Source organism: Ischnura elegans, chromosome 4 (genome assembly GCF_921293095.1).
Source record: "Ischnura elegans chromosome 4, ioIscEleg1.1, whole genome shotgun sequence".
Classification (NCBI taxonomy): domain Eukaryota; kingdom Metazoa; phylum Arthropoda; class Insecta; order Odonata; family Coenagrionidae; genus Ischnura; species Ischnura elegans.
This window is the reverse complement of record NC_060249.1, coordinates 93591642-93879999: the sequence shown is the minus strand read 5'-3', so window position 1 is coordinate 93879999 and position 288358 is coordinate 93591642. Positions and strand designations below refer to the sequence as shown.

Sequence of the window (288358 nt, the reverse complement as noted above, 5' to 3'; positions counted from 1 at the left end):
AGAAACAGGCGATGCAGTTTATAAAGCTGTGGTAAAACTTCCATCAACTGGAGTCAGAACTCTACAGAACCATTCAAAAGGGTATGAGATAAATTATATACTGGAACTGGTATTTGAACTCGAGCCGTCTACATTTTAGGAGAGGACGGAGCTGACAACACGGGGTAAATTTCGGGAAAAGTATTGCCTCATATTCAACGTGTGTGTACTCACTGTGGAACCCAGTACTTGGCTGCCATGGAACTCGCTTAGGTGCTCTTTTTATTCATTTTCGCAGTAATGTAATCATTATTCCCGCAGCGAATACTTGAATAGACATTCGGGGACTAATGTATCTTTCATTTGAGTATTATATAATAATTATAATATTCAAGCATTCATTCAACTTATTAAGAACTAATGAATGAATACTTTCAGCAGATTCCTATTTAGATACACAAGAAAGGAAAATACAAATAGAACCAACATGTATGACCAGGCCTTGTGACAAGGAATATTGTAGGACTGAACTTTTCCCATCTCATCTTCCTCATTTCGAACATTCTACGTAATCTTTCTTGATGGTAAAAATCCTATTGTAAGACTTTTGAAGGCATACTTATAACAAATTCTCGTATTTTTTCAAAGCTTTATAGCCCCTACATGCATCTCAGACTAGGAAATACCTTGCACAATATCACAAGCGTAATAAAAGGGTAAAAACAAACAAGTTTACGGATCCAACGAAAGAGCGGAGAGAGAAAAAAAACTTAAGCATACACCAAGTTACTTTAGAATTCATGAGGGAAACAAATGCTCACTGAAATCACAAAATTTTACGATGATACCGTAAAAAGTATGTCCTTCGCCAATCAGCTGTTTTTCCGCGACCGTGTTCAAGAGGATCAAACACCCTGAGTACCGTATCCGTATTCCTCGGAGGATTCGAAAACTTACTGGTGTGTTTTCAACGTTGCACATAGGAAGATTAGATTTTTGTCAGACAAGTTTATTTTATAAATAGAGGCTTTCAGTTCTAAGAGGTAATAAAACAAAATGTATTTGCCTTAGATTATTAATTTTATTTCATTCTATTTACATGGACAAAGTACCTAGCAAAGTAAAAGATAATTTAAAAAAAGGAAAATCGCACTGAAAAGAACCTACCGTACCGCAGAAAAATGACCGAAAATAATATTGTTTTAAATTTCACCCGTGTTGAGGTGCTAAAGTATCCTAATAAAAATTCCTAAATACCGGCATTATTACGTAGCCTCACTCAATTACATTTATGACGTAAAAGAATTGTTTCTATGACGGTAAATTTTCAAATAACACGGCGCAGAATGTGGATAGTTTCAGATAGAGATCAAGAAAAATGTCAGTGGTCTAGAGCCAACAGAATAAAGACTTGGATGTTTGGGATCTATAAGGAAAGGAATATAATGCGGATATGAAAGAACATGAAGCAAAAATCTGAACATGCATGCATTAAATGTCATGAAATTAAATGAAAAACATTGCATAAGATAAGGAAAAGTTGTTTCTACCAGTGACAACGGAAAAGCAAATTCGATGATCTTGATAGTTCGAGGATTGAATGAGCGAAAAGCATCCAATCCAACAGCACTTTTTTATTAATACAAATTATTTATTCCCTTAGTTTATTTCAAAATAAGATATACTAATATCAATTTTCAAATAATTATAGATTTTCATGTATCGCTCTTACACAACTTCCTTGATTCGAATCGAATTAACATTACGGGATAGCAAAGATGCTATTTTAATTTTGTTTAGTCTACTGAAAGAATCATAATATAACAATTACTTCCACCTTTAAGTAAGCTGCGATGAAATAATTCAAATGGAGAGATAGAGAAGGATGAGGAACTCAACGCGGTAACAATGGTCCTCGACTACCCCAACATGATATGTCCCCGTTGCATAGAAGCCCTCATATTGTTTCGAACATTATATCTGATTAGACAGAATAAGCAAAGGGGCATTTTCCTCGCCCATAATTCCCATTATACACGCGTTATTGTCGTCGTTGTCGTACGCTTAATACGCGGCCATTCCACGTTCATGCTTTATCAGCGTCCTGGCATGTTTCCAGGAACTAGGGAATAGAACGTAATCATTTAAGAGATCGTGAGTTAATACGATTGTGTTGCCATTTTGGTGACTCCAAAATGCAAACATTTCCGGAGAAGTTGTGATTTGCCCAGATTAGTGAGCCAGATGATGCGAAATGTATCCACTAAGCTTTATTACAGTGACTGTGTTAGATGGTGTGCTCCAAATTTTGGAACCGAGGAAATTTCAAACGTATACAGCTTGTTTGACATTTACATAATTTTCAAGTCCCAGGAAAACACCAGGACATTATCATTTCATCTGCTTTATTGAAATAGGAATATGAGTTTTGAAGAGGAGAGGTGAATTTAAGATTTTTCGAACAAGAAAACTTGTAGAAATAATTCGTAGGCAGTGCGTGTGAACGTATTAATGAACAAATAAATATGTGTTACGAAGACTAGCTAGTGATAACAGTTCCACCATACATTATGATGATAAATAAATCAGCAATCATTGCTCGTTTTATTAACCATAATTAAAATCAAATCCTATCAAATGTATTTTAATCAGGTAAGTTAACTAATCCCTACGTAATTATTGACTTTCAAATACCCCTTCACAGCTAAAAGTACAAATATAGCTTCGTAGTAAATTACATTTTGAAAATGCTACAACTTTTGTAGCAGAAAATCATTCTAGAAATCAGCATCAATATTTTCATATCATATCTAACTATGTATCCTGGGATCAAGAGTCTCCTATAACGCATTCATTAGTGTCCATCCACAGAAACGTGATGTTTGGCAAAATAATTTCCATCCAAATTTCGCCAAAAATGCGTTTCATTCTTTGACATTGAGGTTCATGAAACAGGTTAATAGGAAACGAATTTTAATAGGAACATACTCACAGCTCTAAACAATTCTGTATCTCAGGTTTCCGAAGCGAAGAGCCCCGTCTATGGAGACTAGAATTGAAATCACGCGCTCAACGAAGCGTAACTCCATAGCTTCAAGTCACAAAAATAGATACAAACGATGTTTCAGTTGAACTTAGCTAGTGCAGACTCCATGGGTTTTTGTGAGGTAGGAATTTGAAACAAAAATTCTCAGAGGAATCCGTTCTTGCAGTCTCATGGTCTTTATGAACTCCTAAATATTGAATCAAATATGAGTGGGTTGGAATTGCCAAGAGGTATGTACGAGTGACTTCTTTTTTCTATACAGAGTTAGGTAGAGAAAAAAAAAACGAGATCGACTACATATTTAGCAGTGCATTTGATTTTCCACTCGATATCAGCACGGAACTGAGACTCATTCGTATCCCTTGGTAACCAATTTTTGTGTAACGAAACTGCGCATTAAATTCCTCTGCTCGCTTCATCCAGCTTTTCTTTTTTGCTGCTGATGTTTGCGTGTCAGTTTTGTTATTTTCTAACGTTGATTTATATTTGAAAACCAAAGAAATGACGAAAACCTAGCCCTGTTGGACATTTTTATTTACAATCAGATTTGCCGCTGATTATTATCGCTCGTCATTTTTTGGTACAAATACGTCATAGTAACTAGCAATCCCCAGTAACTTGTATCGATACTGATGATACTGACCCTCAAATGAGTGGAGTGTGAGTGTTTTCTTGGAATACCGATCGGCAATCACACTCATTCTGAGAATGAGTGGTCACTCGAATGAGTACGGGTGATCACTCGGAGTGAGTGACGTTCTGGAATATGGCCCTTATTCTAAAAATTAACTTCACCTCTGTTGAGAAAAAATATCACTTGTGCCCCTTGGCTTCTCAAGCCCTCATATATGTTTGCTTTTAGGGACTTAAACATTAGTAATTAAGTTCAGTAAAAGTATAACCTTAAGCATAAAAAATTTAATTAAATAAGCCAAGATTAGATGATAAATCTCTCTGTTTCAATTTCCGTTAGCAAATCGACACCACCAAAAGGACCTATCTGATTCTTATCACCCGAATATGAAAACATAGGTTCAAATTCTTGATAAATAAAGCAATTTTACCGGGAGAATCGTGTGCAGTCATTTTCTCGCCCGTAATTGAGAATGCTTCTTAGTATTGCTTTTATGCTATTCATTGATAAAATGTTGAAGGAGTCTACAAAAAAACTAGTGCAGAAACACGCCAGTATAATTTTCTAATCTTAACTCATTTTTCTTCCCAGCTTCCATGGATTACATGGATGTGTTAGCTATTAAATGCCATAAATTTGCATTTGACAGTTGCACACGCAAAGTAACCAGCAGTAACTGTGAAATTAATACTATAACATGCGATATGAATACCTGAGTTTACACTTCTCTAATTTTCGACTTCAAAACTAAGACATTCAATATCTCTCTCATATTACAACAGTGGCCGCTTGGAAATATAATAAGCTTCCTTTTAAATGTCAGGTTATGATATGCATCTATGGTCTCCTATGGTTCATCTATGGTCAATGAAAATATCCATGGAGTAAGGCCAGTGAAGCGTTATTGTGCTAACTGGGGAAGTTAACCTTGATAACCAAATCATGAAGAAAACGGAGGAATCCAGGAAACGGAGGTTGACCGGTAGGAAATTCAGTTTTTGATAAGATATTTTCCTGAAGAAGTGATGTTTTCAGACTAAATCACTGTAATCATGGTTAAAACCTCAAACATACGTCTTTATCATTGGTACTACATTTTTTTCATGATATACTTCTTTGATTCAGTACAACCAATTAATACAAGGTTCAAACATGAGTGTTCATATATAAGATTCATACATACACATACTTAATGGTAACCTTAACAGACGCTGATAAAACAAAATACTGCAACAAAAAGTGACAAAATTCAAAGTAAAATATTAAATTAAAAAAATATTTAAGTGTAGTCTGCAGCAAAATTTTACATACAAAAACAATATTACGTTTTCAAAATGAAACCGTTTAAGCTCATTATCAATAATAAAACTGTAATTAGTAATAAGTAATTAACCAAGATCATTAACCTACCCTAATTAACCTACACCTTCTCAATTAATTTAAGCTAAAGCTAGCGACATGTATAGTTATTTTTACATTAATGATTAATTTTACATTTTTCAGTAAATTTTACGTAAATGATCTCTGACCCCGCATAAGCAGTTAAATAAGTTCATTTTCTGACGACGCTGTCATCTATCGCGAAATTACTGATCAATCTATGAAATTCTATCATCGGACTTCATCGGACAATATTCATTTGTGGAGGCAAGAGTGGGCACTCGAGCTTAATCTGAGCAAATGTTTATCGGTACATTTCTTGCGTCCAACTATAGCCATAACGACTGTGGATGGTATTAACATAAAGACAACAGACATGGAGAACATATTGTTAGAGCCACACCATATTTCCAGGTCCAATAGAGGCGATAAATTAAGAGAGATGTTTTGCCGAACGCATGGATATGGGCATTCGTTTTTCCCACGAACCATAAAGGACTTTTATTAACGCTAGAACCAACTTCGTTAGAGCACTTAATTTTTATGTGTAAACGGCTGGCGTTCTAACATCCCCAGCCACACGCCTTTTAGGCGGCTTGCGGGGTATTATGTAGATGTAGATGAAATTGACGAAGTAAGAGAATCATTTTTCGATCGTTCAATACAGTTAATATGGCAGCACAAGCAGAGGTTAAACTGCTACTTTTAACTCATAACTCAGTGTCGGGAATCACAAACAAGCTTGTCTACAAACGCAGAACCCTCTTATTCACTCCCCCTCTTCCCTCCGCACGTCTTCCCATTTCAATTTCCCTGGGCTCCCTTTCACATTCTTCTCTCTCCCTTCATCTTACCATTTAGCAACAGCGACTTCTCACCGCGTCTAATTTGACTTCTCCTCATCCACCCTTTCAACACAATCTCCTGCCGTGCCTTCTTCCCTGTCTCCTTCACTTTTCCCGAAACACTCATTACATCTGAGGCGGTTGTCTACAGTATCACCACAGCAAACAAATCGAATTTCTCTCTCCCACCTTGCAACCGCAAACTGTTTCCCATTACATCGCTCGAATAAATCACACGGCACGAGAATTTTGCCCTGCGGGTACACGGCCTGAGCTAACTTCACACTATGTTTTAGTTGCGAAACAAAACCCCCAACTCGTAAGGGTTTTATTTAGGAAGATTTCCAATAATCACGCATGCTTCATTATTTAAGAAGAAGGTTCAAACATTAGTACAAGGCAAAAAATACACATTTCTTAACTTAACAAATGGTTAGACAAAATACTGCCATAGCACGTAACAATATTCAACGTAAGTAAATATTACATAGCAGTACTTAGCAAAATTATACATATCGAAACAATATTAAGTCGTCGGAACACTGTCATCGATAGTAAGACCGTAAAATAAGTTTAAAATAGCTTTCAAAATAGTTTTAACTGAAGTCAGCGACATATTTTAGTTAGCTGACGAAACTTTACTGCAGTCAGAGAACCAATGTTCGATCGCTCCAAACGTAGTATCGTTAGGCCCTAATCCTTGATGTCTTTCGAACATTAATCTTACTAACGACAATTTCCTATAGAAATCTGTAAATACAAGATGCCATTTTAAGAAAGCATATTACTGACGAAAGTACAATTTATTTTAAGGAAAGACAGTGGAATACACTGATAAGAGTGCGTATGGAATTTTACGGGGAAAAAGATTTATTTAATTTCTCGATCAAAGAGCATTTAATTTTTTAAGGTTGATTACCTTATCCGCTAGATCGTCGCCGTTTCTAGTTATTTGCTAAAGTAAATATGATACAGCGAAATCCTTAGAATTGGCCTCGGTGGCGGCGGGGTAACGTTCTCGCCTGCCAAACAAGAGGTCGCGGGTTCGAGTCCCGCCTGGGTAGGTTTCCCCAGTCCAGGACATGGTCGTTTACTTGTAACATTTGTTGAACACCCCTGGCCAATAAAAGCTATATCCGGTGGTTTGAAAACAAAATAATAAAAAAATACAAATTAGATAATGCCTCTTAGGAGTCTAAATTTTTCATATCTCGACACACTTCCAGGAGCGTTACCTTACTTCCTTCTGTAGTTCATACATTTTGGAAATAAATTATTTACCGATTACTCAATCTAATTTCACCGTGAAAGATCTGAGACCTGAATTCATAAACGTCATTACCAATCGCAAATTTAAATTGAATACTGTACCTCAATGTATTCCAACAAAATGAGGCAGAATTTTCATAATTTAAACAAAGATAAAGAATCAGTTCATCACGTTTCAATGTTCGACTGGGCTGGACATAAAAGCTAGACCATTTATTATTAAGGCTAACCAGGATTTCTTAGAAAGAAAATTAGGGTCCACCGCATGCATTTTGGAGTAATAAAATATTATTACACTCTCACTGACAGAGACAGACAGACACAGACAAAGAAAGACTCTACCCCGCTCTGTGGCAATGAAAGGTCGCTCATCCATCATCTCGGGACTCCCGTCTCTTCCGTAAAATTAAATGACTCACATTTCCGCCATCTTCCTTCCCTCCATGGAAACCCTTTCCCCTCTAGTATCCTGAGCGAGAAATTGAGATTCAAAGCCCTGAACCACGTAGTCACATCTTTCGAAGCTATCTCTCTGAACCAGAAGAAACTCGAGTCATTCACAAGGATATCAACTTTTCCTTCCTTAAATGCGCCAGACGATCACGGGGTGATTATATTCTTCTCAATAAACAAGTGGTGCATTCTAAGTTCTGCGTGAAATCACTCAAAAATCGCAGGAATAAATAAGAGAAATGGAATTAACAAATAAATCTCCTATATGCAAATAAATTTATATCAAGTGGCACCAACAAGGCAAAAACAAAACCATTCCAACACTGCAAATGTAATTAAATTAAAAATATATCTATAAACTCAGAATTTAACATGAATTTTATATTGGGGAGAAAATAAACTCACCACAAATAACACGCAATCAAGAATTCTCGTACAAAAGTAAATAATAACAATTTTTATAACGATAAGAACAAATGCAAAATGATACGTTTCACTTCTTCCTTAATAGCAATGAAATAAGTTCATTATAAGAAATATACCAGTCAGGTTACCCTCAGATTACATTAAATGCGCTCAAAAATAATCCATACAACGCTCTCGCTCTATTTCATTCTCACTATCTCGGATATTTTATAATTTATGTTTGTTTCCATTGTCACTCATACTATTTTGTTAAAAATTCTCTTTAATAATTACGTTCCTTGCAATTCTAATGATTGATTGATTTTTAAATCCCTAATTATTAACAATTGAAGGAAAAGAAGTGATATATAATTAAAATTCACCATTAATTCCATTTTCTATAAAACCTGCCTTATTGAGGTAAAATAAAAATGGACCCTACGAGTCGTAAAAATATTCGGACGCACTCACTTTCATGATTTCTACTAATTTAAACGAAGCTAGTTTAAACTTCTTTTGCCAGAAGAAAAAAATGCCATTTTAACATCCACAGATCTACAACGTTTTTCATATAGTGTTTCGCGTTTCAATGAGGGACAATATTTTTGAAAGGAAATGTTAATGATTGCAGATTAATGAGGAGTCAATAGTACTTACCACTCACATCCATCCATTTTTTAACTACGAAGCAATTATCGAAGGAAAATTTACTTTGTTAACCAAGTACAAAACATTCATTTACTGGTGATCCAATTACCATGAGATACTTATCCATGCCACAAAAAAAAACCTTTTCATTTGATCACCAGGATATAGTATAGTTTCCTTAGTTCCATTTAAATGAAAGAGGCAAAACCATGTTCTACAGGAAATACAGTCGGAAAACATTTCGAGTTTATTCGTTTGCGTTGAATAGAATAGGAGATGTTGTGGTTAAACTTGGGGGAGGAGGGAGGCTAACATCGTTAAAATAAAAGCAAATTTAGGACACCTAAGGGAGCCAAACTAGTGAGTCGGTTATTTTGCATGAAAGCAGTGTACATGTATGTTCATGCAAGCCGCAACACGACAGCTGCAGGGAAAAAAGGAAGGGGGAACATTCGACAGGGGAATGCTTTCCACTCGGCAGATTTTTTTATCCAGTAACAGCACTTTGTCCATCAAGTCACTAACTCCTCTCTCTCTCCCATAAACAAACGGGTACCCAGCGTAATCGAAGAGAAAAAAATCACGAAACAATTGCTGATTTCGTTACACGCAACTTCATGGATCCAACAGTCATGAGTAGGGCCTGCTATGAGCGAGAGACGAATTTTTCATTCTCTATTTAAGCACCACGATTACCAGCATCTTGTTTAAAAAAATAATATCTCATCGCCTTGCCATTTAATTGAATGTTTGTACAATAATGAAACGATTTTCAGCTGAAATGGTAGTAGAAATTATAGGATATTGTTTGAAACAGGTAAAACTACTAAACTAACTATACGTAGTTGAATAAGAACTATTTTTAGAGAAATAATACAGCTTATTTGGCATATTTTGGAAAAATGATTTTCCCGTACGCAAATTTACCTTTTAAAATTGGTTTAGATCGATATTTTTACTTTTAGTTTCATGATTAGTCACACGGGGAATACGATTTGAAGAACAAGAGAATATGACATCTTCTTTGTATCAACACCATTTGTTTTCTCTTGCAACATTTGAAAATCAAAATTGTTACTCCTTGCATATTACAATATCAATGACTTTATTTACATACTGCGGTTAGCAACCCAAAATTTTATTTCCCTTGTGCTTACCATGCTGGTAGTAGAAAATTTGAATTTAGGTGCGAGCACATATTGAAGAGCCACACAATCCCCTATTTCTATCACTATATGTTGTGACATTACCTCTGGTTCTTCGGAAACCTTCGACACAATGCACAGCAAAATTAAAGAAATTACATGATTGATGAGGAGAGAGAAAAGTGAGAGGTCAACTTTACAATATAAATTGTCAAAAAAATTATTGCAGTGGTTGAAGAAAAGGATTTGTTAGCAATAAAAAATACGCCAAAAATGTATCAATATTCGTAGAACTTGCCAATATTTCTTTTTTCATGCAACCTGCTATTTAGTTTTCTACTTCTCTGGTGCCCGCTCTCTTTCCAATGCATAGGAAAGACTTGAAAATGATGTGGTTGAGAAAATGCATCACCATCTCTCGTCATGTTTTGCAACGGATTACCAGATTGAAACTTGAATAATTATGCCGGAGTATAGTAAGCTATAGTAGTTAAGTATACCGGAACTAGCCACGTTAATAACTTTACGGAGTCACCCGCAATGCGCAAATTGTGCGAAAAATCCAAAGATAAAAAAAAATCATTCGCCTTGATCTGGATACGAACCTGGATTCCCCGATTTCACGTCGAGTACTGTAGCCTGAGATACCTAGACGTCATTCAATTCCGTGCTACGTGGAAATTTGAGAACTTTACCCCCGTCAAGGTGAATAATTTTTTTTCTGTGGATTTTTCGCACTTAAAACTTAAAGTATGATCATTAAATTTTCTTTGTGTATAAAATAGGCCGTTTTAACAATTAACTGAATCTCAAATTTGACTAACTTCCCTCACTGTTTCTTCAGATCTGCAGATTCTTTTCAATTTTTTCTGGGGGGGGGGGGCACAAGGATCTGTGTGGCAAACGATCTTCTCATACTTGAGATCAAAAGAAAGATATGTACAACACTTACTTACGAAATATTATACTTATTTTAATATGAAAGTTATAATATGAAATTAAATGATTGAGGATCCATAATACACAAAAAGAAACTAACGTACGAAATTGAAAAGGAGACTTCGTTGCTTTCCACAGATTTATTTCGTCCGTACGACATGTTTCGAACCATAGAAGTCATTGTAAGGTACAACAGCATCAAGTACAACTATCAAGAGGTACTTGATAATGACCTCTATGGTTCGAAACATGTCGTACGGACGAAATAAATCTATGGAAAGCAACTAAGTCTCCTTTTCATTTTCGTGTATTAATTTCCATAAAGTTGAGCCGGAAACCATTGAATGTAGAAACTAACGTAATGACAACCTTATTATAAATGTTGCCTATGCTTTAAGCGTCGGGGGTGAGGGGTTATGTGCCCCGGTGTCCCCCCTAATTCCGCCTATGTATGTATTTAAAACACAATAAAATGTTCCAAAAAATTTTATCTTATTTGCCCTGAGAAGTTTTATATGATAACTCAGTTTTAAAAAGAGCAAAACGTCAGGATAAATTACAAAATACGACCAATTGTGAAAGGGCGATGTAAAATGCATGTGTATCCTCTTAAATGTATTTCTGAGAGGGTATCAGAGAAATAATGTGTGGCTTCGTCAAATCGGAGTGCGACGAGAAAGTCGATATATATGGCAAGCTGATAAATGAGAAATATTTCACCAACGGGTGAGAGAAATATGTCCACGGGAGGTTTGAATTATTCATTGCGCTCAATTTGAATTATGCAACGAGATCGCATACGAGAGTGTCGAGAGCAAAATTCGTTTCATTTATCGCGTGCAGCATGATCATATGTCATTAAAGAGCCAAATAAAAACAACTGAAAACCGCACAGGATGAAAAGATATGTCGCACATTCACTTTTGCAAAGAACAGCGATCCTTAAAAAAATACAAATATAAAAGCATTTTTTCCTGTTGAATTCGGCTACAGATGGACGAAATTGGAATATTTCAGGCGTTTATATGCCCTGATAATATAAAAACTCATTTATGATTCACAAACTTCAAAAACTAAAGAAAATACATGTCCTGGATGCTTTTACAGAAAAATCTATTGTAAGGTCTAGATCCTACTTCCGAAAAATTTAAAACACGAAAAAAATTATTTCATCTCATACTCATTCGGGTAATGGCCCTGTACTCATCGGTACAGAGTCATTCGGCAAATATTACACAATCGCATGGTATAAAACTACTGATTCTGAACGGCTGTGATATCAATGAAGAGACCAAACGAGCAAAATAACGGCAAATTTTTATGCATCGTACTACAAGGCATAAAAAGGCACTCATTTTATGCAAAAAACTCTGCACACTGAGTGGTAAGTAAAACAGAAATTTTATTAACAGAAATGGCATTACAAACTCTCTATGAAGGTAGCAATAAGGTAAAAAAGGAAAAACTTAATTTTACCGTGATGAGTATGATGGCAACCATAAAAATTTGACTATGAATGACTTAAATCACCGTACATAAACATTTAATCTTCCGAGCAAGCTGAAAAACAAACTAAGTGCTGTCGGCTCCGGTGACTTAATAGTCTCGTCGACTAGTGCAATAAATAAAATTAAAATCTTTCATAACTCTCCCAGCAGAAAATAACTTCAGCCAAATTTTATTTCGAGCGCCGTGAGACATAAAGATTTTTTATCCAGTTTACAAGGATACAAGCCGTGCCTCTGATCTGTAAAATATAAAATTTCGTACCATTCTCGGCGCAAAAACCTTTTTAGAACGTATTTTGAGTCACAGGGACGAGTGGCGGAGGCCTTTTGAAGTTTTGCACTGCGTCATTTAGCCTCTTTTGAATGACCTAACACCTAAAAACCCTTTTCATTTCCGCATTTACGGCAGTTTTACAAGCGGCTTTATGCTTCTGAACACAATACCCTGTAACTAAATTAAAAAGATTTCTGTTCTAGCCATTCAATCTAGTTTTTGACTCCGGGACTTCAAACGTATACTCACTCCATCCTTTTAATAAGCCCATACCTTTGACTCACCAAAGGCTCAAAACAGAAAATTACACAGTGAACAGGATATAAAATTCTGAAAGTACCCTGACTACAATATCCATCATAATAAAATATGACCTTAATTCTCTGCATTTTATAAACAAGATCCTTCTATTTAATTTTAGGATTTGTGACTTTTAAGCATTAATACATCTTTCAATCAGGAAATGAGGAATGACGCATTGTCCCATGATTGAAATCCCTTTTCAAATATATTTGTTGAATGAAATATTTGTAATTTTATCGCATCTTTTTCGTAGTTGATTCGGTGCACACAAAAATTTTAACTAAAACAAAGACTTAACAAGCAAGAAATACGTGATATGCAAGAATATACGCGTGGTGACTTTGAACACCTCTCAAATGTACATAGATGATCAACTTATAATGCTGGTAGTCACAAAAAAGGCAATAATAGGAGCAGGAACAGCTGTAGCCCGTTCACCTAGCAATAAAAACACCTCGCTTTGCTTTTTGCTCACTCGGTACTTTCCGTAGCGTATCACTCGAGTGTGGGGATGATTATTTTTCCGTTTATGGGTGAAAGGAAACTTTTTTACCACGCTGGAAAAGAGAAAGGGACGTAACAGTGAAAGTAGGAGGTACCTAGGTGGGTGTTACGGATATGGTTTCGAGAAAGGAGATAGAGCATAAGACATAAGCATTGGGTGAAACAGCAGCCCTTAAAAAGGGACAGGGAGTTTAGCGATAATCCCATTCCTCCTCTTCTTGGCAGGGTTATTCCAAGCGCTAAAAACGCGAAAGATCGCACTCACGAGACTGCTTCTATAGCAGTTCACCCTTGAAGAAAGAATGTTAGGCGCATACCACACGACAAAGCAGCCAGATTCCGTGGAATGTGAATGGAGTAACCCGTTCTCAACGGTATCGGCTTCCGCAAGCTTTCGGCCTTTCGCCACTAAAACCTATTCTCCGGGGTTACACGCAAGAACGACGCTGAAATCCCTTCCTAATTCCTCCACGAAAACCACCATAAGCCCACCGCGGCTCTCACACGAAAATACCACTCCAAACCAAGAACCTGCCCCGTGACAAAAAAACGTAGTTTCTTCCCGGTTAAAAGTTAAAGTTTCACACATTTAAAGTAGCAGAGGTATGATGGGGAACAATAATTAAGTGCGATCTCGGTTATCTGACAAATATGCAGCCCTGGAATAGCCGGATTATCGAAAACGCTGGATTATTGGAAACATACAGGAAACAAGCACAATGTACAAAAGCTTTTTAATGTTTAATTTTTCAATTATACACGTATAGTGACGCCAACTCTTCATACCGCTTAAGGTGTGAGTCAAGGTACATAACCAAATTAATAATAACGATTATGGTACATATATATAGATAGAGGCACGATAAACCCTGGACACCACTGTGACTCGCCAAAGAGCATTCCTTTTCCCGATTCAGTGGGTCGCGTGACCATAAGTTTATGCAATTTATGAACTGGCGAACACCTACATATATAATAATAAAACAAATACTTAATATGTATTGAAAAATAATTTATTTAAAACTGACGATATTATATTAGCCAAATAGAGATCGCCAGCTCTGCAATCCGGATGATTGGACGTGTCGGATTACCGCAATGTCGAATTACGGATATTTACTATACATCGATAACCATTTCAGTTAAATTTGAGGGGAAGACGGGACTAAGCCAGGGGAAAAATATCGAAGGAAACGAAAATACTTGTATCCACGGTAAAAAAAATGTGAAGGTGAAGAGAGAACATAAATAAAACAGAGAAGAATTTGCGAATTACAAACATCCATGTATATTTAAAACAGAAAATGAGAAATGACACATTGTGTCATAATTTAAATACCAATTCTAATGATTTTTTCCGTGAAATCTTTGTAATTGTAATACACCTTTTTAGTTTTCTCTTAATAGCTGCATCCGATATCTGAAATCAAGTGGATGGATATGGTTAGTAAAGATAAGCTCCGAATGACATAAGAAAAAAAATAGTGAGCACCGAAAAATAGTGGAAAAAAGGAAACTGAGACGAACCACACCAAAGAAGGATGCGGTGGATAGACCATATCATGCGTTGCGCTAGCGTGAGAAATACAACGGTAGGACATATGGAAGGAAAACTATTCTGAGGAAGACCGAGAGATATTACTGTGGGTAGACCCAAAATACAGTGGTTAAGAGCATCCGCGATCAGGAATTAATTACTGTCGAAAGCGATGAAAGAAAACTGAAAATTATTTATTTTGTTACTTAAGTTACCACCCGTTGAAAAATCACCAAGCCCCCATTTGGTTTTCTCACATTACTGTATATGAATGCCTATTGAGGATATTCGATTCGAAAAATGTAGAAATAATCGAAGAAAAAACCATTATAGCTAAATATCAGAAAAATGAAAATAATTATTGCGTATTATAAATATTGGTTTTGCCACTCCATCATGTTCCGGTGAATTTTTTTAAGAAGTAAATACTTCAGTAGCACATCTAAAGCGTATATTATTCAAAATAATATTACAAACAAATAGTTTTCACATGCATGAAGCATAATATGATGGTTCAATTAGATTTCCCAACTGAGCAAATGGGATTTTATTCCCCCAAGCTCAAGAGAGCTATCATGAAAGACATCCCATTCATCGGTCATATTGCTTGTCATCAAGGCTTTGTGTTCACTAAAATTATCAAACACTCTACACATCACATGGAAACTATATATTTAAACTTTTAGGTCCAAAATATTTCACGAATTGAGATGAATCTGACCGGAATTCCAGGAAGAGGTTCCTGAACTGCGCACGACAATGGGAGAATTTACACGGAATTACGCTCTCTTGACACTGGTATGTACTGATAGAATGAAGAAGAAAAAACAGTCCCTCCAGGAATTTTATCCTCGCAGAGCAGCGCGGGGTGGTATTCTGAAATAGGGGCGCTACATCACAGATAAGAAAATTGGGCGCCCCCTTGATCTCATTAGCGCCCTCTGTGTGCAATGGCTGGGAAGCGCAAAAATAAACATTACCACTCTCCCATCCAACTTTAATCCGTGGCCAATTACAGTCGTCTCATGCGGGCGGCGATAAAGGCTGCCTGATGCCCTTATCTCGCGCATCACACTCCTCACACGGCGTCTGTGGAGTTTTCATTTCCCAAACCAAAGCGACATCTGCCTCCCTTCCCTCCCTCTTTTAAGTCTTCAGATATTCACATTCTTCTACCTCGGATATCCACAACCTCACCCCTGCCCTGCTACCATTTCATCCACTCCTCTCTTCCCCAAAACCGTCTCCGCTTATTTCTAACACACATTTCTGATGAGTCTTCACCTCAAGTTGGCAAGGAAACCCTGTCTCGTTCACCCACGGCAGCATTAATTGCCATCACAGTTGAGGGGGCTTGTAACTTCGGCGAAAAGCGTCGCTTCAGATAATCACGATATTCCATTTCGTTACTTAACCTTGGCCAAGGTGCATTGAAATATTTCGGTACGTGATGACTTCAGAATGAATTAGCGCAGTCTATACGAAACATTCCATTTTACCGTAGAAGTAAAGAAATATTAGACTTCTCCGTCACCTTTTCAATATCCAATTATACCCTTTCGATCCTACAAGTGAAGATATCACGCACTATCTCTTAAGATATGCTTCGAGATGTTTGCACTGCGGATAAATATAACTATAAACATGGGCGGCTATATTTTATGCCACATAATTATTTTATTAATGAAGCGTTACATATAGTTTCATGCATTAATAGAGGATTAATCGCTGCAATTACTTTTCGAAGGTTACGTTTTCTGCCAAGGTTGGGTGTGTAGTTAATCACGTACGAATATTCGCGACGTCATGATGTCCGATCAAAAACAAATACTTATCGCATGAACTATAAAAAAATAGACATCCATCAAGATTAAAAAGCAAAATAAGAGAGCCCTCAATGGGGATACTTCAATCCTTCAATTCTGGTATTTAAAAATTCATACTTTTTCTCGCTATTTGGGCCGATCTTGCAACCTTCTTGGAGCAATTTAAGTGATTTGTCTGCAATGATAGCAGTCTATCACTAATAACTCAAAAATTAAAGTGCCAAAATTTTTATTACTATCTATATTTTTAATCCATAGCAAACAAAGTATTAGCTTTTGTCAATGTTTCATATATATAAAAACAGTAATCAAATTTTCGTTTGAGACAAGTATTAGTATTCATAGATAAGTATTGTAATATAATCCTCTTCGGATACGCAAATTTTCGAAACCTATTTCTAAAAATAATAAAACAGAAAACCTATTTTTGAGGCCGTCAGTGGTACAGTTAGATAATTACACTTTAAAATATACATCGAAATAATATTCATTTAGATTCTCGCATCAACGTCCTTACGTGTAACTGACAGTATGTAGGTAATATCGTCAAGAATCTCTCCGTTTCCATGGTTATCTCCACAGCTCCTCTCCTTTCAAAACGCATCTCGTTTACCTCATGTCACCAGTTTCGTGGCAACTTCTTTCTATCGCTCCTTTATTTTGACACCATCATCCATTCACATCTTAGTTCTTTCCCCTTCTCAACACTAAACGCTCACACGTAATGAGAACAGTACTCTTAAAATGGCTCGTGATATCCCTTAACTACCACACTCCTTGATGCGATTCTCTCTTTCTACCTTCCGCCTTAACTTTTGCATTTCATCGGATGTTTCCCCCATATTTTTCCTGCTTGACTCGTGGTGCTAATGAGAGGACCTAATCATCAATTACACTCTTTGCCACAAATGCTGAGGAGGGCGAAATACATCTCAACGGTATTTTACAAAATACAAGTTTATCCAAAAATACTATTAAAAACAAGAATACCTTTGAAACTACAAAATTAAATTTCAAATACAAATACAATTTACTCAAGATAATAATTATTTAAATTCAAAAATACATTCGTAATTTCCAAATACCTTCTTAAAATACGAAAAGCAGTCACCCTTCCGAGTATGAAATATAAAATTTTCGATGTTACAAATAAAAATGTATTTCTATAATTTAATTTCCCCTCAATTAATAAGGGTCTCAGTGTCACAGGTAACTTAGTTTTATTATTGTTATTATTAGTAGGCATTAGTGGAACAGTTATTTATAATGGGTCTAATAGCAAATGATATAGTTAATTGAATAGTAAAGTCCCTCATAAATGTTGATCATATCGGTAATGTTAAATTTTTATAGACATTTTCCCCTTTCACTGAAAATACAATGCAGAAACTACGTAATGCCACATGAGGTTGTTGTTGTGACTTGGTTTCGACGCTGCATTGCAAAATCAAATTTATTCATTCAGAAAATTACAATATTTTAGCGATACATCCATCGGTCAACCGCTATACTAAAATAATATCGGGTTCCGATATATTGGTACGTTGTTATAGTCAGCACATACCTATTCCCTACTATTTAGGATCTCAAAAATTCCGAGGTTGTTCTTTAATTCGATAAAAAGGTGCAATTATTAGCGCAAAATGTGGAACCAAGTCATGAAGTTATCTCAATTCGATTAATTGAAAGGTAATTCATCGCAAATTTTCGAGCATCGGTTATTGATGATAATTACCTATTTCATCACAATACGACCAATTTTTTATTAATTTTAATAGTAATTGCATTTTTAAATCCCTAAAATTCTCCTTAAAAGAACTTAAAATCAAAAACGGTATAAATAAAACAAAAATTACACAATAAAAAAAGAAATACTAAACTAAAAAACTGAATTTGGTAAAATAGCAGGGAAATAATTATTAAAAGATAATTCACTAAACAAAATTATAAGATGATAAGTTTTATTGCAAGCCTTGATTTCGACTAGTTATTTTATACGTCAGCCACTATTACTCCCAGAAAACTGTGATTCCTATACGATCCAAATCTCGCAAAGAAGCTTTAACTCACATTTCACGTCCCAGCGGTGTAAAATAAAATGCTGTCTCATCGCACAAAAGCCACAAAACTTCCACGGGCAAAAAAATTAGTGACATAGAAGAAAGAGATAAAGCGTTGAAAGCTTGTGAAATAAATATGTACATATTTGGCAAATGGAATCCGTGTGAAGTGAATGAAAATATGGAACAAATAGCAAATATTTTGGTGGATGAGGTAATCCCCAAACGATCCTATCTGAACCGCAGATGTGTGCATCGAGACTCTACACTGGTTTATTCTCGTGTGTTGTGTCGGATTCTACGACCGCAGTTTACAATTTTTGAGTTATTATTTCACATTTAAATACCAAACTAACTTACCAACTGATTTTTTATTATTTTTTGCACATCCTATTTTTTGTGCAACTAATTAAGAGATATTATGGAAGAAAACGTGAACAAAAATATTTAAATACGTTTTCAAGCATGTTCCACACGCCACAAAATTTTCCTATGCTTGAAAAATAAATATACAATCCACCATAAAACTAAGTTTAGCAACGTAGTATGTACTGATCTTTTGAATAAATAGGCATTTGTCATCGGAGACAGAGTACAGGGGAAAATATCGAATAACCCGCATACTCAATAGAGATGCCATGAAAATAACCAATTTTTAAAAGGCATAATTAACGAAAAATGGGTATACATTGTATCTAAAATGTGTATACAATGAACACACAATGTGTATGTATACAATATATATAAATTGTATGCATACACATATAGACTGGTCGTGTATACAGTGTGTATTACACAAGTCATGCGATTCGCTTTAAAAAATACTTCTATACGTAATTAACATGACAAAAGCTATAAAAGTATTCACAGATACGAAATAAAAGTTTTATGAATTTTTATAAATTTGTTCCCAAATGAGAACTTTGGACTGTGAACGGTAAAGCGATATTTTTCGAGCGATAGAGAGAACCTCATCTCTGAACCTCTTTATGATTCGAGGTCCGATAGGAATGACAGACTAAGGGAGATGTTTAGCCGATAGGTGAATGATTTTTTTCTCTGATAAATGTAAGGTGGGACTCAGCAATCAAACATCAATAACGCGTACCTTATTTTAATATTTTTTTGTTGTGGCTGGTTCCGAGCACCTTCCGCCAAACGCCTATTCTGGTATTATGTAAATACACGGTATAATAGTATAAACACGGCTTTCGATGCCGTGTATAATGCAGACGAATAATTGTACCGCATTGTAAAGGCTGGATGACGTAACCAAAAGTTCATTTCACCAAAAAGCGAACCGTTTGAAAATTTATTTTCTCCTTAACCCATTATTCCCCAGGCTGTATGTAGGGCTTTTAACTTCGGTTGACTCGCGTTTACCGATTTATTTTGGCCTAATTAAGATGAATTTTTGGAGAAAAAAATATTTTCATCATATTATACGATTTTCAAAATGCTGCGTATACGCAACGCTGGGAAAACTCCGGTTAATAAATACAAAAAAATTAATTTTTTATAATTAGGTTATATCTTTTATTTTTATCTTGATTTGTACACTCGACATCTTCGCCGGGAGTTAATCAGTATTCCTTTGGAGGAAATGCCCAATTCTGCCTTTCCACGGACATGCAGGGGTGTGTCATTTTTCCTAGGGGAATCTAGTGTGTGCGCATCGATTTAATGCCAAACGCCATCAGTCATACGAATGCAATTATATGAATGAAAATGTTGGTGGATGTGACAAAATTAGAACTAGAGATACTTAAAAAAAGTCAGTAAATCGAAGAAAATATTATTCAGCGGTAGAAATTTGTTCTGAAAATTAGAGTTCAATAATGTTGCATTAACGCAACGCTGAGTTAAGTAGGATACCTTATAGAGATTAATGAGTTAAGTCTCTATAAGGTATCCTATGAACCTTACCTCAGTTCCTTTCAAATTTTCAAATAATGTAGTATACTTCGTGCTATGAAGTAATAATTAAACTCACGCTTATTATGAATCAATTACCCATCCCAGGAATAATAATCAAGTCATTAACTGCCGTCCCTTGCCCTCATTAACCATGATAAGAGAGGCAAGATTTTTTCAGTAAATGTTTAATAACTTCAAGCAATAATACAATCTAAATCATTTAAACACATATTTTAATTTTACGGCAGTAAATAAACCCCCATGAACGTCTTTTGCCTTTATAAGTTATCAGATTACAAAACTTACCACTCACTATGTACCACAACTACGTAAATTAATCAAATTAATTTGCTAATTTAATGTGGTAAACAATTACACTTCGCACCACCCTTAACTTAAGCAACTCACCCATCCGAGGAATAATAATCAAGTGATAAACGTCCCCTGCCCCAAATAACCTTGTCATCAAAAGTGGCTAGACTTTTACCAAAACATTTTTTAACAATATCCAGCAACTATAGTGTCTAGTTCATTATAACCCATTAATGGGATGTATGTTTTTCTTCTTCAGGAAAAAATTGTTTTTCAATATTTTAATACGTCGTTCTCACAGGGGTAAGGTTCCCCGTTAAGTTTATCCCTAAGACTGTTTGATGTCGGAATGACAGAGACAGCATGGTAGAGTACGAAACAGTGCGAAGTTCAGCCGCACTACGCTGCACATGCCTATGCATTCGTGGGAAGTTCTAGTGATCCACATGCTCTCGAGTCCTGCTTTCACAACAATGTTGACAGACAGAAACAGAGGTTACCCTCGTATCTCGGCAACGCAGGGAACTCTCCGCGCCCTATTCATAAACAGCCAGCGAAGCCTGCTCGCTCTCGGCTTCGTGTCCCTCGACCATCCTTTAACGCTAACCTTATCCCACGTCTGGCTTTGAAGCCAAAGGATTGTGTGGGTGCCACGGGAACCCGACCGAGGAAAATCTCCGCGCTCTTTCGCTACCCGCACACCGAAGGGTGTTTTATCTGGCACCTTTCAGATTTAAGGGGATTCAGAGAGAGCGAGAGAGGAGAATACACGAAGGACGAGATATGAAGAGAGAGAAAAAAGGGAAGCATGGTTCGAAGAAAGAAAGAAGGGAGAAGAATGAGGGAGAAGAAGGCGAGGGATGAATGGACTGAAGCGAGAAGTGAGGGTACACATTTTCCTCGGGAAGTGTTACATGCTTTGGGCGGTTGAGCATCAAAGTAAAGAATGGTTACAAGGCGAGAGAAAGGAGTCCAGGTTTTATCGACGAACTTCGCCTCGTGTTCCCCTTTCCTAGTGCGTCATGCATACAAGTTTAAAAGCCACAAGCGTGCGCGAGTCACCTAGTATTATAGTACTAATATTATAGCGAAAACGGCACACAATATTACGCTCGCGTGGCAACTGAAAGTCTTGCCAGTGGCACGTTTTTTTATTTCCTTTCACATGTTGTACTAGGGTGTTCTAGCCTTGAAAAATTAAGCGGAATAATTTTTTTTCACAGTTGAGTTTCTTATTTTCTATTTTTTTAATAGCAAGTCCCAGTAAAAAATAATACCACCGGGATACTAGCAACTACGGTACTGATAACTATGTATACACACGGCTTACCAGAAAACAAGCCAATAAGCAAGCAAGTCATTCAACTTTCTAAGCACGCGTGGCAACTGAAAGTCTTGCCAGTTGCACGTTTTTTTATGTTCTTTCACATGTTGTACCAGGGTGTTCTAGCCTTGAAAATTTAAGCGGAATAATTTTTTTTCACAGTTGAGTTTCTTATTTTCTATTTCTTTAATAACAAGTCCCAGTAAAAAATAATACCACCGGGATACTAGCAACTACGGTACTGATAACTATGTATACACACGGCTTACCAGAAAACAAGCCAATGCGCAAGCAAGTCATTCAACTTTCTTTGCACAATGCTGTTCACACCTTCAGCTTAGCCAGTCGACCCAATTACAGCGGGTTTATTATCAAATTGTGAATTTGCTGTCTTGTAGTACCAAAACACTCAAATCTCTCGGCAGCACTTTCATTGTACTCATATTTCTTATTTAACACTATACGAAAATAAATTATGTGCCTATGTCATTCGTATCCTGTATAGTAATCAATTTGTGTAATTCCTACAGGTAAAAAAACTAAAAAAATATACTACATCACACTCAGCAACTATACTATGAGCATCCTGAAATTAAGATCGATTCCATGTTATATCGATCCATTCAGTTTCAAATATATATATATTCTAGATGAACTATTATCTTACTCATACTTACTTACAATTATACTATTTTAGACGAACTAATAATATTCCCCGAATTTTAAGTGAGACGACTGCTTCTTTCGTTAACGAGAATACTCTCTTAATTAATAAATTTTTACATTCTTATAACCGGCGATTCAGATGCTTGAGATAAAATCCTAATCAACTCAATTAAATCTTAATTAAATACACCAAAGTTCACCATGAAAAAATATTTCACATAGGCAGGGTTCGAACCCGGATCTCCCAATTGCCGGTCAGGTGTGTTAGCTAGTTACACCAAGCCATTTTCTCAGAGCGAACTTCTGGATGGGTTTTACCGCACAAGATGTTACTGGCTAACATACCTGACCGGCAACCCGGGATATTCGGGTTCGAATCCGGGCTAAGTCAAATATTTTTTCATTGCGAACCTCATCCGTTGGTGTTTTACACTTTGCACCCGTTCGCGTGACTGCGTACAAAGTCACTTGTTCCAGCAGTGCTTTGTAAATCATAATTAACATCAAATAGCATTCTGCGTACAATACGTAGAAACAAATCTCAATTCCAAGTCGTTGAAAGTGTTATGCGGTTTCGAGAGAACCTGGAGAGAACGGGCGAGAAGTAGGCGTAAGTTGATAAAAGGGTACGAAGATTTGATGGTCAGCCGCAAAAAAAGGATGGGCAGCCTTCACCCAACGCGTCAACGAAAGGCCCTACCCTGTCTCGCCTCTAATGGACAATGGCTACTTCGGACGGGGAGAAGATAAGAGGAAATGCGGAGTGCTTTATATGCCGCGGGGCGAAATGTGTGTGGGGGAACGGACGAAGCGAAAGGGATTCGGGCTTAAAAGGAGCGGAAGATGATGGTGGATGAGGTTAATGCCACGAGGGCGAATCTCAGAGAAGGCTAGCGGGTCTTAGAGATGGGTCAGGTTGCTTGATCAGAGGAGATGAACGTAATTAGTTTCCATACAAAAAGGAAAGCACGTCCTCTCTGTGCCCTACCGAAGCATCTTGACTGTAAAGCGTAAAATCTTTTCGGTTTTCCCGGCGTATGGATTGATGAAAAATTTCTCGGGATTCCCACCGGGTTTGGTTTCCCTCAACGTTTCAATGGCTGTCTGCCATCGTCTACCATCAAGAGTAAACCCTTAAAGACGATGGCAGACTCAGTCATTGAAACGTTGGGAGAATTAACCCAATACCACACCCGGTGGGAATCCCGAGAAATTTTTCATCGGTAAAAAATTTACCAATCCGTTTGAATTATTTATTACCATTGTTGCTAGGGGAGGCTTACGGGTTCTGCTGCAGTCCACGCTCGTGTAAGGTTCAAGCTTTTGAGGCAATTGAAGGCAATGCATATTCTATCCTATCCTGAATGAATCACCTACACTGCGGAGGTAAAAAAAATCATCATTATCTCAACAATCCTAAGATTGGTTTGATGCAGCTTTCCACTCAATTCTCCTATCAGCTAACCTTTTCACACCTACGTGCTTCTTTTCTTTCACATCCTTCTTTTACACGTACCATATATTTCATTCCAGGTATTCCTTTTCCGTTCTAGCCACATTGTGTTCTTTTATGTGTTTTTGTCCCTCAACGATTGTGTTCATCAGGCCAACATGTCTCAAGACGTGGCCCATAAGATTGTTTCGGCTTCTTGTCAAGGCTTTCACGAAGATTCTCTTCTCTCCTATTCTTCTTAGGACTTCCCCATTACTTACTAAGTCGATCCATTTGATCCTCATCATTCTTCTATGGCTACATTTCGAAGGCTAATACCCTTGATTTCTCAGCGGCCGTCATTGTCAATCCCTACTTCCGCAGAGAAGCATACTCCAAATATAAGTTCTGATAAGCTAAAAAATACTAATTAAATTAAATTTGACCCAAGATCAATTTAAAAACGGCAATTTAAGTCGCTTTAGAATATCTACCTCTGATTTTCACGTTCATTTGCTATTTAGGAGCAGATGGGGACTAATCAAGCGGCCACCTCATCTCTATAACATTGCTCGTACTGATTCGACAAAAATATTCTTTCTTGTATTTTTTTCCGGGATAAATAGGATAAAATAGTTGGCGCTTTGTGATATACGCAGTTTCTCGTGAGACACCAATTGTAATGGTGCTATCTTAACCCATTTCCGCCCACGTAATTGCATGCTTGTGATTTTGAAGATATTTTGGTGTTATGGTTGTCTCAAGTTATCCTTTAAAAATATTTTAGTGATGCTTTCATCAAACAGTTATCTAAGAGTTACCCGTGGCCACAAGCAGGGATGGCAAGTGAAACGAAACGAATATGTTTCGTTTCGAACCGAAGGGGAAAAAATACGAGGCCTAGGTTTATTTACGCTCCCGCACGATTTTAAAATCACCAAGGAGTTTAGTTTCGACCCTGGACGAAACTTTATTCACGGGAACGAAAATAAAGTAATCGAAGCTGCTCCGCTGCTGCTTAAGTTTCGATCCCAAAAGCTGAGTGGAGGGGGAAAAGAGTGAATAGTTTCGACTCATTACGTTTGACATGAGTGTAGAGAGGTTAAATCATTGAGCTTAAAAATCGAATGGCCAGTTTGCGTTCACCGTTTTCCTGTTTTTTGTATGATTGCCCCAAGCATTTAATGGCGGTAGGCCGAACCACTGCTTCATTCAAACATACTTCGTACTCGGTGTGTGGGTCGAAACTAAACTGTTCGAAGGTGAAGCACGTGGTCCCTCCGGTGCGAAACATAATCTGTGTTTTGTTTCGTCTCAGAGGTTCAGTTCAGTTTCGACCCGAAGTAGCTTTGACTCCGATTTCGTTTCGAGCGTGAGTTTAGATACCCAGGTTTATATCATCATATCCATTTTGATTCGTTTCTACATTTCGCTCCGGGGAACGAAACTATTGAAGTTTTACTGGTTTTGACTTAACCTTTAACCAGTGACGTGCAATTCTTGTTACCCTACCAGTGACGTGCGGTCTGGGAGACCGCAATAAATAAAAAATTCATAAAATATTGCTACGCCATTTTTATTGTTTTGTTTAATTTTTCTTTGAATGCTTAACTATTTTAAAACTTATATTAAAATTTTTACGCTCCCAATACGAACCAATTTGTCATAAAAAATTATGATTTGAAGCAGGATCAAAAAAATTATGCCAAAAACACTTGAGTTATAATTATTATATTTATGTTTCAATGTTTCGCCAGATTCAAAAAAGGCCTTAAATGTTAAAGTTGGAAGGCTAAGTAGCAAGTAGCCATGAAATTTATCCCTCTTATTCCTTTTCTTGATGCATTCTTAGTAAGTGACGTGCGGTCTCACAGACCGCTAATCGAGTTCAATGCAAATTTACAGAAATTAATAAAAGGAACGTTAAATTTTAAGAGTGAGATGTCCTTTTTATGCAAAAATATGAAGCTAACGATAATTATAGATATTTTGAAATCTTAATTTTGAAAATATTCATAATTTTAGAAACGCAGCGGTCTCTCAGACCGCACGTCACCGGTTAAGGGTTAAGTTTAGTTTCGATTCCATCGCTAGCGACAAGGCTACACTAGGCGTTAACTTGTCATAATACTATGGGATCCATTTTCTACCAGCATAAAAAAGGAATCAATATTCAGACAAAGTATAGTTTTGGACGAAGGAAAGTAAAAACCATCTTTTCGATGTCCTTACATTTTAACTTATGTTGTTGTACTTCTTACTTGTTTTACTTATGCTAGTTGCACTTACTTCTTATTTACAAACAGTGAACATATTGAAATTCCGATTTTCACCCATCTCTATAAGAAAGAGGGATTGTATCCACTAGGTTCAAAAATAAACTAATTGACGTATTAGGTTAATAAAACATTTAGTAGCATATTTTTAACAATTTGAAAACAAAGTGGCCCGCGATTATTCATCAAGAACCCCACGTATTCAGAATGGTAGGGTGTAGCCATATGAGTTGATAGTGGGTGAATTATCTCTGCGGAAGTTATGCATGATAGAATTAAGTAAAAGCACGTTGTACTTTCCGCACAATTTTAATATTTTGCAACCGGTTTCGACGTGTTCTACGTCATTTCCAAGCTATAATTCCTAGACAGGCTAGAACACGTCGACACCGTTTGGAAAAATAAAAATTGTGTAAAAAGTACTGAGTGCTTTTACTTTATTCTATGTAGCAATATGGCTACGGTGCAGGTGGGCGGAAATGGGTTAAGAAGTCATTTAATCCTGAAAAAAGGTAAAATATTGGTTATTTTGGTACTATACGCTCCATCTTCGTAAACGTCGAACTATTTATTTCTTAAAAATATTTTTACTGTCGCCCCTATATTGCATAGCATACCTTATGCACGCCCTTTCCATGCCCTTTGCAACCCAAATGTGGTTCTATATTTTATACAACTCGCTTTCGTGTGGCGATGGGGTTGGAAACGGAGGGCTGCATACCTACCTGCCAGCCCTGTTTGCTCCCTCACCCGGCTTAGACTGAATTTGAAATTTTGATTACATCAGAGGCAAAACTCCCCCGGGGCTGAATTCCGTCACTTCCTTGACTACGGCTCCCACCAGGAATTTCCTTCCGTTTCCACCTCCATATCTGGAGTCCACACATATATTATTCATGGTATCCAAAACCACTTCACTTCAGTGATAACATTAAAGAAAATAATAAATGCACCGCCAATCGCAAACAGGATTGAGCAATACAGGTGATGATATATTCACTTTGAAATGAATGCCTCAAAGCTTAGAACGAAGACGAATTTATTGACATGTACTTTTTAATGCGATGTACTTTTTCGGATCAATCTCGCTACTTGTACGCTAAGCTGAGACATCGAAAAAAAACCTCGCCTCGAGCACCGCTCGTAGACCTAGCTCAAATCTTCGTTTTTGAAAGATCAAGAGAGTTGAATTATGTAAGATTTTACACTTTTCCGGCGAACAACATGTAAAAACTCTCGGGTACGTTTCGGGTACCGACTCGCTACCCATTCTCGTGGATACTCGGTACTCGAAACGTCGGCGCTCTCATATAATCTTACCCGCGCGGTATCACGAGAAGAGTTTTTTTTAGTGTTGAATTAGTTGCAGAAAAATTATTTTCATAAGAAAGAATTAGCATTTCATTACAGGAGTGGAATATGTTCTTGAAATCGAATGAAAATTAGAAAATCACCATCAATTTTCAAGTTATGTGCTAGAAAGAGGAACTAATCACAAAGCATCTGACTCTTGTTTGAAAAATGATGTAAACTTAACGAGACCATAAACCTGATTATTATTATTATTAAAGCATTCAAACGATTAAGGTAGATTTCCATGGAGTACTCAAGAAGCATTCTGGCAGCCTTCCCTTCCATCATTCACTTCCCTCTTCAATTCACAATAAGGCGTACTCCCTTTCATTCTAACCAAAAGACCTGTTATCTTCCATTCTCTCCCTCGTTTACCCAACATTCTACCCTCTAACACTTTTCAACATCCCCTCCCCGCTAAGTACCCGCTATATCCATACCTTCTGTCTCCTCCGTATCTCATCTAGAAGCTTCCTCTCCTCACCAGCCATGTCCAGTGCTTAGTCGTTCCTCCTCCTCTCCGCCCAATTCACCTTCTCCAATCTTATCCACACCTACATCTCGAACTCCTCCAGTCTTCTCTCGTCCTCCTTCCTAAGTGTCCACGTATCTGCTCCGTATAGCGCTACACTTCATATCTTAAACCTGATGATGTTAATAATTTATTACCTCAAATATGTACCATTGTATAACTGCTTATAAACGTGCTAACATTGGCACATTCCATTATTCAGACGTATGAAAACAAATATAGAACGTAAAATCCGTAAAATTGATCACTTCACGTCCCGCGTAGTGCAAATGCTGTACATACATGGTAAAAGAAAAATTGTGTTATTTTCCAAGAAATTCATTCCAGCTGCAGATTGGGTTGCACCATGTAATCAATTAATATTTTATTAGCCCGCTCAAAGTAGATATTGACGCTGGCATGCTTTCCCAAAAAATTGGAAATTAACATTGTCGTTAGGAATACCACTCTTATGAAATCCTGAAAAGTTCCCATCCCTTGTGAGTGCAAAAAAGTTTATCCAAGGTCAAAGGTCACACAAATGTTTATTTTTTGGACAAACAGTTAGTTTTATGATAAAAATTGCTGGACAAAAATTGTAGAACAGGAAGTTATGTGCAAAGTAGTCATTTTACTTTTTTCTCTAAGATTTACGATTTCTGAGAAAAAGCCATTCGTAAGGTAGCTGGAGCTGTATTCTCCGTAACGTGCATGGCTATATTGTTCGCTCCCCGGAACATTATTGATCACAATTACGCAAGAAATAGTGAAAAAAAAACTTGCTACAATTTTGAAATCAGCATACTTATTTTACCCTGAAACAGCTCAAAAATTGAAGTCAACAGAAAATAATTAAAAATTATTCCCCAGTGTAATCAGATACATTTATTTCTAACTTTTTAAAATAATTATTTATGTAACATTATTTTTTCATCTGATGTCACGTGACGCAGCTACGTAAAATGAATTTCTCCCTTCATTTTATATGGATAGATATAAAGGCACAACTCAAATAGGGAGTATTTCATAACCAGACGTATTCCATGTCCTCCAGACGAACATCAACGCCACACAACCGATTCAAATCGCTTCCGATATTTTTTTCTTTTCGAAAACGGAACGTGGACCCGCCTCTCCCGTGTCCATTCGGTCGCTATCATCCCGCCAATGTCCTCTCGCCCCCTTAGTGGATAACTTCCGTGTCCTCGGCCCAGTCCACACAACGCATTCCGACCGCGACCCGACGATGCGGTCGGGCCTTGCAGCACCACCATTCACAGAGCCAGCATGATTTCAACACCTTCCAGCCGCCATGCATATCCCGACCCGAATTCCCAATAATAACCTCCACGCGCCAAGTACCCACCCCGAGTCAACACGCCCTGGCATCCATTGCAGCACAGTTTGGATCACTAGGCATTGCTAACATGTATGCATTGGTCCAGGAAGGGAAGTGAATGCGCGACCCACTTCTGGTCGTGGGAAATGAGTGAACTGTTGCAAACATTCGGAAGGATATGTTTAAAAAAAACTTACGACAGGCCTAAAACCACATCATATACGAACCGCCAAATCGAATAAAAACTACGGCGCAATCAAATATAAAATATGGAACCTTACGAGTTGAGTGAATAATATCTTATTATTCAGGTATTGTATAATTCGTTCAAATTATCAATAAATATATTTCTCTATCCATACTGTAAATAAATTCACGACCACCGGATGGCATGCAATAAAATTCTCACGAGGGGTTATTATATATAGGATATCAAAATTAATTTTAGATCTGGAGGAATAAATTACGCAAGAAATTTTGAACTAATTTAATTATGATGAAATTTCAGTCAATATCGCACATGTCCAATTATTCATAGCAGCTGTATGAGGAACGCTGAACATATCTAATATGCATTGGTCTATGAAGAGATATGTATGTGACCCAATTTTGACCGTAGGAAGTGTGTGAAAGATTGCAAATATTAGAGAGATTTTCGATGGTTAAAAGTATTTTTGAGACGATGATCATTAATGATCATGATTAAACAATCCATGATGATGATCATCAATTATAAAGCATAGGAATTGAATGATTAATATCGCATTAGATAGGAATAGTATATTTCGCCACGAAAGTTGTCGATAAATAAAGTATATCATTTTAAAGTAACTGTAAATATAAGGCTGCTCATCGGAGAGCTTGCAAATGGATAATAGGCGCATATTACAGCTTACACATATTTTTAATAAGCACTTATTTCAGGTGTGGAGTGCCAAATTAACTGGGACAGTAAAAACATAAATAAAATAAGGATTAAATTTCAATTCACACGTTCATGTATCCATTGCAGCACAACGTGTATAGCTAGTATTACTGATATGCGATGGTCCAGGAAGAGAATAACTATGTTGCTCTATTCGTTACTGTAGTTATATAATGCCTGATCATCGAATGACCTGTATGTGTAATTATCGTAGGATATGATTGTGGATATATATTTGTTTATGAAAGAATTGAAAATGAATGAGGACAGAGTAGACATGGAGTGCTAATTTACGCTATAAAATAGTTAAATAATGTATATTACAATTACCTTCACGATCCTTAGCCTGCAATTCCATTAATATGGTCAAATTAAAAGTATTAAAAAGTATATCAAAATTATAAATACCATATCATTACCATCGCAAGAGTTAGGATTATTTTTAATATTCATTAGTACGATAAAACAAAATGAGGATGCAACCTTTTTTTCCTTTAATAAATGAATCATTATCATTAACCAAACAACCTTTTATCAATTCCGTTTAAGGGATGGCTTTAATTTTAGCTACATTGATAGCTTTAAATCGATAGTTTAAAGCTAAATATTTCAATTTCGCAAGCAGAGATCTATATTAACACTAAATACCCACTTACTTAAATGTATTTCCTGAAATATATGCTTGTGGCAAAATATATACTTGTAGCAGCAGCAATATTTTATATCAATAGATTAGGTTCAATTGTTTTAAAATTTATTGCTTTTGATAAATCTAGTATGATTAATTTTTCCGTTTTCTTGGACCTTAAACTATTATTTATACCAATTTTTTTCAATTATAAGTAATTTTATAAGTGATAGTGTAAGATCCAAGAAAACTTATAATGGAAAACCACAAAATTAATAATGAGTTAGTGAATTTTGATTAAATTTTTAGCAGATTCAAACAAGTAACATACTCGTATTATTCGTCGACCGTAGTATCCCTGAGTAAAATCATTAAATTTTCATTATAAATCAAAGATCATCATCGGGCTGTTTCCCAATTGTTTACAATTTTAACTTGTTAAATAACAACAGAATAAATAATATAGATGATATTTATAGTCAATAGTGATTTTGGACACCCCATATGTTCATGCATTATTGAGACTAAGGGTTAAGAGGCGGAAAGAAGAGTTCGCCACTTGTCATGAGTAATTGATATCGATTTAACAGCGTCAACGGCTTCTGGAAAATGAAGGCTCTCTTACCCCAGTAAAAACAACAATTACCCTGAATCCTTACCTTAGACAGGGCTTTCATTTAAAATTGAAACCACTGATATTGTGTTACTGAATATTTTCTCTGGATTAAGAAATTTCAACTCTACGCCTAAACTAATAAAAATCAAGCAATTAAAATCAAGGTCCGCGTAGACACAGTGAAGGAGGAAGCGGCAATGTTTTAATCACACACCTTTTCTTAACTTGCTTCGATCTTTTTCATCGCAGGAACATTGAGATTGATTTTTGACCCACTTGCCAACGTCGGATAGCCTTGAAATTCTCCAAACTTGCTTGCTTCTGATGGCAACACGACATTTAATAATCAGACATTTGAAATTTTTTTTCCATAGAACTGTAATAGATTAACTAAATTTTCATGTGGAAAAATAGTTTTGAATCCCCTCAAATGTATGGATTTAGTCTCTCCTACAGCACTGGACAATAAAATTTGTCGGAGGAAACGAGCTCTTGTCCATTCCATTCTGATATTGTTTTTTTTCAAATTTTGATTTTTTAAATTTTGCATTTAATTATTAGTAAAAAATTAGAAAATGAAAAAATTAAATTAAATGGCATTTTTAATACAGTAAAAAATGCGCTATAAAGTAATAAATAAAGCGTTGGAGCATATTAGACTTGGATATTAACATTGCCTGCCAAACGTCATAGATTATCAACTAATGAACCATTTCAGCACCCACACTTTACGAAAGATACAAAGCTTATTTTTTTTACTTTTTTGTGCACAACAGATTGTATGGAAAAAGTTAGTTATTTAAAAATCTTGTTTTTATATTTTTCTAAAGTTTGCGGTGACGCATGAAGGTAAGAAAATGAATACAAATAAAGATAAGTGATCATAACTTCACGATCAATAATTCATATCCTTGCCCGCTATAACCGTATTTGCCCCGCCCCACGACGCATCGCAATTTCATCATCATCTACAACCTCTGACGCAGCCCTTACTCCTCACATCTCACCCTAATCATCAAATTTCCACTCACCCCGCGCCAGAAATGCATCAGCGTCATGCACAATCCACGAATACAGTCCGCAACCCCTCCTCTCTCGTACCTCGCTTCCTGTCTCAGGGGATCTTATTCCACAACCCCCTTTTACCCGAATTACACGACGCGTCGCCGCCATATACAATACACGTGCCATGGCTGTGTCATCCTTCGCCTGCACCGGAGACGCACGCCTGTAGAATAGCGCAAGGAAACCCGCAAAGAGATAGAATGCGGTGAACATACAGGATTACAAGAAGCCACTCCCGAAGATCACAGAGCAAGACGGAGGGAGAGACACATGCGCACACAGAATAACAAGCAAAGAAGGACGGAAGAATGGGAAAATAGAGAAATTCAAGGCACAGAGAGGAAGAGGATGTAAAACTAAAAGGTATAGGGAAATTTTGGAAGGGTACTAAACAAACGGTGGTACTGAGAGGAATGCCAGAGATGCAAGTCTAGAAAGTGCCAAATGAAATAAGTGCTTGAAGGCAAAGAGAGTAGGAAAAAGAATCTTACCCACTTACTTTACTTTCTACCATATTAAACTTAATTTTTTTAATTTTATATTTTAAAATTTGTGAAAACTCTAGCGGCACGCAAGAAATATACGCAAAACATTCAGTTATCAGGTATAATAACAATACTTGCCTTCATTCGGTTGAGGTTGAGACTAATAAGTCCCCACTTCCACCTAACCCCTAACGTATGAACATTTTGTGCCAATTTTAAATGTGAACAGGATTCTCCACTAGATCTAACTTCATAAACTAGTTCTCGCCTGAGTAAGGAATCAGGAACTCAAAAGTCCAAACACTTTGTCTATTAAAATTTCTCACAAAGTTTTACAAAGCTGGCAGCAGATTCTTGATTTACTAATCTCTTTTCAGACAAATAATTCCTTAGACGTAAATTCTTTGGAAGGATTTAAAGAGACAAAGAGGAGCCCTTTAAATTAAACCTAATAATCACTTTCTATTTAACAAAATAATTATTTTATTCATTTTATATAATTTTAATAATACTATTTTTACCCATATTAAGTAAACTATCAAACCAAATAGTTTCGTTCACGTACGACGGTCCCCTTAGGTAAATAATTTTTCCACAAATATAGTTGTCATACATTAGTTGTAAGACTAGCCAATTAGCCAATATTTAGCTTTAAAAATGGTAAAAGAGAAGAAATGTAAATTTTTGCTATAAATTATGTGGTGTTTCAAATTTATAACTTCAGAAGTTAATCGAATACGACGTTACTTTTGGTATCAAACTGCAGCAAATTTCATGTTCCATACATTCTACAATTATATCACACAATATACATCTCCGAGATTTACAAGGGTCTTTCGGAGCTCCAAATCGTGATTTTTACTACATTCCGTTACTCGTCCTAAATACTTCCTCAAAAATCGAAACGATATGAATAAATTTGGGTACCCCTTTCCATGAGAGTTATGACTGGTGTAAAAAATAGCAGGTTCCCTTTCTTTTGGACTAGAATATCACATGATTATAGAAGCTTCATCAACTACAAATTTATAGCAGCGTCTTTGGGTCATCGCATATTCTTTAAAACTATGTGCTATAAAATATTACTGCATAATGAAATATTAAATTAACTGCAGTTTGATGGGAAAATCAATGTCATACATTAGCTTCTACATTCTTTGACCTGGGGCCTCGCTCAGCAATATTGGTCCTACCGTGGACACTATACCCCGACTGACCCTCCGTTCATAATTTGGCCTTTCTAACTGCTTGACTGCATGAGTGCAGTCACTAAGGCTTTAAAGAGTGTCTTGTTATGATTGCTGCCAAAGCCAGAATGAGGAGTCTGAAGATGTAATGTGTAGGCGGAGGTAGTGCTAGAATGATTGGTAGAGTAGAATGTGGAGATGATTTCGTTGGACAACATGAGCGAAGTCTCGGTAGAGAGATCATATGGGAGACGAGAAATTCTAGGGGAGTAAGTATCTGTTGACGGCATTACAATATCTTTATGGGAAGAAAAAACATGAGCTATTAATATGATACTTTTTCTCTTCATTTTCATTTGCTTCAGAGACATGAAACTGGGTTCGGGTGACTATCGTTATTCAAGTCAACCCAAGCTTTCTACAACTATGTGACATGCCGTTCGACTCGATTCAAGATATGCTGAACGATCACTCTTCTAAGACCGTCTCGAATTGTTTCGAATTTCATTTTAACATTCAAGCGACATGTACCATGTTCCTTGTTCAAGACATCTCGAATAGTGTGAAAGATGCTAAAGGATAACAGTATAGTTTTCGAAACAAAATGGCTAAATGCGTATGCTTTTCTTCTTTGCTTTAAGCCCTCAAGAAAAACTATATCATACACATCATTCATTACGGCATTGTTGTCGTGCCCGGGGCGAATTCACTCGTTTCTATGAAAGAATGCTGAAAATTTGGATGAAAAATAGATCACGCGAAAAGGAATGAACCATGAGGAAGTATCAGGTCGACAATTTGTTCTTGAAGGAAAGTAAACCGAGAGATAGAGAACACAGGACTGAAGGGAGAAATTCAGCCGCGTCGTGGCAGTCATCGAAGGAATTGAGATGTAACCGCTAGCAGGATGGATAAAAGTTGGAATTCGGGAGCCGAAATTAATCGCAAATTTTGAAAGGATGAATAGATTACGAAGCCACAACGGGGACCTTTCGAAATGGGGGACTTTTTGGAGGAAAAGAGAAGATACAAAATGCAGAAGAGTGGAGAGGAAGATCATCACGATGGAAGCTTGGCGGAAATTCCTTTCGCTCCGTCAACTTAATTTTCGTCTCACAATCGCTGCGTGAAGTGACTAGGGATAATCAGGTTATAGAGGTGGACAGCTGCGGATAAGGAAAATGGGAGTGAATTCTGGAGGGGAATAATGAGAGAAGAATGAATGGAGATTCCACGGCTTCGGTCGCGGTAGAGAGGAAAATAAGAGAACTCCTCTACGGCTTAGGGCTATTCCCGAAAATGAGCTGCGAGGAGCGAAAATTTTGACTGATTGAAAGTCCGATGAATCAAATCCCAAACGATTTTCACATCACCCATTCAAAATTAAGGAACAATTCGATGTTCTTCTCTCCCTGTCACATAACTTTCTATCAATTTGGTATTTTTCTCCCACATCGCACGGATAACCAGCTAATCGAAGATCGCATATTTGAAAAGGAAAATGTATGTGCGTACTCAAAAACACTATTATATTTTTAAAATAGAGAGTTTTCGCAATAATATATATAGCATTAACAACAAACCATACCCAAACAATCATTTTAAACTAATAGAATATTTAAATGGCTGCATTACTCACAAAATGATGGCACTATTTCAAATCGATGCATTTCAGGCTACAATTTCCACATTTTCAGAACTTCACAATACTAGAAAATGGTAAAATGAAGAAGAAAAGATTTTTCAAATGATAAAATATATTCTAGCACTTGCTTTTCAGCTTGAATAAATCCTTGATTACATTGTCAACTAGAGTAGTACAGTGGTAAAAGATTTCATGCAATTTTAATACTACTGTACTACTCTAGCTGACAATATAATCAACGATTAATACAATACATAATGCGATCACCTAAAAGCCAAAACATCTCCTAGATGACATGCCACGACTACATGTACCAACATTATTACTTGTAGTCATCCTTTAGCTGACCCACAACTTGTGAATTTTTAATTTAGTAGATCTTATTTTGAAATCAAATAGAGCAAATACAAGTTCATGAAGATACTCAATACGCCAACATTCGAAGAATGCAAGCATTGATTTATTTTCAATTATTAATATATATAGCGTTTGAAATCGTGAGGAGTAGCATTGAAAAGTTTTGGATTTGATAGATAACATCATCGAAATAAAAATTTCGGTAAAAAACTATAAACATTGATTATTTTAACACCTATAATTCCAATACACATATCCAACACCATCCAACTACAATCCAACACCAATATTCCGTGAATTTTGGATAGCTCTGCCAATCAGCAACGACACGGGCGATTTATGTAAACCCCATACTGCTGATATTACTACAGGAGGCCCCACTATTCTCCTCGCGGGCGACCCCATTGATTCTCGCCGGTCGCCGTGCATAGTGGCGCTGCAGTCGCTAGGATACTTATCAATATACGTATTAGCCCGCTGGAGATACACTACACGGCGAATTTAATCGTTTTATTTCTGAAAATTAAGCTCGTAGATAATTGACGTGATTAAACAAATAATTAAATTAGCAATGATTTAATGATTAAATTCACCGCGTAGTGTATCTCTTGCGGGCTAATAAGTATATTAACAAGTATCCTATCGACGGTTGCGCCACTATTTACGGCGACCGGTGGTAATCAATTGAGTCGCGGGAGTGAAGAATCCTGTACATAATATTTATGTTATAACCTTTAAAATGTAAGATGGGTGACCACATGCTTTGCGGTCAACTCAGGTGAATCGTATATAGTAATTGTGTTCTACATGCTCACTTTCCACTCCGTTTCTTTATTTTACCCCTCCCACAAATTTAACTTCCCCCATTTATCAAGAGCAGGGGTAGGCATTAGGGTGGTTTCTTATTATTTTTTTATTACCTCAATCGAAAGATTATTACTCCATGGGTACGTATTTCACTCTTTTAGATTTTTAAATGACGATATCTATTTTTCGCGAAAATTTTCAAGTGCGCGAAAACGCTACGGCTAAGTATGAATGCTGGGAAAACTCCGTGTGACGTCGTTCTGGTTCCCGCTGCCGCAAGTGAGGTGGCCTTGGGGCGAGGCTTTGAGCGCTGATACGACGCAGGATGCTGGCAGGTAGCAGAGTACCCAGCTAGCAGGTAGCGCTTGGCTTAAATATGGATTATTAATACCTTATCAAACGAAGAAAACTCTCCGACCTTAGCCAGTTTTAATAGGTGATTATTAAGACATGTTTCCCTGAGTTCTGTGCCTCATGCATGCATTGGTAATCTCAGACGATGTAAAACTCCTATCTACTCGCATAGAAACTAGGTCCCTGTGACGTCACGTGGAGTGGCATCGAGTGGGCGCCAATCTGGCCTTTTTCATATGAGGTTAAAATTGACCATTGCCATTCGTCTAAACCGGCATTTCTGAAACCAAATAATTTGTATATTATGAATGCACTAATGGTGGGTAACGAATCGCAATCAATGCCTTTCGTTTTCTTTGATGAAGGAAACTACCCTATTGTTTGGGCTCGAGGGCCTTTTTGTATGAGCGAAGATTATCAGAGGGTCGCACCGTTTACAATGATTGTATTAATCAGTTAACATTATATTTAATTTCAGAAAAAAATATAATTTGTATAATTAAAATTAAACAATTGTGGTAGTTCCATTCGACTTACTAATTTGGGTAACTTTATATTAGTTAGATTTCTAGCTGCTAGCATATTTAACTATATAATCAATTTAATGAGACAAGTGTACCCTATCACTTTTTTTTTTTAATTCTGCCGGGCCATCACAAACTCTGTGGCGGGCCACAATTTGCCCAACTCTGATCTAGATGTTAAAAGCCGAAACATATGAAACCTATACGTAATTCAAGTGGACTGGTGGAAGGAACGAAAAGAATCCATTTAACTCAACGGAAATATGCCTCACCTACAGGCCGCACGCGGCACAAACAAAAGCACAGAAGGTCGGAGAAGGAAAGGACCGTTTTAGCGCACCCACATAAACCGTGCCTGGCAAACCTCTACTCCGGCAACAGCTGTCTCCCCCCTAAAGGGACTCAATTTCGTCGAGGAGAGAGAGATAGAAAGAGGTTTGGTTCGTTTTGGCAGTCGCCACCTGAGAGGGGACCATCCCTGAAGGGACTTGGCCAACTTCATTAAGAACCTCGGCCTTTCGCATCGCCTCCTTCTCTCTCTCTCTCTCTCTCTCTCTCTCTCTCTCTCTCTCGCACGCCGTCCACACCCAGCCATCGAGGGAAGACAAAATCCAGTTCGTGTCGGACGTAACGACGCCATTCAACTGGGCAATAGCTTCCGCCAAGGCTATTCGCCACGCGCACTTCTCTTTCGTTAGTATTATTCCACGCCTTCCCCTCACTTCCACGAATGCTTCCGTGGAGAAAGAAAAAGAAATCACACCGGCTGCGACGAAGGATTAGGGACAAATGTAAGGCGCACGGATGGCGGGACTCAAAGCCAGTTGCGCAACACGAAGACTTCGGCGACTTGTGGTGAATACTTCTAGGAAAAGTACTTGTTATTTTTTAGGGGCGATATTAAAGGGTTAAGACTACGATTTACATTGGAGATGGAAAAACGTAGGTCGGAATCGGTTTTTTGAGTAATCGATTTGCATTTTGATAATCAAAGTTAAAAGATCAAATTTTCAACAACAGTCGAAATTTGAACTAAAATATCAATTAATCGAAAAATCATCGGTTTTCTTAAGGTTGTACGAAAACATTTTATTATTCGTTATAAAAATACTCAAAGTACACTTTTGAGGTGTAGAAAAAAATATAATTAGAATAGATGCTAACATTATTTGTAATAAATATTTACAAATGTATGCACATTTAAGTTTTGGGATCACCCCTTTGATCTATTTGGCTTCCCGTAATTTTTTAAGAAAAATCAACTGAATGAGATGCTTTCTTGATGGCTTAGGGCGTGCCTTTCCAATTTTATCAACCTTTGAGAAAAATCTTTCACGTGGGACGGATGACGTTAACATAGGCAGGTTGTAGTGACAATACTGAGATCAAACGAAGTGATCAAGATCCAAAATCGAGTTTAGATCGAAACTCGAATATCATGGCTAGGTATTTTTTTCCTCGCCCTTAGCTAATTCAATCTTATTTCCGATTTTAATCGAAATCGACATTTCTATCACTAGATTTACTGGTAACAGTAGATAAATAGCAACATTGTGAGGCGTCTCAAACTATTTTTGTGAACTCTTTAACCCCGATGTCATGGCTGAAGCATCAAAAATCAATATTGACAAATATACGCTCTCATGCGCTAACTCAAACGAACACAACCGATTTCATCATTCCGAATTCTCAAAATAGCTACGCAATAAATCGCAATCCCCAGATGGAATACAACAGAGACTAAGCCACTAGCGTAAAGGAAGGGAATGGAGACAACAAGGGCAAAAAAATGAAAATGGTAATACATAATTGAAATTTCAAAGGCAAAGGTTATTCCCTGATTTATTTTAGTCACTTCATCCTCTTCTTTCATTCATTTTTCGATGATGACCTGATTAATTTATCAATGTGTTAAGGGTGTAAAAGAAAAATGTATAACTATTCAACCAAATCTGAATTCAATTTGAAGAAGTACCATACATTTCCCAAAATTTAAGGAAGCGCACAAAGTTAATATGATGAATAAACAAGAAATAACATGTTGACACGATAGAAAATTTGATAAGATAATCGAGTGAACAGCCATGCCTAATAAATAATAGGATTCTTTACTTTAAATGATGACCCCTTGAAAATTTTAAATGTCTCTCTAACGTAATCGGGACAATACAGCATCTCAAATGCATATTTTACATTTTAAATTTGTAATAATTTTGAAAAAAATGCTTTACTCACCAACTTGCGGGAGTTGAGCTGCAATGCGGAAGCGGTAACTTAGTGATTCGTATCGTTACACTCACTAGGGATTCTCCCGAATTGGAGGAGCTAGGAGACTTGCCGATATGAAACATCCTCTTATCTGGAAGCCATTGAAAGGTCAAATGCTTTTTCGGTGACTAGCAGCCACTACTGCTTGTTAAATCCAGCCAGGAGTGGCGACGGGTCATGACCAGATGGTTTGTCGTACACTTCGCGGATGATCTTGCGGGAATTTCCCGGCTAAAATGACACATAAAAAGAAAATGTAATCGAAATACCGACTTATCTTCTGATAGGAGTTGTTCTAAACTTTAGTGAAAGAAAGCAAGAAATAAAAGGCAAAAATGTCAACTGCAGCTCGGCCGAAAGTTGCAGGGATAGTAGCAGAAACTAATGTCTAACTCGGAGGAAGGGTTTGGCGAATTTCGTAGCTAGACATGGATATCGCTGAAAAGTAAGGTGCTCAAAATACATTCTCATAACGTTTCAAATCCACAATCCTTGGAAAAAAATTTAAAGCAAGCTATACCCGTATTATATTCGGCGGTTTGCGTAATTCGCGAAACTTATATCGAGATTTTCACCGCTACTTTCTATGAAATATGCCCAAATAGAAGGGAAGAAGAAGCGAAGACTTCGCTGTCTAAACGTCGACTCCCTTGTGACTCGGGCAGTGAATGGTAAATTGCCTTATCTCCACAACTCAACGCGAATGCGAAAGACAGTCAACTTCACCAACCATAAATCGCCTGGCAGTTATCTCGCAGTCGTGTGCACTCCGTTTGACTGGGCCCCTGCCATCCTACTTAGCAGCCGCTTTCTGAGTATTAAGGGGATGAAGTCTGTTCACGCGCGCCAAATCGTCCGAATTGCCCGAAAAATTCCACAGTAAAAGCTAATGGCGAGTAAAGGGTGGGGGGTCTAAAATGCTAATGTCCGCGCTTAATCCCAAGGAACCTCGGCCCTCCCAACAAATCTTTGGATTGAAAACTTGTAGAATGAGGTACTATCGTTTTCAAAAGTATGTAGACACCCACGAGTTCCACTTAACTGATGTGGTAGGGTCGGTAAAAACTTGGAAGGTTGGCACATGAGGTAGCCTGCATCCCTCACCAGTACGCCAGCAATAGCCGACGAGGACGGACGCGGGGGCGACCGGGCTAGCGAGACAGGAGTCAAACTACAGGCTCAAATGCCCTAGCGAATAGAATGCTCTGAGGAAACTCACGTCCACGCACAGGTGGGGCCGAGGGAGTTCTTTCTCGCGAGCTCCGTGGGGAGGATTTCCTCTCTTCAGATTCATATTTGGACTCACCGTGAACACGGAATGTGTATGTGGCCCCGTAGCTGAGTAGGATTAATTCACGCGCATTTGATGCACTGAAGTTATGGGAGGGATTCGAATTTGAGCCAATTGTATTTTTTTTGAAAGGTCAATTGATAACATCAACATAATAGATATAGTTTGTTCGATAAAAAAATTAACACCGAATTTTTTCAGCGACTAATTTTTTAACTTAAATGACTCAATCTGCCTTAACACATTTATTTCAAAGCAAGTTTATTCAAAAAGTGGAAATAAGCAGGGAAAGTGGCAGAGGTTGTATTTTATCCTTGCTACTGTCAAATTTTCATTGATAAATATCTCTACTCATATGATGGACAATACTCAATAAATAGATACACTCGTTGTTGAAATCAGAATAATATCCCTAGAGCATGATGTTTGCAACTCAATCGATAACACTGATCAACCAAAAAATAATTATATCTGTTCTAGCCATGTTTTTGAGTGATCCTTTGGTATTTTTCGGGCTGATTCCGATTCAGGGCCCAGATGTTTTCTATCACGTTAAGTTTTTTTAGGACAATCGGATTCAAAGGAATTTAACTAAATACATTTTTAGTTAAAATAATGGGAAAAAATGGTACATACTCGGAATTTTCTCGCATATTTAGCTTCTGACGAATCCCTTTTCAGTGTCCACCACTCTTCTGATAACATGTTGCTGAACCTTTCTTGATGCCGTTCGTGCATCAGTAAAATATCCTTGACGCCATTAGTGATCAACACCTATCGTGTTGATCACTAATGGCGTCAAGGTTTGTAGGAAAAAAGTCCATATGTGATTTGTCGATGTCGATTTAAGTCGATGAAGTGATTTGTTTTGAATACATAGAGCATCCATTTTTTCTGCAATTTAATTACATTAACCACCAGATCGTGAAGATATTTTGCCATTCTCTTTTCTAGAAAACCTTCAAATGCATTTTTGAATGCCTTCCACGCGCTTTTTTTGTTGAACTCTGGCTGTCAAAATTCCGAATTCTACAGCGCTTCCTAAAAAAATCTGTGGTCCAATAAAAAATCCTTCTATTATCTGTTTTCAATGATTTTTAGGACATTTGTTTCAAATAAGTAAAAACTGTACCATTTTTGCACATATATTTTACACAATTTTTAAAAACCCCTAATTTAATACTTAGAGGTGGCAAAATAATATTTTTAGGATCGTAAAAAAGTTGAAAGGGACATTTTGGAATCCAGGAACGAGTGATTACGCTATAACCAATCTTTTCTCAAGTAATGATTATTTCTGTCTCTGCTATCCCAATCGCAGAAGAAGCAGTTATATTTCGTGTTGGTCAACTGTATGCCTAGTATAAATGCAACTACTTTTAATTTTCCACAAATTTTGCGAAGAGAAAAATTTACTGCATATTCTGGTAAGGATCTTTCATGTCAGTTCCATGAGCTTCTGCTTTCGAGGGGAGTTCAATTCCATTATCTTTGAAAACAGCCTTTAAACTGACGTTAAAGGAATCAATGAACCTATTCATCTGTGTTGTATTCAAAACTAAGAGTACCCATAACAGAGAGAATATCATTACAAAAATTAAGATTGTTTTCATGAGAATGTACAGTTGTGATTTTTTTGTATTTCGATTAAGCAAAATCCAACCCTTCAACTGTGATTTTAAGACTTCACTCTGCTTTTTAGACAAATTTAAATTGCGCAATAGATCACTTAAATCCTCCTTCGTCATAAAATGAGGTCTATCAGGTATGTTTGGTCCGAAAATTGGGTCTTTCGAATTTTCGAATCTCTCATTCTCATATACTTTCTTAATACTCGCTAATTTTAGTTTTGTGTGGTTCCACCACTGGTAAAATTTTCAAGTGTGGGGCTGATTCTAGGTTGTTTGGATCTTTTACTGTGTGTTTTGACTTCGGTGTTATTCCTTTAATTTCTGTTTCATAAAAATAGTAGGTAGTCAGAAATATGATCCTTAGCTTCCCTCCGAATCATGAGGACGGAAAAATTCATATGACGTTTTCCATCAGTCCAACCAGTGCGAAGTGCGAAAAACGTACGAAGGGGCGGCCTGGGGTGATTGTGTGACCTTGGCTGGGGCCCTTGGGAAAATTTTGGGAAATCGCATGCCCAGAAATGGATTTTGACGCTATTCTGGCTCTTAAAATGTAGATTAAAGTTAATTAAAGGAAGAAATTTCGTAAATAAAAATACTAAGAAAAATGAAAATTACATAGGTTAAAAATTTAGATAGGTGTAATGGTTCTATTATCTATTTAGTATATTTGTACCTTAAAACCGCACTGAAATCTAAGCACCCTACAAAATAACTTTCGAATAACCCTTTCAAAAATCATAAGGTTCTCTTTTCGAATTTAAGTATACCGGGACTAGCCACGGTGATAACTTTACGGGAGTCACCCGCAATGCACAATTGTGCGAAAAATCCACAGGGAAAAAATCATTCGCCTTGACCGGGATTCTCTTTTCTCTTCTAGGTTCTCTTTTACCGTCTAAAACCTTTATTTCATTAATTTTTTTGCAAACTTTGTATGCTGATTAAGCTGTAAATAAATCAAATAATCAGAGCTTAGAATTTTATAATTGTGAAAAATAATTTGGTTCAAGTAATCTGAGTTTTTTTATTACACCTTTCATATACACTTCGAGATAGACGCGAGCGTTGTGGGGGCCCTATAACCTCGGGGGCCTCGGAGATAGCCGACCAATCAACCTGACCAGACCGCACCGATCGGACAACAATAAATAATTATAAATTAATGGCCGAATGGATATCATCCATTTCTTCAACGGAAATTTGACAGCAGCAAGGATAAAGTACAACCTATGCCACTTTCCCTGCTTATTTCCACTCTTTGAATAAACTTGCTTTGAAATAAATGTGTTAAGGCAGATTGAGTCATTTATGTTAAGAAATTAGTCGCTGAAAAAATTCGGTGTTAATTTTTTTATCGAACAAACTATATCTATTATGTTGATGTTATCAATTGACCTTTCAAAAAAAATACAATTGGCTCAAATTTGAATCCCTCCCATAACTTCAGTGCATCAAATGCGCGTGAATTAATCCTACTCAGCTACGGGGCCACATACACATTCCGTGTTCACGGTGAGTCCAAATATGAATCTGAAGAGAGGAAATCCTCCCCACGGAGCTCGCGAGAAAGAACTCCCTCGGCCCCACCTGTGCGTGGACGTGAGTTTCCTCAGAGCATTCTATTCGCTAGGGCATTTGAGCCTGTAGTTTGACTCCTGTCTCGCTAGCCCGGTCGCCCCCGCGTCCGTCCTCGTCGGCTATTGCTGGCGTACTGGTGAGGGATGCAGGCTACCTCATGTGCCAACCTTCCAAGTTTTTACCGACCCTACCACATCAGTTAAGTGGGGCTCGTGGGTGTCTACATACTTTTGAAAACGATAGTACTTACACAAAAAGAATAAATATGTACATTCTATGGGTATGGAAAGCTCGATGTGAATAATTTTACTTACATATACAAAACACAGAATTAATCCCTAGCTACCAAGTACCCATGAGGTGGTTTGCAATGGTAATCTGAAAATAAAATATTAGGGGATAACTCACCACTGATTACAGTAGGTGGTCAGCACGTGCAAATATTATCGGTAATTACTTAACATGCTTCAAATAAGGACGGAGAATATTCAAATACGGTATGTGGAGATATAGCTATTCAAACATGATTGAGCATCTAATCAATGATAAGAATATTCGTTTCATGCTTATTTTGAATCATTACATGACTGTATGACCGTTATACTGATACATGAGCTATACTTTGACTAACTTCTTCTCCGCCTTTTTCTTTCCCTCGGCTTCTCTACATATTTTGTACAAAGCGGAGAAATACTACCTAACTGCCAGAGATGGCTCGTAAGGGCATTTTGAGAATAAAAAATGAGTGTTAACTCACCACCAAACATATAAGGGTGCCCGCACAAACTATGATTAATGATCATTGGTAAATGCTTAACACACTTACTTCAAATTATAGCGGAAAATATTGCAATACGGTAGGTGGAGTCTAAGCTGCTAAAACATGATTCAGCATTTATTTAATGACAAGCATATTCCTTCTTGAAGCTTTTTTGGATTATTACATAACTGTATGACCGTTAGTCTGATAAAAAACTATGCATTAACCACCTTTTCCTCCACTTCTTCCTTTCCCTCTGCTTCTCTATATATTTTTATCTTGCATCTTTCCTTTCTCATTTCCCTTTTGACACCTTCTCCAACCCCCTCATCCTCTTAATGATTATATATTCAGATGAGATTTGCACAGCTTAAAGGAATTAAGATCCAAGTGCGTGGCGTGATTTTGATTAAGTTAAGCACCCCAGTGTCTCCGTCTCCTTCCCCGTTTACGCCTAACCCCGGACAATCCACCCTAATGGAGGCGAAATTCTTCAGAAAATTCTGTATGCTAATTCTGATTCTCTTTCGTTTTCGTAACAACATAAATATAATTTCTATGAAAAGGGATGGATATGGAAAATTTAGCCCCAAATAAGACACACTAGGTAATACAGGCTTAAAGCGTTTATATTTGAATTTTTACGAGTTATATTGCAAACGTGGGTGTAAACTCCAGTATTCTGAGATATAAATTAGCTAATATAGCTTTGCTTCATCAAATGATTGCTCCTTAATGAAGATGAAGATTTGAAATCCAGAATTTTACTGCCTTTTCTGCTAAAGTCTGATTATATTCAAGTTACTTATCATTTATGTAGATTCTATCCCACTGAATCATAATTTCGTAAATGAAAATTCAAACATATTACTAGACGATTACACGATAAGTTTTTAACAGTCAACTCTTCCTCGCGCCATTAAATGGAACATGGACTAATATGTGGTATGCAAATCCTTTCGTCAAAGAATAATTGAAAAAATTGCTTAGTACTATCACAGCATACTGCTCAACATGGCATCTCATTCAAAATGAAATTTATTTTCTCACCAGGTGTTCGTTAAATTGGTAATGATTGATGACCGATGCCATCTTTTTCAATTTAGCTAATTTCTCATCACATATGGCTTGAGATCCTGTCACCCCTGCTTAAAATTAAACCTTTTTTTCACAATGGACGTGATCAATGCTGATACAAATGGAAATACACGCTACTGCTGTAGTTCAATACTGCGAAAGTAAATTTTAGTTTCCATTCTCCTTTATTGCGCAGTAAAAGTGTTACGAGGCGATTTTATAGGTGCTTGGATGGCAGTAGAGAATGGGGAGACTCCCGCCGTGATTTTCAAGCCCCAAAAGACGTCAACTAACTACCTCCCGTTCCGTCAACAATAAACTCACCCACGAAACGAATGCTCCAAATATACACCTACCAATTTCCTCTTGTGATACCTAATACATTTTAGGAATGTTTTTTTGGTTTAGCAGCTACTTCGCGCTTGAAAAGGTGCCGCTAGAAGGATCATCGGTACAATAACCATCAATCTCGCCAATTCAAATGACTGTAACCGGTCATTAAACGGATTGTAATGGCGTACTACTAAGGGTAAAAGCTACGTAGTATAAACGGAGACGCAGATTTCCAGGAAGGAATGGGAACGCCTGGTTTAAGGTCGAATAACACCAGTGAGTATCCCTGGAGGATGGAGGGAGGCTGCGATATTTGGGTGGGAGAGAAAGATGGGGGTATTATCTCGGAAGCATGCGGGGCGCAAGCTTTGTGCCTTAATCGAGTCGACGGGCCTAAATGAGATTACGTCTTACGATGGGGGGGTTCAGGCAGGCTTTAGTATCGAAGAATCGGTGGATGAATTATCTCTGTCTCACAATGTGTTCAGTGGATGAATTGTCTTCATTTTCCACTTGCGGGAATCAGTAGAAAGTCTGTCGAGAGTGCACCACGAGAAGATAGGGGACTGATTTTAAAATAATTAATTGATGCTGAAGGGAGCATAGCAAATTAACTCTCTTTCCCAAGCCTATGGAAATTTTTGTTAATGTTTTGTGAGTAGGGAATGTTTGCTTTCATCAATGAGAGCATTGGCGCCGACTCCATGGGGCCCTAGGAGGCCCGAGCCCCCTCAAAAATTCGTTATGGGTGTGAGGAAAAAAATCTTCAGGCTTGTCGATTTTCCCCGAAGTGTCCAGATATCGAGTTATCAGGGTTATAATGTTGATCATATGGCTCCTCTAAATAGCTTAAAAAACTTAAAACTCACTACTCATAAAATTTCCCGGGGCAAGATCCCCGATTTGGGCCCCCTCAATATTTTTCGTAAGACGGCATCCCTGAATGAGAGCTACCCTCTTATCTACGGTATCAATACATCCATATCCTAACCTTGTTTTGCATCCGTTTCTTAAAGAATATATATTGCATTGATCGCACCTCATTTGCTCCTATATTGGAAAATGGATGAATATGTTTTAACAACTTTTCCAAAATACCTTTTATAAGATTTCCCATATTTAGCAAGAGAAATATCTACCATTTTAAATGAGCTGAAAGGTATTTTGGTATTGCAATGCTATAAAGAGGTCGCCCTACAAGCACAGTTCGAAAAATATTTCTTCGACTCTTTTTCCAGGTATGACCTTGGCCAAGCTTGATAAATACAAGTATCACGTATCACGGTCTTACATGCCTGAGATAAAATTGAAAATTGTCTATTTATGAACCACTTGCTCAGGGTAGGCATTTGAATAAATGTTACATACTTAGTGAATTACGTACAACAAAGCGCATTGAATTCATTTTAAGCCTGGAGTTATGATTTTCAATTCAGCGTAGCAACGAAGCACTGTGACGATTACTTGTATTGGAGATATAAAATTTACCGCGACTTTCAAAGTAATAGTTACTCTCAATTGATATTTAGGGACAGCAACAGCAAAGGAGTACGCTGAATGTGAAAACCTTCCCACAAGTACCTGGGTCTTTGCAAAATTGTCTCCAAAACACTTCATCCAAGGAAGTTTGCGTCCTCTGAAGATAAATTTACATAAACCTACCGCCCACCTGAAACTTCGTCCCGCTTTAATTCTGCTTGCTGAGAGCAGAAATTGGCTTGCTGGTGACACAACCTCGGTTCTGACTTCCCTCATAAATAATTCATTGTGGGAGGCTCATTTGATGAGATATCGGGAAGATATTATCGAGAAGATGAAGGGCCGCTAATACTGCTTTCTCATCAAAGTGTTTACGGGCTGGAAATTGTGAAATAACATGTAATTGCCCTCCTAGCTCATTTTGAGTGTCGCTCCGTAATTCTTTTATCTAAATCGCATCATTATCCATTCGAGCCATTACAAAATGCAAAGTGACTAAGTTATCAAGTATCAAGGGTTAAATAGTTATTGAAGTAGAGTAGAACTGAACATCTCAAATATTTTTAAATAAATCTAAGAAAATAAATAGGTCAAAGGTAAAATTATGAAATTTGAGATTCAGGAAATTTTTTATCTAGCTCGACTTCACATGCCCTGAAAATTTCAATTAACAGCATGAGTACTCGGCGATTAATCCGTCTTCAAGGAATAAAGGTCGAATAGGCGGTATGCCTCATATTAACCAATGCTCTCCCACAAATTTCTGCTTCCTAGCTACTCGATCCTTAGCCTCACACACACGATTAGCATTGCTATACGTGGGATGAAATTCAATATTATGTAAGCCGAGTAACCTAGCACATGATCATTCATAGAGCATAAGGACCAAATTATATTCAAAGAGCATCCACTCAGTAATTCAACGCGAATGTTAGTTTGGAATGTTTATGGACCTTCACCCCAGACTTATCCACTGGCGTGTTAATATCACACATTCAGGGTGAGGGCCATTTCATTCCCTAGCACCAAGCACTTCAAGGATTTTTGTAGGGGGCAGATAAAATTCCTCATTTTGCGCAATAAAATGCTCGAACTACCTTTCAACGCCCAGGATTTTTAGCGGCAACATTTTCATTTGATACTGACGAAAATTCTTTTCCCAAATGTGATATACTCAAAAAGAATCATTTTCTCCTTCCACTCGCTCTGATATACAAGAATTCCCATTCCATGAACTAAATATCAACTTTTGGGATATCAAGGTCATAAGTTTTAACTTTTAGCGAATTGACCTTGTTAAATAAATATATTCACCGGATATAGCGAGGCATTTGGCTACTCAACAACGAGAAAATACAGTGAGGTAGACTCCCTTGGCAGGATTGACATGGTTATGGTGAAAAAAACATAAAGAATCAGAAAGAGGTAATGAAAAAATCTTGGTGACATAACGATACCAGACTACAGATAACTTTTCTCTGCCCTAGCGTGAAATGGTTTTGATGCCATTCTAAGTAAGTTGGTATTTTTCTAGGCAATCCATCTCCATAATTACTTCAACTCTCATTGACTTTTTGAGTGCTCTTTGGCTTGAAAATTATCATAATTTCTTCCTGATCACAGCCCTTGAAAATTCTGCTGTGAGCAGTTGTGATGTCTGAGAGAGACGGATTCGATCCCTGATGAATGGAGGACTTCAATAGTAAATGGGGAAAAAAATTATTGGAGTGGGAATTTACACTTGGATATACTGCTCCGCTACCTGTAAATAAGAAGCATGAAACCCGAGTTTGAGGAGATCTATCGCCTAAAGGAAGCAACCAATAAAATCAACAAAGGTATATGATACACCATTATTTCTACTTGGTTAATTATGCAGGGCGTTTCAGGAGGAATCTGCAATACTTCAGAAGGTGACAGGGGAGACAATTTGAAGCATTTTTGTCCATGGGGTTCAATTTTAATCATGGGATCGCAACTTCTTTGTTGCTGAGCTATGGCAACGCAACATTATTTTGCATGCACTTTGAATTTATCAGGAAAACGGTTTTTCTAGGAGTTTCCAGCCTTTACTGCATTTATTTAATACTTCGGATTTTTAAGACATTAAATAATTAAGTTTGAACGAAAATTTGCGATTTTAACTGTATGAAACAATCTCAAAATGGGTGAGATTGCGCAATCTTATTGTTGCTACCCGCTCAAAGCTCTCATTTATTCAAGCTAAAAAATCAATTGTTATTAATCAATAAAAGACAATACGATAAGCTTCAAACGAGTAGTATGGTACAAAAAAGAAACAGGTCGAGAGGGAGAGATTCGTACACTTAACAGTCATAATATTCGTCTAAGTAAATCAATCTATAAGAATCGGCAATACTTCAGGAGGTGGTAGGACAGACAATTTTTTAGCATTTTTTTCTATAAATATGGGGTCACAACTCCTTCATTACTGATCTATGGCAACGCAAACATTTTTGATGCATTATGCAGTTACCATGAAAACGGTTTTCCTTGAGTATCCAGCCTTTTCGACAATGTATCAAATACTCTGGATTTTTAAGGAGGTTAAATAGTTAAGGTTGGACGTAAATGAGTGATTATAATTATCTCAAACATTAAATCTCATAGTGGGTGATATTACTACTTACTACTCGCCAAAAGCTGCCCTTTAACACTAGCATGCGCCGTCTTTTGCGCATACCTAAAATCACCATCAGCGGTCATTTTTACCTTTAGGTATTTTCTTCGTTTTGGTTGTGTGGGTCAATTACTTCTTTCACATATTATATTTTGAAATACAATTATTTTTTTCATCTCTAATTTACAATAATTTCAAATAATAGATAATACTTTTAAAAATTAATTTTTAACTTGAACACAGACTTTTGGAAGGTAAGCTCCGAGGTATTCTATGCAATAACTCTGCGATATAACTGCATAGCATTAAAAAAATCGTATAGAAACATGCAGCTACCGGTGAATTCCATCTGCTAACGTGAGTGTTGCTCATAATGCTAGAAGAAATCTGATTTTGAAGGACACAAATAATAATCGGAATATTAATTATACTCGTCAAAATTACCGCGCTGGCGCCTTTAGGTATATCACCAAATATTTCGTAATTCATGCCGTCGATTATAAACATTTTTGGCTTCTGGTCGGAGTGCAAAAATTCGTTAAAAGTCTCGAAATATCAACAATTTTTAATCATCGCAAAAGAATAGAAGACCAATTGACATCCAATAACAGTCAAAATCACCGCTTCTCCGCTTTTAGCGTTAATTAAGTTTAAGGATTTATTATTTCAGACAATTACAATCGCACACTTTCGTTCTAAGGAGTTGCGACCCCATGTACATGGACAAAAAATGCTTAAATTTGTCTCCTCTACCATCTTCTAAAGTACTACCTCCTGAAACACCATGTATGATAAAACGTAGGAATAAACGGTCTATCGTATGCTTTCTTGCATTTATTGGTTTCTTGTTATAAGACAATAGCGCTCCTCAAACTCGTGTTTCATGCTTCTTTTTTTACGGGAAATAGAGCAGGAACTCCTAGTGCAAAATCCCACTCCATTCCTATTTCTCCTATTTACCATTGAGGTCCTTCATACATTGGCTACAGTAGTCCCCTCCCATTTCGTCCATCGGGGACCAGATCCGTCTCTCTCAGATGTCACAGCTGCTCATGGCAGTATTCTCAAGGGATGCGAAGAGGAAGGAAATGCGAAGTTTGAAGCCAAAGAGCACTTCCGCAGATGGAATCGGTTCGGTGACTCCCGTAGAGCAGGAAGGAGTGAAGTAATATGTCGTCCTAACTAAACTATTTTGGAACTTTTCTTATCAGTCCATTAACGTTACAGTGATGTTCAAAAAATGAGTTCAAGTTTTCAAAGCCCTGAATTTAATTTATAAAATTTATAAATCTGAGCCATATTTTCTGGCTGAGGCAAAAATTTTCTCAAAACTTTTTGTACAGTAAGATATTTTATATTTTTTTCCATTTCATTTCACTAAACATGACTAGTGAAATAAAAGATAAAGTTTAATAAAGAAACATGTTGGAATTGTAGAACCTTCACCGTGATACATTGCTCTATTTTTCAATCTCGTCATCCTAAATATGATATGTAACACGCGGATTATAGGAGAAGTTGTAAATAAGGAAGGTAAAGAAAAAAAGAGGAGTTGAAAATAAGGAAGATAAAGAAAAAAGAGGAGATAAGAAATACATAGATAAGATAAAGCTATATGAATCGAAATGGCCTTAATTATTGACGCAACTTGGGCACTTTAAAATCTTCCCATAATGCAACTCCAAAATGAAGTGATTTTCTATCCTGAGGGCAGAAATTAATTAAGTACATGGAAAATTATTATTGAAGGTTCAAGCTCTAATTAGCTTCAACATGTGAATCTCCTTAATTGAAATACAATTTTCATTTAATATGGCCAAATCGAAGATCTCTTGCTGCTCTATCGGCTGATTTCCCTATCCGCTGGGAATATGCAACCATCATTAGAAAGGCAATCACAGGAAGGAAACCACAAATGGATTTTAATGGACTTCACATCGATTGCCTGCTCTCCAATTACTTAAAATACCACTATATGACGACGCCAAGCAACATTTTCAAGTCTCTTTCAATTAGCGACGGAGCAAATAAATAATTAATTGAATCGTTCCCAGACAACGTAGCGGACGATTTCAAATGCGGCCCAAAATGTTCCTTTCCGAAGTTTGATTCCACTGGGGAATAGTATAGGGTCGATCTTTCTCCCCTGACGATTCTGATTTCCCAACAGCACCCCATCGTGAGAGATGACGTGTGTGCACATATGCATTGGACACACGGAAATAAACGCTCCGTGGACCGCGAACTCTGACAAAATGAGTGTAGGCATTGCCATTCAATTCACTTTGATTTGAAACGGGCGAGGGAATTCCGACAGCAGGGGCTGGGCGGTTCCTGCTGCGTTTAATAAACATCCCGAGAGACATGCGACATCGGGCTTGCCAAAGCAAACGCAGACTGGGAAACTGGAGTGAAGGGAGGAATGAGTAGGTATATATACGTTTGGGAGTGGAATACGAGAGCAAAGAGCTAGCTTGAGGTGTTTCTTACTTTTTTACGCATAGGAATAATTGATCGTGAGGAAAACTCATTGCATTATTATAGTATTTCGTAATTTACTTATTGTAGGGGTAAGACCTCGATCCTGTGAGTTAGAAAATTTGCTACTAAATACTCTTAAACATCAATAAATTATGCACTGAATTGTTGAGGGCTTTACTTTGTAGAATTCCATATTTTATGGTTGGAAGGAAATTTCTTAGCTTTTCTACAAAAACACACTTTATTGCCGACTAGTTTCGGTTACACTGTACCATTTTCAAGACTAGTGATACACATCAGAATTTGCCGGTATATATACTCTGTGGTCGGGTGATTGGAGGGGAAGGGGAGAGGGGAGAGGTAAGTGACGGGAATGGTGAAGGTGGGAAGAGATAGGGGAAAAAACCAGAGGTAGTTACAAAGAAGAGCGTGGGTTGGCGTCACAAGGATTTTTTGGGGTGTAATAGTGGAAAGTCTAGGAGGGGGGAGTGGAAAGGGAAAAATTAGCAATGGGTTCTTTCCTCTTTACAATTTTTAAAATTTCCAACTGTTCTCTGATGTCCAGTTGTGTTCCTTTTTTGACTCGGTACAGCAATTCCGGGGTAAAATCCGCTTGGTGGCCTTCCTCCCGAAGATGGGTAGCGAATTGGGACATCCCAGTGTTGTTGTAGTAATCGCGCCGGTGTTCCTCCGCTCGTACGGTCAGACTTCTTCCTGTTTGTCCTATGTATTTGGAGTCACAATCACCACACCTTAATTGGTAGACCCCGCTCTTGAGGGCTGAGTCAATGGGGTCCTTAACTGAAGGTAGCATGCTCTTCAGGTTAGAATTATTGTAAAAGGCCGGTTTTATGTTGATTACTTTGAGTAATTTTTCCAATTTAATAGAAGAATTTAATTAAATATATCAATAAATTATACCCTTAACATATTTATACAACATAAACCCGGACCACCGTTTAAATTTTTACCTGAAGAGCCCGTTCATGACATGATTTTGAACGATTTGTTTCGGGCTGCGCATGCGCGGCACGAAACATGAGCTTTTTGACGCTAGTGGTCCACAACAAGCTCCTCATGACTCCTCATGAAGAGATCTTGGGACTGAACAGATCCCATTACCAAACGATTAAGGATTAGACAAATAAATTTACTACCACTCAGAACCCCTCTCCTCTGTTTGCACTCTATATTTTACAAGTCTTGTTAATAGAACGAAATGGAATAAATATAAGGAATTTCTACTGCCAGCCAAACACTCGTCAGTTACCTATATCCGTGAAAATAATAATACTGTTGTTTCTACACAATTTATGAATTAGGATGAAAAAGGTTTTTTTACGCTGGCAAACGAAAAAAGCAAATAAAAATTAAATGAAATAAGCTACAGACACATAGTACATTGAGCATGTGAAGATAATCCATTTGAAAGAATGAAGGAATTTGAAAACATTTTGGAAGGGCATGAAGTAAACTGTACGTAAATCATTGGCCAAATATTAGTCCATTGCAGGAGAGCTCCCATCCAAGTGGGAGGAGTCGAAAGACCTAGGAAAACTCACGTTCAGTAGACCATTACAATAATTCGATGGAAAATACAGTAAAAATACATGACATAACGATTCATAACATTCCACACATCTTTTAAATGAGGGAAAATTTTATTTTTAGACTGTTATTTGCTCTAGAGGTTTTTCTAAAATCACAGACAATTTTTTTTCGACAGTAAGGTTTAGCAGGTATTTTGGCTGAAAGCTAGGTTCAACCCTCTGAAAAGTTAGCATATAAAGATATATATAATATTCCGAGAGGTTGCTGACATTTTTCATGCCAAAAATATTATTGCAAACATGCATTAATTAAAATCGGCTCAGCACTAAGTTCAACTGTTGTGAATTGAAAAATATTACGATTCCAGGTTTCATTTCCCTTTGCACAAGCGTAATTGAAAAAATAAAATAAAAATTGAATCGTATTCATGCTATCAGTCCAAGTGGGAGAAATCATATCGGACAAGTCTACATTCTTGAGCGCATGATGCATGTACCGACAATATAATACATAATATGCATCTGCTTTCTACTATATATAAGTTCGACCAGAAAACTATGAACAATAATTTATAACTTCAAATCAATAAATCAAGCATTATTTCAACGCAGGAGACACCTCGTAATTGTTCCAATATGGTAACCACCTAACGACATCAAATGCATCGGAAATGTTTTGGTGATAAATCAAGCAATTATTGTCATTTATCTCAGACTGAAACTTTTTATATATTTAAACTGCTTTCTTTTAATCGGAGAATTTTGACATAATGACTGTTTTTGCCAGCTACACTTGTGCTTCCTCAAATGATCTTCGATTGGTTTCTATTTTTGTTGCTTGTGGTAAATATTCCTCTTATTTACTCCATTTTTCGTGAAGTAGGTATCCTGATATAAAGCGGCACTTTAAAACCCCTTATTGCATTTATTAGCAAATTTACGTTCTAACGGACCTTTCCATATCAATAATACTTACTTCTATTCCATTAAATGCCAACCCATATACCATATAAACTGGAAAAAAGTTTACCATTAGTTTATTTTCAATGCAATTTTTTTCGAGTAACGTGAGTTAATTTTATCTCCCCCCCCCCCCCCTCCTGTTTAAATTGTCACTCGGGAACAAGACTGATCCCAGAAGAGTATCATTACTTGACTGTCCTGATTTCTCAAGTTTTCATCCCATGGGGCGGTGACGTGGAAGTTCGCCCGTTCCCGGGAGGGCAGAAGGCCCAGCAGAGTGCCTCGCTTTCCGAAATCATCTCCGTGCGACCTGCTGCGCATTTTTATGAGGCCTCGACCTGGATCAAATTAGTAAGTAAACGATACGTTTTCAAACAGTATTCGACGAACTCTATTGGTAGAGTAGAGAGTTTGTGTCCGTTTTTTCGTAGAAAAAAACGTCTCGAAAATTCGCGGCTACTACCAAAACAACTGTATGGTGAACCGAAAGGATCGAAGGGCTTGAGATATATTTAGTGATGCACTGAATTGTTGAGGCCTTTACTTTGTAGAATTCCATTATATGGTTGGAAGAAAATTACTTTGCTTTTCTACAAAACAGACAATTTATTGCCGACTAGTTTAGGTACACTGTACCGAAACTAGTCGGCAATAAAGTGTGTGTTTTGTAGAAAAGCAAAGTAATTTTCTTCCAACCATATATGTAGTGATTTTTCCGGGTATTCTTCCGCGTTTATTCATTTTGTAGGACAACATTTCGCCAACGTTCCAGTTGGCTTCCTCAGGTCCACTGAAGTATCGATGCAGAAAGTTGTTCATCTTATATACACCCCGTTTTCCGCCTTTTTTGTGGAGGTGTGCCCTGATAGGTCAGGATCTTTGAATACCCTTTTCCACGCGCTCTTCAAAGATCTTGACCAGTCAGGGCACAACTCCACAAAAAAGGCGGAAAACGGAGTGTATATAAGATGAACAACTTTCTGCATCGATACTTCAGTGGACCTGAGGAAGCCAACTGGAACGTTGGCGAAATATTGTCCTACAAAATGGATAAACGCGGAAGAATACCCGGAAAAATCACTAAATGTCATCATAATCTGCGCGGAAGCCTACTTGGAAAGGCTTGAGATATAATTTGAATCGGTTTCAGAAAAAAATATCCATTTATGAACATCAGCATTTGAGATGAAATAATATACAATTCTGATTTTGGTTATACTTGTCCTATCACATTTGAAAACTTTTCAATTTTAAAAATGTACCGTTTTTTTACAGACAATTTTGATAAAATGGCTGTTTTTACCACCTACACTTGTGGTTGCTCAGATGATACTCGATTGGTTTGTATTTTTTCGCCATTCGTAGTTAGTATTATAAAGATATATCGGTCAGAAAATTTTTTTCAGATGAGAGGATTTGAAAACATGCCGGGATGGCGTGAAGTTAACTGAAGGTAAATTATTCAATGTAGTTTGGGGTAAAGTTTGAGCCGAAGGTCTAACAACAATAAGCAATCACGATCTTAGGATGAATAAAATCTTCTCCGAAGGCCACTAGAGGAGAAAATAAGATAAAATTTAGGAAAACACAATTGAATCAGCAAAACTGCCCCTTTTTTCATCATTCTATCCTAGTTTTGTCCTTTTTCAGCCATTAGACATCGAGCCCCATACTACCGATAGGGCAGGTAATGAACAAAGAGTTCACTCTTTTTATATCGTATATTGACTATTCTCCACTCGGTAACTAAAAGGAAACGTTAACGGTGAATGAAGAGTATGGACCAATTCCTACCGAATCTCGTAGGTAGTAATAGGGAGTAAAGTAAAATATACAGGAGCTACAGCAGGAGTGCAATGCAATAAGCACGAAGAAAACCAAGATCTTAGTATGCAGCAGAAGAGAAGAAGTCAAGACCAACATTAAAATAGGGAGGAAAAAACTGATAGAGGTGGATGAATTCTGTTATTTGTGAAGCAAGATAACTAGTGACGGGAGAAGTAAGAAAGAAATTATCAGCAGAATAGCCCAGGCGAACAGAGCATTCCACCAAAAGAGAGACCTGCTTACAGCGGGAAACTTAAATATGGAGGTAAAGAAACAATTTATAAGAACCTAAATCTGGAGTATGCTCCTATACGGAAGTGAGGCATGGACAATGACAGCAGCGGAGAAAGCAAGGATAGAGGCCTTCGAAATGTGGTGCTACAGAAGAATAATGAAAATCAAATGGATCGACCGAGTTAGTAACGAGGAAGTCCTGAGAAGGGTAGGAGAGAAGAGAAGCCTCATGAAAACCTTAATGAGAAGACGGAACAACCTTATAGGCCACATCATGAGACATGATGGCTTGATGAAGACAATCTTCGAAGGACAAGTGGAAGGCAAGAATGGAAAAGGAAGACCTCGAACAAAATATATGGAACAAGTGAAGAGAGATGTGAAAGAGAAGAAATACGTAGGTGTGAAAAGATTAGCTGATAGGAGAACTGAGTGGAGAGCTGCGTCAAACCAATCCTAGGATTGTTGACCAGTGATGATGATGATGACAGCAGGAGTAAAAAGTCCCTCGTGTCGTTGGTTATTTTAACACAATTAACAGGCCTTATAAAAATAGGCAGAGTACTACATGGGCATTACTGCTTTCATGTGATCTTAATTTTTCCATGTTTTGTCTGTCCCATATTTATTGATAACGCTATAAAACAATAAAATCAACATTTTTGAAAATTAAAATCGTCTCCGGAAAACAGAGATTGGGTGAAATTTTTACCGATATGAAAATCACAACGATGCTAGCGGAATTGAAGTCAATAGGTAAAAGGTATTCCGTTATTATAATTTGTAACTCGGTCGACACAGTTATACTTCCTAGTTAATGCTGCTACCCTTCATTTAGAGTTCATTGAATGGGTTCCCTGCAATCCAAAGGTCTACGAAGTAGCTTTGTCCCTTTTCTGATATTCTTCTCTCTTCATAAGAATTCTGATTCATTATTGGTAATTTATTTCACTTCCTGTCGACACCCTATGGAAAAATACAAAGTTTCACCCTTTATCCCAAGATCTCTTTTCACCAAGATTTATTCCCCATTCATTTTATATTTATCATTTCAACCTTTTCAATGACATTGTTCATACCAATTTTGATGTATTTTTTCCATATTATCTACTTTCCACCATAATTTCCCTCATATTCATTATTTTTTAGCGATTTTCACGTATAATAATGCTACGCCTGAATATTATGTAGATACTATTAGGCATTTAATATACATGTACTGAAAAATTAAAATTTAACCAGAAAAAAATTACTATCCTATTATAATGAGCGAATTATAGTATATAAACCTTTATAACACTTAAGAATCAAACCCTCAGTCGTCAATTTTCATTAAGTTAGGAGAATGTAGGCAATGAATGAAAATCTAAAAGACGTAAACGTAATATACTTCATTTATACATAATTTTTCAGGAGGGATCTCAATACTTCAGGAGGTGATAGGGGAGTCAATTTAAAGCACCTTTTGTCCATAAACATGGGGTCGCAAATCCTTAGTTCCTATGAGAGCTATGGTAACGCAAGCATTTTTTTGATAGACTTTGCAGTTACAATGGAAACAATTTTTATTGGCTATCGAAGCCATTTTTACAATCTCAAAATGGATGAAGCTGCGCAATGGTTTTTTTAACACTCACTCCAAGCTCTCGTTTAATGAAACTCAAAGGTTAATTATTTCAGGCAATTATCGAATCTAATCGAACATTTTCGTCCAAGCTTAATTTAATTCCCTTAAAAATCTAGCACATTAAATAACATGTGGATACCCAAGGTAACCCGTTGTCATGGTAACTGCGAAGCACATCCAAACAAAATGTTTGCGTTACCAGAGCCCAGTAACTAGGGAGTTTAATGAACAAAAAAATGCGTGGAACCCTAGCACTTCCTGATGTATTGCAAATTCCTCCTTAAACACCCTGTATATTGACTTTTCTGTCAGTATTTATGATATTTTTTATGCTTCCTCCCCTCATCTCACTATTTCATATTACCTTTTTTCACTCATTGCCTTCCTTCAAACTCAATTTATATTTTTTGCCGCCATTTTTGAGTAAGTAAAGAGGGGTGATGAATAAGAGAAGAACAAAAGGGACTAAAGAGTTAAAAGGATATTCATCATTCTTCGAGGCATGAAAGGCTAAGTACCGAGTCATTCTATTCTTTGCAGCGGTGGAAAGCCACCGTAGGTCAACAAACCACCCACGAATGTGCTGGTAAATAAAAAAGCCAAAATCGACTTCCTGCTCCGCCTTATCGCCGCTTTACCTACGTAATTACTCACTTCAAGTCCCGTCAAAAAGTCGCTGCTTCGTCGTACTTATCAGAGGCCATCATTTGATGGGTAGCAAGAGAAAAGCGGTCTCTGACTTAAAATATTTTATGGCTTAGTAATGTCAATTTTCCTCGAATAACCGCAACAAAACTTACTTACACTGCCATAAAAAGATTAAGGGGCCTAAATTCTAATAAGCCCCACCATAATAACATTTTTACCCAGCATGATATTTCAAAATGAACAAACACAATTTAACCTCTTAAAATTACTAAAAAATTGAGTTAAACAATATTTTCTCTTCTTCGCCAACACAAATACAAACGCGTACTTGACTAAAGAGAAGAAATAGTAGAGCGTCATAGAAGATAAATAAAGAACCACTTCACCAACATATTCTTTTTAAATACAATTTGGACTTTATTCTAGGGATTTTAGTACTGTAGAGCTTCATATCAAAAATAAATCAATACTAAACCTGAAATATGCAGACATGAAATAAATATAATGGGTAACTTTTAATGGTAATAATATTTCCCGGAGAAAGCGTTGATAAATAAATAAAGATCATAAATATTGTTAAAGTAGAAATAAATGTGTAGAAAAAGTACCTACCAGGCGTACAATGTGGCATAAGAAAAGGTAGTGAACTTTCAAAATCGTGATGCATGAAAAAAAAAAATAGAAAACGCATCATCCCCGCTCAAACGGTCGCGTTTCGTCTGTATTCCCTACGCATTACTTATTTTATACTCATATTATCCACTTGAAGTTTATAGCATATGCAGTGTAGACCTTTGTTCATATTCATCATAATCTCCAACGTAGTCAAATTTACCTCGCTAAACAAACTGAGGCAAACCTTTAATGTTTGAGAAACGAAAAATGCTGAAAATGTGAAATGTTAAAATAAAATCTAGTCTAGTGAGAGTGATACTTTATCTTAATTTTATAGGCATAATACTGGGATTTGACATAATGTCAAAATTAATTGCTTGGATTTAATAACATAAAGAATGGTTATCAAAATTTTCAAGTTACAACCTAAAATATTTAATGGTCTTACAATCTCGAAATCCTTTTCTTTGGGATAATATTTCTAAAGAAAGCTGATTTCAACCAGTATGGGATTAAACAAGAACTTCCGCAATTTCAATGCAATGGGCATGCTCAAAGTTCAAAGAAGCAAACAAATAAAGCTCTTTACAATAGGCACAACAAGCAGCTGCTTTATACCACGTCACATCTTTGAAGATTTATATTTTTTCCTGCATCAACTGTAGTCATAAATCTAACTTCTTTACTTATTTTCCTCCAGGGAACAATTTATCTGTCTCTAGGGCACTTGTCCTCGAGGAGTTGAAATTGACATTCATCATTGTAGAAACGGAAATAGTTTTCCGCATAAGAACCTTGCTCAGTATTTGGAATTTCCTCGGGGCAATACATTAGGAGAGGTGAACCTAGGGAATACAGACTGTAAAGATGGTGACAAGACATCTTTTCTCGGCGCAACGAAAAAAGGAATGCATCACTTGGAATTTCAATTTCGAAGTTATCGATGGCGCGCGTGAGTTTGTCGTTCCAATACAGTGAACACGGTTCGAACGTGCGTGGAGCCAAAATTCAATGCATTCCGATAGATCAATCATGGTGACACACTGAGACTTATTTTGAAAGTTTTTCTTTTATTTCTCAAAAAGCCTAGCAGACGGATTCGATCCAAAAAAAATTCCAGGTTTAATTCGCGATTTTCGTGGCTCTAATTTTTAGTATTACATGTACGAGGCCTTACCCATTCACTGCAATAGTATGATTATTGTTTTAGTACACTAATTCTCTTGTTTTTATCATTTTATTCCTATGATTCCGAAATTATTTCTGGAAAAAAGCATGAAGTGTACACGTTTACGTAGAAATAAAAATAAAATGTCGATACCATAACGTGTTAAAACATCAAAGGCATTAGAGCCAATTTTATCCTCCAAAAAAGTAATATCTATTTCTTAATATAAACATATGTGAAAAAGTAGCATAGATTTAGCTCATTTATGTCAAAGCATAAAATTCTGTAACGCTTCCGAAAACTTTTCTACAAAATTAAATTTCCCCGTCAACGAATTTTCCGAACTTTGTCAGCAAAAATCAGTTCTCTTAAGACAGCTGTTAAGTACAGTTATTTGAAAAAGAGATTCTCTTGAGATAAACTAAGAGCCTCGCAGGTGTTTAGTCTGTTATGCTAATTGCACAAGCTATGTGATAAGTATTGAAATTAATTTTTTTCGCGTAACGAACACGCGCGCAGATACCAAAAAAGGTTTCGATTTTGCAATTTATCGTGAGGAGGAATACACGGTGGATTTTAGGTCCGGGTAAAACGACGTGACGGACAAGAACTCTAAGCTAAGCAGAAGCCTCACTCCGATGAACGATGAGCTATTGATTCTATTATGACAGCCAGAGGGGAAAAACAGCACCTCAAGTCCGGTAAGGTCGGTTGAAGAAAAAACAGCGGAGTGGTAGTAAGATGTGACGTTATTCACTTCTTTTTCAGGCCCCTCTCGTGGTTTTTGTCTCACGCTAACGGCGAAGCACTTACTGCACCCATGTGGCGCGTATTATGGGCATCTACTCCACACGATGCGGTAGCATCTCCTCTCCGATATACGGTTTATATTGGAGTTGAGGTGATTAATGGGTATTGGCGCGCGGCCGAAAGGAGGATACAAGATGGAAGATCTACAAAAATGCCACTCACGTCACGGGCCTAAGTGGCGTGTCCACGTTAGATAGGGTGGACTAGGGGTGCTGCCAGATGCAATTTCATCTGGGACAAGGAGATTGATGAATAACCCTTCTTATTCGAACTTTAGGGTAGGGATAGTGCCTAAGCTTATGAATACAGCTGATGGAAACCAATTACTCAAGGCTTCCAGGCGTTTAAAAATCGTGTTTATCAAGACTTTAGCTCATCTAGACTTCAACCTATAATCACTGGCCTTGACAAAAATGTCTTTCATGTAGCGTAATTGGCGGAGTTTTTCTTTAATTATGATTTCGTTTTAAAATATGCTGGTGAATTATGAAATTAAATCAACCTGAAAGTATTGATGTTATTTTTTCAACAAATTTGTACATAATTTGCACTCTTACCATCCTTATCCTTATCCTTTCCTCGACTCTTAATTTTGTAAGTCCTTATCCTTACTCGCCCAAAAGGAAATTTATCTATAGATATAGGGAAAAAACATGAATTCATGCTAAAATATAAGTGTTAAAATGAATAATATAAATATTAAAATATTAAATAGTTGCCTGAACTTCACACTTTAGAAGCTAATGTGCTGCTGCTAGTTTCCATGCGATTGGCACAGGAATTCAAAATGGCATATATTCTATAATAAATTTGGCTAAATATTTTGATATTTTACCTCAGATGGAAGGCCATTTTATTATATTCTAAAATTGGAAAACAAGCTGTTTCGAAAGCTAGAAAAAATAAAGAGTTCGATTCGCCCGGTGCGTTGGGTAGCCAATAAGATAATATATATGAGGTAGAGAGTAAGAAAAAGGACAAAAAAGGACCCAAGCAGTAACCGTATAGTTTACCCATAGTTTACTTCTGCAGTAAAATTGGATTTACTCTGTTCATTTACCTACGCTTCCTATGGCTGCATATTGCCTAACGGTAATAACCACTTGTAGATATCCACTAGCTACCAAATTACCGTGTAAATGCACCAAGATCTTAACATTAAAAAATTGCAAGCCACTTCCTCAATCTCCCGAGTAAAATTCCAACGACCGGAACGAATGCGTAAGGTTTAAAAATATGAAGATACAAATTACCACAAGCGAAAAGATGGATCAGTGAGAAAATTTTGTAGTCAAAGCATAAATTAAATTTTCGGTAAGAGAGAACAAAAAACTCGACTTTTATCTCTTTATTAGAATTTGTAGAGACAACCTAATTCTTCCGCCCCATAATTTCCAAGGCGGTAAGATTTTTAACTATTAGTACACCACCCAACACAGAGACGAGCAGGGACATAAGACGGTAAGAAAGAGATTTAAACTAGAAAAGATGTGTAGGATAAACAGACGCCTTCAAGGCTTTGCTAGTGTTGAGGGGATATTATATAACTCTTTATTAAGAGTATGGAAAATTAAGAATGCAGGAAACACTCGCCACAACAATGGAAAGCAAATGAACGTAGTATCTCCAAGAAGAGAATACATATTTATCTAGAATGACCACGTTTCAGAAGCTTAGAATTTAAATCCACTCATCACACTTACTTTTTTTTCGGAGAAAAAACAGCATGAAATTTTCCTCTGTGGCGGCGAGGTAAAGTCCTCGCCTGCCAAACAAGAGATCGTAGGTTCGAATCCCGCCTGGGTAATTTACTTCTATCCAGGCATGGTTGTCCGTACACGTGTAATTCTTAAATCTGTTGAAAATCCACATGTAAAAGGCAGAAGGATATGTGCTGTTTTCCCTGGTGTGGCCTAAATAGGGCCTAGAAATGTGCTGTCAGCCACCGCGAATTTAAATGGGTTTGCAAAAGTCACCACTCGCGTCGCTGACGGACAAAATGATCCACGTTTCAGGGAGAAATAAGGTATATATAATTTAACCATTTTAATCGCAATTTATATATATGATCATTAGGTCAATCAAATTCATAACTTTTCAGTGCTATTCCTCGCAATTGCAAACATTAGACTCCAAAATTTTGGAAAAAAGTGGATTGCATCGCATTGATCACCGCGACATTTTTGAGAACCGATTCAAATGCGACCGAAGTGGCAAAAGAAATCAACCTTCAATGTGATGTGAATAGGCCTCCTCCATGCAGTCCCCTTGCTTACCGGTGGAGTACATGAAGACTCGCCCGAATACTATAAGTAGAAACATTGGCAAGCGATTAAATCGACGGAGACGCTGAGAGTATTAGAGTCCTCACTTTTTCAGATACCTACTCGCAGAAATGGGAACACCTGCCACTTTGCCCTCCCTCTTCTGTCTCTTGTCTCTTTTTCCGTGCGCCTTCCATTTCCCTTTCTTACCAGCGTCGCATTCCACCGCTGTGTCTATTAGCACCGTTGGGTAACCCACCCAATAGCCCATTCAACCACATAATTTGTCTCCTCCAAAGGCTCACCCTTTGAACAAAATTACCCATCTTATCTTTCCTTAGCTTCGCCTCCCTCGGAGCACTTTCACTTCTCCAATTTCTACTAAGAGCCTTGTGAAATGTCTCACCGCTGAAACCCGAACCAATTCCTTCCTTAAATCCTGTCGCCTTGAAGCCTCTCGCCATTTATTCAAAATGGAATTGCTCTCTCCTTTTCCATATGGTTCTACAGACAAGGAGCGCGAGAGGTGATATCAGGAGGTTGACAAGGGTTGGTTAGGTCGACAGAAAGCAAGCAGGCATAAAAGAGACAGAGAGGAACAGAAAAATAAGAGGTAATTCTCACAGCTGGTTTATTACTATCTTACTTTCATTAAACCCAATATAGGCACAATATGGCCGGTATTTTTGGCAACCTGGATTTGGTGGTGAATAAATGAAGGAACTGAATTAATGATAATCTTGATTTAAAATTGGGCTTATCGACTGGACTATAAAAAATATTAATTTTGAATAAATAATTGATTTCCACGGGATTTGCCATAGTAGACGAAGAAAAAAGAAACTCTTGCTCACTGATATTGAAGTATAATATTAACTCGATATTCAAATTTATACGTAAATGAATCCAACGAAATTTTAAAAGATAAATAATTATATACGGCCATCACTGCAACATGCATTACCACAGTGCCTAGTTTAAGGAATCTGAAAATTGATCCTAGGTTACACTAATTTAGCAATGAAAAATCTTTTATGAATGTTTTTCAAAACGAAGCCACATTCTTCCAAGGTAAAATTTACCAAACATTCAAAGTAGGAACATAACGAAAAAACGAAAGACAGCTAGTATTCTCTCTTTATTAATTATCACTATCTTTGATTTAAATGCTTTGGGGAGAACAAAATGATTTCCTAAAATTTATTACCGTTTGAATTTTATGTTTAAGATATTTCATGGAGCTGACACATATTCGCACATTTTGGCTCTTGATTATTTTCAATTCATACTTTTTTTGAAGTTGATCAAATTATTTTAAAAGAAACGACTTATATCTAATCACTTAAGACCATTTCTTGTTTCCAGACTGACAGAAAGCTCTTTACTTAGCATTAAATTCTCGGAACCGAAACTCCAAACCACAAAAAACCACCTTTTCGGTCGCTATTGCGGGAAGTTTTTTGCGTCTCACATCTACTAACAGCCACTTTGACGAACACGTTTTTTACCTCAGGTTTCGTCTTTTCTTTGATGATTTTGATGATGGAGATATAATTTTTTATGAATGAATTAAGTACCAAATTTTTTAACTATATATTTTTCTCTCTCTCGCACTAAGTTTTTTTAACTAAGGCTTTCTGTTACTTAATAGAGAGCTTTTGAACTCGATTTTGCTTCCTTCCGTCCAATTTACCTTTCCTGATGTAGACCGCAAGCGGATTGTCAGTTTTTCTCCGTACTCAGTTATTTTGATGATTTTTTAGAGCTAAAAATCCATTTTATTTGCATACCTGCCCTTCAACGCAAAACATGGTAATGCGATTATCCTTCCTATGCATGCATATAAACAACCATCCTGTAACGAACCCATTCCATCAAATTACATTGCAAAGAAAGTCCAAAGTTCACGAATCGTTTAAATAGCATTTAAATAATAGATATTACTGCGTTAGTTATGGAGCAAACAATTTTTCTGCAAAACATTTGAATTTTGTAACCTTGAGTTTTCCCAAGATATAGAACCCCTTTAGTGGCTCAATGCCGTGCTAGCATTTGCTTAACAAGTGATTGTCCTTACTTCGCTAACTCAAATGCCCATAATAATAGTGACCTAAAATTCTACATCAAATACTCTCTCCGCTTTAAATAGGTGAAATTCACGAAATGCCATGGTTACAATGGTCACCATTACCTTAGAAAACTTTCCATTTCAACTCCATGACTAGCCTTAGGACCTCTACTTCTATGCCGCCCAATTTTAAGGACCACATCATATAGCAACAGCAAGGCAGCACCAAAATACATATATGAAAACATATTAAGGACTATTTCATTTCTGAATATGAGTGACCGACAATCGCATGGAGCCAGCAGCAGATCGTATAACGGCGAGCATCACGGAGTGCATTTACGTACATTGGGTGGCCTATTACCCAGGATAAATACATTATGTCTCTCGTATTCGCTTCATCGAAGATTCCATAGATGGATCTAGTAGTTTCAGGGTGGTGATTATTATTGGTATTCGGAGGAAGTGATTAACAGCTCAAATCTTTAGAATATGAAAGTATGTTAGCGAGGGAAGGATGGAAATGATCCTGGAGTCCATATTAACATATTATTAACGAAATACATCAAGAGAACCCCGGGCTAATGTGCTCTATCTGTAATTCTGTTAAAATTATTTAAAATATCATAAAACGTTGTCAACCTTATGGATTAGAAAAATCGTAATAATAGCTCATCATAATTTTAGCTATTTAATGCATAAAATTCACAATACGCATTATGATTAGGACTGCTAAAAACTTAAGGTTGTGAATGCATTCTGATATATAAAAAAAACGAATATCCTACATTTCTTGAAGACCCATTCTTTCTTGAAGACTCATTCAAATGTTATGGTGTTGAATGGACGATTAGATTTCCTTACTTTTTCTTATGCTCGGTGTATCAGTTGTGACTAACACAATGTATCCAATCATTGTCGGTATTTACTTGTTATTTTAGGAAAATTGAGTTTTATTTCGTCGAAAGTTTCTTCCTAATTCGATCTAGAATATGAGATGATGAATTATGAAAGTATGCTTCCATTACAATGAATCTCGTTCTATCGACAACGACCAGCAAATAGTTGATTGCTAACAGTTGACAATTATATCTCGGTTAAGACACACGTAGCATTATAATATTTCCAATCTCTATGCTTTTCAGGTGATCATGACGCCCTTTATCTGCGAATTCACCCAAACAGGTGAAGGACATTGCCTCATTCAGCCTGTATGTCCCATCAACATCATTTCGTCTGTCTCTACATGTCCCATTTCACTCAAGGGACCCTATGCTACGGAAACAAGGGCAGCAGCCATCGCGTGTACGTTGAAGTGTCGAGGGAATTTAGTACACTGAGGGTATACCTGTATATGTTTGTACAGGAGTAAGTTGTCACAAGGCGTGTGAGATATTCAATGCAATAGAGGGGGAAATGACAAGTGCGTTGGAAGGACTCATATATAAACGGCATATGGTGGTGGAATCAAGAGGAGAGAAAGCTTGAAAATCAGGCACCACAAATTGTATAGAATACGTAGTTACACCAAAAACTTTCTGAAATGAAAACTGAGGCAATAATTTTTAATGCGTCAAAAATGAGTGAAGGATCTCATATCAATTCTTTAACTTTGACCTTAAAATGAAGGCTGGTCGTTTGATGAAGACAATAGTGACAAACTAGCGTAAAACAAAAGACTTTGTTTGAAATAATTAACGTAATTATTTCATTTCATGCGAAGCAATTTCGTAGAGTAACGCATGAAACCACTGACGAAAAAGTACTTGGTTCGCATTCTTGTTTGCATTACGTACTAGGTTCACTTCGTTCAATTTACACCACTTTCCAACATTTTGGAGTTGAAACTTTGGAAGAACGTACGATGGTTCAGAAATAGCGGCATAACTCAGTTTGGTGTAGTCATTACAGTAGTCATGGAAGCTAAACTCGATTGTTTCAGGCTTTACTTTGTGAAAATCCATTGTAAACAATAAAAAGTTATGGTATTTTTTCACACGATTTATTCAAGACGACCGGTTTCGCCGCAGAGGCGACATCATCAGGTACTGAAATCGTTATTTTTACAGTTATTTTGTTGTTGTTTACCTGGTTGCTATTACGCGTTGGTAGGGAAGGGTTGCGTTGGGGTTGGAGCGTTACTCAGCTTCAGGGGAATTTCCAAGAGGTTTGGTATAGGTATTTAGTTGACAAAAATACTCTCATTCTCATATCAAAATTTTTATCGCATTTCGCGAAACACCTATGGGAGAGTGACGACAGGAGCGATTTTGTTCCGGAAATTCTCCACCTTGAGAAAAAGGGAAGAAGGATGGACTGCTTGGAGAAGTTGGAGATTGGGAAGCACATCAAGAATGGAATATTAGCAAATGAGAATATTTATGTCAACTATTTCCCCCCCTTGGAAATTCCCCTGAAGCTGAGTAACGCTCTAACCCCAACCGACCTTGATGGCACTTTCTGTCGTAAGATCGTGTAAACCACCACCTTAAAAATATCATAAGGGTAACATTGTCTTATATTTCTTAAGTATCCAATGCTGTGAGTCATAAATATGGAATATGATCCTGAAAATAATGAACTATAGACCTAGATTCTATATTGTTCCTTAGAATCACAGTAAAACCTCCCCAAACGTCGTAAATAAGTCACTTTATACTTTTAGAGCGTTTTGCGAGTCCACTTTAGAGGAATAGTTTGATACCGCATCATTTATTAGATATTTTTACCCAATTTTCATTACTCTTCCCGAGAAAATTGCCCACCACTGAAGTATTTGAAGTATTCATTCGCGTTTGTAATGTAGAGCATCGATTTGGTAACCAAGTAAATTGGAATCAACATTCCAGGTAGCAGAGTTCGGGAAAGTTTCACAGCATTAAACATCTTACGTCTCTACTCTCCGACACTTTTATATGTGGAAAAAATAATACTTTTTGATCATGAATCACGATAGATAGGAAAAGCAGGAAATCAACATCATTAGACTTTTACATTCTCTTTCGAAATGACAAGTGCGTTTGAAAGGAATAAATATATTTAAGCTAATGTAAGGGTCAGAGAAGAAGATCTGGTTTGAGAAGGAATGTTGTCAGGGAGTGTTTGAGTCACTTTGAGGATATAAGATGAGAAAGATGAGTTAATTAGACGCTTGATCTTGATGGATGGCAGACTGGAACATGATTATCAGCCTGGAATTAAGAGAATCCTCTCTCTATTAGTCTCCAAATGGATTTTTCGGAAACCTAAGGAGCTTGCTCCAATCAGTTAACAGTTAATTCATGAAAAATCACTTGGGTAATTCCATAAATCTCAAAATAAATATTCTGCGAAAAGACGGCTTGACGCGAATATTCCATTTATAAATCCATCCACAAATCCGTACCTTGACTCCGTGAAATAAATCCGTAATTTGACGGGTAAATTTCAAATTGAAGAGGTTAATTCAGGAATAAAATTCATTAGTTTAATTCTTTGGGATGTTTTCAAGATTTCCATTAATAAATAATAAGGTCGCTATTACTTTCATTATCCTCCCTTGTAATCTAAGTTTTAGCAACAAATTGTGCTCCCCTCTGCTATATAAGGCAGCTATCTGCACTTTTTTTACGTTTTTATGGACGTTTCTATGGACATTTCCTCTCATGAACACTACCTTAAGAATAAACACTTCCTCTTTCAGCACTATTCTTTCCATTTCATTCCTGCTGCGTTAGTTTTTCTTCAAGCGTTCTTCTTTTGCAATGAATGAAACTCAATAAGCGTATTCTAACAAGCTATGGGTACATAATCTCAACACTCATTTTCTTCCAATAATATACTGATCCCTTAGAGTAATTTAAGTTTTAATTCTACATATACGGTGAACTACCTGTCGTACTATGTCATCGCCAAGTTATGAGAAGAGGTGATCGTCAAAAAAATCTTCTCAGATTTACGGGTCAAGCAAACGTTTTTGGGGCTCAGAGCAAGACTTTTTTCATAATTGTTCCTTATTCCCCAGAGGTTTTGCCAATCAGTTTTAATTGAAAATTTTAAAATGCCTCAATAAGGGATATTGCATACATAGGCTTCTTTTTTTCATTAATTAACGGTTACATAACGTCAAGAAACAAGAAAAAAGGCCTACGCTCTAGATTGATTGTAAAACTCCTACTATGAGCAAACAATTTATAAGACATTAGCATCCTCTTACACGATTTATTGCCGCTCATTCATTTCCTGTGTTTAATTCCCGCGCCATATTATTGGAGCTGGCTTGCCACCTCGTGGGCCCGGGTTCAAATCTCAGTGGTACAGATGATTTATCAACTGCACGGTCCCGGTAAGTACAGCATTCTGTCTGCCAAATGGGACGTTAAGCCGTGGTTCTCTTGACGCTTTCCTTTATTAGTATCGTGCAGCTGACTCCGGGGTTTTCTCCACCCTTCCTCGCAACCGTCACATCAAAGCACAAAATATTTGATCTCTATAACGCCTCCTCGCAATGCATCAATATATGGTCTTAACCTACGATTTTTAATATGCATTACAATTCATCACGCAACATTATCGAATTTTAGATTCTATTGTGCGAAAAATACCAACAGAGAAAAAATTATTCCCCTTGACCGGGATTCGATCCCGAATCTCCCAATTTCGGGTCGAGTGCTTTAGCCAGTTAAAATATCGGGGCGTGGAAATTTGAGGATTACACCGAATTAGGTGGTTTGAACTGCTGAGCATATGATGCCACAAGCATAAAAGCACAAGCAGCAAAAATAAATAATCTACGCCTATGGTGGATTTGAGATGGTGCAGTTTCCTACAAATACTAATTACTATTCGTAAAGCAGTAACTGGACAAATTAATCTTTTGTGTAAAACAACAACACCGTGTTACAAAACTCAATCATTAAGTCCCAAACAATCGTTACTACACTAATTTTTATGACATAGGCAATATTTAGAAAACAGTGCATTAAATGAAGATTCATTGACGACGTATTCTCTTTCGATTTTCGAATAATGATGCTCCACCGGGAGATGAATGTGGGGACGAAATATCAGGTAGGAAACCTAATTGATGTCTATTAGTCTAATTTTTTCTGGATGAATAGATGATTTAAAAACGAAATAAGACAATTGAAGCGTAATTCTTCGGTAAACGGTTTAAGTTTTCTACCGTTTTTATGCGCCGTTTTCATCAAATCTAAAACCTTCTCCACAAACTTTAATTTGCAAATTTAACGTAATTAAAGAGTTTAAAACTCTAATAGAGCGTATGTTGGTTGTAACATTTTAAATGGCGTAATTTGACTGAGGATAGTCACCTGTGGAGAAATATTCAAATTTATATATATATTTTTTAAATCACGAGATGTGGGTCAATTGTAAATATTATTTAATTTTTTCCAAACTTTGCCAACGTTTCGGACATTTATTTGTCCATCCTCAGGGCTATAAAAATGATAATTTATGATACAAAACTAGTTACATACAGGCAATTTTACAGTTGTTATACATTAAAAAACATGGAAATACATATTCAAAATTTGATTAGAAAAATTAGAAAATTAGATATATCTTTAGGTATTGAAATGGAAGTAAGGTTTTTTAGCCATATGGAATTGTCTATTTCAATTATTTTTTTGGTAAGTTTCTCAAATTTTTTAATGTGTCTTTGTTTCACTTGATTGAAATATTTTTCATATAACTGTTCCTGATGTGTAAAAAAAGCTGCAATAAAAGAACAGACATTACTTACCTTAGCAAAATTTATCATAATTTAATAAATGACATAACCAACAAAGAAAGAAATCCAAGCAACCAAATTGTAAATAAATAAAAACAACATCAGACTTAAAGGTAAATTTTGAATATGTATTTCCATGTTTTTTAATGTATAACAACTGTAAAATTGCCTGTATGTAACTAGTTTTGTATCATAAATTATCATTTTTATAGCCCTGAGGATGGACAAATAAATGTCCGAAACGTTGGCAAAGTTTGGAAAAAATTAAATAATATTTACAATTGACCCACATCTCGTGATTTAAAAAATATATATATATATATAATAAGGGGTCGTGAAGCATAAAGTTTGAATTCAAATTTATGTTTTAATATTCCACTAACAAGGAAGCTAATTTCATATATATGAAGAGGTTTTTAAAAAACTATCGTAAGCCCTCTAAAATCGAATTTACGATTGAGTTAGTGCTCTGATTTAAGGATATTCTATTTGATGAGATGAATTAACACAAGTCAATTAGCTGAAAACGGGACTTTTACTTTCCACTGATGGTGATTGATATTTCACTCACACTCTCATAAAACTCATTTTGTAAAGAGCCACAGTTAGTCTATCAGTCATTGAAATTCATTACGAGCAAATCTCTTATTCACCGTTCTGTCATTGAGCAACGAAAATATTTAAATCCATCATCTGTTGTTTTGGATCCGTCATACTTCTATTTAACGTAACTAACTAGGAGAGTTATTGTGCGAAAGTTTCAACGAAACTGGAGAGAAGTCGGCGTAAGATTAATCCAAACGTGAGAGATAGGTGTTTGAGATATGGGGAGTGAAGAAGGTTGTCTCCGCCATGTATTTCGGATGGGTGGTGAGAAGTTGGAGGAAGAGGCGACGGTTTTCAGATGACGTGTTTCGGCGGTTGAGGCATTCGGAGGAGCAAACAGAAATCTTGGCGGTCAGAGAAGACATGTTCATCGGTAAACACACCGAATTTAACGCTTAGTTTGCATTTCGAGTCAGGTGGGGGAACCCAAAATTATCACTCCATTCCTACTCCTCCAGCACAAGCTAAGTTTATCGAGTTTCAAGAAACTGAGGTAAATTTAACATGGAGGTAGAGTTGGGGTGGAAGAGGAATCTGCAATGAAGGGTGGATGGAAGTTTCTCGTTGATACTGAGGATATTCATGCCCAGTTTGTTGAAGAAAAATTCTAGGCTCGTTCGCCAATTTTATTTTATTATCATTATAATACTAGCTGGAAAAAATGGGTAAATTTGATAGGAAAGATGGGTAATATCCACTTCGCAGCGCAAGGGAAAGAATTATTCAGCGCAAATCTGAGGATGCTCTCTGATTTGCCGAATTAAATTCCCAGTTTTATGCGCCATAATCCCCGATATAAGAGAGTACCATGTGCTTGTTGTCATCCTTCATCTGAAGATACCAGCAGGATAGCTGGCGAAACTGCTGTGGAATTTTCAACAACATATACAGACCGAGCCCGAAAATGTTGACGTCATCCAAAATAAATAGAGCTATGTTTTCTTGTTTTTTGGTCCGCCACTCACTTCTCGAGCCTCCATTTTTTCCCGCTAATGCGCAACGAAAACTCGACGGCCTTAACCCTTTAGCAAATGCGTTGATGACGTCACGAAGTATTGCCGATTGGGTCACCGCGTCTCAGCTACTCTTCCCGTCCTTGTGCAAGGGCCTAGCGTGGATCATTGTTGTTTACAAGCTTTTGAGTGATTATTTCCCTCAATGAAAGGTTCTTTGACTGATTAATTGACGTTTCGATGGGGCGGAGGTCGCTGAGAGCACTTAGACCTAGGTTGCCCAATGTGCTATCAGCCAAAAAGTGATTACCCAAGAAGAGCCAAATATCCTTGCTGAAGGATATCAGTAATTCTCTGATCTCCAAGGGCTCCAAAAATGGTGAACCCAAGTGCATGTTTCGACTCCTCGTAATAACGGGGCACTCGCGTAGAAGATGGGAGATAGTTTCCTCCTCTTCATAACAACATCTTCATCTACCCGGGTCTGTCAGTCCGAGGAGATGCAAATACCTCATCAAATAGTAGTGTCCAGTGAGTGGGCCTACAACCGTCCTAATCTGACCTCTGTTTATAAGCAGGGATGGCAAGTGAAACGAAACGAAACGAAAATGTTTCGTTTCGACTCGGCGGGAAACGAAGAGGCCCAGGTTTATTTTCGCTCCCGCACGAAACTAAAATCACCAAGGAGTTTAGTTTCGGCTCGGGAACGAAACTAAATTAATCGAAACTCCGCTGCTCATAATAAAATTTCGAACCCAGAAATTGAGTGGAGGGGATAAGGTTGCATAGTTTCGAACCATTACGTTTGACATACGCGCAGAGAGGTTAAAATATTGAGCTTGAAAATAGAATGGCCAGTTTGCGTTCACCGTTCTCCTGCCAGTGGTAAAAATATGAGGGCCCAGAGCATCTTATGGCGGTAGGCCGAACCTTTACTTAATTCAACCATAATTCGTACTCGGTGTGTGGGTCGAAGCGAAACTGTTCGAAGGTGAAGCACGCGATCCCTGATTTTACGTGGATTTCAGGAATACAGTTCATACATCAACATATTTGTAATAGAATAGCAAACCCGGTAGATGTTGTCCTCCTCGGGTATATATTATTTTCTACGCCCCACCACTTCACCTGTCATCAATAGATCCTCCTCCACACCGTCTTGCACTTCCTTCAACGTTTTATACAGGCTATTTTGTAATTTTTGCCCCTCGTACTACATAGGAGAATGTACCACACCCATATCCATCCGAATGAATAACCACAGGCACTCCTGCAAAACTCCCCCCTTTCATGAACCCATCCCCATTCACACTTCCTCACACAACAGTACCTTCGACCAATGTTTTTCCCTAACCTTCATTGAAGTTTTGCCAGAGAGGGTAACTATCATCGAGGTGAGGACTAGGGAGATGGCCCACATCTGGGTTGAAAGGGCGTTTGAAACGCCCGGGCTAAACATCGCCCATTAAAAGCTAAAACAAACCCTACCCTCCCTTTCCCCCCCTCTCCCCTTCCCCTTCTTCCACCCCCACTACCTCACCAAGGAGGGCGACTGGAGGAACTTACCCTGCCTGCACCAGTTCACCTTCAGCGCTGAGGATAGCGGATCAATCCGCTGAAACGTCTGAACGTTTTTTTGTGAGTGTTCCTTTTTTACGTGTGTCTATGTTTTTATTAGTACAATTTTTATTCGATAGCCTTGATCGGCCACATACTCTTATTTTACATGAGTATATATAAGGCGAGGTCAAACATCAACTTGCATGTAATTGGCCATAGGAGTTGAGTATCTATATAAAATGGTTGACCTGAAGGAAATATTCAGCCTTCCAACTAGGAACTTAAGAAAAGCACATTTACTCGCAAGATATGATTTACGTTGACGTAATAAGAACGCTAGAATATTTAGGGTTATTATACGTTACGATTGGATCCTTATTGACGGAAAGTGAGGCAATGGGGAAGATTTTTGGGACATAAACTTTCAAAAAAGAAAACGAGAGGCCATACTCAACCTATAATCGGAAATTCCACTAATACGCTGTTCGTTACATTCAACGAGTGTGTACGTAAAAAAATTTTTTTGATCCCAAAAAATTTGTGCTTTTCCAGCATTAATTCCTTACTTCGGAATACATTGCCAAAGGTATAAAGCAGTCACAAATGGCTGCCAAAAGCAATTTTCTCCGCCTCGCATTTCGAATGGAAATAATTCCGTCCGTGGTCCTTTTTTGTTCAAACGCGCATGCAAAGGAGGCGGGGAAAAACTACCTCTCTATTCCCACTTTGGGCATAATTTAAGCAAACCTGCTATACAAACCGATAGTAAATTTCTAAATTAAAATTGTTCTCTGACCTCACAGTACCTCGGAATTTTATCAAAGTAGGCGATGTTATAAAGTTGTCGCCTTTCATATCACAACTGAAGTCACAGAGCGTTCTTTTATTCAACATCAAAACATCATGTACCAAAAGGGTGAGTTCCTTGTTTACCCAGCGTCTACAGAAACGGCAAGAGCTTGGAGAGGATAAAAATAGAAAGAAAATGTCGTGATGAACACGGCTACACCCCGGGGTTTGGATAGGTTTAGAATGATGGAAATAAATAACAATTGCGAATTCTACAATGTAAATTTCAAATATGTAATTCGATTAAAAATAATAAATTTAAGCCTAATTTTTTTCACATGCATATGAAATTATATGTTGATATTTGAGTCGTGTTCAAATGAAATTTATGACGTAAAATTCGAAAGTATTTATTTTATTTCCACCTGTGAATTTCTCACACAATCACCCGAGCAACCAATTCGTTTTGTTATTTTTGGAATGATTTGAGATGGATAAACATCGCATTGAATTAAAGGTGGCTTTAGCTGCCACAACTATAAATTTAATGTTCCTAGTTGCACAAAGGTTAAGAAAATACTTCGCTGTTTCACAACTGTGAAACAGCGAAGTCTTTTCTTAACCTTTGTGTATCATGAAGGAGTTTCACCATGTTACGCCAACCACCATCGCATTTAATGTTCCTAGAATTGTTCCTAGCTGGTGGCCCTGAGATTCTCCTCCAGAGATAAATATGACAGCGAACATGTACCAATAATAGACCTAGGTGAGGTACGGTGAGGCTTTTAATTCAAGTTTTCTCAAATTTTCGATTTCAACCACTTAAACCGCGCCTACAGCTCTAAATACCGCGCTAGATTGTTCAGCTGATTGGTCCTCCGCTGTACGTCCCCCTCGCGGCTTTCTTAGCTAGATGAGACACATTAATATTCCTTGAGAAACACTGGAAAATTGCGAATTTTTCAAATAAACCCACATCCCAAACAGCTCTGATTTTACACACAGTGTACTAATATTCATGCGCTTTTAACAATATCATCACCATCACTGGTTAACAATACTAATATTGGTTTGACGCAGCTCTCCACTCATTTCTCCTTTCAGCTAATGTTTTCACAACTATGTATTCCTTCTCTTTCACATCCTTCTTATCTGGTCCACATGATATGTGTTCCATGTAATATTTTTTCACTCAAGGTCTTCCTTTTCCGCTTTTGCCATCTACTTGTCCCTCGAAGATTGTCTTCATCAGGTCATTATGTCTCTCGATATGGCATATAAGGTTGTTACGTCTTCTTGTCAAGGTTTTCATGAGCATTCTCTTCTCTCCTACTCTTCTTAAGACTCCCCCATTAATAAGTATGCTATCAAATTAAATTTTCTAAATCGAGTAATTTTATTTGCGAGATTTCTAAAAAAAATCAAGGTCTACCACTATGCGATGCTAATAATAATGACTATCATCGATTTATTAGTTTGACTACAAGGATATAATTTTTAAATATTGAGCTGCTTTTTAGCGTATCGATTCTACTCTACTTAACACACTTCCAGAGATTTAAATCGAAAATGTGATAAAGAAAATAAACTAAATCCTGGTGTAAAGGGTTGATCCCCCTCCACTCCCTGCCTCTGAGAATTAGCCCTGAACCCGCCACCGAATGGCAGTCGAAAGGGAGGAGAGGACAAAAAACAAATGAAAAACTCTCCCCGTGTCCTTGGCGATCTTATCCCCGGGGCGACACCCTCCAAATTTCTCTCCTCTTCCCTGAGGACCCAATCTCCCCAAGCGAGACGCGGCATATGCCTGAGGAGAACAGTCTCCAAGGGGGTAACAACCTCCCCAAAGCGATTTCGTCGCCCTCACTAAAGACCCTACGGTCGCCTTTCACTCCACTTTGCACTCCAAATGCGGTCGAGAGGGCCCAATTCGCCTCGCCTCTCAAACGCCGTCTTTCGACGTAAGCTCCTCAAATATATTCTCCTCCTCCGCCTGGAGACTTAACTACTCAGTCCCAACGCCTCCCAATCGACCATTTCACACAAAAAAATATGAATCAAATTATATTTCTTCAACTATGACAATCGTTATCGAATTTTGATTTCACATGGTTAATTTGCAGTATAAGAGCCGATTGAGTTAATAATTAAGAATTAATAAAGAAAATATTTTGCTTTGTCCGCTTAGACTTTTAATTTAGTATAACGCGCTCAATGCCACTGGTTCACTCGAATGGGCATGGGCTGGGACACGTGATGATGACCCAGTAGCTTTGAAACGCATTGTACTTAACGAAAAGTCTACGTGGGCATAGCAAAATCTCTTCTTCATTAATGCTCGCCCGTAACATGCTCCACAGCATCTCGTCTGACACCGTTGAATCTATTACTAATTAAACTTTTAAGAACACAAATTCACCTGCTAAAGAAAAGAATAACATTTACCCGTGACACCATTCCATTCATAGTTACTATATCTGTGACAGTTGCTAGGTTTCTATTCCCCAGCATGATCAATTTACAGTCGGTTTTGGAACTGGAAGTCTATTTCCAAAGGGTGGTTGACGCGGATGGAAGAGTAACACTGGTAACATGGGTGGTTGGTAAATAGCTAGAAGCGATCGTTTACAGTATGATTATATACGCTGACCGATTAAAAATTTGTTCAGCGGTGAAGATGATTTATAATCGTTGCGGGACGCTCACCTTTAAAATAAGATTGACGGGGTAAACTCTTTCCTTTGAAGTACTACATATTCTCGTTTACTCGTGTACACATATTCAAGTACCAAGTCGGCATTCTAACCCTGCGTGCTAGGCTTAATTTCCTAAAGCAATTAAGAACGTATATTTCAGAGTGATGCGGGTATTTCATCTTAGAACCACACAACATTTCCATTTCCGACAGCTACGATGAAATAAGAGAGATATTTTTCCCAGCAAATAAGTATAGTAATTCGCTATTCTCCACAGCAATACAGAACTTAAATATATGGTAGGTGGAACTCAGGCAGTAAAGTATCTCGCAAGGCGCACCTGGTTTTTTTTATTATTATCGGAAATGTTATTGGTTGGCCCACTAACACCTTTAGCCACAAGTCTATTGAGGCGCCTTTCGGGTGAGTAAGTGGATGTGAATGCAAGTGGTCGAGTGCCCAGATAGTGACTCGAGCATTCAGATTGAACACAGGTACTCAGAAAAGTACATGAATAACCAGATGAGTATATAAAATACCTTCCGATCTCCGTCGGATAATTGAATATCTCTGATAGAACCGTAATATTTCGACTAATTTGATCAGTTTGTAAAAACAAGACGCACATCCACATGAATAGCCCTAGTTCCAACTATAGTAGCGGGTAAAGCATAAATTAATTTGTACTTTAGTGCCGTATGGTTATAAGAATACTCGTACTGAAAGAGTGCGGCGCATTTATGAACTCAAGTACATACATCTTCCACACTCCTCTTTCTCTCTATCACGTCTAAGGATGAGTGCCAAACGTTGAACAAATGTTATGGAGAAGAGGTACACACCCTCTAGAACTTAGATGTTGGTTCCGTCTGCTGCGCCGGTTTCGGCAATTGAGGGAAGTTTCTCGAGCCAAGTGGTCTCACCGTAGCCACCGACGCCCGCGTGATAACTTTGAGCAAAAACTCCATTATCACGATAGGAGAGCTCGGATCACTTCGCTAACATAAGAGCGACGGTCCAACACTCGCGTTCCTCCGACCAGTCAGAGAGCTCTAGCGGTCAAGCGAGAAATCTCATCGATAAGATATCAAACAGCGCCAAATTTGAATCCACCATTAGATCAACGGAAAGGCAGAGCGATTGCTGGGCTCTGTGCACAAGGCCAATATTGAAATTCCCCGATGACCGAACCTCTCTCATCCAATTTTCCTTGACAGCTGTTGGGTTGATCAGTGGTGATTAGGTTTTTATATTTTGAGTCAAAATCAAATTTCCGTCAAGAGGGCACATTTCAGCCGCCCAGCCTGCCGTATTTTCTACTTTTCCATTGCAAATTACTTGTACAAAAATAATTTATCATGCTTACATGTCGAGGGTATTAAAGATACACCCTTTTCAACATTTTTCTGTATCTCCAATAAAAAAACTCTACAACTGAGATGATACTGAGGTAGAATTTTTTAATACAAGGTTTACTTTTCCGTTTTTCTTGTAATATATCTTAAATATATAAATATCTTGTAATATATATTAAATCTACTGATTTTGGCGTGACTTGGTGGAACGATGAGATATTTATGGTGAAGCAAAAACCCAATACTGTTCCACAAATTTTTATTTGCTGCCGAATAGTTTCGACGGCTATAGCGTCATTCTCAAGACAAACAGCACTTATCTTGATAATGACACTATAGCCGTCGAAACTAGTCAACAGCAAATAAAAGTTTGTGGAACAGTAATGAGTTTTTGCTTCACCATGAATAGATTAAATTTTTTTCAATCAAAAATACGTTTTACATCCATTACTAATGGGTTTTAATTCAGAACTCTTAAGGATTTGATGAACGTAATCACGAACAAAATCTTCACTCTAAGCTAAAATTCCCACAGCGAAGTGTTGAATTTTCTCCAACTCCTAATGTGAAACTATCGTTTTCATCGACTAAGATTTTTTCGAATGGCGTATATTTTTAGTCTGTTGATAAAAAAGGAAAACTCAATAAAAAAATTTATAAAAAAGTGCGATTTTTTATTGCTATATTGTCTGTTTCAATATTTCAAGAATGAAAATATGTAGATTGATCATCCATACTGTCTTCGATTAGTCCTTGATTTTAGGCTTTAATTTTGTTGTCTATCCAGTCACGATACGCAGAAACTCGTGTGTACACGGTGGGAAATCCTTTTGTGTCGCAGCCTCTTGCCCAAGACACCAGTCCGACGACTTTGTTGTCCACGAACAGTGGTCCACCAGAGTCTCCCTGGAGAAAATAGAAAAATGATGCCGTGTATTATTCGAAAGGCAGAAGTCAGCGAATTTTACCCGAGTACGGAAAGGTTGGGTTGACTTTAAGGTCATAAGGTTTCAAATTTTCAGATATAATCATAGAAATTAGAGCTTGGGTGAGGTGATGAACGTTTAGAATATGCTCCTTGCTCGTTATGAGATCGATTTATGATATCAAATTACTTACGCTAAAAGATCAGTAGCCAAATCGATCTTAAATTACGTAAAACGAAATACGTTAAAACACTTGATTCAAAGCGCTGCGTCACTCGTTCGCCAACGGATTTCTATGGAAAATTAGCTTGAATTGATACCGAGAACGCACGGTAAAATGAAGTCCAGATGTAGTACATGGAAATCAGAAATTGTGTGCAGTTATTTGCAAGAATACGTTAAGTCTTAAATGGAAAAAATATTAGAAATCTGTCATTAAAAAGAAGTTACTTTTAAAATATTGATACCAAAAAGACTTTAATTTTATCTAGTGAGTTAAAAACAAAGTTACTGTTTGCAGTGTATCTCCTTCCGGGAATTTGGTAGCTTAAGGATAATGAAAAATGTGTAACCTGAAGAAAGATTAGAAATTAAGTTGGGCACAGAGTAAAGTAGACGCAGGAGGTCAGTAGAGTAATGGTATTATTGGATAGAACAAGTGCAAAATAAACCATATAGTAAAGAGAGTGAATTGAGGAAGGTGGTATATATCTAAAAAAGTAGCAAATAGTTTTTAAAAAGTCGTCGAATACGTGACAGAGGAATCACGAGAAGACCGCTTGATATGGCAGGTGTGAGGAGGGCGTGACATGCACAAAAGCTAAAGGGATGTTGTGGACAGGTAAATTGGTGAATGAACAAAGCAGCTTATAGTTTAGATCCAAAACTAAAGAATAATTTTCATGCAAATGGAGTAATAGAGAGAAGGAATCTGATGGAAATTCAAAAATATTAACATATTAGGATGGAAGGACTGGAACGGAAAATGAGTATGCGAAGAGATAAGACAATAATGACAAACGAGTAATATTACGGCAACAAATTTATAAACTCGAGACACCTAAGGTGGGTGCGAAATTTCTTTGGGTCATATTCATTGTCGTAATTGACTTACCTCCGGACCCCACCCCCCAGGCAACGCGGTGTCCGGGGGTTAGTGGTTAGTCACCAGTCGGTATTCAGTGACTCGTCTCACTGCCATGATATTAATAAATGATCTTTAAATTTAAGCAGATGCAGTCGTTATATGTCAAGTAGACAATAGTTTTTAATAATTTTTTCATTTCTCTGAGGCTGTGGGGGGGGGGGGGGTATCTATCCCCTCGTCCCTCCCAATAGTTAGGCCACCGGTAATACTAATATGTATAAAAAAATTAATTTATTTCACAATACAGAAGCAAATGGGCTACATCCTTCGAAATATATCGAAAAGGTATAAATGAGACAAATAACAGGTGTGCTTTGCATTCTTTTGTAAGTTAAAGCCACGAAAATGGCTCCATGCAGAACTGTAAATTCTATAAAAATATAGCCGACCGAAATGGCCACAACCGTGCCTTCAGGATGTCAAGAATAATAACGTGCAAAGTGAGAACTGTATATATTCGAGGGAAGTCAGTTTTGATCCACCCAGACTTACGTTGCAAGATCCTTTGTTTCCTTCGGGTGTGTCAGCACAGATCTGTTCAGGATACACAGTAAGGCCGTCTGGCTCGTAGGCTGCGTTGCATTGGTCGTGGTCCCAAATCCAAATATTCACCTCGTACAAATCGTCGGGAAGGTCTCCTCCATACTAAGAAAAGAAGTTAAGTTAATAGCATTTCTACCGTCTGATTCGCTGAGGGTTTCCTAAATATTAGGGATGAGTCGATTCCATTTTTTTTTCGATTCTGATTCCAATTTCGATTCTTTCAAATCGATTTACGATTCTCGATTCCATCGATTATTATTAATACTTACAGGTGGGATATTAAATTATTAGTAGCATTGCTGACGTTAAAATTTAAGAATTTAATGGAATAATAAAATAACAAAATCAATTAAGTAGCCCAGAAGAGTATATTTATTAAAAATAACGAATTAGTGTATAGTAATATATTCTCAGATTTAATATAGTAATAAATACTTTTATCCAATTCCGTGCCCGAGAATCGGTGAAATCGAGAATCACATTTTGGAATCGATTCATGCATACAAATCCCAAAAATCCTAATGTGCAAGAGAATTTTGACTTAACTTGCCCATACCATAGATCTGATAAATGGAAAGAGAAGTACGTGGTAGTACACAGCAGCTGTAAGCGGAATAACTCCAGTTAACGTTTCCATTACATTAGATGGGCTCAATTGAGTACCAATTTCTCATAATTCTAGCCGGTAGCAAACGAGATCGGTTGTCCTCAGAATATTTTAAGTCCTCTAAAATTGATACCATGATTGTTGGGCAGTTTTGAATGCTTATATTCTTCAACACTTGGTCTGAGTCACAATTAGCCTGTTATGAAATTGATTATACGGAAATAATGCAATAATTTTGCGAGTTTGTTGCAGAAACAACATCAAAATTTGAGTTCTATAACATTAGCTATCAAAAAATCAACCAAATTATGGTTTTCTGAGATCGTGGTGAGGTTAACTTCTTAATACTTTATTAGTCTTTCGGGAACCGCAAAACGAGGCGTCAACGCCCGCAACAATCGAGTTAGTCAACTCCACACGGCGTCACTGCGAAACAAATTACTTGGTCGAGTGGTTTACTGTTACTTGAGGTTTTTACAAGTTAAAATTTCACATTTCTGAAGAAAATGGTAACTTGAACATGTTACAGGATTCCACTCCATAATTAAGTAGACCTCATATTTCATTTTTTCGCAAACATTCGTATTAACCATTTTTCCGTATCTATAGTACTCCTAAATATCTGTACCATTCAAAATACTCATTACAAAATACGTTGGTTTTCATTAAAATGCTCTTACAGCTAGTAAGTTATCACTTTAAAAAATTCCTTGTACTTACAGACAATCGACCCCAACCGATGACCGTAGCGTTGGACCAGATCGGAGTAACTTCGTCCTGTTCTGGAAGCTTGACGGGAGCGGTATTGTCATCAAACGTGAAGGGAGGATCCACCTGAAAAAATAAACACTTCGCTTTAAAACGTGGTGTCAAGAGCATCACGAATTTATAAAACCGGAATTGGGCTGATAATTTTTCAAGACGTGCGTAGAGTAGAAATGAGATGGAATGAGGCAATTGTAGTGTATGTAATAGTTCAGGAAACTAGGAAGTATCATAGTGATTACTCGAGTCAATTGACTCCATTTGAAATGTTCTCAAAACATCCAAAGGAAAAAACTTTTCAAGGAACAAATAACATTGCCTAACGTTCCAACTGACCTTTAAGGTGTAAAAGTAGCGGAACTTCATGAAATACGCTCGGTGGAAATCAAAATAACCCATAAATTAAATACGAAATTTTTATTAATAGATCCTATAAGATAAAAATATCAACAAGCACCCTTTTAGTATAATTTCAAAGATGTTTTATACAATTCATAGCGTTCCTTTCCCTTAAAGAATTTTTTCATCCGAGTGACCGCATCACATTAGCTCAACCGGTCGTTCTTTTTTCTTTTTCTGTGGCGTATTATTTTATAAAAAAATACGCTATACCCTTGAAGTTTTCAGGTTACATAGGGGTAACACTCATCAACATTTACCTGCACCGCAAATACAAAGAAAAACATCAAATAATGGATTCAAATGTTCAAATCTAAAATACCGGCGTATTTTGACAGTGATCTACTGTGTATTTGTGAACCCATTAAATTTTTATACTTGTCTGCTATTTACAGTGTGAATCATGAGGAATCTTAAATACTTCAGGAGAAGATAGGGGAGGCAATTTGAAGCATTTTTTATCCATGGGATCCAATTTTAATCGTAAGAGTCGCAACTCCTTAATAACTGAGCTATGGAAACAAACATTGTTAATGCAATTTGCAGTTACCATGAAAACGATTTTTCTAAGGTGTTCAGCCTTTCCTGCATTTATTTAATACTCCGCATTTTTAAGACATTATCTAATTAAGGTTGGACGAGAATGTGCGGTTATAATTGAAGGGGTGAGAAGCTAAGGGGTACAAGTGATTTTGTTTTCTAAACTGAGTTAGGTACAGATATTAGGTGTAGAAAACTAACCAGATCAATAAGATGTTTAGTAGTCCATTTGATTTTTCACTCGATGTCAGCACATTGCAGAGACTCACTCGTATCCCTTGTATTGCGTCTATTAATTTCTTTACTCTACTATTCTTTTTAGAAAAAATCACTTGTACCCGTCGGCTTCTCAGCCCCTCAATTGTCAGAAACGATTCATTTTTGAGCTTAATTAACCGAGAGGTTCGAGCGAGTATCCACAAAACGATTCCATAATCTCACCCATTTTAAGATTGACTGTTAAAAAAAAATTTAAAAACTGTTTTCATGATAACTGCAAATTGCATCCAAAATGAGTGCACTAAGGAGTTGTGACGCCATGCTTATGGACAAAAATGCTTAAAACTGTCACTTCTACCACCTCCTGAAGTATTTCACATTTCTACTGAAACACCCTGTATATTTTTAAAATTTAAAATAATAGAGTAAGCTTCAAACCAGTAACATTCAATGAAAAAAGACAGAGAAGGAGATATACGTAAACTTAACGGTCATAAGATTCATCTAAATCAATTCCATGGTCCTACTATGTTGGAAATGGCACCTCACGTTATCTTGAGTTCAAAAGCTGAACTGCTGGTAAGAGCTAATAGTTTTCATGCTAAAACCGAGAGCAGAAATGAAGGGAGATTCTTATGGAAGGAATTAAGTGATATAAAAAATCATCTCTTTTCAGAGACACTTACCCTCATCACTGAAACGTCATTGTGCCAAGAGTCTTCTGGGTTGTAATCCTCGTGGAAGTGGATCTCCGTCACTTTGTGGACAGTGCCCCCATTCTTCAGATTGTTCGTACCTGACACAACAGTCAAGGTGTCGGCGCTATCCCTAAAAACGAGAGAAAATGACATACATTATGCTGTATAGATAAATTTTTGAAGTCTCTGAAGGTAATAATTTTTGGCGTAAATGATGGAATCAACATTTTGTAAGTAACAAAGACTTGGTCGTGGCATGAGAGTGGTGGATCCAGTGTTTGACCAGAGGATGTAATTTTATTAAGGTCATCAACACAGATAATATCTAGGAGAGAGCTCGATGCTCTTGGCGATCTGCACTGGTTGCATTTGGCTATAATTATATTTATTTACTTTTTTACTTCTATTTATCTACCAAGATGGAAATGTAGAAAGCTGTACTTTTATTTTCTCATGGGCCCCAGTGCCTACGAAAATAAACGACATTATTATAATTATTATTATAGAAGAGACTGAGGTTTTTCCAATTCCGATCAATAAACTGTGCTAAAAGGTAGCTTATGGAAGTTAAAACGATTGTTTATTATATTCAACAATACTCTATCAAAATTAAGTTATAATTCGTATTTTCTGGCGTAACTTCATGGAATCGACAAAACATTATGAAATTTTTTTTTACTCTGAAATTCCATCTAAATTTTATAATATACGACCTATGTTTCTAATTTGCACGCCATCATCTGGTATATTTGCATCTTGCAAATTTTCACTAGCATTTGCAGTACCAGATGCTAAAGTCCCACGTCGCGTCGCACCTCAGTCGTACAGTATTAAATTTATGTGGAATGGGGTGGTTTAATATTTTTTTATTACCTAAATCGAAAGATTATTACTCCTGAAGTATGTATTTTACGCTTTTAGATTTTTAAATAACGATATCTATTTTTCGCTATTAAATGAAAAGTGAAAATTTTCAAGCGCGCGAAAACGCGACGGCTAAGTCTGAATGCTGGGAAAAGTCCGTGTGACGTCATTCTGGTTCCCGCTGTCGCCGTGTCAGGTAACCTTGGGTCGAGCATATGTGCGCCGCTGCGATGCAGGCTGCTAGCAGGTAGCAGAGTACCCTGCTAGCAGGTAGCGCTTGGCTTAAATAAGGATTATTAACACCTTATCAAAAGAATGAAACTTTCCGACCATAGGCAATTTTTATAGGTGATTATTAGGTGCTGTTTCCCTGAGCTCTGTGCCTCGTGCATGCATTGGTAACAAAGATTATATACACTAGGTATATACTTATATATAGATATATACGCTAGATTATATACTTATATTCTTTGATGAAGGAAACTACCCTATTACAAAGGTTTTTTACATAACAAAAGTAAGTTCATAAGATCGAATGTATCGTGAAAAATTCTGCAGAGGGGTTAGTTATAAACATGCATTGGCACAAACGTAGAAGCAAAGCATTTTTGACTGAGCCCACCACGACAGAGTTCACTGGCTCAGAAAGCTATATTACTTATTTATTTTTTTTTTACTTCTTCTTCTACAGAATGCTTCAGTTGATGAATAGAAAACCATGTATGCATAACCAATTATTCTACCCGTAATTCATTTCACTCTATTAAGAAACAATATACTGCATCCTCTTTGATATTATCTGATTGAATGATGAGTGTGTACAAATATAAAATCAAAAGTATCAAGTATCTTCGGCAAAAGTATATTAGCTACGGAACATACTTGAACACCTTCGTGAACATGCTGGAATTCCATATTTTAATTGTTTCTGGTAGATTTAAATTGATAAATGGATTGGTAAATTATTGACTTGCATGGTTGTATAATGTGATTCGTATTAAAACATTAACTCAGTATTCAAAATCAATTGCCGTTTCTGCGAATTTAGCCTTTGAAAAATCGCAAAAATCCTCGAGGAACGAGTTGGACCAAGGAAAGGAAATACCTCACCCAACCCTGAATAAGTGAATGTCACACCAGTGAATGCCAGTAGCTTAGTCTGGGGCGATCTCTAACCCTCAGCGATCAAAAACTAACTCATTGAATCACAGGGTTAGGGAGTTAATTTTAGGCCATCCCCAAGGAGTTAATTTGGAGCCACGTAAGTAGAATCATTCATGAATCAAATTGCATAAGAAAGTAATGGCCCGTGCATGAAATAAACTGCTTAATATTTACTATCCTGAACAATTCCGTCGCCATTTTCCCTGTGATACACTCCTATACCATTTCCAGTTAAATCATGTTCCCCACCGTATCCTATAACAATTAAAGGTGTTGTGTTATTGTTTTGACTTAAGTGCTGGCCTCACATCCCGCCGGCTCGGGTTCAAATCTCGGCAGAGAAAGAGTTTTTCCCAGAAGTTCCCTAATTGAGACTTTATGGAGGGCAATTTGATTGCAATTCCGTCCGTTGGATGGGACGTTAAACCGTGGTCCAAGTCGCCTTTCGTCAAGAGCAAGCTAATGCTGACGACAGGTTACTCTCTCCAATCTTCCATCCCTACTCTTCCCTCTTGGCGCGAACGCCCAAATAAAATGTCCCTCGCCGCATCTAACGCGCATGGAATAAACCCATTCGACCAAGAAATTTCGTCTTAAATAACTGTAAACGGCGAGTCCAAATATACATCTAATGGAGGAAAAACCTCGTCTCGTCATGGAGTCAGAAAGAAAACACTCCGTCGGAACAAGGTGCGCGCGGACATGAGTTTCCTCATAATCAGTGCATTTCATCCGCTAGGGATTTTTCCCCTGGAGTTTTGACTGTTGTCTAGCTACCTCTGTCGCATCCGCGTCCTCAGTCGCCGTAAAGGCAATGGATTCAGGTTGCTTCATGTGCCAACCTTCCAAGTTTTCACCGATCTGGCCCCATAAGTAAAATGGGACAGGTTGGTGTCCACACATTATCGAAAACGATAGTGCCTTAAGTAAAGAAAGCAACGGTAATTACAAGAAAAATACTTCGATATAACCTAAAACTTACTGAGAGCAATGTGCCGCGGTGAGGATGTAATTCTCGTTCACAATCGATCCACCGCAGTTGTGGGAACCATAAACCTGAAGGGAAATCTGTAGACAGGAAGAAATAAATATATATTATTATTCTAATAAGTCAAACTGGAACAGTGAGTCGTAAATAATATGGAAATATAAGTAATCCATGTAACTAACGTAATTCAACGAATAACGACATGTTTTGTTTATTTTAATATATTTATTGCAATTTTATGATTCACTACTATATAAACAGGCATAAAAATAAAATATAGGTTAACATGAATAACGTATACCGATAAATGTCACATTACAGGCTCCATTTAAGAATCCACAGCTTTTCAGCAATGTAACAAACAGATGTGTTCTCGACAGTCTTTAAAATTATACTTGGAATTAAATATGACCATATCTAATTGATTTCCATTAATCAGAACAAGTATTTCACTGCGATACATCTAACGATGAAGATTGCCTAAGAAAACCATAGGGAAATCAACAAAATGAAAAAGCAAAAATCCGTTAGCATAACTATACAAGTGGCCTTTGAAACAGCAACACAGATGTCACCATTGGAGCCGTGTCTTTTTTGTAAATCATTTCGCTTCGAAATCATCAAGTAACTCAGGCACTTTAATCCATCGCTACCGATCGTGCATTATTTCAATATTTTTAATATAACCGTAATTTTACCCCAATAAAGTCATAATGAGAAGGTATATGAAGTGAGAGTTCAAATAATAGCCAAGACAAAAGCCAATGGACCAATTTCACATTATTTTACTAAACAAAACGTGGAACTTGGCGGAGAGCGATTTATTTCACCCATCATGAAATTTGTACCAAAATAACAATGACATTAGAAAATCATCCGCGCCAACTACATGATAATATCTAATCAATCAGTAAAAACAAAACCCAATGATTGCTAACTCAAGGTGTCACAGCTGGGAGAATAAACAATAATTTTGATGAGTTCGAGATATTTCAGTGATATCTTAACGTACGGGAAATTTTACGGAAATAGTCTCCACGCAATAAGTAAAAAAAATAAATATTGGTAAATAATTCAAAGTAAGTCAGTAAAGTAAGAATATCAAAACGACCAAGTTAGCCGTTGTCCTCATAGCTGTCGATTCCAGAGTAAATTTTGGAAGTGATCAACAAAACTTCAGATACATTAGTAAATTTGAAATATTACCTGTCCTGGATATTTCCTGCCTTCAACGACGTTTCCACCAATAATGTATGGATCAGGATATCCAGGCAGTTTATCAGCCGCTCCCACACCTTTTGGCTTCCTCGGGACAGAGCCTGGAATTGATAATTAAATAAGAATCAAAACACTTGTTTGTGCTAACGTCATAAAGGCGAATCCTGAGCATGCAAATGACGAAATTCATCACCATAATGGATACAGTACGAGGTATAATAACGACGGTAAAATTTACTCTAATTACCATGGGAATCGAATCACGGACTTTTGGCTTTCGAGGCTACTGCGCAGCACACAACGTTATCCAGGTTCCTTGATTCCACTGGCAATTAATAAATCAGGTGAAGAGCGAGGTAAAATGATGGATCATCATTGAAAATACATTGGAAAGTCGTATTTTAGACTACTAGAGTGAGACTCGTAAAAATTTTGTAATGGTAAAAAGAAATTTTTAAGCTTGGAATGCCAAAATTCCGTTAATAGTATAATGAAGTGTTATTTACACCAAGGGTGAAGTTCGCCATCAAAAAATATATGGATTAGCCGGAATTCAAGCCCGTTTGCCGGTCAGGCGTGTAAGCCAATCACAGCACCATGCTCAGAGCGAACATCAGAATGGAGTTTGCCAACCAATATGTTGACATCACAAGTTCACTCGGTAGCGCTTGCGAAGTCATGCTTATTAAGCCACTGCTCAAAAAATTGTAACGTGTGACACTCGTCCGTTTTGCACAGACCGGGGTTTCACAGTATTAGTTTGCGGGGATGGAGCAAGTGTCCGCAAGGGACCAAATACCGCCTCACAGTCGAAAAACTTTATACTTACACACACATACACAAAGACACTCACAGTGGCAAAACCTTTTTGGGAGACTGAGCTCTAAAGAATAGGTCGAGATGTAAATTAGGACGAGTGTTTCCGCGGATAGCTCTATTTTGGCCTTCAAGAGGTCCTTTTCAACGCTGGGAGTATATGATCTTCACACTGACACAGGGTTAAGTGATGGGTAGGTGAGGACATCGACAAAATAAAGAAGGGAAGGAATATGGGGGCGGAAGGCGGGAAAGGTGCGTGTTCGGTTGCCGGTCCCGAGGAATCGGTGTCGCGAAAATAGGGCGCAGTTACAAAAGGAATCTAGCCTCTATTTTCCGTAGAAATAAGGACTGTTACACGCAAAGAAAATCAAAGGTGCATATTGTTTGCGGTTACGCCTTTGAGCATTTCAACAATTAATACTTGCATTAATTTTTGATTAATAATTAATTGCTGAATTAATAATAATAATTTCTGATTCCTATCGCACTTTATTCAGCCTTTCGGCTGGCTAAATTATTCAATAATAAATATTGTTAAGCATTTAGGCGTGTTTAAAATTAACATGAGTTTAGCTTCATCGATGTTAACTTTTTAAATGTATTCACAGTCTTATCAGTATAATTAGGCTTAATCACAATCAGCAAAAATGTAGCTTCGTCAATGGTAACTTTTTATGTGAGAGAGAATGTATCTGAGCTACCTTGTGCCATCTGGAGGGCGTACCTCGTGCACTTTCTTCGCATATGCTTACCTCCATTTGCGCTTTTTCGCATAATCGATGAATCTTGCCCAAGACAATTACCGTGAATATTCTCAATCGATTATATCAATGAAAACGGATACACCCCATCTGGTACTATTTCAGCGTTTCAAAGAAAGATAAACATTTAAACATTTATTTCACTTTTTTTACGAAATTCGCAAAGTTTCTTGGAAAAATAGAGCCTGGACCTGGTACTATTCCAGCGCTTTACATTTCTTCAAATTAATTTCAAAATATTTTTTTCCAAGAAAGTCGAAAAGTAAACCAAGCTACAAGAGAAATAAAACTCACCTAATGCCGTCCCGAGTACAAGGAAAACAATAAGAGCAGCTAACTTGGCCATGACGATCAGTGATGTCCGACAAAATAGTCGGGATTTTCCTTTTTATAATGCTGGATCCCACGCCATCACGTGGTACAACACCTATGATGAACACATTGGGATATCACGTGGATGACACCTTATTTGATAAGATAAAAGTCGTCCAATCATCACAATCATCGGTTATCGTTTTCATGATCAATGACAAGGTTACTTTCATTTATCTCTGCACCAAAGGTAATGTGATACGGGTACATCGAAAACACCTAGATCCTCATGGCCAGTTCATCTCACCTCCACCATTGACAGCGATTAGCCGGATATCTGTTGGTTACACAGGCATATCTCCGCACAATCACCGGAACCAGGAAGAAAAAAAGAGACTATTAGCAAGAAAGCGAGCAGAACCCAAAATACCTCAAGAGGACTAACTAGTTGAAAAAACCTGTGGCTTTTGTTCCTGAGCTGCAAATTTATTCCATTACATCATCATCATCCGTACCAAAATCTTAACACAGGAACACAACATATTCAATGCTAGTAATCTGACGAGAATTCTAGAAATATAGGAACCGTTCGACCAAACAGCAGTCAATTTTTTTCACCTTACCCATGCGCATCTCGACGTGCAGTTCAATCAAATTGTCGGAAAAGCAGTGGTCAGCCCACTCACTCGTTTCGAGCCATTTCTCAAGACTAAAAATCCACAAGTAACATCTTTGAGAGGTAGGGTTGATTTTTTAACATTTTTTATGATATTGGGCAATTTTGATCTACATGTAATATAAATGGATGGCACGAGTTCCTTTCGTGACTTTACTTTTACAATGGAACAGATGTCATGTAAATGTGACTATCATGGTTGCTATTTCAGACACATACTGGATATTATCGAGGAAATTAGTGAATGCATGCGTAATACGTCGCATTTCTTTCTCTATAACTGAAGTTTATGTATCGAGAATTATGTTTTAGGAAAACGATCACAGCAGCAAAGTTTTCAAGAAGAGAAATGAGTTACCAGAATGAGTTCTTATGAAAAGTAAATAGCTCACATGATGACCGTATTGATAGAGTGTTAAGAACGGCTAGTGTTGAGCCTGTGGTGTAGCGCTATGCGACGTGGAAAGGTGGATGCTGAGGGAGGAGGAGGAGAAGAGACCGGAGGAGTTCGAGATGAGGGTGTGCAGGGGATAGGATAATTTAAAGTGGACTGAGAGAAAAAGTAAGAACGAAGTGCTAGACATGGTGAGTGAAGACAGAAAATTGCTAGATGAAATACGGGGTATGGTTGGAGCAAGTACCCATGAGAATCAATAAGTAATGCCCATTTTTTATTTTTTTTTATTTGTGCATTTCAGTTACCCCCGAAAAGAGCACAATGAGGTCTTTTACATCGGGAGTTGAAACAATCAACAACAGACGATCATACACACTCATGTCCTGGAAGGGGCAACCTATCCATGTGGGATTTGAACCCGCGGCCCTCGGTATGGCAGGCGAGGACTTGTCCCCGCCGCCACAGATGCCGAAATACATTTATTTATTTTTCTCAGAACATATTTATTTTTAAGAGTCAGAATTTTCTCTGGTGGTAAAAGCTCTTGTCTTGTAGGCATAGCGTTGCCGAGCGCTCTGTTTCAGCATCTCCTGAGGATGCAACTTTCTTTACCCATCACCCAACTGTACTCCTACCAACTGCACCATCCTCAAACTGCACCTATACTGCACACAAACGTTTATGAATGTCCACCACGGTTTCTTCTTCTGCCCACCAGAATATTCAATAACAGCCCGCTTTTAACGTGAGTGGTATGTAGATACCGTTTTGACGATATAAAAGGGTTCACCTTCAACTTTTTCAACAGCACAAACTTCACCAGCGCAGAGAAAAAACATCAAACGTGAAGCACCGACAAAAATATTGATCTATGCATATCAATGGCTTTTTTAAAAAATGTGGGGCATTACTTATTGAACGATCCTTGTGCTAAGCAGGTAATGCATGTTGAAAACGGTGTTTGAGGGGATATTGCTAAGTGAGCGAGGAAGGGGGTGGAAAAGAATAGAATTTACGGGCATATTGAAAGGGAATACTCCGGGAATATATTGTAAATCAAGGTGGGAATTTCAATTGGGATGGTGGACACATGCAGAAGTGAATCACAAATGCTCCGGGTAATATACATCAAGAAGACCTTTAATTAAGCCTGATCATTTTTTCCGTCCATAGAATGATAGCTCAAGCGATAGATTTTCAGGGACCAAAAGAATGATCACTCGACCCATGATTTTCTGAATCACACCTTCATTCCCACCTTCCATCATTCATTACGTCACTCTACGTATTTATAACTGTCATTCGATCAAAAGACAAGCCTAGCATTACAATAGCTGTTAGCGGCCGTGTGTTCTGATTGGCTGAAGGACGGTACCAGCGATGATTTCAGCGACGGAAAAAGGGAAGTGGGGGATAAAGGGATGGAATTTTCATCCCTCGAGACATGGCGGAAAATGATGACGAGAAACCAGGGATGGAAAGTGAAACGAAAAAAATGTTCCGTTTCGAGAGTAGTGCCTTTGCGTAGTGCCTTTTTCTTCAAGCCCAGCTGGCTGCAAAATCCCCCGCCATTCACATTGTATACGCAGATGCACTAAGGAGCAAGGGAGGTTTCCATGGTGAGGACGTGGGAAATTCAACCTCCAGCCCTCGCCCCTAAGATGCATGAAATCCTAACATTGAGGCATAAGGACGCCATCCCCTCTGCTCGCGAGACACCTGTGGTTTCCCACTAATTTACAACAGCTTAAAAAAAATAACAGTGCTTAATCTATAGTCACTTATGTTTCACGGAGAACATTTCACCTTCGTCAGAAACTGCGTTAAGAAATCTCAAAGTGACTTAGCACTTCATTATTTCAATTTTCAAGATTGAGAGAATATCTTGTGCAGGAAGTTAAGAAAATTTTTGGGTTACCGCTAAAAATTTACCTTAAATTTACGCTGGAAGGTATTTTAAAATCATTGAGAGCATTTGCAGTTGGTCAAAAAACAAACCACGCGTCTAAAGCTTTGTTTTCTAGTATATTCCTTGCTGTTCAGAGGAATTAATTGACTTTTAATGAAGTTGTAATGCAAAAATTCTTGCTGTGCTAAATAATTTCAGGTACCATACTTTTTTCTTTGTTGAGATAAATAAGAGGACCCCTTATGGATTTAACCTCTTCAGACGTGATAATCCATTTTCCGAATAAAATTTGTTTGACTAATTTTTCTAGAGAAATTGAATTCAAAAATATAAATCCGCTTAAAAATTGGTATCGTAGTGATAGTAACACCTTTTATCACCCATGATACGTAAAAATAATGTAACAATTACAAGAAAAGGGTTTTATGCAACAAAAAAATTGCATGCATGCAGAATATTGATGTTATATAAGGTCATATTACTGAATTAATATCAATATATAATAATATAGTATCAATAAATGGAAATACCCTTTCTTAATGCCACTCATTGTAGGATGACAACAAAACTATTATATTTCGTCATTAACTACGCCTGAAATTCAAAGGAGAGATTGAAAACAGCTTAGTAAGTTGAAACACAGAAGGTATAGATTACGATACAAGCAGCGCTCAGTACTTAGAGACCCTGAGATAAGGAAATGATTAAAAAAAGCATATGTATTATACATGATACTCTAGGACTGAAGAGGTTAAAGGATCGAAAATCCTAGTAATGTGACATAATTCACATTCGTGGAGGAGTTTTCTTTAAAACTTAAAGATGAATACCGGCCAAATCATGAGACAAGATGGTGTGATGAAGAAAATAGTTGAATTAAAGAGTGGAAGGTAAGAACGGCAGAGTTAGGCCTCGAATTTGATACTTGGAACAGGCAAATATGGGTGAAAAACAGATGATTTATGTGAGTGTTGAAATATTAGTTTGTGGGAAATCAGGGATGGCAAGTGAAACGAAACAAAAATGTTTCGTTACGACCCATCGGGAAACAAAAATACGAGGCCTGAATTTAGTTTCGTTCCCGAAGGAAATTAAAATCACCAAGGAGTTTAGTTTCGACCCGGGACGAAACTTTATTTCCGTGAACGAAACTAAATTAATCGAAACTCCGCTGCTTATAGTTAAGTTTCGATCCCGAAGGTTGAGTGGAGGGAGATGAGAGGGAATAGTTTCGATCCATTACGTTTGAAATACGCGTGGAGAGGTTAAAACATTGAGCTTAAAAATCGAATGGCCTGTTTTCGTTCACGTCCTCCTCTTCGTGGTAAAAATATGAGTTCCCCATGCATCTAATGGCGGTAGGCGGAACCTCTACATCATTCAACCAAACTTCGCATTCGGTGTGTGGGTCGAAACTAAACTGTTTGAAGGCGAAGCACGTGGTCCCTCCGGTGCGAAACATTACACAGGCCAACAAAAAAAATTTGTTTGAAAACTTTTTTATTTTAATAGCTGATCTTTATAGATTTTGATGTGCCACATACAAACCTGGCCTTAGTTTTTTTGTATCACCCATAGTTTCCAAGCAATATGTATTCAATATTTAGTCTAATAACCCTATACGGCATACAGGGAAATCAATGAAACACTGTGTCACATCATAAAATTGTTTGTATTTACTGTTCACTTCATCGTGATGAAATTGTTTGTATTTACTACAGCGTGATTATACAGGGTTCACTTGTCAACTGGAATTGGTATACATTTTCTTTCCCTTTTTTCCTTGAAACCTCTTGTGTAGCTTTTTCTGCGATGAATCGCTTGCTGAACTTCTCGGTGAAGTACCAAAGGTAATCCCCATTATCTTCGTTCATAAGACCTACTTTTTCAATTTTATTATAACTATAAAAAAAGCTGTTAAATTCTAAAAATATTGCTTGATTTCATAAATTTAACTGTAAAATGTGAATAAATGGTGGGTGATACAACTTTAAAAACATCATATTTTGATTCAGCAACTTTAAGAACATAATAATAAGGTATTTTCAGTAAAAAAGTTTTTTCATTGTTGGCCTGTGTTATCTGTGTTTCGTTTCGTCCCAGAGTTTTAGTTAGGTTTCGACCCGAAGTAGTTTTGGCCGGGGATGGCAAGTGAAACTAAACGAAGGTCAAAACCAGTAAAACTTCAATAGTTTCGTTCCCCGGAGCGAAATGTAGAAACAAAACGAAATGAATTAAAACCCGGGGAGCTAAACTGAAGGTCGAAACGAAATCGGAATCAAAACTACTCAACTAAAGGATAGGATATTGAGAGGCTTTTGAGGCTTGGGTCTACACGGGAATTAACTTCGCAGGTAGAGGGGGCAAAGTGAGGATGTTTATAGGTACAAGAAAAGAGAAATTTTATTGATAGATCCTGCCGTTGGAGAGAAGATTGAAAAGATAACTACGTTACCGTGCTATGCTAGCCTTCCCACGGTGTGTGGCAAGGTGTGCTCAGATATCTGCAATTTTTTGCATGAAAAGGGAAGAAAAATATATATAATGAATTGAGATTGATGAGAGAGAGAGTGATGAGAGAGGTTCAATTTATATCATTTTCATTTATTTTCATGGGAATACGCAATATCTCATCGATTGCTAACTGGTGTAAACAGCAGTGGTGTAGATCATGCTAATTTATTGTTTGCAGATCAATATTTCTTCATCCATTGTCAGTCTTGAATCTAAAATCATTCACAACTTACGTACCTACCATTGTCCTAATAGTTCTTAAGTGACGATTTTTCCAACCATTCACACATTTGTATTTATTTTTACACAGTATACATATTATTTCTATTGCCTCGGTGACGCAAAACAGAGAGCGTGAAGCATGGAGAAAACCTGAGAGTCGCTATGATGTTTTCGTACAATATAATGCAGAACAATTCATTTGCTTTCACAGCCCCAATAACACCTCTCAAACTTTGCGTCCTATAGCTCACCTCACAATTTTGAACGCCTTATTTTCACTTGGGTAACATAATTAACTTTTACAATAAATCTTATCTACTCAGCATTTATTAAGAACACTTCACACGCAAATCATGATTTTTCAGGTAAAATTCACGCATTTACAGATCTCTCGAAAATACATGTCTTAAGAAATAATACATGCTCCCCAATTATCGCTAAGAACACTTCCTTGCGCTGTCTCAAAGTAACAAGACTTGTAGAAATACATCAAATACAAATTTTAATTGAAAACTGTACAGAATAATTATGGCGCAAAATTTGGAACGGTCTATTATGGATCATTCTTGAATTTTTCAAGCAAGCTTTGAAGCACGCCAATATTCATTCCAAAATGATTAAACCGACTTCACCTTATTCGTGGCGCTTGCCTTCCTTCAAAAATTGTTTTTGTGACGACCACATGAACAGACAGCATTATATCAATCAATTCTGGAGGCTCTTCCACCTCACTTTCTCATGCACTGACGTTGGAATCGATCCAGTCTCGATAAGATGAAACACGTGTAAAAACGGTGGGAAAACCCTTCTCATCACAGCCTTTGGCCCAGGACACAAGGCCCACAACCTTCCCATTCACAAAGAGCGGGCCTCCGGAGTCACCCTGGCAAGAGAAAAAGGATTATGTCCAAGACGTCAAAGCACCACTGAAGTAAATACAATGTAATTGTAAGATAAAGTGCTCCAAAAGCTGTCACTTATTGCAATTTCCTGTTTCACACCCACCCCGGTGATACTGTATTGGTTTGCGGGGACGGACTAAAGACAGTGGCACATCCAGAATAAGGTAAAGCGGAAGAGGTGAGCGGGGGGTAACCTTCCAGCAGTAGTGGGGGTTTTCAACAAAATTACCATTCTATCTAGGGTAAATTGGATTGGCTTTAGCCCTCTCTGGATCTGCCACTGGATTGTAGCATACCACAAAGCGTGTAAAATAGACCCTAAGTTTATAGTTAATTTCTAATTCACTTCGTTGAAGTAGGTAAATATATCGGAAAATAAATTAAAATGCTTTTGTACAAAGTGGCAACCTCCAAAAATTTCGATTTTATCTAGTGTGTATTTAGCCCCTATTAAACCCTTCCTTCCCCCCCCCCCCCTCCCTCCCTCCCGGGGCCAGAAAACCGCCACTGACTTAAGACCGCAGAAACCAAAACACAGTTTCTCAACCGGCAAGCCTTGAATATCACTCACTCGCACACAAAGACACAGAGGGCAAAAATTCCAGGAGAATAAGCTCAAGAGGAGTGGGTCAAGAAGTATAGCATCACAAGATAGATGCGAATAGGGCTATTTCGGCCTTCAAGAGGCCCTTTTCAACACGGAAGTGGTACCTTCACAACAATTCAAGGTTGAATATATCTTAGAATGACAATGGAATGACTATAATTCCACTACGAATGATTTCTATGGTCTTGTCAGAATGAGCCACCTCAAATATCTACGTAATCTTCTATATGGTATAAATTCGACAGCACACACAGATCACACCTTTAAAAAACTACAGGGTGAATAAAAATTGTGTCACGAAATTTTAACGCTGATGCCATAAGTAGTAATCGAAATTACTAATGATGTTTAAGCCGAAAACGCACCTTTTTTTCAACTAAAGAAACTTTGAGCCAATCACTCCGATTGGCCGCGAGTTGGCCCTGTAGCCGGATAAATTGTTTATATAGCGATCTCTGGCAGGTAAAGCATTCGAAGTCATGAGTTGTTCTGAGCATCCGGCAACAGGACAAACTCGCAACCAATGGGAGTGCTTGACTCTAACTTTCCGTAGTTTAAAAATGGTGCGTTTTCGACCTTAACTTCATCAGTATATTAGGTTTCTACAGGTATCAGCTATCCTAGGTTAAATTTCGAGAGACAATTTTTCCCCACGCAGTATATAAAAGCAAATAAATAAACATCCATGGGGCATCTGACTGGTTCTGATAGCAATTACTTACAGATTATGATTGTTAAGCCTGAATCACAGGATCATTTTCTTTCGTCGTGAAAAGTGATCACTCGAGCGATCATTCGAGTGATCATTTTTCTGAATCACACGGTCCCTCCCGCCGTCGCTTTTCGCGTCACTTCCGATATCACAGCTCGTTGTCATAGAACCCACATTACGAAAATATATAGCGTGTTTGTTATTCTATGTCGTTCCCAAGATTGTCAAACGTTGCGCTGCAATCGCTCCATACGGGCATGCGTTCTGATTGGCTGATATGGGGTTTTAGTGACGGTTTCAGCTACGAAAAAAGCGACCAGACGAGTGTCGAAAAAAGGGATGGGAATCCTCATCATTAGAGTGATCGTAAAAACAATTGCCGGCGACGATCATTTGCGAGTGATCACTCTAGTATTCGCTGTAGTGGTCACTCGGAAATGACGGATAAAATGATCGTGTGATTCAGGTTATAACAAAGTTTCTATTAAGCCGTAGCGATAAGGGTGAGAGTAAGGGGGGTCAAACCCCTCAAAATAAGTTTGAGATACGGTCTCAGGTGATAATCTTGAGAAACCAACGTCCCCCCTCCGAAATTTATCCCCTTCCTACCCCCACCTCCCTCAACAATGTTTTCCAGCTAATTCCCAGACAGGCGTTAATTAATTATTTGGCAGCGAGTAAGATGGATAGCTTTGTTGAATTTTGTCAGAATATTACCAATTATATCTATTCTCGGACATTAATATTTAGTTATTTTTACAGAAAAATAATTCCAACAAATAAAACTTACACTGCAAGATCCTTTTCCACCATCTTCTGTATTCGCGCATATGTGTTCAGGATAAACTTCGTATTCCAGAGGTTTGTACGCTTCCTTGCATAGCTCCTGGTCCCAAATCTGGATATCTACCTTATACAAGTCGTCAGGCATAATTCCATTGTCCTCGAAAAGAAATCGACAGAGAGTTCAATTATAAATTAATCGAAAGTTAAAACGGATGAAAGACGATATTTAAAAATCCTCTTTACTTTAGTTCATGCCAGAGAAAAATCGCGAAATATGGAGATTAAACCGTCAAATCCGCAGGAAAAAATATTAAAAATGGATCTCAATGCGAATTATAGAAATAAAAATATTTAAAAAGGTCCGATCTGAACCACTGAAAAGAGGTAATAAACAATATAAACATACAGAATAAACAATGAGTAAAACAATGTATTACATGACCCTCTGGAGATTCGGCAGGACTTTATTCAAATGCTTAAATTTCTACTTTCTACCTTTTTGCGCCTATAGCAGCGGTTATTAATACTTCTGTTACTACTTGGGTTTTACTACATTTTCTGTTTTTTGTCGCCAAAAAAGTTGAGTCAGATGTATTTTTATTTTTGTTGTCGGAGCAGAAATTTCTGCATGTGTTAGTATTTGCTCTTAAGGGTAACCAAGACACTTCATAAACTTCCGTTTATTCATACAAAGCATGATAACTACAAAAACACCCATCAAAATTGGAAAGAAAAGACGGGAATAATTCACAACGTAAAAATCTACTCTAAATGGCGTATTCCTCCCGCTCGACCGGCCTTTTTGGTGATTTCGCATTGGTTGCTAAAAATTAATCGCCGCGAAATCTCCATAGCATAGAAAGTAGACCCTCCTCATAATTAGCATAGATCTTATTTTTTTTTTTCTTATTTTATTCTCAAACCACCGGATACAGCTCTTATTAGCCATTTTACACCGGGGTGTTCAACATATTCAACAATTAAACGTACACAAATAACCATGCCCTGGACCGGGTAAACCTACCAGTCGGGACTCGAACCCGCGACTTCTTGTTTGGCAGGCGAAGACGTTACCCCGCCGCCACCGAGGCCGGCAAATACGAAAACATCTTATCAGTAGCTGTTTAGCTGTTAAATTTTCATATTCGAAATGCAATAAAATATTGGAAAGCGTTTGCCCAATAAACCTAGAAAATTTAAAAATGATAGCTTAAGTTTTAAACGATTAAACGCTTATTCATAAATACTTATTTTGTCTAAGTTTGGAGTAAATATGGACTTGGAAACACATAAAGAGCGTTCCCAACACAAAAAATATTTTCAGGGAATAAGTTGAACAATTTCTAGCCAAACGTTGAATTAAAAACTCGTTCCAAGCTGTTCACTTGTTCAGGAACCTGCTCAAGACATAAAACATTAACACTTACTGCATTAACTCCCCATCCAATGACAGTAGCTTTGGACCCAACAGGTGTATCCTCTTCCTGATCAGCAAGCGTGACCGGAGCGGTCGCTCCTTCAGCGTCAAATACAAAGGGCGGGTCCACCTGCATAGTATAAAAAACAGATACCCTAAAAACACTGCAATATTTTAGAAATTATACTTATAGAAAGGAGAAATTATATATTTAGCAATTTTTCCCCACCCGGGTGGCATATCGCAATGTTATGACGGGACACAGTCGGAAGCTATGAAATAATCATTCTCTCAGTAAATTAATCAAAACTCAAGGTAGTTTGCGCAAGTGACCGTATAATTTGAGCCACAAAGATAACTTGAATATTAATCACGAGAATAATAAGCCACTAGCGTATTAAATTCACATATTCCAGATTGGAGGCACGTTGCCTTTCATTAGAGCTCTTCGCTCTTAAATGATTTTCGCTTGGTGGTACCCGATGGCTCTCTCTAGGATTTGAACCTGGGACCCTTCCATAGGCAGCCAAGTGCTCTACCAACTAGGCTATCACCCTCACACAAAAAGAAAATAATTTTGGCCAGGGTATGGAGTACAATTTAAATGATAAAATTGTACAATTAGATATATTCCTCATAATAAAACTGCACTATGAAGTTTATCTAACTATTCAATTATTCTATTCCAACTATTCTCGATGGAATTTTGATAAATTATTCAAAGGTAAAATATATTTCATTTCCACCATTATTAGCAGATCACATGGAATATAACTCCTTCCGACATACCTGTTATCTGCAAAAAAAATACAGTGGTACAGAAGGAATTGCATTTATGATAGCGAGAGTAAATTTTCGGGATCACACATAAAAGTGTACACTCCGGAGCAACAAAAAATAAATCGCATATTTCATTAATAGTAATCATCATCAATCATTACTAACCTTCATGACTGCCAAGTCATTGTGCCAAGAGTGTTCCGGATCATATTGCTCGTGGTAATGAATTGCGGTGACGTTGTGTCTCGTTCCGCCTTTCACCAAAGAGTTGGTTCCTGCGAGCACGGAGTACTGATCGGGAGCATCTCTGCGTGAAAATAGATACTCAAAATTATGGCGAATACTTCAAATATTACCCCGACTAAAAACATTACTACGTAGTTTACAGATATTCAAGTCTTGAGTTGTAATTGAATCCGAGGGTACCTATGGGTGACTTAAAGTAATTGATATCACTTCATTTGAAACAGAAATCATCAAAGCATTTAAATTTTGATTTTTAAATACATAGGAAGGAAAACAAATTTCGTGGATATTTTTTTAAATATCGTCATAATTCAATGCCCTGTTAGTTCGTCTTTGGAATCCCATTTCTTCTATTTTCTCGCCGGTCTCTCTAATGTACATAATCCAGTTCTTCACATTTAGCCAGCTAATATTTTTTTAAGAAAACTGAATAAATATTACACAGAGTAATTCACTCTAATCTAAATCAATAATGGTAGTACCCCTAATTTTTCCCTCTACCATCCCATCTACCACACGCCTTCTTCAATATTACTTCATGTTATACTGTCCGACCGTATATTCTTCTAGGTAAAATCACTTTCAGGAATAAAAAGAAAAAAATATTTTATACGGACATGGGCAATACAATGGGCATTTCCCGAACATTCTCTCGAAATCCTGTATACGCTTTACACATTAGAAACCGTCTCTGAGGTAAATAGATACAAATCCCGCGTGTACTTCAAAGTGGAATTGCTCTTTGTTACATTCAAAACCTTCAGATTAAAAAACTTGACCCACACTGAGACAACATTTTTATTTTTAGATCTATCAGATTACATAGTGGCAAGCAATTTTCTCTACAATCTTAGGCAAAAATAGAGAGTAAATGTCATCCACTTTTTCCAGACCTTTTGAGGTGAATAATGATATCATTTTAAACGTTAAAAACAAAAGAAAAAGCTAATAGAATAAGTTTTAAGTATAACAGTGATTGTATAAATTTTGACACTTGACTGAATAATGCCATTGAGAAAAGTATTTATTAATTTTGAATGCTAATTCATTTTATAAGATTGATGCAATCACTGTCAGGACATTTGATTTTCCATAGTATAAATGGAATGATGGTAAAGCATTTGACGCAATATGTTTATTAAGAAAATCTATATGAAAACATACTGCGAGCAGTGGGCAGCGGTAAGGATGTAATTGGCGTTGACAATGGAAGCGCCGCAAAGGTGGTACACGAATCCAGAGGATACCGATTGCAAGGATATCTGTGAAGGAAACATAACAGGACTGAAATTAAATCATAATACATTAAAACAACTTTAGGATAGATTTCATGCGCGCAAGGCAATACATGGTTGATTAAAATAGCCCAACAGGATCTGGTTTGCATTTATCATTTACAACCTGATGGATCCTTCCAACAAGAACTTAGCAACCAGGCACTAGGCCGGAAATTCATTTCGTATTAAGGGTCTAAATCTGACTACTTCACTATCCCCTTTAAACATACCATTTCAAAGTAATATTTACAAAAATTTGCTGGAATGCGTATTAATAAGTAAAAAAAACGCTTTACACAAAAATGATAATATGCACGGAAATAATAGTAGGGTGGTTTCCTATTATTTTTTATTGCCTAATTCGAAAGATCATTACTCCTGGAGAACGTATTTCACGCTTTTAGATTTTTTAATGACGATATCTATTTTTCGCGATAAAATGAAAAGTGAAAATTTTCAAGCGCGCGAAAACGCCACGGTAAGTATGAATGCCGGGAAAACTCCGTGTGACGTCGTTCTGGTTCCCACTGCCGCAACGTGAGGTGGCCTTGGGGAGAGCTCTGAGCGCTGATACGACGCAGGATGCTAGCAGGTAGCAGAGTACCATGCTAGCTGGTAGCGCTTGGCTTAAATAAGGATTATTAATACCTAATCAAACGAAGAAAACTTTCCGACCTTAGCCAGTCTTAATAGGTGATTATTAAGACATGTTTCCCTGGTCTCTGTGCCTCATGCATGCATTGGTAACCTCAGACGATGTAAAACTCCTATCTACTCGTATAGAAACTAGGTCCCTGTGACGTCACGTGGAGTAGCATCGCATGGGCGCCAATCTGGCCTTTTTCAAATGAGAATAAAATTGACCCTTGCCATTCATATAAACCGGTATTTCTAAAACCAAATAATTTGATGTTATGAATACACTAATGGTGGGTAACGAACCGCAATGAATGCCTTTCGTTTCCTTTGATGAAGGCAACTACCCTATTGCAAGCAACTATAGGATTCAATCACCGCGGGGGAATTTTCACAAAAGACACAATTTATTACTCTGGTTTTCAACCTTTTTTTCATAAAATATACCGTTATTCTTTCACGTGATCTTCCTCTTTCTTGGTGACACTTCGATCAATCTTACTTAACATGGGCGGCCCTTCCGGGAGTAATTATTATCAAAGCCGCCTTCAGAAAAACGTTTCCGGAAGTCTATTTGGAGATAGCTTAAATTTCGGGGGAGTTTATATACAGATATAATTCTTTCGTGATTCTCACATTTAAAAAATTTTACATGTATTGTGAGTGTGAAAAATGGTATTTTGAGGGCTTTTAAAAATTTTTTCCTACTTAGTATTTTGTTTTGTATTTTGGGTTATGTATATTATTGTGTCTTAATGCACTTCCTAAATCTATGTTACCACCCGACTTCATGGTCGACTTGTAACTAAATATTTTAATAATAATAATTTTTAAAAAAAACTGAATAAATAATGAAAACGTAACAAGCATGACTTATTCGTCTGATAAAATTTTGATAAGTACCAATTCCGAAGCAACACAAAGAGAAAGATCTTATATATATTAGGAAATGAGTGAGTAAGTTGCATAATTCCGTATCATATCATATCATATAGTGAGGGGCAATGAGAGACACAAGAGGTATCAGAGAGTGGAATGGTAATTACCTGTCCAGGAAATTCTCTGCCTTCAACCTTTTCTCCTCCCGTTATGAACGGATACGGATGGAATTTCCGAAGTAAGTCATTACCGACAACTCCTCCGGGTCTCCTTATGGAGAAACCTTAAAAATGGAAGGGAATTTTAACATCATTTGATGTATAATTTCTACATTTGTTTTTGGTAAACAAAATTAATGTATAGATAATCCCTTTCTAACCCAGAGCTGCTTCTGGGAGTAGATAAATTTCAAGACTTCTCATCGTAAAAATGTGAACATTTTCTACCCATTCATAGTTATTGCGGCAGCTACATATTTCGGCATTACTTTAAAGCACAAAAGAACACGTAGTTTATATCATTCCTGAATAGAACTGAAAATTTATACATCTTTGATGTTACTTAGAATCAAGATTGAATGATAATGGGTTTGGGTCTGAAAAGGAATAACTAGCTCATGTCTTGATGAAGTAAGTAAATTCTTGAAAAAATTATGAAGCTTTACATGACACAAAATCACCGTAAATAAGCCAAAAAAACGCTTTTTTTATATTACTACGACAAAAGTGAGACTAAAATACTTCAATAAACATTTTTTGACAGTTACGATCTTCGTAGATGCAATTATTAAGTTGAATCAGGGAAACTGACTGATAGAAAAGAATTTTTCATTTGGATAGAAATAATCACGACATTCGAAACAAAATGACGAAACGAATGACGTGATTCCCATGGCAAGGTAAATAAAAATCATGTGTATATAAACAATATTATCTCAGAATCCCAACCGTAAATTTGTTTGGGTAGGTAAAGGTAGACTATACCTCAAAAATAGTCACTGGTATTTATGGCAACTTTACTTAACTAATAAGAATAAAAAATATAATAAGAACCAGAATCCACTTGGGAGTTACGTTATGGGAATACAACTCAAATAACACTCTTGAGAGCCTGAGTAGGTTGACACAGTCGTCATCACAGTCGCAACAGGGAGCTTAAATTTTTAATGTTTCATTAACGCTTTATCGAAAGGAATAAAATAATAAGGAAAAGTATTTACACAGAAAATAGAAAGTCCGGAAAAATGCTTCAATTGATTTATCGGCAAACGAGAAAGCATTTTTATGTATATCGCGGAAATAAGTATCAAATATCGACGTATCGTCCAACCAAATATGGCACTTATACAGCAGGAACAGACTCAGTCTCATCTTAAATGTACAAACGATCAGTGAGTTTTCATTCACAGTAGGTATCATTGATGAGATTAACAAATGTAAATAAATAGTCCATCCGTTTTTCTTGATTTTTATCATTCATAAAACTTACGATTCCTTAAAAATTACCCATAATTTAATTTATTTTGGTAATTTATTTAAAAATGTTAAAATGATGTAGCCGAAAATAAGCGTTACTATGTAGCATCAGTCAAAATTTCATCTCAAAAATACTTTTAATCTCTCGCCTAATGATGTTAAAGAATACGTTTATTCGCTATGGCAAAATAACATAAATAACATCAAATACTCCATTATGAATTACCAGCAAAAGAAATGAACCACGATCGGATACCATGCCAATCCACGTGTCGACCACTACGCTGTATTTCCATAACGATGAAATTACTTTTTTCTCAAGCTGTTTCAGCAACACAAAGTTCAAAGAACTTATTCATTACTTGTAGTGAAAATAGAACCTCATAAACTACAATCCGGCGCCTCTACATATCCGCAAAGTTATGAGGCTAACATGATTATGTGAGGTTACCTCATGAAGCTAACATGACTAAGTATCATGCAAAAACACAGGCAGAAAAATAACGCAGTAACTCACCCAAAGTTGCACCGACGGAAAGGATAAATATCACACATACGAGTTTTCCCATTATGAAATATACTACTTCTACTTACAACTCTATCCACTCCTTTTATATGCCAGAATTAGTATAGAATCACTTCCATGAATTCAAAATCCCTGCGATTAGATAAGACAGGTTAAAGTGGCATGTGCACTGGTATCCTCAACGTAATGCAACCCTCGAGGCTTATCTATGAAGTCTGGAGCCATTCTTAGTAACACACCACGTGATAGGAATTGATTAAGTCCTTAGGCAGATACCGTAGGTATGGGAAGGATTACCGAAATATTAAAACTGAAATATTTCACTTTGAGCAATAAACACAGATTGGAGACTAAGATTTAGGTTAGTTTTTAAATTATATTGCCAGCAAAAGAAATGAACCACGATCGGATACCATGGCATCCCACGTGTCGACCACTACGCTGTATTTCCATAACGATGAAATTAATTTTTTCTCAAGCTGTTTCAGCAACACAAAGTTCAAAGAACTTATTGATTACTTGTAGTGAAAATTTGGGTTTGACTTTAGGTTTGACCGCTGAAGAAAAGAGGGAGTTTTAGAATTCCTTGGCTCTAAGGTAGAGTGGCTATAAGGTAACTAAAATTTTATATCGGTCCAGAGTCCAGGTTCAATTACAATCCCCAGAAACTGAAAAATATTACGAGAGTAGAAGGAATAATATTCGGCTTTATTTGCGTTTTGATCTGTTTTAATGTAACTTAACTCGACGGGAATTGGGACCTTACTGATAAACTGTCACCAAAAGTAATCCATCGGCGCCACATTACAAAGCTGTCCGTGGGCAAACGCCCAGGCGGATAATCTACTCATAATGCAACACATTAAATTATTTTATCCTCCAGTTATTACAAGGTATTGATTATAATGCATAAAGGGATTGGTTTTAACAAAATGGTCATGAAATAGCATTTCTCCGTTTCATTTCTTTGCTCTGGATTCCAAAATGAAAACGACGCGAAATACCTATGTAATAGCTTAAGAGAACTAAAATGAATGAATTCAATTTTCTTCTACGATCTTCTGGAATAAGTCTTCAACAAAATCGAAATTCCAATAAATACCGAGTGATTGAAGAGTCAAACCTTGACTACGATTGGCCAGCGAGATTTCGATCGAGGATTTGATTTGATGGTAAGGTTGACCATGTTAACTTAGAGCGAAAAAGGCTTTTTACCTTAACATAATACATGAGATAAGCTCAAGTATATTAAATTTATGTCAATCAACAAAGAATTAATTACATAATTTAAAAGTAATCATAGATAAATCTTAGACATTTCAAAAGAAAAATCCGGCATTGAACCACTTTCATACATTAACATGCATTGCTAACCCAGTTAAGGTAGTTACTGCGCCTCAGTAAAATAACAAGAATTTGATGAAACTTTGGTCATATGTTCTTTGAAAGACGCACTTTCAATGATCCAAAGAAAAAGGGATTCTCATGCGCCATTTTTGAGATATTTGACTGTGAAGTGGTGATAATTTAAAATGGGCTCTTATGGCGGTTTTTTCGAGCAAGCGAAGCTATTTGTAACAAGAAGATTTTGAGACAGCGCTCTTTAGAAGCAAAATTTTGTGACGAATCGAAATATGTTCGGGAAAGTATAATTTCAAGATAAAATAAGAAAGATATTTGCGAAAAACTGCCTGAATGGCGGCTGGGAATTTCAGGTACCAACCAAGGGCATAACTAGGATCATAACTGGGGGGGCAAGTCATGGTCTAGGGGGTGGGCAAGCCAAGTTGAGACATGCTAGCATGGAAAAGGTGAATGAAATTAACATTTTAAGAAAATTATAACAGCGCTTTCTTAGTTTATGAGATTATTTTCTTTAAAAAAATAGTTACATTTTAGCTACTATGTCTCATACTAATACATATCATTTTTCGTGGGTTTAAAGAAATTTTGTCGGATACTTTCGTTTTAATTCAGTACTGATTTTGCTTAAAGACTTTTGCAATTTTTGCTAGTAGGGGGGGCAGCTGCCCCTCGCTGGGTACGCCCATGGTACCTACACCGCAAAACGAAAACCATTACACCGACTTCGCCTAAATTACGCAAATACTTAAGTTTCTCGGGTGTTACATACGTCTTGTGTATGTTCGGTTAAAAATAGATACTTAGAAATGTTCCTCGACGAGGTAAATAACATAAAAATATCCCAGGTTGGGCAGAAACACAGGACACAAAAAGATTAAAAAAAAACACTCACTGAACTAAATTTTCGGTGGTATTCATTCACCTTCCTCAGAGTTAGGTAGGAGACTTAATTTTTGAATTGAATTAATTGAATGTTAATCAAAATCTAACATAAGTGACTTTCATATGAAGACCAGGCATTACAACTAGTTTTTTCATCGTTTTTTACAGCAGAGAATGATTACTTGTTATCCCAGCAATCCATGGCTTTACACAATTGTGAACAAGTATTTTAACGTGAGGGATAGATGAGTCTGATTTACGAAAAAACGATGATTTTCACCAAAGATTAACGACTCTTTGAGAACAAAATACGTTAAGGTATTCCGGGGAAGACAACTGGAGATAATTAGAGTATTGAATACATAGAATAGCTATAAATGTCGCCCCGCTTTTATAATAAAATTAAGAAAAGTTGACGGTATGGCAATCATTATTTTATTTAATGACCACTGTAGTTGAAAGGAAAACAATACTATTTTCTCAGCTCTAGTCTAATTTGAATAATTTTTCAATACTAATTATCTCGCAGTCAAAATAGCAGTGCCAGGTTTTGAGAATTTTACTAGATTTACTACTTTTAGTTATTCACCCTGACAGGAACCTCATTCATTACACTTGTCTTTGACAAATTTACCGATTTTCATTCGCTCAAAAACGATACAGTCGACATCAAGCCTAAGATATGGTAGTTGATTTTTGCGGTGCGCTTTAATGATAAGAGGAACTAGGTATGCATGAAGAGAAACCTGATTTCGTCCTTTAAATTCTTCTTTGGCTGCTATATCGATATTTTCCAAGTCAACATTTGTCCCATTTCTATGCATGTTATCTAGTAATCTCATTTGTAAAGTGCGCAAAATCACAATACATTGCCAATTAAGAGAGCTTTGCGTTCTGATTTGCAAGTGAGTGAGGAAATTTTCGAATAATATGTGATTTCCCGGGAAAAATAATGGATATGAAATGAGGACTTTACTCAAAGGTTGAAAGGTAAGTTTTTCAAAGAGCTACAACAATTGGAAGTCGAGAACGCCACTACAAACGTCTCGCAAGGTATCTTAACACGATGAAAAACACGGAAAAATTGTGTATCACGTCTAGCAACTTCAGAATTGACATGATCTTTGCTAAGATATGAATTATCAATAACTGTTGATGATTTTCAGAGTACTTTATCGCCAGGTAGAGGATTAAGATATTTATAGGTTTTAACTAGTCTTCCGCTATGACATGGATATCGCTTAAGAAGATAAGATTAATCTTAAGAAGAAAATTTATCTCAATTCCACACGCGCCTCATCAATTCTTTTATCCTTTATGTTTTATAAGATGTGTTGCTATGGAAAATTGTTGGGAGCAAATATCAAAACTTTTTCAACAAGAGCCATGAGGAGCTAGTCCCGAGCCATGATCACCACATGCGCCATGAGTAGCGTGACGCATTCGCAACACAAAATAACTCGCTAATGTACAATGTCATTAATGGGCTCTTCAGGTGAAAATAGAAACAGTGTAACGCCAGTGGTCCAAGTTTATGTTGGGACCAACAGGATCAACTACTCCAATGACAAATGTTAAAAGGGGAGTATCTGTTTACGAAAATGATCGGAGCCTGTATTAATTGAGGAATTAATTAACCAATAAACTGTACTAAATGTAGTTAAGAGGCAATCAATGGATTTTCTTGGTATTCATATACTTGGTACCTAATACCAGCTCTTACCTCATACGAAGTACATAAATATATTATTATAATAAACGCAATTGTCGTAGTCAGTCAATTAGACCTATTAGATCCGTCAGGTGATCTAAGTATAAGCCATTTTAATCTTGTTCCCATGCCAGAATCCGATGTGCACTTTTCAAAAGATTTCCTATGAGGCTTCAAAAGGCATTTAAAATCACTTTCATATTACGTCTGAAATCCAAATTCAGATTAGAAGTACTTCTTGTTTCTCGAATAAGAATTTTTATAATTTTTGTCCATGCCCAATCGTTATTTCGTAAAAAAGCTCATTATTTCATCAATTTTATTTTTCTACTGTCGCAACTTCATTCCTCAAGATATAACTTATCTAAAATAGCAACATCCTCACAAAAAAGGAGTCTACATAAAGTAAAGTAAGTAAAGAGCAATAACAGAGGGTAGACGCCAGCTGCATCGCATCGGAAAGCAGCATGTTCCTGAACTTAATATATATTTGCATCGTTCGCTATTTTCGTTTTTGCGCACACTTTTTTGAAACACAACTTTAATAATAATGTGAAGTAAAATCCTTGTAACCAACGTGCATTTCACCACCTTCCAATGATCTATTCATAAGTTTTTGAACTAACAGACTGGAGATAAAGAAGATTTTTATTACAATCCTAACCGTTACTGTCCATTTTATACAAAATTAGGAATGCCATGGAAACTAATGTATAAAATGGTGCATTCTAACTTTCACATGCGGTGAGAAAATGTAATGCGTGTACCATTAATATGAACCACCAACTTAGTTCTTTCACTCAATGTTTTGTCTGAGTGAGAGTAGAGCACACAGCAGACTAAGCCGAACGCGTACGAATTTTACATATTCAGGACTATTGCCTTTAAAAAAAAACACCCTAGTTTGAGGAGCTCTAGCGTCTAAACAAAGAAATCGATTTCAATGCAACTAAAAACATAAAAAAGAGAAATTATTTCTACGTTGGATCATATACTTTTAAAACTCTTCGGCTCCATAGCATTTCATTACATTAATATTTTCTCAAAAAAGTACCAGTTTTCTGCGCGTAAAATCAAGTTGCCCAACTTTAAGCGCTTGGTATTCCCGTAGTTTCCGTTCCAGTAACTTGCAATGTTGATATAAGAAAGCAAGGTATAGATTTAATAGTTTTTCGAAAACAAATTGTTCATACCACCAAAATTGATTGATTGTTGTAAACAACGCAAATCTTTGATAACTTCGAAATCAATGGAAATTATCTTGGGAATACCAAGCGCTTAAAGTTGGGCAACTTGATTTTACGAGCAAAAAACGAGTACGTTTCTGAGAAAAAATTAACGAAATGAAATACTATGGAGTTGAAGAGTATTAAAATTATATGATCGATCGTAGAAATAAATTCTCCTTTGTATGCTTTTTGTTGCATTGAAATTGATTGCTTTGTTTAGACGCTAGAGCTCCTCAAACTCGGGTGTCTTGACTTTTTTAAAGACAGTAGGGGTTGAGTCCTTTTCCATGGGCAAAGATTTTTTGGGGGTTTACCGTTATTTAATCCAGAACTCACCAGTCAATATCCATGACATTCCTCACGCATTATCCAGAGAAATCAATAAAACATTAATAAAAAATTCAAAAATAAAATTCACTTTTAAAAAATGTTTTCATTGTAACATTACTTTATATGCCAAGAGTTAAATGAAACAAAATAGCTAAAAAAAAAACACCGAAAATACTTTATCGAACTCCTGATAAAAAAATACTACATCAGTTGCGTCAGAATGCATGACAGCAGCAGCCAACGAGTTTACAACACCAGGAAAAGCACTGCCACATATGCCAAAACAAATATTCGAATTTTCAAATAGAACTGAAATTAGAACGGAGTAGCATAGGAAGCTTATTTTTTGTCCCCATCAGTCGATGAAGTAAATTCAGAAAAGTATGTTAGAAATGTACATCAACATAAAGCATAATTCTTATGCCGCACCAACCTCCTTTAACCTCGTTTAATGTCAAACAGAATCACAAAAGTTATGAAGCTAACACCGTAGTGAACGGTAGCGAGTAATTGTCGTCTCCGTTGAGGGAAAGGAACCATGGACCATGGAGTGAAGATGAAAAAGGAAAGTGGAAGAACATTCAATGGCCTTCAACATATCAGAAAAACACTCCCATGGATAAAACCGCGAGACTGAGTGCGCAAGTTCTGAGCCCAATCGTGTGCAAGTACAGTTGATGGAGAAAAGAGCGGATGGAGAGGAGAGTCTCTGGGATTAAAAAAATATTGATTCAAAAATTGATTTAAAAAATTGGTTTAAAATATAATTATTAAGGATTTATCTTCTTTTGCCATTTTATAATCAGATTTCTTAAATGTAATTGATCGTAATATTTCCTCCAGCAAAAACTATATATTATTGCGAAATTAAATTACTGCACATTCCCTTCAATTGGAACACATCGGGACCGGTACATTTTGCTCAAATTAAGTAACTACCCCATTTATCAGACGCATTACGTAAATATGCATACATGGACGTTTCAATGTAAAAAGAAGGCTATTTGTGAATTAAAATATGTTTTTTCTCCGCTGCCCATCAGAAACCCATCAAAAATTTAAAGATACCAAAAAATCGGTACAAAAAGCACTTATCTGAAATTTTGCGAGTAGATAAAAAACTATATATAATCCTCTCAGCCTCCACGCATTGGACGGGTGTTCATAATCTCAATTGCGGTAAGATAGACTATTAAAGGGATATGTGCTTTTTATTAGTTCAATGTAGGGGCAGTACAAACAAAATCGGTTTCTAGTGTTTCAAAAATTGTATTTCTTCTCACAAGTATTGAGCGCATACCACCGTTTATCAGCCCGTTTAACGCGTTGTCCTAATTAACTGAAGAAAACCCAAAGTAATAGGTCAAACAGATGTCCTCAATTGGACTCTGTTCTTGAATATTTTTCTCAGGTAAGTGGTAATACGAGGGCCCAAATAACCCATATCAACATGTAAGTACCACACTCACACTAGTTGTGAACACTTATCATTATCTGGGATATTTTCCTGATTTTTTTCTGACTGATTTAGCTGAAAGCGATGCTAACAAATTAAAACCTCTTGAATTTATTGCATACTGGCATTCATAAGATTACATTAAATAGGAAGTTTTTTATGGTCCTTAGATAATGAAGTTTTGGACAAAACTGCATTCCAAAGATCAAAGTTAATAAAATGACGATTTTCGCTTTTTAAAATGATAATTTCCTCATATTAATTTAGCACTTTATGTCGGTAGTTAAAATATTGATTTAAATCTTATATAAAATAAAAATTAATCAGCTGGTCCAGCCCACCATTGGACGATACGCAAAGAGTTCACTTAAAGAAGAAGCCTATACTAACTGAACAAATAATTATAATTAGTATCTAAAGAATTTGACAAATTTACGTAACAGCGTACATGCTACATACAAATGATATATAACCTGGTTGGCAATTCTACAAGATGAAGTTCTTTTGATTTTTTACGAGATTTTTTTCTTGTTACGAAATCATTCCGCTGATGAGTGTTTTGGTATCCTTCTCACAACATAATTCGCATTAATTAACAGCAAGGAAAATTTTGCTCTGAGTACCTATATAGTTTTCGTATTCACATCAGCATCAATAAAATGTCATTCTATATATTAAATAAAGCGGTGGGATTCGAATTAAACACACCAACCGTAACCACATTAAGATTTTATAAAGTTAGAGTGAAAAAATAAGTCCTATAATTACAATGTACCACCTCTGAACTTCATATCACCGATGATAGTGCAGAAACTGTTTTCAAATATTTTTATCGAGTGAATAGTAAGATGAGTGTCTAATCTAAATCTTAATCTCGGCGTGCATCGATGAGAAAGCCAAAATAGCATCACTTCCACATGGTTTTTTATTTTCAAAAAATTTTCTGATCGAAGTGAAACAAAGACTGATTATAATCACATCTCCATAGATATCACTCATAATTTGGATTCGAATCGGCGTATTATAAAACTGTTTTCAAGAAAACTTTCTCACTACTTGAGGTGACTCAAATCGGTATATCATAAGATTATCCTATACTTTTCGACTGCTATCAAGATAACTTTCTCACCCCGTGAGGTGAGCAATATAGGTAGAAATAGTAGGTCGTTTTCGACCGAAACATTGGGGAAATACTTCAGATGGTGATAGAAGTATGCCACTTGGTAGGAATACCCAGGACATCACTCTAAAGTATTTGGCTCGTAGCACTCCTATTTTGTACCTTAAGTGAAATGAGTGGCGAAAATCTTCGGCCACTGAGACTAGAGAACTAATTTCGGTTCTAAAGAAAAGGAAAAAAATAAACAGAAAGAGGAACCACTGCTAACAGAGTCTGGAATGCCACTCGTCCAATGGTGTTAAAATAAAGAACAAATCAACGAATTTGAAATTGTTTCAGAGCATCCTAACTCCTGTGGTAACGTGAACGTTCTCGTATTAGCTCCCGCGCGGTGTTTCAATCCTTATGAATACCAGAAAAGGTAATGGTAGAGCTCAACGGAGAGTTTGAATAACACGCAGAAGAGGGGCCAATACCTTCCCCCCCGGCCACCACGAAATCGAGAAATTCCTCCGGAGATATTCGAAGTGGTAAAACTATGGGATACATGTCGCAAGTAGCGCCACGGAAAAAATTTTAGGGAATAAAAAATTCGAGAGGAATATTTTTGTTAAATTAAAACTTTTGGGCTGAGTCGCCGCGTCAATTTTTTGGGTGGCCCAATTGTTGCCAAAGTGAAAGGTTTCAATCAAAGAGACGAGTCAGAGAGGCCATAGAAATAACTAAAGAGAAGGACAATAATTTTAACAGGGACACCGGCCTTAAAATAAGTCGCACTTGGCAACCCGTATTCAAGAACTAACAACCTACTCCTCCAACCTCCCGCTCCTTTCCCTCCACCCCCTGACACGGATACCAGTAATATATATATGGATATAAATTCCCACCTCATCAGATTTCCTTGAGAAAGCGACCAGCATCGGTCGGGAAACGTTAAAAAAAAGGGGCCACCCAAACAATTGAAGCGGCGACACAGCCCAAAAGTTCTTATTTAACATGACGAGTACCCGCGAAAGTTTTAACGAAGAATTAGGAATATTTTTAAAGGCGAAATGTTTTCCAGCGGTAAGAGGGGATTTGTTGCTTTTTGAAGAGAATGCATCATTACCACTGGGGAAGATACATGGCCACCTCGATCCAAATGTTTCAACCCAGATTGACCAGGGACCCAGGGACCCTTCGACCAGCCGCCTAGCGCTCTCCCCTCTAGGCAACCACTCTCACGTATGTGTAGCAAGCTCATTTTAATAGCGCAAGAGACCAACAGTTTCGTTATTATTGCATAGTAGCCCACACAGCAGCAATCACCAAACATCGACATAAGACCAGATAAAAATAAATTAAGGCAAGAGTTAGGGACTAGGCTTGACTAACAACGACAAGGTTCCTTTAACAACTGTTAACCCCATATTCTAAGAAGATAATTTTCAAATCTTCCCGAGAACAGCCCCACATTTCCCCGGATGACATCATTAATTAGAAAAAATCCTAAATACTTCCCAATCGGATAGTTCACTAAAGACGTCCTTACGTCACTTTAAAGGTGCTCCAACAGGATGAATTTTTGATAATCATGTAACGAGTGAGGGGCAACAAGATGCAAACTTCGCTCGTTTAATAACCAAATTCTTCTTTTTTTTGCTTTTACCGGAACACGGTGAATCCTAAGATCCTGACATCATCAAAAACGAATAGATACGAGGAGTAGAACCAATACCTCAATGAAAACGATATGAACCAATTAAAATCGTGGTTAATCTCCAACTCTGAACATACAAACCGGAAAATAAACACCCATTAACATTTTCATTGCTTTTGTCATTTATTAATTATTTTTGATCTTTGATACAACAACAATCATTTTTCAACATCAAACATTTTTAGATTTTCACACACAATAAACAATATGAGAGGATATTGCACAGAGATTATTGCCCTAGTAGAAAATGATGCACGTTACAAAAAAGTATAAAATAGAAAAAAATGCCTAAGCCTAGTTAACTAGCACGAGAGCTTATGGCAAAAAATATACATACACAAAAATACGCCATAATGTGGGTATCCTAACATCCAAAACACGTCCAAAATTACCATCACAATTACAATATGCTAACACTGGATCTCAGGAACAAATTTGCAGAAAAAAATAGGTGGTGGTACTTTAAATAGTTTTAATTGCATCCATTTAAAACACTGCAAACAGTCAAAGCTTGATGACACTCCTGATAACTTCTTTTCTCATGTTCCAGATGAATCTGTTTATTCCGAGCATCACGATATTTAAAATGTCACAAAGAAAATTAACACGACCATTTTGGCAAGTCCCCTCGTCTTCACGGCTGACACTCAATGATTGTCCTGATCCACTCCACGTAATGAGAGACATCTGTTAACACGTTCGGGTATCCCTGCAGCACGCAACCCAAACTCCAAGAGATTATTCCAGCAATTTTCCCATCGACGATGAGAGCTCCGCCAGCATCACCCTGTTAAAATTAAAGTGTTTCGGTCAGGGAAACAAGAGAAACGGTCTAAGGAAGCTTTCTCCGATCACAAAATCTCGATACTAATCTAATGATTATGCCAAATAAATAATTAAATAATGCTATACGCGATACTTCAAACGAAATCAGTTACCAACCGTTTTTTTACACGTGAGTACTGTAGTAACAGAGCTATGCAGGAGATAATGGGCGAATAATAGATCTCTACCCCTCATGGGTTGATTGTTTGAACAAATAACCTAACGTAAGAAATGAATTATTAGGATGAATAGAATCAACGCTGCGATCTTTAAAGTAATTAGTTGTCGAAAGCTGCAATACAACAATGAAAGATTTTACTTTCTCCCGGCGAATGGCTGACGTAAACAGTTGACAGGTTTCCATCAGGGTTAGATGCTCCATCTCCATCCTTGCCGACGTTTCGATGAATGACTTATTCATCGTTATCAGGGCCGCAGATGCCGGTTCTCGAGTAGCCAGGTTTACACAGCGTGTCTCTCAGGTGAGGACGGTTCCTATTGGTGAATGCATTTTCGCCTTTTCCCACCATTTTAAGGATATGGATCCAGATCCTATTCGAGTGGAATCCTTCATCTCCACTGAAATCATTGCTCTCGATGCGGATCTCGATTTAATACTTTGTAATTCTGTCCCAATATCCTTTGGAATGTCCAAAAAGGTTTGTTTCCTTCCATTGAATGGCATGGTCGAGGTTGATGGAATGCTCTGCCACCGCCGATTTATTACTTTGACGTAGTCGGAGATGCCGCTGGAGTTCCTTTACCCTTTTTTCGATGGTTCTACTTGTTTCTCCAATAGACACCTCTCCGCACTCACACAAGGTACGCGGTAGACACCAGGTACTTTCAGGCCGGCAGGTCCTTTACACCAACTAATTGGCTCCTATAAGTTTATTGGGCCGTAAATTCACAGTCCGTATTTTGTGTTTCTCCATTATTCAGAAATCCTACCGGATATTGTGGAAACATACGGTTGGAAGGCCTTGACAACGTCTTTTCATCCCCCACCTTATCCTTCGTTTCCTTGGACACAAAAGAATACAGCAATGCCAACTTCTTCGAGGCCCGAAGCGTTCAACAATAAGAGACAATCTTTTTATTTGTATATATAGTCTATGCATATTTTATGTATATCTTCCAACTATTATTTGGGTTTTATTGCACATAATGCGTAAAGACAATTTACTGTTTTTGTGATGAAGAAGCGCAACAAATATGAATTTTCGATATTTTGCGCATCAAACTTCTCCTAAGGTATACGGATTGATTGTTACGATAAAATAAAATAGCATATAATTAGGTACTCACCGAACATGGTCCAGCGAGGCCCATGGGATCCTCCGCGCAAAATTGCGAAGATTTTATGGTGAGGCCAAATTCGGAATAAGCAAAATTACACTTGGCGCGATTGGAAATCCGTAACTTAGCTTTCCTAAGATGGTTCGAAATGCCTGCATGCTCTTTCTGAAATATGTAAGAATGTTATTTGGTAATTTATACAACAAACCACTTACCGTGATGGAGAAAAAAATCGCAAGTTCAACTAAAGATTAGTTACTATTATCCCGAGATAAATGAAAAATAGGTATGATACTATGAACAGTAAAAGTTTTAAACACCAAGGTAGAGCTGCCACGTAATATAGTTCGTCAGAAAAGGAAGACATTAAAACTATAGATATTCGCTTTCCTATCAGGGGAAGAAGTTAGCGCTTACTAGCATGCATAAATAGCGTAGTGACAAAATTCAATGCAATAATACAAATTAACGATAAATTAAAAAACAAAATGACTATTCCTAACAATTTTATTTCCAGTGGTAACACCACTACCACTGCATTAGCAATATTCCTGGGATTCAGATGGAGTGGTTTTGTTTTCCTAGTTGAATTCAAGATTGACTTGATAACACCATTAACATGGCACAGTGGGCAAAATTATAATATCAAACATTTTCATTTTTTAACATTTTAATGTTTGATATTATTATTTTTCCCACTTGTACTTCGGATTTTGGGAATTCAAGGGCACAAGAGAAGCAATGCAGGTCTTTACTCTGCTCTTAAAGAAGAGAATGGAGAAAAACAAACCTCCTTGCATAGCATTTATCGACTTGGAAAAGGTCTTTGACAGCGTGGAATAGAATTCAATGTTTAGAAACTGTAATAAATTGAAGTGCTCGACAATTGTCGTAGAATTGAGCACATAGTTCATATAAAAACCAACTAGCTGCGACCAAATCTGGACCCAACTATGAAGAATCAAGAACAGGAAAAGGAGTGTGACAATGGCGAACACTGTACCCCGTAATTTTTAATTTTGACATCGACAAAGCCATCAATGAAATAAAAGAGAAGGCTTTAGCTGACAATATCCTCGGAGAAAAAAATGTACGCTGCGATTTATAGACGACATAGCAGTCGTAGTCGAAACAGAGAATGATTAGAAGAAGACTTCGATAAATACGGAAAGGACAATGACTCAGTCTAACACGAAGTCGATAAATGCCATGAAGTCGGTTTGTTTTACTCCATTGCCGAGTTAATGGTGTTATCAACTCAACCTTGAATTCAACTTGGAAAACAAAAGCACTCTGTCTGGATACCAGGAATATTGCTGATGAAACGGTAGTGGTGTTACAACTGGTACGACATTGTCAGATTACTCAGACACGAAGACTGAGTCATTATTTTTTGTCGAATTTTTTTGTCGAATTCCCCAAATATCAGCTAAAAATCAACAAAAAGAAAACCAAGCTGCAAAAGAGAGGAGCCTGTGACTAACAATTAACTATGAAAACAAAAGCTTGAAGAGGTGAAAGAATTTTGTCAACTAGGAAGCCGATTAACCAGTAATGGGCGAAGCAAGATAGAAATCGTCAGAAGAATAGCATAGACAGAGAGAGCGTTCTACAAGAAGAAGAATTTACTTCTAGCTGATAATACAAGAATAAGAGTAAGGAAACAATTCATTAGATACTACTACATGGAGCATTTTTCTCTGTGAAGGCGAGGCTTGGACGTTGACAGCTGCAGAGAAGTCAAGAGAGGCAGTATTCGAAATGTGGTGTTACCGAAGAATGATGAAGATAAAATGGATCGATCGAGTAAGCAATGAGGAAGTGCTAAGAGTGCGAGAAATTAAAAAGCCTTCTAAAAACTTAGTAAGCCACATTATGAGGTATGATCGCCTGATGAAAAGATCAGTGGCGCCGACTCCATGGGGCTTGAGGGGGCCCGAGCCCCCTCAAAAATTCGTTATTGGTGAGAGGAAAAATGTATCAGGCTTGTCGATTTTCCCCGGAGTGTCCAGATATCGAGATTCGAGTTATCAGGGTTCTATTGTTGATCATATCACTCTTCTAAAATGCTTTAAAAAAACTTAAAACTCACTACTTTTAAACTTTCCTGTGGCAAGATCCCCGGTTTGGGCCCCCCCAATATTTTTTGTAAGTCGACACCCCTGGAAAAGATAGTTAGACAGAATGACGGGAAGAAAGGCAAGGGACGGCCCCGAATGAATTACGCAGGACAGGTTGTAAAGGACGTTAAAGGGAAGAGATAGGAGAGCAAAGTCAAACCAATCATAGAATTGCTGACTTAAGATTACATGAGAGATGGCATGAGTACTCAACATCCCACATATTTACATCGCCTGAGTCACATCGAAAACAGGTAAAAACCAAATTATCAGTCGAGGCATAGAGTGATTTCCACTTAAAACTGAAATTTCATTAAAAGCACTGTACAGAAGGCACATATTTATATCATCTCTTGTAACCTAATATCATTATCATTGGAAAACTGCAATTACTGAAATCACTACCGAAATTTTCAGATATTTTTCACATAAAATACAGATGATACTGCATTATTTTGATACAGAGGTGCGATTGTACTTAGCTCACAAAGTCTGAGTAATCGGACAATGGCAAAGTCTGCGAAAACACGCGGGAAAGATAATTTTATGGAATTCCCCGATGAACCATTCACGATATGAGAAGCAAATAGATGGATTTCTTGAATTTTATTTTCGAACCGGTATTTCCTGAGTGGGCGATTACATAGCGTACTCATAAAATGTTTTCGATAGATGCTGACCGATATCACAAGTTAAAAGTTATCACAACAGACTTGTAAGATCCAATCTTGGTATGAAAAGCTTTTGAGAATGACAATGCTCGATCTTATGCGTAAACAGATACGCCCTTTTTTTTACTCTTCACCATTGAGGCAGTTGGTGCCCGCATCGAATCAGAGCACTGACGTCGCCCTGTTTATATTTTCACCTGAGGAGATCATAACTGACACTTTCTTTTCTTTTATCTCATTTTAGAGTAAATACATGCGGGAGTGCTCAAGGTAGCTATGTAATAATCAAAAGCCCACGCTAACACTAAAATTCCAACGTCAGTATTATAATGGGAAAGAAAAAAGTTATCAAAATAAATGCTTTTGAAAATATTTAATTAATATCCTGATACTTCTTCTTTGTAAGCATTAAATGGAATAGCGATAAAATATGCTATCGAAATTTTAAAAAAACATGAAAACATACGATAACGTTGTAGTCAGCCAATCAGGCCCAAAACGTGATCTCGGATGAAAGACATTCCCATGTTCATCCCCACGCTGAGTGTAACTTCACCGTGGAACATGTTTGCCCTGTTGTTGAGAAAGCCTACTGGGCAAGGAACTAAAGACGAAGAATTGGAAGGCCGCCTCTTCGATTGTGATTCTTCGTGTTGAACATTTGACGGAAAACGATTTGAACATCCTTTTCCTATACTTGTTTATTCATGGTTGGCTCCAGATTTTGTCACAGCTATTTGGTTTTTATATTTACTATATGCACAATTCTACAATCACTGTAGAGTACTTTAATTTATAACAGATTATGAGCATTGAATTCTATTTAGAATGAAGAAAGTCAGCAAATTAAATGCTTTTGAATAGACATAGTTAAAATTCTGATATTTCTCCTTTGATAAAATAATCAATCGCAATAAAAAAAACATATTAACATACGATAATGTCGTGGTCAGCCAATCAGGCCCAAAACGTGACCTCGGATTTTTGCATTTCAATCATACTTCAATGTGCAATAGCCGATTATTCCTCTTCCATGTTTACTCCGATGTTTCGGTTTGGGTCGGGTTGCGTATGCCAGGGTTCCCACTCTACCTGAACAATGAAATTCACGGCTTTTTCCAGGTTTTCACGGTTATTTTTCACGTTTTCACGGTTTTTTTTAAGGTTTTCACGGTCTCAATTTTGCTGAATTTACGGTCCGTTAATAAGCCAACAATAAGAAAATCACTGGCCGTATATCAACAGAAAATTAACGTACGCGAAAAACGCCGTGAATGTTAACGCCGCAATGAAAAGTGATATCTGTTATGACGTGATCTATCGTTTGCAAAATTCAGGGCCGACTAAAGGACCAGCCCAACCGCGCTCTTGCCCGGACGCCGAATACCCTTCGGACCTTCTTCCGTCCGGACACTCGAGGTCCTTTTTTAATTCCTCGCTGAGAGATTGTTTTTTGCGCACGTTGTTATTACTGCACAGTAACCGAATTTCCCCCACCTCAATATTTCTTATTTAACGGAAAATATTTTATTTAAATTGATTATAGAATATAATAAATTGATTCTTTCTTACTCAGCGGAAAATATTTTATGAAAATTGTTAATAGAACATAATAAATCGAAAAACAATTTCATACAACGTATTAGCACGAATCTAAGACGATCACGATACTAAGACTACCCTCCTTTTTTGGAACTCCTCTAGGGGACAATTTTTCTTTATTAATAACGATACGATTATAAAATGAATGCGGAAAAACGATCAATGCTTAATTTTTTTTGCTAGATTGCCTATGTCCCAGGAAACGCAGGATTTTGGCGAGTAATTAAGAAATTCATTAAAGGTTTCAAAACAATATTTTAGATAATAACAGGAATAGTAGTAATTTATCAAGACACATACGTCATATTGTTGATTCGACCCATATCTCTTTCAAAATTCTGAATGTTTGCTCTCCACTCGGCATTTACACTGCTATTATGGATTTCAGTCTGATGTAAAAATTCTTATCCATCAAACACCATTTCCAGTACACATATTCACGAGAGCAATGTGCATGTTGTGCCTAAAACAACCGCATTCGCCGGTGCAGTGACTGGTTGTGAGATGGATCACGAAGGCCAAAAATAGTCTATTACTTGAATTGTTCCTGTCTAATGAATATATTTTTAATACAATTGAGGTAGTGTGTAAAGCGTGAACAATGTTGCGTTAATCGTCAGCGGCACGCCCACCTGGATCTTCGCCTTCATATCTCTACTTGTTTTCTCCAGGTAGCTCACTCTACCCCCACCCCTAACGTCATGTGCTAGCGGACAACCCAAGGCGCTCTGCAATATTCACGCGCATCTAGCCCGGATTATTTTCTTCATGATCAATTATTTTCAGTCCATCTCTTTAAGTTCTCAATAGTTACTTCGGAGGGGCCATGGTCGGAAGACGACTAAAATTAAACTAGTGAAAATGACTTTATTAAACCCACATGGAAAACACTCGGTGGTTCGAAGTCCAGCCACCCCGGAAAGTAGGGAACCACTCGTACGAGGTGAAGTTCGGAACTGACGTATCGCCAGAGCACACTGCAGAGGGCGAAGCGTGACCATATGACTGCGCCATGAAATTTTTTACCCTAAAGATGCCCATTCTTTTCTAATTAGCGTAGCGCCAGATCAGATGAATTCGGATTGTTAGTAGGGAGAAACAAAAATCCTGAGAAGATATCCCTTCGTCAGTAACTCTGACAAGTGAGACTACTAGTAGTAGTATAGCTCGTAAATTGATAACTGATAACAACCTGGTATCATGTTTTCGGAACAAAATGCCGAATTAACTGCCGTAAGCTCAGCTACGAGGATATCGCGTTTCGCCAAAAATCACCATCGTATTTTTCCATCTATTTCCTTGCTTAAAATACGTCATGTGTGGTCTCGTTTTTTTTAACGTGCAAATTACTAACATTTCAATCTAATAAAAGCATAATAGCAATTACTGAATATCATTGTTAGATACCTTTTGGGCTAATAGGTGATTCATGCAGCAGTTGACCTCCATAAACTGGGAACTTCGAAGCAGTTAGGCTGAAAAAGGTCAGTTGGTGAGAAGAGGGGGGAGCGCGAAACACGTTTCTATTGTTCTCGTGTAACTCGATATTTTCTTCGAAGCTAAGGTCTTCGTAATAAGATCCCTGCGCGAGCTGGGACCTGTTTTTATTTTGAAGAAGAGGAAAGCGTCAGAAGGGGGGAGGAGAATGGTGAATGGAGGGGGATAAAGGTTCTTGGGAAATGCGCTAATGTTACTTTCCCACGGCACTGAGCTTCTCCCAATGGTAGTTCCATCTCTTGGGGAGGATTCCAACTACGTGCTTGTCGTTATTAGCCATAAATGACACATTGTATTTATTTCGTCTCATTTTCGTCAAACGATGGATGCGGGAAAATTCTGCGTCGGAACCGCGATCTTCAAACGATCAATGCGAGAAACGATACTTCGGGGAACGATAGATGCGGGAAAAAATTAAATTGTCTATAAGGAACTTTATTTGGGACCAGAAACGGCAAACGATCAATGCAGGAACGATAGATCGAGGTTCCACCGTATAACATTCTTTTGAAAGCGGCAGTGTAATGACTTCTTTTCTCTGCTATCGTAATACTCTGAAACCAAAACTGAATCGATCTCTCTAATCAGAGGCAAATCATGTTCCCTTCTTACCGTTGCTCTGGGAAAAATGGAACGACTATGTAGCATAATTAATCGTAGAGGGCGTAACTTGGTGGAAATCCATAATATCACGAATACAAGGATCAAGGAAATAGCAAAGTTCTTGATCCTTGTATTCGTGAGACTATGAAGCAATTTATATCGCGACGGCATTGAGGCTTTAACGACACAAACAAACAGCATTACCTTAGATAGCACAAAGAGGAGGAACTGGATCACCACCGACAGTAAATTACTCCACACAAACTTTCCGGTTGCGACGTAAAACTGGCAAGTTCCAGGTCGACGCATGCGACAATCGTGTAATGCTGTGTTGCCATAAGCGGAAATCTTCTCTCGTTTTCAGGGCCGCAATGCGCGAGAATTAGTAACGTCACGCCGAAAGCTCGCTGTCACCCGGTTCAAACGCAGGGAGCGTAGTGTCCACAGCGCATGGCAGGTTGTCAAGGCTAGCGGTCTTCCAGTCATAGGATTGAGGGTGTTGAATAAACGTTCAAATTTTTCGACACAATGGCCATCTAGATTTAGTTTCGAAAGTGGTCGCTGCAGCCAGTGAGAAGGCTAATTGGGTGGAAGGGGGACTAAGCAGTGACCGAGGGAGGGGAAACCAAGCCATTTGAGGAAAGCAAACAAGCTGATGAGAAGTGGTGTCATATTTCAGGAGGGGGAGAGAAAAGGCCTGCGCTGGGGAAAGATGTTTTTTTCTTCAGGCAACATTCGTTCCCACGATTTTCTGACCCATGCGACCGCATGCGACGATGCTCGCCACAATGAATAGAAGTGCGCTAGCTACGAACGAAGATGAAAATTTCTGGGAAGGTATTATTATCAAGATTGAGAGATTTTTAAGGTTTTAAGACGAAATTCACGGCTATTTCCCGGTTTTTTCACGGTAGAGGAAATTCACGGCTAATTCACGGTTTTAAGGTTTTCACGGTTGAGTGGGAACCCTGGTATGCGCAGCGCGACTTACGGTCCGTACCAAGCCCCTAAATGATGACTCATCCTAATGACTCCTCCACCAAATGAATTCAGTAAATATTGTTAGCATCACCGTGAATACTCTCAACTAGATCACTTCTATCAGAACATAGCCATATAGTCTAAATTCCCGGGCACTACAGCTCTGGCCAGAAATGGCAGGCAAAAGGTGTTATACATTAATCTGAATCGCAGAGAAACTAGTGGAGGGTTAAAGGAAGAGGCGGATGAGCCGACCATTCTTACTGTTACTGCTTGTAAAATATTAAAATAATAACCAGGAACCTCACTCAGTGTAAAAGATACACAAAAAAAATGTGGGCGTGGTAAAAGAAGTAAAACTAAAAAAAAAACTTTAATCGAATACAAAAATATACATTGCATAAACACGATTCTTCCACATACCGCCTAATTTTATGTCAAAAATATCGATAATTCTCGAAATAAAGAGAGAGAAATAAGTAGGGTTTGAAATTTATTCAGATAAACCACCAATCCTCATCTTTGTTTCATATATGATAAGGTCAAAATTATCTTGCATAGTTTAATTTGGAAATTAATATTTAAATAAATTAAAAGTACCGCGGTGAGAGTCATAAATAAATAAGGTAAGCATAAGTCAGGATAATGCACGTAAATATCAAAACTATACGCGTTCGTTCAACGGAATCGATTGCGCATGCAAAATGTTACCATTGTAGCACAATACGACAAATAATGGAAGTTACCATAATTACCGAAATAATTTACGTACAGCAGATGCACACTAGAACAAAACGTACCAAATTTCCATATATGTTTATCAATTATTTACTAATAAGTCAGAGAGAAAAGAGTGGCATTCGTTACCAGTCTGATGGATTTTAAATCTGATTATTTGTTTCACGCCCATCACTTTATGCATACGAGAGCAGTTGAACGCTAAGTTGTTCCAGGTGAAAAAAATCTTTTTTTCTTGGGTCACTTAGTAATAGAAATTTAGTAAACACTGATTAAACAAAAATTAACTTTTGAATTCCATGTAACTCACCATGAACCATCCCCAGCCAACTGCAATACCCTCCATATCCTCAGTGAGCTGTCCCTCGTACAGAGGAATAGTGTTAGCGAAATTTCCCAACGTAATGGGGTCAATAAGCTTTAAAAAGAAAGAAAATAGATCATTTTTTAAAATGTCAAATGGTATTTAAAGACAAATCATTTTAACACTAACAATACAAAATAACCTTAGTAAAGCTCTGAGATACCAGAATATGACACTCTATGACCACTAGTAGACACTACAATGATCCTATTCTGAAGGATATGACCAAAAAACGTTTTATACTAAGTAGCATTGATTTCAGTCAGGAATCGTTACCGCACTTTGTTGCCAAGATTGACACCAAGATCAGAGCCGGGAGAATAATAAATCGACCCGGTTGACGAGGCGTCGAAATATACTCTCGGCTCGATAACAAAGTATAATAAATTTAAATACAAGTTTCACCGAATATATCACAGTATACCTCCGAGAAGAGAAGATAGAATTCAATGTTTTATCAGAGCCATCAACCAATCCAATTTATAACTGATTCCATGTAATTATTATACCCTACATCTAATTCCTAAACTCGGGCACTATGGCGTAAGTTAAGAAGTCTGATAGAACAGAAATGAAGCACATTAAAACAATAAAAAACAACTCTCACCCTCATCAATGCTATATCGTTGGCATAGCCATCGCTTTCGTTGTACAAAAGGTGCGGCAGAACTTTCTCCACCCTGTGGAATGTCCCCCCGTGACTCAAAATATTCGTCCCCGCTATAACTGTGTAATCTTCCGGCTGTCCACTGGAAAATAAGAACTGCAATGTTCAACACAATACACTCATACACACCCAAAATATTTTACTGATCATGTTACGAGGAAAGTTCAACTTCGACAGGCACTCACTAGGCCACACCAGCAGTGGTTAATATCCATCGATAGGACAAGATGGAGCCGCCAAAACTATGCACTCCGAGTAGCTGTATGGATACCTGTGAAAATAAAAAAAGCAAGGGAAATGCCAATCTATCATCTATTCAGCATAAGTGAATATTTTTATCACTTTAACAACACATTAATTATATGGAGTAACCTGAGATATCAAAATAGCCTTAGAAATTACTAATCAATGATGACCGCTGGCTTAGATAACGACGCATTTCCTGCTCTGATCACCCATGGACGGCATGAAGGCATCAGATTGGTATGGTGGCAATAGTGCTGGCTTCCCACCCTGATGGTCCGGGTTCAAATCCGAGCGGTGGCAGAGGCTGCCCGATCCCTGCTTGAGTGCTTTGAGGAGGATATTTCAGGTGCAGCACTCCGTCCGTCGGATGGGACGTTAAGTCGTGGTCCCCTTGGCGCCTTTCGTTAGGAGTAGGCCAATGCCGACGCTAGGTTTCTCTCCACCTTTCCCTCACGGCGCATGACCTTGGTTGTCGTTTGACTCCCGCAACTCCTTACTCCATAGGTATCTTCACTTTATCTTTTGAATAGATATCATTAAAAGCGACACGGACACATCATCTTAGGGGCCTAATATGTTTCCAGGTCCGAGAGAAGCGATAAATTAAGAGATATATTTTTCCGAACGGATAGATATGGGAATTCGTTTTTCCCCCGAACCTTAAAGGACTTTAATAAATGCAACTCGTAATTTTGTTCAAGCATTTGATTTTTAGATTCTATGGCCAATTTTATTAATGCACTCCACCATTCCTCCAATTAGTCCTCGTTTCATAAAGCATAAATTATTAACGTACGGATAAACTACGTCTACCACATTCCTGATTTCAATCTTAGAATCCCTTTGTTTTCCCGGAAAATGACATGAAAAATATATTTAATCCATCATTATTCCAATTCAATAGCTTTCTGTAGATATTTCTGGAAGTAAAAGATTAAAAATATCGTTCTTGAGAGTTATGGGATACACAGTTGCGTAAGTCAAGATGTTAACGGATAGCATGGCTTTACTCGGATGATAAGGCTCACAAAACCTCGATGAGCGAGACTGTCATTTGGCCGGTTGATAAGACTCATATCAAGTCTTTTGCAAGCTTCCAAGGCGTGAAAAAGATAAATTCACTCTTCCTTCCGCATTGCTCCACGTGCACTGTGATGTAATTTACCGTCTATTTTTTGCAGGCATTAGGTAATTCTTCTCATCGAAGTCAACACCTTAGCACGTTCCGCTAATTCTAGTGCATGAAAAACTGAAAACACTGCCAAACCGTGGCGGTTTGAAAAGTCATTCGCCAAACAGTTTTCCGGAGAATAATCGACCTTTTCCTATCATCATTAGTCAACAGTCCTAAGATTGGTTTGACGCAGCTCTCCATTTCTCTCTCCTATCCGTTAGCCTTGTGATAGCAACGTATTTCTTCTCTTTTATATCCTTCATAACTTGTCTCTCTTGTCTCTCTGTCTTGCATGTAACTCATTCGGGGCCGTCCCTAGCTCTTCTTCCCTACCACCCGTCCTCCTACGGTGGTCTTCATCAGGCCATCATGACTCATAATGTGGCCAACTAAGTTGTCCCGTATTCTGCTTAAGTTTTTTATTGTTCAATAAATACCCTCTAGGTTTTAAGGCCCTCTGGATTTTTTTCAACTAAGCTCCATTTAATAAATCCATCACTCCATTAAAACCCAGTGAAATACTGACAATGAAGCATGGACGAAAAAATATTAATTAACGAAATCAAGCTTGAGATTCACCGAAGTCAGAAATACCACTATCTAAATTCTTTAGGATTACAAGTATACGAAAAATTAAAGTTCTATTAAATACTCTTTAATGGTAGCTCCAGGCTAAAGGAAAATATAATTCCCTCATTCATATCCAATAACTCCTTCAAACAATTATTTCCCGAGGAAAAAAATCAAAACTCGAAAATTTCAAAATTGAAAAAGTTGAAGCCAGGTACTACCCATAGATAACGCGCCAATGTTACCTTTAAGACGAAATATCCTCATAGAAAAACGAAAATTCAACTCTCCAATGCTTTCTGAGCGTATATCATCGAAGAAGACAATTTATTTTTTCTACTGAATCAATTATGAAATGGCTACCAATGCTTAGGAAATCGCCTCGAAAAAAAGAACTGACTTCCCATGACCGACAGGTCTTTGGCAAGCTTACAAACCGTGAAAAAGATAAATGTATAATTCCTTCCGCATTATTCCACGTGCTCAATGGTGCATTTTTCTCGCTAGTGGGTCTAAGCTACTAAAGTATTAGAAAAATTTTATTACCTCCCGCTACATTAATAGGTAAAATATCCAACCAGGTAAATAAGAAATAATGAAAAAGCTAAAATTTTGACATTCAAAGAACGTTAATTTTTTCCAGTGGCATTTCCTGTAAAAACGGCGGCTGCCGGCACCGTCCTGTTGGCGTTGACGGTGCAGCCAGCAACTACCGCTAAGAATAAAAATATAAAAGTCGTTATAAAACCAATGGATAATTATAAAAATTCGATTACGTATGTACATAGATACGGAGGACTAGCCAATCATAGCACTGTCAAAATTCACCACGTAAGGGTAACCGTTGCTCAGAAAATATTTCATAAAAAATACAATAAAAAATGTTAAAATAGTTGGACACATATGAAAGTTAATATTAACACCAAAAGAGCTTTACTCAATAAAATATCGATGGCTAAGTTCTAACAACACGTATCTCAAATTCGGCCAGTTTGAGACCGATAGAGTGATAGCATTTTAAAAAATAAAATACAAGCAAAAATCAACTCTTTGTTTGCAAATGAATGCTTCTTTTTCAGTTTTATGAACCTTTGGTTTTTAATTTCGGTTTACAAGTAAAAATAATTATCGTTTTTTTTGCTCAACTGAAAAGTTGCTATTTATGAGATACGTGTTGTTAGACCTTAGCCATCGTTACATAAAACTGGTTAAGTTTGCAATGCGGGCTTAGTGTTGGCCAATGTTTAAAGCTGAGGTTTACTCAGAAAGGCTTCAAACACTGGTACTTTTTTAGTTTATTCACAAAGATTACATTTAACTAGAAGGGTAAAAATGTTTCAACCATAATAATCAACGCGCTATAGAACAATAAAAGTAAAGGTAGCAATACCAAGAAAATAGCTTAAATGATATAGTTTTTATAAGAGTTCAAACTCGAGTCTCCATACTTATGTGCGGACAGTAGTGTATTGAGTGTTGCCTAAATTCACAGGGCGTTTTACGCACATTTCCCCAAAATTTGCCAGGACCTGCCTCTCCACTGAGCCCACAATCACATGTTGTAAGTAATGTAAATATTTTCATGTTTTTTTTAACAACATTGGCGCGGGATAGAAGGAAAAGTAATTCGACTTTCTATCAATCGAAGGAAGTAATTATAATTATGCCTTAATATGCTACAAATAATATTTTTTTAATTGTTGAAGCATCCACCCAGTCATCAAAAAGCATCTCAATTAGTAAGAGAAAATATCACCCAGTGCTTCAATTCAAAGGTTAGTTAAGACAGGTGAGGGAAGAGGTCAACACGCAATATGCCGCTGACGAGTATGTATGACGCATTTATTGGGGAAGGCCATATTGTTTCGCTATCGGCCATCTGTGACCGAGTATAAAGACCTAGTTACCCGGTACATTAACCCGCAGGAATTAATGTCTAAATAAATGAACGCCTGAGGGAAAGCAAAAATGCACCTTATAATTACCCAACTCGTGCGAATGAATGTAGAGAAAATAGAACCTGTTCCAATTTGGTTCATGTAATCGTACATTTTCCATAGCGGTTCACCAAAATCGTGTGGTCTATTAGCGATGAGCGCGACGGATTAAGGATATAGATTCGGACAGTTAGGGGAAAAAAATTCTCGTGACGTCATTTTGGTGCAGCACGAACAAGCACTAGCAAACCCTGGAATTTGAGTAGATTGGAGCAAGAAACGAATTCATTTTCAAAAAATGCTCTAAATATAATCTTCGTACTGTACTTCATCAAATGACGGCCACAAACAGCTGGCTTTCCGAGCTATAATCCCTGGGTTTTCGTGTGAAAATCCGCAGGAATTAATGGCAGCATTTGTCTAAGCCTGTGAAAAAAATTTCTGCTTCCCCAATACATTAAACGAAAAATGATATAATATAATGAAATTAATTTGCGAGCAGCGATTTATCTCTCCATTATAAGTTCTAAAAAGCGTAAAAATACACCGCGATATTTTTTAAGGTGATGCCCAATGACTTTGAAAGGCTACGAATTGGAATGAACAAATAGCCCCGCACTTTCCAAGATGATTTAAAAGCATAGTTACAAATTATGGAATACTGCTGGCGTCTATTTAAAATATTTAGACTGTCCGCAAATTAACACGTCTCAATTCAAGCAACTCGGAAGGTATGCTCAGCACGGGAGAATCTGAAATTATTGAGTACCAGCACACAGTAATTTGCTTATGATCGTAGGAAAAAGTTTAATTTTCACCGTATAAACAAAAACCATGATGCTTCATAACACAGAATTTCAAGCGACAAATTCATCATATCTTACGAATCTAGTGGCACGGCGCGCAACGATAAAGAAAGAATTATAACAATGTATTATATTGTAGTCTCCCGCGAACCAGAAATTCGACAAGTTTGCAACTGAGAAAAAACTCCGACGCTTACAATGTACACATGGTAAAGTGGTATTTAAAGCAAATTACCTGACTGGGAAATTCTCCCAATCCCGCGACGTCCCCATTTATAATTTTAGCAGCCGATTTCCTGTTGTGATCCGCCTTGGAGAAGGAATGAAGAGGTATATTTGCATCGGCCAAGGCAATCCCTAAAATTGTATGATGGAAGAAAAATTCACTTTCAGCTTCAAACAAGAATAAAAGGCGAACCAGTTTATCGAAGAATATAAGGTCGATCAAAACATGAAAAATTACATAGAGACGTACTTTGTCAAGCCAAAAAATTACCCAGAACTTGAATATGCGATATGCAATTCAAAATAAAATAAAATTTATAATCATGCGATTCTTGACTAAATAATTTATGGTCTCCTAGCCTGAAAATTTCTAAGCTGCCTATGCGAAATTTGAAGGCCATAAAAGCCTATCTAACCTAATTGTCCCAACAAGTCGATTCGTAAAATCGATTCATTTACCATTTCAACGACGTAATAAAATGTTTCTTAGTAACTTATGCTGGTTGTGTTCTGAAGGGGTAAAATAACAATATTGTTCGCATCCCCCAGCACCCAGAAAAAAACTTGTCTCGATCAATCAGCGACTACTTCAGTTGGTTCGACAACAGTCAAAATAAAATTCCTCATTTGGCATCCACCAGACTCCAATAAAAAGGAACTTTCCAGCAGAGTTACTTGATGTCTTTGTAATCCATAATTCCATAACTTTACTGATTTATAACTGGTAATTAAGACATCATGTGCTTATATTTTGTATATGGCCATATGATTTTAACAGATACGACGGCATTAGACTAGGCCCTCGTGGCGGCGGATTTTCCACACAACTCAATACAACCGAGACCATGATGAACGAAATAGAACCTCAAGACAAGGGGGAGAAACAATTACCCTGAGCAGGAACACCAGAGCACTAGAGGAAGAGAGCGGGAGGGGAAGGACTAAGTAAATTCTTGACGAGTTCCAATGACGGATCCAGGATAGGGACAAGGAGGGGCTAAGTGGAAGTTAACCTTCCAGCAGTAATGGGAGTCCGGACAAAATTACCATTCTATATGCAGTAAATTCGATACCAATGGCTATATATGTAAATCTATAGGCCCCCATCCCAGCCCCTCTACGGATCTGCCACTGGATTGTAACATTCCAAAATCGTGTAAAACAGTCCCTAAGTTAAGAGATGATTTGCATTTAAATTCGTTCAAATAGGTAAATATATCGGAAAATATAACTAAATATTTTTTAAAAGAAGTAACCTCCAAAAATTTCGATGTTATCTCGTGATTGTTTCGATTATAGTTCCCTTAATCTATTCCTCCTCCCCCCCCTCACCCCTCCTAATATCCGCCACTGGCAAGCTCCGAAGGTCGTCATTATCCTAAAGATGTCGTCGCAAGCGAAAGCGAGACGTAGCATGCCCCAGAAGCCTGCCGAGATACCAACGAGAACAGTATATTCTGTGCTTCAATCACTTACCTAAAGGAAAAATTAAAGCAAAAACGGCCACGGTGAAAGCGACGGTGCACATCGTGAGGCTTTGCTAACGTGCTCAATTGCAAGTGATGAGTTCCATTCAAGCTTTCGAATTTATATGAAACCAAGCATCGACTTTGTCCTAATTTCTCAGAGAAGAGTTAAAGGAAATTGACATCGATAGTTGTAACTATTGCACGCCCAAGGTGTCCGAAGAAATAGGTTCCAAGTCAGTCGAAGTCCAGCGAACCGAATTGCAATTATGTTTGAAGAGTAAGTACTCGTAAGTACTCATCACATCTTCCGGGTGTTGGACTATCGGCAAAATTATCGCAAAGAAACTCCGTAGATAAACCACCGACCTGAATTATATCTATTTGGTGCACATTTACTTCTACTTGAAATGCCACTACCTTTCTGAACGAATTTACGGGTAAAATGTTATTGACTCCGAGGTATTTGTCGTGGTAGAAATATCGTTCTTGAAACATTTATAACACCGCACCGTCATGGAAAAGTCTCGAAATAGCGAGAGTAAAAATTTTGAGACGAAATCCGACGTACGCCGTCGGAATGTACGTCCGTGCTGCCTAATAGTTTATTTCAAATTCACCAAATATGTAGCTTTTTTTCTGAAAACATTATCTTCTTTCGTAGGTTTTGGCGACGTACGTACGTACCCTTCGGCGTACGTTGGCGTACCCTTCCGAATTAAGAAAAGAAATTAGAGGAAAAATTAAGTACCGTAGTCTTGGGCCGGAACTAGGAGTTTTGTCGAGGGGGCAAAGATCAGTTTGCCGCCCACCCTCCCCTGATCTCGCCTCCCATTCCCTCACCCTTCCCCCACCAATAATATGTAATACCTCCGTAAGCTAGTTTTTTCAATGCGGTAGTTGAAATTATGCACGGTATGTTTGATGTTAAGAAGTTATATTAATATTATTGTTTAATAATGTATAATTTAATATTACAGTTAATAAATTTAATTAGAAAAATTAAATTAATTAACAATACCACCCGGGGCACGAGCCCTCCCCTACCCCATCTGGAACTGCGGTAGTCTGAATTAGGCCAATTAATCATGCCCAATAGTACGGTGGCATCATGGAGTAATTCACCATCACTTACATAATAATTAATTTATATTGAAACATAAAATACAAAGGGATATCCTCAACTTAAAACGATCTCGGCCCCTATAACTATTATTGGTCCATCACAGGGTGGGTTGACTTCAAACTAGCGAGTGTTTTCCGTGTGGGTTTAATAAAGTAAGGTTTCATTTTTATTAGTGTTATTTTTATCCGTCTTCGGACCATCGCCCTTCCGAAGAAACAAGTGAGTACTTTAAAAGAAGAACTGAAAATAATAAAATATGAAGAAACGCATCCGGGATAGAAGCGCGTGAATATTGGAGAACGCCTCGAGCTGTCCGCTAGCACATGACGGTAGGGGTGGGGTAGAGCGAGCTACCTAGCGAAAACAAGTGGGATGAAGCCGAGGCTCAGGCGGGCGTGCCGCTGACGATTAACGCAACATTATTCACGCTTTATACATTGCCTAAATTACATGAAAAATATATTTATAAGACAGGGTCTTATAAAAATATTTTTCATGTAATCGACATTACAAATTATTGACTATTTTTGGCCTATATGATCCATCTCACAACCAATCACTGCGCCGGCGAAAGCGGTTGTTTTAGGCATTACATGCACATTGATCTCGTGAATACGTGTACTTGAAATGGCGTTTCATGGATTTTTACATCAGAGAGAAATCCATAGTAGCAGGGTAAATATCGAGTGCAGAGCAAACATTTTTTGGCGAGGTGGCGTGTTCCTTAAGGATATTTGAAGAAGATATTACTCGAATCAACAATATGACCTAAGTGTCTCGATAAAGTACTAGTATTCCTTAAATTGGCTAAAATCTTCTTAGAATTCTATAATGAATATCATAATTACGCGCCAAAATCGTGAGTTTCCTGGGACATAGGCAACCTAGGCAAACATTCCAGCATCAATCGTGTTCCCGCATTCATCGTTTTTTTCGTCCATTCCCCTGAAAAACGATAGATCGAGGTTCCACTGTAATGATTAAATAGCAACATTCTAATACTGGCATGTCATATAATCCTTGGGCAATATAGAAGCTTCTGAGACAAAAACATGTTATTTGAGTGAAAACAAATGCATTTCACTTAATGCAAATTATGTATTACCTTTTTTTGGGGTGCCAATGTAGCTGGTCCATCACTCTTGCCCAAAGTGTCGTTGGATGAAGCCCACTCGTTCAGCGGCTCCTCTTTGGTTTCGCTGTTGAACTGCAGCAACGGGGACATTTATGTCAGGCAAGTCTGGCACCATGTCAGGGATGTCCTCCCTCTGCTGCCTGGCAACATTATGCAGTACAGCATACGCCAGGATTATCCTTGATGTTGGGTCTAATTTCGTTCTTAGCTTCATCGAGAGGCAGGCAAATCGCCTCTTCCATATGCCGAAGCACCTTTCCACCATGCACCTAGTTACAATGTGTGCAGCATTGTACCTATGGTAGAATGAGTAAAAGATTCTATTTCAGGCTTAGTGGTGGAAATTTGATACTATATTCTTCATAATAAAAATATGAATTATCATATGTCATGAAGCACTGAAACTTAGTTTGGTGAATTGATTAGTGGTAAAACAGACCAAAATCATCTTCTCTTTGTGAAGAGTTAATGGAAGGTTGATGGCAGTAGTACTGAAGTACTTACCAGATTAATTTAAATTCTCTTTTCTTTAATCATTCATTAACTCACCGTCTTTCTGGTGCTGTCACTGGATTTGCCAGGGGTGTGTACAGGTAAGGCAACTGTGGATACCCCCTATCCCCAAGCAAAATTCCTTTCATCTCTCTCCTTTCGCACATCTTCTTGAGCCTGCTGTAGTTAAATATGCGGGCATCATGTGTGGAGCCAGGCCATCTCGTGACGATATTGCTAATTTGCAAGTCTGGACCAATAACCACCTGAATTAGCAATATGAAACACTTCATTAAATTTTTCAGTGGAATCCCTACTACTCCTGCTCATGTTTGGGTGTTTCTGTAATAATGTAGTTAAAGTGATGCATGATATAGGAAGACAAACCTACACGTTCAGGGAGAACCATCCCTTACGGTTTCTATAAACCTCTGCCAGTTCTCCTCAAGGGTTTATAATGGGTACGTGTGTGCAATCTATGCATCCAATGACCCCTGGGAACCACCGGATGGCATAAGAGCGACGCTTAAAGTCATTGGTCTCTCCATCTGCCACTGGCATTGAAACCCATCATCTAGATGAGCAATTCCGTGGACACATTCTATCATTTATAAGAAGAAACATTAAATCATGAATGATAAATTTATCCTCTTCTATATCTCTCTATTTAATACATGCTTAGGGAGTGCAGGTTAGTATGAGGTGAAACCCCAGAAACTGAAGTTAAATCAAATTTGAGGTTCAAGTATGAAGAAGGGATGGAGTAGGCCTTATCCATACTATAGTGCTTCCGTACTTTGATATAGGGTGATAATATACATTTTTACATGTATACCATTAGATAAGGAAGATGAAGGCAGTAGTCAACTTAATCTTAACCCTTAACCTCCTAGCATATATTTTTGTCATACAACCACCTAGCATGGGTCTGTCAGACCGCAAAGTAAAAAAATTCATTTTTATAAACATTTGCACAGAAAGGTTCGGTAATTAATTAACAGTCGGTTTATTAGCATATTAAACTATTCATTAAAAATAAAGAAACATAAAAATGGACTCAATTTTTTTGCTTAATCTCTAATAAGTATAAACAAGTCTTATTTTAAGGATACAATTGTAAATCTTTGAAAAATGGGATCCGAAATATTTATCACACAGTAAAGGAATTACGTTTCAACTTTTTTTAAATGTTTAATGAACAATGAATGTAGAAAAACATTAAAATTCTAAATAAACTAAAAAAATCAACAAAATTGCAAACTCTCAACTGAAGAGTTTTTCACGGCAGCGAAAACACAGCTTGTTTGAGCATTCGAGGCAAATTGGTACTTTACATTCGAAACACATGTATTGCGTTTTGAGCCTCTTACTGTGTGCGCGACTAGAACAGTTTTTACAAACTACCAACTTTTCTTCTGCACTGTTGCTTCTTGGACCAGCTAATGGAGTGGTCGCGTCTCCTTGGAGGATGCGTTGTATTCCGATCCGAATATCACGTTGTAATTTCACATTGCTTTCACGACGTTCCATGTGTGGTCTCCTCAACTCTTCAGCCAGTTTGCTCTCGCTAACATTGTAACATTTCCGAATCCTAAGCCACCATGGTGTTTTCTCAGCAACACCAGCGCAAGTAAAGGTGGCACCGTGGCCGCTCAGGTATATGTCTGCCTTACAGAGGTCTCTTGTTAGACCCAGGGGAGTTGTTTTTCACTCACCTGCTATAAATGCACAAAAAGTTAATGCGAAATTCGGGCACCGATGTATTCATGGAAGATACTCGGACTCGTGTGCAATACTACGATCACTTTGAGTCGTTTTAACTAAAAAAATGAAAAATAAATAATTAAAGAAAAATCACGTAACCACTTAGCATGGGTCTCTCTGACCCAAGGTAGCAGTTTTTTACTAACCTGCAATAAACGCGCGCACGTCTGATCCCGACAAGCTGTTGCGCAACACTGAGGGACGAGAAGAAAAGGTACAAGCACTAACAAGTGAATACAAAACTAGGGTGCCCAAATATTTACGATTTTTGAATCGCTGAGGTCTGTGAGACCCATGCTAGGTGGTTAAGGGTTAAGGTTTAACAACCGATGATGATGAATACACCCACCTTTATAACCCGAGAGACGGAAGATTGTGCCACATTGACAAGGTCCCCACATACAATCTAATAAAGGAAAAATTATGCTTCTATAAAAATTGAATTGAAATATTGTACGAGCAAAAAAAGTCCATTCAAGACGAAGTTTATAAGCCAATATGCACTAAAATGGCAAAAGGCACATCTATGACACGGGAGCAAATACTGCGGCATATGGAAGTGCTGCCTATCATATCTTTGCCAATGCTTGAAGAAAAATCACCTACCTGAAAACTACCAATGGCATAAAATCTCAGGCAGATCAATAATTTCAAAACTGGTGGCAGGGGTAGTCCTCTTGAGTCTGCATTTTGTGGAGAAAGCATTGGAAGCAGTACATGCCTCACGGTTTCTTTTGAGATGTGGTACCACACACGGAACTCATTCTCCCTCAGCAATTCCATGGGATTCTCCCGGTCCCTCAAGTTTCTTCCCCAAATCTGGTTATGTTCATTGTATGCTAAATGCCTCAAAAAATGGGCAAAATTATCATCGAGTACCTGCCGATACATGATGAAGATCTCAGAATCACTCAGAAAAATCTCGCCAAGCAACTATGCACCATGCGTGTTGACCACTGCCGGTCGCCGATGATTGCCGTCTGGTCAAGTGGAAAATGCCTCCTTCTGCTTCCTTCCCTCCCAAATAAAGAGGTTAGCAATTTCATTTGAGAAGCATCTTCTCAAAATATTTAGAACTATCCCTTTTGGGTCACTCCCTCCATATGTAGACATGTCCGCAATCTGAATCAGAATGAACGTTGAATGACAATAAAAGAAATCAATCAGTCATTTTAAATTCAAAAGTGACGAGAAAGCAATTCCATGATTGACTCACCAGAGAGATTTCAAAGTTCTTTTCTTTCACTTTTTTCCAATATCATCAGGTCCTCTCCAAGGAACTGATTCGAAGGATCTCCCCCATATCATGTAATGCAACAGGGTGAGAATCCTTCAAAACCATCCAGTCCCCTAAAATATCCGTCACCGCCTCTTGAATGGCATTCAATTTTATCCTCATTTCTGCCTGATTTTTAACTATCGTTTGAAGGTGCCTCAACATTTGTCCCTGGTCTTCTGTGCAATTAAGGAAAGCATCCGTATCCATTACAAAACATACCATTTGGAAAGTCATGAAAAAGAAGTCCATGAATGAAAATATGAAATCATAAGTGGTCAATAAATGTGCTTATGATAAAATTAAAATTCAAAAGTTCACATGAATACAGGACCATATGTAGAGGGTATTTTAAATATCAGTCACTCCACAAAGCCCCATTTTTAATTAGCCCAATAGTGCTCCTACACAGCAGAAGTTGCCAATGAGATTTCTGAACTTGAGTTTATTAGTAGAAGTTCTAAGATATAAGATTTGCTACTATCTTCTTAACATCTGACGTGTTTGAGATGCATAAGAATTTGGTTTTTTCAGTAACTAGATGAATAAGGGTAGGAATTCTTCATAAGATGATTGTTGATGGAGACTTTCGTGGGGTGTTGCAGCATGCGTAGAAAGGTATGGGCCAATGAGAATGCACCTAGCCCAAACCAAGGCCCTTATAAGATGGGCAAAAACCTGCATCAAACACTTCAAACCTGAAGACACCAGCTGCAACGCCAGCAAAACTGTCGTCATGAAGATAAATCAACGCGGAGGTCAACCCAAAAACCTTGCTACGCATCTTCAGAAGATGAATTAGAGCCAACATCAATGATCTCACCTTCAAATTTATGATTAGAGTTCTCATTAGCCTGTTCTCTTCTGCTGGTTGCAGGAACAGGATGAAAAGAGGGTAACATTTTCTGAGAAGCAGTACTCTTGCTAATCAAAGCAGCATCAGCTGAGTCTGAATCACTTTCTGAGTCTAGTTGAATTCTGACCAAAGGAAAACATCGTAGACCTTTTAAGTGGATCATCTTCATTTTCAGTGTCTATAGGTGTGACCATTGTTCTGCCAACCTCACTTTACTCCTTCCCTTTTCATAAGAATTTGTTAGAGAAGGAAACAAGAAAACCTTACTTAAAAAATTCATATTTTACTATTTGAACTTTAGTGAGAAAAAATCATACCTGTTTGGTAGATTTTTCTTTTCAATGGATAAAGGTTTCATTTGTGTTTGCCAGGATTCACCTCCCTTTCAACAGCCCTTTTGAAACCCCGGCTATCCTTAAATTTTGGCCAGTAAGCCTGCTTAGATTTGAGGTCCAGCCACTTAGTTGGCAATAGCTGATGACATTGTCAAACTCAACAATACAAAAATAAAGCTGCTATCAGCCATTCTAAAAAGAGAAATTGTGTAATTAAAAGACATGAAAAAAACTCATTACATCAATTGGTTGCAAGAGACTACACAACTTACATTTGAATTTAATTAGCTAACCTATGAAGACTGTGTTGAATTAAAAATAATCAAAAAATTAAGGCATGAAGTAAAATTGAAAGGAAGGTCAGTGATTAGGATTCTCTCAGGGGCATGAATAATTTATTGCTTTTGTAAACACTATTACATTTTTGCACAGTTAAATTTTTTTCTTTCAAGAAAACAACTATTTTTACAAAATGCTCTTACAAATGGAAAGTTGCAATGGCATCACCACTAGTGCTAACATCTGTATGCATTAAAATTTTTTCTTTAAAAAAAAAAACTTCATTTACAAAACGCTCTTACAAATGGGAAGTTTGAAAGGAAAACTTTCTTAATGTTTGGGACAATTTTGATGCTGTGAATATTTGAAGAAATGATGACGCACATGCAGGGGTGGATCCAGGATTTCTTTCTGGGGTGGGGGGCAAGCAAGGCCATATCCAAGATTTTGTTCTGGGGGGGACACAACGATACCTCATAATACAAAACGAACGCAATGATAATGGGATCGTATTAAAAATCTTGTACATTTTTTAATTTTTATTTTTTTAAATCTTGTATTTTTTTTTAATCTTGTATATTTTTTAAGGGTTTTAACCTGCCCCTGTGCCCCCCTAGATCCGCCAATGTGCACATGGGACACAATAAAAATCCTCCTTGAGTAAGAATTCCTGTCCAATGAAAACATAATCTCCTAACCCAAGGGAAGTTGCAATATTTTTCACCTTGATTGGAACCCCACTTCTTAGTAAAAACAACACTGTCTTTTTCTTTGTGAACATCAACGGTAACATTTAACATATCATTCTTACATACTGGGGAGATGTTACTCCTTTGATCAATGGACCTTCACAATGCTCATACTGGAATATCATTTTGGACTCATAATTAGGGTTTGTTGTATTTTCTAGGGAAGAAGACTAGTGTATTCTTCTTGCAATCTGCTGCAGTGGCTTATCTGCCTTCCTCACTAATCTTTTTAATCTCCGCAGACAGTTCTCAAATTTGAATGCGCTATAAAGCATCCAATTTGCCAAAATTTCGTGCATCATCAACCAGATGCAATAAGCTACGGAGGTCATGAGAAACATGATGTTCACCATACAATATTCCAAAGGATTCATTGAAGTGCTTTAACATACTATTGAATCAATTATTTGAAGTGCACAGGTGAACAAAGGATTCGAATAGCATGTAAAGCTAAGATCTTAGCTTTCGATATTTGTATATATCGATATTTGTTTAAATATCGTCCTTCAAAATCTTATGGAAAATAACTGGACCAGAGTATAAAAGTAACTGACGAAGCTCAGTAGCTTTAAACAGCTTAAAGTCTGTAAGAGTCTGTGGCTTCCTGCAAAATTCCAAGGGGACACAAATTCTAAGTTTAGTGTGCCTCAAAGAAGCTTTTGGCATTTATCCCTAGCCTAACCTCCAAGACAAGTCACCAGATATCCACAAGTTAAGTAACTTCTTCATTATCCCTAAGCACACCAGATGCAAATAGTCCAATAGAAATTGGCTAACTAACTTCAAATTTGGAATTTCAGCAAGAATTGTCCTTTTACTGTGGAAATCATTGTCTAACATTATATCAAAATCACTATCACTCCTCTTTCTCCCTACAGGTCCAGGAAAACAAACCCTACCATTTACATATTTTCCCTAAATAAGCCACTTTGTACAACTAAAGTTGCCAATATGGCCCTTCACATATAAAATAAAAGATTTTGCGGGTGTACCGCAAAAAAAATTTTAATTCGAAAATTGTAATGATTGCCAGCAATTTCTAATCCAGTTTCACTCAATCTTTTAGCTTCGACCACAAAATCTCTGAGATAAGAGTTTGAATCATGGGGCTTTTTTTCACCATAATAAGCACTAGTTGGGAAACTAATGATACTAATATTGTCCAAAGGGAATAATTGCTTGAATATGCCAAAGGAACTCCACCAAAATTGATGGAAACTTGAATCTCTCCTTCAGCTTTTCTGGACAAAGTGTTGGTCAATGAATTTTCTATACCATGTTGCAAATATTGGCCTGGTTCAACATTATAAGTAACTGTGTATGAGTGGGAGTATCCATTATTATTCAAGCATCCACTGGCAAGAAGTTAAAATCTGCCAAAGAATTCCCTTTCTTCAAAATTTTCAATACGGCTGAAAAAGCATTCAAATTGTAGTCAAAGTTACAGCCCATTGAGATTATAAAGCACTCAGAGTAGATGGAGATTTATCACAATCTGAAAGAGTCAGGAACACTGCCGAGTGAAGCTTCATCATCCTTGAATGAACTATATTACTTTAATCATTGATATCCTCTAATGAGCAATCACTCATGACATGATCTCATCACAGGAACTGGCTGCAGAAAACCCCTCTTCCGCTATGCCATTGGGAGTTTCCTCTTTAATGCTCACAAGATGATGGAATTCACGTGCTGAATTCAATGCCAGCCTTTGGATGCCTCTCTCCATCAAGTTGCAGGGTTTTTTTCTGCAAGCCATTATCCCACTATATTTGGTAAGGAATAACAGAGGACCTCAAAAGCAGTATGCTAATAAAAATATATGACAGTTCAACGAACACGTTAACTCAAATTCATGGATCACATATTGACAATAATAAAGACTGCCTGTTATTAAAAGTATGAATATAATAAAAATTTTCCCTACATCGGTTTCTAAAAATGTTCATTTTTATTATGGTATGCTTCAAATTTATGCAAAAAATTAATTAATTACAAATTACATACATAGGTATGGCCTACTTTTCTTTTAGCAACAAATTTTTGATGCATGACCTTATGAACCAAGAATCCCATATTAAATGTCATTATTTTAATAATCACAACTGCAAAATCACTCTGAAAAAATAGGAATGGAAGGGGTTGATGGCATTTATATATGTTTTAAAAAATTTCCTGAACGTCTCACCATTACATATCTCAGAGACAGACTCGATGTTCAAGAACATGGTTGGACATCTCTGAGACATTCGTTGCTGTGTGGGGAAGTTTCAAAATAGAAAAGCAAATAGCATTAATGCTAAGATATTTAAGCATTAATATTAAGAGAGACTACGGTCATTTTAACCTCTCATTACTTTTCCAGCTTCTTTAACCCATAAATGCCCAGTGGGTTGTATTCGACCCACAGGATTTAAAAAAATCCTAGTCTCTCTAATTTGAAGTATTTGTCTACATTTTTGTTATTTTCGTCTTACAGGGAAGCAAGTGATTTATTCCAGAAGTAATATTTCCAAGGATACATTTTCAAATCATTGTAAAGTGGACAAAATAAATTACTTCTCTTCACCGTGATTTTCAAATAACTTTGAAGTACAATTTAACTAATATTTTCCAGCTCAATGAAAATAACACAACAAGCTACAATACTTTGTACACTCAATTTCATTATTATGTATTCTATTACCGAATTTCATGTGTCCTGTGTCTGCCACAGGTCATAATATTGGTGTGGGTCGTTTTCAACCCATTGGGCATATAAGGCTAGTTTGTTGGGCAAGTCCAGACGTGCTAGGTTGACCAGAATTTGAGTGTTCTCTCGGCTGAACTGCATTAAGATTCTTTTGGAGTGTATTAGTCCAAATAATTTTGGCATGGCAAGGTTAGTAAATTATTTACTCAAGAGAAACATATTTTTTCTCATCAATTATTTATTGAGCTCATCAACTAATTTATATCTCTAATTTAGTTACAAACAGCCGACTACAACAGAAATACTTCACGAGCTAGAAGCGTTGGATGAAAAAGGTGTAAGAGATGAAGTATATATTTACATAACTCCTCCAGAAGATGGAAACGAAACATGTGAGGATTCTGGGGACAATGAATGTAACGATCCTGATCATCTTTGTGGCCGGCAGCTGCAAGCGGAAGGTGACTTCAACACTGACATTGAAGATGACCCTGGTGACAGCGGCGTAGCCAGGAATTGCATTCGGGGGGGGGGTCCAAAACCAGGGGTGAAAATTTTTGAAAAACAGGATTCTAAGTAGAGGGTTTTTAAAATTTTTTAACATTTTTCATAATCGAAAAAACTTCATTCGTCAAGGAAATCTTTATTAAAGTCATGGTTTTTCAATACTTAGTTTCCTTTTATGAAGGAAAAGAATTGTGTTTTTACATTTTGGGGAGGGTCCGGACCCCCTGGAACCCCTGGCTACACCACTGCCTGGTGAAGTTGATGAGGAAATCAAATTCGTTGCAGAATCATCCCATTCTAAAAGGAGAAGGAAATCAACCAAAACCCAAAACATAAAACCGAGAAGGGTGAGTTGTGATCTAACCACACTTATTTGTGATTAGAGATTAGAGTACATGTTTCACACCTCCACAGACTTTATCCTCGTCCAGTCACCCTGAACTTTTTGTTTATGACAACATGATTACGAAACTTGTTGAGTTTACAAATCAATATGCAGCATCAAGGAATATAGGTGTGTGCAGGTTTCAAAGGAAGTTATTTATACATTTTTAGGCATATACATATCTGATCGTCTCGTAAAATTGCGTCCAGTCATTTGTGAACTGAACAAAAACTTTCGTAGAATTGCGCCTTTGGAAGAATCTATTTCTATCCATGAGGCTATGATTCCATACTGTGGAAGGCACGGATGCAAACAGTTTATTCGGGGAAAGCCAGTGATATTCGGTTACAAGGCCTGGGTAGCTGCTCTCCCCCTAGGGTACCGCATCCAATTTGATATCTACCAAGGGAAAGTAAAGGAAAAAAGGGTTTCCACTTCATCAAGAGGGCTCGGTGAATCTGTGGTGATGGGGGTTGCTGAAATCCTTAAAAAAAATTATCCAGTTCTGAATTTCTCCCTGTATTATAATTTTTTCCCTTCTGCAAATCTAATACGCGAACTAACAAAATTTGGCTATGGTGGAACGGGAACTGCGAGAGTGAACCGAATTGATAACTCCCTCTTGCAGGATGTTAAAGTGTTTAAAAGAAATGAGAGAGGTAGATATGACTATCGTTTATCCTAGGAGGACGATATATCAGTGCAGTTAGATGGATGGACAATAATGTCGTGATAATGCTATCTAATCAGTTTGGCGTCAAACCTCAGCAGATGACAACCAGATATTCAGCATCCGTAAAAGGAAGAATTGAAATTCCACAACCCCATGTTATTGCATGTACAATCGAAATATGGGTGGTGTAGACCAAATGGACAATAATATCTCTAATTACCGTATTGGTAATCGCAGGAAAAAGTGGTACATGCCCATATTTCTCTGGATGATGGATGCATGCATCAGTAATGCATGGTGTCTCCGCAGGACTTATGGTATGAAACTGGAAATTTTAGCATTCAGAAGGGAAATTATAATATCAGTATTGAAGAAATATGGTATTCCACCATGAGCAGGACCAATGAGCAAGTTTTCTCCTCCAGATATAATCCGTATGAGTGGACTGCACCGTATCATTCTCAAGAATCAGCCAAGAAGGAGATGCGTTTTATGCCGTAGTAAAACATTAAACCAAGTCATAAATGCTGCATTCCTTTGCACAAAGTGCTTTGAGGAGTACCATAAAAACATCTCTGACTGTTAAAACTTTGAAGGAAATAAACAATTATTTTATAAGAATATAGTAATTTAAAATATTTTATTTATTTTAACAACTTATCCCAAAATAATATAAGTTAAATAAAACTTCACTTAAAAAACAAAATACAACAAACTGGAAATCACAAAACAGTTGTAACTCAATAACTCTGAAGAGCCAATTAGAAAACGATCCAATAGTGAACATCCCAAATGTGCACACCAGCAATGCCCAATATGGGTCGATAACGACCTATATCAAAAATTTTAAACAAATACTTCAGGATTTTTTTCAATATTTTTCTTGTTGTCTAGAGGAAGTTTGAAAAATGTAAACATAGTTAAATTTTCATGCAATAATATTAGTGGGCATAAATGGGTAAAAGCTAAAACTTATGATTTACAACTTGAGGGATAGATAAAATTCAGGTATTAAACAGCGGCATTCCACCACAAAACAATATATCATCACACAGAAAAGGATACAATGCATGAGGGCTCAGGGGAGCCCTTCCAGGATACAACACACCGGGTCCAGGAACCAAGCCCGTGGCTTAAGCCTTAATAATTATATGCCCGATCACCCGGGGAGGGGCTATAAGAGAGGAAGGAAAAAGGAATAGAGGCGCCGCCGCGATAAGAGCCCCGTCGACGCCTCTGGGAAAGGAAAGGGAAGGAAGGGACGGGACGAGGGAACGACACCTCAACGCTATAGAAGCGAAGAGGGCCCTACTATTACCGAAACCAAGCTTACGCAATTAATGTGCCAGCAATTTTAGTGGGTTTTCCTATAAGGAAGAAAAATCCATCGATCAAATTGCTAAAGGATACAGTGGATTTGGGGGTCCCAGGGTGGGCCCTGCGAGGATACAACTCGAGGACCGGGAACCAAGTCTGAGACTTATACGCCCGTGCCTCTCGAGAGGGGATAATGACAGACAGGAAAAAAGGATTGGAGGCATCGCCACGATAAGAGCCCGACGACACCTCCAGGGAAAGGACGGGGAAGGAAGGGAAGGGACGAGGAGTCCCGCACCGTCACAAGGCGGGCGGGCCCTACTATAAGCGAAACCAAGCATACGCTATTAATATTCTAACGACCTTGGAGGATTATTCTATGAGGAAGAATAATCCAACGATCAAATCGTTAAATCGCTAAAGGATACAGTCAAACAGAGATAAAACTTCACAGGAGTATACCAAGGTTGGCAGGGGCGGATCCAGGATTTCTTTCTAGGGGGGCACATGCAAGGCCGTATCCAGGATTTTGTTCTGAGGGGCACAAGGATACCTTGTAATACGAAACGAACGCAATGATAATGGGACCATATTAAAAATCTTGCATATTTTTATGGCTCTAGGGGGTGAGGGGGCTAGATCCGCCTAAAGCCCGTATGACACTTGCCAATTTATTGGCCAATATATCGGCGCGCAATATTGGTTAAAATATTGGGCTTTAGGCATCGTATGACACGTACCAATATTTACACCAATATTGGCCGTTATAGTGTTCTAATACCCCACTAGAGAACGCCACATAACACAAAATGACAAAAGAGCATCTCAAGACGCAGGTTAATTGCCAATGAGCTACAGAATGGGAGGTGGCATAATAATTGTAAATTTAATAACTATTTCGAGGGGCTGCAAAGATATTCTCGAATTGCTCGAAATTTCATTCGGGTGAGTTCCTTGAATGATGAGAGATAGGCAATATGGTGATCTCATAGGTGAGCCAAGATAACGTAGCGGCTCGTTTTGGCTGGAATATGTTCATCGAATAAACAGAGACTGTGTCATCAATTGGGACTTTCACCCGAAACTTTAGCGCTCAAATCATGGAAAATAGTTTAATAATTGTAAAATAAACAAAATATAGACGCTATCGAGGAGAAACACGACGTTTTTATTCATTAAATATCCGAAATGTTATTTCCGAATTACCCGCTTTAAACAGTTGATGTTTGTGAATTTATATTCTCTCAGAGTACACATTAATTATTTGAGCTATTTCATGGGTTGCTATGCTTGTAAAGTTTTTATATATGATATTAAAATTCCGAGGTGAAATGTTTTGCAAAGAGCTTCTAGTTTTGGCCACTAGGAGTCGACAAGACTGAGTTCTGATTGGAGATTGGCCTCGAGAAAATAGAGCCTGTTCTAAATTGAAGCGATTGAAGCGTAGCCTACGTTATTCATAAGGCCGTCCAACGTGAGCTGTAAACGGGCAGAATGAGCATGTCTGGAGTTAGTTCCAGTTGTCGCCGCTGGCGCTGTTTTGAGAACAAAATTCGTATGGGAATGAATGGCGAACATTTGAAACAGACGCGATTTTTGTCAAAATTAGTTCTCTTTTCGTGATTATGCTAACATTTACCTTATTTATTTAATTTTGGCCTTTATTTTTTGGTATTTTTCACGGAATAATGTTTTCAAAATTATAGGCATTTCCGACAAAGTGATATTTTCCTAAACGCAGGTCCTGTTGCAGTGTTCGTTTCTTTTTTAGCATAATTGTCCAGAAGTGGCCTCAAAAATTTTTGTAATATTACACGAAGCAATACCGGGTTTGTGCATTGCTTACAAGCAAATTCCTTCAGAAATCTTGGTAAAATGAATGTCAGTAATTGCTCTTCAAGTAGCTGGCGTTGCAGAAAGAGTATTGCCCGAATATAAAATTTTGCTGTCAAGTTTGCGCACTGCTTACACTGAGAAATATATAAAGTTTTTGCTAGGATAACGATCTATCTATGATCTATTCAAATGGTTCACTAATAACAGTGAGGGAGCACTTTTTTGACATGCGGCGAGAGGTTCCAGACACCCCATACATTCAGTTCTCTCCTCTGCGATTCGGACTAGGTAACCCGCCACGAAAGCTATTGCAGCTTCTCTCATATATATAAGCGATGATCACTTGGGGAAATTTGTTAATAATAATTAATTAACTATCAAATAATTAATCTGTCGACAAACACGTTTTCAGTAACCTTACCTGGAATAGGTCTACTTAATATCTCGAGAAGATCTTCCGGTTCCGTTGCAGGAGTTTCATGGCCCTTAGAAATGCTATTGAGTTTCCTGATAAGCAACAGTGATTTGCCATCTCCAGAGTCATTTACTCTATCGCAGAGAGGTAGACAGTTTTAAATTCAAGTTCTTGGCATGTTTTCACTGTTTTCCTGCTGTCGGTAGAGTAACTTGACGTAGTCACTGGAAACGTTTACTCCGTCAGATGTCAGTCTACGGTCAAGAAACTGATTTCTCATGTTCTCAAGGGTGTGACTAAAATCGTAGCTAAGGAATAGAGGCCGAAATGGGGCCACAAGGCGCGCAATGGAATACTGTCTTCTGAATGAACGCAAATGAATCCTTTCTTCCACTCATCAATTCGAACGTACTGGTGTTTACTCTTTGGCCATCTGTGAAAATTCCCACAAAAAATGTAATTTAACTAGTTTAATAGAGGAACACGTTTTGCTCAATTCCACCCAGTTTTATTACAATTTTACGCTGTTTCTTGCGGAAAAAAATGACGTGATACTTGCCAGGACCCCCCTCCCCTCCACGTGAGATTGGGTGAGAATCGGTTCGATCCCCTTGCCCCTGAACGATTCACGCAATCAATGAGTACCCCTTACACATAGAGTGGTACGCATAGGCGGATCCAGGGGGGTCACAGGGGCACGTGCCCCCTCAGATCCTTTAAAATATGCTAGATTTTTAATACGGTCCCAATATCATTTCGTTTGTTTTGTATGACGAGGTATCCTTGTGCCCCCCCCCCCCTTGAACAAAATCCTGGATACGGCCTTGCTTGTGCCCCTCCCAGAAAGAAATCCTGGATCCGCCCCTGAATTGGTACGACAGTTTACATAACAAAATCCGAAAACAAGAAAAAGCGGTTTTTTAACCCACAATGTCACACCTTGCTTTCTTTTCTTGTGGCATGCTTTCTTTCCTTTTATAGTGGTACGTCATGTAGTATATCGAAACCTGCTGCGTGAACGGCGGTGATATATCCATGAATTTGCCATGAGAATATATTCCCCTGAACCGGGAATCGAGGCTGTGATCTTGGATTTCCAGGCCACTGCGCAGACTTTCTTTGATTCCCATGGCAATTGTTCCGAGGCTCGTGGTACAAGATGAGAGTGGCGGATCTATGGGGAGGGGAGACGCTTAGGAGTCGTAACATACGCTATAGATAAAAATTGAAATTTTCATATGTCACTACTTTGACGTAAAGCATATAGCTAAATTTTCCGGTATATTTACCAACTATAACGAGTCAAAATACAAATTATTTTTAACCTTATAGGGCCTATTTTAACGCTTTGGAACTGATAAAACGATCTACTACACCTGCATAATATAGTGTCTTTTTCATCAAAGAATTAGTCTAAAACAGCCGTTTTTGAGTCTGGAAAATCCTTACTTTCAAAATCCCCGAACCCCCCTTCGCCTAGGGGGAAATTCCCGTGGTTGTGTACTAATTCACGAAGATAGGCCCCCCACCTAGTTGGTGCAGATCTATATCCGTCACTGCTAGATTTTAAACCCTTGTGGTTCGTCAAGGATGTCAACGCGGGAAAAAAGGACTTCAATGAAGCCGCAACCCAAGACTAGAGCTTGGGCGTTGCAGGGGGGCGTGTGCCTCTGGCGAAGATTTCAGAGAGGGGAGCAGAAAATTTTGAAACATTTATTACAAAAGTTATTTAACTTTCATAATTAAATTAGTTAGCCAAAATAATTAAAAATCATTTTAAACTAATATTAATAAAAGTTCTTCACAGCATACATACGGCGAGTAATTTCAACTAACGCACCATAAAAAAATGGATTACAGAGGTATTATATTTTAGGGGTGGAAGAGAGAAAGGGATCACGGGAGGGATAGTGGCAAACTGATCGTTACACCCCCTGACAAAAGTCCTAGTTCTGGCCCCTTCACGACCGGTTAAGAGTCTCAATCCTGCCCTAAAGACGCGCATGGCGGTATGACCGCAGTTCGATCCCCGGTACAGGAGATTTTTTTCTCATGGCAATTCTTGTATATTTGATAAGTTTTGGTTAGTGAGTAATCATTTCCATCGAAAAATGTTTTGCAATAGGGTCCAAAATCAATCGCCTTAGGACTAATTTTCTCGAGACCTCGTTAAAATAAATATCCTCGCTTTTTCTCATACTTCATTATTTTCCCCTGCCAAACAACCTAAAGGTGGCTTGCTGGGTATTATGTAGATTTACAAGTATTAGAAAGAATTTAGAGCCTCTCTTAAGATAAAAATAACGTAATTTCATCAGTTCCGTTGCTATTTCCCGTAAGATCTCATGTAATTCATGTTCTCAAAAGAGCGCCTCTACCGGCCGAAGACTCAACTACGTGCGCTGTCCCAGCTTTTTCCCGACGTTGGACGGCCTTGTATGGGTGCGGTCCGTTGAACGCTACCAATGCTTCGGAGCGCCACCAAGCGGTCCGTTATTCGCTACGGAGCGCTACAGGTTAGGCTGTGACGTCACGGCAAACGTCATACACCCGTTTCCCGCCTCGCTCCGGACCAGCTCCAGACGCTCCCCTGAAAACTTGGGTCAGCGGAGGAGCGAGTCAATTTTTGGCGGAAATTCGAAGGGAATGCACTGAGGCAATGGAGAGTTTACTCACGTTGCAGATGATGGACGCTGAATGTGGACGCCTTTCTCCTATATAAGTGACTACAAAGTAACGGAGTAGACGCACTTAGTAAATAGATGTAAATTTAATTGTGATTTAAATAAATATATAGCAAGAACTAAATATCGACAAACATTCTCGTATCTCCCACAAAATGAACTCAAATGTCTTTGGAAGCAGCCTCTACATACAAAAGGCAACAAAAATTATTAAAAGGGGCATGTAATATAAAGAAAGGATTGTAAGAACATATATCGACAAATTTACTCATGCCATAAATTAAAATCTGAAGAAAAATAGGATATACATGAAATAGATTAATGTTTTTTAATAGTCGTTAGCCATTATAAGTTAATATGTTTCAACTGGGAAAACGGTAGAGTACCTACTTTTTCCTTTACTAGGGTAATGAGTTTCATTGAGAAGGGTAGGCGAGGGTTGGTGTGATAAATACAGTCCAAAGTTTCTTCCTATACTATGTGGAGCCTCGGTATTGAAAAATAAAATTCATTTTAATGATATTCAAATATATTTATTAATATTCAATGATCATAGTCACCTCGATTCGCAATTAAAACCACATCTTCGATTTCATAATCCTAGTTTGCCCACCCTCGTTCATTTCCGCCATCTTGACTTCGCTCCTGACCGGTCCGAAAAGAAATTCTCGTAGCGAACGTAGCGCCAATTGCCTTGTCTACACTACACACTTAACTTAAGTGACTTCACTTAAATATAATCTTAAATGTGGTGCGGTAGCTACACTTGAGCTTTAAGTCGACTTCAGCACCGTGATTGTCTATATCGGGAAACAGTTATGTTGACAGATGAAGGTCTAGGAGAGCAATTAGTGATTCTTTGATCCAAAGCGACTGTTATTTGAAATAAACTTCCAAACTCCGTGAATTAACCATTTTGGATTCAGAAGGTTAAAAGGAAAGACCGATTTCAGTTCCTGAGGGAACGCTATATGGCGAGAGGTGATGGAGTGAGAGGAATTTAGAATTACTAAGCGTGACTTCGTGGAATGACATATTCATAACGTAAACAAAAACACTTATTGCTAGTCAAATTCCACTGCTTTATTAAAACCATTGATGTTAAATTTCAACCATTAATTCCTCCCACGTCCAATGAAATCGCCACATCTTATCTCCCTCGGCATCCCTAGGACTAACATTAAAGCCCTATGCAATAGTTTCAATAACAGTGTGTGGGAAGTTACTGAGTGCATTCGTTTACGTTATTTTCGATTATGACACCATGGAAAATAAACTGTTTTACCGGATCCTCTGCCGTCGTCTCATTGTCAGTCTTAAAATTCCTTAAAACGTTTCTAAGTTTTATAAATCGAGTTTCGCCGTGAGCAACAGGCATAGCAATTAGTTTTCACGGAAATAAAACCAACAATTATATAAGAAACACTACAAAATAAATTAGTCGAATTAATATCCCCAACACTAGAAATTAACTAACGAAATAGAACGCTCAATAACAACATCATACAATACAGCACAACTTAGAACATAATCAACGGGATAATGTGAGATGGGTATTATGTGCCATTTACAACACATGAAGAGCTTCAACCGTACGGAAACAGTTGCCTACGCAATTTAAGTTGGGTTCTAAGATGACTTAAGTAGAGGTGTACTTAAATGAAGCTGGTGACACCTACACTACCAACTTAAATACAGAGCCAACTTAAGTAGTCACTTAAGTTACTAGTGTAGACCCGGCATATGGACCGGTGCTCCGGAGCACTTCCGTCTGTAGCGTCTGGTAGCGAAAGTAGCATTCATTGGACCGCACCCTATATAACGTAGGCTACGATTGAAGATTGGCCAAGAAATTGTGCCCAATATTGTGAAACTGAGATTGGGCTAGAAATTGGGTGCATCCAGGGGGAGCTCCGCTCACTGAGCGGAAGGTGAGCGAACCACCGCTCTCCCCCTGGATGCGACCGCTCACCATCCGATCACTAGTGAGCGGCCGCCATATTTGTGAGCGTACTCCGAGTATGATCACCTCGCTCACCGGCCAGTGAGCGGCGGCGCGAGTTCAAAATAGTGCCGAAGAACTGTCGAGTCGAGCAGCCGTATTAATTATACATTGTAACGTATCGAACGCTGGATGACTTATACGTAATGTAGGCATATTAAATGCGATTGGCAGAAGGCCTTTTGTTACGTATTTATTTACTAAATTAGGTGGCCAAAATATTATTCTGCGGTGGAATTTTGTCGTAAGCCAGGTAAAGTTCAGATGTAGCCTTCGCTGAAAAATGGATTTTCGAGTTGAAATGTGTTTTTAATTCTTTATTTATATTTCATACGCTTCAGATAAATTGAAATATATCTATATACGTAAATCGCGGGGTATTACTTGTCCGCTTAGTCAAAAAATAAGGCGTGAGTAATTTTTCTCCCGGGTTAACTAAGTAATTAAGGACCATGGCTTCAACATTGCCTTCAGGCCGTTTTACACGGGGGACGTCATTGCGCAATAGCTGAAGTCTGTATGAAGTTAAAATCAAAATTGCATCGTGTAAAGCGGTGAATTTCTATAACACACGCGAGAATGATCGTACATAAAGCCGATGTCCCACGGTCAAATTTGCGTCCTTTACCTTTATAAATACCAAGGTACCTTTATAAATATTGGTCTTCTGGTAGAGAAACATATATTACAGTGATATCAGGGTTAAGAGTACAACCTTTCATGTGACCTTTGACAAAGTGAGTGGCATACATAAAGTAGACAGAACTAGAAATGTTGAATGTTAGAGGCTAAATCTATTATGTCAATAAAAAGTTGGCATCAAGCAAGTTGTTCAGCGATTTTAAAAACCCTTAAAACTACTCGCTGGCGAACGACAAGAAGATATAACAAAAATTTGTTTGTCATCAGCAGGAACATGAACATTAACCCGAGCACATTCAAAGTCCATTCCTCAATTAGAAGCTCATGTGGCACATAGCTCACTTCAAAAGTAATGTCAGATTTGGTTAGTACGATAAAACCAGCATTTTTTTTAATTTGATCGGTTTACCAGCACTTCCTCAAAACATCCGCCACACTACGTCCCGTAATGCTGAGATATAACTTCATCATTAGTCACCCGATGTTCACAAACAGTTTGTTGTGATAATAACGTCTACTGCTGTCCTTGATCAATTATTAAATCTCATTCAAGAAACTATAAGAGAAGCGGATTTCACGGAATTAGCAAATGTGAAACTATTGCTTTCTAAACATGGGAAAGACGTCCATTTTAGTGCAAAAACCTCTTTTTTCAAGACTTCAATGTCAGGCGCCAGATTCCCAACGAAATATTTGGACGATTGACACAAAAGGCATTTCCAATAAATATCACGCGACTCGCAAAGAACTGTTAGCGATAAATCCTTAAGGCCCGTACATTAAGAGTGAACAAGGTATGAACTTATCACAGGAATTAAAGGATATTTCGCAGCCGCTACACGAAAGTAAACACAAGCGCTGGGCGCCATATTGAATGTTTTGCATTTCAAGTTCCCCACCAAAGCGCTCACTGAGCATTCACCATCCAGGGAGGGATGTGATCGCTCAGTGAGCGCTGACGTCACAGTCCGCTCACTGATCAGGGAGCGATCACTCCCCCTGAATGCACCCATTGGCGTGTGTCAGTGGGTACACAATCCAATATCCAATGGATTGGCCAATAAATTGGCAAGTGTCATACGGGCTTAAGAAGGTTGGTAAAGGACCTTGGAGAAGACTAAGTTCAAAATCATGAAATTTCAAAAAATCCCTACCCACAGATTTGAAAAACAAATGTGAAAAACATTGTGTCAAAATGGACAGGGGCCATATTCACCCCTGGGGGTGTGCTTGACAATTCCGAATTATTGCAATCGATTTTCATTCCAAAAGTTTATTCCTTTTTTAGAAACACGCTGACATGTGAGGTTTTTCAAAAGCATGCACTCATCATGGAAAAAATAATAATACTGCATGGCATATTTCAAAACTATACTAGGTCCACAAGTTCTCAGTATACTGCTGGATTACCTTACACACTTAACAATCATGGAAATTATGGGAATATTTATAATGAAATATCTATTTACCATATTTCCCGCTGAGGCACATTATGGACAATGGTTGGCTGTCTTCCACTCGATGACATACGCTTTTGGCACGTCAATTGTCGCTGCCGAGGCCGAAAATTTTGCGCCAGATTGGAGAGATTTATTTGTGTTGATGTTCATTAATAGTATCACAATAACAAAATCCCGCTGTCATCCGGTTTCTTCACGAATTAATTGACAGTCATTGATATTTTTTTAATTATGCCATGGATCAATTTACTCAGACCGTTGTTTTGAAAAAAATTCAAGAGTTTCAGGATGTAACTTACGACGGTTAAATAATATACTGTATTTGATAATCTTTGTTCCATGTTTTTTATACATTTTCATGTGATTGTTCCTTAACACAGCTTGCCATATTTAAACTTAAGGTCAGTAAGTTAGCGCTGATGTTTCTAGTTATTAACTATACTGGTAATTGCATGTCTAAGGTACCCACGATAGTAACATTTTTTACTTCTTTGCAATTCCTTTTTCCGTCCTGGCTGTATTTAGATGGCTACCGGTAACATGCAGAGAATGAGTCGAATGAAAAAGGAGCTCGATATGATCACCAAAAATCCGCAGCCTGGAATTTCATTTTCTGTACGTGAAAACTGCGTTGATACTTTTGATGCAAGTGAGTTTTGATATGCTCTGTGTAAACTATTCGATTTAGCTGGTATGTAGTCATTTTCAACCATTTTTACTCTCATTACAGGTATTTTAGGACTAGAAGGAACGCCGTATGAGTCAGGAATATTTAAACTGGAAATACAACTTCCTGAGAAGTTAGTTCAAAATATCAATAATGTTAATCGGCAAGTATACTACTTGGAGAATCTTTATGTTCCAATGAGTGAATATTTTTCAGGTATCCGTTCGAGCCCCCTCGAGTACAGTTCCTCACCCCCGTCTACCATCCGAATGTCGACGAATCTGGAAGAATATGCCTGGACCTTTTACGAATGCCTCCGGCAGGCTCTTGGCGTCCGACAGTTCTATTGGGAGGTCTTCTTCACTCACTAAGGCTTTTACTGGCACAGCCGAACCCGAATGACCCATTGGTTGTTGATATAGTAAGTATACATTATTTTTTGCTTCATTAATTGTAAGCCATTAGTTTTGCCCAACTGACTCCGTCAAATTAATTTCTAAATTAGTGAGTGGCAAGTGTGCGAGCATGTCAGAATAGATGCACGTCTCCACAAATAGAGTAAAGCAGTAGCATGACCATATTTAAGAAACTGAAACTTAAATAATTCTAACTTGAATTGGCATCGCACTTGCAAGTTTGACTAAGTTTTTGAATGGCACTCCTTAAAGTGCAGATCCTTCGAGTGCTATCCTCCCATGATGTAGGGCTCCCCATAGGATATAGTACGTAAATCTAACCTTTTCCACTGTATCTTCTATACTTTCTTGAATTAAGTCTGCCTTCGTGTTTTTATTTCCTACTCAGCCTCTTCTTTTCATCATGTTTGTTGTTCTTGATAATATCATTTCTGTTGCTTGAAAACTCCATTTCTTTTCTTTCGTTGCTATTGTCTCTGCCCATTGTATAGTATTGATATAATTATTTCTGCCCATACTCATCATGGCTGAAGGCTAATTGTCCTTTGAATTAAAATTAGTGACAAAAATAAAATATTTAAATAAATAAAAGATCGTAGCACTTTTCCACAAGAATTTTTAATGCGTACAACGCATTTCGGCTCACTGAGCCATCATCTGGTACAAGACACTTCAAAACATTTGAAAATCCCTTTTTTACCCCTGAAAAAGGAGAGGATTTGACATCTTATAGGAAGGGGTGGGAAAGGGCGTACAGAGTAGAGACAATGGGAAAAGATACAACTACGGGATGTGGAGAACCCACGTTGGAAGGAGGGTTCTAGTCATAACTGTAAAATGACGACACGTGGGGAAGAACCATAGAAAAACAGGAGGAGAGGGGGTGTTGAGAAGAGTGAAAAAAGGGGGGGTTAGAGTAAAAGGAGAGGCTGCGTGTCTTTAGAAAGGGAGAGGAGTAAGTAGCTACGCAGGAAAAGAGGTGGGGGTGAGGAGTCCCTTTGGGTTAGCTGAGAAGGAGTGAAAGTTAGCGGGGGTACAAGGGAGGAAATTGCCAGCAAAAGAAAATGGTCAAACACAATACGGAGAGAGGGTGGGCGGATGGGAAACTCCCCGTGGATGTTGGGGTCACTTAAGGTGTGGGTGAAGAAAGAATTTCACCATTTGTTTTCGGGAAGAATATCTTTAGGATAGGAGAGTGGGTGAAAAACACTTGTTCGTTCATGAGCATATTCATATCACTCAGTACAATTTCGAATTGCTCTAAAACATCAAGTCTTGTGCCCTTACTTTCTAAATGTAGAATTTCAGGTTGAAAATGACAACAATGCAAAGTCTGTAGTAAGTGTTTGGCGAGAAGTGACTTTTCATCCCCATTTTTCCAGCACCTCCTATGTTCTTTCATTCTGGTAATGAAACTTCTGCCTTTTTGACCAATGTAACACATGTTGCATGATTCACAATTAACTTTGTAAATGCCAGATTGATGGATGGAATCTATTTTGTCTTTGTTACGACACAAAACTTTACCGAGAGTATAGGGGTTGTAGAAAGAAACATTGAATTTATTTTTTTAGATTGGTATATTGGTATTGGATAAATAGATAGAATTGCATATTTTCTAATATCTATGATATACTTATCCTAATTATTTTTTACGCACCAATAGGGTACATGATTAGCTCAGTAATTTTGTAGTAACATAGTGTTTTGATTCTTTGCCACCTTAACTAATTTATCCCACAGCTATTTCTTTAAACTAGATCCTTCATGCTAGTTTTTATCTTGCCAATTGATATTTTATGGACAATATTGGTAGGAAACCCATTGTTCATTTGGATTGGTTTTGACAATGGAAATAGAGATTTGGAATTCATCGTATTTAGTTCTAATGACCTTGTTCACCAATTTTTATGTAATGGCCATTGTGATAGAATGTGAATAAGAAAAAGACCAATAATTTTCAGTTTTTCAATCGATGGCCTACTTCTCAAGCAATTCAATGTGAAAAATCGGTGGCCTTAACCCTAATGCAGCAAGTTGATGATGTCACGATCTCATGGTGAGCGTACCTCAGCTTCTCCTTAGCTTTTTTTTTGCTTTTTCCTCAGGTGGTTGTTTACACTCTTGTATGCAATTACTTACCTCCGTGAAAGTTTCTTCCTGATTGAGTATATGAACCAAAATTCTAATGACATCACCAACTCATGGAAATTGGGTGGCAACATTTGTGTTTTCTTATATGAAACTTGTATGGCTGTTAAGAGGAGTGCTGTCTTAATATGGCATCATTTCTGCAAAAATAAGATGCGTAAATATGCAGTATATTACACATCATCCTGACTTATTCTTGCTGGAATGAAGCTTCAGTTCCAGTCAAACTTGCTGCCAAGCAGTTAAACCATTTTATATGAGAGGTATAGGAAAAATATAAGAAATGTTTTATGTGTCATTTGATATTCTAGAACAGCGTTTCCCAACCAGTGGGTCGCAGGCGGAATTTAAGTGGGTCGTGGCGTGGCTCTTGAAAATGTACCAAATTTAACTGATTCACCAGATAATTTTAATTTTATGTATGTGTCATTTTTATTATTTTTTTAGCAATAAAAAGCTTGGTGCAATGCTTGCCTATTACATTGAAACGAAAACAATAGCGTAACAGTGCTTGTGCACGATCTGGCAATGCATACATACGTGTTTGTATGTGTGTGTGTAATCATGGGTGGGGTAGGGGTGGGTCGCGAAAATGGAAAAAATTAAAAGGTGGGTCGCTAGACTTAAAGGGTTGGGAACCACTGTTCTAGAAGATGATACAATATCATACTCTGAATTCCATCCATATATACGGCTGGCCTTTAATCTCATTTATGCCTAAAGGAAAACATCAAGATTCTGCATGCATGTAGTGTCATTAAAATTAGTGGCAAGCTCTGTGACACTCCTCTGTCTGGCCCAGAAATAGAGTGGCCTTCCTGAAATTAAAATAAATATCCATTGAATGGATTCCCAAGATATATTGTGGGCCACAATAGTTAATGCGCACCTAGGATGAACAACTGCTCAGAGTTAAACAGAATGATACTTCTTCTGTACAATGTAGGAAGTTTCACAGCCTATTGTGTTCTTTGCTTCCACTAGTGTATTACCAGAATAAACTTTAACTTGAAGAACATACCTAATCCTTTTTTTTTTACAGTGCTGTAACTATATTGCTGTCTTTTCCAAAAACAAGTTGCATATCATATCCCAAAGTTATTATGCATTACGGATGGATGAAGTACCCTGGAATACTGTCAATTCGTCAAATGACAGTATTCCAGGGTAAAATATGAAGTGGTTTGCTCAGGTTGAGTCGTCATGGATTTACTTATACTTTTGTGGCCCACTGTACTTAATTAACTTGTAGAAAGGCAAATCGTCAAACTCATTTATACTACTGCTATTGCACAAAATAGGTTGCCTTCACTGTTAAAAGCCTGCAAGACCCCTCCTCTCACAGCAGGATACCTGTGCTTTTGCAGCCTACAAGTTTAGTAGTCAGGGGTTAACTTTCCAGTCGTGTAGTTTACTTCATTAGTTGATTCAGTAAGTACTACTTTAGTAGGTGCTTCATAAACGACAATCCTGCTCGCAGCTTTTCTTTCAAAATATCTCCCCTTAATAATGAAATTTCATTCGTTTCTGTTGTGCTCACTCTCTCCTCTTGCATGTGTTTGGGATGTGTCTCCTGTCGATTCTCTGATCAGTGGTCCTCTTTTCTGCACACTACCACATTTACCTTTATTTTCATCTTAGAGATCATTTATATTATGTTTTTCAATTGGACTAATAGGAATACAATGATTGAAGTATGAAGTGAGCCCATGTAATAACTGTGTTCTGATCATCAAAAATAAATTATTTATTTTGTACTTATAACCTTTGAATAGAGGTTCCAACTCTCATAATCAAAATAATATCTTGTGTGATGATAGTAATTATCCTCTTTAAGGTTGCATTTTTCTGGCAATGTGGACAGGTCCACATTTGTCCTAGTGTTCAAAACTAATGAATTTCAATTATGGCATTCCAGCTTACATGATGTACATAAATTTTGTGTTAAAAGATACTTTAAATAATCTGTTGCTTAATTGATTTAGATGAGGCAAGTGGTGCTTTACTCATCAGTGGAGGCCAAGAGCACCCCTCTACATCCTTAGCTCCCCATCAAAGCAGAATTAATCATTAATTGATAAATTCCGCTGTCTCTGAAGCAGCAGCCAAGCCTTGATGTGGAAAATGGTTGCATTCCACGACACTTGACAAGCATTTTCTGGGTGTACTTCTGATACCACATGTCAATTTGTCTTACATGACACAATATGCAATAGCTTCATCAAAAATTGTTTTTGCCACTTGTGAACACCTAAATTAATTTTATTTAAACAGATTCTATATTTCTTCTTGTTCCTACCTTCTTATTGTAGAAAAGGTTGCACCTTAACTACCGAGAATATAATATTCTCTTTTGATGTGTACAAATGTATTTACTATAGCGTAAATTCTACACAATTACTTAGTTATAATAATGGAATTGACTGTGTGGTAAGCAAATGGGATATTTAGAATTTCGTCTACAGATGCACTGTTTGTAATTTTCCAAGGAGCACCAAGTTTATACTAAGAAGTAACTAAACTGTGAGACGAAAGCTCCATTTTGGTGCACAGCCCTCGCGTTAAAAAATATGTAAGTAATAGAAAAATGCTATTCTCCTGCATTTTCAGGCTGAAGAATTCAAATTCAACAATACCGAGTACATGCGTAAAGCGAAGGAGTGGACTAAGAAGTATGCAATGAAAGATGATAGAGAATCTCATGATTCGCCAGCAAAAAGGAAGAGCGAAGATGACTCAATGGAGCGAAACAAACGCCTTAAGTCCTTATGAGTTAAATTTTCTATGTAAAAAACGCATGCTAACAATAAAAATACTGAAGTAAACACAGCTTTAATAAATTTTAACTATACAACAAGGCTGTAGTTAAGAAATTGCATCCCAGTACATACTATTGACAAATTTCGAAATAATAACATTGATAACTAATTAGTGGGCAGTTCTTCTTCTGGGTACCTCTTCCAAGTTCGAGGGGGAGCTTTGGTGATGGTCCAATCGTTGAGGTAGTGGTCGACTCCTCCATAAGCACGACGATACTTGTTGGGATTGAGGGACCACCCATTCACTATAAAGCTCTTCAAGACGAGAGCAGCACCTCCAAACGCCAAGGATGCAACCAGGCCTTGTACTCCACTTTTTTTCACGGCACCGTAGACTGAGCCCGTAGCTGCACCACCAAGGAAGTAGTTGATATAGTCATCTTTCTTGCGGAGACTGGTCAACACACACGTCGTCACTGTAAACGTAGCTGCCATTCCTACCAATGGGGCTGTGATGTAAACATATCTTCCAGCTGTTTGGAAGTATCCTTTCGGGTGAGAATGCAGCAGGACATCAGCAGAGGCTGCACCCAAACCAATTATGGTTGCGTATTTAGAGGAGATCCACAACTTCTTAAAGCAGTCTTCGCCATCAGGACTGTCGTAATAATTATTGATTTTCGACATGATCAATTAATAAATATCGCACTTCCCCGACAGCTTAGGCCACAATTTCAATGCATTTAAGGTCCGAGACAGGCCAAGAACTCAATACCCCTAACTCCCTCTTCGGAAGAAAAAAGGTATCGGAAAATGACGAACGAAATAACGATATGCGAAATACTACGTATGTATGAGAAGTTAGGCCAAATCTTTTGTGTATCCCGTAATGCCTATGCTCCTGAAAATAATGATAAGATCGAGAACCTTACAAGTTTTTGGATAGGATTCAGATAGCGAGGAGGAATTATTATCGGTGATGGGAACGTTTCTGTCAAGATTTAGAAAGCTCAATTCTCAAGGAGAGTCTGATGATCATCGAAGTCCAAAGGAATATTCATGGTAAACGAATTGGGTGCTGCAACATCGTATTTGTGATTCGTGATGGCTGAAGTGTATTTTATTCGTGTTTGATTTACAGGGATAAAAGCCGCAAGCTCAATTTGGAAGACTATTCATTTCATGATCTTGTTAATGAGGTTACAGGGAAATTACCTGGCACTGTTGACGGCCAGCAGTTCACCATTCAAAACTGCTCGAATTCTACTCTTTATGTTTTCGATCACATGAATACAGTTACTATAGACGAGTGTAGTGAGTGTAAATTCGTACTTGGACCCGTAAAAGAAAGGTAAGTAAAAATATCATTGAGTTTCCAACGCAAAAATTTGGTTAAGCACAAATAAAAAACAAAATTAATTCTACTCTTTAGCGTCTTCATTCGCGACTGTAAAAATTGCGTTTGCGTGGTATCTAGTGGCCAATTTCGCACTAGGGACTGTAGCAATGTGGATATTTACCTGTGCTGCCCGACTCAGCCTATTATTGAAGCGTCCATAAATATGAGATTCAATTGCCTTCAGTTTAATTACATCAGTTTTTCAGGTAAGACCATTGTTGCTCATTGATTTCCTTATCCCATTATCTCAGTTGTTCTTTGAGGATTTTATTTAATAGCACGCAGGCTTTCAAATTTATACCTGACTTTATTAGATCACCTGAAGAAGGCACGTCTAAGCCCATTCAACAATATTTGGAATTGTGTTCATGATTTCACTCCAGGAGATCTGGCAAGCTCGGAGGCCAGTGGTCACTGGAACATTTCCAGGCGACTTTGTTACCCTGAAGTTCCTTTGAATGGGAATAGAAATTTTGAGAGGTGAGTAATTCTTTACATTTTAGTTGTGTCACGATTATCGTGCTTAAATAGCTCTGAAACTATTATCATTGTACTCTCATTGTAGTGTTGAATTGGATTTTTCTTGGGAAAAAAGCCAAATTCCTTGGGCAATGCCACCCTTATCTAGAGAAGTAAAAATGTGGACCAACCAAAGTTTAGAGGCACAACCTAATGCTTGCCTTGTAGTATTAACGTCCGGGCCAGAAGACCAGCAAAATGCTGCAATGCTGTTCTATCGTACCCTGAAGCAGTTAGAAGTAAGTGTTATTTCTCCAAAGGAATATATACTTGCAGACCCTAGTAAAAATGAACTGTTTTTAGGCTGTGCATAAACTGTGCAAACAGTTTACAAATTTCCTGGGCCGTTCATGAAGTGTTTGGAAACTGTTCACACAGCTCAAACTAAGTACCCATGAACGGCCTATGAACAGAACACCATGTGCACGGCTTCTGCACAGTTGGCCATGAAGGCTTGCTGAACAGATTATTAAATTTGGCACACCACCTCCATAGTTACTAAATGTAGTAATTTATTCATGCCATCCATGATTCATCATTTTACATTAATGATGATCATTAACATATCATCATGAATTAAGGGAAACAACCATCATTGTGCTAATAGTTTTCTAAGCAAACTTAGGATCAGATATTCACTTACAACTTGACAAATTTCCTGGGCCGTTCATGAAGTGTTTGGGAACTGTTCACACAGCTGCAACCTACTACCTATGAACAGCCTATGAACGGAACATCTTTTGCATGGCTTCAGCACGGCTGGCCATGAATGCTTCATGAAAAAATTATTAAGTTCAAAAGGCCAGCCCATTTCCTCCAGTTACTAAATGTAACATTTTATTCATGATTTTACATAAATGATAAGCATGAATGAAAATAAACATGAATGAGTGCATCATAAGGTAAGACATTTGAAATAGGGCTAATACAAATGTTCAAATATTCAAAAGTGCTATTAACTTTGCGTGTCTGTTTTTACTGAATTGTTGATGAAATGTGCGTAAAATGCCAAAGTATTATAATGAGGGTAATATTCAAATTGACAGTTTTAATAAAAGTGTTAAGGCCCATATTCTTAGTCGACCGTGTAGGGCCAACCCACCCTTCAGCCCCTACATAAACCGATCTCGCCCTACATTCGCCACATCAAGCCATCGCCCCTAAATATGGCTGTTTTTGGAACTAAACGGCCCTACTTAATGTAGGGTAGCTGACCCAGCCCTACACCCTTTGAAAACATGGTGGCCAAATATCGTCTGCTAATCACTTTGATCAAAAAATCTACTTTGTAATGCATATTAAGCAAGACGAGCTCACACGAACTATTTTTAAATGTACAGAAACACAGCAGGAAGGTAATAATACTACCACATTATAGCCACCGAATTAGATAAATTATAAAATTGACTGAACTAATAAGAACAATATAGCGGTTTAATGCACCTTGTTTCTATGGATGTATAATAATATTTTTCACCCTTGGCACTTGGTATACTTTTGGAAAACCAATACTTCGTTTACGTATTACCATAGAAAACATATTTTCATGCCACTATTTGCCACATAATAAACTTAACTACGGTAGGTGAAAGCAAATGACAAACCTTGATGATGCAACATAAGTTCCCACGTCAATGATCATATTTGCTCCGTACCTATGACTATCTTGTACAGACTACTTTAGAAGTAATTTAAAGACAATATGGTTCTACTTTTGGCTAGATATGAGAGTATTTGTAGCTATAATTAAGGTACTGACACGACCTGGCAGACGACACATTGTTTATTTACCTTGAGCCGTGGCCCTAACAATACGCCCGAAAATTATCCGACGTCTTTTCTTAGTTTCATAGCTAGTTCCCATTACGCCACCAGAGTGGAAAATTGGCACTGTGCCATCATCTACGTCATCTCAGAGAACTTGACGATGGAATCACCCCCCACCACTTATGTAGGGTCGACTGAGAATATGGCCCTAAGATATTAGTAAAGATGTTTTGAGGTTGCTATGTATTTACAACAATTATGTGAGCAAGTAAATGAAGTGGTGAGAGTGTGACTTGCAAATTCAATCCAGAGCTTGTGTAATAACTAAATGTACTGTAAATAACTCCAAAAGAAGCATGAAAATATTTTCCCAAAGACTTGGGTGCACTTCCGGAACATTTTAGTTTCATTTGTATGCATTTGTATCACTTCAGTGCAGCCAAACAACAGTTTGTAAACATATCTTCAACAGCTTCCTGATCAAGCATTGGTATTATTAAATTGATTTCTATTTCTTGATCTCAATCACTTAATGATGATTAACATCTCGGAGTATAGGTCTGAGAATAATATGCAAAATTGTTTACCAACATTTCGATATATTCCTAAAATCTTATTCAGGGTTATGAATGATAATGGTTTCATTTCATACATGAAAGCATTAAAGATTATTGCATTGTTTTTTACAATAAAAGAATAATGTAAAAAGAATTCAATTTTGACAGAATATGTCAAAATTATTGTTTGTTCTTTTCCATTTGTGTACAATGAATTCTTTCTATATTTTTTTATTGTAAAACACATCTTTCATGCGTTCATGTATCAATTTGCGTGAACAGTTCATTTTTGATAGAGCAGTAATTAAAATAATCCACAAAACTATGACAAATCAAGTTTTGTTCTCCACCCTTACAGTGGCAGGTGAATTTAGTACTTGATAAACCAAGCTTTCACACTTCATCATGGAATCATGCTAAAAAAATAATGGAATTATGAATCCTGTAATGACCACAAACGATTGCTTTTGGAGATGCAATTTGTACTTATTACAAAAGCAAGAGGAAGACCATCCTCTCAGCAAGTCCTTAAATATTACATGTTATCTATTCTCTGGAGAGCATGGTAGCCTTGTGGTAGAGAACTTGACTGCTGATAGAGGGGTCCCAGTTTCAAATCCCAAATGAAGCCTTCCGAAACCCCAAATCAAAATCTGTGGTTAAAGCTTCTACTAACAAAATTCAACTTAAATTTTATGGGAAAATAAGTTACTGAGATATTAAGATCTTTAGAAATTGATACCTCCACTGCAAACATGCTCAACAATCGCCCACCGAATCAAATCCAACATACAAATCCGCTCAGCTGGCAGTGTCCGGAACATAAATACCTACTCATCTCCTATTCTCCAAGTGTGGAGGTGAGCATTTATGCTCCGGAAACTGCCAGCTGAGCAGATTCGTATTGTTGGGCTACTATTTGAGCGGATTTGATTCGGTGGGCGATTGTTGAGCATTTTTGCAGTGGTGGTATCAAAGTGGCCATGAATGGATTATCCGAAGTTTTGAAAGAGTCAGTGAAATCATCCTCTGGATAAAGTATGGTGTAAATAAATAGTGGGTGGAAAATTAAGAAAAGGCTTCTCTTTGCAAAATATTACATTTAATGAAATTGAATGTTAACCGGCTCATAATTTTCCATGCATTCATTGGAAAACATAGGTAACTGGGCTGAAGGAGTGTACTGCAAGGAATGAGAGTTTAACACCCACAACAAGTCTTAAGAAAGTTCAGAAAAAAGTAATTTTGAGAAATATTTTACCCAAAATTCTACATTATGGAGAAAAATGTAATGAAAACCCAGCCCTCAGTGATGAGGCATGATGTCAAGACTCAAACTTCACTATCTACATACTTCTTGATTGTGAATTTGTTTAACAACTTATGGGTTTCCTTGAGATATTTCTTAAGGCACCCAACTTATGGAATCCATCTTACAAAATGTTCCCACAGCATATCAGGCATTAGATAATGTATTTTGTAGAGGCACCATTGGGACAGGAGAGTAATGGTAGAGCTAGGTATACATTATTTAGGGAATTATACCAGCCTCGAGCCTGTGGTATACCTGTAGCCACTAAGGTATACCTTGCTTGTATACCATATATGCCACAGGATAGAAGATGACAAGTGCACCTAAGGTGCAAAAATCATTAATTCTGACAGGGATTCAAACTCTCTATTCCATTCCTAGAATCCTACAAATTCAGGTAGTTCAAGTTCAAATCCCAGACACAGCAAATGACTTTTCCTCTATGGAATTTTCACACTCAACTCAAATTGCAGTGTGACATGAGAGCAGACTAACTTTCATTTTGAATAAAGCAATCCCAAGTAATTCCAAGTTGACATATTTCAATTAAGAGGCATTCATTTCACATTCCAACATTACCAATGATGTCCTAAGAGGCAGCTTGCTCTGGCTAAAATCATTGCATAGGGGTGGATTCTCTATGCCACCACCACAAAACATATACAGTCGAAGGAAATGTTGATGAGTAAATATGTAGCTTTTAAACTCTAACCAAGATTTCTTATTCTTTACAGTACACTGATTCAGCTCACTTATCCATATTTTCTGAGGAATATATGGAAAATTTCTATTTCTTTCATAGCCTGCTTTCTGACCTCAATGACTTTTCTCTCCTGCCATATTCTCAATACATATTTCAAGTCAGTGAGTACAAAGAGAATAATTCCTCAATGTGATTGACAGTTTCTACTATAGAAATATACTCTCTGATGGCATAATATTCTTAGGCCACTATGAGCCATCATAAAATTTTGCAACATATTGCACTTTTATATTATAAGGGCTGGACTACAATGGGCTATAAGGCAGAATCCAAAAGATATTACTCGCCTCTAATGGGAAATGTAAGCCATAAGAAAAAAATTAAAAACCAAAGTGTAGACAGAAACAGTAGTTCTGATGTTATGTCTAGCACTCGAGGCTTGTGATTTCATTGTGTTTTTTGTTGCATCATGTTGAAGATGGCCAAGCCGCTTTTTGATTAATGTATTCTTCCACACTCTCTATGTACTTTTTATGAGCTTATGTAGCTATGTACATCATTTTTCAGTTTTTTTTAACCTCATTAAGTGGCTTGATACAAGTATTGTCATTGTTACCTGATACAAATTATGGCACTATTAGTAATGGTTAGAGGTCCATGAAAATGGCTTTAATTTTTGCTAAAATTTGTTTTAAAACTGTGTGATTTCGGTGTTATAGAAAATATTGGCGGTGTTATCATGTTACGATCTTGATATCCTCACAGCTGAGCTTTTTGGCAATTGATGCGGCCATTTTTTTCAAAAACTGGACCTCAGGTTACAATTTACGAGTTATGCTACAAGTCTCACTTGTCAGAGTTGCTAAGGAAGCGATATCTTCTCAGGATATTTAGTTTCTCCCTACTAGCAATGTGAATTCATCTGCTCATCTAGACCTATGCTACTTAATGTTAGAAATAAGTGGGTAAGTTGCCTTTTCTATTGGACAAAAAATTTCATTGCGCAGTCATATGGTCAAGCTTCACCCTCAGCAGTATGCTCTGCTTACGTCATACACAATAGCATTAGTGCCGAACTTCACCTCGTACGAGTGGTTCTCTACTTTCCTGGGTGGGATGACTTCAAACCAGCGAGTATTTTCCGTGTGGGTTCAATAAAGTCCTGTTTCATTTTTATTAGTTTTATTTTTATTCATCTTTGGACCATGGCCCTTGCAAAGAAACAAGTGAGAACTTTAAAAGATGGACTGAAAATAATTGAAGATGAAGAAAAGAATCTGGTCTAGTAGTGCGTGAGTATTGCAATGCCTCTGGTTGTCCACTAGCGCATGACGACAGGGGGGGGGGGGGGGCAGACTACAGTGCACGATATTAAACGAATGCGATATGTGCAAGGCAAAACAAGCCAATCGATCATTGAATATTAATGATGTAGAGCAAATAATTAATGAGAAGCGTTAAATAATGAAGGATAAGGCTTTAATATATTATGACAAAGCATGTGATATTTTGTTGATTCACGAAAAAATTCTCGGGAAACATGAAATTTCGTTTTAATGACAAATTTCGCATCTCGCGAATTTCATGGACCTCTAGTTACTGTGTCAGTAATCTTCTAATTTATCTTTGCTTTTATTTTCATTCTTTCACCTTATCTATTTCCAGCCGGACTGTAAGTTGTCCTCATCCAAGGAGTTATTTATGAATTCAGATCACCCATTTGCAAAGAACACATTTGGGAAGAGTTTTGACTCAGGAAATATTGTGGGCCTTCGCTTTTATGGTCACCAATGCTGGGAGTTGTGTAATAAGGTGGAGTATTCTATCAGTTTATGCATGTCTGCTCAAAATATTTAGTAATTAAATGAGATCACAGATGTGACATTAATAGTATCAGTTATTTCACGGTACATCCCTAAACCTAGAACCTATTGGTAGAACCAATAGATTGTAGGAATAGGATTGTTGGATTGTCAGTCTTCTATGCTAAGTTCTCACTACATCATGTATTTGTGCTTTGTATTGAAACTTTAAGTGCTAAGAGATAAATAAAATATTTGTCTTACAGGTATATGAATATTTGAGTGAAGAGAAGCCACAGCTGAAGCAGCACATATATTTAAGAAAGTGCTGCTTAAAAGAGCTAACAACACAAGATGATTTTTTCAGCACCCCTGCACCGTATGTGCCAGCTTTTTCTGGTTGAACCAAAAGAAATGGAATTTCTGCACTAAGCAAGTTGAAGACAAATTTTTTCACTTTTGAAAACATTGAGGCTTAAGGGCAATAATAATATTGTCCTCACCTTATACAAAGAGAAAAACACGTCCATTACATTTAAAAAATGTTTTTGAGTATTTATTTTTATATTGTGTTAATTATTTATTGTAATTGAAATAAATATACTGCATAACATAATAGGTCTCATTTTCCTTATGGCTGTAATTTTGATTGACATTTACAGAACACGCTATGTCAATGTCTAACTGATTCCAATTATTTACATCATGAAGGTGGGATCTTTCGTTAGAAATCAGTCATGTAGGATTTATAATACTTGTTGAGGACTAGAATACCAAAGTGAGTATGAATACATTGGAGCTCGGCAGATTCTATAATAAAATTTCTTCATTCCCATCTGAAAATGCACCACACCAAAATTAATACCATAATATAGAGTACTGATTGTAATTCCATATCAACCCACCATTTATAACAATCAATCACCAAAGGCCATTTTCCTTAATCTAACAATGAGTAATTGATAAAATCCCACAAGATATGCTGAAAACTAAAAAAAAACAAACTGTACTAAAATAAGTTACAGTGATTTAAACTGCTGTTTCAATCAAATTCCAAAACAGTGAAGTCTTGTGATCTCCACAGCACAATGAAAGGTACACTGATAAAAATATGGTGCCAAAATATAAAGTAAGTATGAACAAAGCAGAAAAGTTGGAGGAAGAGTAACAGCAGATTCTATCCCATGAGATAGCATTTTCAAATTCCGACATCATATGCCAAGAGCTTAACATCCCATGGGGACATATGATTTATATTTTTAGGGAGTTTCCCCCTTATCTTAAGCATTAATTACTATAATCATGCTGATATGTCAGCCTGTGTGACAGTAATTTCAGCTCATTTGCTCATATTTATGGACTGTAATACATTAATTGGAGTATTTCCATGTGTTTTTTTTCATAATATTTGCCTGTTCTTTGGTCATATTGGAAAAAATTGAACATTGATTAATAAATTCATTCTTCCAATTCAAATAACCATATATTTCCCATTAAAAATGTGCACCTTATATCAACTTTATTGAAGTGATCCTGTAATTGTATTTACGTGTAAAGCACATCCAGTAAAAACCACACATCACAGACTTCAGGCTTCAATAATTCTAGAGATTAAACCTACATCCTAAAGGAAATGAAAATACGTTATTTATATGAAAAATGAATTTTGGTCCTTAAAGAGTATGCGATAGCAAAGCTGTTTACGGAATTCTAATAGCAAATTTTAATAATTTAAACAAATCCGATTCCTTTGTACCCATGACCTCCTGTAAACCAATTAGGTAGCAAATACTTAAGCTGTCTGACATTATTTATGTATAGGCATTTTAATTTAATGGTTTAATATTAAAGAATATAATTGCATAAATACCATTCAATATTGAATATTATGAAGAAACTCGTGCAATACTAAGAATATTGGTAGACTAAACAGCCAGCACACCCAAGATTGGAATATTGGGAAAAAGGTTGCTAATTTTACTAGCTAATATAATGAATCAGTATATCTCCCATATCGAGGATTCATAAAAGCTTTAAATCAATACAAGATGTTTTCTAAGAGAGTTGGTTTCCTTAGATATGAAACAGTAGGGTAAGGATAAATGATTCAGATCAATTTGCCACTGTAAAATTAAAACAGCCGGCAGTTAAAACTTCTACACAAACATCATCACTATCCCATGTGAACCATTAATATGAAAAATCATTCTCAGGACATCATTTCAATCCATCATTTAGTCTATCACATCTAAGTTACATCCCCAATCAACCAATTAGATGAAAACAGGAATGGGGAACTTGCATGAATTTTTTTTATTTCATAGGCGGACAGAAAATTATTTTCTGAATACAACAAAGAAAACCGCATGTAAATCTGAGTTTTCCTTCGCGAGATATTTAATGATAAATATAACGAATTTTAAAGCGCGGGAAAAACTCCCTCACCCCCCAAGCCACTGCCGACGAAGCCTCGATGACGTCAAAGGTGCCTAAACATCACGCGAAGCTATTGTTGTGATTGTTTGTAATAGTTGCCAGTAGTTGTGAGAGCTTCGTTTGTTAGACGTGTTGATTATTTTATATTTAAAGATAAATATCCGACGATAGAGGCTTGGAAGCCCTCGTATTTTGCATTATTTATAATATTAATATCTGAGTAAGGGCATAAAATATAAAACTGGAGCAGTTAAACCAAAAATTTGATAATACCTAAATAACATCGTTGTAGGAGTCTGAGCCACGGCCATTGGAAGGGGGATACGTTAATTGTAAGTTGATGTTATCGACGGCATATCATTCATTTAAGTATGTAATTAGAACGATTTTGATGTTTACTAATGTCCGCTTAGCTTTTATATACAATAACTTCATCCGTTTATTCGTAGGTACCGGAGAATTCGTCGTTTAGGACTGTCTGTGCTTGTATTATGGGGTGAATTCCAGTCAATGCAACTTTTGCTCGCTGATTGGAGACATCTAGGAACATTTTTGTGCCAAAATAGTGTTATTTTCAACGTGACATCTCCCGTTAAGCTACTGCTAATAATCACAGTGCCAGTGGTTGTAATGCACAAAGTTTGACAAGGTTGAAAAATATCGGCCATGAGTTATCAGTGTTCCATCGTGATTGAATTGTAAAAGGTGCTACTACGCTATCGATAAATGTCTAACAGTAGAGTAAAAATTGTCAGTGGCGTGCTAATCTCCGTTGTTCACCGTAGATATGACATTTCACGAACACGCTATTGAAATAAAAACTGTGTGTGAAGTTTGTTATTCCATTATTTCAACGAATTGTAGTGAGAAATGTCACTTGTGTGGTATAATTTAAGGGTTTAAATCAGTGAATAAATAGTTGTATTCATCATAACGAGTTCTGTTATTGTAAGTTGTACTTGATGAATATAAGAATGTGATAGTGACATCCAGTTTTTGATAAGAGTATTTGCCTATTTCCCACTATATTATTATGGTATATGCTAGTATATTGTTTATGGATTTACCTATATTATTGAAATAGGTTGTAGCTTGTGTGTGTGTTGGCAGCGGAACCGATTCGCGATCTCACATGTGGATTGTGTGCAGACTGTTTTGCTGTGAATTCGTACCGTAGGACGGATAGGACTACCTTCTCCGTTCAAATTCAACAGCACAGCTTACTCTAATGTCAACAGCACAGCTTACGATCGTTATCCTCCAGTATTACAAGTTTCTTTTACAACTCGATTTGCCGCCGACGTATAGCAATAATTTGTCTTAACAAATTCCATGAGGGTCGTGGCATCAATTTTTGGTGTCCTAAAAAAAGGCTGGTGTCCTAACACCCCATGCCACACGCCTTTTAGGCGGCTTGCGGGGTATTATGTAGACGTAGATGAATTTCAGGTGTACTATTCGAACGAGTGGCAACGTTATCATCCATTTTTCTGATAACCAAAACACACGAAGTGAAACGCTTGTACTTCATCATCCCGATGCCGCATTATTAATATCCCAAGTAATAATCTAGGCACAATAGCAATAGGAAAACTTGCCCAAGAATAACAGAACAAAATAAAGTGACGATGAGCGGCTAAATACTCCCTCAAAACAAATTTTACACCATGCGCTCAGCGTATTTCCCTACTCCCTACGGTTGTTTAGGCACCTATGACGTCACGCCTGGCCTCGGCAACGCTCGGGTGTCTTCGCGCAGTGGTCGGCTCAGAGAAATTTTTCTCGATTTTAAATGCAATTTTTTTATTTCTTTTGATGTTGAATGGAGAAACTGAAGGTATTTTTGCGAGCTAATGTATCCATTTGACTTATTCAAAATAGTTTTTAGAGCAATCTACGACCCATGCAAGTTCCTCATTAAAGACTAGCAACACCACCATGGAGATATTACTAGGGTGGCATAAAAAGAAATGCCCAGACACATCATTGAAAGCTGATATTGTGTTGTGTAAAATTACAAGTTCAAAAACTCTTGAGGCATATCCTAAATTTCTCGGTTCAGAATGAAGATAAGTATTTTTAATGAAAGTGATGCACCTGAAGAGTCAATGAATGTTACTGATTCAGGAGAAATTTTGATCTTTTGAATGACTGTGCTAACACAATATTTGTAGTTAAAGTCTTATCTCAGCATATATAAATGCGACAATACCACAGTGTGTTGTGAATTAATAAATGAAATTTCCCAAAATACAGTGGGGTCATTAATAACATATATTTTCAACATTCAATGATGATCAAGGAGGATCAGAGAATTTTGCAATAGAGATACTATCATTTAAGAATTTCCATCTTTTATCCGCAAAGTGTTAATGATAAATTTCGGTGACTACAATTTTCTATAACAAGCAAGTGCATCATGGAAATGAAGTAGAGATATAATTGCATTTTGAAGTATTTACGGTACTTACATTCTTAATTTTTAAAGGAAATGATTGTAAAATCAAGGTTTCCGTCAACCTTTTAGTATATATACTCCTAAAATCATTGTGGATTTGGATGTGTCAATTTTTCAGAAGTACATTTTCAAGCATTAATGTTAGCTTTTTTCCATTGCATGGTAATTAGTGTTGATATTTTTGTTAAACTCATTTGTACACGTAGTGTGCACATTATTAATGGGAAAATATGATCTATGTTATCCTTTCCTTCAATTTATTCCCAACTCTAATAACAACTTGGAAGAATGAATCTTCAGCACAACCGAATAAAATATGTATTTGCTGAACATTTCCCAGATAATTTTCAGCAGATAAAAACAAATCTTAAGGATATTCAGCATATCTAACCATAATTTAAAAAGCAGTAATTCACCTAAGACAGTAGAACCATGGTATAATGAATGCTGATATGACAAAATTTTGCAATTACCCACTGACTTCTGCGGTCCCGATTAAATTTTCATCTAGAAGTAAAGGGAAGTCTCATTACTACAAAATTTCACAAGTATGCAGGAAGCCAAACTTTAGTCAGTTTTTACAAATGTTGCATACATTGTCTTTTGCTTCACTTCTTCCCAAATTCAACCCAATTTTGCAATTTCATGAGCAATTAAGTGCAATAAATGTGCACTTTTGGGAATCATTGGAATATCATAATGGCTCTGTGTCAACAGTCAAAATTTCATGGCGACTCCTGAAAATATTTTTACTGTGTAAACTGGTATCCATGCTGATAATCTCTACAGTGCAGATAGGTTTCTAATGATTAAGAATTGGGTTCCAAAGATTAAGAAGTCCAGTAGCCTAACAATAGTAATAGTTTTTTGCTTAATGGCCATTAATTACCCAATAAGTGATTCTCATAGCTCAATTTTGAGAAAATTTAACAAGTTGTTGATAATACCGTATGCAAAACATATCTCAAGAAAAACAGAAATTGACCCAGGCATTACCAACACTAGCAAGTAGTTCCAGCTATGCCACAGTGATTGTTGCATTTGAAATAATTTCATGATACTCCCAAATTTCATTGGTAGAGGAAGACAAAAATGAATGTTTAACCTTTATATGGACTTTAAATTGCTTTGAGCTCAATCTTCTAATGTCATTTACTACAATTTGCAAAGTAGATATAAACAGCATGTAGACCACAGCATAACCGCATGCCACAAAAAATACGCTCAGATGCTTTTGCGAACAATTACTAAGGGCATTATACATGTTTAAATTATAATTATCACGATATTGAGAATGCACTCAAATATCTACAATCACTTTGATTGAAGCAATATGCAAGGTATGTCATAAAAGAATCCTTAATGGAAAAAAATTTACGATATTGAATTTGCAACTATATGGGAAAACTTTGAATTTTGCCATACCGGGGTTCTACTGTAGTAAATATGTAAAATGAAGCATCAACAAACGACAATAGTGAAAAACTCACTAACAAGCACAACTAGGGATTTTGTTGGTATTTAATAAATTAATTACATTTTGACGAGGTAAATAAAGGGGAAAAAATAATATCTCTGAAAATGAATAATAGAAACTCAACATAGTGGTAACAAGAACTATAACACTAAGGAACGCTAGTAGTGAGCTGTTCAAATATTCAGACTTTTTTTAACGGCAACTACTCCCATAATTTACCTTTTCATTACACCTTGGTTGCATCTGAATCTTCAACCACAATGGTACAAGAAGAGAGTTCCTCACAAACTGAGTTATAAGGATATTCAATTGTAGGATTCTTAACAGACACAACAGTTGAAGAGCCAAATGACTCCACTGGTTGAGTATTATCTTCAATTGAAGCCACTTTACCAGTGCTAGAAAGATTCTGGGGGATGAGAACATGGCCTCCATCTTTGACATCATCAGGAGATACCATAAATAACTGAAGAACCTGCCGAGTTGGATTGTCAGGGGCACATGTAGCTATAACTACTAACGACCCAGGTTCAACTTTATTTACAAAATCATTCCCAACTGCTGATGTACTTGGAAACCGAGTTAGTTCAACTGCGAGTGGATCCTTAGAGGGTTCATGTGGGCTATCTTCTGCTTCTTTAGAACAAATAATCATTTCCATTTCCTTCCCAACAGGTACAACAGCATTATTCACAATATTTACACCTTCAACAGCACCACTTTTGCTTCGAGTTGATGAAATATCAACTTTTAGCTGACTGACCTGATGACCAGAGTTTATCTCTCTCACTTTTGGTACTCTACCTGATCGGGTGGGGACTAAAACCCGGGAGAAGAACTGACTCTCATTGGATACACTTTCTTCACCATCCGATTCTTCCTTGACATGAGAGCGTTCACTTTCGCTTTCATCAGATGCATCGGCGAGAGTTTTACGATCTGTGACTACTATTTCTTGTGAACACATGGTTATATCATCGTCTACACTGGAAGTGACCACCTTTTCTGGAGGCAGTTGTACTATTTCAGTCTCGTTGTCTGGGAATTCTAATAAGCTGGAGTTAGTACTTTCCTGCATCTCACTTTCTGAATCCCCATCACTTACACCACCACTTACTGCCCATTTCCTTTTCTTAGCAGGCTTTTTCTCGGACTTCTTTTCTGCCTTTCTCTTTGTTGGACCTTCACCTTTTGGTCTCCCCTTTGCCTTTTTCAATTCTTCCTTCTCCTTTTCTGCAGCAGCAACTGAGCAAAAAAAATTAACTCTACTAGTTATAACACAAATGTTATAATATTATAAAAATTAAAGGATTATTTTGGGTTTTCATGACTTACGTTTTAAAAATTTTCAAGATTAAATTTTTTTAAACATGATTTTTTTTCAATTTTTCTGTTGCTGATAGACTTTTCAACACTATTCCACGAATTTATAAAAATAAGGTAATTATAATTAAAAACAATAGGAAAAGAATTAAATAGGTAAGATAGACCACTGGAACCACTACAGAGCATTCAAACTTTACAGAGTGGTAAAAATTAAATTTAAAGATATAGGTGTTATTACGAAAGTATTCAATTGTCCTGAGTTTTAGAAATATTAGCGATAAAAAGTACAATAAAAACTCCTACATAAATACAACGTACAGAAAAATAATACAGCCCCCTGTGATTAGCACACAGGCTGACTCTTCTACTCCTTCGCTATACTTGAGAAAGATCCTGAAGAGAAAAAAAGGGCTCATTGTCGTACCTCAGGTTGTATAACTCTTTTCGCTTAAAAACTACTACGCATATCTTGAAAACTAGGACCCATTGGATGATCAAGCAAAAGCATGTATGCCTTAAAAGTTCATTTACTATCACAAATCAAGATTTGAAAGCAATCGTGGAGAAACTTGGATACCTTCCTTAAGTGCAGGCACGCACTGGCAAGACCACGACCACAATAGATCTGTGTCGCACACCTTCCGACCAGAGCACCACCACGACCACACCCACGATAGCAAAACACATTTACCATCCACTTGCTCAGTCGGTATGGTCGAGTCTGAGTAAAGTCGGAGTCAGTGCGCGGTGCACCATTACAATGTGTGTAATTTCTGGCCGCAACGACCGCGACCAAAATCAAAAATTTCGGTCCTACGACTCGGGTCCGACCAACGAGTCACACTTGGCCTAGTGTGCGTCGCTCCATTTGTTGCAATGCTAAAACTGGTCATGTGCAACAAGTCGTGGTCGTGCTAATGCACGCCTGCCCTTATTAGCAAACAACACACTAGAATAAATGGTTTTCTTTGCAGTAAGATATATCAGCATCTAAAAAAGACTGTATTTGAAGTAAGCTTATTAATATCAATACAACTTCCTGGCAATTTTCAACGAAAAATCAAATTAAACCTGATGAAATTATACGTATTGAAACAACTGGTGCTTCACTCACAACAATTAGCTATTTCAAATACACTTACCAGTTTTAGCAAATTCAATCTGCAAATCTTCTACTGAAGAAAATATTTCAGGATTACTTAATGCCTTTTCCACAAGGCCAGGATTCCTGCGCTCTTCCCTTTTGAACTTATTCTTCAAATCACGTCGAGAACGTTTTGGGAAGAGTACATTCTGCATGAGGCTAAAATCTGTCCCAACAACAGTGAGGGCTCGATAAAATAGTAATGTTTCTGCAAGGAAAGATGAATATACAATGATGAGAGAACAAAAATATCTCAATGACGTCACGTGTAATCATTTTGAATTTGTAATTTTAAACCATGCGCAGTAAAACCTCTAAAAAAATCTCCCCTAGGTCATGAACACATACATATCGAGAAAAGATGGTTCTACTCACAGCAAATTAACATGCACAAAAGAAATAAACCTCAATAGCCATGGATCCCCCATAGAATGAAGTCTATTCAATGGCCTGGATCATACATCATTTTTTTTAGAATGCATTAACAATTTTGAAACCACTCTCAACATTACATCTGCTGACTTGCTCTTCATTGTAACGTACTACCCAAATGACGTTCAAAATATGATTCATGACAAGGTTGATGCTGAGAGACAAATAATTTATAAGATTTTAGCATTATATATTTTCCAATCATATATAATTAAGGTACATGTAAAATTATATTCTCAGAAAAATAAAACAAGTCTCAAAAGACATCTCTTTGATTTAAATGCATCTACCACAGAATTTTATCATTTTTCACAGTCATTATCATTTGGATTGGAAAAAATTCACAAGAATTAGCAAACCAATCTTCCTGAAAACATCAAAGAATTTACTCATGTGTCACTCAAAAAATTATGTCTGCCTGCATGTTTAGGCTAAAGTACATACTTCAAATTTTTATTAGGAACAGCTGAGAAAAGGCTAGATGCCAGAAAGATTATAAAACATATTCATGTATTTGGCACTTGATTGAGTACTTTTCAACTTCACGATATTTTTCTCCTTAAAGTAAAACTTACTAACTTACCATTTTCAGACCACTCTAGTCCTTTTGACCTCTTGCTGTAAGTAGCATAGTTAGTGAAGGATGATGATTCCACTAGAGCAGGTCCTTTCTCTAAGTCTTCACGCCCTTCTCTCAGCCCTGTTGTTTCAATAACCTAAGGATAAAACAGCTTATGAGTATCACTAAGTGGACAATATAGCATAACTATTTACCACACTGAAAAGCAAAAATGGATGAACTTATGTAACATATAATACATATTAGGAAGTCACACTTAAAGCTATAACCATTCAGTTAACTGAAAATAGGCTCCCATAACTCACAAACAGTGAATTCCATCGCATACTGTACATATCAATTCATACAAAAATTTGAGGTTTGTAAATGAAATATCTTATGGCAGAAGGATTTAATAATAATAATTATTATTACTCCTGACAAATATTTCTCGGGTTTGCATCCAGGTTAAAGCTTTTATGCAAGCCCATTTTTATTACTATTTCCCAGAAGACACCATACATTATGATACAAAAATTGTATAAGTCTATAGGACACATCAGAAAGAAAAAAAACTTTTAAAAGAATACATTACAATTCATTATACATATACTCTTGTACACTATGGAAACAATTCTTCAATAAGTACTCTGAAACTGTCTTTTTTAAAATATTTACACTTTCTAAGATTTTAATTGATGCTGGTAGGTTATTGCATAATTTTGTGCACATAGACTCAGGGCCTTTAGATGTAAGTGAAAGGTTTGATATGTTGACATGAATGTCATTACATCTCCTAGTTTCATGAGAATGTAACTCATTACTATTTATAAAATTTACCCTATACTTTTTTTTACATAAATTACACATTGATATATACAGTAGACTCTCGTTATTATGTAGTTTGCGGGACCGAAAAACCAGAGGTTCGTAATAACGAAGTTCATATGAACGTTTCTTTTAGGAATCGTTGGAAAAAAAGTATTTAATAAACGGAATTAAATTCCATGGAAATATATATAAACAGGTAACTTCATTTCAGTTTCTCAACAGAAGAATGCGGCACGACGCAATCAAGAGTGGATATCTTCCCGAATACAGTAAGTCCGATATATGAACTGGATGTGTTCCAGGACCTTGTTCCTAAGTTGATAAACCTACAGTACGGCCGCCGAGATTTGTCTGATGACACGCAGAATGGTCTAGGTCAGGGTAGGGGGGCAAGGTTGCCAGGTAAGAAAGGGAAATGCCTACATAGGGTTGCATGAAGAAAGTAGCCGGAAGGGACGACGAGCGTGAAGGACCCAGATGAAGAATCACTTGTTTTGGTGATTTGAAGAAAGGGTATGTTTTGGTGGATCAGGCTTATTTCAGTGCGCCTTATGCAGTTGACAATGTTGTGAGATGAGGCGAGGGTGCGTTTGGGGGACAATGATTGGCTATAAACTGTGCTAGCATGGGGTTATCCGCCCCTCCTATTGTGCCATCATTGGGCAATTGTTGCCGGCCAGACTGTATGAAAGGCATTGAGAAGTATGGTTATCCTACAAAATGCAACACTGCATCACAATTGTGCTCTAACTCATGATATTACAAACTGATCTAGCCTGGTGTGTGACGCAGCTGGAGCCGAAAAAAATTGCTCCTCGCAGTAAGGAAGAATGGGCGAAACGCTGAACAGTTCCTAAATTCACACTGGATTCAATGATACCTGTTCAGATTGTGCCCATAGTGAGAGTTCCTCTACACCACACTGCGTAGCATAGGCCAAATCGAAAGGTGCCAAATTCGAAATTTGAAAATTTTGAATGCTCGTATCTCTGAAAATTCGTAAATTGAATGTGTATAGGAAGCGGACTAACAGTACGTCTAATTTACGAGCGGTTATGAGTGGGTCACCATGACTCCACAGGAATGAAACTTACTATATGATGTTGTGTGTACACTGAATAAAGAAGCGTAAATGATGCTCTTGGGCACAGTACACAAGAAGAACTTAAATGCGGCGCGGTTATTAAAACTTAGCATAGTGAATATCCACCTAAATGTCCTTGCTTAAGCGTGGATATTCGTAATAAAGTTCATTTTATAACCAACGGGACTGGAACTGAGGTCCATAATTTCGAAAAAACAAAAATTTCGTAATAACATTTCTTGTACCATAGCTTGGATAGGCCTTTTCGTCGAGACCAACGAATTGCTTTGTAATAATGAGAACTTTGTTCGTATTAACGAGAGTCTACTATATATACACATGGTACAGTTAATAATTCCAGTCTTTTGAAGAAGGGACGACAATGTACATATCTTTATGTACATATGGGTGCAAATAATCCATCCTCACCAAGCTCTGCTCATCAACTATCAGCTCTCCATCTGGCCCCACTTTCACCCGAGGGGCAGGCATTCCTCCTCCTTCATCACACTCATTCCTATCCTCTTGGCCCCCATCACCCGTTTCCAGATTATTTCCTTCACCCGGATCATCAACTTGCTCCTCCAATAGAGCCGTGCTTCGTTCACTGCACAGAAGACATTTGAAATTTCCTCAATGAAAATTAATTACTCATTAGAAATGATGAACTACACCTTTCAGCATGTGAAAAATGTTGCATATCATATTTGAATTTCATCAGATTTCAATAATCATTTGAATTAACCATAATGAAAAAGCATTAAGTCAGGTAAAAAAATCTTGCGTGAGAAAAACATTACGACCTTAAATGCAGAAAAAAGCAGAATGCGGAAATGCTAAGTCTGAATGATTTTTACATTGCTCCAATATGGAATGAATCAGGACCCCAAAAAATAAACACTAAAAGCAGAAAAACATTAAATGCAAAAACATCAAATTCAGATCAGACAGTACTGATAATAAAGAACAACACATCAGCTAATAAATCAATCCATTATGAATTTCTAAGAAACATTTTAAGGACTACTAAATGCTGCGATAAAAATATACCACGGACAAAATTGCAGTCATTCTTCATTATTTTAGACATTAAAATAAATCATATTTATCATACCTATTTGAAACAGATGTTTTCCTGCCTCTTCCAGCATCTGATGATTCACTATTGGACCTGTAATAATTAAAAACTGGTTTAGTTAATACTTAGACAAGAAACTCATTACTTCTAATCTAAAACACAATATGTTGCTGGTGGTTTTCGGGTATTGCTGTGTAGAAAACATTTTAACTCGACGTTTCACTCCTCCTACTGGGAGCGTTATCAAGAGAATGATAACTTGATAACACTTGATTCATTCTCTTGATAACGCTCCCAGTAGGAGGAGTGAAACGTCGAGTTAAAATGTTTTCTACACAGCAATACCCGAAAACCACCAGCAACATAGATAAAAGAAGCTGTGAAAGTCTTCAGACGAAAACTAAAACACAATAGCTGGTATGTCATCTTCATGCATAAAGCAATAATCAAGAAACTGAAATAAAAGAACATAATTGAGGATTCTACAGGTAAATACCAAACTTAAGACACAAAATATTGTGTTACTGGTCTAAATAATGCAATGAAATTGAAAACAAATTTCAATACCATTTGGTTAATTTTTACTCTAGTTTTCCTCACAAAGACAATTATTACAGTGAAATGTTCACGGTGCATCTTTTTTGGTCACTCTATTATATTGACACAACTTGAAAGATTTCCTTCATTTGGTTTTATCCAAAATTTTGTAGTCGAAATCGTATTAAATGTTATGTAAAATGCTTAATAAAAGTATAACAATTCACAAAATGTGCCAAAAAATAATAAAATGCCTAGAAATGAGCAAAAATTGTTACATTAAAATAAAACCGCCAAGACTTTCTATTTTAAAACAAATTTTAGCAAAAATAAAACCACTTTCATGGACCTCTAGGTAAGAGGAAAGGAGAGGGATTACGAAACAATAAAACAGGAAATATGAAAATGAAGTAGATAAAGAGGAAGAACATTGACAATGACACAAACACAACAATGAATAAAAAAAATAAAAAATACATCATAATGGGAAACAAGGCAAGACAGGCTTTGTGGAAAAGGAGTGTGACAAAACGGAAAATTTCTGAGAGAGAGGTAGGATTGCAGTGCCACAAGGTAAAGGCATTATCACGTGGCCAAAGAGAGAGCAATGCCAAAAATTAGTGCTACCAATGGGAGGATATTAATAGAGCAGGAAGGCGTTCAAAAATACACCCATGTCTCGTATAGCGCAATTTCGATTAGCGCAATGTCGATATAGCGCAAATTCGTTCCTCGGGGAAACATTGCAACGCAGTGTAGCCTAATCAAAAATCTTAAACGCTCTCGTGATAAAACGTGAACTTGCGCAAAGTACACACGAAATTTCTATCATTTTTCGCATATTAATATTATTGCTTGCCTCAAATTTTCTTTTTTGTTTATATATTAATCGAAATCCATTGCTGTGCAATGGCCAAAAGTATTACTCGTCATTGTGTCCAGATAGCCGGCCTACCAAAGTAATTTATCTAGTCTCCTTAACAGAATGAGTTAATTTAGATCATAAATTAAGCGTGGGGTTAGTAGAAATGAGTTTTTTTTAGCAATACTGGTTGAAACGTAATTTTTGCCGTCGTAGGTTATCGGACGGTTGACTTCCAGGTAGAGGGTCTACGCTAAAGCCTTCAAGGTCATCGGTATTCACGGGGGAGAAATGGAACGGTGGCAGAGTTGCGCATGAGTAGCATCAACATATAAGAGGGTCCGCTATAGAGTCTCAAACACAATAGCTTCGTTCCCTCCCCGCAGTCGTAGGCCCTCTGCATCTCAAGAATACAGTTCAGCAGTAGAAGGTGATTTCGATAGAGCCATGCAGAGTAAAAACCAAAAGAAAATGGCAAAAAATAGGAATGTGGGTAGAAAAATCAAGAATTTATCAAGAAAAACCATAAACCTAGAAGAGATATTGATATAGGTCAATTGCTTTGAAAATGGAGAACGTCAAAGCGATATTTCGCGGAAGTTTAAACGCACGATGCCTTATTCTGAATAAAGACGAAGTTAAAACATCAGTGACCTCAGCCGCACCAACTTCAACCAAGCGGTCTACATATACGGAAAGTTCATAGAGAATCAGTACAAAGAGACGAGAGTGGTAATCGCTCCGAGACATTTAGTGAAAGCTCCGGTTGGTTCCAGAATTTAAACGGCAAGCAGGTATTTTCAGTGCGGCGATATCAGGTGAATATGCAAGTGTTGATAGCGCAGTCACCGCAACATTTTCTGATGAACTCCAAGCTGTGATTGAAAGTGGCTCCTTTCCCCCTCAACTAGTTTTTAGTGTTGACGAGATGATATTCTTTTGGAAAAGAATGCATTCTCGTTCATTCATTTTCAGGGAAGGAAAACTTGGATCAGGTTTCAAGGCATTTAAAGACTGTTTCACGTAGCTGCTAAAGACTCGGAGGACTTCACATTAAAATGATTTATCATTCATAAACTCCGCTAGCTATGAAGTGGCATTCAAAGTAGCAGTTGCCTGTCATTTCAATGAGCGACAAAAGGTCCTGGGTGACACAATACTTGTTTTTCGACTGGTTTGAAAAATCGTCAACTGCCGGCAATGCATTACGAACCCCTGAGATAGCAGATGTTAGCCCACCCGCACGACAGGAGGAAATTTCAAAAGCACGTAAGAATTTTTTTTAACGTGAATAAAAGTCTTCAAATGCGTGCAAACTATCTTTAGAGATGTTTTAAACTATAAACATTTATATAAATAATGCTTTTTTAACGCTATTTATGGGAATATATATGTTTTAGAGGAAATTCAATACCCAAGACCTATGCTACCTGGAACGCATCCCTATCTTCCCAATGTTAAAACGATCTCGTATAACGCAAATTCGTATAGCGCAAAGACCCCAAGGAACGCATCCCTTGCGCTATACGAGACATGGGTGTAATGAAATGAACATATGAAGGACGTATACGATGGCAGTAGTAGACCAAAATAATGAATGCAGTTCAAGAAAGTGCAAAGGATGAGAATAGTATCTGACCAAGGATTCTCCACTTTAAGACAGACTGAGTCCTCTGCAACATGAAAACTAGAAAAGGTTGAGGCATGGAAAATATTCCATCTGATTTTCAGAAAATTCATGAAGAGTTGAGAGGGGAAGGTTTTTTTTTAAGTTTGTACACCAGATGAACCTATGATGGTATTGGCCATAGAATTTTGTAATGACAGTCTTAGTACACCAAAAAGAAGAAAGCCTAGAATGTAGAGATTATAGGTCTAGGGCTCACTCCATGTTTTTCAGAATGATGGAATTAAACAGCAGGGGGAAATAAATCGAGGAAAAGATAAAGAGGCTCACAAATATAATGGTGTGATGGAGAAGATTCTTTACAATCCCAGCTTCTCCTCTTTCGGTGAGTTTTGAAAAGCCAATGAAATTTAACAGGCTTTTCCACATATTCCAAGCATTCTCATTTCCCAAACAAAATCCATTTTCCCAGTTTTCCCAAATGATCGTCACCCCATGGAATGTTACCCAGAACTTAACTCTGAGAATGATACACCAACAAAAGAAATTTCAGAAATATAGCACATTGATACTTTGATGTAATAGCCACTAAAGATGCCTAGAGAGCATTGCCTGTAACCTAATTCAACAAAACCACAATGAAAACAATCATTAGGTCGCTTCTCCCTCTATTGGACAGAATCCACACTGTACTGTATTCAATCATTGACATGGCATCACCCATAGCTTTCCCAACTGAAGAACATACATATTTTTAAACACCACGTCTTTATTACTGCATCACCAGGTAGCTCAAAGTGGTGACTGTATTCAAGAACATGTTTATTCAGACATTATCTTCTGGCTTCAATTACAACACTGATGTGACATTGAGTCAACCTTGACCATTACAAAATGTGCTATATTTATATCAAAGTTAAAAGTAAAGCTAGTGACATTTGCAGCTTTACGGGTTTTACTGCACCTTGAAATTTTTGGCTAGATCTACAGCTGGCATTTAAGGTGGTATCTTCAGATTTCTCAGGATAATTTCATTGGTAACAAAACAACTAGCCAAAAATTTCAAGATGCAGTAGAACAAGAAACCTGCAAAGACTACTTCAAGTCTATTATTAAAGCTAGATAACTAACCTCATTGGATTAGATATTGGGTTGTAATAGATGTAATCAAACATAGTTAGTCGCGAACGATCTAAACCTTCTCCATTTCCCTTCTTCAATTGCAGCCACAGCCGCCGCTTCTCATCTGAAACACGATTTTCTTTGTTTCTGGTCCTCTGCCTCCCAGAACGAACAGTCCTATCAATGAAAATTAAATAAAATTCACATAAGTATTTCTATGCCGCATAATGTAGCAGACAAAATTAGGATGTAATCACTTGAAAACATTATGTCTTGTTTGGACCTAAGATGGCATACAATAAAACAACCACTTCTTATACAACCTGCTACCACATAAAATGGAAGGGGAAGAAATTAATATTAATACTCTTTTTTATATTGATAAATATAGTTATGAGATGAAATGTGCCATACAGCTTATGGCCCCCATTGGAGAAGAGAAATTTCTCATGGTTCACATAATTATCCAGCCGTCTTAAGCAGTGACGGATTCACCATCAAATTTGGGGTCATGACCTGGGTTCGAGGAGTATGGAATACCCCCCACGAGAGAGGGGCATTTTCCCGTGTGAGGCATTTTGGTAAGTTCTTTGGCAACCCTCTCCAATCAACCTTGGGAAGGAAGTATTTTTCTTGGCATTCACTCTCAAGATGTCAAAGTCAGTCTCATGTCTGGGTTTGATCCATGCATGCTCAGCATTCACTGAGAGATTGAAGTGGTGGCCCTCCAGTGTTCTTCTAGCCACTAAACTAATACATGATACATGTTTGAAACTAAAACATGTTTGGCCAATATAGGATTGGCCGCATCTGTAATTAATGACGCCCACACATTAATGGTACATTTTTTGGCCGTTTGTCTTTTCCTTTACAGAGAATATCCCTTGTTTTGGCAAAACAAAAATATTATGAGGTTACATGATACAGGAGTTATATGTATGTATGTACTTATATCTCCTGACCTTATCATATATTTTCCTCAACGTCTAACCTCTAGATGTTGGTGGAATTACTGGCAAAACTGTAATCATCAGGCATGAAATTTCCCAGTGGAAACCCAGAAACAATGAGAGGATCCACTAATCATCACAGGAGCTTTTGCAATGGTTGCTATGGAACCTCCTCCTTTACTTTAATCTTATTTTTCAGAAGGGTACCTATTCTTGCCTTATTCTTAAAGCTCTTGTTGTTATACTATCCATTCAAGGATTTGAATTCAGTTTCCTGACCATGAGACCTCATTCAACATATTGTTGTTTTTAAGGGGAGAGGACTCCTGTGGCAGTAGTTTGGGTATAGATGATAGAATGAACCCGAAATAATGAGAAAGAAGTGGCGACACCCGCGGTGAGGGTTTAGGAGGAGGAACAAGGCAAATTATGTGGGTAAACTCTTATCGGGATTCAAAAAATTATCCTTGAAGGTAAGCCCCGAGTTGGAGATTGAAACTTTGGCCATTATGGAAAAAATAACACGGCGGGAATCCGAGAAGAGTTTACCCTCACTGCAAGGGATGCTGGAATTATGCTTGCAGCAGACGGTTGATGCCTCCTTTTTGGGCGGTATTCACTTGGTACCATCGCATTCAAATCCTTTTTAATTTTGTGTATCTAGTTTATCTAACTACTGCCACAAGAGTCCTCTCCCCTTAAAAACAACAATATGTTGAATGAGGTCTTATGGTCAGGAAACAGAATTCAAATCCTCGAATGGATAGTATAACTGTGTTCGGTAGTGCCCAAAAATATCCACAGGGAAGAATGACGTCTCGGTAGCTGAACTGGCTAAAGCAGTCAACCGGAAATCGGGGGATCCGGGTTCGAATCCCGGTCAATGCAAATGATTTTTTTCTCTTTGGATCTTTCACAGAAAAAAATTAGCAGTTTACAAGTGGAGTACCATGCTAACAGCAATGCATGGATTACTGCAAGCCTCTTTGAGTAATAGTTGATCAGTTGGGATAATCAATTAGCACGAAATTTAGAACGTTCCTCATTGTACTTGATAATTATATGGTGTATCCTAACTGCTCAAGAGAGTTAAATCAAGGATAAGGAAATAGCACGAAAATCAAGAAAGGTTCTTCTTATACTTGATAATTGTACAGTACATCCAAATTGTTCGAGTTCAAAAATATTCCGTAGGAATTTCTGCCCCAAACACAACATTCTCCATGCAACCAATTGATATGGGGATCATAAAAAATTTGAAAACACTTTACCATGGGAAATTAGTATGATACATTCTAGAATCTATTGAGGTTAACCTTCAGACATATTTATCCACTGCCAATGAAGTAGGTTCTGCGGTGAACATTCTGCAAGCGATAATTTTTCTGGTTGAGAGCTTGCAAGATATCAACTATGAAACAATTTAAAATCCTTTTTTTCAGTGCAGTTTCAAACATTCCAATGCAGTTTTCAACATTCCAGCAGAACCTGAAAGTGAATTCAACTCAATACTGCTCCAACTAACAAGCCATGAAGAGTTCGATAATATTGACTGCAATTTGGAATGCTATGGCACCAATGAAATCTGTGAAGATGATATTGTTGAAACCACACTTTACACTATACAGGCAAAAAGGTGAAGCTGAAGGTGAGGACAGCGATGGAGATGAAATCGATCATAGCCGATTGACATCTCAGGATGCAAGGAGGTTCATTGCAGGGTTACAACTCTCCTTTAAGCGAGAGGACAACGAAGGTAGCCCAATGTCGTCATTGGATGTCTGTGCCGACTTTGTTCGTGGGACAAGGATGTCAAGAATGTAGCCGAGTACATTAGACAAATTCCTTGGACGAGGAGATACAATTCGAACAGTAAGTACTTGCATGTTCATAAGTAAATGAAATATTTCGGAATCAAATTTTCTTAAATAATCAACCGTGAATTTTTATTTAATGGGACTAAGTAAAATATATTCATCCTGCATTGCAAGGCTGTGAAAAATATTTTCAAATAAGATTAATAGAATTCTTGAAAAATTTTAATGAAAAAACTATTCTTGCTAACTTATGTAGCACACTAATAGTTTAATTAACTTTTTTTATAATAAACATTCTAGTTTCTTCTTTCCATCATTTCAACATTTGTTTATGCCCATATACAGGATAGTTCCCCTAATTGGGGCAGTAGCATAATTGGGGGAAGGTGTGCCCGTCCCAATAAGTCCTGATAAGATAAGTACTCGAGTAACCAGAATCCACTGTAGTTGGGTACCAGTGGGGAAATTATACAGAAATAGCATAGAAGATGATATTAACCGGCTATTTCTTGTCCCCAAGTTCCAGATCGGGAACTTCGTTCCCAAACCTGTTCTAAATCTGACCTGGCCGAATTCAAATGGAAGCTGGTAAAACATTTTTGCTAGGGTGTTTCCAGAAAAAATTCAGATAATTTAGTTTGATTAGACCTTGATTTGAGACCTTCCTTCTGTAAGCTAACCTTGTCTAATTGTAAGACTTTAGAGATCTGTTCTACATCAACTGTGAAGCAAATAACTAGTTTGATAATTGTTACAGCACACATTGCTACCATTATCAAACTAGTGGAATGTTATGGAATAGCATTTCACCAAACCCAATGGAATAGTTACCCATTCTTCTTACTATCCAACGTGTTTTTTTCGACTGTAACGTTGACAGGTGGATCCTGTCCATCTGTTCCCTTCTCCGATTGGGAGGTCCGGGTTGACGTCTCCACAACTCTAAAACAAGGCAAGATCACATACATGAGATTTGACTGAAAATTACACCACAACTTTCCTACGCAAGACATCCTGAATCAACGACATCTGAGCGGTCATAAACTTACGGATTCTCAGAGTCCTCAACTGTACAGGACGTTGTACGGTTCCTAGATTCATCCTCGGATTCACTCAACGTTTTGTGTCTATTTCCTGATGGATATCGTCCGCGAACACCAGCATCGAGTTTAGGACTTGGGCGGATGAAGAGCCTGGCTCGTTGCTTCAAAGGAGAACTTAAAGAGGCAGCATCTGATTTCTTTTTAAGGTCTACTTTCTCAGTAGATGAATCGCCAAGACCCTCCTTTGATACTGAACCTTCTTCACAAGCGGTAACCGGATTCTCGCAGGTGGTTACGTCAGCTGATTGAGTTAGGGGCTCACTAACTGCAGATACGATGGGACTGCATACAGTCGGCACCTCGGCACATGTTTCCTCGGATAATTTTCTTTTACAATTAGTATCTTCAATAGATGATAGGCCCGGCGTGGTAAGTCCGGATTGCTTCTCTGGGATGGCTATATTCCCTTTTATTGCGTCAGTCAACTCCACTTCTGATTGAACCTCCTTGTGCTGGGTGACTTCACGTTTAGCTTCATCATTCCCAATTGAGTCAGCAGTCGGAATTTCCTTGGCTACTGGAGATTTTGGTGCCACAACGTTAGTGGAATCATCACTCACTTTAGACCGTCGAGCAGGAACATTGACAATCGCTTTAATTCGAGCACGTCGCGTTGCCATCTTAAAATTTCAATGATGAGCAATATGTTAGGTTAACTTTCATTCGAGCACATGATCAAACCGCGGTAATTATGCCCTCAACCGATCGGTGAAGCGTAGATATCTATGTGGCAAAGAAGTATAGGTTTTACAAGTAATGTCACCGAGCAGCACTGGCGAATTGCCTGCCTGGATCGTGCCACGACTGATGTTCCCTGAGTGGCCACAACTGATGCCATGTGTGTCTGCTTATGCGAGCGTCTGTTCAAGCTCCCGTCTGCGAGATAGGTCGATGTTGGATGATCGATTGTATCGATAGGTTGCGATCGGAGTCATCGAGCCATCGATACAATAAGCACAATAGCCAACAACGTAAATTTGCACACGTTTGAGTGACAAATAATTGTAACTTACTTTGATTACCTTTTTACCTATGAAATTTAGCAAGACTTCGGTATGATTTTTTGACCTACCATAATCGTAAAAAATAGAAAAGAAATAGCCTCTCTCATAATCCACTGGTGCCACCGTACCGTTTGGAAAATAATTTGTTTCATGGCGCTTCGCGTATGCACAGCATCCATGTGTTGAATGAAATTCATTCTTACGCGGCGTATTTTTTGGTTCACGATTTCTGTGGTTTCTCGGCGTTTCATATGAGATGCTTGCGGTTGGCATCTGTCAAAATGGTATGATAAGACTCGAGAGCTACAGCATCTGAGCGGCGCAGCATCATTCAGATACACGTAACCAGCAGACAGCGAGTTGATATGAGCTAACTGTAGCAGTTATCAATTAAGTAGTAATGCTGGGAAAGTCTAACACTATTTATTACATCGACTTCATCATTTTCGTATTTGGTAAGCATTGCGTCCGCTACTTCGTGCTAATACTGATTAAATTAATTGAGCTAGCGGTATGTTGTTGTGGTTGCCCATAATAGCAACGTGATTTCAGGTGCTTCGTTTCAGTTCGTTTTTAAACGATAGATAACGGTGATACACCGATACACCCCAGCATACCTTTATCTTTGGGGTACCAACTGCTTTATCATCTTGATATCAGTTAAGATTTTTATCTCTGGTTTGTTTGCATACCAAATAATATATATCGAACTTCAGTGAAAGCTACGGTGAAAGTGAAAGTATTTACTTACTCTTTATCTTTTTAGTGATTTTGGAAGAATCGTTGTTTATTACCGTAGTTGGCTGGATGATTAAATTTATGGTTTAACGCAGTTGTTTACGTACGATCCTAATATTATTATTTCTCTTTGAATAAATGGTTCGACCTTAATGCGTATGTCTAGTAAAGCTTAAATCATAATAAAATTAATGCATAATATGTTTCATGTTAGAAATTTCAATAAACTGCATTTCTCATTCCCGTAACTCATTTTTTCGGCTATCATCTCATTGTGACCTTCAGTCTTAGAACCATGTGATACCTTGAATGATCAAATTGATTTTTTTATTGTACATAGCCTAAAGCGTACAGCGGAAGGATTGCAAATGAATGAAGCGGAGCCAAATTATTTAAAGTAGTGATCAGCTGATTGGCGCCCCCGTTTCAATTCCGGTCCGAAACCTACTTTGTAAAAGTCCTTTCTTGTATCGATTTTGAATGTGTACCAAAGTCTTCTTTTTATGTTTCGCAAGCATTAATGCGTCGCGCGAAAACTACGTGAAGTTTCCTTTGTGTAAAGAGTGACGTTGTTTCCGCTAATTTCTCAAGTCGAGAGTTATGTACACAAATTTCCAAATGGAAAACGACGGTCTGACACTCGGTAGTAAAGAAAATGTCAAGGCGTAAGAGAGCTGGTATATGTGAGTTGTTTAATTTTCATGGATAATAATGCTAAAATTGTTTCTATTAAAGTATATGTTAAAAAACTTGTATTCGATAGTAATCTTAATTTTTTTAAGTTTATGATTTCATAGGGTTACCCTCTGTAACTACTGTTATTTATTTAGTGAACAATTTTGTTTGCACCATCTTTTTGAGCTGGAAGTAACCTTTTAGCTCTAATTTTTGTCTCTTACTGTTATAGTGACAACGCTTTTGGCATTAATCGAGTTTGGAGTAATTCCGAATAAACAGAATGGTTTCTATTGCAATGACCCCAGTATTGCATTTCGATTTATGGGAGATACCATCTCAATTACAATGCTACTTCTGGGAACTTTCTTGCTGCCCATGATTTTTGTGAGTCCATTGTCTCGTTTTTTACTTGGATATTTTTAGGATTTATTATTGAAGAAAAAAACTGTCCCTGGGGAATTACATTTAAAACTTTAAATTCATTTATATCACCATGGAAAATGAAATTTGAGTAACAAACGAAGACCAAAATTTTAAAATATAGGGCCAATCACCTCTAACTCTTCCTGTGGTGCCTTGAGGATTCTCTTCAACATGTTGATGGTTATAATGTTCCAAGAGTAAGTTGCAAATTATAATGGAACCCATCATTGATGATGTGATTTGCTGAGCTGTTACTATGATTTTTTCTGGCTGTATATGTAGTTGTAAAATGGTCCAATGTCAGTTTTCTTTCTTGATGCTTTTAATAGCTTTTATTGGCCTCTGAAACGGAAATGTTCGGGCCTGGACTTGGAGCATGTTGTGCAATTGGAGTGGATTAATAAGAATATTTTTGGAGGATATTTTATCAAGGGTTCATTAATTTTCATTATTATTATTATTTATTATTATTATTGTTGTTTACGGCATACACCATTTTACATTCATGATTTGTTATGGCTGAACAAAATTAATTAACAATCGTCACATGTATCAAGTTTGCTGCTGCTATGGCTATTTGCCGAGAATAATAAATTAACAGTTTGATAAGTTTAATTTTAATTTAATTTAGTCTCCCTTCAGCCCTTTTTTTATGCTTTTTCAACTTTTTTCTTTTTCGCAAATTTATTTAAGGGCGGATAAAGGAGTTACAATTTCTAAAATACTTTTGATTTCTATCAAGATAAATAATTTAATAATAACAATAATAATAAATAACTATAATTATGAGTAACAACAATAAATAACTTAATAACAAATAGTAATGATAATACGTAGCCATAATGATAAATAACAATAACGATACAAAAAACACTATGACAATTAATAACCATAATAGGGTATAATAACAAGTGATAAATAGTTTTAATAATAAATAACTTAAATAATATAACATTATATTACATTTGCTAGAACACTAGGACTGAATCCAACACAGTGTATGTTTCAATACTAATACTGCAACAGACTAGAAACAAAGTTGTGAGCCTGCCTTTTGAAATTCTGGAGGGACGGTCCGAAGAACTCTAATTGGGAAGCATTACCCAAACGCATGAGTCGAGGTATGGTACAGTGGTAGGCGTAGGCAGTAAGTTGCAGTTTCTTGGCGAACAGCTGGGTTGATCTAGTCTAGGTGATGAGGGATATGGAAGTCGATCATCAACAAGAGCTCGGGGCAGTCTACTTGTCCATTTACAAGTTTAAAAAGGAAAACCAGGTCGATGACTGACTTCCTGGAAGACAGGGAAGAAACGCCATGCTGACGAGCGATCTCATTTGTATTCACGTTACGATAGTCCAAGCCGCTTCTGACTCCCATCAGTTGGAGAAATCTCTCCTTGACTGCGTTGAGCGAGTTTGAATGTCCAATTTGATATGGTGACCATATTATAGACCCGTACTCCAAGATGACTCTTTTCATGGCCCTTTGGTGGTATATATGTGCAATACCTTTCACTGATAATGCACGGATGAGTTCTGATACATGTGGACCAGCGTCTGTTTGATATACATCAATTATTTTTTTAGCATTGTTTGCTAAGCTGTTGAAAAAAAATTTTCGTTGGAGAGCTCCACCATAAAGAATACCATGTTTCAAGTTTTCCAGAAAGAGTGGCTGACCTTATCCTCAACCCCATAATCCGTCATTGTTTTGCAATTGAATTTAATGTTCAGATATCGTTCAGGTGATGTGATAATCAATTGTTATAATTCTCAATCTTTACTTGGCAATGAATATCAGTCAAATTCATGCCTTTCTTCATTCATCAAGGGATATCATTCACTATAAAAAAATATCCAAAATATATGCTGGTGAAAAACATACCCAGACAGGATTCAAATCTCTGACATCTACTGACATCTACTCTGACAGCTGTTACTAGGCTGGAAGATACTTCAAACAAGCAATTAATATCAATGGGTATGCATTTGTAAAGTCTTGTCAGTGCTTCTTTTTTAGCAAGAATAATTGCTTACTTTATGGCTATACGCATGTTCTAGGATTTTAGCGAATGATTTTATTTTTTAAAAATAATAGAGATTTCTCTCTTCATGGTAAATGGTAAAATAAGAATGAAATCCCATCATTCATATAAAGATAGTGTCGATTGGCCGTTGTATTTTTGTTGAAGGTTATGGATAATTTCTGGTCTTCAGTCACCTCTAATAGAAAGCAATAAAAAAACTGGTGTGCTGTGATGTGTCCCACCATTAAAATTAACTTTTTTCTGTGGTTTGTGATTTTCACCATTTAGAAAAATGAGAATCTAGCATCGAGGAATTTTATTCATATTTTTTTGTGGTGTGACCAGAAGTTGGATGTAACCCACAATTGGTTTATGTTCCCAATGCTAAAAAACATGTTACCAAAGGGCAGATCAAGACCCACAAGTGGGTCACCCTCTTGCCACTTACTGTCAGCGTCAAAATGATGTGCCGCTCTACTTTGCAAATTTATATCTGGACTTCAGTGCATGCCATAATTATATATAATACGTCATTTTACAGGAAATTTTATTCTCAATTCTTATGTATTTTTCGTTTTATGAAAAATTCAAAAATGTAGACACGCGGGTGCAATAAATGACTCCGTGCACCATAAAATCAGCCGTTTTGTCAACTTCATGAACTTTGTAACTCAACCTAGGGAAAACTGCTTCGTCTACAAAATTCATCTTATACCAAAAGTTTCAAACATTAATGTAGATTAATAAAGTTGCCTTTGCGTATTTTTAAAATGCATATTTTGTTGTAAAATAACGACAATGTTTAAACGTTATCTAGTCCTGCAGTATACCCCGAAAGAAAAAATAAAATTGATAGAAACACTCCTTAATTTATTTGAAAATTTTCTATGATCCGAAAATACACGATTTTTATGTATTATAGATTATGTATGGGCATTAAACAAATACGCCGGAGCAAACGAAAGCTGCATTGCCACGTCTTGCGTGCTAAACTTTACTTCCTGGTAACCAGCACTAGCCTGGCGCGGCCCCGTTTGGCAACATGACATTAATAGAAGTTATTGACATTCACAAATATAAATATTTTTATAGATTATGGATCATAGAAAATTTTCAAATAAATTAAGAAGTGTTTCTATCAATTTTATTTTTTCGTTCGGGGTAAACTGTAGGACTAGATAGTCTTTTTAAACATTTTCGTTATTTTGCAACAAAATATGCATTATAATAATACGCAAAAGCCATTTTATTAATGTACATTAATGGTTGCAACTTTTTGTGGAAGATGAATGTTGTAGGCGTAGTAGTTTTCCCTAGGTTGAGTTACAAAGTTCATGAAGTTGACAAAACGGCTGATTTTATGGTGCGCAGAGTCATTTATTGCACTCGCGTGTCTAAATTTTTGAATTTTTCAAACGAAAAATAAATAAGAATTGAGAATAAAATTTCCTGTAAAATGACGTATTATATATAATTATGGCATGCACTGAAGTCCAGATATAAATTTGCAAAGTAGAGCGGCACATCATTTTGACGCCGACAGTAGTGAGTGGCTCAACACGTCAACCACCTGCAACTCAGCCAACAACTTCTGAATAAAGCTACCTTTTGAACATGCAATAGGGTGGTTTCCTATTTTTGTTAATTGCCTAAATTGAAAGATTATTACTCCTGGAGTATGTATTTCATGCTTTTAGATTTTTAAATGGCAATATCTATTTTTCGCGATTGAATGAAAAGTAAAAATTTTCAAGCGTGCAAAAACACGTTTGATAAGGTATTAATAATCCTTATTTAAGCGAAGCGCTACCAGCTAGCAGGGTACTCAGCTACCTGCTAGCAGCCTGCATCGTATCGGCACTCAAGCCTCCCTCAAGGTCACCTCACAGGGCGGCAGCGGGAACGAGAAATACGTCACACGGAGAGATTTCCTGGCATTCATACTTACCCGTCGCGTTTTCGCGCGCTTGAAAATTTTCACTTTTCATTTAATCGCGAAAAATAGATATCGTCATTTAAAAATGTAAATGCGTGAAATACGTACTCCAGGAGTAATAATCTTTCGATTTAGGCAATAAAAAAATAAAAGGAAACCACCCTATTGCTCCACTTGGATGGCACATCCGAGGTGACTCCATCAGATGGTGGCCACAGAGGGATACCTAGATGCAGGGGCGCAGCTAAGAATTAAGGCTGGGGGGGGGGGGGGTTTTAGGCGCAACTAATACTTTGGGGTTTAGGGGTATTGCATACCTGCCAGGGTAAGCGGGATTTGCGGGGGCCCTCCTCCAGAAAAATTTTAAGATTAATCGTTCAAAATGGCAAGTTTTGCGGCTTTCTGATGGATATTTGATTAATCCTAACACTACCCTATAAGTCATCCTAATCCAATTAAGGAAAATGGATAAAACTTAAATATTTCTCTGAGCTCTGGGGGGGTTTTATCTCCCAAAACCCCCTTTTCAAACAATTTTTCAGAAATTGCTGGCGCTGAGACCCCACTGTGGGTGCATGCACCTTATGTTTTCTGGGAGCATTTTACTGGAAGGGTGTAACGATAGAGGGAGTCCCATTGCTAGAAATTTGCTTTGAGGGAGCATGCGGGAGTATGCGGGATGCCTTCTGTTATTTTGTTGCCAATTCGCAACCATCGGAAAACGGTACATTTAATTACTCAGCTATCTATGTACAATTTCATTTGCATAATGCTGAAAGTTTGATTCATCTGGGGTTATTGGCAGGTATTATGAAATCTAAGTTATCAATAAATAGTGTGTCAGAGGATAGATGCCCCTGCGCCAATGGTCTGCTCAGCAGATGTATCACAGTTTATCACCATAAGAACAGCTAGAATTTTTTCTTCAAAATTTCAATAATTTTAGCGAAGTCAAAATTGTCCCCAATATTTTTCAGTCAAAGCGGCTGTATTTTTAATAAAAATAAACTAGTTATGATGGAAACAGGCTTGCCAACCTGGACGTGCTAGTTCTATGCCCATTTTTAATTGGTGTTTTTATTTATTACATCGCTCAAATTTGGTAGTAAAAGGTCACACTAGTTGAAGAAAAATTTCTTGGGATTCCCACCAGGTGTGGTACTGGGTTAATTCTCCCAGACGATGGCAGACTTAGCCATTGAAACGTTGGGAGAATTAACCTAGTACCACAACCGGTGGGAATCCCGAGAAATTTTTCTTCAATCTATACGCTGTAACGTTACGTCGTAAAATCTGGTTGATTTTTCACGTAAGTCCAGACAAGGGAAATACTCCAACCGTCGGTCACATGCTGGAACGGGGTAAGACTCCACAAACAAGAAAAACAGCTCACAAGAAAAAGGTAGCCAAAAATAATTTACGAGTTATTACCGTACGATATCTATTCAAAGTAGAGTATTCAAAAAATCAGAAGTATTACAGAAAACAATGATAGTAAATTCATGATCCCAAAGGAAACATTACCAGCTAAAAATACCAGCAGAAAATTGCTCTAAAAATCTCATGCCTCACAAGACATGTGACTCCCAGCAGGTCACGATCAGAAGAGAGGGCTCGCCTATGCAAGGCGAGACAGCATTTGAGGGGAGGGCTTCTTCCAGGGAGTGGAGGGGTAGCCAGGCGAATTCAACAACCGCCCACTGATGCGTCACTGCCCCTGCAGAAACGGCCGCTCCGCAAAACACCATTCCCTGGTTTTGAGACAACAGCCAGCACCCAGAATTTTCCCCTCAACTTCTGGGTTGGAGACATCAGAGGGATAGTTCATTGGAACACATGGAGGGGAAGGAGATACTGGGGTGAGGTGTTGGAGGGAGAGAGAATTGTGATAGGACAATGGTAAAACTTCTCACTCCAAGTGCAATACTAAGGCCTTAGCACCGATTTCCCCTTGCTTGCCAAGGAGAAGTATTTCTCCGCAGTAGTCCTATATAAGTCTTGCATTGCAGGTAGGCTGGTTCGGAGGCTGTTTCGGAGGCTGTTTCAGAGGCTGTTTCCAGAGGCTGAGTTTCCAGAGGCAGGGTTTTCAGAGACAGGATTTTCCAGAGACAGGATTTTGCGACACAGGATTTTGCGCGAAAATCCTTTGCGCGAAAAACCTTAGCGCGAAAAATCCTTAGCGGGAAAAGTTCTGCGGATAAGTTCGGAGGAAATTCGAGGAATTTCTGGGGGGGGGGGTACCAGAAATTTTGGGGGGGGGGGACACTAAAAAATGCCACAACGCCAGGAAAACCTAAAGGTCACACTAGTTCCTTTTATTTTCATCAAAATGTGGGAGAAGTCTGTTTTTTATTTACATCATTCTTTACGTAGGAGTTGTACCGTATAATTTCAGCTTCAACCAAAATGATAGATGCTTTTCAAGCCAATGCAGCAAAATTGTAGCCTTGATATGGCAATCAATATTTGTGAGGTTTTGTCATTGCGTATTGGAGGGTTGAGCCGTTTAGTCAGGAGAGAGTGGAATTCCTTAAAAGGCTGTGTTTTATGTAGCTAAATACATTTTGACAACTTTAAATTTATAAAAATCCATTTTCCTCCTTCTCTCTATGGTTTGGAGTCTTTTAGTTCTAAGTCAACTGACTTTTTCCATGTAAATTTGTGAATGGTAAGTTTTAATGTACATTCAAGTTATAAGGTTCATATTACATATTTTTTAATATCTTCTCTTTCAGACATATTCTACAGAGTGGCTACTACTGCGTTATCACGTAAAGGAAGAGTTAAGTAGTGAAAGTGAAGATGAAGACTCAGTGGCAGCTACCAGAGGAAAGATATTTTCCAATATGAAACCAAGTTTACAGTTTCCTACCTCTCCCTATGGAAAAGCCAAAGCAGCTTTAATTTCTACTTGGCCGTGGTATCGAGAATTTCTTCTAGGGTTGGTGGTAAATTTTCTTATCATGGACATTATAAAGGTTTTGGTGGGCGCACCGCGACCTCATTTTTTGGACACATGCCGGCCAGATGTTGCAGCCAACTGTACCTCAGGGTGAGATGAGTTTATCTAATTGATACTTAGAACTACTCAAGCTTATATTCTTGGAGTCAAAGGAAATTAACTTCTTTCCCCAGAAATAAAAAAGAGCAAAATTGCTGTTATATATATATATATATATGTATTTATGAATGCAAGTGAAAGAGATGTCTGGTATCTTTCAAATTTATCAGAATGGCAGATTTTCTGTCGTTATTGTCCGCACCCTCATTTTCAATTAGGCCATGTAATGCAGGCTATTGCTACCATTTTAAAATTGAATGTCAAATTCATAGTGGTATATTTGATGATACTTGAACTTTTTTTCAATGTAAAATTATATTTGCACCTGTTGGCTCTGGCTGATATTTCAAATATAGCTAATTACTAGAGTTGCGTGAAAATTGCATATCCGATAAATGTGATATAGATGCGATGTGTGCAAACAAATGCAACATAGATGCGTTGACTGGAATTTTATGATATTTTTACGCAAATTTGCCTTTCGGACAGCAAAATTCGTACATTTTGTGCCGAGCGCAGTTTAAATGCTCCACCAACACTCACCGCTAAAAGCATGTGAGCGACTGGCCAGCTGCTAGTTGGCTGGGACTCTACGTGGCCGCGAACTACAAGTGGGCGCGGGCAAGCTCCTCATATAACTGTGTTTCACTACATTTTATCGTCATCTACCTCATTATGAAAATTAAAAAAAAATAGACGCTACAAAATGCTATTACCTGTTATTGAAAGTGTGATAAAATAAAAATGAAAGTGTGATTTTCACGTATCTCTACTAATTACATATTCATCACTTAATGGATGATAGAGGCCTTAAGTTTAAGATATAACTTAGTGAAATTCTGTCGTTGGAATGAAAGTCTTAAATTTGTTTTCCAAATTGCATTTAATTTTCCTGTCTGGTCTTTCCTAATTTATTTGGTTCTTAGATGAACCAGATTAAACTTAGACCATGAAAATGTCATAATATGAATAAACCCAGACCATATAAGCTATGGCCTAGCTCCAATCTTGCCGCGAGGTGGCTGAAAGGCACAACTGTTTCTTCTCTTTTGTGTATATTTGTTCTTGTATTGTGCAGTTGCTAACTCTTCCTATTAATGGATGAATAATAGAATATTTCATTATTTATTTTGATCGTATTTTAGTTACAATACCCATAAACTGATCTCGTCGCTAAATTATAGAGGCTAACCTTATTCATGTAATACTCGGGTTATGCATAAGGTCTAGGTTACTGCTACTAATCATAGTGCTGTGAAAACATTTTAGGTGTCACCTCTACATCCAACCTGCTTTTGTAGTTCACGCTTTACTGTTGAGTCTCTTATTTTGATATGTATTTTTTTCACCAGGTATGTTGATAATTATAAGTGTACCAATACATGGGACACCATATGGAGTGTTAGAGACGCTACAAGATCTTTTCCTTCTGGCCATGCTTCTGTTTCTGTATATACCTCACTTTTCATGATGGTAAGTCTCTGAAAATGTATTTTCCGATGCATCGTACCTTATTTGCACAGTGAATTTCTAATGAAGTCTGTATATTGAATTGACTGATGGTGCTAAGTATACTCCTATTTTATTATTTATTAGCAGGTCATGCATCCTCTACGGTGAACTGTGGTATTGCATGTCATCAGGGTCGGATTAAGATGAAAAGAGGTCATAGGCTATTGCACTCTTGAGGCACTGTCACCTCGCATTTTTAAGTTTGTAAATTACATGAGAGATAATAAAATGCGTAATTAATTTTATATATATCAGTGTGTTAATTGAAATGTTGTTTGTTCTCTGTTTTTAGAAAGTTTAATTTTAATCTTGATAACAGTTTGAATGTAGGTCTCTCTTGTCCTGGCCCTGCATGTCATGCAAATACATACTCAGAAATGATTTATTAGTGAGAGGAAAGTGACAATTTAATGAATTTGGATACTACTACTACTTCCTTGGCACTACAGCCCGGTATCTCCTCAAGACGCCTGTCCATTCTCTCCTGTTCTGCACTTTCTCCCACCATCTGACAATCCTCATAGCCTTTATGTCTTCTTCCACATCCTGCATCCATCTTTTCCTCGGTCTTTCTCTTTTTCTCTTTCCATCCATATTTCCATGTAGAATCTTCTTAGGCGTCCTTTCTTCACTCATTCTTTTTACATGACCTAGCCAAGCTAGCCGTTGGGTCTTCACAAACCTCACTATGTCTTCGCCTCGGATAATATTTTCTATTTCCTTGTTCGTTCTTATCCTCCATCTGTCACGGGACCATATATCTTTCGCAAAACCTTCCGTTCAAATATCCGCAGAGCTTGGATACTGTGGATAGAATATTGAGCCTATACTATTTAAGACTATTTATAAATATGTTTGTAATTTATGTTATCCTCTTATCAATGACCCCAAGATTATTGCTAACAAAATTAATATGCAGTGTTGATGCTAACAAAATTACTATTTGTCCTCTGTTTCAGTGGTTCATTCGGAAGAGAATACCTGAGACACCATCTTTTCTACTTATCCCATTTTTATACTGCTTATGGTGTTTATGGGCCATATTCTGTTCCATAACTAGGATACTGGATCATAGGCATCATTGGTGGGATGTACTTGCAGGAACCATCTTAGGGATTGCTGTTACTGTATTCACAGTAAGTCATTTTTATGCATTGTATTTTTTTTATAATTTAAATTCACTTAATTTATACCTCAACATGCATGTCGAATAAAACCTCTCCTGAAGGGCTTCTCTTATACTTCATTGCTACCTCTATGCATTAACCTAATAACGTTAGTTTGAATAGTCGAGGACAGAGCTCAACCCCTACACTGCCACTGGCATGCTCAATGTGGCCTAATCCAAGGCAAGTTATTCAAATCAATTTTCACCTAGAAGCACTGAGTAGTGAGTTCAAATGCAAAATGTGTGCTTTGGCGTTGATATGCTCATCCTATCAACTCATGCTTAAAGTAATCCCCTCACCTGCCACCAATTGATTGCTACATTAACAGATTTTGGATATTCAGCTATCAAAAGGGAAAATTAGCTGATGGAATTGACAGATGAAGGTAAAACTTTGTGGAATTTCTGTAAGTTAAACATGTTAGACAAAAATACTGGAAGCTAGTGGAAGAAACCAGTGGAATCAATTAGGAGCACAAAATAAGTGTGAACCATAGCAAGTGCAAATCATATTTTACTGAAAACCTTATTGAGATTGGTCATAGTAGTGATTTTAACCTGAAAATATTGCGTACTTATTAAAAAAGTTGTAAGTTAAATTATTTAGAACTTGTGGGAATTTCATGACGCTTGATTTCAACAAATTTATGATCCATTTTGAATGAATTGTGAAATTTTCAATCCTCCTATGGATGTTTTAAATCTCACTTGTATCCTAATGCCAATTGTGCCTCAACTGGCTTTAGCCTTCCCCCACTACTCATGAAAATGTATAAAAGCCTTGCATGAAATCTTTCTCATAGTTGGCTCTCCCTTCTTGAAAATCACACATTGCTACTCAAATCAATCTGGGTAATTGAAAAGCTGTACATGGAAGTACAAAGTAGTTTTTTTAACGTTTTGAAAATTACATAATACATGTATGTATGAACATAGTCTCTTTTTCATCATTTATTATTATGTGATTCAGTTTCATTCTTCTTTAGATTTTTTCAATGATGTTTTCTCATGGATTTACCAGTATGTGGAATTGCTTGTTATTATAGGAAATATTCTTCAATATTTGATGATACAATCAATATTAAATACCTATCCAGGGATTTTAGTTTGTAGGATGGGTTTTGTGAGTTACATTAAGCAATCCATGATGAATCGGCAGATATTCCTATGGATTGAGGTCAAGGTATTCTTAGCTAATCAACTCACAAATCTGATGTCTATCCTCTCATAGTATAGACTTCTCACTTTGTGCGCTTGATTGTAAAATTAACACACACACTCTAAATGATGGTGCTAACAGAAGCCAATAAGGGATAATATGCATGGCAAATGTATGTTGAAAGGCAATAGGGCTTCTTTAATGGACCAGTGATATCAGTCTTCAATGTGAGGCTGGCTTAATAATTTGAGCTACGGGTAATGTTTAGTTTCTTGATGAGCCTGATGACAGTATTTTCTACGTAATATTTTACTGTCATAAATGAATCATAAATGTATCAAATGATGATTCCTATAATTTCTTGGATCATTGCATCATGATTTTAACTGTTGTAGCTCAAATCAGGGATGTACCGATTTCTCTAAGCAAATTATGTGGCCTTGTTCTTGAGGCTAACGGAATTTTTGTACTATTATATTTTCATACTATCTTACTGGTTTTGTCTATTGAGTATAGTGTACTTATATTGTAATATGTATTAAGTATTTTCATTAGATTGTGATGTATAGTTTTGCGATGTTTTTAGTAGTCATTCTAGAGTGTATACTGCTGTATTTATTCATGATTACAAAGTATTTATATTGCAAAGTATTGTAGTTTTATCAGATTGCAATATTTTTGTATGATACTTCATTAACTTATTCTAGAGTGTGTGTGTTCATATTTCTTTTAATTTTTTATTTTAAGTTACGCTTGTACTTTTCTTAATGTATCTTCATGTTAATTTACTTGCTTATGTTTTTTTAACTTATTTTATTTATTTCAGTAAGTGTAACACTGTAATGGTAATTTTTGTAAATCTGGGCAATTAGCGTATGAGTTGTGGTAATTATATAATAATATTTAGTGATTTCCACAGTTTAGATTTAATGAGTTTGCAGTTAATGTTTACTTGTTGGCAACCTTTAATGGAAGTGACAGATGGATTTTCATGACTTTGTTTACCCATTCATTATATGGACCCTTGAAAATGCTGATTTCCAAAATAACTCCATTTAATTCCAAAACTGGCCAAAGTGACTGAAGCCTTAATATTGGTGAAAGGGGACCTCCTGTTTATTGGGATCATTAAATCTGAATTTTTTGCCATCATCCAAGTGAATATACTAGTGCAGTGACTTGCATTCTATATCTTTGGTGAGGGAGGGTCCAAGAGGAAGGAAAGAAAATTTGTTCACATCCATTTAATTTTACATCTACAGCTTCGGTACGCCTTGTGAGTAGATGCAAGCATGTGCCTCACTCAGTGTGGTTCAACTGATGCAGCAATTTAACGTGAATGTAAATTGTAGGAAACTGTTTTCTAAATTAGATTTGGAAAATTGATAACTGTTCACTCGCGTTAATAATGACATAACCAAGAAATACAATATAATACCACTAGAAGTTGAGGGGCTAAAATGGAGTGAAATCAATAAAGTTTATTTTCATGGTCAGTAATTGTAACTTAGCAGCTCTGGATCTAATTCAATTGACTAAGGACTACATTTTTTAATGCATTTTCAAACTACAATATGTACAGAAGTCTTTTGAGTTTACATGTATCACGTTAAATTATTTTTACAGGTTAAAACTCAGTGCAGAGGATCCTTGCCAGTGGTTAACGTAGATCCAGAAAATGCTCACTTCTTCCTGCCGAGACTTCCTACCAGAAAAGCTAGACAAAATTGTGCAAGTGGAGCAAGAGGAGAAAATGCTCATGAAGGCCAAGAGAGAAAGCAATGGGTTAGGCATTTGCTTTCATCCTCATCCTCGGGTACACCTGAAGAAAGAGAGCTGAAGGATGTTGCATTATCCTGAATTGGTCCTCTTTGTTTGGCAAGTCGGATTTGCTCAAATTTCCCTGTCCAGTTATTTGTTATTCGTGGGTAGTTATGGCCAGACCTCATTTCTATGGAACCATTAGATGGTGTATTGAATTTAGTCCGGAATGGGTTTCGGTGAGGCTAGAGTGAGCTCACTTGATTCAGTACACCTCAAAAATTTGCCAGGTTTTCTAAAAACATGTATCTTAAACTAAAAATTGTACTGGGTTGAGGCATTATTCATTTTCCCACAATATTTGAAGTTAAAACTTGTTTTATTAATTATTGCATGTTTGTTGGCTATGATGTGATGCTCAGGATGAAGTGGTTCATGTACGAATGGGATTTGGTAACTCAACAGCAGCACTCAAAGTGGCTGATTTGTTGCAACTCACGTTGGGTTTAGGCCCCCCTTCCCCCAAAAAAATCTGATTGAATGCTTGAATGGTGTCAGCTCATCTGTTATATACGAGGGGGGGACCAAAAATAACTGTACACAATTTTTTTTAAATTCAAAATTTAATTTTTTGTCTTACAAACGTTAGTCGCCTTCAAAGTACTCTCCATTTACACTGATACATTGGTGAAAACATTTTTTTCACAATGCAAAACACCTTTCGTTCTCGTCATTTCTGATGCCTTGCAGCGCCGCCTTCGATTTTCTTTTCACCTCCGTAATATGACCAAAACATTTCCCTTTCATCCACATTTTCATCCGGTTGAACAAAAGGTAAAATATCTGGTGAGTAGGGTGGGTGAGGAAGCAGTATCATGCAATTTTTTTTTTACCAAAAACTCAAGTCACAGCAATCAGCAACACGTGCCGCTTTTGATCAGGAGGCAACGAGAGGGGGATGAATTTCACTGCGATTCATCTCAATTGCTAATCTTCTGCTAAAATTCACTGTAATGAACTCCATGAATGACCAGATTTTTCAGTGAGTCCATCAGTATTACGCCTCTAATTCTCGTACACATGGGTAAGAGTTTATTTTTTCCACATTTTGATCAGTTCTGGACCTGGAAGGCCGGTTTGGTCATTGAATGTCTTTGATCGACATGTTGCCGTGTTTGAATCGCGAACATTGCTCGTGCACATGAGTTCTTTTTAAGGCGTGTTCCTTATAAGCCGTAGGCAACATATTAACGGTGTCTGATGCAATTTTACTGAGTAGAGAACAAAATTTCAACGCTGCACGTTGTTCTCGAATATTCAAAAATCAAAGGGAGCAAAAATCTCTTTGAATGTGAACTGCCACTGTGGCTCAAAAAAATTCTAGTGTTCTTTTTCCTAATTAAATGTAGGAAATATGTCAGGTTGATGAGTAAAAATGGGTTTCATACTTAATTGTATGAGGATTCCTTTATCATCATATCCAACATTTTCCACAGATTTTACGTCTTAGTTTATCCCATTGTGAATACATAGGCTACACATTTTCTGAGCCATGGTCTGTCATTAAAGGTTCACCATTTAAAATTTTGGAGGGACAAATAGTGTGAAGACAATGCACTTGTTTGGATACAATTATAATTGGGACTAAAAGGAGTGCAGCAGACTCTTGTTAATACGGACAACATTATTACGAAGTTCTGGTTATTAAGAAGCAAATCGTTGGTCCCGACGAAAAGGCCTATCCAAGCGATAGGAAAATAAACGTTGTTATGAAATTTTCATTTTTACGAAATTATGAACATCAGTCCCGGTCCGGGCAGTTACAAAATGAACTTTATTATGAAGTTCCAAGCATAAGCAATGGCATTTAGGTGGATCACTATGCTAAGTTTTAATAATCGCGCCACATTTAAGTTCTCCTCGTGTACTGTGACCAAGAGCGTCAATTATGGTTCTTTCTTCACCATACACGCAACGTCATAATATAAGCTTCTTTCCCGGGGAATCATGGTGACCGACTCATTACAGCTCAAAAATTCATGAGTGAAAATAAAAAATAGCGTTAAGAAATCATGGAGCATGGATGGTGCATTTTGAGTGCGTGAATACAGAATGAGATTTCGGAGTGAACGTAGACATACATAGTAATGAACACATGGTATGGTGCGAGTGCCTTGAGAATGTGTAGAGAGTATGTTGGATATGGGAGTATCAAGAAGAGGAAGTAGGGTGAGAATATGGAGAGTGGATGAGCAGTCCTTGTGGATGCGTAAGTTCTCTACATGCACTGAATTGGGGAGGTTAAATGTGCATGCGAGGTAATGGGAAGGAAGAGAGGGGAAGGTGAGCACATGGCAAGCAGAACATGAATATCACAAATACATGGTGTTTGGGGCAGTTATTTTCCCTGGTAAATCCTGCTTTTAAGAGGATTTTTGTTTGGGGTGTTTGAAGGCTTCACCTGCAGCTTTCCTTCAATTAGTATCCTAACACTACCCACTGGGCCACCACTCTCCCTAAGTTCATTCAGACCCAAAATCAATCACAATTCATTAAAAGAATTCAGAAGATGGAGTAGAAAGATAAATAATGACCAAAACGAGAACTCCCTCATCCAGCTGTTTAGTTTTAATTTGATAGCTGTGTCAGAATTCACCTTGAAGTGTCCTCTCAAGGTCCAATATATCCCCTTCCATGTATGGCGGCTATATTGAAGGATTTCAGAACTTGTAGAATGACCCTCTTGAATCCTCATAAGGATCTTTATTTAAATTTTAATATGTACTTAACATGTTAGAAAAAGCCGTTAAATGTGTCACTCTAACTCAGGTTTTGCGCTTTAGAAGAATTTCTAAATTTTTGGCAGCCAACAGTTGACCATTAAAAATTCAGATGCAAAACATCAATTGTGAAGAACTTACTTTAAACCACTTAAGACCTAGTAATTACAATTAAACCCTAGTAATAGACTCCCACTAATTAATATAAGTTATGTATCTTGGATGTTAATATTCAAATGGTTTAACAGTGGTATATCAAAATGCATAATTTGACTTATCGTGGAGGCTTCAGTTAATTAACAAATAATTTCATACCCTAACCTTGCATTATTTAAAGAGAATTCTTAGTATCAGGTAGGGAAATACATTTATTTTTTCCTACTTTACTTACAGATGCTACAATGTACTCCATTCAATACCACTCTTAAGACAAGGACCAGTGTGGAAATTTGGACTCTGCAGCAATATTAAAGGAATCTATGATTTTCCATTGCCTTTTGGATTCTATTGTTACATTGGAATTTTCAGGATTAGTTATTAAACTCCTATTCATATTTAAATTCATTTGCCACTATGCATACCTCACGTGTACGTTTTTTTGTATTGAATAATGATGCAACCGCCAATATGAGCAAGACTTCATTTAAATTTTACGAAATTATAATTTTTACTCCGGTTCTTAATAAGCAAGTGTGCTATCAGAGGGTTACAAGGACAAATTAAGGAATTTCTGCTGCATCATCGGATGTTCAGGAGTATACAGTGGACTCTCGTTTATACGAACAACATTATTACGAAGTTCTCATTGTTACGAAGCAAATCGTTGATCTCGACGAAAAGGCCTATCCAATCTATAGTAAAAGAAACATTATTATGATATTTTCGTTATTACTAAATTACGAACCACAGTCCCGGTCCTGGAGGCTACAAAATTAACTTTATTACGAAGTTCAACGAATAAGCTACGGCATTTAGGTGGATATACACTATGCTAAGGTTTAATAATGGTGTCACGTGTAAGTTCTCCTGGTGAACTGTACCCAAGAGCATCAATTATAGTTCTTTCTTCAGTATACACGCCACATCATATAATAAGCTTCATTCTTGGGGAATCATGGTTACTCAATCATAACCGCTCAAAAATTGAATTGACAGTTAGTCCTCTTCCTACGCACACTCAATTTATGAACTTACAGAGAGACAAGCATTCAAAATTTTAAAATTTCGAATTTGGGGCCATTCGATTTGGCTGATGCAACACAGTGTGTTGTAGAGGAACTCACACTTTGGGCATAATCTTAACTAAGTATCATTGAATCTGGTGTGAAGTTAGGAACTTTTCAGCGTTACGCCTGTTCTTCCTTACCGTGGAGAGCGATTTTTTCCAGCTCCGGCTGCGTCGCACGACTAGCTACAATTGTGATGCAGTGTTGCATTCTGCAGGATAACCGTACTCCTCGATGTCTTGCATATAGTCCTGCCGGCGAGAGTTATCCGATGACAGTACAAAGGCAGCATATTGCTATTCCCCAAATGCACCTCACACCCTCACCTATACGTTGCCACATGCATATGGAGCAGTGAAATAAGCCTGAGCCACCAAAAAAAGCTCTTTCTTCGAATCACCAAAACAAGGGATTCTTCCTTTGGGTCCTTCACGCTCGTCATCCCTTCCGGCTCCCTTCTTCAGGGAACCCTTTTGTTTACAAGTGACATAGGCGTTTCGCTTCCTTACCTAGCAACCTTGCACCCTACCCCAAAATAGACCCCTCTGCCTGTCATCAGATAACTTGCGGCGACCGGACTGTAGGTTTATCAACTTACAAACAAGGTCTCGGAATGCATCTAGTTCGTATATCGAGGGCTTACTGTATTCAGGAAGATGTGAACCCTCGATTGCGTTATGCCACATTCTTTTATTGAGAAACTGAAATGAACCTTCTTGTTTTTATATATTAGCACATAATTTAATCGCGTGTATTATATACTGTTTTTTTTTATAATTCCTAAGAGAAACGTTCACACGAACTTCGATATTATGAACCTCTGGTTTTTCCGTCCATAATAACGAGTATACTGTATTACTCAGTACCTTTTTCTAAAGGTATAATGCCGATGCTTATTTTCCTCATTATGTTTCATTTACTCACTACAATGGCTGAAGCCATTGGACAGCCCCTTACAAAATTCCTGTCCAATTCTCAGTCCAGCCGGAATATGAAGAATTCACATGCCTTCAGCTTAGTTTGGGGGGAGCTCTATGCTCTCCTGTTCCAACCAGCGTTTAAGTTGAATCATGGAGTGAGTTATAGTATTTCATCACTATTGTACATGCCATGCAAGGAATTTGACATTTTGCCAAAGAATATTCAGAAAAAGGTCAGAGGTAAAACAGGCTGTTGATGAAATTATTGAACCGTACACAATAAATTTGCTTCGATGGCAGGTGAAGTGTGGTTGGTGCAGGGGGATAGTCATAACTACTTTGATTACAGATTAATTGGTCTCTATCTTCACACATTTCCCCATGAATCACATTATAATCCATGAACAAGTAGTACACGCAGCTAATCATTCATTATGTCTTGAGGAATTGCAATTAGTGATGTTAGTGCCCTTTAATCAGGAAAGGAATAATGCTCCAATGTGGATGCAGAAAATTATTTCGGGTGGAGTGATTTGTTAATTTCATCAAAAAATTTCCTTGCTCTAGCATGAGTGTGCATTAGTTTTGTATTTCCCTGGAGCATATACGGTTTCCTGATTCCTGTTTTCATTCTCGAGATTTCCTTTTGCATTAGTATTTACTGCTTCCTGCCCCTCGTCAACACGTTAACAGCTTTTCTTCCAAGCTTTCAGAATATAGAGCTTACTACCTCAGTGGGGTATGTTGTGACCCCTTTCATCTGTGCCTGCATATGATAATAGGCTGCTGATCAGTCACAATTTTATGCCAGAGTTTGGTCTAGTAAAAAGATAAGAGGCAGAAGTGCAGAATATAATTTTTGAAGTAAGGATTCATTGAACACTAATTACATCGCATTTGGATATTTGTTTAGTTAGATTAGAGAGATGTTGTTTGTCACTATTTGTACAGTCATTTCAGAATTGTTAATTTATTTGTCCATTTATACACCAGCAGCTATTTGTCCTAATTGATAGCTGTATTATCCCATTTCCATTTTATTCCTTGCCTAGCTAAGATGGACACGCTTTTTTGTGTAGAGAACCATGTTGTTTTTAGAAAAAAATACCACGCATCACTTGTGGAACATTTAATGATATTTAACCGAAAAAGGATTAATTATATCTCTTAATTTCTGTTGAAATATCTCTCAGAATTTATCTTAGTTTTTTACATATCCGTCAAGGACCTGCCATATGGCAGAAAGTCAGTATAAGTTTAGAATCCATCCACAGCATTTAAGAAGTCATGCAAAGGGTAGCCACTGGAATTATTTTTTTAATATGCATATAGTCTTTATTTTAATCGTTAAAAATTGAAGATTTATCCTCATATTCTTGTATGTCTTAGAGTTAAATATGAAATTTATCTTTCCCTCATGTAGCCTTGAAGGAAAATGTATCATTTTGTAAATGATGAAATGGTGTCAAGGTGTATTTTCTATGTTGGAGTGTGCAACTATTGTTGTATTGTCAGGGATATCTTGTTAAGTATGTAGTTACAATGCCTTTGTTATTTTACTCTGATGACTTCTTCCTCCGAGTTATATTAGTGAAATTTGAAAACAAAGTGCATACACATCTGTGATTTCTATTTTTAAAATTTTGGCCATTGGGCTATGGAAGTACTTTTTACATAATTCATCTCTTTTTCTGAGAGTGATGATTGTATACAAACAAGTCTACTCTTTGAAGTAGCAAACATTGCCTCCTCTATTTTTATACAGATAAAATATTTCCTACATTCCATTCTTCAACTGTTATTGTTTTCTGTTATGAAAAAACTTGTTCACATACCTATGTTAGAACCAAATAAAATCCTTGAAATTTATTTATCCTGTCTTATTTAGCAAAGGAACCTGGCTATGCGAAATAGAGCATGGATGCTGAGCTAGACTAACTAAGCTGCTCATGTATCAGGTGGGCTGAATTGTATCCAGTTACCTCACTCAACTACAACAAAAGGATCATTCCAGAAAATGAGTAATTTTTTTTTTTGAAAGAGTCAAGTACATAAATTGTTTAGAGTAGTGGGTCTTAAAGGAACCAAGGAAAGGAAAGTATCACCAAGATCCACATTGAGCCTTTTCTAGTATCAACAAAGAGTTATTCACAAATAAATGAACAAAATATCAGTACATCTATATAAATAAACATTTCACGTTTAATAAATGTCTGTTGTACAAGACCCACAATTATTATGACTTGATGAAAAAATTTGAGCATAAATACCCACAGTAACTGACGGCAGTGGTGCAGAGGGGGGGGTTTTGCGGGATCCCCCCAGAGCTCAGAGAAGTTTTTAAGTTCAATTTATTTTACTCAATTGGATTAATATTACTTATAGAATATGTAGTGTGAGGATTAGTGAAATATCCCTCAGAAGGCCGAAAAACTCATCATTTTGAACTACATATTTATCTTAAATTTTTTTCAGGCAGTGCCCCCACACCTCTGCTAACCCCAGTGGGTATGCCTTACCCCTAGACCTATTAGTTGTGCCAAACCCCCCCCCCCCCTAGCCTTAATTCCTAGCTGCGCCCCTGACTGATGGTATCATTCAGAAAACTAATATTCAAGCTAGGAAGCAAAGATAAAAATGAATAAACAGACAAATCTGTATTGTTACTAATTCTCACACATGCAGCTAATATAGGCATATACATCTATTATAAATTCTTCCTTGTTGTGACATGAGGAAATTGTACGATTAACAGAATTTTTTGGCGTGAAATGCGAAAAAATCTTGTTGCAACTTTTGATTCTCGAAGCGGTCAAGTAAGTATTACAAGACTGATTTACATATACAAAGATAAGAGAGGTTAAAATTTTTGTGATGCACAACTGGGAATGTTGTGCAACAGAAGATCATACAGTTAAGAGTGACTTCCCTCAGAAATGCAAGTATATATATGCTGGGCATACCCACTTTTGTCATCTAACCTAGAAAGTTATGCAACTGAAGGTCTTTCATCTGAGTTTCCACTTTGCTGTTAAAATAATATCCGTTAAAATTCCTTTGTTTACCTCCATATGAAGTAACTTCAGCTTTCCAATTGCCACAATGTTTTCTCATAGGTTTTTCTTTAGTAGCCATACTGGTCACCAAATTATGGTACCAGGAACACTTGCAATGCTGATATATTTAATCAGTTTTCAATTTAAAAAAAAAATGTCAAATTGTATTAGCATGCATTTTTCAACAATTCCCAAACTTTTGACATGTTAAAGCCTCAAGTAGATTGCCGTGACCACTTTGGTCAACCATACCATCTTTTTCCAGAAAAGTCAAATCCTTTAAAGATTTTTGGCATACTCCCAAAAATACTACATATTGCGTTAAGATGGAAGTGTATCTAGGCATTGAGGGGAAATTCCTTATTGTGAATCCATGCATTTGAAAATCTGGATTTCACACAGAGGAAAATCCAAAAATTTCAACATCCAAAGTGAAAAATGTGTTTTAAATTCACCTGATTTCTCAGTGCTAACACAACCATAAGTTGGAATTAAACTAATGTGCGATACTTAAGTCTAAATGAAGTTATTCTGTGAAAAAATAACTAAATTGATCCTCACCATGGTAAATTGAAACATAGTTGCCATTTTTTATTGCTTACATAAGCATTCTTAGCATTTCCAGAGATTGAATTTAATTAAAATTATGGCTAAAGCACCTAACATTATCTCTACTAAACTATGCACCTGCATAACTACAACTATAAACTAATTGGATAAATTATGAACATGAGGAATGCTTTAATGAAACGCTAAAGATGAACAACAATAATTGTATTTACAAGTCACATATGACAAGGGAATAGATAAGATAATACAGTTTACTTCCCATGAGTCACATGAATATTAATCCTTATTTAACACATTCATTTGTGAAACCATTACATGACCTTTCATTACACAGAATTATGTTAAAATATAAGGGAAAATTTGGTTCAGACTACTTACAGATTGGCTTTCTTGAGTTTTCAACTTCAGGTGATGACTTCATATTCGAAAGCAATTGACTCAATACAGCATATATGTATTTATATATATGAGTTACTTATTGAATGAGGAACAGCATCACAACATTCAAAATATAATTTACACATAAACACTATTTCATTTTTTAACAAAGGGCTGTCATATAATGAGACCCCAAGCTTCAACGTACTGTACAGAGAAAACATACTCAGGGCAATTGAAATAGTAATCATTTGACACGTTCAGCATCATTGCATCACAGCATAAGGGTGGTGTGTACATGTGGTAAACTAGACTATCCTGCAACAACTAGTATTCCTGTCTAGGTTTTAGTAGGAAGATCTAGTCATTAGCACAATTTCTAATGAAACAGACAAAAGCTATGTCATATTTTATGACTACTTGCGATAACTGACCCAATTATTCATATTATCTTCCTCAACTCAATGTAGCACTTAATGTGTGCAGAGAAACTGTAAAAACAAGTTGAGGAAGCAATAATTTCTTTTTCACTCACCTCGTAATGTGTGCACAGACTCTCCTTCATAAGATAAACAAAGAACTCTTAAGCACACTTATTCACTCAAATTGATGATAGCCCTTTCCATTCAAGTGCAACAACACACACAACTGAATCTTCATAGAATCACTGCTCACAAGTTTTCCATCATCAACACATACCACATTATGGGGCACAAGGAAACAAGCCAAAGAGGTTTTATGTTGACAGTAAACTTGTGAAAGGGATGGGAAGCCTGGTAAATATCCCCCACAAAAGCACACTTGAACCATAGCAAATAGTTGCTAATCCTGGTAGTTCAAAGTCTCATTTAGAAAGGTATAAAGGCTCCAAAGGCACCTTAACTAAATGAGAAGAAAGCAACGCTCTTACCACATCGTATGAACGTTGGATGGTTATTTCCTTCAAGTCTTAAGTCATCTCGTCAATTTCCACAGATGAAAGAAGTTTTTGATTCAATAGCATTAAAATGCATACATTCTCATTTACAGAGTTATTATGATCTTCTGCAAGGGAATACATGAGGCAAGAAGAAGTCATAATGTGTGAGATCCCCAAGTGTTAAAACACAAAGAATTAATTACATATGAACAAATGATTTTTAACATGGCGTTTATGATTACCATTAATATGTGATAGATGGTTATCCATAGATTAAGAAACAAATGCTATACCTATAATAGATGAACATCTCCTGTTTCTCAACCATTACCCAGAAGGTTAGAGGAATAAGCACATGAGAAAAAACCTTCTTTGAGTCTCATATCAATAATTCACACACTGAAATACCAAATTTATCAGGCAAGGCTCCATTACACTCAACAGTCCAAGCATTTGAGTCCTCCTCCTTCATTTACACCATTTTGAAAACATACATCTATCTGACAAAAGAGCACAAAAATCACTGATAGGATAATAAATCACTTTTTATAGGGTGATATCATTTTATAATTTTGATTCCATTATTCATAGTTAAATTTTTATGCATAAGAGTTTAAGTATTTGTATCTGAATTTCCCAATTTATACATTTAAATATTGCCATTTTCCATTTGCAATGTGCGTGTTGAGTGTGCAAAAAGTAGTCAACAATGGCAGAGAAACACTCCCATAACAAATGTAGAATGTGAAGGCTAGCACCGGTTATTAGCTCAAAATTTTTAATTTTAATCAATAGTACTATTAGCACACTGGTAATGCACACATTATGAAGCAATTTTTTAGCCATTTTGTGGTGTTTAGTTAATAATTTTTCTTGCTCATGAAATTCCTAAAATCACTAATTATTCAAACTTCACAGGCAAACAAAACTTTTCAATGTCAAATCACTCCATTTCTATATTGTCAGACATTTTGGACCACAATGAAATACCTATTTACAATAATTATTCTTGCACTATCATACATTTAAAATCTTTAAATAGTTTTTGGTACTTTATGATATGGTTACAAATTAATGATCCAAAATCAAATGATGTGGACAACTATCATGTTGATAAACTTATAAGATGAATACCTAATGCTCAGTTGGGAAACATTGACTTGAAGTAATAAAACAGTAAAGTTAACAGACAGAAGGCAGTGATGATACCAACAAGTTGCATTAATTGTAACAGTTTCCCAATTCGAGTAGCACACATATCATTCAATTAAAAACAATTAACTGTCTCAAAAACGTTCACATCAACCACTCAATTTCTCTTGCATTCATACACAATGCATGCACATACTGTTTGGTTTGTAAAATAGGCAGATAAAAATTATATCACAGAACAAAAAAATCAATGCTAAACACTTGATGTGCTCTAGTTGGTTCCCTCCTGAGAATGCACCGTGAATAAAACCAACCCATAACTGGTAGCTTATGATGCAATTATACAATATATCTTCTATTGATAAATAAGAGAGCTCTGCGTATCGAGTAAAAGGCCTCATTGTGAGTCATGATTACTTGCAAGGTTATTAACAAGTTTCAGCACCAGTTGTCACTCAAGCCAACATGGTATAACATCTGATGGTTGCAAACTGGGAACTACAACTCCTTTGAGCTCATGAAAATTGTGCTACATCTGGTTTATTTTAGGAGGGAACAGATGCAACTCGTATTTACCATTATACTAGTCACTTTTTGACACTAATTCATCCCATTAGTGACCTGGCAGTCTATTGGTAAAAAAAAACATCTACCCAAATCTTACTTGATTGAGGACCGAAATTTAAATGAAAACTTGGGATTTTTCTCCTAGTCGAAGGGGTCTCCAAATTTTCACCTAAAATATTAACTGGGCTGGGTTTAGCATGTACTGGGCTTCATCTTAGGGTAGTAGTTGGAATGTCTTGAGATAATTGTACCGAGTAAAAACTGCATCAAGCAGCTCACGATGACTGGGCGGCCATCCGCAGGCCATTCATAGTGGGTGCTTCCACCTCATCGGGGCCACTGTTGGGTGGCGGGGGCAACTGTGGCCCTCTGTGCCGTCCAAATGCAGGAGAGTCCATGGAAGATGACGAGGATTGATTATTAGTGGCACAGAATGGATCTTCACCCACTTTCACACTAGGCCCGCTGGCCGGCAACTCGTCTGCAAAGGGATCCTCCATTTCAAATGGGTCTTCATATCGATAGTCTCGAAATGGATCCTCGGTGAATTCCAGCTCGGAGTAGCGATTCCCTGAAGGCGCTGGCGATGCAGAATCAGATTTGACCGGCACTGATCCTGATTTGGTATCTTGCTTTGCTTTAGGAAGCGCCACCCACGCCGGGGATATTGAAGCTGAATCCACTCTGTTAATACTGCCATCATCTGTCTTTCCAGAGAACTAAAAAAATATTGCACAGGAATGGATGAGGAAATTGACGAGGAGAAAATAAGATGTCAAGGAAAGATGTGTGTAAAATTTGGTGTTCATAACGAAAGAAACACAGGAATTTAACGAATTCAAACTTAAGGCTAGAATAAACAAAAATAAATGAAATAGTAAGATGAGCAGGTAAAAGGGAAAAACCAAACACAAACAAAAGGTAAAGAGAAAAAGACAAAACACAATGTTAGATAACATTCTTTAGTACATGAAGCTGTAAACAAAGCCAATTTTAGAACAATATTACAGACGGTAGACAAAAGTCATGCCAAGTGGCAAGAGCATGCATATTTTAATAAATAAGAGCCTATTTTAATTCCTAACACAATTACCACCAAACATTAGGGTTAAGAATAGTACGATGTTATTATACAGACGTCCGTAATTAGGGAATGAAATTAGTAGAGCATCTTAATGACACAAGAGACCCAAATTTATAATTTTACAGAAAAAAAACAATTAATTTGACATCGATTTTGGATGATGAAACTGTCTTTCATTCACCAATCTAACACATACTTTAGACCGTATACAGGCAACAATGCAAAATATCTGCTAGAGTATTTCACCTCTTTCAAAAAACATTCATCTGAACGTTTTATAAATGGGTCACTTCGATAATAAATCTGGGATTTGTTGAAAAAAATGAAGTAACCATAACGCGCAGGATACGAAGCTTTAAAATTAGCCTATCACAAAGAAGAAACCTATCCAGAAAATAGTTCTAGAAACCGCCGCCAATCCGCCAATTGGCGAATAAGGGGTTCCAACTCCGGTTCACCCGGGATTCTAACGGAAATAATAAGCCCCGTGTATCCTAGCATTAATGCAGTAATTCCGGTGATTGTGCGTTCGATTTTATTTTTTTATAAAGATCGTGGAAAATATTGAGCGAGAGTGAAAATCATGCACGGATAATCCGCAACACGGATATACCGCAGCCGGATAATCGGGAGTCTGCTGTACTTCATAAGTAAAGTAAATTCATGAATCAGTTCACATTAATTTGCAATGAAAACTAAATTCTTTCAAAGCTACACTCAATAAAGGATGTGACCCGCTACTTTAAGGTTCGTTATTCACTGGCATACCTCAATGGTTCATAACCAAGAGGGAACAATGTGAAATTCATTTATACCCGAAATTCTGCTTTACCTTAAAAGGAACGGCATGAAATGTCTCCCGCATATGCCTGAGATAATAAGTAGTACACCCATAAATATCCTATTTCTATGCAGTAGCAATTTTTGTTATAATATAAAGAAAGGGGAATTGCTATCTTCACAGAATAAAATTTGAAATAGGTTAATCCTTCAAAAGAATAATAGTACTGTGAACCTTTTGAGTAGGGAATTTCTCTTGATAGACTTCAACAAACTTTCTCGCTATGGTGGGACACGTGTAGGGCAAGGCTTCCACCCACCCATTAACACGTTGACCGCCATGATGTTTTTAGTGGATATGTCCTCTGACGCCATTAGTGTTTTTCATTCCGTTAACTATTCCCGGATCATAAAACATTAATGTGATTTTGTACTTTACTTTAAAATAAATATTTATACTCTGACGCCACAACGATCTTGGCCCATAGGTTAGCAAGAGATTCTGGTCACTCCGGCGTCCGAAATCCACTTTGAAACAGTCGCTTGGAGGCCGTGGCGTGACAGGAGCCACTGGACTCCGGTCATTACGACCAGCATGGCGGTCAACGTGTTAAGGAAACCTCAATGACCCTCAGTTTATTGCAGGAGGCAACAGATGGCTCATCTGTATAATAAACCAATGTCATCAACTCACCACCACAGGTAAATTTTGGATACATATTAGGAGCATTCCGCATGGATAAAAACATGGTGCTTACGCTATTTTGAAGTTTTCTTACTCAACAAAGGGCTCTGACTCAAGGTGGCATACTTAAGTGGAATGGGTAGAATAGGACTGTCAAAACTTTGAGAGAACTCTCATGGACTGACATAAGCATGATGAAACTGACTCTCATGCAGAGATATTGTAAAACAATAGAACCAGGATAGGTAATAGCAAAAATCCTCGTTTCAGAGATTGTAAGGGGAAAGTGGGAGGAAAGGTTATGATACTAGGTTATTGATCGAGTTAGAGACATGGTGTAGTAATAAAGATATGCTATGGAATGGAAATCTATCGATTAAAATAGCATTACAACTTGCAAAATACAAGGTAACCTGAGGTCATGCTAAATCATCTTCTAAATGAAAAGAAGTAACCTTTAATGGCAATTAGTAAACATTTGGGTGCAATTGACAACGGCAGGTGAATTCCTGGTTGAATTGAGATAGCAAGATAAAGAAATGTAAATACATATTTCATTTACAAAGGAGATGAATCCATCTCTCTTGAAGTAATTCCAAAAATGAATATGCAAAAAACATGTTATTTTATATTCCCAGGGCACAACCAAGGCCAGGATTACCCATTTGAATAAAGTTCCAGCACTTCACTCAAATGGGTAATTCTGGGCTTTTGGCTCTAAGCCAAAAGAGTAATTTTGTGCATTTGGCCCAACAGTTTAACCAAAAGGGCATTTTTACGCCCCCGGGACAAAAACCAAAAGGGCTGTTGGCATGCGTCTAACCTAAGAACAGCATGTTTTGTGTACAACCAGGTCACATCTCCACTCAATTCACAAATTGCAATGAGTAGACTTCCATTATGACCTGGAGCATGAATAAAGGAAGGGCATTGAAAAACCTATTTCATGGAAAATAATCTACACATGAGAAAAAGGCTTGGTAGAGAAAGGTGAATAGAGGAATGGGGAACTCATGAGAGACTCATAGCCCTGAGGACGACGGCTGAGTTGGGCATTGAAACTTTGGCATTAATGCAGTTTCTGACCCAGTGGCAATCCCAAGAACTTTTCACACAACATTAAGGACAGATAACGATTGAGGCTTAACTGTAAACACATACAATCAAGATAATTACATGGAAAAACTGATGCATGGGGCTTACCTTCCCATCAAAATTAGCAAAATCAGCAAAACCACCGCCTCCACCTCCACTAGAACCTGAGAATGGATCCGCACCAAAGGGATCTTGAGTTGACGAGGTGACTGAGGGAGAGACACTGTCGCCCCAGTCAGCCGCAGGGCCTGGTACAGGGGAGGGGGTGGGTAGAGGTGGCTGCGGTGCCGCTCGGGTGGCCCCACCTTGCGCCAGGTGCTTAGGGGGGGCTGGCCGTGGTGGGGGCTGCTTACTCTTCTTGGGGGGCAAAGCAGGGGTAGGACTCTCGGGACGGGGGGCTGTCGGTGGGGGTGTTGGGCCAGTACTTCCTCCGGATGGGACAGCAGCAAAGGGGTCACAGCCAAACGGATCCTTCCCAGACATCTGTGTGGATGACAATTGGAAAAAAACATAATTTATAGGAATGGGTCAGTTGAATTGTTTTGACAGTTCCGATTCCAGTGCGGTTCCTGGTATAAGTTTTACATCCTGCTTCTTAACCTTTAAATGCCGAGCATGTCATGGGAAAAAGCTCCACACAGTGCCTGGTCTGCATGTATGGGCACCAGAATACTATAGGCAGGGAGTTAATTTTCGAATGGAAGTGTGACCACAAAGCATTTTAATCTTGTGGCTAATGGTTAATCGAGTGCTGCCATTTCATTGCTTAATTTTCAAAAGCTAGCAATGATTCTCATTAATTAATAATGAAAACTACCTAAAATAAGTTATCTTACAAATAATTTGATCCATTACTACCACTCAATTTGCAAAATCATGAGTTATAAATTATGATTATGTGCCTAGAAGCTGTAGAATTTAGGCTTCTAATTATGTACGTATATTCAAAGGAAAAAAACTGGGGAAAATGTATCAAACATACAAGCATACCATTTACCTAATCAATCAAATATGTGAAGCTAAAACTCCTTGGTCTTGAGTTTAAATTCTTTCGGTTTCAATGAAGACTTAATGCAAAAGTAGGGCGTTACTATAATGTTAACGAATATGTGAAGGGAAAATAGCTCCTGAGGTGGGAGCAGTTTTTCACTGAACTTTTCAAGGTTCTTAAGCATTGAAGATGCAAAGATTATTAGGTACAAGCAGAAATTACCAGTATAATAAACTGGTATATACATATGAGCCAGTAAATATTTCATTTTCTTAACTTAAAATTTATGTTAAATATATATACCACCCTTCCTGCAATTACATTTTAGAATATATACTTACATCAACAGGGGTTTTGGATCCACTACTATCCCGAAACGGATCAAATGGGTCACTTGACACTGCAAATATAGACAAATAAATTACATTAAGTGCAATTAAAGCAATAAATGATAGGTTTGAAAAATGTAATCAAAGGATTCTATGTCAAATTCACACACTTGATAGGACCCAAGAGATTAACACTAGAACCACGGAGGGGGTCAAATTGACCCCTTACGATTTTCAACATGTAAATTTCACACTTAATTTTTTTTCACAAACCTGACATTTTCTGACTTTTAATGAATTGTAGAAAGGCGTATTCATGCGAAATTCCGACGCTCTAGGACTATTTTTGTGAACACTAGACAACAATATACCTAGAACCGCGGTAGGGGTCATTTTGACCCCTGCTCTGTTGTCGTTCCCGAACTTTATATTTTCTCAGCAGAAATTCACCGCAAGCGTAATTTTCGAAGGTCGAATGTGTGTGAATGGCATGGATTACCTCTGTCGTTTCTTATTAGGCCGCAGATAAAGGCAACCCGCCCAGTGGACGCATGAAAGAATGAGGAGTCGAGCCGCGTAGAAATGGACCTACGCGAAAATTTCCGGGCACCCCCCTTTCCTCGGCTACCCCCACTCAAGGCTCCTTCCTTCCCCTACCGTGCCTCCCCTACCAGTGTGGCGTCATTGTAGTTGCCAGCTCAATTACATGAATTACAATGTAATACTTCACAATTCATCCGAATTCATCAGTTTGCGCGGTAGTTCGTCTCGCCCGTTCGATTGTTGCGCTGCATCGCTCAGCGCTGAACGAAGGGCAATAATGTTTCAAGGGTGATACTCCGGTCAACGCCCAGCGATACGTCGATCAAAGGAATACACCGCAGAACAGGTCGCTCGTATTCTCGAACAACTTTAGGATGTGCCTGAGGATTGCTCTGAGGCAGAGGATGATCCTGTTGTAGAGTATGACGGCGGCGTTGACGCTGAGGAAGACAGTGAAGAGTCCTTGACTGAAGATTCAAGCGAAGACACTGGTAAGTTTCCTTTTTTTATTTTACTCGCATTCTTTGATAGTTGTTACAAATCTATTTCATAAAGCATTTATTTTGGTTGGTACAGGTAATGAAGGTGAGGAGTACGTTCCCTATCAGCCGCCAACCACCCGCACACTACGACGTGAACGTGGTCCCCAAATACAGCCACCCGTGGACCAAGTCGCGTCCACAGTTCCTGCTCGAGGGACGGGGTCGCCCTGGAACTGCCCGGGGCCTCTGCCGTGGTGCTCGGGGCCATCGAGGACGTGGGGGTGGCGATGCTGTAGTCGCACCTGCTGAAGACGACGAGCCGCTTGAGTCTGCTGCTGCCGCTCCTCGTGGCCAGGTACGAGGACGAGGTGGTTCTCGCCGGGGGCGTGCTAGTCTTCAATCTTCTTCTTCACTGAGGGTGATGTTCGCTCAGCATGGTATTTGGTGATAACTCCAACTATGCTGAAGCACATGAAGATGTGCACGGAAAATCGGGCTCGTGAAGAAAATAGGGACAAGGACTGGTCGGTATCTATGGATGAACTGGAAGCTTTCATTGCAGTTTTGTATGCACGTACGGAGCAAGGAACTTGGAGCTTGACTTTTTTGCTTGACTTGACATTCTTCATTACTGTATGCTTCTCTGCACCAATAAAAGTGTCTATTTTTTCTTAAATAAATTTATATATTTCCTCCATCCTCAGCCGAACATATAGTAAAAATGTGGAAAACGCATTATTTGTGCAAGGCGGGTAGCCTATCTAGCGCTTATACCGCCCATATATCATTCAAATTTCATTGTAAATCTCAGATAATTCATTTCACATAGTGCAGTATCCAAAAGAAACCCAAAATACTAAAAATATGGCAAGAAAAGACGAGGGGTCAAAATGACCCCCTCCGCGGTTCTAGGTATACGAAAAAGTCCGCGGTTCTAGTGTTAATCTTGAGAAACCAATTTACAATGGCAAAATAACCAATCATTCAAAGTGAAGCGAACTTCAAAGAGAGACACCGACTAAATACAAAAATAAGTTGTGTAGACCAGAGTAGTAGAGTGGTTATTAACCTTACACTCCAACAGATAACAGAGAAAATTCTTTTAAATTAAATTTAGCACAAGACCTTTAGGTCACTACCAAAGGCACAGTAGGCAGGTAATGACCGGGGCCAAAGGCTTCAAATCCCCAAAACTTATCAGATTTTCCATCCTTTTTCACTTTTTTTTAAAGCTTGACAAAAATAAATTATACATTAGCTACATACCATTATTACTTCCTCCAAATGCTGAGGAAAAGGGATCAGATGAAAAACCATCCTGAAATATATGAAGAAGCATTAACAGCAAATAACTATTAAAAAGAACTCTATACATAGTTGCTTGTCGGCAAGTACAAATTGTGAAAATTTATTCACATTGCAAATCATTCCCAACCACGTGAAATTGAAAACAAGCCACAAAAATTTGGAAAATGAAAAATTATAAGAAAAAATCATTTTTATGATATTTCTTGAACACAATGACAAAAATTTGAAATAACAATAATAAATCCATAATAGACATCTACCCAATAACAGCAAAGAAAACTAATCCCAACATCTGTATATGAGTCATGAACTAATTAAAACTACCTATCATGACTTCATTAATTCATAGAAATGAAAATAAGGATACACTGGACCCTCGGTTTAATGAATGCTCATAAATTCCAGAATATCGTTTGCTAAATCCAGCGCTAATTATATCCGAAGTTGAAGGAAGAAGCTTCTCTGGAAGAAGCTGAATAATTTTTCAAATAAAATATTGATAAGTAATCATTGGCCCTCCATCCCAAAAACCAAGCATCCTAGTCTGGGTGTCGCACTATGTAAAGCAATATGACCATGGATCTGGGATTGTCCATGATATGCAAGAAGCTTCAGATCACGATACAAAAGCAGAAACAATATCCAACTGCACCTAACACCCACATTACGCAAAGTTGCACGAGAGGCAGTTGTAGCATGATGCAGTTCCGTGAGCACACAGAACAGTACAATGTGACACTCGAAAACAATCAACGTTGAGCAACTAATCATGATCATATAATCTTGCAATATGCAACCACATATGGACGGCTCTTGGGCTCTCTAAGCCACAGATATTTTCATGGACAGGATCTCTTGAGTCTTGTCTCTGCATAAAGCTACACGGGCCTTGGTGGCTGTTGCAATAAACATTGAACAACTATTTTCAGGGTTCTTATCTTTGCCACCACCAATAAAATAGGTGCCCATGATAACTTTCAAGGTAAGGTAAGGTGGGGTAAGTGCGACCCCTAAAAAGCATATATCAATTTTAACTAGCTAAGGAAAATTTTCTAGGCTAGCTAAAAACAGGAGATTCAATGTACAATATATATGTGAATCACTGAAAAAGATAATTAGATTAAAAATCCTCTCTCTGTAAAGTGGTAATTTTTATAAATTTTTTCTTACAATCCTGTTAAGGGATCGCACTTACCCCGTACATGGGGCAAGTGCATCCCATGGCTCATGTGCAATATATTTCCACATTACGCGGCACATGGGGTAAGTGCGAATTGCCCAGAAATTCAGCTCTATATTGCTTTTTAAAGTACCAAATTATGTTTAACCATTCTTGAGAAATCGACTTTTATCTTAGGTAATGTAAGTAGATTTATTTTCACATTTTTTGGTTAATTATGGCGAAGTATGGAATTGTTGTTAAATGTGTTTTTTTAATGATAGTAACATTACTCAACTGTTACACATTAATTCAAAAGTGTACTTAAAATACCTAGTGTGCGTAAAAGCTCAAAAAATAAAAAAAATATAAATCTTGCATATGACAACAAATCTGAATACAAACTAAATTGTAATGAAAAAAGAATTGCTTCTCTAATATAACTTACGTTATTAATATAAAAAATCAAAATGAAGAAAAACTCATGGTCTTCAACAAATTGAACATTGAATATTTATTTGTTTATTTTAAGTTGTACCCCGGGAAAGATAGGCAAAACGTTAACTTTCCCGACGGCCGACAGAGGGCTTGGGTAATATTTTTACAACACCTTCCCAAGGTATTTCGTTGGAATCCTCATTCCGTGGATAGGTGAAATGAGCCACTAACTTTTTGCTGCTGAATCTAGCCAGAAACCAATCTCCACTTTGAATGTTAGTCACCATATTTGTTAAGCTTTTTCGACTCATGCTATCTTGTTTCAGGCATTAATACCATGTCATCTACATTCTCCTCGTCAGAAGATATGATATTCAATGTCCTATCATAATCAATTAACAAACTTAAGAAAGCTATCTTTATCAGATAAACTTTAAAAATATAAGTTGATGTGAGGACTCTATTTAAAACACCTAATTTTATAAACCTCGGTGTTTTGCAACATTTATACAAGAAAGTTTAACGCAATAACTGTTAGACAGAAACTAAAATTTAATTTAACGCTGCCTGGGGTAAGTGCGATAGGGGTTCGCACTTACCCCAGGCAGCGGGGTTGCACTTGCCCCGGAAGGAAGGAAAGGATGGTTACGACGGGGAAAGTGCGACCCCCCATCTAAACTAAATATAATGACTCAAGTTCCAAAATTTAAAGTAAAGCAAGGAAAACCAATCCATGAAGAAGAGAAAACAAAATATAGTTCTTGCCTAACACCTCCGAAGATTCAGAGGGAACTGCGGAGTAGCCTCTCCTCACAACCAACTAAGACTACGAGATGAACGGACGGGTATATTTCCTAAGGATGTGGAACGAGAAATTAAGGGATAAGTATTACAAAGTCGTTGGCTCTGGTTTCATTACTGTGTGTGGAATATGTTGCACGACCGCCACCTGCTTCGAGAACGGAAATACGATCTTCCTTAAGGGGGGGTCGCACTTACCCCACCTCACCTTAACAAGTTATCCACATTCTGAGAAGATACACCTCACAATACTGAGCACGACCATAGCAGAGACGTCTTGACCTTGCAATATCCTTATTTATTTTAAATGTAAGTCATAATCCATTTGACAGTACACTGCCTATCACTTATTAAAACAAAATTCTTGCTATATGCTGCACTCGCCAAAACAAGCCTCTACTATGTCTCATTTAGGATGAGATCGCTAATCAATTAAAAATAATGTCCATCATTCATGTGTTACAGATAATAAATTGACTCACTGAAGGTTGTGCTGCAAAGGCGCTACCAAAAGGATCCGAGGATCCAAATGGATCACTGGAAGACGGCTGCATACTGCCTCCTTTAAAAGGATCTGTGGGTAGAAAACATAAGAACATTAAAAATTAAATACTTCAAAGCCGTAAAAGCAATATTTGTCTCACTTTAAAATGCATCATAAATTACCATTTTTAAAGGAATCAGCAAGGTCGTTGTGAGAAACTGGTCCATTGCTAACACCAAAAGTATCAGCATCCTAAAAATAAAAATATTGCCATGCCTTCACTATTTTCACATGATTTAGAATTGACACAGGTTAATCTACAGCCATTTTAACCACCATAAGGTAAATACCATGAATATAAGGTAAATACCATTAATTCTCTGAACCACGACGAATCAATGATTTCATGCAAGTTATGAGCTTGGTCATTTAATAGTGAGTGTAACCCCTGATATGATAAACAATTCAAGGATATTCGCTATCAGTAATTGTCAGTCAGTCAGTTTATTCTATGTTTAAAGTTGGTCAGCCTCAACAAAAAAAGTGGAGCTAACCACGATGAGCACGAAACAACATACACCAAAGAATTCCATGTTGTGTGAAAAAAATCCAACTTACATTTATTGTTGTACCATTTTTAGCAGTAGAATCATTTTCTGACTCAGGAGCACTTGCACCAATTAGTTTTGCCACTTCTGCATCTCTGAACTCATCTGGTTCAATGTCTTCCACAGATTGTGGCACTAAGGAAACATCACCACTAGAAATAGCCGAGTCCAAGGTAGTAATAGCATCACCCATCCTTCTCTTCTGCTCTTCAAGCACTGAGACTTTTGCTTTGGCCTGATGAATGATTACAATGGTAATGCATCAGGTGAGTTAATCATGATACTGTGCTTTTGAAGTTTAAGCATAATGATTCAATCATAATATGTAATATTTAACAGATGAATTAAGATATTTATGGGACAATTTAACACATGGATTTTGATTATCTTTAATAGCAACATAGAAGGGAAAAAATCACCAACTCCACACAGTTGCAACATCCTACTTTTCAAATGGGAGCAAACAAGAATAGAAGGAGAAGATTTTCCAAAGGTTCATGACTTTACCTGACTGATTTGAAGCTGAGCATCCTGTAGATGGCGCGTAAGATCCTCAACCCTAGCTTTAGAACCCTGCAATTGACTTTCCAAGTTTGCCTCCTCTTGGCGTAGCCCTTCCAATTCTTTCCTGCGCGCTCCAACTTCTTCTTCTTGTGCTTTCACCGTAACCTCTTGCTCCTCCGCCTCTTTCAGTAATTTGTCCACCTGGGCAATTTCAGGAGCAAGCACAAAAATGAAATCCAGACATTAGGATTGGCTAATTTACTTCCTTCCAAAGAGACATGAATTTAGAAAAGGTGACGAACAATCATTTTCGTCCATTACATTAATTATCAAAAGCAAATGAGAAAATGAGAGGATTACGATAAAATACTTATTTACACATAACAAAAAAATAGCTTTAAACAATATAAACTCTATGATAACAATGACCAATGATCATTAAGAAGACTAACTGACCAGATGCACAGAGTGATATATTCTGAAGAATTTCAAATTAAGATCTGGGAAAGGAGTTACTTCACCAAAAGTGAAATTGAAGGTTACGCTTACTTTGTCTTGAATGGAGGTTTTCTGGATGTGCAGATTTTGAAGATAAAACAGTAATAAAATTTCATTCAAAAAGCAAAATAATTGAAAAGCACGAATTGTTTTCATTACACGTATAGTTTTACAAAGAACAGAAACCAAGTCATGCTTGACTAAATAACTCCTGCATTGCTTTTAACCGCAATGCTAATGTGATCACTAATAAAATCTTAGGTCAATCAAAGTTTCAAGAGCATTTATTGAACTTAGCCACAATTTTCTATACGAATACAATAATCTGTCAAATATATAATTACAAACTATGTCACCAGAGTTGTTTAACTAAAATTGGTAAAAATTTAACATACTATTGACACAAAAACTGTTCCAACTAATCACGAGATTTAACTAGCACTAATTTACAAAAGCTAATTATGTATTTAGCTACATTGATTACAAAAGATAAAATCTACACACCGTCATTCTCAAATTTGTACAAAAAACTTCTCATGGAGAATTCAGAAGTCAAAACGAACATTTACAAGCTTGAAACCCGTTGAATAACAAACCCACAAAAAATAGTTGTTGCGATAAAAAAACATGCATGTCTCATACATATGGACTTCAAGAGCATACTAAATGAGGCTATTCACAAATCAATCATGAAAGGATGCACTGCACAAGACAAAAAGCATGCTACAAGATAAAAGAAACATGCTACATATGTAATAACCCACATTCACGAGGGTTACTTTTCAAGAGGGTTACACATTACTTTTCTCTACTTCAGTTGACAGCATAAATGACTTCAAAATTCAAAGGACATTCACTCACAATGAAGTACAGAAGACTACTTCTAACAAACCCACTTAAAACAAAGTCCTGCTTTTACGTGAAAGTGTAAGTTCCGCATCTAAAAAAATTCTTATTTTAAACCCCTTCTAGGGCGTTATAAAACGTTATCGCAATATCATATTCATTCTAAGATGCTGAAGATTTTTAAACATGACCTAAGCAAACTAGCAGGAATCCACTTCACAGACTGATATCTAGCCAACATCTCATCCAATAGGGTAGTTTCCTTCATCAAAGAAAACGAAAGGCATTTATTGCAAATAAAGGAGTAAAACTTAGTCAGGTTCACTATTATATTAATATGGGCACAACCTGGGTTTCATAACGTAGTTACTTCTTCACCTGAATATGCCAGTCTCTCAAACACAACCCCATTCTCTTTCCTATCCTCCCCTAGCTACATTTTTTTCCTACCTTTCCCCACAGCAAAAGAAAAAACTGGTTTTTCAAATGATTACACACAACAGATTCAGAGAGAGCACAACACAGAAACTAAAGCTAATACAGCACATTAAATGATCATAAAAATATAAAGTTTTTCTTTTGATTATATGTTACAGAGTTTTCCTAGAAGCTTACAATTACGATTACATCCATTTCTTTAGTAAACGCACGAAAAGTACTCAATATGAGAATTTAAATTTCATATTTTCACACTAATTTATGCATTGCTTTTGCAAAATCATTAATCTCAAAAGAAACCTAAAATGATAGCTTAACACATTCAATGCAGGCCCGATTTTCATTAAAGTCGTGAAAATCGGCCGTTAAAATAAGAAAGAAAATAGAGGGAGGTTTCCGTGCCTTAACTTCTGTTCAAATACTGCTTTTTACAAACGGCGCACACGGTTAAAAAGAGGGATGCTTGCTGAAGGTTATACATACGATAGGAAGACTCAGAGGTGGATATTAGCCACGTACAGAGTTGGAGAAAGGGCTACCGGCCCAAACGGCAGAGCACATCAATTGGCGTGCTCCGTATCTCAGCTTTGACGGGACCACGTCAATTGACGTGCTCCGCACTGAATGTGTTAATGGTACTGAAGTGGATTTTCAACACATAAGGACTAAGGTAACGATATCATTGTCCCCGAGTCATAAAATGATTGCCTTCATAACTAACCAGTAAAACTACATAATACACATGATAAGAAATGGTATATTAAAAGCGTCCAATTTAATGCAAAACACCAAGTGCAAATGTGCCGACATAATTCGCATGCTCTCCATAATTAAAATTGCATATAATAACATACAGATTGTGCAGGGTCAAAAAATACATATTATCATTTCCAATTAATACCAGTAAAATGGCCCACAGCAGCATTACTAAGCTGGACTACAATCACAACATGCTAATAATTAGTGATGCCCAATTTTAATGTCTCACTGAATACTACCACATCTCACTTAGGATATGTCCCATGTTTATCCAGTCACCAAAGTGCTACTAAATTTACTTGCAGTAAGTGTCTCTTATTCTCATTTTCCAGATTTACCGTTAATAATGCTATGTATTCAATTCAAAATGATTTCAATGAGATATGTATATATTAACTTATAAATGGAAACGTTTATATACACATTGATTTATGGATTCACATTAATTACAACACATTTCTGGCGCCTCACTTACCATTAAAAGTACCTACTACCAGAGATGTTATTAAGAAATATCTGATAGCAACCCTGAAATTTTAAAAGCGATTAATTGTGAATCTTATTAAGTATTCATAACGAGTGCATGTATATCCTTATTTTTTTTTAGCATACATCATTGAACTTATTTACATTCTTAGCATCATGATGTTATGACAGCCAAATTTTCTTACACATATTTTCTAACCAAACCATTTTTTGAAAAGTACTTTTACACTACTTCAGACATTCATTATTGACTGTATAAAAAAATTATGGAAAATGTCATTGGTTAACACTATATTGATAAGTATGTGCGGATGTATTACCTATTATGTACGCACAATGATGACCCTTGGGTTCAAAACTGAGATCTTCTATAGAAATGCAAAAAGGAATGAAAAAGTTCTAGTCTCACTGAGCATGGAGACTAAACTGATAGAGAAGATAAGGAAGAGAGACTCAGGAATTCCCTCTGATGAGGTGATTAGCTAAGACCTGATGATTGCGAACATGATTCACGGGGACTATTAGAAATTAAGCCTTAAGGAGAGGGAGTAAGAGTAGCCATACATAAACAGGCCAGATGAAGATGCCAGAGGATTATCTTTGAAAGATTCTAGATTAATCTACTACTTTTCCATTATTAACTGTTTTCAAATTTTTAATGAGCCATATGTCCATCGGTTGCACCAAAGATGTTGTGTTAGGAGGAATAAACTCCAAATTAATATTTTTAACTCACTTGAGCAATTAGGATGCACTAAATCAAAGTATCGAGTGCACAAAGATTTTTTTCTTGATTTTCACACTTATTCCTTATCCCAATTGGTCAACCATTGTGTAAAGAGACTTGTAGTAATCCATGCTGTGGTACTCCACTGGGTAACTACTTATTCTTAACCCTATGAAGTATAGAGGCTTAACACTTTCACTATCAACCAGAATAGAATAAGCAAAAGACTGACGGTCATTTCCCAAACCCTTCAATCCTCAAAACACTTATCTACAAGCCTATCATCTACAGCCCAACTACCACCACTGGAGTCCTCTCCTCTTAAAAATAGAACTACATTGAATGAGATCTCATTGTCAGGAAACGGAATCCAAATCGTCCACCAAACGGTTTAACAATAAGAGCTCTTAAAATGGCAAAAATAAGTACCCACATGAAATAAGACTAAACTAAAGGAAGGAGAATGTTAAAAAATGGTATTCTGATTCGAAAAATATGAATTTTGTCACGAATATAGTCTATGCCACTGACTCATAGCCCAATTAAGTGGTATGCTGTCCCTGTTAAGAGGAGAAAACTCTAGGATATTCATGTATTGGGCTATGCTCTCCTTGATCTGCCCCAATTAAGACACTGTCCCAAATAACTTGTGGTCCATTTCACTAGAATCTACTGCATATGTGAGTGTGTCAGCATACATCCGATTAATCCGAGAAAGAATTAAATTACTAAATATAAAACTAAATTACTAAAAAAAAAAGATCCATGAATGCCATACTGAGCATCAAACCTCCTCACTAAAATATATTGAAAATAGAGTAAAATTATGCTTTCCCAAGAAAACCCAATTCCATGTTCTTGGGGATTTTTCAAAAGTAAACAGATAATTTAAAATCAACAAACCAATTACTAAATGGATCAGGCTATACGTATCAGTATTTCACTTTTTAAATTCATTCCTTATCTCAAGTAGTAAACCACCTCCTCTGAACCTAGCAGCACATTTCCTATTTTTTGTCTATAGTGCATTCACTTGTTGATGAAGGCATTCAAGTACATACCACACGTCCAAAATACATAAAGCGCAACCTGGTTTAGTAATTATTACATATTAACACCAACTTCAAAAGCTGTTTAATTTCAATTATTCTTCAATTAATTTAAAATTGAATGAAGGAAAAAATAAAAATATGTGTGCCGTTCTAATAATTTTGTAAAACCTTCTGAGTAGTCAAATAAGGTTAAATTGTCAATGGCTCACAACCCATCCACTACCCCCCTAAAGTATGCATGATACAACTTATAAAACCTCCCCACTATCAACAAGACGAAACTTCTAACTCACTTTCGGCAAAAAGCTTTGATGATCGACATCGTTATGCCAAACCTAATTTTTTGTAAAAATATTTACTTTCCATTACAGCAAACTCCCGATTACCTGGGCTAATGATGAGGAGAGGCTGCACGAATAATTGGAAAACACGGATAATCCAACATTCCGGTTTCATTTCTTGAAATGTTCATAATTTGCGTAAATCGATTAATATATTATTATTTATGCACTTATTGTTATTTTGGCTTCCCGGACTCATTGCAAGCTTTCTTCACTTGACCGCATCTTTTTAGCGGCGATAACGTAAATGCACTTGTATTTCTACTGCTCCATATAAGACCAGGTTTTGAAAACCACCCATCGGTAGCTGTGTGATCACAGATACAGAAGAGTGGTTTGCAAGGATGCTTCAAAGCCACTGCACGACGCCGGAAACTACACTTATAGGCACCACACCAAGGAGTCACGTCTCGCACAAGCTGCCTGGGATGCAGCTACTGTTGGATGGGTATCCGTGATCACTGAGCAAACTCATGAACCGTGAGGCTTGGAAAGGAGGAACACGGAACTCCCATGCAACTGGCACGTGATCGTACCATCAAGCAGCAGCGGTTCTAGAAAACCAGTGCTCATGGTAAACTGTCTACGCTAGCAAGAGCCTGACTGTAACTCATGCAATCTCTACTCCCTTCATCTCTGCTTCTACTTCTCCCTCTGCATTTGCTTCTGCTATTCCCTACCTCTCCAGTTTGACCTTGACTAATCACAACGTAAACATGCCTGAGTGTGATGGAATCTCCAGTTCCCTTGGGTTGTATTCAACCGCATGTTCAGCCACGGCAATAATTGTGCATTTGCGGTATGAAGCATGCAATTAAAGATCAATGATAAGATTTTTTTAAACTGATGATTAGTTAACCATTGACGAATCTTTAAAAATCAATCACAAGTTTTTTTTGCCACTCATCGTATTCTGCAATATAAGACCAGATGTCCAAGTTAACTTAAAACGTTCATTGTCAGCAAGTAAATAAAAAATCCCATTTTACAGAGGGAATTCTAATGAAAATACTAGGCCCGGAGTAGCCTTGCCTTTAAATGCAGTACTTCTGGTGCTTTGGCGTCCAATTTCATTTTTTTATAAAGATCGTGGAAAACATTGAACTAGCGTGAAAATCATGTATGGATAATCCGCAACATGGATAAGCCACTGCCAGATAATCGAGTCTGCTGTATTTAGATGCGAAGAAATATCCCAAATTCAACAATCAAAAGTCTAACAGGAAACCATCAGATGTTCTGGAAGAGTAAATGTTTACTTTTGACCAATAAACATTAATAAATTTTCAAATATCTTTTGAAAGCATGTGCCCATGACCAAATTTTTACCTGAATGTGCTCTTCCTCCAGCAGTAGCCTTATCTCTGTTAGTTCTCTCTCTAGCGAGGATTTCTACATATTCATGGAAGCAAAAAAATAAAAATTTCATAGCAAACAACATGCAAGTAAGGCAATAATCCCAAATAAAAATAAATGTTCAAAAATATAAACAAAAGCATTTAAAGATTCTAAAAAATTAGTAGAATGTATAGCACTATCACCAGTTAGACATACTGCAGTTCCTCCAAACTGTTAGCAGTTATATTATATTACACTCCAATCAGTAAACACCCAGAGGATATTTATATCTCCATCCCTTTTTGTGCAACTACATATTAACATTTTTTTTCCACAGCAGAGTTATCGTGAAATCGAAGAAGCATGCCGGTACATATAGATATTTCATAATTACACCCTAGCTGATTGCAAAGTGGGATGAGAGCCTCACGAAATCAAGTTTCCCAGTTAGTTCTATAAAAGCAAGTCTTCAAAATAATGGCTGACAACTTGTCAGTGGCATTGCAGTATCTATCTTCAGAACGAAGGGCTTCATCAAAATCATCTGAACATGAGGACTCCATACAGCTAAAAAAACCTTGAAATATGATTTCATTGTGGCAAAAGAATGCAAAAGCTTCCTGTAGATACTCATTGTGGTTATTTTGTTAACCATACACTATCATTTCAGGTTTGGCTCTTGAGGAAAGAATGTCTAGAAAGTCATAAAAAATAACTAGATTTACCTAGCTTGGTACAAAATGTACATGTTGTTACTGCTTTTTTGTCATTAACTATTAATGTAACTCAATTATTCTTCTTAATTATATACGATGTTGTTGTCTCTTTTAACTTATTTATTCAACTGCACTGGTAACTAGCCAACAACTTTTTCTTACCCTTGACAACCCTTTGCTTATTTATAAACTTCAACACTTAATGCACTATTATAATCCATTTTCGGGTGTACGTCTGCGTGCTTTATATTTGTCTCAACGTTTCATTCAACGTCATCAATGAAACGTTGAGACAAATATTAAGCACGCAGACGCACACCCGAAAATGGATTATAATAGTGCATCTAATCGCTGCGAAAACCTTAAAACTAAAATTCAACACTTAATGTTGTTGATTTAAATTAACATTTCGTTAAAATAATTACTATTAACTTCAACAACTATATCTATACCTCCACTGTAAAAAAGTTCAACAATCGCCCACCGAATCAAATCTGGTCATCTAGTAGCCCAACAATACGAATCCCCTCAGCTAGCAGTGTCCGGAGCATTAACGCTCACCTCCAAGCTTGGACTATAGGAGATGAGCGTATATGTTCTGGACACTGCCAGCTGAGCAGATTCGTATTGTTGGGTCACTAGATGAGTGGATTTGATTCGGTGGCCAATTGTTGAGCATTTTAGCAGTGGAGGTATCGATATGTAAGCATACCCATTTGATAAAAGAAAAATTATTATACGGAATACCTAGAACCTACCTGCAGATACATAGATGCAGTAGACCAGTAAAATTTTTCACTAATGATATTTTTTCTTAAAATTCAGGCTTGAAAAATGAGATATTCATAATTCTTAACATGGATTATAATAAAAATAATAGTGAATATAGGATTTTCTATTTAAAATCAATGACCCATCTAAAGCAGCACTACATTATATATATTATATTTAACATATTTTTAATGCTAGAGCTACATCAGTTGAAAGCAAAATTCCTCTAAATGGATTGGAAACAACAAGCAGACACTCAATGCTTCACATATACCCGATTGACATTCACAAACAGGAAATAAGTTTAACTCATTCCAGGAGGCCGTCATGAACCATCACATGAAATATGAAGAAAATCAAGTTTTTTTTGCAATGCCTAAGCCACAAACAATAGTGCCTCCATAAAACTGCTCGGAATGAAACATCCACTTCCACATTCAGTGCAATTACCTTACTCCTCATTCTCCACAACAAGGCTTGCATAATATTTGGTCAGAAGTGAAATTTTCCTTTTTTTTTAAGGTCCTGCCATAGTCATACATGTAAATCTCCAGAATAAGCAGAATGAAAAAAGTACAAAAAAATCACAGAAGCATGCAATTGAAGTACTTCCTCTGAATAACCATCTGAGCTTGCAATGGTGCAATTGTTAAATGATCTAAACACAGAACATTAGCAATAATGGGTATCTATTAAAGAGGAATTTTAAGGTAGTTGCGGTGGCAATAGGTAAATATACAGAAATAGATAGGGAAGTATTCTGGCCCACTATGCAAACTGACAATCTCAAAAATAGCTCTCCATCAAAAAGCATATTATTTTCTGAATAGCAGTATTGAATCTGCAGATTAAATTGATTAAAAATTTCCTTTAGTGACTGGATAACTAAATAAATTTAGCTATGGGTACTAGATTTTAGGCTACAAGTGTATTAAAATGACATATTAGAAATCATTTAAGCAGCATATGATAATTATCAAAGTGGGAAAATAAAATGCATCAATCTTGAACATTAAAAAAAAAAAAACAAAAAAACAAAGTAAAGCTTAGCATGAGGCAGCAATCAAATTACAAGACGCTGTAACAAAATGAAGAGCAAAGAAATTCTCTTGAGGATGCATTTTATTTTGAACATGCAACAAACCTGAGAACTGAGATCATTTAGCCTTTTCTGAGCCTCTCCTTTCTGGTTCTCGAGCTGCTTCAAAGTGGCAGCCAAAGTATCTAGTTCACTCTGAGGAAATAGCAAATTAAAATATTAAGAATAACTCTGCAAACAGAACACACAAAAATATGCTTCATGTATTAAAATAGCACTACAGCTTCCCTAAGGTCATAAATTACATGTTAAGTTACTGACTCAGTTACTGTCTAATACAAAGTACTAAGGCAAGTCAATGAAATATTCTGGGGAAGCATCTAACAACCATATTCCACAATCCAAATGATTTACAATAGTAAAATGAATTTGAAATGTGAAAAAATCTAATGTGAGGAAGACAATACTTGAAAAACTGATTCTTCTCGATGATACTTGAATGCACCATCACTTTCAAAAGTCGATCCACTGGCGAGTGCGGCCATCCCAATATTTTTCCAGGATCTTTATAACTCGTGACTCTATTGTATTAACAATGTCAAGGAACTCGATCTATGATGTAGAATGAAACTTGTTTATTTTAGAGCTACCAACCAGAAAGCATTTACCTTTAAGGGTAGGGGGAATAACTCTTTTTGTGCCCTTATCACACTCACCATGAGGACCGACATTTGATGGAAATAGCACATTACACATGGATTATTACTCATATTAAATAATCATGTGAAATACACATTACAAAAATAAGGCAATGCCATCAGCAATAAATTTGATGGTAGAAAGCACAAAATACTTAAATCACAACATTTAGGGAACAGATGCAACTGCCTAAAAACATCCAATTTTGGACTCAATACGCACAAGATCACTTTCTAGGATACTAACCTGTAAACTTTTAATTTCACCAGATTTTATTTTTATGTCCGCTTCTTTCTGCGCTATGTCTGTTTCAAGCTGATGTTTCTCCTTCACCAATTCCTCAATTTCTTTTCCTATCATTTCCAGTTCAGGATTTGAATAAGGGGCAGGTGCTGTTTCCTAGAATGCAAAGAGTTAATGAGTAAAAGACAGAATTTATTGATTTTCAATCAAGCTCCCTCAGAGACAAAACAGGAGTTAAAACATAAAACATTATTTTCATATGTCATTCACGTCAGGCATTATGGCCTAATGAAAACAATCACAGAAGGACAAGTGGAAGGCAAAAAGGGCATGGGACGACCCCGAATAAGTTACGAAGGACAGGTTACACAGGCTGTTTAAGCGAGGAAATATCTCACTATGAAAAGGAAAGCAGATAGCCGAGTGAAATGGAGAGCTGCATCACACCAATCTTAGGATTGTTGACTAATGACAATGATGATGTCATTACGCTCAAAAAACTAAATTAGATTCAGGTTTATCGAAAAACCATATAATGTGGTTGGTACAAGAATATTGATTAGGACCACGAAGAGTTTCAGGTTTACCCATTGGATTATTTTCATGAAGTTCTCTCAGGTAAATTACCCGGGAAGTTACCCGAGAGACTTTCATGATTAGGACCACTATTATCCTATGCAATCAGATTGTAAGTAAATGGGCAACTTCTGTAAAACTGAGTCACATCTGCCTTTCACGTTCATTATCAGAAAGCATTACCTTCACAATAAAATCTCTGAGAAGAGAAATACACTTTTAGGCAGTGTAATTATAAATAAAAAGTTTGATTTTATTCTACTTTTTTTTAAATGAAAATGTATCCAACATCCATTTGCGCTTGCAACTTAAGAAAAAATGAACCACCCTAGTGAAGCACACTTACCGAATGGCATTTCAGAATGTTAACTGATTCAAAATACACAATAATATCCCACTCGTATAGCCAACCAATTTCTGCTAAATTATAAGTCTTTAAAATAGCAATAGGAGAAACCAAGAAAGACATTGTCAATTTCCACCAATTCATGGTGAAATCATATTCACTTTTCATTAACTTGCTCCTAGAATATATTTAAAAAACCAGTTTGACTACCTTCAGTTCTTAGTCGTTTACTCATCAGTAATTGATAAGTTTGTGACGCAGTTGAAAGTGAGGTGGTGAAAACTAACACTACCTTATACATTGGACAGGCACCGGACTGCATTCCAATAAACCATATCAATTAATCAGCTACAGGCGAATTTCACCATACGCGCTTTCAAAGTATGAGATCGATCAAATGGGGCTATAATAATTTTCATTTTTATATTTTTAATTTTATGACTAGACTATAATCACAATGATGCTGCAGTTTTACACAATATAAAATTAAAAACATCGTTGAGTGTAAGGCTGGTTGATTTTGAAATATCCGCGACGCATAATACCGCATCGTTATTTAAACATCTGCCAATGCGAGACCCACTTCGACGGCATTGAGATTCCTCGAAAGTGTAATGTAGGAGTCTTCAACTTTTTTTAATGCAAGGGCCATAAATCGATTTCACATCGTTCGGAGGACCACAATGCTCCACGTCACTTTACCACCACATCAATAAAATACAAAAACATAATTTCGAAGTGCAGTAATCTTTATTGGCTAAAAAGTTGAATCAATCAATGCGATTTTCGGCATTGTTTATTTTTGACGAGTGTGTCGATTCATAATTTATACTACGTGGCGTGATACAATATTTTCTTTGGTCTCTAAGGGTCACAAGAAATTAGCCAGCCCACACGCAAACGCGCAAAGGAAGGACGAGGTCGAATTATTAAGCTGCGTTTTGTAGCCTTTAACGGGCGTCGTTCCACGAAATTTTCCTTGAAAGTCATCGCAACGCCGAAACCCCCAAATGGTTCATTTCAACTTGCCAAAACATGTACATCTCGGTCAGTTGACAGCTTCGTCACCTACGAAACCTAATTCGATTTCGATCAGTACGCCGATAACGTCAAATGCCCGGGGCTCTATAGACGTTTTGGATTCGGCAGAGAGCTGGCGAGAATTACGATATGCCGACCGTCGCATACATTTTAACCATCAAACCTCACCAACAGATTGCACGAAATAAGCTTTACACGTTTAAAATTTTAATATTTTGCTAATGTATGAAAGATGCAATGCAGAAGATAGCCATTGCATCTGAAGATTTTTGGCGACCTCTCATTCTATTTTAGGCCGAGTTCCAATCCGCGGCCGCAACAGACCTTCACTTTTTTTTCGAACGATTTTAGCCACGCCGACCGACCACATCCAACCGTGGCCGATATCGATCTTCATAAATAAACAACAAAATGTAAACAAAACAATTGTCGAGATAACCTCAGAGTAAGGATTGGAGATAACGGTTAATTCAATGTAATGTCCTGTTGGGCAGTCATGAAGTTCGGTAGGCGATCTTTTTTCATGATAATTATTGCGTTATCACAAGTGTGTGAATGCATAGACCTCATGAAAAGGCTGAAAAAATTAAAGAACGTTATTAAAGGGGTAAATAGAATTATTTATTTGATCAGAGCACCTCAATTATTTTCCAATGGACATTAAAACTGATTGATGGTCATATGTAGAAAATGTATTCATCACGTTCACAAATTTTCCTCACAGAAAAAGCCTACCAAGTGGCAACAGGGATGGAATGCTCAAAGGAAAGAATATCCTGGGGTTAACAAAGATTTGAAAAAGAATATTCTAGACCAATGGGAGGCATACTACAAGCAAGTATTGAGGAATCAATTCTTCTATTAAATGAGAAAGATTATTCTTCTCATTCTATTGCACTTCATATATTAAAAGAGGAGATACCAACGAATTTGCTATTCCATTTATTTTTACAAAAAAAAACATCAGGTGCTTGGAAGAGGAATATGAGAAGTTGGGCGATACAAATTTGACCAATGTGAAGGCACACATCATTGAGGAAGGGAAAGCAATAAGGTAATATTTTTTATGGGTCAACTAAAGTTAGAAGGCTGATATCATGGAAGAATATCATCAATTCAAAAATGATTGATGAGTGAAGTTCGGAATGTTACAAAAAATTAACTGAACATGCTAAGAGTAAAAATTAATTTCATCTTAATACTAACAATTTAAGTAAAACTTTATATTTCCTAAGTTCTACTAGTAATTAGTAACAGAATTCTAATTTTGAATCAATATGCCAGAAAATTAAAACTACATATTCAAGACTTACACGTGTTGTTTATGATCAAATTAATTTTTATTACCGTAATAATAATTTCATGCATTAAGCATTTTCGATCAGCATAAAATGCTTCAGCATAATATTGTGAGTCAGAAAACAAAGTTAGACATCTGTACTATAATGCTTCCATGGTACTTAATGTATTTAACTTATAGGAGTGATTGATGGCTGATATCAGGAATGAGTTTCACGATGGTCTCGTTCTCCATATATTTATTATTGCCCATTACCATAGGGATTACAAAATAAAGAGACCAGTAATTTTCCATATTTCGAAACATTACTTATTTCTCAGGCTATTCATGGTGAAATACCTTTTTCTGTAGTTCATAATGCCACTGACCAAACCTAATTTCTAAAATTTTAGGTGCTGGAACAAAAACCAACACATTTGATCCACACGATTTTCAAACACAAGACCCCCTAAAACTTCAGATTTTTTTCAAACTTGTGATAAAAGTTAATATGAGGAATCATGTTTTACCAAGTAATAAAAAAAAGATGAAATTTTTGTCATGACCCAATTTTTCCTGAGAGGAAGCAGAATGCGATGCTGGAAAATTCTGGCCAAAATTAAGCACTGCAACGGACTCCTGCCAAGTGGATCACCACCTAACTGCTGCTTCTCAGCCTTGCACATTCATCTCACATGGATTATTGTCATTAACAATCAAATGAGCAAATATTTCCATCAGAGATTAAGTCTCTTAGAACAACTTAACGCACCGGAAATTCAAAAACATCACTAGATTATGAAAAGTGGGCGCAACTTTTGCATTTTTTCATTTTCAAGTTATGAGAGGAAGAAGAATGAGGAAGATTTTTTTCATTATAACTTATATTTTCCATCCATCTACTGAATTATTAAAACTTTCAATCAAGTCTAGAGTGCGAGATCTGTCTGTCCCCAGCTGCCTCATACATGGAAAGTGTTACCTGGAGAAAGTTGAAAGATATTGATAGCGCAGAAAATTCACCTCCTCTTGGAAATGACATGTATGATGAAAAATACATTACAGACCCAGATGATGGGGATCTAGCTATTGTAGACCTACAAGCTGGGTCTGATGGTGATGCAGGTCTGTATGCATGTTTCCATGGAGGATCCATAAGAGCTATGCACTTCTTGCATGTGGCTGGAGACGATGAACCAGTCATTCAGGTAAATTCATTTTCTTTAATAAAATGTACATATTCATCCTGATCAAACGAAAATGACAACTGATCTCTTAACCCAAAAGCAGTTACGCTGGGGCACTAAATGTGCCTTCCGGGGTACTTCTTTTTTGTGAAAATAATCCAAAGAGAAAAATCATTCACCTTGACCGGGATTCGAATCCAGATCTCCCAATTTCCGGCTGAGTGCTTTAGCCAGTTAAGCTAATGAGGCGTCATTCTCCTCTATGGAAATTTGAGGACTATACCAGACAAGGTGGTGTGCTCAGTAGTCTTGCCACCTTGCCCGGTATAGTCCTCAAATATCCAAAGAGGAGAATGACACCTCGGTAGCTTAACTAGCTGAAGCACTCAACCGGCAATCAGGAGATTCAGGTTCGAATCCCGGTCAAGGCGAATGGTTTTTTTCTCCGAGGTTTTTTTCAGAATTTGTGCATTGCCTAAAAGTTATCACCATGGCTAGTCCCGAAATACTTAAAGTTGAGTACTTTTTTCTTTGCGACTATTTTATCCTTAATCAATCTGTCCAGCATTCCTCTAGTCTTCCCACAGTTATAAATTAAGCTATCGAGGTATTGAGTTTCAAAGCATAGGATTTAAATTGGAGCCATAAAGAGGTCTTCCTGAAACCTCAGCCTCGATGCATATAGTGCGAGCTACAGCAACTACTCTTGTGAGGGAATTTCATTATTTTTCTCAGTTTTTCTGTAAAATAATAACATTTGCTAAGAATGAATTAGGTTTAAAATATCTCGAACTAAAGAACTCCATGTTGGGTTAATTTCGTAAATGTATTTTTTTTTTTATTGTTATGGAGTATGTGCATAAACTGTTTAAAGTTCAGCTTTAGAAAAAATTTTCTCCAATTTTTACCTTTAATCATTTTAACTATTTAATCCACAAAAAATTAAATCAATTTAATGGCTCGCTATCATACTTAACCGCTGAAAGTTATAAATTTACATAAATTAGCAGTTTAGAGGAAATTATTTACGAATATGGTAGAAAAAGTTTTTCCTACCATACTGACTAAAATAAACTTCACCAAAATGACACTTTTTATAATGATTTCAGGTCAAACCATTGACGGCCCCAAAAGGTCCTCATCCACAAACAATAAAAGAAGAAAACGGCCTAACTGTGTACACAGACTGGCAATCATGGAGCCCTTGCTCAGCACCCATAAATAAGAAACCTGGTAAATGCTACAAAGCAGGAAAGAGAGCACGATTTGGTGCATGTAAAGTTGCACTAGCCAGCTTAAACACAGAGGAACTCCAAGAACATGGTAAGTTTGAAAAGACCTGACATGCCTCTTAAGGCCTGTTAACACAGTACATTAACATGTACCGGTTGACGTCTAAATTAATGAACGCCAGAATAAACGCCAAAATGCACCGTGTAACCACCCAACTTGTGCGAATGCATGCACAGAAAATAGAACCTGTTCTAATTTGGTTCATGCATTCCTACATTTTCCGTTCCTGTCCACAAAAATCATTCATGCAAACAGACATTAACTTGTACCTGTAAATGTATCGTGTAAACAAGCCTTTAGGGTGTGGCTTTTTTTTCTCGGATTCTGAATTTTAACCACTTAAAATGTGCTACAGAGAGAAGAATCAATATATTTTATATCAGTTTGATTGTTCAACACTTAAGAGGAATAGTATTTCTTGATTAAAGCTTTCGGTGCTCATGATGATTAAAAAGTCTGTGGGGTATATAGGATTTTTTGCCCCGACGTTTTGGGACCAACTGCTGTTCACTTCTTCATGGGAATGGTGGTGCTGACTTTTTATTTCAAGAGAAAGAGATGGGTGGAGTGGCAGAGGAGTAAGGATAGGAGGGTGAAGATGGAGAAATGTTGTGGATGACTGGGTTCCATGTATTGCTGATTCTCAATTCAGTGTCTCTGTAGAAATTATTTTTGTTCTTCTTTCTCTTGATGGTTTCACAGATGAGTCTAGATTTGAAATGTTTCACCTTCATGATGCCTCTAGCTTCAAAACTCAGCTAGAAGAACATAAATGGGACATTTGACTAGGGTGCTCAACAAAGTCGGCCGTAGCAGAACACTAAGCCACAAGACACGTGATCGATTTTAAAAAATCTAGTCATCGCAAAGGTGAAATAGGCCAGGCCTGGCCATAAGAAGTGATTATACAAAAATGGTAGATAACTGGAATGATTTCTACTAATTGAAATAACCACAGCCAATCTAGTTAACCTTTCAGTAATTCCCCATACACAAAAAGTGAAAATACATATTTTCACTTGTGTTGAACCAGAATTAACAATCATCGTTAATAAATAACCTAATAAAAAAGCAGCAGTTTAAATGGTATACCTACCACTATCATAAAAAATCCTTTAATAGGGTTGTTCAAGCCTATCAGAACGGTCTTAAAAAACGAATGTATATCACTTCTGATGTAATTTCATTTTGATTGGGATGAATAACAGATGCGTTGAAAAAGTAATGATGCAATTATTAGCAATCAAAATTTGAAAAATTTCAACGCCGCCAAAAACGGTCGTCCATCTTGAAATAGAGGTGATGAGGAAACAAGCCTGTACGGCTGGCCTGTACTCTCGATCGCTCGATGCGAAGCTGAGCACTCTGCATGCCGACTGGACATTTGCCAAGGTTATTCCTTATTTTGAAATGGCCTATGTTGTGTATGAAACTTCCGGATGGATCAAGGCGACATGAAATCCATTCTTCAAGTTAGGCAGGCAACGTATGTAGCGTTGACAGGAATTGAAAGTTTTGTATAGCTGCATTTGCTAGGAAACTACGTGCAGTGAACTTTCATTGTGCCTCTAGTGCAAGTGAACACAATTTGTGCCCTTAATGTACCCCTAAGTGAATGATTGCATATAGACAATGAAGTAAAGAGTGAAGCGACAAGTGAAGTGAGTTGTGAATGTAACATCTTCGACGAAATTATTTATTTCTTCCATGCTGGTTCAATCAACCCTATACATTTCGATCTAAGGTATCTAACTATTGCAAAGGGGATATGTTTCATATTTGAGCTAGTTGTACTTTAGGGATACATCGAACGCATATTAATTTTCATTCGTTTGTTCGCTTCTAAGTTCTGTTTGACTTTATTACCTATTGCCAATTCATTTTGAGCATTCGCCAGTGTTTACATTTGACGAATTTCGTTGCGCTGTTGTTTGTTTTTGTTTTGGTCATATTTTGGTTACGGTAAGAGTGAAAGTGAAATTCGAAGTTTTTTGATGTTACAATAACTGGTTTAGCTTGTTTAATAATTTGTTTCAGCCTATTCATTTCATTGTCTTCGCAATGTCAATGTGAAATAACGTAAACTGATTCTAAGTCGTTAGTGATGAGTGGGAAGTGAGGTGTGGAGAATCCTTTCGAACTTCAAGGAGTGCAAATTCTTTAGTGTGTGCAGAGTGATTGGAAAACCGATTGTCATGTTTTATTAGTGTTACATATTTATTGAGAGCCAAGTTTTTCATTGAATCAGTTGATTCGGAATATTCTGATTATAAGTATCAAAAAGACAGCTCGTGAAATGTGTGCGTTGTAGTGCTATTTGTGATATGATGAGCAATAAATATGTACAAGCAAGGGTAATTTTGCTTATTATTACTCTTATTAAAGGATAAATTTGGATTTTCTTTAAACAATGATCTGGCGGCAGACGCTGGAGATCTTTAAAAAAAGTGGAATAACCCTGCTGAGCCACTTAAACAACACTGCAGTAGGGCATCTACAGGCTTGTGACGTCACACATCAATTCAAGATGGAAGTAGGGCTTTTTGGCGTAACGTAAAATTTGTCACTGTTTAAAGCCTTCTCTAAACGTGTACAATGAAGAAAATAGCATAATATAATTGTCATTGCTCCTTCTGAAGCACGATCTTTCCATGTCTTAAATAAAAAAAATATGGTGAACAACCCTATTTAATTAAAAACCAATTACATATTATTCTAAATCAACAAATCACTAAACACTGAGACTCGGAATATTCCGACCCCTGGAAGACTGCCAAAGTTAAATCCCTCTATTAGGGCAAAGAAATTAAACAGGACATAAACTCATACTGGCAAATTTCCCTTTTGAATCAATTGGGAAAAATATTTAAAAAGGTATTTCATAATTGATTACCTTCTTACCTTGAATCCAATCACCTTCTGACCGCCTCTCGACATGGATTCAGAAACTCTATGTCAACTACCAATGCCACATATCATATGGTCAACCAAATATTGTCTGATCAGGATAACAAAATTTTTAATTTAGGAATTAAATTTTTATATTTTTTTAAGGCCTTTGGTCGTGTTGACCACCAAATTCTATTGAGTGATGGAAAACGACCACATTTGGGGCATCCCACATATATGGATAAATTCATATCAGAGTAAACAGTCCTAACACGTAGTGCTACCAAAGAATAGTGTCCCATTCATTTCTGGCAAAGACATTGAACTAGGAGTGCCCCAGGGGTCTATGCTAGGCCCTGTATTATTCTTGATTTATATTTATAAGCTGGTCAATGTATTAAAATTTGTCTCTGGAGTAAAACCTATCCATAATTATTACATCTTTACCATCAAATACATATTTGACAAACAGTAAATGCATGTATTTTGATTTCCAGCAATGAATGACAGCTCATCTAATATCACACTAAATTCAACGGTAAACAATAAAAAAACTAAATCAAATATTACAAGTGATCACATAATTGAAATACTGAGACTATTTGGCAAAACAGGATTACCTTGCCGTTCACCATTGCTATCAACCTTAAATTGGAGTATTTCAAAAGTACGACCAAGTGAAATTATGACTGCATACTGCAAGGTTAGTAAGCAGATCCAACAGAACATTCTCATGACGACTGAATTCCATTAAGGGTTTTCTTTTAAAAAAGGAGAAATAAATGTACACCAGCTCCCACAAATTCTCACCAAATGTATTTTTCTCACCAGACTGGCTCATTCTCAACTCACATAGCAGTGGTGTTGCCAGAAGGGAGGCCCAGGTCGAGGGGACCCCTCCCCCCCCCCCCCCCAAAATATCAAAACACTATTTCTTTGCTTAATGATAGAAAACGAAGTATTAAAAAATCATGAATTTACAAAAGATTTCTTCGACAAATGAATTTTTTTATTATGAAAAGTGCTAAAATTAGTTAAAAATCTTCTACTTACAAGGAGACATCGCCAATGTGATGTTCAGGATCAGTATGTGGATGTTATTTTCTGAAACTATATAGGTAAGGTAGAAAAAAATTCACGGCTTTCTTCCACATAGGCCCGGGTTCGAGAGATATTTGCTTGTAAAGATTTCGTGCAGCATGACATCCCTGGAGTAATTCAGAGTTTAGTTTGAAATCCATAAATTGATATTAAATTTAAAAAAGGGCAAAGTAACTAAATAAAACGAATGGGGATAAAATGTAATCGTGATTTCAAGTATTAGAAGAGAGAAAAAATTTTGCCAACACTGGGACTCGATCCCGGGACACCCGCTTCAGTTAAGAGGACTAGCGCCCTAGACCACGCTGCCCAGGCCGTAGGTAAAAATGTAAAGAATACTCAAGGGATGTCATACTGCGCGAAATTTTTACATACAAATATCTCTCGAACCCGGGCCTATGTGGAAGAATGCCAAGACACTTTTTCTACCTTACCTAAATAGTTTCAGTTAATAACATCCGCATGCAGATCCCGAACATCACTTTGGCGATGTCTCCTTGTTAGTACCCTATTTTTCTAAAAAATTTCCCCTAATTTTGGACTCCCCCAGAACAAAATTCCTGGCTACCCCACTGTCACATAGTGTCATCAGAAAGTGGAAAGGAAATATGAGAATATTCTCATTTAAATATTTCTAAGTTAAAAAAATGACTTAAGCCATACATACCTTCTATAGGCAATTAATGATTAAAATTTCATACATATTGTATTTTATTTGATGGATAATGCAGCCAAAATGGTAAGGCAATGCACTACATACATAACAGTGAGACAAAAACAGGGTATGTCTAATTTCACCTCTCTGAATTCACTGCGTGGAATTAATCACACCAATATTAAGCATACATCGATTTCTTGCTGCACTCACATGTTTTTTCCTGATAAGCATAATATTTCAGCTCAGTTGTCCCAAAGACATGAACGATGAATTGAAAGAGAGAGTACTCTTCGACTCATTGGAAAGCATACCACCATTGCCACCACCAGTAAAACGAATGGTAATATTCCAGGATGATGGAAGTGAAGTAATCTTGAAATGCCCAAGGTTAGTAATTTTGGCTCTTAATATTTCAAGTGCATAAGCGAATAACATACCTACTACATATATCTAGAAACAAAGAAACAATATTTTTCTAAAATTAGATAGGAAAAAATTTAATAGAAATATCCTTAAACATGAGACATACACCTAGAGAACACTATTTCACAAGAGGCCACTTGGTAGTACTTCTGAGAGACACATTGGTGTTGCAGAAGCAACACCACCACACCTGTGATGAATCTAAAATAAGACACCTGAAATGCATTAAACTCTATTCATTTTATCTCTGAGGGTGAGCTGGTGTGGCCTTAGCAAGTGGAGATGAGGGGAGGGAAAGTTTCTCGACATGTGACTTTGCCTTTGCCAATCAGCAAACAGTAGGTGTGGCCTCAGTGAGTCGCTCTCAGACCTTCGCCGAGTGAATATCGTGAATCAGCTTGTGGAGCAGTGTTGCCAAACCTCACGCATTTTCCTTGTATGTGACTAAGTATGCCTTCCACCAACAGTACCCCATTCAGCGCAGAAGCTGACAATGTAATGGGCATATGCGAAAGGATTATCCCCAATGGCTTCCAAATGAGTAGGTACCTATATTGTCTTGTGCCTGGGCCAAAATACCTGTAGCCACCTATGACTCACATGTTTTCAGTGACAAAGTAGAGCGGCTATGTACATTTGGCAACATTATGTTTGCTCCTCCTCTCTCTCTCTCAGTACTACCCCTCCCCTATCTGTGAAGCCATCCAAGAATGTCCGAGCTCTCACGAAAGCTCACCCCCAGACATAAAGTGAATAGACTAAGTACACAATTTTTTCTTCACTCATGCCATGAACATGTAGAGATGACTGCTGTGAGAGATGTAGGTTGATTTGCTGATCAATTGAATGTAATTGCACAAGTTTACGAAGACCAGAATATGATCACAAAAGAAAATGCATCCATTTGAATTTGCTCAAGCACCAAAAAGTGGCCATACATTTTCGTTTTTCCCCAAATAGATTGCCGGGATAGATTTTCAGAGCACTAAGTTACCCAGAAAGCTTATTCTGTTGTAATATATGGGGAGGAAGCAAAATAAATTTAGAAATAATTTTATAGGTAATTGGACGGAAATCACTGTGTGCATCACTCTTTTAGTTTGGGATTCTCCCACTACATGAGTGTTAATTCATGCTTTTTGAGTCAGTATGCTAAACAGCATGGCTTTAGATGGTAGTAGCGAACCCCTGTGACAGCTTTTGTTTAAAGAGTTTTCAGACATCTTCGATTTTGGAATTGGCTGATATTCGAGAGCAGCATGCAACCTTGAAATTTTGTTATCTACTTGGTAAAAGTGCATAGGATATGGTTGATGTGTTGTCTACAGCTTGCATGGAACACACAAAACAAGCCTTGAAAAGAACTTAATGTATGAGTGGTATTCACGATCCAAACATGGTAACATAACGATCGAAGACATTCAATGCCCGGATTGGCCTTCTACGTCCAGAGCAAATGAAAACGTGGAAAATATTGGTGGCCCTGGGCACGAATTTTTTCCATTAGACGTGTACGACAATAGGAGGCATACTATTGATGAGGTCTCTCGAGTAATCTGGTCTTTCGTGGAGTTCTGTGCAGTGCATTTTAGCTGAAGATTTACAAATGAGACGAAGTGTGGGAAAAGTTATCCCCTGCTTGTTGAATCCCGATTGAACAGTTTTTGGCAAAAAACCGTAAGACACCGATTCCTTACCCACCCTATTCACCAGATCTCGCTCATTGCGATATCTTTTTGTTGACCCAGATGATAAGATGAAAGGGAAACGTTTTGATGCCATTCTGGAGGTGAAAATGGAATCTAAGGCAGCACGGCAAGGCATCGGAAAAGACCAATACCAATGGTATTTCGCACCGTGGAAAATAAACATTAGAATCAATTTATCAGTGTTAATGGGGAGTATTTCGAAGGAGAAAAACGTTTTTAACACCAAAAAATAAAATCTGAATATTTTAAAATTTTTGTCTGTTTATTTTTGGGTCCCCCCTTGTATATTCTATTATTGATATACGTATGTATCACCCTGAACTAACATGAATACATAAAATTCCTTCTTTATATGCTATAAAAAAATCTGAGGAGAAAATAAATATGTATTTGAACTCTTAATCAGAATTTGAATAAGAAGTTAATTGATGCACCAGTAATTCGAAATCTATTTATATAGTGTGTCCATTGATGAACCATCTACTCTATGGAAAATTGGGAATTTCACAGTACGTGCAGTTGAGATAAAATCCAAGTCAAAAGGCAGACTCTTCATTGATGTGAGAGATCATTTTCACATTAAATCACTTAAGTTACGGGATGCTAACATTTACAGGTAAGATGGTACAGTATTATAAGCATGTAACTTGCCTTCTAACAAAATATGAGTCATTAATACTTTAAAGAGTAGGGAAACTAATTATTTGTTTTTCCTTTATAAAAGCTGCTGGCATGATGATCACCTAATTGCAACTATGAAAGTACACGTATCAAAAAGAGTGAGATTTACATTCAACCACCACTTAGCACTGATTATAATGGCTTCAATTTTTGGAGTCATAGCATATATATTTATGAAAGTCATGATGAACAGTCTTGCACATAAAGATCAGAAAACTAATGCAGTAAAATAAATCCAATACTTCTACACACCAACAAGGTCATCCAAGTATGACATACGGTCTGAAATAGGTATGGTGTCAAGCAACCTTCACCTACAGGCATACATTATTTGGATCAGCAAGTTTTTCAACAAATGTCTCAGCACAAATACTTCTCCCAATAAAAAAACAAGTTTTTACTATGCATCATTACCATGTTAAAAAAATTAAAATATTTCAATTTTCTAGGTTTGCTATGATCACCGTCCTACTACCTGTAAATATATATGAAATATGTACTTTTGTTCATTACACCAATCATGTATATTTAATTTTAAAATTAAAATATTGGCTCAATCAAGTATTTTATTATTGTACTTTGAGCAAGGAACTTTGCCATAGTCAAAAGTTACAATCTGTGAGACTAATAAGTTAATTCAATGAAATCCAGAAGGAAGGCAATAATGAAGGAATCCCACAGCAGTGAAAGGCATACATGGAATAACCCACAGAGTAGGAAATGAGAGCGCTAATAAAGTCAATTTCACAAGAATAACAATATAAATCTTATCATGTAAAACCTACATTACATTACGAATACATTAGAGAATTGTCATCAGCCACCTTATTGTTATTTACTCTTGTGACTAATTCCTTCCCTCACTGAAATATTATTCCGGGTGAGTATATTTGACCAGATCTCTCATGACATTTACCACCACAAGAGAAACGGGCAGCAACGAAGATGTTTTCTCAATTAAATTAGGAAAGAAATGCCTCAGGAGGATAATTTTTTTTCTCATAACTTAAGATATTTTTCTTAAATCAATGAAATTCTTCCAATGAATTGCAATTTAGGATCTACCCCATTTATTGGGTATCCTTATCTATCTAATATAAATCATGGTTACCACTTACGAAAACTTGGATCCACACAAAATTCCAGGTCATAGATTTTTAAAATGTACTTGTGCTAGTATTATGTCTAGGAGTATGGGATTCAAATTTAAAATTTCGCAAGTAGTCTATTTAATGTATTGAAATGATTCCACTTACTTGGTCTTCAAAGAGAGGTACAATCTGAAATTTCCCCAACAAATATTAGCTTTTCACGAAGGTTTTATGCTAACCCTCTATGCGTACAAATGGCATTAAATTCATCAGCCTAATCCGTAACTGTTGGACAAAACAGGATAAAAACAACCCTTGCTGTCTCTAATCTTGCTGATTATTTCCCTCGTATGAAACAAATGTATTCCAGACTAATACGTCTGCAGAATCGGGATTGTTATTGCATTTATTTCTGGCTCCTCCATTTCACTTTCATTCTGAAGGCAGCACACAGTTCAGAGATGTTGTTGGTGGATTTTGCATGCAACAACTGCAATCTAAAAGCATATTCGTGGCTACAAAGTGAATTGATAAGATGGTAACACTCACCGCTACTCCTGGTGCTGCTACAGTAGGGGCACTAGAATTAAGGCCAGCTGGCTTGGGTCTCATGGTGGGTGGAACCATCTCTGGTGTGAGTGCTGTAGGAGGATCTATACCTTGCAGCTTCCGTCCAATCAACCACATGGCTAAGGCAAACTGTTCACAGTTCAATTTCCCTAATTGCTTTGTGTCACACAAGCTCCTGCAATGAGAAAATGGTAAGAATGAATGGATAAATCCATTTAACACTGTTGATGAATATAATCACTAATCCAAAAAATCATGAAATGTATCAATTTTAGTGATGGGTCGATTCGATTCCTCGATTCCATGAAAAGAATTGGAATCAAAAATGAGTATTCACTAAGGCAAAATATCGATTCCGATTCCAGTACATGGTTCCCACTCAAGCTAAAATATAAAATTCACAGTTTTTTCCAGGTTTTCACGGTTTAGATGTTGTCAAATTCACGGTTTTTAGATGAACAATTTTAGGCAGAAATATTGATCGCATAACGGTCATCGGCCGCACGTTAACTAAAAATTTAACAAACGCGACGGAGGCCGTGATTGCAAACGCAGCAATGAACGTGCTATCTCTCCTGATGTCACATATCGTCTGCAAAATTCAGCTCTCGCTAAAGGTTGTCAGTGGGAAAATGGAGGGACCCGGGTACCAGGAAAATTAAGAAGTGTCTGAATTTTCGCCAGGGTTAATGAATACTTTGGTTACCAGCCTTTGGTACAGGCTAAAGGTCAATGATTCATCATGACTACGCAGACCAATAATTGCGCTTCGAATATACGTGTGCAGGTAAATTCGTGGACAGTGTCTGCGCATGACTGACGTTGAAATATGATGGACATTTCGATTTTTCTTTTGATCTGTCAATCGTCGTTCTAAAATCAATTTTGAGAGATTTTTTAAAGGTATAATGACGAAATTCACGGCTTTCTCCAGGTTTTTTCACGGTAGACGAAATTCACGGCTTATTCACAGTTTGAAGGTTTTCACGTTGAGTGGGAACGCTGCAGTAACACTTCAAACCAAAAATTTACATATGACCGTGCTTCTAACTGTCATTAGACTTTTCTGTACCACGTAATCGTAAAAACAAAACATTCGAATCAGTGTAATGACGGTTTCTTCCATGCCATAGTCCTGTAGTGACGTTAAAGATACACAAGTTTGATTCTGAAATTTAGCAATTAAATATAAATTACATGGTGATGATATGAGTGATGCTTTTGTTAACTGATTCTTTCACAGAGTAATAATTTTTTACGTAGTTGTCTTGTTGCCAGGAATTAAGTGATATTTTCTTGCAGCCTATGGCATCAGAATTGACAGGATCAATACTGATAGACTCGGAACCGGAATGTCAGACCCGGAACAGGAATTGGGATAGCTAAAATTTGGGAATCGAACCATCCATGATTAATATAAAAGGCTTTTTCAAAAATGAGTAAATTTTCATGTTTAACCAATATATATGATAGTGTGTGTGAACCATTGATGGTAAGCTTTAACATTATGGATGAACACAGCTATTCATAAAGCATTGGAGTTGAAATACAAAAGATATGAGGTAGTGGGATGATAGAATATAGAATTTAAGTTTTTCCTGGTGCATACTCTGCAGGAATAGTTCTAAGGTTTTCCACCAGGTTTAGATTTGGGTCACAAGTCCCAACGTTTCGATCGGACGATGGCGGACTTAGTCATCGTCCTGGGTTAAGGGTTAAGAAAATTTTTCAATGCAACAAATAATTATTTCCCCAAAATGTAATTGCAAAATAAATGTAGATAAAATAATTGAATAATATAATATGAATAAAATAATTGAAGAATTTACCTACCATATATGAGCCAATACTGGTTGTGGAACATTGTAGCGAAGGAACACATCTCGAATTTCAGCTCCTGACACAAAACCATCCCTGTCTATATCAGTCTGTCGGAAGAGGACATCAAATTTAGCCTTTTCTTCTCCAGTGACGACCCAATTCGGCACACTTGGAGTAACCAAAGGTAAGACAGGAGCAACCGGAGCTGCAGAAGGCTGACAGTTTCATAAAAACATTAATTAATACCTTGCATGGATGACACTATACTTTTATGTTCCACATTAGTACAAGTCATAAATATTCACTTCAAATCACAAATTAGACTATAGTTTACACGTAAAAATGTAGCTTAGCATGCATTTAATCTACCTACTGACTAGAAAAGTTCCTCAACAATGACAGAAAACCACAGTTCTGAGATTGACTAAAATATATACTAATACAAGTAATATACTCCATGATTTAAAGCTTATTTAGAAAGAATAAGGAGTGAATTAAGGCCATAATTTCTGTAGCACCCATTTAGCATGCAATACCTCTCAGCTCTTATGTGTCTCAAGTCTGATAATCAACTAGACAAGTGTCTTTTTGATATTCATCAATTATTTAAAAACAATGCTTTCTAAGCTGATGAAATTTAAAAAAATCATTGAACAGCCACCTTAATGATTGCAGTCTTTTCAAATTTTACAAAAATTACAGGGTGTCAGTAGCCCCACCATATCCTCCCAATCTGCAGCTCTAAACCTAACCCTAACTTTCCATTTCAATAAAAAAACAGTAGGACCACTTAAAATATGGCTATGACAATGAAAAGAAACTGATATGATCTTTTAGGTTAGAATGACAGGGATCAAAGAGAAGATGAAAGAAGGAATATAAGATGAAATGGACTACAAATGAAATGATTGTTAGATAAAATTGGTTATAGTCTAAGCAAGAGTAAAAAATGCACACAAGAACTTGTTTTAAGCAGCTCAAACACAAAATTTTATTCGCCACAAAAACAGCCAGTCTTTGCATTAGCAGAGTATCTAACATTTGTCACAACCAACTACTTTCAAAACAACATTTTTAAAATATTTATCAGAGCTTGATGTTCCTTAAATGCTGTAATACGTTCAGGCAATGAAAAATTTATGATTCTCACAGAGTAACGTAGCTTAAAAAATGTAAGACATTGCATATACAGGTGTCACACTGCTACTGTTCTGAGATTTTTCAAACGAGCTTAAATTTGCTGTTATTTATGATAAGGATTTCTCAATCAATGCAATTTGCATACAATGAATATATTTATGAAGAGTTACGAAATATAAATTAATAAATATTGTTTTCTATGATGGAAGAAATAATCCTGCTCCTAAATATTACGAAATGACTTACTAAACCATCACCTTCTGGCCTAAATAGCTAATTAAGTACCACTGAGCACCTTAGGTTTTTTATGTACAAGCAGGGCTTGTAACAAATTTAATGGGTGAAAAAGTTCACTCAAAGGCAATTTCTAGAGCATAAGTAATTTGCAACATTTTTTCTGAAAAGGTGACAGAGAGTGATAATAATTAGTGTCGCACCAAAGGATAAAATGGATTACTATGCTGAACGTACATTCATTTGGCTTGAAAACATCGTAACCCCTCAGCATGTTATTTTAAGCGGCAAACAAGGAGCATCCCGAAGTTTATCAGGAGAAACTATCTGATCAGAGATTTCATTTAATAAATGCTGACACAAAAATCACTCTTTAGAAGTTCATTTCTCGATTCAATTCCTTTATCTGAACATGCCAGAATCTTTAAGAAATGACAGCATATCAATTGAACAGTGGAGTCCGCTTTTAACAAAGTTGCAGCCATTCCCCATTAAAAAAGGCCTTTCTCCCATGCTATAAAACCTGCTTTCAAAGAATGGTCATGTCGTGGAAACCCACTTTTAGCAAAGTTTTTTGTGTTTAAGGAATTGCTATTCTGATACATAACTCCAACTTCTCAACAGTAGTTACATTTTATCTCAACAGTAGTTACATTTTATCTCAACAGTAGTTTCCAATATCTGCAGTAAGTGAAAACTTATTGATTTCTATAGGTAAATAACAACAAGCATTCAAACTAGCCCAAACTCTGCCATCAACCACTAAACCTCTTTCCTGGGGTGATGACTTAGGCTACTACCAGCCTCTGTCAATTTATAAGGGGAAATCAAATGATACGTTTTTGAATACAGTAAACTCCAATTATCCATGTTGCGGATTATCTTCCTCGTACACTGTGCCCAAGAGCACCAATTGTAGTTCTTTCTTCAGTAGAAGATACTTCAGTATTCACACAACATAATATAATAAGCTTCATTCCTGTTGAATCATGGTGACCCACTCATTACCGCTCATAAATTATGTTCAGTATGTCCACTTCTTACGAACATTTGATTTACGAACTTTTAGAGATACGAACATTTGAAAAATTCAAGCATGTCCAAAATTTCAAATTTGGCACCTTAGGATTTGGTGCATTTGTGACGCAATGTGGCATAAAGGAACTTGCATGACAAAGTGTCAATTAAATCCGTTGTAAAGTCAATAGCTATTCAGCACTTCGCCTGTTCTTCTTTACCGGAGACAGTGTATTTTATTCAGTTCCATCCATGTTCAGCTAGATCAGTTCGTCACAATCGTGAATTAACGCACGATTGTAATGCAGAGCTACATTATGCAGGATAACACACGATGCCTTGCATAGGTTTATAAACTTATGAATAAGCTCTTGGAGCGAATCTAGTTGGTCATTTGTACGTAATTTAATCGCACACATCATACTCTGAAGCTATTCCGCAGAGCGAGTAAAAGTATGGGAGATTGAAGGGACAAGGAATTTTGGCAAGGTATGTTTTTTTTGCGATGATTCCTTTGGCTGTTTGAGGCATAACTTTGTGAAAGCGATTCATTATTGAAAATTAAAAAGAAGAACTTTGTGCTTTCACATGAATGTTTATTCACACATTTACACGACCACGGTTTCAACGTTAGACGTCATCATCAGGTGAACTCTACAGAGGTCCATCACATCCTTTTATACCAGGCTAGGAGGGGGAGGGACGAAGATAACTAGGTTGAACGGATAGGTCAACAGAGATGAAGGAGGGGGAAAGAACTTGGTCATACGCTAGAAAGAAGTTAGGGGGAGGAGGCTCCCTTAGGGAGGGTATGGCAGGTGGAGGGTTCAGGTGAAAGAGAGGCCACAGGGTTCATCATGTCATTAGCCCAGGAATTTAGGAGTGGGAGGCTTAAAAGAGGGGAGTGGGAGTCATACAAAAAGTCGTTTACAATGTTGTCATTGGAACGTACATGCTGCAAAATTTCCATCTGTTCCAAAGCATCTAATCTAGGTCCTACAAGGTTCAAAATGAAGCACTTCAAATACAAAATCACTTTGATGACTGTTATCTAACAAATTTTTTGCAAATTGTGAAGTAGTCTTTTTATTTCTCATGCAGGCTTGGTGTTCTTTCACCCGTTCTTGAAATTGTCGTCACATTTGCCCAACATACACGTTGCATTCACATTTTCACCTAAACCCCACTCCTTTCTTCTCTTGGGATGGGATCTTTTGGGAGGGAAAGAATGTTCCTGAGGTTGGATTTATTGTAAAAAGCATCTTAATTTTATCCTTATGCACCTTTTAGTTAATCTTTGGCCCGATGTCCTTTACGTAAAGGATTCTACACCACTTGGCCGTGGATTCTTGTTGCATTTGGGATCCATAAATTTCTCCCACTGTTTATTTTTTTAATTGTTTCTGATATAAACTATCAATGAGCTGTTCGTTGTAGCCGCTATTTTTAGCAATTACTTTAATTGAGTTTCATTCCTTCTTGAAATTGGTAGGGGACATCGGAATATGCAGCAACCTATGTAACATGCTGTGAAAGGCTGATAACTTCTGAGAGAAACAATGTCTTGAACAGGCGTGGATCACTTGGTCTGTATAGGAGTTTTTTCCGAAAAATTGAGAACTTGAGGTGATTATTGACCTTAGTGACTTTAAGATCAAGGAAGTAGAGAGAGTTATTATCTTCTATTTGGTAAGTGAAATTCAAATTGCGGTCCAAAGAATTCAAAAAAGATAGGAACATTTGTAGTTTCGTGTAGCCATGCATGCAGTAGAAGCCCAAGGGAACTGGAGATTTTTGTCACACTCAGGCATGAATGGTAGCCACAACCAGTCAAGGCCAAACGGAAAAGGAAGTGATAAGTGAAGGCAATAGGGAACGTGGAAGACGAGGTGAAGGGAGTAGTGATCGCATGAGTCACAGCCAAGCGCTCACTAGCTTAAACAGTTTGCTGGAGTATATAGAGCAGTGGGAATATGAGTAAAATTATATTATTGCCACTAAAAATGCCTGCAGTGAGCTGATGAAAGCTCCCAATGAGTCCTTGAAGCAATGTAAAATAACAGACTACGTGCATAAATGATAATGTATTGTTTGATATACATAAATTATGAACATTATAGGAAGTAGAAGTGAAAGCTTGGATTATTCGCGACTTCGAATTATTCCTGCCATTTCTCTTCATCATTAGCCTGGATGATCGAGAATTTACTGCAGTAAAATACCTCGTCTGCCCCTTCATCTCCCCTATAAACAGGCTCCACTGTATTTTTTTATCTTCAATAATTACCATTATCGAAAAAATTCAGACTTAAAATTCATACTGGATCTTAATGCAAGAACAAGGTACTACATCACTTCTGACATATTCAGTTACAAGGTTAATATGAGTGGTGACATTTTTAAGATTACAAATACAGAACAGTGCATTGGAGAGCATTAATGGGGCAGTGGACATATATGGCAATTTATTATAAATCTAAGAAACATAATGAGACAAGGTTTAGCTAAGACTTCACTGCTGCTTTATGACAGGGCCATTCTTCAATCCAATGATAAATCATCAGTCAACTCTGCCACTTAATGAACTGAATTGATTTAAGCAAACCATTGCAAGCTATGACTTAATAAGCATCATACACCAGGACAACAATATGACAAATGTACATCTTACACTCCAAGAATGAATATAATATTTCAGTAAGCAATTATTCTACGTAAAATAGCAAAAAGTTCCATTTTTCTACGTAATTTATCATATCAATGACAAATCGTTAATAAAAACCTCCCCATTAAATGTTCATGGTTGGGGGAGCAGTCTCAATGTAAAATTTGATCTTAGAATTTCAAGTACAAGATAGATAATGATATTTAAAAGATTCTCTTGAAGAAGAAAGCAGGTTCTTTAAGTCAGAAAAATAGTAACTACAGAAATGAGTAAAAATATCAAAGAATGAGCTACACATTTACTTTATGAGGATTGAGTGAAAGTAGAGAAATGCCATACCATTGCATTAGAAGAGGTGACTACGGGCTGTTTTGGAGGATTGATGACTGCTGGTTTGGTCCCATCTAAACCCATCACCAGGTGATTATTATTGTTATGAGAAAGCACATCCACTTTTTTTGGAGGAGCCAGCTCAGGGGGTAATACATTTGGTATACTGTGCTTATCCAGTGCTTTGTATACAAGGTGCATAGCCTATAAACAAGGATATGAAATTCTCAAGATAAGTACACCAAGTGACAAAACCTGATAGACAACACAGAAATTTACTAATCCCCACACCCTTAAAAATGGTACAATAATATATAAATAAAATAGATAATATCCATTTCAAAGTCTAATGATACTGTTATTTCATACATTTCTGAAATGGCCAGACAGCCTTAGAAAACTTAAATTTGAAGAGAAGGGAGGGGTAGTTTAGCAAAAAACAAGAATGATGTGTAATTTATAAAAATCAAGAATGCAAGTCATAGATATCACATATATGTCCATACACAATGAATGAACAACAAGTGAAATGGATTAGGGCTGTAGGGAGCAAAAGTCTTCATAGAGCAAGCCCTGACCCATGATAATCCATCGGCATCTCATAAGGTGCCCATTACATGATTTCTCACCTGATGGACATCTCAAGCATAAAGGCATCTGATATGGGCATTAACTTAAACCAGAATTTCATATTTACGGGGTTTAATAATACGGTAAGTATTCATAACATCTGAGATCCCCATCAATCATTTACTGACAAAATATACAATGTGAACCATTAGTCCACTGGATAAACTCATGATTCAGCACCAGGAACTTTCCCTGAAGATTGAATATGGAACCAATGTCTACTGCATCACTGTGGTTTTTAAATTTTTTACAGAATACATGGTCTTTCCCACTTTAGTAAGTTTGAAATAAGATTGCCTTTACCACACAGCTTCCAAGTTATCATATATATATTCCAAGAAATCCATCAAAGAAACAAGACTGAGGCTTATCAAAATTCCACGATAGCTTGGTGATATAATGAGGAAACAGCAAGAGGATCAGGAGGTAATGTAATGCTGTGCCTTTAAAAGAGAGAATCTACTGTTTCTAATAAATATATCTGCAAATGTATACCGTATTTATCTGGATATAATACCCCCTTTTTTTCCAAAACTGCCCATAGTAAAAGTAAAGTGGGGACTATTTTCAAATGCATTTTTCATATTTTTCCCGAAACTGAAGCCTCAAAATTAGGGGGGGGGGACTATATTAGGAGAAATACGGTATTTACAATTTATGAACTATGAATACTTTTCTTTGAAATATACTTATTTTCTCCAAAATAGGACACAACTTCAAGTTTAAATAGCTTAAGTTTTTTGTTGTTACTCCACCGTTTATAAATTGGGTGGAGGATAGGCTGACTGTTTTTAGCAGAGAGGAGTTTTTGAGGACATCAAGGAGTTGAATAGAAATGAGCCACCTCAAAAAAGGAACCGATAGCCTCAGCCACATAAAGAGGCCATGAAACATAAATGTGATGTCCCCCATTTTATTGGAGTTGTCATACTGATTTTTGACCAGATTATATAGAAACAGTAAATTCTCCATTATTTCTAACAGCTGAAAATCGTTCTTAGATCATTTCAACTATGTATTTGAGAATATTATTCATGAATAAGCACAGCAGAAAAAAAGTGATACTGCTGGAAGTGCCAAGCAAAATAATCTCTCATCCTTATGATTTTCTAAGATGATGAGCAAATATTAATTAACTACTTATCAATATTCAAGGAAAATGCAGTTGGATTGCAATGTAATTACCATCTGTGACTTGGTGATGCACATTTCTTAGTATGCCAGACTAATAAGAAATGATCTTGAATTGAGAAAATAAATACTTACCACAGTGAACTCATGTCTGTCTAGCATTCCATCTTTGTCCATGTCCGCCAAATCCCATATTTTGCCTAATGTATCAAATGGTAACTTAGAATTCAGCATAACACCTTTAACCTACACAAGGAACACCAAAAAATTAATATCCAGGATGTGGGTAGATTTAGACGAATATGATTTAAGGCACATAAACCCTTCTCGAGAAAACAATATTGAAATAAAAAATATTAAGCAAAAGAAGAAATACTGAATGTAACTTTTGTCACATCCAAAGAATTTGAATTGATTATACCACATTCAATGTGCCATTAAGCTATGATGCAGTATTTTTAATTTCACACTTCACTGGAAGATACACAAGTACAAATTCTTTTATCTTTAACTTCATTCAGCCAACCTCATCAAGGCTACCCATCCCCCTATTTACAGCAAATAATATATAAATAAATCACAGCAGTGACAACTACTTCGAATGAATTCTAGTCACAGGTTTTAAAATAAAGCACCAAAGGAACAACATAGCAGCATATAATCATTCAACTTGTCCAGGATTTCCCAGTTAGGTAAGGTAACAGTTACACCACTAACAAGGGGAGACCACGAAACTTGCTGTCTTTTTCAATGCCCTTTTTTTATGGCATTTGGAATGGCGAACTTATCTTGGAACTGGTAGTGGTTCCATGGAATGGGCCTTAGTTTGGTTGTAATTAATTAATTTACATGCAGTACTTTTAACAAGCCTTCTATCATTACACAATAGCCCATCCTCCTACAGATCGGTTAGCGCGTGCAGTGGTAAGCATTGTCCACTCCCACCTAGGGGGCCAGGGTTCAGGGCTCTGACCCAGCAGTATATTTTGTAGTTGGTTGATTGCTTGTATATCATTTTGATCATACGTTAGCAAGTTATTAATTGATTTTATTTTCAGCAAGTATAGGCAGGGGAGGATTTTTTAATCATCATAATGGCTTTAGCAGCATGGCTCAGTATTTCAGCAGTGTCATCTCGAATAAGGGGATATGAAGACTACACTAGAAAGGGTTGGTGTGCGCTAAAATTTAAATTTTTTGTATTGCTTGTACCGATCAACTTCCAAAGGTATTTAAGCAGTGTCTTTTGAAACGTAGAGATATGAAGACACTTGCTTACAATACACTAGCGACCCTCCTAAAAAATTACCAAAAGATTAAAGAAAAGCAATAACAGTGGCTTTATTTTTTCTGATAAATGAAATTTGTAGGTGGTCTTATTATTATGCTGGATAGGGTATGGAAGATTTTGGGTAGCAGCAAGCACAAGATATATTTGGCGTAATTGTTGATTTTAAATAATTAACTTTTATTTCATACTATTTTCAAATTAAAAATGAAAACTACGTCGTGCAAGAGGACATAGCATTAAGGATTGCAGTGAGCAATAATATGCATGCAGATTCAATAAAGGAGAACACAAAACGAATATAAACTGCTATATCCCTCTCGAACACTTGTAATTCACATTACTCATAAGGGAGTTTACTTACAAAGTTCCCATATAATAAAAGAGCTATTCCAAAATAATAATTCAATTAAAAAATAGTATGAAATAAAAGTTAATTATTTAAAATCAACAATTACGCCAAATATATCTTGTGCTTGCTGCTACCCAAAATCTTCCATACCCTATCCAGCATAATAATAAGACCACCTACAAATTTCATTTATCAGAAAAAATAAAGCCACTGTTATTGCTTTTCTTTAATCTTTCGGTAATTTTTTAGGAGGGTCGCTAGTGTATTGTAAGCAAGTGTCTTCATATCTCTACGTTTCAAAAGACACTGCTTAAATACCTAAACGCAATTATGATGATATAAAATTTCTCTCATGCCCATGCTTGCTGCAATTAAAATTAATTATTAACTTGTCGCTGCATGATCAAAATGAAGACTACAAAATATACTGCCGTGACGGAGCCCCAAACCCTGACCCCCTAGGTGGGAGTCGAGGACACTAACGACTACATTGACTACCCGACCAGAGGGAAGATGTGCTATTTTGTAATTATGTAAGGCTTTTTAAAAGCACGGCATGAAAATAAATTAATTACAGCCAAACTAAGGCCCATTCAGTGGAGCCACGAAAAGTTCCAAGATTTGTTTGCCTTTCCGAATACCATAAAAAAATACAGCATTGAAAAAGGCGGAGCAAGGTACATGGTCTCCCTTTGCAAGATCTCCATCCAAATTCCTATTAAAATAATTGAAAACTGATGCCTTGGCTGTATAGTTGTTAATATTCCTTCAGCAAATCACCACACTCGAAATCCCAGTCCAGTCAACTTACTTCTTGACAGCAAATTTTCTACCATTGGTTTCCATAAAATCAATAAGAAGTAACTCTGAGAGAACAAAACTTGACTTGTACGTGAAGGTAACTGGAAATATTCTTGCACCATGGAAGTCTATTCAGAACTGATTGAAGTGAGAGGTATGCAAATTCATTTATAATATGTTACTCCCTACCCACTATACATTGAGTTTCAAGCTCTAATGGTTAAATTACTCTGTTTTTCAATTTCTCGGAAAATAGGTGCGAAGTGTATTATTTTTCAGTTATCTCTTCCTACATGGAACAAAAGTAAGAGAGTATGATTTCACAGTCTAGTAACCACACTTAAAGAGGCATTGTTTCATTGAGTTATTGATTCTCTAAAATTTTTCATTCTGACATTTCATACCTTATTTCCAGGCAGCAGTCCATTAACAGGTCGCAAAGAGTCAAACAGGTGATCATACTTTATCCTTTCAGCAGGCTTAATACTCCAGTCACTTCCAGAATTCACAGTTGTAGCAATTGACGGCGGAATAATATTGTTTGGTATGCTGACTGGAATATCTCCCTGAAAGCAATATCCAGCTTAGTAATTTAAGGAATTGACAAAAAAGATATCAAAAAGACAATTAAATCACTTTTTATAACCATTACTGCAGCAGAAGAATTACCACTTATCACCAACACTATGCCATGTTAACCCAAATATATTTTCTGTATTTTTGGTAACTTTCCTCTAAATGCAATCTCATGGTATCATAACAAATTCAGTAGTCAATTCTCTTAAAATCAAGCAATAAGTTACAAAAATACTTTAAATAATATTCCAATTCAATTGTTTAACAGAGATTTCCAGTTAGTATCTCAGGGTTTATAGCACCTTCTTACAAAATATAGTAGCAGCATCCAAATATACAAAAATATTGATAGCTTTGGTAATCAAAGGGCATACTGTACGTCAGGACCTTGATGCAGCGATGTTATTAATTCTTATTCAAACATAACTGTTATAAAGACCAAATTCAGAGATGATAGAAGAAAACATAAAAAAAATCTCTGACTTAATAATATGGCTATCAATTTCAAATAGTGAATGGATGGATAGTATGATCTCATCTGGAAAATTACCAGCACAATACATCTACCCTAAAGATTATTAGGTGGGCAATAATTGATTCTTGTAAATATGGAATACAAATTTTGAACTATGCCAAGTGACTTTCACAGCTGCAATACTACCATATTAAAATGCTTATAACTACCTGTTTTTATCTAACTAAATGGAGTAACTCAGCAGAAGAAAAGTATTCCAACTACATTAACGATGACACTTTGTAACCTTCCATAAAGTTTGCGCTTTCAGTTACAAAATCTTCTTTATTGATCAAAATGGAGGCCCACATAGACAAAATTAGCAAGTTATGAGCCAATGTGCCCATTTAGGCATACCAAGTAAGTAAAGAGCCAGACTTTTGCAAACTTTATCACAGTGAAAAATAAAGGACAGCACAATTTACAACAACTTCAAAAGAAGTCTGACATTTATACACCCATTACTGTGAGCTCCTATCCTCTCATTTCTTAATATCTTGAATCTAATTCGATAATTTTCTAGCCCAAGTATATATATGCTGGTTAACTAAAATACCTCACAACAGTTAGATGGACTTATTATTAATAGGCAAAATCAATTCTTACACTAAATATGACATTCTGAATGTCACAACAAAATCTTCAAATCAACAACAAAACCACTGGTGTCAAGTCTTCAAACCTCAACAAACACTACACATCAAATCAATCCATCACACAAGATTTGTCGCAAGTCATCTCTAAAGTATTCACAATGCTGAGATATAGCTTTCTCACCATTTTGGGAGGAGGTGCATCAGCCATTATTCCTGACATAGCAACTTCTCTTCCATTCTGTGCCAATGAAACAAGTTTCAAAGCCACAAAGAATCCTGCACGATCAAGGGCACCTTTTCCTGTAGGGTCCGAGAGGTCCCAAACTCGACCAAGAACGCCGTCGGGTAAGCCTGATCTCTTGAGGAAACGAGCAGCATCTGATGCTCCAACGCTCCCCAGTCGACCCCCAGGGTCCACCTGTAATACGAGCACGAAATATGTATACAATTTTCAATTTATGACTGACAGCTACGGTAGTATCCAATGTACACAAGCACTAATTAATAGAAATCCCATTTATTCATGCCACGATGGAATAACTCCGCCGCCATACAGAGGAGTAACCTTTTTCTCGTAATAGTTCACCTTTATCATAATAAAATAAAAATATTAATGCTAATGACAGAAACACTTCGAAGCTAATCGTACATTATTCTGCTAACTGCACGGCCTCCACTCTTCATTCGAGGAGTTAAGGTAAAGAGTATACATAGGAACAAATAATGCAAGTCATTATGAAAAAAATAGTTACAGCAGGAAACTCTACAACGAGTCAATAACCAAGGCATACTTACGATGTTATAATATGCTTCATATATCCTGATGTGGCTCCCAGCCACCTAGAATAACAATATATCAGCATAAGTTTACAGTATATAATAGCGGAAGTTTTAATTAATTGAACCCAAAACTAATATGCTCGTAGAAGAGACAAATTTTTAAAATACAGATCATACCGACTAAAGTGGGCAGGGCTGACTAAATAGTAAATATTCCAGGAAAGAGTGTCATTCGTCAATAAGAAGTCAATTCAAACCCAAAGCCATAAAACAGCAAGCTGTATTACTAAATTATTAATGAACTTCATCCATAACCTACGTATTAAATCAATGAAAGCGCCCACCTATGCTCCTTCTTGACCGTTACGAGCATGAAATTTACACACAAATTGACACATTCTATGACATGCAGAATTTACGCCAATTTTATCATGAGTGGCAAAAAATCACAATTTAAATGGTAATATAACAAAATATCAGGACAGGTTATACAGGCATAAAAAGAAAATTTGAAAGAAATTGGTATACTCTTACTTGATTCGGAGACGGCAAGGCGGCCATCTTACAGAATACTACGGACAATTCTTATTGGTTACTACGAATACAGTCATCCAATGATGACAACAATCAATACAGGAGCAGGCGGTAACAGGCGTAGCAGCAGTTTTAGACCACCAACTCCCTCTATTACTGACAAGTGGGTTTCATTCATTCCATTGTCGTAGGCTTAGAATTCATAGAATGGAGGGATAGAGACAGCTAATTCGGGCATAATTGCCCAAAAATATCAGCTAAGGCCAGAGATAGCATCGGATTTGTGCAGAATTATGTCCCACAAATCGAAGACACATGACAGCGGTGAATTAGCGCCAGGTTGGCTTACGGATTCTGAAAGGTCAAATACAAACATCAGTAATGAAGCCGAAGTTAAAAAGATACCTGAGCAATATTCTCAATTGGTAATAGATAAAGTTAACTTACATTTCACGGACGTTTTACGCTGAAACAGCCGTGAATACGCCGTAGTTCGGAAGTCAACCACTAGAGTAATACGTGAGTCTTGAAATTAACCTTTTGTGACGCTGCTTTAGCTAGAATAAATTCGAAATATGAATGATTTTCGCCTCGCGCTCACAAGTTCTGTATACGAATTTGTGTCCGTGCTACAGAGAGAGGTATTTTTATCCCATTTATACAAAAAAGCGATTTGTCGAGAATCAGTTTTCTGTGCAACCAGAAAAAGCGCGACCCCTTCAAATTGCTAATGATTTTATTTTAGAGTGTGGTCTTAGACGAAAATGAATCCCTAAAGAAGAGCAGGGCTTTCAAAGGCATGAAAGAAATAAAAATATTTATGGTTTCAGGTAGTAATCGGCTTCAAGAAGTTTATAAGCGCAGTGTCCTCGGGGCCATTGTCATGGTGGTGGGGAATTAGTCCTAAGAGGGGGCACCTAGAAGGTATGCAACACGTTTAAAAAAAGGATGTGGTTCCGAGGAGGATATCTATCGAAACATTAATAGCCACGAAAAGTATCGTCGATAAGATTCAATATTATGCTGGTGAAATAAAAAGATTGCGCTCGAAAACATCGTTTGTAATTAGTGGTTTCCCATTATCCAAGCGAACGTTAAACAAAGGGGATAACAAGTTTTGGTTTGGCTACGGAATTCTACGCAGTGGTGAGTGGTGATTCTGCGTAGGCAATGGTCTTAATAAACCTTAAATGGTCTTAAAATATATGTGGTCAAAGCAGTCAATAAATTCCCCGTTTCACTGTTTTTTTTCGCAAAACAGAAAAGTCCACGTAGAGTGGTCCGGAAAATGAAAGAAAAAGAAGGGGTCAAAAAGTGGCCTATTTTTGGTCTACATGCATTTTGGCTGACATTGATTATGACAGCATTTTTATATTCCTTAATATCTGGGGATGACGGTATCCATCCCATCTCGATTCCCTCGCAATCTGCCATGAAAGCAGTGAGTGTTGTCAACTCCTTGAACCCCAAGTAATTGGTAAGTGAGATATCGTCTGTAACCAACTGCGATTAACTTGTCATGCGAAAAGTCCGTCACTGTAAAGGGAAAGCATGATAAGGTTTCGGTATTGGGAAGGAAGCGTTACTAAAATCAACGTACATTTTAAGTATTTGTGGAATCAAGGGCGTACCCAGGATCAAAACTAGGGGGGATGGGGCAAGCCATGGTTGTTCAAGTTGTACGTACCTAAGTTAGTGTTATGCATCTCAAGACCTGTGACATTTTCCTTAACTTTCCAGTCCCAAGAAAGTTTGCCTTGTGGGGTATAAAGAACGATAACTATATTAAAAACCCTTATGGCACTAATTATTGTAACGCATTCGATTCTTCAATCCTGCCATTTGATTTTCAAAACGTCGAGAATATTCGGCCTCCACCACACTTAAAAATACTCACACGTCTTTCAAAATTCTCATATTTGGCAAGGCACTAGGCACAACTGATTTAAAGATAAAATATTTTGTACCAGCAATGTTCATAAGCAATTTTGATTCTCCTCAGGCCGAGGCTCGTGATCATATCATCGTCCTTTTTCCAAGAAAATTCACATGTGCGGTGGAGGAAGTCGCATCAGAGGCGACAGAGGGTCAATATTTCTCGCTATGACGAAGACTAATCCGTCTTCCGTAAGGACGGAGTGGAGTAGCATTTTGAGGAATTTTTCTCTTATACATGCATTGAACTATTTTGTGAATTGCTTTTTCCTCAACCAAGTCCTTTCGTTTCACAATCATTTCTTTCCGCTGGAGTTTTTAAATTATTTAAGGAGGACATCGGTACTCGCAGATAATTATGCCCAAATGGAAGCCATTTATAGACGCATAAATGCATTGCAAATGGAAATACTGGTTTATTTAATAGGAAAGCATAAGGTAGAACGGCGTGTGCAACAGTATCGAGAGATACCCATAGAAATTTAATATAATATAGTCACACCACGCGTCGACCCGGCCGCCGCCCACGTCAGCGCATTGCATCGCTATAGCTTACCATGATGAGATCGGAGTGGCAAATAATAGCAAAAATTTTCTTTCCCTATGCGTTGCATACACTATCCCCTTCTTATTCACGCAAAAGACTGCGCGAGGGGAGGAGACGCTCTAAGCGATATTGTGCATTTATTTGAAAATTCGGGTGAAAAAAGTTAAACAAATATATAAAATGCAATCAAATCCGAGTAAAATGTATCAAGTACATTACAATAATGTTTATATTTGTAGGTAAAACTATTTTTGACTAAATATAATGTCTGAAATTTGTCCTCCATGAAGGTAACTTCTTCGAAATTGACCGATTTCACGCGAATGATTTTTTTTGTACACTGAATGCTTCTTGTTTACTGGGTCTCTGTGACCGCTCTGATAAACCAAAATACCGACTACGTAGCTTATCATATATACAATATCATAGAGTAGATAATATCTTCTTACTCTATGATAATATCCAGTAGAATCTCCACGTACAATTCAAAATGCGTCACGCAAAAATAATTAGTCCTCTTAAGTCATTCTAGATGAAAAAAAAATGCATTAATCATTCGACATCTTGTTATGTCAAGAATATCTCGCAAACCTTGGCGCCCGCTGGAAAAATAGCCATGATAGCTTCATAAAGGTCATCGGGTGCCCATCCCTCCTACGTTGATGACCCACTCTCCCCAACAGAGCCGCCGACTCCATGGGGCCTGAACCCCCTCAAAAATTCGTTATAGGTGTGAGGAAAAAATGTGTCAGGCTTGTTTGTTTTCCCCGGAGTGTCCAGATATCGAGATTCTAGTTATCAGGGTTCTAATGTTGATCATATGACTCTTCTAAAATGCTTAAAAAACCTTTAACTCACTACTTATAAAATTTCCCGGGGCAAGATCCCTTTATGGGCCCCCCAATATTTTTTGTAAGTCGGCATCCCTGCTCCCCAAAGAAAACACTCACCCATTATTGTATGGTTTCACTTTAAAAAATCTCCCCAAAATTTGCTGCAACAATATTTTTGCATGAACTCTTGATAATTCCCCTTGTGGTCGACTCTGTTAAATGTTAGGAAGCAATTGTACGAGAGATACAAATGTAGGGACGTGGCAGTCTTGTTAGGAAAGCGAAGCATTGATCTGCATTGTCAATCCTTGTTAAGGGCGGATCCAGGATTTTTTTCTGGGGAGTGGCCAGGGTCGGACAGGCAAACGGTCTTCTCATATTAGGGATTAAAAACTACATACATTAATTACCTCACGAAATATACTCTTAATATATAAAAGTTATGAATTTGTAAATAGACATTTATAATTTTTATATATAAATATAAAATTAATCAATGTTTTTATTAAAAATCTCGTCTATTTTTAAGCGTATCGTCCCCATAAAATTCGCCTATGATCCCTGTCAGTGGCGTCGCTAGGGGGGTCCTGGATTCCCCTGAAATATAATAGCACACTTACTTCCCATCACAAATGGAATACCAAATATAAAAAAAATCATGAATTTACAAAATATTTCTTTAAAAAAATAAAGTTTTTTCGATTATGAAAAGTTTTAAAAATTAGTTTAAGACCTTCCACTTAATACACTGTTTCTCAAAAATTTCTCACCCCTGGTTTTGTACCCTCCCCCCCCCCACCGAACAAAATTCCTGGATATTAACAAATTGGATCCCTGTGATAAGCGATGGCATAAAAATAGGGATTTAATTAGGAATATGGCATTTCCACAACCTACAGGTGTCGAACCTCGACCCCAGTGATGGGGAATAACTTTTCATATGCGAGATGATTTCCTTACAGAGATACTGAGAGGAAAAAATATCTCTTGGATGCGCCTGGCTTGTGCTCGGCACTGACAACGGGCTTGTGAGTGAAACGGAAATGTTAAAGGAATCCGGGGCAGTGCCGGAGAAAACAAGGGAGGGAGGAGAGGCGAGGAAGGCCTCCGATAATTTCCTGTTTGTTATCGCGCTTAACGTGGCTTAACCCGCACGAGCCATGGTAACGTGTCAAACTATTAAGTTCGCGTTTACCATATAACCATAAGCCGACTTTGTTGAAGGCCTTGGTTGTTACAGCTTCGTATAAAAGTCGTCAACAGGACGTGGCAGATCGTAGGAAATGAGATATTTTGTGATATGTAACTGTTTTTGTAATTTTGTATTGGTAATTTTATATTTATATACAATTTATATTTTACATATATTATTAAAATAAAACATTGCAATATTTCCATTGAGTTTTATTATCACACAACGCGTTTCGTCGTTACAAACAACATTATCAAGTGTAATAAAACTCAGTGGAAATATTGCAATGTCTTATTTTAATAATATTAAGAACTTCCACCATATCGTGCCCAACATCATACAAGATATTTTATATATAATTTACTTACTTGCATGCCCATTATAAAAAAATTGCTTATAGTACTTTATTTATTTATTTCATTTTGTATTTTATCTTGCTGACTGTTATTTTTCCGTTTTTAGATTCGTCTCCTGCTTCTCGAGCTACTCGCGGCGAAAAATCCACGGCCTTAACCATTTTGCATATAATTGCGATGACGCCAATGACTCTAGACGAGTGCCTCACCGCTTCTCTTCGGTATCCCGCATCCGTTTGACGTTGTTATAAGCATTTCATGTAGTGAGCCATTATTTCCTTCAAGGATCATGTCTCTCCGAACGAGCCAATAAATCAGTGGCGTCCTCAACTCATGAAAAATAGAGGGCAAATTTAGCATTTTTTTAATTTAAAAGCTACCTACCTATGAGAAAATGGTTCAATGAGGAAAAATTTTGTCTCACTTGTCTTTCACCACTACATACCGAATTCAATGAATAAATTGCTGTTTCAGGTCTGCGTGAACATCCACATTGGTCCTCGTTTACCAAAACAAATAACCTCAAGTGCTGAGATATGCTTTTCTAGACTCTTTAACAGAGGACAAATCCATCACATATTTTTATGATGATAATTAGATGGCTATTATAGCATTAACCTGCCTGTACAGGGGCGGATTAAGGTCGCTATTTTGTGGGGGGGGGGGTTTCACCACTGCCCACGACGCCTTGGTAGTATGCAACATATCTCAGCGAACCACCATTGGAGAGGAACGTTAATATTACCATCTTTACAATTTTTCAGAAGTTATACGGGGGGCCGACGACCTCCTGCCTCCCCCCATCCCCTCCTCGCCATTGGGTTTCCGCAAGGTTTCGGTACGCAGCATAGGAATTAGAAGCAGATTGAGAGATGGCCGAAAAAATGAGAAACGTACGCATGGCAGTCGAGAGGAGGTTTGTTTCCCTTTTGCTCGAATTGAAACATCGTTCCCAACAATACCAGAGGGGGCCGGTCATATTTCAGCGTCAGTATCTTCAAAAATTCCAAGCGACGTTAAATTACTATTTTTTTCTAGGACTATCAACGACATTATAACAAAGGGTAGATAGAGAATAAATATCCTAGTGACATGACGGTTTGATGAAGAAAATCGTCGAGGGACAAGTGGGTGGCAGGAACGGAAAAGGAAGACCTCGAGCGAAATATATGGAAGAGGCAAAGGAGGAGAGATGAAAGAGAAGAAGTACGTATTTGTGAAAAGATTAGCTGGTAGGAGAATTGAGTGGAGAGCTGCGTCACACCAATATGATATGTTGAACGGTTATGATGATGAAATATCCTAGTAATCTCGAAATTTTTACCCTCTTGCGTGGGACTGCGCTTCCGGAGAAAAAATGATTTTGAGGAGGAATACATGCTTGTGCAAGCTTAGGCATGGATAAGCCTGAACTGAGTGAAATCAAGTGCCACGCTGCGACGGGGGGATGTAAATATTCCTATTTGTCCTTACCAGTCTCTGTTTCCCAACAGCTTAACTCTTTGAACATGTTTACCGAAGATGCCGCAGTACTGAATCAGTTGTAGGCTTCGTGAAAGAGTAGATTTCTTTGAGTAGTAGATAACATTTCTTGGGCGTTATCACGACGAGTAGCGGGGGTGATAATCAGTATCCCTGGAAAAACAGTCATTGGAGCAAATAAATTCTGAGAAATAATTAACCAAATTTAATCAACGAAGAGCAGAATAGTTTTTATCTCCGGGTGATACTCGGTGGACTTGGATTGCCTACTTTTTTACAAAACTCTGTACGCTATTCGTTGCCCTGCCAAATGAAACTAATGATTGACAGAATATCACTATGGCCGCGAGGAATGCATCAAAGTAATTACCTGATCTGCAGTAAATTTAAGAATCAGTAATAATGATAGAAGAAAATACTATTCTTCTATCATTATTAAGAATAATAATAATATTAAGAATACGGAGAATTGATAAGTTTTAAAATAATAAAAAATTTTTTTCGGAATATTGATGTAGACTTCTCAGAGTCTGTGTATTCTTTTTTGATGACAGAACGACACTGCGTATCGCATCTCTTTCGGAAGGGAGTTAGAGAAGACCTATCAAAGCATTCGTTCTTTTGCCGGAAGTTGTGCAGACCCCTCAGTGAGGTATTTTCGAGAGGTTCTTGATAGCCTCTTGAATGAATTTTGTCAAAATCGTCTTGAATATCTTACATATATCTATTGTTTAGAGGGATGCACACTTAGCACATCGCAAACAAATTAGAACGATTCCCAATGAAAATATCGGCGTCACAGCCCAGTTCCTTCGACATATGATATAACACTTCTTCCGTAAATATTTCGTAATCACAAATTTGAGTTGAACTCAACATGCAGAATATAAATATGTATTTTTGAAGCGTATTTCTTTAAACTTCCGCTTCTTATCACGTACAAGATAAGCTATTAATATCAATACTAAATGCAGATTTACGTACATATGAATATAGCACGCAGGTAATCATTTTCCGACCTCTTTGAACATCTGAACGCTAAACTGATAGATGAAATGCTGTAAGCTTATTTTACTCTATTTTGAAACTAGACAATTGAATAGCCAATTGAATCGCCAAATGCGTATCAATTGATGACCCATAAAGTGATCACAACTATCTCGAACCCACTACGTCAACAGAAACAAGCCAAGCCTAACCCCGCCGCCACAAAATATGACGAATGGAAACAATAACTACCTCTATTCGTATATATGAAGATAAGATAAGATCGAGGCCGTAGTCAGCGCGGATTTCGGAAGGTTCAAATCCCCATGAAATAGTTGATGGGGTCAGGGACGCCGACTTGCAGAAAATATTGGGGGGGCCCAAACCGGGGATCTTGTCCAGGGAAATTTTATAAGTAGTGAATTTTAAGTTTTTAAGCATTTTAGAAGAGTCATATGATCAACATTAGATCCATGATAACTTGAATCTCGATATCTGGACACTCCGTGGAAAATCGACAAGCCTGACACATTTTTTCCTCTCACCCACAACGAATTTTTGAGGGGGCTCGGGCCCCCTCAGGCCCCATGGAGTCGGCGCCACTGGATGGGGTCCAATAACAAGTCGAGCCTTTCAATTGAACTCCCTCATATGAATACTCCCTCATATACTCCTTCCTCCCCGGAATAAATTTCTAGCAACGACCTTGGTTTAGATGGTGGCTTGGCCTGTCCTAATAATATAAATGATAAGCGTAGGCAGCTAACCGTCTGTAACTCGATGAGCATCCTAACTCTAACAATTCCATCCAATAACTCGATTAATGTTATCCTCTTCTTACACATTCCGTGCTGACCGTTTTTTTAAAGAAAATGCTCGGTGGCTGACATTTTGGCAAAACTTTTTATTTTTTATCATTAATTTAACGACGTGATCTTATGAATTGCGATGCTTGGTACATTTCTTCACTCTTTTTTTCCAAAAGTAACCCATCATTAGTGAAATTTTTTAAATTAAAATTTTCTAAGTATCTTGTCAATCTTGTGATACCTTCCCGCAAAACACGTAGATGTTTCTGATATTTCTTCGCTCTTTGTCACTACTGCGGTAAAAACCCGTTAAGATCTATCATTTTCTGGAAAACTCTAATGAAAATAGTAATTCAGCTAATGTTAATTTTTCAATCTGGAAATGACACATTTTAATACAATTTTAAATGTTTTATCGCACTGAGGTAAATATAACGAATATTACCAATATTTCCTGCATAAATGTTGTTCCTTATCATGGAAAATGCGACTGAGCGATATGATATCCTCTGGTAAAGATTGTATAATGACATACATAGGTTTACTAATACAAAGGAAAATTTGTATAAACGAAGAATTATATTAATGAAACATTGTTTAATGGGCACCAAATATACCACCTTCATTTAACTTCACAAGAAGTTCTTCTTCGCTGATCCATAGTATTCAGTTTTGTGCGTGTATTCGTATTCAATTCAGTGCGTGAATTCCTAGTTCTCACTTCCATGCATCTCTAAATATCCCATTCTACAACCATTATCTGCCGTATATCTCTCTATTTCAGCACTTCTTGCTGCTCTAACTTCTATTACACCCTCTGATTTTTCCGCACATTCAAAGAGTGCAGCCGTCCGTGTTCCCCAGTTTAAACTCTTCACTCGACGGGTGGCATGAGTTTGGATGATAAGAGTGTCCGAGATAAAAAAAATTCGACAGTGTAACCGATACCGTTCCCTTTGAAGCTCACAGGACAAAAAATGAGTCATGGTGACATTTCAGCACGATATCCAAGAGACTACGATGAACTTTTGGAAACTAACCAACCAACTTTTATCCAAACATCAAATGCAAATTGTATTTATATCTACGGTTTCATTGTAATATTGTGAATTTCAGTAAAGATACTTTGAAGCAGGGGCGCAGCTAGGAATTAAGGCTGGGGGGGGGAGGGGGGTTTAGGTGCAAATAATACCGGGGTGTGTGGAGGTATGGAATACCCACCAGGATAAGTGGTGCGAGATTAATAAATTGCGGAATTTTAAGATTAACGGTTCAAAATGGTGAGTTTTACGGCTTTCTGAGGGATATTTTATTAAAGCTTACACTATTCTATTAGTAATATCAACCCAATTCAGTAAAATGGATTAAACTTAAAAATTTCTCCGAGCTCTGGGGGGGGGGTTTAACCCCCAAAACCCCCCCTCGCTGCGCCACTGCTTTGAAGCGAGTTCTCTACCAAGTTAAATCAATTTCATTTTAAAGTTTGGAGCGGAATCAATCATGGAATGGACCATGGAATCAATATCCCAAATAAAGATTCGAACACAGATCAGTATAAGATTTTACCCCGCATAAAAACAAATCAGATTCTTCCACATGTAGATGGAGGAATATAATCATAGCTGAGGGATTAAATGTAATGGTTTCCCGTCGTAGCTGAGGTATAATCGTATCATGTCGTCCATGTTATCTCTTGGAGAGCCCTGCCGGGGGAGTGACAGCGACGGTGTTCAAGCGGGCTCCGAGCCACCAGTAGCTGGACCTCGGCGAGTTGCCAGAAACAAACATAGGTATTTTCGGAAACTCTCAGCTGATTTTTACTTAATTTTTTTCACGAGAGTGGAGCATTTAAGCTTACACTTTCAGTGGAGCCAAGCTAAGCAGGATGGGTAGAAGAAGAATCGCAGGGAAGTTGAAGGAACAAGGATGGGAGAAGGTGAAAGGAGGGCTACAGTTTACCGATCTACTGTTGCATTGCAACTGTGGGAATTTCAGTGAAGATACTTTGAAACGAGTGCTGCACCGAGTTTGATAAATTTTATCCCTGAAGTTAGGAGCATTTAGTAAAATATACGACAGTGAAACCAATATCTTAAATTAAGGTTCGAACACAGATCCGTACAAATTTGATTGTACATTGTCTGAGAGGTTACAGAGCGACTATCTTAAGCATGTACGATGAGGCAGTGTCTAAAACTTTTGCGCTTTTCACAAAAATGACTGTTACTGAATAAATTATTATACATATTTAAAGCATTGAGGTTTAAAAATATTTATCGACTGATATACTCTTTCCGTTAACTATATCCCACCTTACGACTGTCGAATCATTTACGCATCGTCGACACTTTTTAGTCTCAACTACTGCAGCATATTTCATAAAATTTGACACTCAATAGCAACCACTTCGTTTCGTTACCGGCAAAAATTCGCTTATGACAGTTTTTTTCTTTCGCTAACATGGCACTTTAAGTAGGCAGACTTTATGGAAGCAACTTCTTCAGTTTTAATTTTCAAACCCTTCGAGGAAATGGCGGATATGGTGATTTCCCGGCGCATTATTTTGATATACAGTAAAACTCGCTTACAACGATCACGTATGTAACGAAATCCCGCCAATAACGAGGTGAATTCTCGGTCCTTTGGACTTCTCGACTAATTTCCCCGCAATTAACGACTGCGAATGACACGATATCGCCGCTATTATGAACTTTTATTTGGTCCCTAGGGGAATTTTCCTCTTTTATAAAGGAATTACGGAAATCTTCGCCACTTAACCGTTCCTTACCTCATCATCAGTTGTTCTCACGTGTGGCCACTACCCCATAGTTCTACTGTTGATCTTAAAATCATTTCCTTTTCTGCCGTTTGATGGATAGGGTGAGCGATGGTTAATTTTTACGGATCTGTTGCTTAAATAAAGACGATTAACGAAATATAAGCCGGCAATCCTGTGATGTTTAGGTCAAAATCCTTTATTATAAATGTGACGAAATCCCGTTTATATCAAAATAGAACGAACGTCCCCTTAAATTCGTAATAAGTGAGTCTTACCGTATATTCTCGGGTTTTCAACCGAGTGAGCTGTTTAAAAAATAGTTCTCTCTGATGACGAAGAAATGTAAGGAATTCACAATATCCGTAATTAGGGGACAACTTAACCGGATAACAATCTCGAATGAAACTAACACACTTTCAAAGCAAGCTTTAATTCTAATATGTAACCCGTAAAACCGGTATTGTAGGTACTTATTCACTTCAGGTTAACGGTTTATCTCCTTATACCTCCCGCCACACTCTTACAGGGGCAGCTAGCGGTGTAGAAGTAGATGTAAATAATCCCTGAAACTTCGGTATAAGCGCACATGCAGTGGTGTCAACTGGTTACACTAGTTAACGAAAGACATAATGGTCAAATAACACTTTTATCAATGTTATTGCCTCACAACTTCCATTATATACATTCGTTGCCAAAATAAAAAATTTAAATATAACTTGTAATAAAAAAAACACACAGAGTAATATTTCACTCCTAAAAAAAGTTAAGGAAGTGCGTTCCGGCTCTGCTAATTTTTCCATCACGTCACTGGGAATATGCTATATTCTTACGGGTTTCCTCCACCCAGATTTGGTCGCACACGACAATAACTGGACAGGCACGCCCATCGGAATAAGATACCGGTCATTTGGGTGTAGCTTCGCATCGAATTTCGACATCGCCGATCCCGCCAAGGCCGATCAAGTCAACAGCGATCGTCTACATTTGGGGTTACGATGGCCGCTCCTTTCACGGACGACATTGACACATTGGTGGTAACTTCCTCTTCGGGCATCTCAAAGCAAACTGTTAAAAATGAAACCTGAAAGCAAGCGAAAAAGATCTCCACCTCTTATCGCGTTGAAAACGACGCTACAGGTGTTTATGAAAAGTAATGCGGCGAGCGATATCATACCCGTGGAAGCACTTGGAACGCTTTTTATGACCTGTTGTTGTTAGCGCATTGCCCTCAACACAGCGGCGCAGCTAGGAATTAAGGCTAGGGGGGGTTTCAGGCGCAAATAATACTGGGGGGCTTGGTGGTATTGCATACCCGCCAGGGTAAGCGGGAGGTGCGGAGGCCCTGCGCCGGAAAAAATTTAGGTAAATGGTTCAAAATGGTGATTATTACGGCCTTCTAAGGGATATTTCATTAATCCTCACACTATTCTATAAGCAATATTAATCCAATGAAGTAAAATATATTAACTTAAAAATTTCTGTGAGGTCTGGGGGGGTTTTATCCCCCCAAAACCCACCCCCCTCGCTGCGCCACTGCCTCAACATGCCATGGATCGTTAAATGAAACTTTTAAGTCATTGATTACGTTAAATTACGGAGTGCCCCGAGGCGCGGTAATTTAACCACAACAATCATAAGCCTTATTATTTTTTAATGAAATCACTCGTACACGAAATATATTTCTGTGAAAACATCTAAGAAAGGACTTTCCGAAGAAAAGATTATGTATTAGATTTTACCGGCATTCGAACCCGGATATCCAAATTCACGGTAAGGCGTACTAACATTTACAGCGCCGCGTTATTATTCCTATTAAGTAAATAACTGCTAGCTTGTCACAACGACAATCGAAAATTTTTGAGTTAAATCGAGGTAAAGTCAAATTATTATTATATTCAGAACGAATTTCTTCCTGTGATGTCTAAATATCTGCATCTATCATGGGCGCACCCAGCGAGGGGCAGGAGGGGGCAGCTGCCCCCCCCCCCCAATAGAAGCAAAAATCGAAAATGTTTTTAAGGAAAATAATATTTTTTCAAGTAAAAAATTTTAAAAACTAATTAAAAGCTGTTACAGTTTCCTTAAAACGTTGATTTCATTCACCTTTTCCATGCTTAAATCTTACCTACAACTTGAACAACCATGGCTTGCGCCCCTCCCCCTAGTTTTGATCCTGGGTACGCCATTGGCATCCATAGTCGCTTATAAAGTTCCTCAAAATATTTTTAGTTAAATTGAGAATTTTTGAATGTTCAACGGTTCATTTTTCTTCCACATTCATTAGGAGAAGCGACCGACAGCTGAGGTCATTTACGCAATTAAGAGAAGAGAAGGGATGGTAGGTCGGAGAGATATCTGGCGCCGGCGTTAGTCTGGCCTCAGCGAAAGGAGCAAATACGACCTCGGTTTATGGTCCCTTCCCATCGACGGAGTGCTGAAGGTACTATATAGGTCTAATAATATCCCACACACAACACCCAATTACGGATAAGGATGCCTTGGAAAATCTCCGCCAAATCCGGAAACCTGGGCCCCAACAGGCTGGGAACAAAATACTCTATGAATCAAAACACTTGCACCACCTTCCTCACTAAATGTTTTAAACAATACCTGAAGCTTTAAAGTTTAAAATGGCCGAGAAAATTCCCATTTAACATCTTAGCCTATACCTATACAAATGCTAATTTTTATCTTTAATTCGCCCTTTTGTGCCTAAGCCTGTATAAAAGCCTAATTTAAGTTAAGCCCGTTCACAACAACTTAAGCCTGATTCAAACGATCATTTTTTCCATCCCTATGAGTGATAGCTCAAGAGATTTCTTTTTCAGAGACTAAATAAATGATCGCTCGGCCTATCATTTTCTGAATCACACTGTCATTTACACCGTCCTTTTTTCCATCGCTTATTCCTCCACGTTCCGTATAACTGTGAATCAATAAAAAGCCAAGCGTGACGTTATCATCGCTGTTAGCAGCAGTGGGTTCTGATTGGCTGAAGGACGGTGCCAACGATGTTTTCAGCGGCGGAAAAAGGGTTACGCCGAATGATGAAAAAAAGAATGGGATTTTCATCCTTCGAGCCATCGCGGAAAATGATCGCGCGAAACAGTCATTTTTCCACCGTCATTGGACGCATCGCTGGATCTGTCTCTCTAAAGTGATGGAAACAATGATCGTGTGATTCAGGCTTTAACTGGGTAATTGGTATCCAGACCGATAGCTGAAATATTCCATCCATCAAACGTCAGACCGCACATTATTCGTGAAATATATTTAAGAGGACTAAATTCATAGGGCTCTCTCTCAGGCACGCAGCTAGGAATTAAGGCTAGGGGTTAGGAGAAACTAATACTGGGGGTATGGAATACGGGAGGTGTGGGTACCCTCCCCCAGAAATTTTTTATGATAAATGGTTCAAAATAGTGAGTTTTACAGCTTTCAGAGAGATATTTTAGTAATATTTACACTATTCTATACGTAATATTTATCCAATTATGTAAAAAGGATTAAATATAAAATTTCTCTGAGTTCTGGGGGGGAGGAGTTATCCCCCGTACTTCCCCTCGCTGCGCCACTGCTCTCTCTAAGACCATAACTATCATCCTTGAGAATCGCTAAATTCGAGGTTTCCTCAACTATCGAATATGCCAATTCGAATTACGCCGTTGCAAGTTGATGTGAACGAGCAGATGTTCTCGAGTTTCCAATACTTCAGTCACGCCAAGGCAGCTCAAGTTGCGGTGATATAGATTGCTTAAAAGTCTTTTCACGAAAGGAGATGCATGTTTGATTGAAAACAACGAGTACTTCTAAGGAGAACGAAGTTCTGTTAGCAAAGTAGGTACTACTTGTGGCGAAGCAGATTTGAGTGGGTTGGAAGCCAAGGGGTGAAAGCAGGGTCGGCCCTAGCAGGTGCGGGGCTAGGGGCGAACCTTCAGTGCGGGGCCCTTCACTTAAAATATTAAACTCTATACCCCATCTACAAACTCCCTAGCCGCGCCCGCTCTCACTCATGTCAAGTTCTCTCACTCGTTGTTATCACTCACACGACACAGTACTGTACTGACAAACGCAATTGCACAATAAAAATTACTGCATTATTATTCCTTTTTCATAATATTATTTTTTGTCTAGCACGGACTTAACAATGCAGTAATAGTTGAAATTGCGTTTTCTAAACGATCGTATTTTATTTATTTTTTTCACGAACGCGGGGCCCGGGGCGGTCGCCCCGCCCTAAGGCCGGCCCTGGGTGAAATTGCAAGTTTTTCTAAACAGAGCTAGGTCCAGAAATTAGGTAGGTAGAGAAAACTAACCAGATCAGTTAGATATTTAGCAGTGCATTTGATTTTCCACTCGATGACAGCACAGAACAGAGACTTACTCGTATCCCTCGGCAACCAATTTTTGTATATTTTTTCTAACAATTAACTTCACCGAACTCTGTTGAAAAAAAATTACTTATACCCCTTGGCTTAGCAACCCCTCACTTGTGTTATGAAAGCGATTGATGTGAGGAAAGGGGGCAGGCACGCCATGGAAGTGAGGTAGCTATGAGGGGGATGATGGGATAGATATCCACCCCACCCAAAGCCTCAGAGAAATGAAATTTTTTTTAAATTTCGCCTAGTTTTGACATTTAGTGACAGCATATGCTTAAAATTAAATTTTTAGTACCAAAATGATGTAAATTGTATTTGCAGGCATCTCCGTTTTCAAAATATTTCCCGGACTCCCCAATTTTGCAGGTGGGGGGTCGCCAACCCAGGCCATTCCATCCCTCCCCCCTCCAAAGCATCTCCTCAGTTACGCCACTGCGACATGGGATTATATCCTCGAGAAGAAGACAAAGCACTAAGGATATAGGCGTCACAGGTAAAGAGGAGGCATGAATGAAACATCATATCTGGATAATCTTCGAAATGAGGTCGGACCTGAAATCACGATTCATTAAAATAATTATTTTGATGGAAGGGAAATATAATTTATGACGAAAGAAAGTTTAATCTCATTTTGCCATTATCTCGTAAGTTTAAAATATAAAAAAAAAACGCGAAAGTTACTGCCCACTTTTCACGAGTTGGTGACGGCACAAGAGTTCATGCTAATTTTCACGTCTATAGAAAGAGCCTTCCGTTAAGGGGAGGAATCGCTCCCTAGAATTTATACGACAATGAACCTCGCGAGGTCGATGGGAGCGGGTAACCATTCGGCATGAGCTCGTGATGTCCTCAACTTGTCGGCGAAAGGGTTAAAGCCGTCGATTTTTCGTCATCAATAACTCGAAGTTTGGGCGAAATGTATAAAAACGGAAAATTATGGGTCTCATTATTTTTCAAACTCTAAAAAAATCCGCAAAAAAATAAATATTAAACGAACTCCTTG

The 288358-nt window shown here is 37.3% G+C and overlaps 11 protein-coding genes and 1 long non-coding RNA gene across 16 annotated transcripts; 4 read left to right on the top strand and 8 right to left on the bottom strand.

Moving 5' to 3' along the window:
- Window positions 1-82136: 82136 nt before the first annotated feature.
- On the bottom strand, window positions 82137-93542 carry LOC124157797 (mite allergen Eur m 3-like). The gene is made up of 7 exons (XM_046532816.1): window positions 93440-93542; window positions 91554-91666; window positions 90342-90427; window positions 87320-87461; window positions 85431-85544; window positions 84053-84205; window positions 82137-82393 (listed from the first exon to the last, which is right to left on the bottom strand). Exons 1-7 carry the CDS (start codon window positions 93489-93491, stop codon window positions 82247-82249), a joined length of 807 nt encoding a protein of 268 aa, XP_046388772.1. The 5' UTR covers window positions 93492-93542; the 3' UTR covers window positions 82137-82246.
- A 5942-nt stretch (window positions 93543-99484) lies between these two features.
- On the bottom strand, window positions 99485-109514 carry LOC124157796 (mite allergen Eur m 3-like). The gene is made up of 7 exons (XM_046532815.1): window positions 109410-109514; window positions 107585-107700; window positions 105790-105887; window positions 104545-104686; window positions 103610-103729; window positions 102187-102339; window positions 99485-100058 (listed from the first exon to the last, which is right to left on the bottom strand). Exons 1-7 carry the CDS (start codon window positions 109459-109461, stop codon window positions 99912-99914), a joined length of 828 nt encoding a protein of 275 aa, XP_046388771.1. The 5' UTR covers window positions 109462-109514; the 3' UTR covers window positions 99485-99911.
- A 9878-nt stretch (window positions 109515-119392) lies between these two features.
- On the bottom strand, window positions 119393-137063 carry LOC124158191 (trypsin-5-like). Its single transcript, XM_046533379.1, has 7 exons — window positions 137012-137063; window positions 135546-135667; window positions 130763-130848; window positions 130518-130659; window positions 129857-129964; window positions 121344-121499; window positions 119393-119997 (listed from the first exon to the last, which is right to left on the bottom strand). Exons 1-7 carry the CDS (start codon window positions 137061-137063, stop codon window positions 119845-119847), a joined length of 819 nt encoding a protein of 272 aa, XP_046389335.1. The 3' UTR covers window positions 119393-119844.
- Window positions 137064-139263: 2200 nt separating this feature from the next.
- On the bottom strand, window positions 139264-140163 carry LOC124158190 (putative nuclease HARBI1). The gene is made up of 3 exons (XM_046533378.1): window positions 140146-140163; window positions 139812-140020; window positions 139264-139558 (listed from the first exon to the last, which is right to left on the bottom strand). Exons 1-3 carry the CDS (start codon window positions 140161-140163, stop codon window positions 139264-139266), a joined length of 522 nt encoding a protein of 173 aa, XP_046389334.1.
- A 1710-nt stretch (window positions 140164-141873) lies between these two features.
- LOC124157795 lies at window positions 141874-159674 on the bottom strand. Its single transcript, XR_006864652.1, has 5 exons — window positions 159636-159674; window positions 143968-144177; window positions 143618-143873; window positions 142735-142973; window positions 141874-142640 (listed from the first exon to the last, which is right to left on the bottom strand). It is a non-coding gene; the product is annotated as an uncharacterized LOC124157795 (long non-coding RNA).
- A 35-nt stretch (window positions 159675-159709) lies between these two features.
- Window positions 159710-165685, top strand: LOC124157793 (ubiquitin-conjugating enzyme E2 T-like). The gene is made up of 5 exons (XM_046532813.1): window positions 159710-160027; window positions 160152-160275; window positions 160357-160426; window positions 160510-160714; window positions 165471-165685. The coding sequence occupies exons 2-5, from the start codon at window positions 160152-160154 to the stop codon at window positions 165630-165632; spliced, it is 561 nt and encodes a 186-aa protein (XP_046388769.1). The 5' UTR covers window positions 159710-160027; the 3' UTR covers window positions 165633-165685.
- On the bottom strand, window positions 165674-166405 carry LOC124157794 (NADH dehydrogenase [ubiquinone] 1 alpha subcomplex subunit 11). The gene has a single exon (XM_046532814.1). The coding sequence runs from the start codon at window positions 166304-166306 to the stop codon at window positions 165785-165787; it is 522 nt and encodes a 173-aa protein (XP_046388770.1). The 5' UTR covers window positions 166307-166405; the 3' UTR covers window positions 165674-165784.
- Window positions 166406-166490: 85 nt separating this feature from the next.
- Window positions 166491-175969, top strand: LOC124157791 (protein XRP2-like). Its single transcript, XM_046532809.1, has 7 exons — window positions 166491-166681; window positions 166761-166970; window positions 167052-167224; window positions 167333-167498; window positions 167584-167776; window positions 173542-173688; window positions 173945-175969. The coding sequence occupies exons 1-7, from the start codon at window positions 166599-166601 to the stop codon at window positions 174080-174082; spliced, it is 1110 nt and encodes a 369-aa protein (XP_046388765.1). The 5' UTR covers window positions 166491-166598; the 3' UTR covers window positions 174083-175969.
- Window positions 175970-178084: 2115 nt separating this feature from the next.
- LOC124157790 (transcription factor TFIIIB component B'') lies at window positions 178085-195357 on the bottom strand. The gene is made up of 8 exons (XM_046532808.1): window positions 194468-195357; window positions 194250-194360; window positions 190661-190828; window positions 186540-186596; window positions 185855-186032; window positions 183535-183667; window positions 182518-182727; window positions 178085-181294 (listed from the first exon to the last, which is right to left on the bottom strand). The coding sequence occupies exons 1-8, from the start codon at window positions 195139-195141 to the stop codon at window positions 180276-180278; spliced, it is 2550 nt and encodes an 849-aa protein (XP_046388764.1). The 5' UTR covers window positions 195142-195357; the 3' UTR covers window positions 178085-180275.
- Window positions 195358-195482: 125 nt separating this feature from the next.
- LOC124157792 (phospholipid phosphatase 1-like) lies at window positions 195483-216783 on the top strand. 2 transcript variants are annotated; one of them, XM_046532810.1, is made up of 7 exons: window positions 195483-195980; window positions 197171-197325; window positions 204063-204379; window positions 205741-205861; window positions 206860-207036; window positions 209854-210105; window positions 213162-216783. In XM_046532810.1, the coding sequence occupies exons 1-6, from the start codon at window positions 195926-195928 to the stop codon at window positions 210085-210087; spliced, it is 1059 nt and encodes a 352-aa protein (XP_046388766.1). In that variant the 5' UTR covers window positions 195483-195925; the 3' UTR covers window positions 210088-210105; window positions 213162-216783. The 2 variants fall into 2 exon arrangements, with proteins under 2 accessions (XP_046388766.1, XP_046388767.1); XM_046532811.1 differs by lacking the exon at window positions 195483-195980 and adding an exon at window positions 196010-196946.
- A 1946-nt stretch (window positions 216784-218729) lies between these two features.
- LOC124157788 (epidermal growth factor receptor substrate 15-like 1) lies at window positions 218730-272596 on the bottom strand. 4 transcript variants are annotated; one of them, XM_046532802.1, is made up of 20 exons: window positions 272501-272596; window positions 272054-272407; window positions 271535-271579; window positions 270921-271157; window positions 269458-269619; window positions 266748-266858; window positions 264861-265055; window positions 259478-259680; window positions 257624-257819; window positions 242804-242956; window positions 241964-242053; window positions 239324-239386; window positions 232851-233048; window positions 232354-232578; window positions 231918-231987; window positions 231734-231825; window positions 228812-228863; window positions 226533-226591; window positions 225309-225683; window positions 218730-222275 (listed from the first exon to the last, which is right to left on the bottom strand). In XM_046532802.1, the coding sequence occupies exons 2-20, from the start codon at window positions 272078-272080 to the stop codon at window positions 221832-221834; spliced, it is 2997 nt and encodes a 998-aa protein (XP_046388758.1). In that variant the 5' UTR covers window positions 272081-272407; window positions 272501-272596; the 3' UTR covers window positions 218730-221831. The 4 variants fall into 4 exon arrangements, with proteins under 4 accessions (XP_046388758.1, XP_046388760.1, XP_046388761.1 ...); XM_046532806.1 differs by having other exon boundaries at window positions 222227-222406; XM_046532804.1 differs by lacking the exon at window positions 239324-239386.
- Window positions 245233-256540, top strand: LOC124157789. The gene is made up of 9 exons (XM_046532807.1): window positions 245233-245370; window positions 245488-245597; window positions 245731-245817; window positions 246971-247250; window positions 248339-248552; window positions 251909-252114; window positions 253412-253557; window positions 255763-255918; window positions 256027-256540. The coding sequence occupies exons 1-9, from the start codon at window positions 245242-245244 to the stop codon at window positions 256214-256216; spliced, it is 1518 nt and encodes a 505-aa protein (XP_046388763.1). The 5' UTR covers window positions 245233-245241; the 3' UTR covers window positions 256217-256540.
- Window positions 272597-288358: the final 15762 nt, after the last annotated feature.

What these genes read in the sequence shown, in the direction of transcription:
- LOC124157797 (XM_046532816.1), bottom strand. Translation starts at nt 93,491, where the DNA reads ATGGCCAAGTTAGCTGCTCTTATTGTTTTCCTTGTACTCGGGACGGCA. An exon ending in GCAGGAAATATCCAGGACAG is followed by an intron (nt 90,428 to 91,553) that starts GTAATATTTCAA and finishes TCCTGTCTACAG; the next exon opens with ATTTCCCTTCAGGTTTATGG. An exon ending in ATGACGTTTCAGTGATGAGG is followed by an intron (nt 85,545 to 87,319) that starts GTAAGTGTCTCT and finishes TTATTTTTTCAG; the next exon opens with GTGGATCCTCCCTTCACGTT.
- LOC124157796 (XM_046532815.1), bottom strand. Translation starts at nt 109,461, where the DNA reads ATGGGAAAACTCGTATGTGTGATATTTATCCTTTCCGTCGGTGCAACT. An exon ending in GCAGAGAATTTCCTGGACAG is followed by an intron (nt 105,888 to 107,584) that starts GTAATTACCATT and finishes TTTCCTTCACAG; the next exon opens with ATATCCTTGCAATCGGTATC. An exon ending in ATGACTTGGCAGTCATGAAG is followed by an intron (nt 103,730 to 104,544) that starts GTTAGTAATGAT and finishes TATACTATGCAG; the next exon opens with GTGGACCCGCCCTTTGTATT.
- LOC124158191 (XM_046533379.1), bottom strand. Translation starts at nt 137,063, where the DNA reads ATGTGCACCGTCGCTTTCACCGTGGCCGTTTTTGCTTTAATTTTTCCT. An exon ending in TGGGAGAATTTCCCAGTCAG is followed by an intron (nt 130,849 to 135,545) that starts GTAATTTGCTTT and finishes TTATTTTCACAG; the next exon opens with GTATCCATACAGCTACTCGG. An exon ending in ACGATATAGCATTGATGAGG is followed by an intron (nt 129,965 to 130,517) that starts GTGAGAGTTGTT and finishes TTCTTTTTAAAG; the next exon opens with CTTATTGACCCCATTACGTT.
- LOC124158190 (XM_046533378.1), bottom strand. An exon ending in GTGACAGCACCAGAAAGACG is followed by an intron (nt 139,559 to 139,811) that starts GTGAGTTAATGA and finishes ATTCTACCATAG; the next exon opens with GTACAATGCTGCACACATTG.
- LOC124157793 (XM_046532813.1), top strand. Translation starts at nt 160,152, where the DNA reads ATGGCTACCGGTAACATGCAGAGAATGAGTCGAATGAAAAAGGAGCTC. An exon ending in CGTTGATACTTTTGATGCAA is followed by an intron (nt 160,276 to 160,356) that starts GTGAGTTTTGAT and finishes CTCTCATTACAG; the next exon opens with GTATTTTAGGACTAGAAGGA. An exon ending in ACCCATTGGTTGTTGATATA is followed by an intron (nt 160,715 to 165,470) that starts GTAAGTATACAT and finishes CTGCATTTTCAG; the next exon opens with GCTGAAGAATTCAAATTCAA.
- LOC124157794 (XM_046532814.1), bottom strand. Translation starts at nt 166,306, where the DNA reads ATGTCGAAAATCAATAATTATTACGACAGTCCTGATGGCGAAGACTGC.
- LOC124157791 (XM_046532809.1), top strand. Translation starts at nt 166,599, where the DNA reads ATGGGAACGTTTCTGTCAAGATTTAGAAAGCTCAATTCTCAAGGAGAG. An exon ending in AGTCCAAAGGAATATTCATG is followed by an intron (nt 166,682 to 166,760) that starts GTAAACGAATTG and finishes TTTGATTTACAG; the next exon opens with GGATAAAAGCCGCAAGCTCA. An exon ending in CTTGGACCCGTAAAAGAAAG is followed by an intron (nt 166,971 to 167,051) that starts GTAAGTAAAAAT and finishes TCTACTCTTTAG; the next exon opens with CGTCTTCATTCGCGACTGTA.
- LOC124157790 (XM_046532808.1), bottom strand. Translation starts at nt 195,141, where the DNA reads ATGGCAACGCGACGTGCTCGAATTAAAGCGATTGTCAATGTTCCTGCT. An exon ending in AAAACATCTGTTTCAAATAG is followed by an intron (nt 186,033 to 186,539) that starts GTATGATAAATA and finishes TCTTCTGTGCAG; the next exon opens with TGAACGAAGCACGGCTCTAT. An exon ending in TAGTTGATGAGCAGAGCTTG is followed by an intron (nt 183,668 to 185,854) that starts GTGAGGATGGAT and finishes TTTTATCCTTAG; the next exon opens with GTTATTGAAACAACAGGGCT.
- LOC124157792 (XM_046532810.1), top strand. Translation starts at nt 195,926, where the DNA reads ATGCTGGGAAAGTCTAACACTATTTATTACATCGACTTCATCATTTTC. An exon ending in CTTCATCATTTTCGTATTTG is followed by an intron (nt 195,981 to 197,170) that starts GTAAGCATTGCG and finishes TTACTGTTATAG; the next exon opens with TGACAACGCTTTTGGCATTA. An exon ending in GCAGCCAACTGTACCTCAGG is followed by an intron (nt 204,380 to 205,740) that starts GTGAGATGAGTT and finishes TTTTTTCACCAG; the next exon opens with GTATGTTGATAATTATAAGT.
- LOC124157789 (XM_046532807.1), top strand. Translation starts at nt 245,242, where the DNA reads ATGTCCTGTTGGGCAGTCATGAAGTTCGGTAGGCGATCTTTTTTCATG. An exon ending in TAAAGAACGTTATTAAAGGG is followed by an intron (nt 245,371 to 245,487) that starts GTAAATAGAATT and finishes TTTTCCTCACAG; the next exon opens with AAAAAGCCTACCAAGTGGCA. An exon ending in TTATGACTGCATACTGCAAG is followed by an intron (nt 252,115 to 253,411) that starts GTTAGTAAGCAG and finishes ATAATATTTCAG; the next exon opens with CTCAGTTGTCCCAAAGACAT.
- LOC124157788 (XM_046532802.1), bottom strand. Translation starts at nt 272,080, where the DNA reads ATGGCCGCCTTGCCGTCTCCGAATCAA. An exon ending in TAGCAGCACCAGGAGTAGCG is followed by an intron (nt 242,957 to 257,623) that starts GTGAGTGTTACC and finishes TTTGCATTCTAG; the next exon opens with GAAACAGCACCTGCCCCTTA. An exon ending in CCTTTGCAGCACAACCTTCA is followed by an intron (nt 228,864 to 231,733) that starts GTGAGTCAATTT and finishes CATATATTTCAG; the next exon opens with GATGGTTTTTCATCTGATCC.